Source organism: Sorex fumeus, unplaced genomic scaffold (assembly GCF_029834395.1).
Source record: "Sorex fumeus unplaced genomic scaffold, SorFum_2.1 ptg000013l, whole genome shotgun sequence".
Lineage (NCBI taxonomy): Eukaryota > Metazoa > Chordata > Mammalia > Eulipotyphla > Soricidae > Sorex > Sorex fumeus.
Window position 1 is genome coordinate 761,634 of NW_026606070.1, and position 245,044 is coordinate 1,006,677.

The following is a 245,044-nucleotide window of genomic DNA, read 5'->3' on the forward strand; positions in this document are numbered from 1 at the left end:
ATTGCCACTCAATGCCTCTTTTGCAAACCACAACACCCAATAAGAGAGAGAGAACAAAAGGGAATGCCCTGCCACAGAGGCAGGGTGGGATGGGGGGGATGGGGGGTGGGAGAGATACTGGGAACCATGGTGGTGGGAAATGGGCACTGGTGGAGGGATGGGTATTTGATCATTGTATAATCGAAACCCAAGCACAAAAATGTGTAAGTCTGCAACTGTACCTCATGATGTCTCACTATTAAAATATTTTTTAAAAAAACAGTGCTATGCAGAATTTTTATTATCAGTGGGGATGACTCTTATTTAATGTTTATCCCCCTCTAGGGAATTGACATGTTCCATTACCCACCTCAGCATCCTAGTTAGATTTTTAATTAAAAAAATATTGGGAGATGAACACAAGACATAGTTGTTCCAAGCACAGAAACCACTGCAGTGAACAAAACAGGATGGCTCTGCCCTCAGAGGATTTGCATTCCAGTGGAGGCAGAGAACACACAAGTCAAGAGAAAAACATTCATTTGATTATTCAACGGGTATTTTTGAAGTCTCTAACTGTGGCAGGCACGAATCTATAATGCTGCATAAAAGAGCCCCTACCTTGCTGGGCTCGCACAGAGAGGATGGGAGGAATATCAGATAAAAGACAAACCATACTTCTGAGTATGTATCAACAGGAATTCAAAGCAAGGTAGCCGAAGAAATATTTCCACACCCACATTCATCACAGCATTATTCAAGATCATTCAGAAGTAGAATAAACCCAAATGTCTTGCAACGTAAAAACAAATAAAGCAAGCATGGCATATACAAGAAACAAGATTATATTCAACATTGAAAAAAATAAGGAAGTATTTTTTACATGCAGGTTATGAATATTGCTCAAGACCACTTTGGCAGGCAAAATGATGTCCCAAGAAGATAAATATGCTTTGATTTCACGCATCTGAAGTGAAATAGGCAGGTAGGGTGACCCCTTGCAATAAACAAGAACATCAAGTAAAGTTTGGGGGGGGGGGGCTACCACAAATCCTAGAGTTTAAAACTAGGGACACCAGCCCAAACCTTAAAACTTGATGGGACTCACCAAGAGACGCATCAAAAAACAATTCAGCTGGAACAAAGACCCTGATTAGCTCTGAACAAAGACCACCAGAGAAGCAGTAGACTCTGCCTGCACCAAGACCACAAAGGAAGTTGCTGGGTAAGTTGTACTACCCCGCTCAGGGAGAGAAACATCTGCAGCCCAAGACCCTCCGCCCGGACCCCCACCCCTTCTCCGGGGAAGGTGGCACATTGAACAGTCAACTAGTGGCAGAGACTGGCTCGTCTGTCAAGTTCTCTAGGGTTGTTTGGTCCAGGTGTCCTTTCTGGACAGCTGTGCGCAAGCTTTCACAGGTAAGGCCCAAGCATGCCCAGTGTCTGCGGGCCCCGCCTGGCTCAGGGCCTGGGCCCCGTGGACTTGGTAATCAGCAACAGGACCACCGGGAGTTGAACCCCGGAAGTAACCACCACACTTGCAGCTTCCAAGACGGAAGCACTTTGGAGCCTCTTACGAATGGTCCAATGACAGCCAGTTGGATGCTAGAGGGGCACTAGGAGTCACCAGCCCTGGCAAGGGCAGCACAGACCCCCATCTTAGCCAAGAGGGATGTTTTTTTTGCAGCAGTGTGGCACAAAACTAATGCAGGCAGAGTTGTGGGGGTTTTGTTTTGTTTTGTTTTTCAAACTCATGCCATCTGTGAATCTTCCTTAAGCTGCTGGAAGCTGCTTTTCTTCTGTCTCTCTCTCTCTCTCTCTCTCTCTCTCTCTCTCTCTCTCTCTCATTATTGGATCATGGCAAAATACAGTTACAAAGTTTTCATAATTGAGTTTCAGTCATACAATGATGGAACACCCATCCCTCCACCAGCATACCTTTCCCATCACCAATGTCCCCGGTCTCCCTCCTGCTATCTATCCCCACTCCCTCCACCCACCCCCTGCCTCTGTGGCAGGCACCTTCCTCTCACTCTCTCTCTATTTTGGGGTATCATGATTTGTGATACAGATACTGAGAGGCCATCCTGTTTGGTCCTTTGTCTACGTTCAGCACACATCTCCCATCCAGAGCGATCCCTCTGACCCTCATTGTCTTAGTGGCAGGGTTTTAAGCCATGCTGGGGTGATGACTGAGAAGAGTGAGGACTCCACACCCTTAGAACTGGACGTGGGACTCTTGCCCGGCCCCTGTGTGTGCTTGTGTGCCGTGGCTCCTGCTGCCAGCCCACCGGGTGGAGCAATGTGGCCATCCAGCCCTCCACAGAGGCAGTCTGATGTGGTACCAGGAGGAGAGAATGGCACGCAGGGTGTGTGCAGAGTGCACCCTTGTCACAGTGCAGAGCTCTCATGGAGATGCAGTACCTTAGGATAGCTGCCTGCCAGCTCGTGTCCTCTGGGTCATGTAGGCAAGAGTCAATCTGGGCTTTGCCTGTTTGCTCCCGGAGAATTCCGTGGCGCTGTGGACACAAATGTGGGATACGCCCCACTCCATCCCCATACTCAGCCATTGTACTCAAAGCTCTGAAAAGTATGGGCTAGCTACCCCCTTTTCATGGAGGACCACCAGAGTGCCCACCCGGGCCACCAACATGAAGAGCCTCCGGTGGCAAACGACTGCCGTGCTGAATTGGGGGCGGGGGGGGGGGACAAGGATGGACTGTGTGGAGGACCCATCTGGATGCCTGAGAACCTGGACGTGGTGGTGAGTGTGAGGAGCTGAGGACCCCACAGGGCCATGAGCTGGGACCAAAGTCCAGCCCTTAAGCTTGGGAAAGAGCAAGTGACCCTCCTACACTCGTCTAGGCTCTTCTCGAGGTTTGATAGTGCCCCCCGGGGGGGGGGGGGAGAGCTGTGTTCTCTATGCCTGCCAGGGGAGGGATAGAGTGGCTGTGGGATGGGGCGGGCATGTCCAAGCAGGTCACGATGGGCTGGACTGGACCCTCGACCCTCTGCAGTAGCTCCATCTCACAAGCCCCATGGCACAGCTCAAGGGAGTCTGACAGACACAAGTGGCAGATCGTGCCTTAAATTGGCACTGCACCTGGGGGGGGCGGTGGCCACACCTCGCTGCCTGATCATGCCCTGTTAGAGAGGTGGCAGAGAGAGGAGGGCATTTGCTGTGGACACAGCAGACCTGAGTGGCCTCCCCAGCACCACACACGGCACCGTCAGGAGTGACCTCTGAGCACAGAGCCAGAAGTGAGCCCTGAGTGAGCACTGCCAGGGGTGACTCAAAAGACAAAAGGAGAAAAATGAAAAAAAATTCCCTCCCCCCCCCCCCGAGACTAGACTCCCCGAGGGACCTGTGTGCAGGGGAATTGTCCTGCATTCTGCACCGGGTTGTTACTGTGTCTGGCATATCGAATACTCTCGGTAGCTTGCTGGGCAAAGTCTCCAATGGAGACGTTACTGGGCCCGCTCGAGCAAATCGACGATCAACGGGAGGGCCTTTACCTTTTACCTTTACCTGCACCGGGTGACCGCAGAAGCGGCGGCTTGTCAGGAATCGGGTCGCGCTTTCTAGACTCCTTCTGCTCTGACCCCGTTGGCTCAGGCCCTGATGCCTGTAAGAAAGCATCCCCGAGGCTGTGCTGGCATCCCTGCACTCCTGGACGCCTCTCTGTGCTCAGCCTCCCAGAGGGAGTTCCTTGGCGCAGAACAAGGGCCCCGCAATATGAAACAAGAGATGAAAAACAGCAGGGTTTCAGGATGCAATAAGTGCTACAAAGGAAAAAATGAAACCAGCAGGGAATAGTAGGAAGTATGGAATAAGATTGGGGCCAAGCAGAACTTTAAGAAGCCTTTATTCGTCTGTGAAAGAGGGGTTTTATACAGAGGATGAAAGGAGTCCGTTAGAGCTAGGAATAGCCCTGTCTTGCTTCAACTCACCAAACGGTGTAGGCCCCCCACTGAGACCCCTCATGTGAAGTAGGTAAGTGGGCAGCAACTAAGAGCCCGCACTTAGCAACATCCTCCTAACTGTGCACCGTGTAATGAATTTGTCTCTTCATTTGCATTTCCTCACATCCAGGGTGCCTCCAACCTCAGGTAAAGATCTCAGTGTCGCCCCAAAATTCATTCGTATTCAGCAAGGATGTTGGAAATTACCAGGAGCGACTCCAAAGACAGAATTCTTGTCTCTTCCTCCGTATGGCTTCAAACACAAACATCTCCCCTATCAAGAATTTCCCACTTTCCAAAGGCGTAAAACTAAAGTCTGAGTCGTGAAGAAGGAGGAAGTTACTGAACACAATTCTGTTAACTTCTTTCCAGCTATCTTCTTTTTCCCACTCGAAACGCCGTGGTTTCCAAAGCTGTCCATGATGATTGGCTGCAGGCGTTCAATATTCCTACACCAACCTCACTGCCACTGTCACCTTCCTCTGCTATTATCTCTATTTTCCCAACACCCCCCCCAACCCTGCCCCCCATAGCTGACTCGCATTTTTTTTTAATCATTACCACTAAATGACTAATGAAATGATAGAGGGAAAAACAAAAGCACTTCAGTTAGGGGAAATTTGTGAAAACTGTTCTATCTCACCATGGGGACCTTGAGTCCCCGTCGGAGGGTTTACTAAACCGTTGTCAGTTAAGCCTTCTGTGTTAATGCTTCCATTGAGATTAGTTGGCATCTACAATACATTCCCATTCAATGTGTTGTGCTCCTACTGGGATGCTCATATTGTTGAGTTTGGAGATGTTCTTCCAGGAAGTCCAAGATATTTGTTATTGGCCAGTCTGGCTGGAGGCCTGGTGGCAGCTGTTGAACTATGAGTATGACTACCCGGCCTTGGGCAGGGCCTGAACGTGGCCCACCCTGCAAGTTTCAGCTGAGACTGGGCAATCCAAGAAAAAGTCTTGGTTAGCTAATCTCTTTTGAGATTTATTTCTGAGTCTCTGGAACAGAGGCGCCTACCTGATGGAGGTGTTGGGACGTGGGTTTGGCCGCTGGGGGTTCTGGAAGAACGGGGAAGGAGAGGCAGTTGCCCATCCTGACTCTGAGAAGGTCCAGAGTTTTCAGCCAAAAAAAAAAAAAGTGTCATGAGCTGTCTTAAACTTAAAACTTTGGAAAATTAAAGTTTCGTTTTTATGCATGCAATGCAGCATTTTTCTATTTTGTTTTGGGGCCATAACTGACAATGCTCAGGGATTACTTCTGGCTCTGCACTCAGGGGTCATTCCTGATAGTGCTCGGGAGACAATATGGGGTGCTGGGGATCAAGCCCAGGTCAGCCCTGTGCCAGGCAAATGTCCTACCGCTGTACTACTGCCCGGCCTAACGCAGAATTTTCCCTTACTTAGCAGAAACTCCAATTGAGAGGGTTAATGGAACTAGGTGCACTCAAGGGTGAGGGTGTGGAGGAAATGGGGTGTTAGATTTGCAACAGTCCGTAAAATCAACACCGATGAAGTGCCATTAGGGAGGTATTTTCCCCATGTGGATGAATGAAATGAGCGTGTCTTAGAGTGAACAGCACCTGAGATGCTGAGGTAAGTTGTGCCTAAGAAGTTCTGGAAGCTTCCAAGCAGACAATGTGGCTGGAATAGAGTGCTAAGCTGAGGCGTTGGGAGGAAGGAAGGGAGGTAGGAAGGAAGGGAGGTAGGAAGGAAAGAAAGAAGGCAGGAAAAAAGGAAGGAAGGAAGGAATGAAGGAAGGAAGGAGGGAGGGAGGGAGGGAGGGAGGGAGGGAGGGAGAAAGGAAGGAAGGAAGGAAGGAAGGAAGGAAGGAAGGAAGGAAGGAAGGAAGGAAGGAAGGATGGATATTTAGGTGTTCCTAGGATTCTACCTCCTTGGAGTGGCCATAATTAAATATGGTCACTATACTGGTGGAGGAAAAGAGACTTTCTGATGGTGGGTGTGGTGTTGGAATCATGTATCCATGAAAAGTACGATTCACAGGATTATAAATCCCAGTACTTCAGTAAAATGCTTTTTAAAAAATACAATAAAATATGGTCACCACATGCTGAGGCCCAGAAAGAACAATTTCATAGACATTTCCCCAAAGTGAAAAATCAAGCTGGTTTATAAAGATAAAGTAGATGTAATTTTTTTCAAAAGCATTGAGTCCAAAGACTTATGTGTAAAGATACAAAATTAATATGTAAATTGAAATTTGTGTAAAGTTAATTAACGTTCTATAAATTTACATTTTTGTTATTTGAGACATAAAATTAAATTTGGGTAAATATGCGTGGAGATACAAAATTAATATGTAAATTTAGTTTTTTAATTACAGATAAAATAGATTTTTCTTTGTAAAGTAGAAGCAGTTCTTTCACCTTTAACACTTATTCTCTGTTGGTGTTAAAGAGTACATAAATCATAGTCTCTTTATTGAAATGTGCCTAATTTGAAGAGTATCTGTCATGACAGTTGTAAACTGTGAGCAAATCATTTTTAGTGTCCCAAGTGTATCTTTGACTAGTATGATGTTTCCTCTCACTAAATTCATTCCTGGGCATGTACAAATTTTTCATTTTTCATTTTTCATTCAAATGCTTTTTATTGAGCACCTACAGAGTGTCAACAGTTGCTTTTGAGACTTCTTAAAGTACCCATCAAATTGCTTCCTATATCTGATCATTTGACTTGCACAGCAAATTTGAGTGATGTGGACACCTCTCTGCATTTTTCAGGCTGTTGATAATAAGTTAGATACCTGAAAAGCATTCTGCAAAAGAGGATCTCCCAAGATCTATGAGCTTTCCCAAAGATGGGAAATTAAGTATTTCAAGAAATTTCCATCACCAGATCATAGTAGAAGAGTCCTTTGTCTTTGAAAGTACACAGGGACTTCTTGGAGAATATTCCAGTGTTGGAAAAGAAGCTGCGTTCTGTGCGGGAGAAAATTCCAGGGAAGATTCTGGAGCTTGTCTCATTACTTGTATAAAAGTCAATGTTGGGTGAAGTTACTTACATCATGCGAGTGTTCAATAAATCAAAACCAGAATCTTACAGAGGAAAGGGACCTTAAAATCAAAGTAACTGATTGTGATTGACTTCCTTCACACTTAAAAATATGCCAAGAGTATGTACTAGTGAGGTAAATTTCACACACTTATTGCCATCAGAATAAATCTACTTTTTAAGACGTAAAGCAGCAGTTTTTAAGATATTCTGGTGGTTTAGAAATGATGGTGACCGTTGCAATGCCCATTAGCTGAAACTCCTTTTGCATGGCTCTGACATCACTGTCTAGAACTTTACAGGAATGACTTCAAATAAGTTTTATTACAAAATATATTTGACTTTTTCATTAATATTGTGAATCTCCATCTCCCTGAAATCACTGCTGTTAACATGTCTACCTTATTTCACTAATCAGTAATTCTTGAGCTTAGTATTCTTTACTAAAAGCCCTAAAAGCCTTATACTGTAGCTGATGGAGCTAACTTACTGTTCTAACTCAACCATAAAACAGAATCAGAAAATGAGGTTTGTGTGAGTTATGTGTGTTTTCGAGAAAATGAAAAATCAAGAGCATCTCTGAAGAGATGGAGGAAGGAAAGGGCAATGCTTCATTTTAAAGGCTCCAAGGAAAAGGACTGTGAAATGCCACAAATCCACTTAATATCATATTTTGCACATTGTTTTAGTAATGCAAAGATAACTGACTTCATCTTGTGGTTTGTCAAGCTGGAAGGCTGCATACTAATCAGAGATTAGGTCGGCCAGCTCAGAGTTGAGAGTCCAGAACTGATGGCCTGGGAGAGGAGGAATGTCACAGGAAGAGCAACTGTCTCTCCCACAACACCCCAGGCATTCAGATTGCTCTTCACGGCCTGGAGACATAGTACAGTGGGTAGAGCATTTGTCTTGCATGCAGCCAAACTGGGTTTGACCCCTGGATCCCACATGGCACCCTGAGCCTGCCAGGAATGATTCCTGAGTGAAGAGCTTGGAGTCAACCCTGAGCTATGTGTAGTTCCAAAATTGTTCTGTAAAATGTCAACAGGGGCTGGAACGATAGTACAGTGGGGAGGGCATTTGTCTTGCACACGGTCAACCCTGGTTCAATCCCTGGCATCTCATATGGTCCCCCAAACACTTCCAGGAGTAAGTCCTGAGTGTAGAGCCAGGAGTAACCCCTGTGCATTGCTAGGTGTAACCCAAAAAGCAAAAAAAAAAAAATTTAATTAAAAAAATAAAATAATAAAATAAAATGTCACCAGGTTGCTTTTGATAAGACAAATATTTTTTTCTGAAATGTTTTAAGTAGGAGGTACCTAAAGAAAAACATACTTGAGGCTATTCATATTTTAAGATTTTTTCTTGTTTTTTTTTTTTTTTTGCTTTTTGGGTCACACCCAGCGATGCACAGAGGTTACTCCTGGCTCTGCACTCAGGAATCACCCCTGGAAGTGCTCAGGGGACCATATGGGATGCTGGGAATTGAACCCGGGACCCGGGTTGGCCGCGTGCAAGGCAAATGCCCTACCTGCTGTGCTATTGCTCCAGCCCCTTTTCTTGTTTTTTTTTAAGAACTTTCTAGACTGAGATCAGCAAGGGATGGAGGGGAAACTGACAGGGAGGATTTGTGGACAATGCTGGGGGCGACCTTGGTACCGTGGTGGTTGGTGGGGGGAGGGGAGTTGGTAGTTTAACAATGTACCCTAAAAATGAAAGAAAGAAGGGTTGCATACACATCTATAGAAGATAACAAAAGGCAGCGTGTACAAAAACAATAACGAAAAAAGAGTGTAAATAAACTGCACCCAAGCTAACAAATACTGGGCCTTAGCCTCTAATTATAAGGCCATCAGAAAGGGCCTGAGGGGTGACCCAGGGGTTAAGGCAGATGCCTTGCAAGCAGGTGGCCCCAGTTCCCTACCATTGTCCCATATGGTTCCCTAAGCACTGCAAGGTGTAGCCCTGGGGGCCCCCAATCACTGCCAGCAAGGCCAGGTAGTCGCTTGCTGCTCTAAGCCTCTCTCTACACCACCAGGGTCCTGGAGAACAGCCTGGGCGCCCCCACAAGAGGTACTCAAGATTTCGTACTTAAGAGCATCACCTGTGAGTTCTCAGCATTTTAAGTTTCACTTTGACTCTGTACAGCTCCCTGCAATAGAATTTGGCAAACACTGCCTCCAGAGACCTCTTGTTAAAAATGAGAAGATGGGGACAATGAGAATTCAGATCATCTGTCCAAGACCACGGAGCTCAGAAACTGATGGGAAATTGAATCCAAGAAGTCTGGCTCCAGAAACCAGAGCCGCGCACGTTCCATGATGTTCCCTGATTTCCGGACACTTGGCGTATGAGAGGGACGGGGTACTAAAGCATAGAAGTGTGAGTCAGTGCCATTTCTTCTTCCTAATCCTATGACACAAATCCTCCAAGTGAAAGAAAGGCTGCAAGGACTAACATGAGGGCCTCCATATTAACCACAGTCCCACACTACAACAATTCAATGCTCAGCAGGTATGTTGGACAAGATATCCGGGTTTATCTTTAACCCAGCTAACAAACTCATTGGTGTAAGTTCTGGGAAAGCAGAAAAACAAATAAAGGTGCAGGACCGTAAATGGCAAAGTGGCAGGCTCTACAAGGCTCCAGAAGCACAAGGACTTAATGCAGACCCCGGCAGCTTGCGGCAGAAAAGTGAATGGACTATGCATTAATCCACGGTACCATGCCTGCCCAGGAGGGAAGGGGTGTCGCTCCCTTCCACCTTTTCCACCCTGGACAGCAAGATGGTGGCCTCCCCAGAGCTTTTTGGAAAGCCTGGTATGAGCCGGCGGTGATGGGGCAACTGAAACCTCATGGGAAGGGGGGCGTTCCCGGCTAGTCTATCACTCCCTCCAACGTCACGAGTTTCCCCCCACTAGCGGCTCTCCGGCCACAGATACCAATCTTGTAATTATCTGACTCGTGGCAAAAATATCTCCAGGCTTACTAAGTAAAATATCAGAAATCCAAATTCGAGCGGCCACTATTGCGGCTGTGCGACTTCATATGGTTCTCATAACTAACTGTAGAAAACAAATTATTTCGTAATGCCTTTTAAGCCGTTCTGATTGTTGGGTGTAAACTATAAACAACAATGGTGCATCTTTTGTTGAAATAATGGATGTAATCAAAGCAGATAGAGTGTTAGGTAGAATTCTTTTGCCTCACAGGCATTGGGAGGGGTGGCCCGGTGGTATATTGGAGTTCTTGGTGGTGAAAAATAAGTCCTGGTGAAGGAAAATGTGTTTGATCATTGCATGACCAAGACTTAAACCTGAAAGCTTTGTAACTTTTCCCACAGTGATTCAATAAATAAATATATATATTTTAAAAAGTGGCAGGCTATAGCCTAAAAGGGGAAAAAATGTCAAATTGGGGGAGCCGAGTTAGCAGGTGAGAGCAGCCAGGAAGGGATAAGCCAATCAATCAAGAAAAAAAAAAACACGAACTTAGGTCCCTGGGAGGGACCAAGTCAAGGCACGAAGGTCCAAACCCAAGAGAAGCGATAAAAGGGGATGCTTGCAGAGAGACAGGGTCGCCCTCCGTGCAGGGGACCCTGGTCGATCAGTACGTGTGCTTGGCGCAAATAAAGAACTTTTTGCTCCCATTTTTGACTCTGTCTCCTTCCTCGTATCACGGACCCTAACACAAGTACCAAAAGAAGGTGGGTCACATGGGCAGAGTGTTCAGTGAATGAAGGGATGTTGACCGATCCCAGAGGTCACTGTGTCCTTGCTCCAAAATGTAACAAATTTATGAAAGAATTTGCTTATTGATTATTAACAAATCAAGGAATCCCTTGATGAATTATCCAGAGGGCAGACACATGCCCAGATTTAATAGGCAGATTGTACTTACGATGCTTTCTCTGTAAGCCTTTGTTTATTGGTTTCTGTTTTGTTTTTAGGGCCATAGCCAGCAGGGCTGGAGCGATAGCACAGAGGGTAGGACGTTTGCCTAGGATGCAGCCAACCAGGCTGACCCAGGTTCGATTCCTCCGCCCCTCTCGGAGAGCCCAGCAAGCTACCAAGAGTATCTCGCCCACACGCCAAAGTCTGGCAAGCTACCCGTGACGCATTCGATATGCCAAACACAGTAACAACAAGTCTCACAATGGAGATGTTACTGGGCCCGCTCGAGCAAATCGATAAACAACAGGAGGACAGTGACAGTGACCCAGTAGTGCTCAAGGATTATTCCTGGTTCCCAGCTGAGAACCATATGGGACGCCAGGAATCAAACTCAGTTCTGTTACATGCAAGACAAATGCTCGACTTTAACCCTCTCCATAAGTCTTGACAGTGAATTAATTCTAGAGGGAAGACATTTATACAAACTAACCCACAACCCCTTCTTTCATGAGTCACATGTGATGGACCCTGAGGAGATTGAAAACTCTCCAAGTCACAAAAAGGCAAAGCCAGAACTGACCCCAGCTCAATATTTCTTAAAGAATTACACGCCACTGGGCAGTAGGGCATCAAGGGGGGAAAACAAAAAGGACCCCAGTTCCTATAATAATTCACATTATCAGTGGCTGCAACAGAACCTATTTTTTTTTTATTTTTTTAATAGTGAGACATCATGAGGTACAGTTGCAGACTTACATATTTTTGTGCTTGGGTTTCAATTATACAATGATCAAACACCCATCCCTCCACTGGTGCCCATTTCCCACCACCACGGATCCCAGTATCCCTCCCACCCCCCATTCCCCCCATCCTACCCTGCCTCTGTGGCAGGGCATTCCCCTCTGTTCTCTCTCTCCTTTTGGGTGTTGTGAGAACCTATTTTTAAGAAACTTTTGTTGCTTTTTGAACCAGCAAGACTCTCTTCTTCATAAATGATTATTTTTTTCAGCTGTCATGATAATTTAAAGGTCATATTATTTATGCTTGCTGAAACATTTTCAGTAACTGGATTAAAAAATATTTATTTTGACACTGTTTCCTGCTTTCTAATTATCTTCCTGGATTTTTTTTAAAGTCCATTTGCAGTCTCCCTCGACATTAAAATAATATCGTAGTGACTGGAATTGTCCCATAAACAGAAACTGAGAAATCATCCCCACGCTTTTTGTTATGATTTTTAATTCCGCAGAAAGAAGTAAAGAACTTTTAATTGAAGATGATTCTTTGTTCTCAGTTGTGTGATGCATCTGTGTGTAATTCCCAGCATACCTGCTCTGTGTATGCTGTGTGATCCCCAGGTGATTCCTCCCGTGCCCATTCACTTCTGGGCCACCTGTCATCTTCGCAGATGCCTTGACCCAGGGTTCTTGCCTAGGTGGGGAGGGGCGGGGGGTGATGCCCATTTCTCGCCCTGGAGAATTCTCCAACTCCACAGCAGGACCCGGAGGAGGGAAACAGCACACTCGTGGCAACCGTAACAAGGAGAGACGGAATTCTCCCAGGCCAACTACCTCATCATCACTTTCCTGGGTTTCTTAAGATGCAAGAGTGTGGACATAGCCACTCGTGACAGTGGGACTCATGATCCCTGAAGCAGAGGGATTCGTGTGTGTCCTAGGGCTGGGGGCAATCCCAGTTTGAGCCCAGGTGATAGCTCACCTTTGGAATTCCCAGCTACTCGACTGTCTGAGAAAACAGTTTACCTGTGGTTCAGATTCCAGGGCAAGGGGCTGAGGGTAGGGGAAATGGTGGAGGAGTGAGCAGGAGAAGTTTCTCAGGGGAACAGGCTTGGCTATTAAGCCCCCACCCCTTCACCCTGATTTTGTATCCAGAAGTTGGTAGGTGAACAAGAAAAGCAAACGGGGGCTGGAGCCATAGCACAGTGGGTAGAGCGTTTGCCTTGCATGCGGCCGACCCAGGTTCGATTCCCAGCATCCCATAAGGTCCCACGAGCACCACCAGGAATAATTCCTGAGTGCAGAGCCAGGAGCATCGCTGGGTGTGACCCAAAAAGCAAAAGAAAAAAAGAAAAGAAAGGGGAGATGTGGTTTTTCCAGAAGAAGGAGCTGGGGTGGAGGCAGTGGTCCCCGCCTCTCTCCCCGAAGTTAATGAGGGGACCTGTTGCTAGAAGGCGCAGCTGAGCTTCTCCCCAGGGCCCGACTAGAAGGTGGAAGGTTCTAGACTGAGATCAGCAAGGGATGGAGGGGAAACTGACAGGGAGGAGCTGCAGTTCCCCAAGGCATTTTATCAATTGTACTCTCTGGGTTCCTGCTCCAGGGTGCCTCTGCCTTCCTGCGCTGGGCAGGACACTGACCAGATGACACTTGTCAGAGCCCCAACTCTCCAGCCATGTGACTCTTCCAGGGGTCCTGCTCCCTCCACAGTGCTCCCCCCATTCAGCAAAGGTGCGCTGGAATCACCTTGCAAATGAAGGTCCTCTCATGAGCCACAGATATTTCACCCTTTTCTTCTTTTTAAAACTTCAGAGAAATTTTTTTTTCTCCTGATTCACATGCTCTTGCCTCTCTCTGAAGAATCAAGATTTTGGAAATGTCATTGTCAGCATTTTCAAGCTATGATTTTCCTGTCTGATTAACAAAAGCCTCTTGTGCTTTCTCTCCCTGCTCGCAGAGAGGTGAGTCTTCTGGGTTAGTCACTCACCCTTACATGGAGCTCCCAACCTCCCCTTCCTCCTGCTGACTCTGAGTTTGACTTTGTGTTGGTCTGGAAATTGAAGGTGTCTATTTAGATAAGCCCAGGATGAGTGAATTCTTGCAGAGAGCATTCGTATACAAGCTAGAAAATTTCACCTGACAATCTCTTTCGGGCTTTCAAGAAATTGGAGCCAGAAACCCTCTCAAACAATTCCAATGAAGCAAACATCACACTGATACAAAATCAAAGACAACACAAAAGAGGAAAACTACAGACCTATATTCCCAATGAACAAAGACGCAAAGATCCTCCACAAAATACAAGCAAATGGAATCCAACCACACATCAAAAACACCACACTCCGTCACTAAGTAGGATTCAACCCAGGGATGCAAGGATGGTTTAACACACACAAGTCAATGTAATACACCATATAATACGAGGAAAAATAAAAACCATCTGATTATACCAATAGATGGAGAGAAAGCATTTGACAATTTTATAGGTACCTTTATAAAAAATAAATGCAATTTTGTTTACATTTATGTAAAAATAATTTTTACATTCAGAGGGAATCCTTAATTTTTGTAAGTTGACTATAGTTGCTATTCAGCTTCTGAGGTTCAGACTCAAGCTTTAATGTAATGGTTTACTTGAAAATGAGCATAATACTTTTAGTTTGGCCCTGAATATTACAAATTGAGAGCACCACGAAACATGTTGTTTAAAACCAGTCTGTTTGTTTGGGGGATGCTGTTGAAATAACTCACTAACTGGTGAAAAGAAACACTTTCATATGACAACATTGAAATATGTGCCATGAAGATTTCTGCTCCTGCTATTTCCAGTAAATGTGGGTCTGTATTCATTCACGTTGTGCTTGATAGTGTGAAAAAAGACATTCCCATCTGAGCCACAAGCACAGAGGGACAAAATAATTGGCAGTTTCAAGAACAAAAGAGCAGTTTGAAACCATCTGTTTGACAATGGACTTGCTATATTGAAGAGTTCCTACTGGACACAATTTTAGCGGAGACAAAGGCAGGGAAAAGAGATAGGAAGTGTGTGCTTTATGTCACTCTATAATTCCGAAATGTGTCATTAGATGGTAACATAGCTGATTTTTGGCTTTTTCCACTCTGGAGAAGCCCATATTCTCTGTCTCTCTGTCTCTCTCTGTCTCTCTCCGTGTCTCTCATTCTGTCTCTGCCTTCCTGTCTGTCTGTCTGTCTCTCTCTCTCTCTCTCTTACATTCCTGTAAATAAATTTATCGAAATAAGACGATTTTGCTTCACACACACACACAAAAAAAATCTGATTTTTCTTATACTTCTCTTGAATTCTCAGCTATATTGTACAAAAGTTTAATAATGGGTGATGTGGCAAAAAAGATGGCTAAGGGAGTCAAAGTCGTAGCACAGCAGAATGGCGTTTGCCTTGCACGCTGCCAATATGGGCTCAAACCCATCACCCCATATGCTTCCCCAAGCACCCCCAGGAGTGATTCATGAGTGCAGAGCTAGGAGAAATCTCTGAGCACCATTGGGTATGGACCAAAAAGCCAGAGAGAGAGAGAAGAGAGAGAGAGAGAGAGAGAGAGAGAGAGAGAGAGAGAGAGAGAGAGAGGAGATGGCTCTGGTCTTAGAGTACAAGGACAGAGTTCTAACTGTAATTCTTTGCAGAATTCCAAATGTTGGAGATGATTGTAACCCTCCAATAGCGTAAATGTTACCTTCATGCACTCTCCTCTTCCTACTGTCAGCACCTCTCTGACTGCCAGTGACAATCAACCTCTTGGATTAAGTTCCTTCGTTTTTGTTTTAGTTTTGGTTTTAATTTTGGGTTAAACCTGGCTCTGAGCTCAGGGATCACTCCTAGCCATGTGCTCAGGGTCACTCCTGCCTCTGTACTCAGGGCTCATTTCTGCTCTGTGCTCAGGGATTACCCTTAGCTCAGTGCTCAGGGATCACTCCTGGCAGAGCTCAGGGTGCTGGTGATCATACCAGATCAACTGAGTTCAAGGCAAGCACCTTATCCCAGGGCTATCTCTCTGGCTTTCAATGGCATAGTTCTAGATCTGGATCTTTAAGTCTTTAAGTCAGGTGATCTGCCTACTAGACCCAGGAAATTACTTCAAGAAGTATTGATAAAAAGTGAAATTTTCCATGGAAATTTCTAGTAGTATCTGAGAATGGACTCCTTGGAGATCTGTCCTTCATTCCTGTCTCATTTGATGCCCAAGGGTTATGAAAAGGCAGTTAAGAATTATAGTTTAGAGTAAACTACATTTTAAAGAATAAAAACTAGCATTATATTGTATGAAATTGTCTGAATTTATTTTCATAGATTAAAATAATGTTATCAGTGATCACAAATTGACTTTTGTTGATTTGTTTTCTGATAATTCCATTTGCCATTCCTTTAGGTGTGTTGGAGTAAGCGTCATGAAATAAATTTGTGATATGCTTCCAAGGGGGTAGGCTGGGAGGTGGAGAGGAACTGGGGATATTGGTGGAGGGAAAGTCATGCTGGTGAGGACCAGATTGGTGGAACAACTCTATGATGAACACCTTTGTAAATCACCTTCTCTCTAATAAAAATTAATAAATAGGTGTAATTCTATTCGCGGCCGCGCGACATCTTATTATGACATCTTATTATCTCATTCCTACTTTGGACAAACTGGCAGGCTATCGAATGTAGCCCGCCCACACGGCAGAGTCTGGCAAACTCCCCGTGGCGGACCCAATATGCCAAATACCAGTAACAATGATGGGTCTCATTCTCCTAAAGAGCCTTGAATATAATCTCAGGGCTAGGATGAAGGAGACGTTACTGGGGCCTGCTCGAGGCAATCGACGAATAACAGGATGATTTGTGATTTTTTTTGTGAAATAGATGTAAAATAAAAGAAATCTTAAAAAAATTAAGATGTGCCTGGAGAATGCACAGCAGGCAGTGCTCTTGCCTTGCACGCAGCCAACTCGGGTTCAAGTGTCTGCATCCCAGACCTCCAAGTCCTGGCAAGAGTGATCCTGAGTGTAGAGTCAAGGGTCAGCCCTGAGCACTGCCAGGAGTGATCCCTGAGCACAGAACCAGGAGTCAGCCCTGGCATTTTATATTATGATGAATAAAGTTGAGGATATTTTCAGATTGTTGAAGGCTACTTGTTTTTATTTTCTATAAACACAATCCTAACATTTTGTCCAATTTATTGCTTCTTTGGGCTGGAGCAGTAGCACTGCAGGTAGGGCGTCTGCTTTGCACACAGCCGACCTGAGTTTGATTCCTCCGCCCCTCTCTGAGAGCCCGGCAAGCTACCGAGAGTATCTCGCTGCACAGCAAAGCCTCGCAAGCTCCTCATGACATATTCGATATGCCAAACCCAGTAACAGCAAGTCTCACAATGGAGACATTACTGGGCCCGCTCAAGCAAATCGATGAACAATGGGAGGACAATGTGAATCCCATTGCTTCTTTGATCTTAAAACTATTTTTAGGAGCTTTTCATCTATTAGGGAAATTAACCCTCTGTCTAATAGTAACTACATGTTTTCATTTCTTTCATTTTGATATTTGGCTTTTGAATCAGCTTAATGACTTTGCCACATATATTTCTGTAGATTTTTTGCTATCTTTTATTTAGGGGGAGTCTCGATTATGAATCATTTAATTTATCAAAATATTTTTCATATAAAAACATAGTTTTGTATTTCCAGTAAAATTATGTACCAGATAGCATAAAAGACAAATTCAGAAGTATAACAATATAAAAACAATTTGTAAGATAAAATACTAGTATTATATATGTGTGTGTATATATATATGTGTAAAGGTAAAGGTAAAGGCCCTCCCGTTGATCGTCGATTTGCTCGAGCGGGCCCAGTAACGTCTCCATTGGAGACTTTGTTGTTACTGTGTCTGGCATATCGAATACTCTCGGTAGCTTGCTGGGCTCTCCGAGAGGGGCGGAGGAATCGAACTCGGGTCGGCCATGTTGGCCGCGTGCAAGACAAACGCCCTACCCGCTGTGCTATCGCTCCAGCCCATATGTATATGTGCACTTTGTTATATACTGTCTCCAATTTCCTTTGTTTTCAAAACTGTGTTTTCTTCCTAATTCTTTGTTGTATTGTTAGAAAGTATATAAAAAACAAACACACAAGAAAATCATGTAGGGGGCCAAAGAGATAGTACAGCAGTAGGGAATTTACCTGGCGTGAGGCTGACCCCAGGTGGGTCCCAGGCACCCTATCTGGTCCCCCGAGCAGCTAGTAGTGAACCCTGAGCATGGTGCCAGGAGGAAGCCCCCTGAGTGTGACCCCCAAGACTGAAAAGACAATCATACAAATAATGAATCAAAACGCTTTGCTCGAGTAAAGTAAAGGCCCTCCCATTGATCATCGATTTGCTCGAGCGGGCCCAGTAACGTCTCCATTGGAGACTTTGTTGTTACTGTGTCTGGCACATCGAATACTCTCGGTAGCTTGCCGGGCTCTCCGAGAGGGGTGGAGGAATCGAACTCGGGTCGGCCATGTTGGCTGCGTGCAAGGCAGACGCCCTACCCGCTGTGCTATCGCTCCAGCCCAAAACACTTTAACAATTTGAAACTTATCAGTGTATAACTGTCAATTAAAATTGTCAGTGAAAAGTTGTTAGAATAACAGTAGAATTAACAAAATTCATACCAAACTAAATTACCAAATTTCATAATCAAGCTCAGAAGAACTTAAGCAATAATAAAATAGTTTAGTACATTATGGTCCCTTTGTGTAGACTGGAGTTTTTTTAGCTTCTTTTAAATTGTAGCATAAGCAGTTACCCGGCATTTTCACAAAAGATTATAATTTCCTAACACTGCTTTTATTGGTTTTATCACTATAGATCCAAAGACATTTCTGAGAAAATAGCTTCTCTGTTTTATTGCACCATACTCAGAGATTGAAGATACCACAACATATTAAAAATCAGCCATCAATAAATCTTTATCAATTTTCTGAAAATACTTTTATTATACTTATGTATAGATTGCATAAGTTCTAGTGGTAATATTTCATTTGTTTATACACAATTTTAAAAAGCAAAAACTTTAATTTGTATTTAAATTGTCTTCATTATTATTAAGAAACTCCAAATTCCAATATTCTAGAATATTTTTAACAAGCATAGCCTTGCTGCAGTGGTTTTATGTAAGTAATCATACATTCTCTCCAGGCTTTATCTTTTCATGATTTAGACATCCTTAATCTTAAGGAGCAAAAATTATGCATTTGAACTATAAAGTGGACACCACGAAAACAACCACTTACTATCCTTAAATCTGAAGTTAGTGGGTGGAGTCCTGATTCGTATAAACAAAACAAACCAACACTGTCCTCCCGTTGTTCATCGATTTACTCGAGCGGGCCCAATAACGTCTCCACTTTTGAGACATGTTGTTCCTGTGTTTGGCATATTGAATACATCACAGGTAGCTTCCCAGGCTTTGCATGATTCTTATATTTAAGGGCTATTGGTTTCACTTCTCATCTGAGTTATTTTTTCTAGATATGTTTTACATAGCATTGAGTGGATGTGATTTTTTCTGTCTATATACACACATATCTTCTATTTCTTCATGTTTTGTTTCCTATAAATTTTAATATAAATTGTCCATTTGGAAATTACCTGTGTTGTCTCCTCCAATTGAAAAACTAAATAAAATGGGTGCTATAAAGAAGGTAAAAAATATAGTCCATAAAATGAGAGAAATATTTTCAAATCCATCTATCTAATAAGAGGAATATGAATACTTACAATCAAATCCAGAAAAGACAAATAGCCAAATTAAAAATAGGCAAAAGGTGCATAGACATTTCACCAAAGAATAAATACAAATAAGTAATAAGTACAAAGTGCACAAAAATATGTGTCATCCGGGGGCTGGAGCAATAGCACAGCAGGCAGAGCATTTGCCTTTCACGCGGCCAACCCACGTTCAATTCCCAGCATCCCATATGGTCCCCTGAGCGCCACCAGGAGTAATTCCTGAGTGCAGAGCCAGGTGTAATCCCTGCGCATTGCCAAGTGTGACCCAAAAAATAAATAAATAAGTGAAAAATAAAATGGGGGAAACAGGGATAGTTCAATGGGTGAGGACACAAGTTTGCATGTAGGAAACCCAGGCTTGATGCCTAACACCGTAGCGTTCCCTGATCACTGACTGGAGTAGGCCCCGACACCAGCAAGTAGGGTTTAAAAAGCAAACAAGGGGGCTGGAGCGATAGCACAGCGGGTAGGGCGTTTGCCTTGCACACAGCCGACCTAGGTTCGATTCCCAGCATCCCATATGGTCCCCTGAGCACTGCCAGGAGTACTTCCTGATTGCATGAACCAGGAGTAACTCCTGTGCATCGCTGGGTGTGACCCAAAAAGCCAAAAAAAAAAAATGTGTCATCCTTAGCCATTAGAGAAATACAAATAAAAATCTGCCATGAGACACCAATTCCCATCCAATCATAAAGACCAAAAAAATTGACAATAATAAGTGTTGTTAAAGACAAGAAGAAGTTAGAACTCTCTGACATTGCTGATGGGGCTGGAAAGTGGCACAACCCCCTCGGAAGAGCTTATTAGTTCCTCCAAATAGTAAACAGAATCTTCATATGACTTAGCAATTCTACCCTTTTGTACACATTAAAGATCATTGACACATATGTCACATGCAAACAAACAAGAAAAGCTATATGCAAATATTCACATTAGCATTATAAATAATTACCCCCCAAATAAAAAACAAATAGTCATCAGTTGAAAATACAATCAATCAATCACAATCACAACCATCCTGTTATTCGTCGATTGCCTCGAGCAGGCCCCAGTATCGTCTCTTCGTCCTAGCCCTGAGATTTTTTTTTTAAAGTGCCATATTCAAGGCTCTTTCAGGGTTAGGAGAATGAGACCCATGATTGTTACTGGTACTTGGCATATTGGGTATGCCACGGGGAGTTTACCAGACTCTGCCGTGTGGGCGGGTTACATTCGGTAGCCTGCCAGTTTGTCTAAAGTAGGAATGAGATGATAAGATGTCTAGGAGCTTCTGGGAGCTGGTTTTTATAGTCTCTGAGTCTTGGCCGTTGATAGGATTACACGGCGCCAGGGGGCCAGTTGGTGGGTGTAACCCCCGCCTGCTGGAATTTGGAGGATCTGGGTGGAGGATGCTCCACTCCAATCCGAGTAGGCTTGGAGATCTCGGCCCCAGGACCCGCGTGGATTTGTTCCTCTGCCAGTACCTTCATGTGTGCGGAGAGTGGTCTCAGCATGGTGGTGGCTGGTTCTGGAGAACAGCGCAGAGTCTCCAGTTAAAAATACATAACTTAAATATGGACATCTGTATGATGGAATATCATCTAGCAAGAAGTGGGCATGAAACATCAATTCACTTTATAAGACGGATGACCTCTAAAACAATTCTGTAAAGTGAAAGATCATTCAAAAGACCACATAGTGTACTGTCTTATTTATAGGAAATTCCCCTCATCCTCACAGCCACAGAGACAGAAAATAGTGTTTACCAGGGAGCAGAGGAATGAGGAATGAGTTATTGCTAATGCATCTTGGTGGGGGAAGGGGTTCATGGAATTATTCTATAATCAGTGTCATCAGAGAAACTGGGGACAGTGGGCAAGTTCTCAGCGCTCTGAACAGCAGGACCGAGGGGGCCTTAAAATCTCTGCGTAGGGGCCAGAGCAATAGTATACAGTGGGGAGGGCATTTGCCTTGGACACAGCCGACCCAGGTTCGGTCCCCAGCATCCCATAGGGTCCCCAAGGAACTGCCAGGTGTGATTTTTGAGTGCAGAGGCAGGAGTAACCCCTGAGCATTGCTGGGTGTGACCCAAAAAGGCAAAAAGAAAGAAAGAAAGAAAGAAAGAAAGAAAGAAAGAAAGAAAGAAAGAAAGAAAGAAATTATCTGTGTAGATGCCTACGTGCCCTTCCAATACCTTCTCTCAAAGACCAGCTTGAAGTGGAACCAGAGCAAAGTCAACTGGCGCCCAGTGGAGCAGGGCTGGAGTGGGCGCGTGACGCTGTCTGTGACCCCCACATGGGCTCCAAAGCTGATGGAGTGGCAAGGCAGTAGCAGTTCAGCATGAGAGTCTAGGGCTCTCGGGGTCGGCATGGCACTGCCACGGAGCACAGGTCCTGGACTTGAGTGGGGGCCCAGCTCTCCACCGCGGGAGGTGGGCTCCGGCATGGAGCCCTTTTAGTAAAGGTCTATATTTTTTGTAAGTCATACAAACTTGGGGACCGGAGACATTTGAATTACAAACTGGGGCTGCCAAGGAACCAGTGAACCTGGGAAACATCTTGTGTATCGGGTTCCATGTGGAAGACATGCTTTGTTTCTGCGACGTTTGAGGAAAATTATTGGTGGGATGCCTACTTTGGGTTTCCCAGTATAAGGGGAACATTTTCCTCACTAAAACTTGACTTGGCTCAAGTGACTGTTCAATTGTTTCACTGAAACACAATCATGAAAGTTTGTAAGTCTGAAACTGTATCTCATGGTGATTCATTAAAATAAAATTGTCACTGTCACTGTCACTGTCACTGTCCTCCCGTTGCTCATCGATTTGCTCTACGGGGCCCAGTAACATTGCGAGACTTGTTGTTACTGTGTTTGGCATATCCAAAACGTCACGGGGACCTTGCCAGGCTTTGCCATGAGGGCGAGACACTCTCGGTAGCTTGCCGGGCCCTCCGAGAGGGGCAGAGAAATCGAACTCGGGTCAGCCATATCGGCCGTGTGCAATTAATAAATAAGGTAAGTGTTCAGTGCAGTGTAGAGAGGTCGGCGTTAGGAATTAAACAGAACCTTCTTTGAAAAGAAAACCCCCAAACTGGTCAAATGTGTAATTGGAGCAATTTGGCCTGACCTGCCTGAGGTACAGTGCAGGGACAGGCTGCAGGTGCCTCTGTGGGACAGAGTGGAGTTGCAGTGCATTGCCAGGATTGTTGAAGAAGGACTGACAGGCACAAGATTCTAATAACGGCTTATTAGAATAAGAGAAAGGCTCCCTCCCACAGGGAAGCAGTACCAGAACAGGAGAGGCCAAGGTTATCTAAAGGCAGGGATGTTCTTACAGAAGTCTCACAACAGGGAAACTGTCTTGTGCTAATCCTGGAGCTTTCTGCCTGGTTTCTGCCACCTCTAGCCTGTCTACGGCAAACCGTCCACCTCCTGGCCCAGACCCCGGCTCTATGCCATGATGGTTTTTGAACAAACCTTGAGAACCAGTTTTCAATTAAATGGGGGCTGCCCCTATCTGGAAGGAGACCTTGGAACTGATACAGTTCTGGGGCCTGGGATAGAACCTTGAAGGCTGCAGAGAGAACTTTTGCGAAAGCTGTTGGAATTCTGGGATGGAATTCACTAGTTTGTTTTGGGACCACACTCAGCGGTGCTCAGGGATGACTCTTGGTTCTGCACTCAGAAGTCACTCCTGGTGGGCTTGGGGACCATGTGGGGTACCTGAGATTGAAACTGGGTCAGCCGTATGAAATATCCTACCCATTGTACTATCTCTTCAGACCCTAAAATGGAATTTTAAGACAGACGTTTTCTTGACATTAGACAAGGACAGTCGGAGAAATTCTCTGCTGATGCAAATGCCTGTGTTAAAAAAAAATGTTGTGGAGGGGCTGGAGTGATAGCACAGTAGGTAGGGCATTTGCCTTGCATGCAGCCAACCCGGGTTCGATCCCCGACATCCCATAGGGTCCCCCCAGCACCACCAGGAGTATTTCCTGAGTGCAGAGCCAGGAGTAGCCCCTGAGCATTGCTGTGTGTGACCCCAAAGAAACAAACAAACAAAAAAAAGCTGTAGAGAGGGTCAAATTCTATAATGTGTGCCAAAAATCTAGCGTAGTGCTATATGATGATAGACACCCCTAACTTATTGATTCTTTTTTTTACTTCTCTTGTTGTGTATGAGACAAAGAGAGTATTTACTCCATTTGCAATTGCTAGCCTGGTATCTTAAGGCTTCTCTGGCAGCTAACAATTTATCTCTGTCTTCCAGGAGCTCCCAGCCTACAAGAAAACGAACCACGACTCCCTAACGAGTTATGAGACCTCTAAATATGAGGGTTCTGTTATCACTGCAAAGATAGGGTGATGCTAATGGCACTATCTGACTGTAATTATCAGAATGCCTCAGTCTTTTCTCTGCACGATGTTTTTTAGTAGTCGCTGCCTGGAATGCTAGCTTAGGACGGACTCTGAAATCACCGGGAACATTTCTATGCTCCAGGGTTGTGAAACAAGCCCCAAAGAATTTAAGAGCTGAATAATTCAGAATTCAAAACCAGCAAGCTCTCCTAGGCGAGGGTTTTTTGAGACCATTAAGACTGATTCTCTGATCTTGTCCTTACTCAAAAATTCTGTTGAAGGACAATAACATGTAAACTGAACCCTGAGCCCTCAGAGACCAGCTCACCAGGGGATGTATCGATCTCCTGCCTCAGTTTGCTGCACGTCCTTATTTTACTTGGTTGGAAGTGGGGCCGGAAGCAGGAAGTGAGGCTGATTGTCAGTAGCCAGTTATAATCAGTAATAGCCACAGAAACACCTGCCTCTCTTGCAGTCTCCTGGGAATGGCTTGCAGGTGGCCCCTTCCTTCCTTCGCCCCAGCAGAGGGTCTGACTCTAGGAAGAGGTTTCCAGAACATCTTGAAATAGGGGCGAGGGCTCCCTTTCTGCCTAACACTGCCTCCTCTTCACTGACTTTCTCAAAGCTGCAGCACTGAAGGCTGGCGCGATAGCACAGCGGGGAGGACATTTGCCTTGCACGCGGCCGACCCGGGTTCAATTCCCAGCATCCCATATGGTCCCCTGAGCACCACCAGGAGTCATTCCTGAGTGCATGAGCCAGGAGTAACCCCTGACCATCACTGGGTATGACCTAAAAAGAAAAAAAAAAAGCTGCAGCTCTTCCTAGCCTAGCCGGTGTGGGGCTTCTCTGAGCTCCTGCAATGTCCACTGAGGCCAGTGTCACTAGAGTGTCTTCTTCTGCACTGCCAGCTCAGGATCTCCCCCCATTCCACAGTGCTCCTCCCTGCCCCTGCCCACAGCTCATTTCAAGGTCACTGACGGCTGGGAAGCTGTCCGTGTCCTCGGTCACCTCACGGCCTCCTCACAGCGTTTCCTCTCTCTCTCTGGAGCGAGGGTCCCTGTGGCAGAAGCTCCACATGGTTTTCAGTGGGCCTGACTGTTGTCTGGCTTTACCTCTTCCTGCTCTGAAACTGAGGAGCACTGAGAGGGTCCTGGGCGGGCGACTCACTGGGCGAATCCTCCTCCCAGCTCACGTGGAATCCTGCAGAACTAGAATTCCTTCTTCCTCCCACGAAGCCAGCAGCCACTCCCTCTGGGTCAGCGACAGGCCTTGCAAAAATCCTTTCTCCTTATTGCACACAGGACATGAACGACGCCTCGCCAATTAAGCTGGAGAGGCCAGATTGTCACTGAGCTGTAGGAAGGATGAGTAGCAAGGGCCACCTGGGTACGGAGACTTAGGGCGCAGGGATTCCAAGGGGACCCGGGAGGCTGGGCGGCCTCCTGAGTGTGTTCTCGGTACTCTGGGAGGGCCCTCGGGTGCAGTGCTGCTCAGGAGGGCTGAGGATAACGAGGCCACACTCAAGGGTGCTTGGGCCTCCGGGGCTGCCCTAGGCAGTGCTCGGAAACCGTGGTGCGAGGTGTGGACTGGAGAGGAGACAGCAGCGAGCAGGGTGCGGCCCTAACGCACGAGCCTCTCCAGCTGGCAACCCGGGTTACCCTGATTACACTCAGGATGGAAAATCCTGGAAAAGTGTTTTAAAGGCCTTCTTACTCATTTTTAGTTGTTTTCTTATTTGTTCACAGATAGAGAATCCTTCTTTCATTTTGTTCTTGTCCTCCTCCAAGTCCTCCTCTTTCTCCTTTCATTCTCCTCCTCCTCCTTTTCCTCTTCTTCCTCCTCCTTTTCCTCTTCTTCCTCCTCCTTTTCTTCCTCTTCCTCCTCCTCCTCCTCCTCCTCCTCCTTCTTCTTCTTCTTCTTCTTATTATTGGTCTGGAACGATAGCATAGCGGTAGGGCGTTTGCCTTGCACAGAGCCAGCCCGACCGAGTTGGGTTCGATTCCTCCGCCCCTCTCGAAGAGCCCGGCAAGCTACTGAGAGTATCTTGCCCGCGCCGCAAAGCCTGGCAAGCTACCCGTGACGTGTTCCATATTCCAAACACAGTAACAACAAGTCTCAAAATGAAGACGTTGCTGGGCCCGCTTGAGCAGATCAATGAACAACGGAAGGACAGTGGATATTATTATTACTATTATTAACAGGCTGGAGCGATAGCACAGCGGGTAAGGCGTTTGCCTTGCACACGGCCGATCCAAGTTCAATTTCTCCACCCCTCTCGGAGATCCCAACAAGCTACCGAGAATATCTCACCCACCCGGCAAAGCCTGGCAAGCTCCCCGTGACATATTCGAGATGCCAAAAACAGTAACAATAAAAAGTCTCACAATTTGTTGTGAGGCGTTACGTGTGCCCACTCAAGCAAATCGATGAACAACGGGAGGACAGTGCTACAGTGCCATTATTAATATTATTGTTATCATTAGTATATTAATATTCCCCTATTCTTCTCCATCTCCTTTCTTTCTCCTCCTTCTCCTCCTTCTTCAACTCCTCCTCCTCTCCCTCCTCCTCCTCCTTCTGTTCTGGTGGTGCTCTCAATGGTGTTTGGGGGCCACTCCTGATCCATTTCTCGGCTTGATGTTCACTCACAACCATGATCAGTGACTGATGCAGTACTGAGAATTGAACTCAGTGTCTTCCACATGCAAAGCCCGCACTCTGCCCTTGGAACTCCCAAACGCTATAGAATCTTCATTCTTAGTAAAGCATACCTGTTCATACCTGCGATAAGCCAGAATGCCCTCCATGGTGTGTAACATGCAGCGGACTACACAACACTATTTATCAAGGTGGCAGGGCTGAGGTGATCCCATGTCTCCTAAAAGACACTTTGGGGGTTGGACATCTTAGTTATTCAGCAATTCAGTCTATTTTTCAAAGGAGAATGCATTTAGCCTCCTAAATCATCTTCATTTCCAAGATCTCTCACCATGCTGGGCTTCCAGGTCACCAGCTCTGGGAGATATCTCTGAGGAATAACCCGTGAGTCAGGGAAAACTGCCCTGAGAGAAGCAGTTCTAATTACCAGCACTGAGCTCACCACATAAATCAGATTCTCTCTTCTCTCTCTGCCGTCATCTGCCACTGCTCATTTCTCCTTAGCGGTAGAAACTAGCAGAGAAGAACCTAGTTTCTAGAAACATCTTTGTCCTGGGTTTGATCCAGGAAATACCCCAACCCCCCACCTCAACCCCATCACAAAGAAGAGACATCTTCGACTCAGATTCTAACTCTGTGTCACTTGCCATGAGAACATAGTCAAGGTTAATTTACCTTTGCTTTCACCTCTCTTATCTTAGTTTTCTGAACTTTAAATAAAATGAAGAGGGGCTGGAGTGATAGCACAGTGGGTAGGGCATTTGCCTTGCACGTGGCTGACCCGGGTTCGATTCCCAGCATCCCATATGGTCCCCTGAGCACCGCCAGAGGTGATTCCTGAGTGCAGAGCCAGGAGGAACTCCTGTGCATCGCCGGGTGTGACCCAAAAAGCCAATAAATCAATAAAATGAAGAGACAGTAGGTTTCTACCTCAGTGGGTTGCTCTGAGGTACAAAATGAAGTCATGTTTGTAGCCCCTTACCATGCGGGGAAACTGTATGTAGATTATACTGGGGATTGGGCTCAGGGCTTCACACCCGAAGGACAAGGGCTGCAACAATGATCATCAAAATATCCTCATTATTTCAGCTCTATTTTGCCTTTCATGTGAGCTCAGCTCAGATTGCCACAGCAAAATACGGTTGAGTGTGTGGCTTGAGCAGTAGAAACCGATTTCTCGCCATCCTGGAGGGGGGGAAGGGTAAGAACAAGGTGCTAGCAAGATGAATTTCTTTCTGGGGCCCAAAGTCTGGACTAGTAAGCAGGCGCCTCCTTGCTCTGTGTTCCCGGGCACTCTGTGGGATTCAGGGTTAGAGACAAGAAGAAAGTAAAGCATGCACTGGCTTCTCTCCTTAGAAAAACATCAGTCCTGTGTGGCCCCACCCTTACGACCTTCTGTGATCTTAATTTCTCCCTTAGCAGTCCCATATACATATGGGCTGGAGCGATAGCACAGCAGTAGGGCGTTTGCCTTGCACGCAGCCAACATGGCCGACCCGAGTTCGATTCCTCCGCCCCTCTTGGAGAGCCCGGCAAGCTACCGAGAGTATCTCGCCCGCACGGCAGAGCCTGGCAAGCTCCCCGTGATGTATTCGATATGCCAAACACAGTAACAACAAAGTCTCCAATGGAGACGTTACTGGGCTCGCTCGAGCAAATCGATGATCAATGGGAGGGCCTTTATATATACATATCCATATATATATATATATATATATATCACTTGATCACTGGACATCCCATTACTCATCGATTTGCTCGAGCAGGCACCAGTAAAGTCTCCATTCGTCCCTGTCGCGTGCTAGTGTAGCCCAATGGCATCTGTTCTTTCTAGGAACACGAACAGCCTCAAACTGATCGTTCAGGGTCTGGACAAAGAAGTTTGACCATCTCGTAGGTGGGCGGCCACGTGATCTTTTGACATCCCGTGGAATCCAGTCGGTAATGGCTCTAGTCCAGCGGTCCTCTCCAAGTCCCATTACGTGTCCATGAGGGGGTGGGTGAGTTGGAGGGATGCTGGGAGCACTGAAGGTGGTGAATGGGCACTGGTGGAGGGATGGGTACTCAATCATTGTATAACTGAAACCCAAGCACAAAAATGTGTAAGTCTGCAACTGTACCTCATGGTGTTTCACTAATAAAAATTTTTAAAAAAACTGAATACTAATTAAACAATAAATAAATAAAATAAATAAATAAATACTAAAAAAAAATCTCATTACGTGTCCAGCCCATCTGATTTTTGACGCCTTGGCGAACGAGACAGCATCCCTGATTCTTTTTTTGGGGGGGATTTTTGGGTCACACCTGGCGATGCACAGCGGTTACTTCTGGCTCTGCACTCAGGAATTACCCCTGGCAGTGCTCAGGGGACCATATGGGATGCTGGGAATCAAACGCGGGTCGACCCGGGTTGGCAGCAGCGTGCAAGGCAAACGCTTTACCCGCTGTGCTATCACTCCAGTCCCCATCCCTAATTCTTGACCATTGATAGAGGTCAGAACTCCGGATTCTTTCTCTCTTTTGAGTGAAGCGTGACACACCAAGCATAGCTTTTTCAATTCTTATATATATATTCCTCTTTATATATAAAGATTCATATATATATATATATATATTTAGACACTGGAAGCTGGAAGTTTAAGGCATCAACATATAAATTTATCCACAACACATTCCTTCCATATGCATACTCAAGACTTTTCCTTATACTGGACTCCTATCAAGCGATAACTAGGCTAACAGGTAACTAGAAACAATCAATAATTGTCACATGGCCCAAATGATCTGATCCAGTAAAGTACCAAACCACCGATACTTCACAGATTTTACATACTGTTAAAATATTACATCTGGTTGTTCATGAACCAAGTACATTTATAGTGAAGAGTAATTGCAACAGCTACCTTGTCTACAAACAACTTTATAATAAGCGACCAACCCCGGGGGATGTGTGCTTGCCTTCCATGGGGTTGACACAAGGTCAACCCCAGCACCCACATATGGTCTCCGGAGCACCTCCCACGAGTGATCCCTGAGCACAGAGTAAAGAGTAATCTCTGAGCACCACCGGGTGTGGCCCAATTTAGAAAAAAAAAACATTAAAAATCAAACCAGAAGCCCCACACTCAGTAGGTAAGAATAATAAGCATTTAATATTCAAACAGCTGGAGCCAGGGCATGTCACAAGCTGACTTCAAAATTCTCCAGGCTTCAGCTGACCTCCCCTCCCCCCCCACCCCCTCTCACCTTCCAGGGCTAGAGGGATCACGGGGTGTGGGGGGGGCTGTTTCTGACTCTGGTCAGGCTGAGACGCAGCTCTGCAGCTGAGTCTTCCTGCTCCGTGTCCCTCATCCTTCCAGCAAACTGGCTCTCACAGCTCGTCTGTCCAGTGTCCAGCACTGGGCCTGTCCAGCCAGGCAGGCCCACTGGTGTGGAACTCTGAGTTCTGGTCAGCGCTATCAGGTCTTTCACGGGGGTCTGGAGGGTCGGAAACGTGGACAGCCCCACACCGGAGCTGGACCAGCAGGCTCTGTCCCTTCAGGAGTGCCATGATGGATTCTGTATTGGTGACAAGCTTTGCAATCGACTCCATCAAAGACCATCCGGCCCCCACTAGCCCCCTCTTTTATTTCCACTGCAAAAAAAGAAAATCAATGTTTGAGTGTATAATTAGAAGTGGCACGTGTTGGTCCTTCATTCCAACTCTGTGGGCACAAAGGATGCATCTGGACACAGGAACCCACGTTACTTGCTGTTAAAAAAGAAACAGTCTTCCTTTGAGGAGAGTGGGTTGTTTTGTTTTTAGAAAACAAATTTGCTTTGGGGAAGTTGAATTGTGGTGTGGTGCCACCTGGTGTACCCTGCTTGTAAGCGCCGCTCTGTGCTGTCCCTGGCACCTGATCAGGGAGACAGAATCTGCCCTGGAGGGAGACACTTTGTCTTGGCCAAAGAGGACCTTCTTCAGCTGTTTTGTGTTGACAGGACAATTGGGAAAACTACCGCGCTTTTTGTCGTAAACGCAATATACTAGGATTGGAAAGGAAACTAGACTGAAATGCAATTTCCAAAAGATTAAAAACAACAAGTGTGTCACAAGCTAGTATGTCTGCTACTTAATCTATAACACCTTAAGGATCAAGTTTCAGTGGTGAGTTAATGACATTATATTTCAACATAGTAAAGAGTACAAGCATCGTCTGAGGCAGTTAAAGCAGGGATGAGAAAAGAAGAGTACATCAAGGCTACAGCTGTTGTGGTTAGTTTCTTAGAATCATGACTGAAGGAAATATTCAACTGCTTCCAGAATTTGTGGGAGAATTACCAAATTTTCCATAACGTCATGGACCACCTGAGTTCTAACCATTGATTCCTTGGGATCCAGGTACTGCAAATGAATAATTCCAGACCCCTTGCCCTAACCCCTAACCCCAGAGTAGTTTTTGATTACTAACCAAGGAAACATTAGGCGTCCAAATATTTCTTCATTAAGATCCTATAAACCCACTGAAGTGTTCTCCAAATAAGGTATTTTGAAGACCAGATGCAAAGTTTTCTCTCTCAACTACTATCTCACCATGCTGCAGTGAACACTAATCTCTGAAAGAGGATGTTCTTTCTTAAATCATGAGGGTTTTATTTTGTTTACTAAGGTATTGCCTAAGGAGGGTGGGTTGAGTTTCCCTCCCCACCCTGAGCAGAACTCCGGCAGCTGAAGACCTCCAGTTCCAGCCACAGCCGTGCTTAAGACCACTCTCCACACGTTCGGATGAGCATCACGCATGAAGGAACCGGCAGAGGAACCCAGGTGTGCAGGACCAGGGGCGTAGATCTCCAAGTCTGCTCGGATTGGGACTGGGCCTCCTCCACCCAGATCCCCCATCTTCCAGTATGTAGGCGTTACACCCACCAACTGTCCCCGGCACCGTGTAATCCCATCAACGGCCAAGAACCAGAGACTATAAAACCCAGCTCCTGGAAGACACCTTATTATCTACTTCTTACTCTGGAGAACCTGGCAGGCTACCGAATGTAACCTGCCCACATGACAGAGTCTGGCAAACTCCCTGTGTCATGTTCAATATGCCAAAAACCAGTAACAAGGATGGGTCTCATTCTCCTGACCCTGAAAGAGCCTCGAATGTGGCACTTTTGAAAATCTCAGGGCTAGGACAAGGGAGACGTTACTGGTGCCTGCTCAAGGCAATCGATGAACAGCAGGATAACAGTGATACAATGAAAGAATTGCCTAGATTTCCTGAGTTCTAGTCCAAGAACTGCCTTGGTTTGATTCTGTGACATCCACATTTCTCTCCTGAGAGACCCTCTCTCCCTCTGTTCTTCCCTTTTTTTCCCCTCTCCCTTCCTTCTTTCTTCCCTCCCTAGTCTCTTTTCCTCCTCCTTTATTTTACTCTTCCTTCAACAAATGCTTAATAAGAGGAATGCCTGCTAGTGACTTCACTAGGCAGTGTGACGTACATGATCTCAGCGACCTCACACTCCATCACAGAAAGTCTGAGTCAAAGGTAGATTAACCTCACGGTGAAAGAAGCCACACTGCTCTGCACATCCCTTTCATGACTCAGGGAAGATGTGGCACGATGTTTCACATCCTTAAGGGGGTTTGTAAAGTTTGCAAAATGAGATCATTTAATCCCAATTCTAAACTCTTCAAGCAACTTATTCTCTGGATAACTTGAAAAGTTCAAGTACATAACACACCACATTGTCATAGGCCTGTTCTTATAAACTTTGCCCTTGAAGCTTCCTTACAACAATTAAGTGCTTATGTATATATTAAACTCTTAAAAGACATCAAATTTCGGGGCTGGAGTGATAGCACAGCGGGTAGGGCGTTTGCCTTGCACGCGGCCGACCCGGATTCGATTCCCAGCATCCCAGATGGTCCCCTGAGCACCGCCAGGGATGGTTCCTGAGTGCAGAGCCAGGAGTGACCCCTGTGCATCGCCGGATGTGACACAGACAAAAAAAAAAAAAAGAAAGGAAAAGAGAGACATCAAATCTCCTGAATGCATTAACACTTTCTGCAAACGTTTGGGTTTTTTGTTGTCTCTGAGAGATTCAGTAAAACTGGCCCTGTCCTCTAATTAAAAAAAAAAAAAAACAGGCAAATTGATATTGATTTCAGAACTGATTATTTATGTTTACTAGACAGCTTTAGGGGATATAGACGTGGTACAGGGAGTAGAACCAGTGATGAAACTGAATTCCCAAACGAAATCATGTTCCTGTGATGCTGTTGGGACAGAATTATCTCATCCATACCTTTTAGAACAGCATCTCCCTCGCTGGCTACGGTCAGCTGAGATTTAGAAGCCAAAGGTCAGAGGGAAGACGCGGACAGAGCTACGTAACATTTGATTCAAAGTCATAAAATAAATAAGCCCTGTGGAAATGTGTACATAGTGTTCACCGTTCTGAGTTGTTTTGATCACATTTAAATTCAAAAAGTCACCATTGCAGAAAGCTCTAGGAGTAGCATTGACCAGGGGGTCAAAAAGGGGGAAGCATTTTGAATGCTGAATGGACTCTCAATGCTCATCCAGCTATTTGGTAACATTAAAAAAAAAACTATTTACTAATTATTTTCATCTCCTTCAAGTGCGGCATTCTTGGGGAAAAGAATGCAGCCCCATGTTCTCAGGCTCCTATCAAACCCACTGTCCACTGGGCAGAGTATTGCATGGAATGACCCGGGGTCCCTGAGCACTGCTTAGGAGCCCTGACCCCCCCCCCCCCAAATAAGCTAAGGGGCTGGAGGAGACGGCTCAAGGAGTTTAGATGATTTAGGTATAATGACTTAAACCTAGGACCTTAAAAGAATTAGCTAACCGAAGAGTCTCATAAAGACTGAACTTAAAAATTCACATTTAAGGAGCCTCTCATACATTATTCAAGTGGAGATATTTGGAGGGAAATTAAACCCATTTTTCAAAAGCAGCAGGCAATACTACAAGTGTGAAAACAAACGGCAATGCAAGAGCTTCAGAATCAAAATATAGAAATCAAATGTGATCTTTATGTAACACTCATGCCTTGTGTTCTATTCTGAGAGCCTCCAAACGTGACACTGCTCTGGTGCCAAGGGGCCACTCAGGGCTGTGTTGGGGGGGGGGGGGTGGCGGGGAGCTTCAGTGGAAGCTCATGACACTGGGTTCCAAGGGTGAGGTCTGGAAACCATGCACCCTAGCCTCTGAGCCATCTCCCAGGCCCTGGTTTATCTTTTTTTTTGCTTTTTGGTTCACACCTGGCAATGCACAGGGGTTAGTCCTGGCTCATGCTCTCAGGAATTGCTCCTAGAGGTGCTCGGGGGACCATATGGGATGCTGGGAATCGAACCAGGGTCAGTCGCGTGCAGGGCCGCATGCCCTACCTGCTGTGCTATCACTCCAGCCTCCCCTGGTTTATCTTAATGAAAACCTTGCTCGCTCCGCTCTTCAATCATATCATCAGAGATATAAGGAAAAGCATATTTTTGAAGGACTTTTGTCCCTCAAGAGTATAAATTATAGGAAGATAACTCAGGACAATTGCAAGTCTAGAAACTCGAGAGGCTAACAAAATGTATCTGTGGGCTAAACTGAAAGTCTACTTACCATCTTAGAAGTGTTGAGGTTATATGCAAACATAATTATGAAAAGTGAATTGAGCACAATAACAATATTGTACTCCTGGAGTACTAAAGCAATGGCTAATATCATTAAAATGTTGACTGTTTCTTGAATCAGAAATACAAGGAAGAGGTAAGAATCTGCTTCCTACTTTGAAATTCTAGTGGGACACAGGAGTCGTAAATTTGGTAAGGACAGAGGGCAAAGAGATCAATCTCTAGGTCTGCTTTGGGGAAGAGAGGGGCTGGAAACAAAATGGATGAGCCAAAGGTTCACCCAGCACGCACCTCCATGCCACGTACCAGCAGGGAGAAGAGAAAGACGGCCAGGATGGAGGGTGGAGATGCCCACTGCAGTTAAACAGCTCCAAGTCTAAATCTCTGCCCAACCAACCATTAGCTGGCAATTAACAGACGCAAGTTATTGAAACTCTCGAAGCTTCACTTCCATCCCTGAGGACAGTCGTGAATGATTACTGGCCTCCATAGTAACTGGGTGAAATGAGGATAGTAATTGTAGTTTGATATGGGTCTAATGTATTTTTTTAAATGATAACATGATTCCTGCAGAACAAAAGGACTTTGGGGGGACAGAGGGGATTTGGGGCCACACACGGCGGTGTTCAGGGGTTACTCTGGCTCTGTGCTCAGGAATCACCCCTGGAAGTGCTCAAGGACCACCTGGTGCTCAAGGACCATTTTTTCCCCATTAACTCATCAGAAGGACTGGAGTTCCAGCCCAGGTTGGTTGCTGAAGCAAATATTTTTTGGAGAAGGATCGATTTCTAAATGACTAGAGATAACGGGATCCTAAGTAAATGAATAACTATAAGCTTTGGACAAAGTCACGCATTGTAAACGTTAAGCCATCCCCTGCTTTTATATCTTGGTCCTTTGTCTCGAGTTATTCCTATTTTTGGTGTGCTGCAGTTTCTCTTCTTGTGACCTCCTCCCCTGGAACTTCAAAAGACAACAAGAGTGGGAATCTAGGGTCCAATGGAAAATGTCTATGGGCTTTTGAAATTTGGGCCAAGTCTGTATTTGGTGATTCACTTAGAAATTCCTCTTTTGCCTTACTCACCCTCAAAAGACACTCCCTTTAGAAGACAGAGCCTTTGGAAGGCAGTGTAGACACAAGGGCATTACATCTATGGTTAAAAAAAAATCTGATTCAGCATGTACAATCACAGTCTATGTAACTATTGGTAGCAAGTTTGTTTCGTGTTTCAAGAAAACTGGTAGATAATTTTCCCTTCAATAAACAGCAAATCTTACTCCATGGACACTATGCTTCAGATATGAGTAAAAGAAACTCCAGAAAAATCGGATTCTTTAATTGAGATTAAATTTTTTCTTTAAATTCTAGAATGGGATGCAAAAAAAACTGTGATAAATATAATCTTCAGACAGGTTCCGGTTACTTGATCTCAGTCTCCCCCTCTGAGAAAGCAGTTAAAGTGCACGATCATTCATTTATTATTAGTCATCTACTTGTCTCCTAAAATATAAATATAGGTCATACCAAAGGGACTTCCCTTGAAAAGACTCAGTAAAAAATTATAAAATTTAGAATTTGAAAGGCAAGCCCAATAGTGACATGAGTAAATCACACATCAGGTTCTTGCTGGTTTAGTTTTTTTTTTCCATTAACTCATCAGAAAGACTTTCATTAATTCATTTATACTCAAAATTAAGTATTCATTTCTTCAAAGATATAGTACATGAAACTCAGTCCTTAAGGAGAAAATAAATGGAATGATCAAAGGTAACCTCAAAATTAAATATTTTTATTTATTTAAGAAGAAAAGTATTCGGAAAGGATCACTGTCACTGTCACTGTCCTTTCATTGTTCATTTATTTGCTCGAGCGGGTCCAGTAATGTTTACATAGTGACACTTGTTACTGTGTTTGGCATACCGAATACGTCACAGGGAGCTTGCCAGGCTTTGCCGTGCGGGCGAGATCCTCTCGGTAGTTTGCCAGGCTCTCCAAGAGGGGCAAAGGAATTGAACCCGGGTTAGCCTGGTCAGCCACGTGCAAGGCAAACGCCCTGCCCACTGTGCTATCACTCCAGCCCATCGGAAAGGATAACCTCACTTACCTGTGGTATAAGAATGATTGGATAAGGGAAAGAAAGTATAAAAAGAGGGATAATTTGACCAGCCTTGGCTCCAGAATAAAGGAAAACCAAGGGGGTAGCAAGAGGTGGAGAGGAAGGAGGAGACTGGCCGGCCCAGGGACCTCAAGTTCCTCAGTGGAATAGAGCAGTGGTGCATCCAACCACAAATGTAGCACAACACTGAAAGCAGAAGCTCCCAACCACAGTGACCAAACTAAACTATGTGCCTGTCAGGGAGGCAACCTGGGGCTGGCTGAGAGGGAGGGAAACTGGGAACCCTGGCGGAGGGAAGTTGACACTGATAACGAGGCTGGTCTGCAACATTGCAGGCCTGAAACTCAGCCTTGAAACCCTTTGTAAATCACGGTGTCTTCATTACATTTTTTTTTAAAGACAGGAGACAAAGCTATATGACACCTCCCTCGTTTTCCCAATGACCATAACAAAGTTCCAAATACTATATGACCTGACACCATAAGTTCCCCTCTCGCTGCCCAGGAAGCTAGAAAGCCAAGCTCGAGGAGTCCAGTTCCTGCTGCCACTGACCCTCCGGCCTCTCTGTGCACTGCACGGTTTGCTGAGAGCTTGGCTAGGCTTGGCTTGGCTTGCAAACACTTCGCTCCCAGCACATAGCCACCTTCACCTCTTCCTTCCGTGAGGGAGGCTGTGACCTAATTTCCCTTGTGGAGCTTGGATCGGGACCCACTCGGTGACCTCATCCCAATCTGGTTAAATGTGCCAGGACCCCACTACCACAACAGGCCATGTTCTGAAGAACTAAAGGAGGACTTTACACATCTTCTTTGCAGAGACAGAATCCATGCCATTATTATATCTCATTCCAACAAAGCAAAACAAAACAGTGAATAGAGGAGATGATATTTTTTTTCAAGAACTAGGAACTGAGAACAATTGCCACACAGGCCTTCATTACTTCTATAATGAGGTAATTATACTTCTTCTAAGCTTATTGAAATCAACAGGAAATTTAGAAATACTGATTAAGATGCATTTTTGTCTCACTGAGTCAGTATCTTGGCAATAAAATATTGCAGAAATAAATACTCGTTCATAATAGCTAAGATACTTTTAGATCTTAGCAGTTTCCAGATGTGGTTCTAAATTTTGACCAATGATTATTTAGCCCCTTTCATGACCATACAAGGTAAGAATCATTATTCTTCCCATTTTACAGTTGAGAAATCTGAGGCCAAAAAAAAGGATTTAATAACTGATCAAACAATTCAACTATTAAATTTTTAAAAAACTGGAATTAAAGCACAAAGAGCAGCTCTGGTTCACCACGAATAACTCCTACATTTATATTTCAGTAGTAAAGACATGTCACCACAAAGCGACTTAAGAATCAGAAAGAAAAATTGAAGAGAAAAGTTATCTTTTTTTAATAACAAGCAAATAAGTTACAAAGGGAAGACTGATAGAGGTTTCATTTCTTATGGCTCTTCAGCAAAATTGATTAAGAAAATCAGTCTGAGGGCTAAGGAATGTGACTTGGCCTTAAGGCACTTGCTTTGCCGACTTGAGACCTGCATTCAAACCATGGCACCACAGGGAAAAACAAAATGAAGAAAAATTCTGACCAATTTTGGTTTATCAATAATATTAAAAGGATATAATGGTATCCAAGTAGGCTAACTAGAAATAATCTTATCAAGCACCTAAGAAACAGACAAAAAAAATATCGTACTGTTGCACTGTCCTCCCATTGTTCATCACTTTGCTCGAGCGGGCATCAGTAACGTCTCCATTGTGAGACTTGTTGTTACTGTGTTTGGTATATCGAATGCACCACGGGGAGCTTGCCAGGCTCTGCCGTGTGGGCGGGATACTGTAGGTAGCTTGCCAGGCTCTCTAAGAGGGATGGAGGAATTGAACCCAGTTGACCACGTGCAAGGCAAACGCCTTACCTGCTGTGCTATCATGATAGGTATGTTAATGTAGGCTACTTAATACATAATTTTACAGACTCTATTTTAACCTTAAAAATTATTTTTCAGGGGCTGACGGGATAGTACAGTGGGTAGGGCTCTTGCCTTGAGTGCAGCCAACCCAGGCTCAATTCCTGGCCCTGTCAAGTCCCGAAGTCCCACCAGAAGTAAGCCATGAGCACCCTGGGTATAGCCTAAAAACCAAAACAAAAAATTAGTTTTCAGTTACAAAACTCAACGTGCATTTGCTTCGTGATGAAGACAAGTACTCTTAAAAATGCTAAGCGAATTTTCATTATCTAAGAGAACACAATTCTTTTGGCCAAAAATTTCTATTTTAGTCCTCCTACTAAATTCTTTCTCAACAATTGCATCATTTAAAATTACTGTTTGTTGATTCAACAATATTCCTTTTAAGTGCTCTTTCAAATTAATTCACAGTGAGATTGAAAATGTATTTCAAGTGTTAGAGCACAGGACTTTCCCGCGTGTGCTGGCCCTAGCACCCAACAACTGCACTGTTCTCCTGTTGTTCACTGATTTGCTCGAGCAGGCCCAGTAATGTCTCCATTGTGAGACTTGTTGTTACTATGTTTGGCATATCAAATATGTCATGGGTAGCATGCCAAGCTTTGTCATGTGGGTGAGATACTCTCGGTAGCTTGCTGGGCTCTCCGAGATGGGTGGAGGAATCAAACTTGGGTCGGCCGGGTCAGCTGCTTGCAAGGCAAACGCCTGACCCGCTGTAATTTTAAATGCTTTAAAAATGTATTGAAACAAAAATGGGTCGAACTGGAGAGGCGAGTGAGGCTGACTAGGGTGCAACCCTTAACACCCGCATAAGCCCCTCAGCCCCATCAGGGGTCACTCCTGAGCACACAGACAGGAATAGCCCCACTGGGTATGGCCCCAAAATGCAAAATGATTTGATATATAATTTTTTAAGGAAAATAAAAAATAGCAAAAAACTGTCATCCCAAATTTGTTGAGATTTTCGCTTAAATTTTAAAATTTAGCCATTTATTTTAAAATTAAACAAACATAGATAGGGGTGTTTTTCTTTTAGTTGAATTGTGGTGAATTACCAAGTCACACGGTTATTCATGATTAAATTTCAGACAGACAATGTTCCAGCGCCAAGTCCTTCGCCAGTGTCCAGTTCGCTCCACCTATGTCCCCAGTTTTCCTTTCACTGTCCAACCTGCCTCTATGGCGGGCACTGTTTTCTTTTCTTTTCTTTTTCTTCTCTTTTTTCCCCTTTCAGGTGTGCTGGTTTCTGATACTGTTCCTGATAGGGTCTTATGCGAGTCACTTTACCACTCAGCACCTAGTCCTGGTCCACAGTGGCCACCTCCCTCTGTCATGGTCATGGTCACCTTCCCTGACCTGTCCCTCAGACCACTACTCCCGCTCTTCACACACCACTTGGGGTGTACAGCAAGCCATAGCAAATTATTCTTCCGATCCATTTCTGTGTATCCCACACAGGAGTGGGGCCAGTCTGTGCCTGCCCCTCTTTTTTGGAGTCATTTCACACAACATGATGGACTCCAGTTAAAATAGTTTTAGTGAACGTGAGATCATAAGCCTTTCTGATAAAAAACAAACAAACAAAACAGGCTTAACATATCACGTCTGGGTGATTTTTTAGCCATTATCTCTAAAGTGACGACCAGAAATGGACAGAAACTCTGAGATGCACCAGGGCCACACACTCCCTTGTGGTCAACAGTTCGTCTCTTCGTGTCTGGTTTCTTGAATCTGGACGCAACACGTTGCTGAGCTGATTTAAGATCTTCTGAGATGAAACGGATTGTTCTAATCTGTTAACTTAATTGCTTGTTCTATAAGTGGTAGATTGCTTTTCACTGGTCATTTGTTCAGAAATGCTTTATAGGCAATTACGTTTCATGTTTTGAAAAAATGATTGTTAAGGGCTGGAGCAATAGCACAGCGAGTAGGGCGTTTGCCTCGTTCGCAGCCAACCCGGGTTCGATTCCCAGCATCCCATATGGTCCCCTGAGCACCGCCAAGGGTAATTCCTGAGTGCAGAGCCAGGAGTGACCCCTGTGCATGGCTGGGTATGACCCAAAAAGCAAAAATAAATAAATAAATAAATAAATAAATAATGATTGTTCATAAAGAGGTGGGAGTTAAAGTTTACATGCAACAGCCATGGTAAAACAAAAGGGAACATTTTATAGTGATGATTTCACAAGGCATTGACCCGTATTTTAAGCCCACATATACCTTCTAAATTATATACTAGTATTTTGTGGTAGATTTATTTATTTATAATATTATTCATTTACAATATTATATTTACAATATTAATTAATAAATTAAAAATAACCTGAATGAACGGTTTGATGCTCTTTGTGTTCCTGGAGCGAGCAGACACCGTTGGGCTACACTAGCATGCAACAGGGATGAATAGAGACGTTACTGGAGCCCACTCAAGCAAATTGATGAGCAACGGGATGACAAATGATCCAAGTGATATAAGAAATTAACAATAGGCACTGAAGATTCCTTTAATCATTACATGATATTTCAAGCACAGGTTTTCATTTTATAGAAACACTGTCTTGACCATTTCCCCTCCCCCGACCCAAATACACATTCAGAGAACAGGGGTAAAGAATAAAAATCACAAGATAAGTGAAAAGAAGTGGCATTAATTGTGATTGTATAATCTTGCTTAAAACTGTGGGCTTTCTCTCAGTATCCATATTGAAACCCCAAAAGGAGATTGAAAGAGAGAGAGAACAACAGAGAGAGAGAGAGAGAGTGAGAGACAGAGAGAGAGAAAGAGAAAGAGAGAGAGAGAGAGAGAGAGAGAGAGAGAGAAAGTGCCCACCATAGATATGGGCGGGGGGTGGCGGGAGGGAAACTGAGGACATTGGTGGTGGGAAATGTACACCAGTAAAGGGATGGGTGTTGGAACATTGTATGACTGAAACCCAATTATAGACAATTTGTAACTAGTTATCTCATGATGATTTAATTTTTTTAAATGCAGGGTTTTGTTGGGCTGGAGCGATAGCACAGCGGTAGGGCCTTTGCCAGCCTGGCTTAGCCAGGTTCAATTCCTCCGCCCCTCTTGGAGAGCCTGGCAAGCTACTGAGAGTATCTCACCCGCACAGCAAAGCCTGGCAAGCTCCCCTCGACGTGTTCGATATGCCAAACACAGTAACAAGTCTCACAATGGAGACGTTACTGGGCCCGCTCCAGCAAATCGATGAACAACGGGAGGACAGTGACAGTGACAGGGTTTTGTCGGGGGCCCACCCAGCTGTGTTCAGGCCTTACTCCTAGCTCTGCACTTAGGGATCATTCCTGGTAGGGCTCAAGGAACAATCTGGGTGTCAGAGATCGAACCAGGTCAGCTGCGTGTAAAGCAGCTTCTCTTAATTTTTTGCTTGCCTTTTCTTTGCTTAAATTTATAATTTAAAAATTATGTATGATATATCATATTTTGGCCTTACCTACACTACTATCCCTCAAGCCCCCCTCCCGCCCCGCGCAAATGACGCTGTATTACACATTACAGGAATAAAATGCAAAACAGTGTATCTTCATTATCAATAGTGCAGAGAGCCATAAATGAACTTAAATTCTTTCCACAATGTTAATTTAATTATAAACACAGGCATTCAGTCAGCAGAGCAGAAAGACTGGTTCTAATTTAGCTTCTATCATCTTTGAGCTATTGTCTAGGCCTTCTTTGGTACCAACTAATTTTCCCAGCTGTGTCAAAATCTATTTGGTTGTTTTTATTGCTTTATTAGCTTCTCCCCAGACATCAGACTATACTCTGGCAGGCAGCATAGAACTGAGATTTCCTGCCCAGATCGGTGATGCCTCACTACTTCCGACAGGAGTCCACCAGGCCACATCCAACAGCACTGGGCAGCCCTGTGTGCAGGGGAGTAACTCAGGGCCCTGGGCATGCCGGGCCTGTAATATAGGCCTTCGATCTATTTCCCAGCCCTGGATCAAAATTTTTCAACCTTTGAGCTACTGAGAGTATCTCGCCCGCACGGCAAAGCCTGGCAAGCTCCCCATGACATATTCCATATGCCAAACACAGTAACAACAAGTCTCACAATGGAGACGTTACTGGGCCTGCTCGAGCAAATTGATGAACAACAGGAGGACGGTGGACAGTGGACAGTGGGCTGGAGTGATAGCACAGTGGGTAGGGCATTTGCCTTGCACCTGCTGACCCGGGTTCGACTCCCAGCGTCCCATATGGCCCACCCCACCCCCCAGCAGTGCCAGGAGTAATTCCTGAGAGCAGAGCCAGGAGTAACCCCTGAGCATTTCCGGGTGTGACCCAAAAAGGAAAAAAAAAATTCCAATCTTCCAAAGACCAAATCTAACAGGCCCGGCCCTAGCCTGGCACACAGAGACTCATTTGATCACAGCACCCCACGGGGTCTTTGAGCACCTCCAGGAGTAATCCCTGCCTGAATGCAGAGCCAAGTGTAAGCCCTGACTAGGCCTCCGTCCACTCCCAAAAGAGAGGGCCGGGAGAAGCTCCTACAAAATTTCATACACCTCTTGTCATCTTGCATGCATTTCATTTATGCAGAATTTTTGTTTTTATGGGATACTGCACTGTAGCACCGTCCTCCCATTTTTCATCGATTTGCTCAAGCGGGCACCAACCGGTAACATCTCCATTGTGAGACTTGTTACAGTTTTTGGCATATCAAATACGCTACGGGTAGCTTGCCAGACTGCTGTGCGGGCAGGATACTCTTAATAGCTTGCTGGGCTCTCTGGCGGGGCGGAGGAATCAAACCCAGGTCGGCCGCGTGCAAAGTAAATGCCCTACCCACTGTGTTATCGCTCCAGTCCCCACATTGCAAGCACTGTAGCACTGTCCTCCTGGTGTTCATCAATTTGCTCAAGCAGGCACCAGTAATGTCTCTGTTGTGAGACTTGTTACTGTTTTTGGCATATTGAATACATCACGGGGAGCTTGCCAGGCTTTGCCGTGTGGGCGGGATACTCTCCGTAGCTTGCCGGGCTCTCTGAGAAGGGCAGAGGAATCGAACCCGGGTTGGCCACATGCAAGGAAGACTCCCTACGTGCTGTGTTATCGCCCCAGCCCTTATGGGATACAAGCATTCAAAATAGCAAATAGGAAACAGAAATAGTACAGGGGGAAATGGGTCAGTCTTGCACACAACTGACTCTGATTCAATCCCCGGTGTCACAGAGGGTCCCTCAAACACTGCCAGGAGTGATCCCTGAGCACAGAGGCAAGAATAAGCCCTGAGCACAGCTGGGTGCAGCCCCCAAACCAGAAAAAGGAAAAGTGGGGGATGGATAAAGAAGAGGGGTGGAATCCACATGTATCTGTCTGAGGTTGCAGCCATTCCCAGCCAGGACAGCTGACCACTGTGAGTGGGACACTCAGCCAACGGAACATGCGTTTTTTTCCATACCACACGAGTTCAAGAGGAACTCTGTGATTTTCTTCTTACAACCTGATATTGCTAGTGTCATTATGATTAATTTTCAGTGGCCCTGGCCACTTATGGAAAGAGTGCCTGTGGGCTGCCTCGGCCCCTTCTGCAGGGGGGCACCGGCTGTGCAGGTCAGGCAGGGGCTGAGGGCAGCAAAGCTCACAGATCACTTCCACTGTCAGCCCCAGGAAAGAGAACAAAGGCTCTTCCAGGTCTAAAGCCCGTCCCTTTGCTGGAGGATGCCCAGGCCCTGGGGAGGAGAATCTCCAGTAGGCTGAGACTGGGAGCCTGGCCCCTCTCAGGCTGACCATTCTCCGTGCAGGCTCCCAGCTATCCAGCGCTTCCTCTCCATGTGGGGACACGGACTCTCCTCCCTGCTCTCAGCCAGCCATGGGGTTCTTGTTCCATGTTGTGGGGTATTCTATGGCAGTGTTGACCCCGACAGTGACCTCCAGTTTGAGAACAGTGACTGACCATGGTAGGGTGGATGTTTTTCTCCTTCCCTCCTTCACACATGCCTGAAGTGACAGGACAGCAACTCCCTTGGAAGAGTAATTACTCAGAAGGACAAAAGGCATAGTGGCATAGTACCCGGGAACCACAAGAAATAACATATTTCAACCAACTCACCGAAGGTTGAGAGTAGGAAGAAGATTAGGGACAAATTTCACAGGTGAAAGAGGTGAAGAATGGAGACAAGACACTGCCCCAGAACTTCTGGGACACCCTTGGGAGCCTTGGCACCCTTGACTTGCTGCATCTTTTCTTAGAAAGAATAAAGACGCATTTATAGAAGGAAGTACATCTCAGTATGCTAAGTCACTCCATAGCACAGAAGTCAAATTACAAACAATGACTTCAATGATCCTTGTTGTTGATGTTGAAGGGTTACAGGAACCAAGGGGTGCTGTTAAGCTCGTCATATGTGAGTTTTGCCTTTGTGTCTTCTAAGCAGTTACCGCTGATCCTGTTTTCATAGAGATGGTGAAGAGATGGTGCAACTTGCCAAATCATACTGTGCAATAGTCTGTTTCAGCAGATGATTCAAACACAGCATATTCTTAAATACTGGTTTGCTTCTCTCCTAGTACCGAGGATCGCTTTATTTACAGCAACATCCTGTTTAATACCCAAATGTTGTGTTTCTTCCCTAAATAAACAGTAGTTCTTTTTGCTGGAGGATGGTGCTACAGTGCTACATCAATGCTGACTTCAGAACCTTATGAAAATGTGTAGTCCAGCTTCTCTTCACAGAGCCCATCAGACACCCATCAGCCAAAGGAAGATGCAGGAGAAAACTGTCACCATCATTGTCACTCCCATTGTTCATCGATTTGCTCGAGTGGGCCCAGTAACCATTGTGACACTTGTTACTGTGTTTGGCATATGGAATATGTCACAGGTAGCTTGCCAGGCTTTGCCGCGTGGGTGGGATACTCTCGGTAGCTTGCCAGGCTCTCCGAGAGGGGCAGAGGAATCGAACCTGGGTCGGCCAGGTCGGCACGTGCAAGACAAACACCCTACCTGCTGTGCTATCGCTCCAGCCCACAGGAGAAAACAGATTTTTAAAATAGCTGGCAGGGGTGGGAAACATTTAACTGTGTGAGCTGGTGTGGCATGTTACCAGATAGACATGTATGCTTCCTGTGGACTGCCCATAGTCCAGCTGCTGTATGGCCCACAGGTAATGTAATAAATATACAAATGGATCTTGGCAAAAAAAATAGTTTCTCAACCCCTGGGTTATAGGATGGACTTATATATTGGCAAGAACTAGACTAGCTTCTTTGATCTGCAAAGCAGAAACAGAATATTGGTTTATCACAAAATAGCATCACCAAGAGAATCAAGAAATAAAATGAAGTTGAAGTCTAGAAATATGTTTTATGTCATTTGGGAGGGTTAGGAAGGCACACCCATGTATGCTCAGGTATCTGTGCTTAAGGACCACCCCTGGTGGTGTAGAGGGAGGCATCTGTGGTGCTGGGGACCAAACCAGGATTGGCCACATGAGAGGCAACAGCTTATTCCCATATTATCCCTCTGGCCTCCTTAAATCTTTTATCCTCAATAAATTTTTGCAATTATATTTGAATCTTGGGAAACATATAAAAATACTCTTTTTCTCAATCTGATTTTCTTGACTTTATCATTATTATCTTAGTTATTTCTTCAACGCTCTTGAAGGCATTCCAAGCTGCTCTCTTCCTCCTGCGCAACTCGGGTGCCAGGTCATTCATCATGTTGATTTCTCGACCTAGGTATATATAACTGTTGCATTCGGAGATGGTGGTTCCGTTGAGAGCGAATGGAGCGTCAGGAACGAGGCTGTTTCTCATAAACATTGTCTTCGTAAGATTCAGCTGTAGTCTGACCTTTCCACATTCACGATCGAAGTCGGTCAGCATTTGTGCCGCTTGGTTGATGTTTGGTGTTATTAGAACGATGTCATCAGCAAAGCGGAGGTGGTGTAGTTGCCAACCGTCTATCTTCACTCCCATTCCTTCCCATTCCAGTCGTCGCATGATGTTCTCGAGGGTGGCACTGAAGAGTTTCAGTGAAATGATATCAGATGCCATTGGGCTAAGCTAGCATGCAACAGGGATGAATGGAGACGTTACTGGCACCCGCTCGAGTAAATCAATGAATAACGGGGGATCAAGTGATCAAGTGATAAAGTGATCATTATTATCAATGTATAAAGTAATAAAATGGGCTGGAGCGATAGCACAGCAGATAGGGCGTTTGCCTTGTATGCAGCCAACATGGCCAACATGAGTTCAATTCCTCCGACCCTCTCGGAGAGCCCAGAAAGCTACCGAGAGTATCTTGCCCGCACGGCAAAGCCTGGCAAGCTACCCGTGATGTATTCGATATGCCAAATACAGTAACAAGTCTCACAATGTTACTGAACCCGCTCAAGCAAATTGATGAACAATGGGAGGACAGTGACAAGGTAATAATTTATAAAAGTGGAAATGTTTGTATGTTGTGCAGGTGCAGTGTCACCATTCCATGCCCACCAACACAACCCAAGGACTCTCCCTCCTCCACTCATCTCCTCGGGAAACCTCGTTTCCGGTCTAAGGGTTTGCTCTCATTTGAGATCGGCTCTTCCTTTGCTTTGTTTCTTACATGTTACAAGTGAGTGCGATCATGAGATCGTTCTCTTTCTACTTGTGATTATTTCACTTACTATGACACTCACCAGTTCCATCATCTATGGCCGAAATCTGTGTGAGTCCTGGTCCTCCCAACAAGCAGAAAGGAAGGGGAAAGAGGAACTTTTTTTAAAACTGGAAATTAATAAGATCTCATATGAAACACTGAAATCAGCCTGTTACATTATTGTGCTCAATTAACATTTATGATTTTGTTAAGACAAGATCAGACGAGATCAGACGAGATCGGGCGCGTTCAGGGTGGTATGGCCCTAGAGTGATAGCACAGTGGGTAGGGCGTTTGCCTTGCACACAGCCAACATGCCGACCCGAGTTCGATTCCTCCGCGCCTCTCGGAGAGCCCGGCAAGCTACTGAGAGTATCTCGCCCGCACGGCAGAGCCTGGCAAGCTCCCCGTGATGTATTCCATATGCCAAACACAGTAACAAGTCTCACGATGGAGACACTACTGGGCCCACTCTAGCAAATCGATGAACAACGGGAGGACAGTGACAATGACAGTGATTTCGTTAAAGGTTTACTGGGATATTTGTAGGACACTGTGCATAATTGTGGCTGTGAGTGAATTATTGGCACTAATGTCACCTGCAGAGGCCAGTGTTAGGGTAGGTCATCGCCAGTTAAGTGTTACTGAGTGAGGGTTTTCCCAAGAAGCCCCAAGAAGTCTCAAACGAGCTGGTTTGCTGACGCGAAGAACAGACATCTTGGTGCAAGAACAGCCCTTGCCTGGAGTCTGGTCCAGGAAAGTTTTTCAACGCTCTTTATCACGTACTGCCTGGCAACCTCAGTCAAACGCCTCATGAGCTAAAGCAAGCAAGCACAGCTTCCGTACAGAAGTCTGCTGCTAAGAGGGTCGCTTTGAGGCACATTAGTTGGGCTATGAACTTTCCCTTGAAGAGGGCAATGTCCTGCAGTTATGCGGGTTGTTTCCAGGACACCCTGTCGCTGGGGCACCTCACCCCGCTTCCCTGCTTTTCTGTTAACTTTGGGTCATCTCATCACAGGAGGAAGCAAAGCAGTGATCCTTGACTTTTAACTCTAGGGAGGAGAGATGAAGGGACGCCTAGCATTGTGTTTCTAAGTTAGAAATTGAAAGTTCAGACTGGTTCCATAACTCCTGAAGGTCCTGGTTGGGGACAGCTGGTTGAGCAGAGTGTTCAAATATCCTGGGCCACACCCCAACTCTCCCCCTGACCACTGGGCCATCTCCTCGGCCCCAGGTTCTTATCAGCGGCATGCGATTCACTCATCCAAATGATTCCAACCAGCAAAATCGAGTGGGTCTGGCTCTGGTCCAAGTTGCTTGTGCTACCTCATACCCACAGACAATTGTGACTCTTGCACTTCGAAACTCTGTTGGTGAAGGAGCTGGCTTGATAGTCCAGCAGGGAGGGTGTTTGCTTTGCCCTTGGTCAGTCAGGTTTGATCCGAAGCATCCCGTATGGTCCCCCCGAGTCCTGCCAGGAGTAATTCCTCAGCACAGAACCAGGAATAACCCCTAAGTGTCACCACGTGTGATCCCCCCTGACCCTCAAAATGAAACTCTTATCAGTGAAAATGTGAGGGGCGGCCTTCTCAGCTGTGGTCAAGGAAAAAAAGAATTTATAATGAACCAAGTCCCAGGAACTGAGGTTGCCACATGCTCCAGCTACGAAGAGGGCCTCAAGACCACCCAGGAGGTGTGGGAAGGGGCACGGGATCCACTGTGTGAGACTGCAGCCAACATGAAGTCTCAACTAGGCCTCAGTTTCTGTTTCCCCAAAGCAGGACTTGCAGTTTCTGGTAAACTCCCAGTTGAAAATTTGCCTAGATAAGGAATTGGGCAGTTGGGTCTGGCCGGTCATGAGGGGTTGCTGTACCCTCCTTAGAAACTGTTACTAACCATTGTCTAATTGCTGACCTCTGTTGAAATAGGGCCAATGCTAAAAATAGAACAGTATATAAATTGCCTCTTAACTCTGAAACCTATAGAAACTGCTTGTGACTTGGAGTCGGGTCCTTGTCAAGACTCCACTGCGTTGGATGAGGCTTCGACCCTAACTCGAGCTTGCAATAAAGTTCCTTTGCTTTTGCATTACCATGTGTGGACTTGGTCTCTCCTCGACTGGGAATTCAAAACTCGAACACAACAGCTAGGCCTGCACTCCAGCCAGGCCTTTGAATTCTCCCTGCCATGGCCCCAGAGGCCATTTTTGGAGCTCTGTTCAGGTGCATCCCTTTCGAGAGAAATTGTGTTCACCTACTTTCATTTACAGTGTGACCCACTCAGCTTGAGGGTTTGAGGACACACTGGTATAAATCCTTGTTACAGATCAGTTCGGCCAGGTTTCGCTTCCTAGATTCTGAGGAAAGTTACTTGCTGCTCCCACCTCGGGCCCAGGAAAAGCAAGAGTGACAGCAAAGCACCGAGGCTGCCACCGGCCTCAGGACACGGTTTTGCTTTTCCAGTTTTTATCTTAAAACAGGCTCCAGAAATAGGCCCTGGCAGACGCGTCCTGTGATTGTGACCTCGGACTGACGCTTCCGGGAACTGCCACTAAAGCCGCAGCCCTCCCGTAACTGATCGTCCATCAATTCAGAGAGGAGTTTCCTAAGACAATGGACTCCAGAAATAACCACTTATTGATTGAAGTCAGAGGCAGGAATTTCCCGATGACTGACTGCATAAAACGGCTGCGATTGTAACCAAACTTCCCACGATTGTGAGCAGTTGTGGCCAGACGGCAGCACAGACCAAATGGCTTATCTGCTTCTGAACATCTGCCACCGGATTGCCTGACTTCCTAGTAGAAGGCTGTGCAGAGCCTTTAAAAGGGCTGGGAAAACCTGGATCGAAGCTGCATGATTTGGGTCTGGGGCCCCTGCAGTTAGTCTCTGGCGAAAAAACTCATGAAAATTTCTGTGGTTCTCTGAGTCTCTTAATTGGTGACCCCACTACAGGGAAAGTTTTCTCACCACCCATCTTGTCCTGTGCATCTGACTAAGACCCTTTCTGGCTAATGTTGTTTTCTGTGTTCCTCGCTCTGGGGAACTTTTCTTCTTTCTGGATTTAACTGAACAATTCCTCACTTTCTTTGAGTGAATGATCCTCCTGATGTCGGCAGCTGGACAGGGAAGGGCCCCTGGCGATGGATGCCTGGGATGTGGTAAAACCAACAGGGCCACGGCTGCAAACACAGGAACCAAAACCTGTAAGACCCTCACCTGGCCTCAGCAACAGACCCCGAGACGGCTGGACCCCTTCCACGAGAAGCTCCAGCAGGAACAAAGGCCAGGAAAGGAACTGCGGAGAGGACCATCACCACTCCCAAATCTCCCTCTTGGCAATTGCCCTAGCAACAAAACTACATAGAAGCCCACATGGGGGCATGTTGGAAAACTCTATAAAAGTCACCTTGAACAAAGGAAGGGCGCACAGATGCTGCCTGAGCCCACGTGCTGCTTGTGCCCGCGTGGTCAAACACATGCAGTGCCCGAGCACATGTGTCACCCGCATCTCCCCTCTTGAGACGTGGACTTTCATGTTTTTGTGTCTAATGCTGGGATGTGTGTAGGGGCTCTCTCTTCCTTTGGAGAAGCCTGCATTCTCTGTTGAGCATGTAACTCTCACCTTCTCTCCCTCCTTCCTAAAACCCTCCAAATAAAAGCTGTTCCTACTTTACTCCTAAGATTCTTTTCTTTGAGGCAAGACAAGAACCCTGAAACCAAGTGCTAGGGGGAGAGTTTGAGCCTCACCTGGCAGTGCTCAGGGCTTACTCCTAGTTCTGTGCTCACAACTCCCTCCTGACAGGGCTCTGGGCACTGTGTGTAGAGTGCCATTGGTTGGGCACAGTTGGGTGGTGTGTAAGGCAAGCACCTTCCCTGCCTTAGACCGTCTCTCCAGCCTATAAACTTTTAAATTTCGCTGCAAATAGAAAACTTCTCTTAAATTAATGTCTGTTAATAGTAGCATGTGCTATTGTGATTCTATAACAAATAAAAGATGTCACAAATGTAAATAAATAATTCACTTCCTATTTAAAATAAATAAATGAACAAACTTAAAAAAAAAGAACCCCAAAACTCTGGGTAAGACCTGGAACTGAATTCTCCTTTCCTGCAAAGAGCAAATCCTCACTCCAACCTGAGTCTGGGGCTCCCCGAGAAATCGGGTGGTGGGGATCGACTCCCTTACCTAGAAGACCAAGAGGACATCAGGTGTGGCTTGATGCCACCTGGAGGGGCTGGCGGGCTCTGGCCCTTGCCATGCAGACATTGTCCATGTAGGTATAGTTAGGGCTCACTGCAGACTTCCCTGTGTAGGCTTCCCTGAGGGTCCTGGGTGGCAGAGGAGAAAGTGACCGTCTCTCTCACCACCCCCCTGTCCCCGCCTCACATAAGCCACCCATGCGCACCCACAGATTTCACTCTCCCACTCCCTTTTTGTAAAAGCCCCCCATAACGGAATACAGAACTTCTAGAAATGTAGAAAGTGTCCACTCGGATATTTATTCTGTCACTGATACACACAGATTTGAGACAGTGATTGGAAGTTTCTGCTGGCTGCCCTAGAACTTCAAGGGAACTTTATAGGTGTCAAACCCAACGAAAGTGTTAGCAAAACAAATGAATGATCTCATCTTTAAAAAAAGGTAGCTAGAGGAAAGATGAAAAGGGAATTGCCAGGAGTTACATTTAAAGGAATTACAGCAAGAAGGGCTGAGTCAAAGGCAGCTGCCAGAGAAAGGCAATTCTAGAACCAAAGCTGGGTTCAGTGTCAGGCGAAGCCCCTATAAGAAATAGAAGGGCTTCTCTGAAACCAGAGATCTCCAGAAATTGGAACTGAACAATTGCCCAAAATGCTTATGTGTGTGTGTGTGTGTGTGTGTGTGTGTGTGTGTGTGTTTAACTTTTTATTGAATCACTCTGCGACAGACCCTTACAAAGCTGCTCATGATAGGATTTCAGTCCGACAGTGTTCTAACACCCAACCCTCCACCTGTGTATATTTCCAGCACCTATGTCCACAGGTTCCCTCCCATCACCCCCACACACCCCCTGCCTGCCTCTATCTCTGTCTCTGTGTCTCTGTGTCTCTGTGTCTCTCTGTCTCTCTCTCTTTCTCTCTCCCCATTTGGTTTGCAATATTGATACGGAAAGGTTATCAAGCACATTCCTTACTTACCTACTGTTAACCCTCCGATCTTGTCCAGAGCTTGTGGTTTTTGTTTGCTTGCTTTTTAATCACAGTTCTTCTATGTCTACATGTGTCATTTCGGAATATTGTCAGTGCAGGCCTGACTTGGGTGAGTCTGGAAACAGGAACACCAGATCACACAGGTAAGTGCCAGAAGCACAAGCAGGGATAAAGACAAGAACATCTGCAAGTACTGTGGTGTCACTGTGACATACCAACCAAGCCTCTCCAAGAGCAGGGACTCCCTTGCCTTCCTGCATTTCAATACCCCCAGCCCCCTTTCTTCTCTCTCCAGCGGTTCACACATTTGTTTTCTCATTCTGGCATCTCTTCTCACTCTTCAGTGTTTTCTCAAGATGCCACTGGCATTTCTTGGCTGACCTAAAGGCAAAAAAAGGAAAGAAACCCAGGAGGGCAGTAGGAAGAGGAAGGGCAGGAAGTAACAGGGTTAGGAGTCAGTCAATGCCTCGGGCACACCACCTGGGTGCAGAGGAGGGGTACGTGCATATACCTGAACCACAGGGCCAACAACAATGAAAGCAGGAGACCCAAACTACAACCACCAACTGTACGGTGTGCCTGTCCAGGAGACAGGCTAAGGGCTGGGAGGGACACTGCGAACATGGGTGAGGGCAAGTTGGGACCAGTGGTGGTATTGGTGTTGGAATGGATGTCATGGTGTAAATCATCATGCCTTAATGGAACATTAATTTTTTAAAAGATGGTCATTGTTTTATGGGCCAGGGTGCTTGCTCAAAAGACTGGATCACATGGCTGGCACGAGCTATCCCTGAGCCTGGTCACCAGTTGCGGTGGCCCCTGGCCAGGAAGAGCTGTGGGGGGCCCCAAGTTCCCCTGGGTGTGGTTGTGGTTCTGGTGATCCCTGAGTACCTCAGCTGGATTGAGCATTGCTGGGAGTGGCCCTGAGCCCCCCTGGGGACCGCCTGGCAGCCTCCTCCTTTCAAGGCAATCGGTGTTCTAACAAGAGGAAGATCCAGTCGCCAGGGGACACTGAATTGCCAAACACCAGTGATTTCATCAGCCACGCTGACACGATTAACTGCATTACAAAAATGATTTGCAAAATGAGTTTTATGGAGCTTCCGACTTGGCAAACACGGGCAAGTTCAGCAGAGCAGCACACGGAGCTCTAGGGCTACAGATATCAGCGTCCAGGGCCCTGGGCATCGCTAAATCAGTTCCTGTGTGGCTGGGATAAGGAGCTGGATGGGAAATGAGAAGATGCGGAGAGCCCAGGAAGTGGCAGCCCATAGCTCCCTGCAAGGGGCGCCTGCCCTCTGGACTGTCCCGGGGAGGGCCCCTCAATCCAGGGGACACAGCACCGGGGCTGTCAGAATTGGTGAGAAGACTCAGGGAAACCGTTACTGTAGCAGCACAAAGGATACTGTGTTTGGTGGCTGGAGAAAAAGAAACTAAAAGCCTCCTCCCAAAACTTACATTGTGACTTTACTTACACCCCTGATGAATAGTTCCACATGTCATTCATGTTATGTAGTTATTATTAGAGTGTAGTTTTTATTAGAATATGATCTACTTTCTTCCTATTCAGCTCTCCCATATCACAGACACCTAATTTTTCTAACTAATTTTTTTTCTAATAATTTTTTTTGGGGGGTCACACCCGGCAATGCACAGGGGTCACTCCTGGCTTTGCACTCAGGAATTACCCCTGGCAGTGCTCAGGGGACCTTATAGGATGCTGGGAATGGAACCCAGGTCAGCCGCGTGCAAGGCAAACGCCCTCCCTGCTGTGCTATCGCTCCAGCCCCTCTAATAATGTTTCTAACTAGACAACTAACTAATCTCATAGCTCACTAGCAATGGTAAGGAGTACCATCTACTCATAGGTGCCATCGACTCATAGGTAGTAGAGAAAAAAAAACATAGGTAGAGAAAGCAGAGATGAGGTAAATAGAGTAATTAAATTTTGGACTAAAGGATGCATTAGTTATTACCAGAAAAGAAAAGAAAAGTGTTCAGGAGGGATACAGATGTACAGACCGGGACAAAGGGAATGCAATGCTGGTTTTCAACAATGCACACCTGAAACTTATAGGTTATAATATAATGACATTTCAATAAAAAATAAAATTAAGGAAGCTGGAGAGACAGTGCAGAAGTTAAAGCAATTACCTTACATGCACCAGTCCCAGGTGCAATTCTCAGAATACTGTGTGATGAGGAGTGATCCCTGAACACAGAGCCATGGGTTGGTCCTCAGCACCACCAGCATGGCCCCCAAACAAGCAAAAGAAGAAATAAAAAAGTAAAATAGAATAGCTTTCTTTCATACTTTTACTTCTCATAATGCATCTTAAACTCAGTGCATTTACAATCTGCTTTGTGTTAGAGTACACAAATCATGCACAAAGAATTCCCCCTAAAAATGTATTTTTGGTATAGGGGCTTTCCACAAAACACCTGAATTTCTACAAAATATAGTAGTCCTCAGAACTGTCAAGTTCTGGAGCTGGAGAGATAATAGAAGGGGGAGAGTGGTTGCCTTGCACTTGGTCAAACTGGGTTCAATCCCTGGCACCCCAGAAGGTCCCCAAATCTACCAGGCATGATCCCTGAGCACAGAGCCAAGAGTAACCCTGAAGATCACTGGTGTGGTCCCCAAACAAATAAAAACGGTCAAGATCATCAAAAGCAAGCAAATTCCGAGAAGCTGCCCATTAGAAGGAAACTTACAAGGCCTGAGTCTGTATTAAAATGTGATGTGGAATTCTGGGCAGGGTCTTAGAACAGGAACGGGACCTTAGATTAAGACGAAGCAGGAAATACACCACAAACACATAAACAAAAAAAAACTGCTCATGGCGTGCGATATGATGGAATATGCTGGAAGGGCGAAACTGATGCTGTGGCAGGCGACAGAAATGAGAAAAATCAGGCAGGCCTCGGTTCTCTCTGGAACTGAGAGTCTGGGTTTCCCAGCAATGAAACAATGTGTCACTGGCCAACCTGAACCCAACTGGGAAGTTGCTGGGTCCAGAAAGAGGGCTCAATCAATTCTCACAATGCTCCAGAAATTGCCTCTTATTGACCCTAAAAGAATGAGTAGCCTATGTAACCATGCACTGCTAGTGGAAACTATTGTTTAACTATTACCTGACCACTGTTACTCTAGACAGTTGCCAAAACACCTTTATTTGGCAGCTAAGTAAAATTCCTTTCTGAAACAATAAGGCATGTACTGCTTACGTCATCAAACCCTCTATAAACTGCCTGCTGCCTGAAGTCGGGGTCACTATCCAGAGACCACTCTGTGGGTGAGATCGTTGACCCCAGTATCACGGAATGAAACTCCTACTGCTTTGGCATTACTGAGCTCGTGTCTCTGTCTGTCTCTCCATGTCGTCGCTTGGGAACCCAGAGTCCCGGGCTTAACAATGGAAACAAAGGACACAAGCTGCTCTTACACATCTATAAACTTCTTCGCAGAAGGAACCACACACAAATCGCTTGCAGTGCGGCCAGAACACCACGGTGTGGCCACAGTGTGAGCACTACCATGGGTTTTACAGATTTCAATGAACTAAACCAGCGTGTCTTTTAAAATCTACGGAATATACAAAATACTAAACTACCATGACAGTCTTGCTTTACCTCTTCTCTCCTGAATTCATAAGTTGAAGCATTATTTGTGTGCAAGGAATAGCATTGCGGAGGATTTTAAAGCTAGACTGTCTCGATACCTACGTTTTCCAAATTTATGCATACGGCACGACTAAGCTTTCACAAATATAAAGTTACTAAGTAACAAAGTATTGAAATATTTTTGACACGTTTTTTGTCTCTGGTGGACAAGCTCATTGTGTATAATGTGATTTGATGTGTATACATGTAATAGAGCTGGTCTTCACTATAAATCTCTTTGCCATCTTTTATCATCAATTTTCAATCTATAATAGCATAGTGTTGGTTATAGGTTCCCTGCTGTATATTAAAATATCCTTGACTTGTTTATCTTGTAAGTTTATACCTCTTGATCCCCTGATCCCATTTTATATTCCCCCATCGTCAAATCCTCCAGTAACCATCAATCCATTTTCTGATCCTGTTATTTATTATAGTTTAATTAGTTTCTTAAAGTAAAGTAAAGGCCCTCCCGTTGATCGTCGATTTGCTCGAGCGGGCCCAGTAACGTCTCCATTGGAGACTTTGTTGTTACTGTGTCTGGCATATCCAATACTCTCGGTAGCTTGCCGGGCTCTCCGAGAGGGGCGGAGGAATCGAACTCGGGTCGGCCATGTTGGCCGCTTGTAAGGCGAACACCCTACCACTGTGAAGCTACCGAGAGTATTCGATATGCCAGACACAGTAACAACAAAGTCTCCAATGGAGACGTTACTGGGCCCGCTCGAGCAAATCGACGATCAACGGGAGGGCCTTTACCTTTACCTTTTACCTAATTAGTTTCTTATTTTGGATTCCACTTATAACTGAAATCTCTGGTGCTTGTGTCTGACTAATATCTCTTGTGTCTGACTAATATCTCTTTGGGTTCTCCCTTGTTATCTTATATGAAGATTTCTTTCTTGTTTATAATTGAATGAAAAACTCTTGTGTATACATTTGTTATCAATTTGCTTTTAAAAGAAAGGTAAGATGCCTACAAAAATTTTTATCGTATTTCAGATTCTAGGAGACATCACTATGTGCCATTAAGACAAAAGTGCTGTCAGCTAATTATAACTATACTCTTCTACTACATGATGCATCCTACCTTCAATAAAATATGCATCTCTAGAATCAGTTAAATACAGTAACTTTACTAATTCAAGAAATTAGTTTTGAATTAGACATGTTTTATTATACAAAACCATGACAAATAAATTTATGAGTCTAATGTCCTATTATATATGACTATAGACAAATATACATAATATATGTACAAAGATCTAATATATTTTATTATATATAAATGTACATATTATATATAAGTACAACACTGGATTAATATGATGTTATATATATTTGGTTTGGGGCCACACCCAACAGTGCTCAGCGTTTAATCCTCGCTCTGTGTTCAGAGATCATTTCTGCCAGGGTTTAGGTGACCATATGTGGTGTCAGGAATTGAACCCAGGTCAGTCACAGGTAAGGCAAGCACCTGTCCCACTGAACTATCTCTTGGGCCCTGTAGTACTGAATATTTTTACAGTACAGAAAAAAGTCTGTATTCTCTAAGTTTTTAAAAAACTATACAGGTTCTGTTTGGATTCTATCACCTAGACCAGTGATTTTCAAATGCCAGACCACAGAAATAAAAAGCTTGGAAATCACTGACCTCTACTATAAAAACTCTGAATGGAATTATATATAGTTATAGAATAACTTGTATTTATTATTTTATACTGTATTTAGAATATATTATATATAAGAATATACGTAGTAGATACATAACTTTTAAGATGAAGAAGCTCAAATGACCAAATGCAGCAAGAGTGCTGGGAGACATCTCCGAGGGGCAGGGTATGTGTCCCAAACCCCCAAGTTCTCTCCCTGGCACCACGTGGACCCCCAAGTTTGAGTCAAAGATGTTCTAGAGTCCCCCACAAAAGGAGCCCTGCGGCCCAGCACCACAGGGACTGCGCTCTGTCTCTGAGCTCATTCCTGGTGGAGTTTAGGGGACAGACCTAGTGCTGGGGGGTGGAACCAGGGTTGGCAGCATGCAAGGCAGGTGTCTCTTCTGCTGCGCTACCTCTCTGGTCCCTGCGTGTCTCATTAATGATCTTTAAGGTAACTTTTAGGATCAGGTCCCCATGACTCAGTGGTGGATGACCTGCCCTGGGTGTTTAAGGCTCCCCAGTAACAACACACACACACACACACACACACACACACACACACACACACACACATACACACGCGTGCCTGCCAGTTGCCTTGAGGGACTCCCTCTAAGACTGGTGAAGCAACCTGGATGGACTCACACTGAGGGTCACACAGCAAATGGCACTGTGCCTGGGACATAGTGGACACAGGGCCTCTGCATGGGCAGTCCTTTATTGGGTGGGGCCACACCCAAAGGTATCAAGGCTTACCCCTGGCTCTGTGCTCGGGAATCAGTGTGTGTGTGTGTGGGGGGGGGGGGGCTCCGGGAACCTCATGGGATGCCACAAATCAAAACCATGTTGACTGCACGTAAGGCAAGCACCTACCCACTGTACTATCACTCTGGCCCTGTTCTGGGAACCCTTCAGTCCTCTGGCAAGGGATTTCCTTAAGGAATGTGCTTCTGAGTTAAGGTCACAGACCAAGTACTGATCTCCAGCAGGAAGTGGAGCTGAGTCTTCAAGCTGGCCCTTCAGGGCTCCTTGTCCAGAGGGAGCCCCTCCCTAGCCCTAGCTATAGGGCCTGGGAGCTGAGAGGCGTCTACTCCCTTGTTTGACTGGCAGTTGTGTGATCTGAAGCAGATCAACTCCCTTTTTCCCAGGTCGCACAGTCTGAAGACTGCTCTAAGCTGGAAAGTTGAGAGTCAAAGGGACACTCACACTTACTCTGAGGGAAGCAGTAGGAACTGAGAAATTGCTGGACAGACCCGCCCAGAGAGACCCGGGCTCAATGCCGCTGGGGTTCCTGCCTCTGCTCCCAGAGCACCCAAGCCCACAGCCCCAGCTCCCCTTTTTACTGAAGGGCCACATGCTGGGCTCCTAAGGCCACAGGAACTCTGTGCTGTACACCCACGGCCACAGACACATTACCTAGATCTCAGGGCTCCGGGCCCCTTGGAGGTCTTCACAGTCACAGAGGGCTGGTCCAGTCATCAGGAGCTCTCGACTGGCAGCCTTAACAGATGGCCTTAATGAACACCTAGAGTGTGTCCACGGAACTTGCCACCCATTCACAAACTTAGGTTCAGAGAGGAGTCAAGGATTTTGTCCCTTCAATGATACTGAGAGCATATTACTCCCAAAAAACTTAAACTAGGATATCTACACATCTGCATCTCCATCTCTGCTTCTGTAATTACACACAGCTCTGCCGAGACAGGTCAATCAACGTTTCTGTATCCATGCATACACCTGTATCTACATAATCTATAGTACATCTATACCCGGGCTGGAGCAATAGCACAGCGAGCAGGACATTTGCCTTGCACGTGGCCAACCTGGGTTCAATTCCTCTGTCCCTCTTGGAGAGCCCGGCAAGCTACCGAGAGTATCCTGCCCGCAGGGCAGAGCCTGGCAAGCTCCCCCTGGCATATTTGATATGCCAAAAACAGTAACAAGTCTCACAATGGAGGTGCTACTGGTGCCCGCTCAAGCAAATCGATGAACAACGGGAGGACAGTGCTACAGTGCGGTGCGACATCTATACACACATCTGTTTCTATGTATATATCTACAGCTATACATCCTTATCTCTATATACGTTCATATCTGTGTGTCTTTATCTAATACATCTATACATATATACCTATATTTACATCTATTTATATATCGACAACCAGACACCTATATACACATTAATATGCATGAATATATATAGATGCATGCATCAATATCTACAGACCTATGTATATATTTCTGCATCTACGCTATATACATCTTATCTACACATTAATATCTACAGCTATACCTATACATCAATGTCTACACATCAATATGTACATCTAAGAGGCACTGCTTAATCAAAACATACCCCATCACCTCAAAAGACCTAGTGAAAATTTATCATAGGACACCTTCCAAAGTATGAGGTTCTGCATTTGATCCCTAAAGCTGCAAAACATAAGTAACATCTGGAAAGGGAAGTGATTTCTGTACTAAATTGAAATATGGAAATGCAGTTCATACTAGCTAGCATAATAAAACGAAATGAAATCATTTCAATCTCATGACTTCGGGAAACTTTAGACATTCTTTTGTTGGGGGGGGGAAGGTCTGAAAAAAAATGCATTCATTCAAATTTAAGTCATTACCAAGTTTCAGAATCTTACATTGTATAAACACATCTTCCTAATATACAACAAATGTATATATTCTCCAAAAGTGGATTGGAAAGAGGTAGTCTGAAAAGATGTTTCACAAATCCAAAGTAGAGTTCAAAAGACAAAAAGTGAGTTCTAGTGAGACTCACGAAACACTACTAGGATTTGAGAACCTCAAGTGCCCCATAGAGCACTGAGCCTAATCTAATTACTCCATTTTTTTTCAGTTGGGGGGGTGGGGTGACATCTGAGGGTGCTCAAGACTGTGCTTGGGGTTCATGTCCTGCAGGGCTCAGAGACACTATTTGGTGCTTGAACTTGGGTCTCTCTCCGGCAAAGCAAGCACCTTACGCACTGTACTAGTTCCTAGGCCCTAATAGTCAAGTTCTTTTGTGAAAGGTACTTTTGTTCTTATTTTCTACTGATTTAGTATTTTTAATATGATTAGGTATTGCAAATGTCCAGCTTAGTACTGTTTCGCCTTTAAAGGTATTTTATTACTTCTATGAATAGACCCACTATTAGTAGTATAGAATCTCTTTGGTAAACAATGTCAACCTCAATACGCTTCACTGGCAGGGTACCAACAGCTGATAATGAATTGTTTTATTTGTATGGAATGTTATGTGTCTATTTGAGTTTTATTTTTTACTGTTAGAGACTTTTATTTCAACTTTTTGCTTATTAATTAATGCAGATGCTAAAGCATTCTCTGTAATTAATTTTCTACCCTACAGTCAATAATTCCCTTTTCAGGAAAAAACACGCTTTTATACATTTATAGGTCCGTTCAGATTTTTCTTTAACCTTCAAAAATTCTTCTTGTGTATTTGTAGGAATTATCTATTTCACATAAATTTTAAAATGTATTAGTAAATTTTTCATACTATCCTAAGCTTATATGCTTAGAAAGATATTTTGGGTTGTGTGTGGAATGTCACTTCAGCTTCCTTTACCCATCTACAGATGTGTCACCACCTCCATTTATCTTTTAAAATCTCTCATGTGTGGGACATAAAGAAACAAAGTCACCCACACGGAAGATTTTGTCTACTTTGGGACAGTGGTGGAGAGAAGAGGACTCTCTTGGGATGCTTGTGCTGTGAGAATGACATGTACATGAGAAGAATAATTAACAGAATTGTAAATCGCAGTACTAAAAAATAATTATAATCTCATTATCGCTCACTTTTATAATTCAAACTTCAATATGACCACATCTCACTGTACCTCACTACTGATGGTAAGTTAGCAAGTGATTTCTAAATGGTGCTAAATGATTAACCTGTCAATTTTTACTGAAACAAATTAGAACTGTACTTCTGCCGAAGGTCATTATTTTTATCTGCTTTCTCTCACTTCCCACTAGTGGTGGTTTCAGCTCCCACCCCACAGACCACCTCTGGACCAAGGGGGAGGGGGGGTGCAGAGCCGGAAGAATCGCTTCTCTACAGGATTGCCCAACGCTGGAATACCAGGGCTGAGTCACACACTGGATCTGTGGAGTCTGCTTCCCAAACTCACTATTTCAGCATGTCAATAATAGCAGCGACCACTCACCACTCAATCAGGCCGAGGCCAAGTGCTACCCTAAACCCACGTTAAAAAAAAAAAACCCACCATACACTATTTCTCACAAATGTTTCCTAGTTGATCTATGAGCCAGTAGGTTACCCAAGGGCAGGCAGCAACCAACGCTCCTCCACAGTGCAGTTTCCCGTCGCATTCCAGGACAGTTGCATTTTTTTTTTTTTTTTTGCTTTTTGGGTCACACCTGGCAATGCACAGGGGTTACTCCTGGCTCTGCACTCAGGAGTTACTCCTGGCGGTGCTCAGGGAACCATATGGGATGCTGGGAATCGAACCTGGGTCGGCCGTGTGCAAGGCAAATGCCCTACCTGCTGTGCTATCGCTCCAGCCCCGACAGTTGCATTTCTTAAAATGGGTCCACAGAGTATGTCGATGCTTCTACTCTCCGTTCTCTTCTCACAGAATAATGTAGTACAGGAATAACATACTTTATAGGTTTGAAATATTACTCGCACAGCCTTTAAAAGAAAAATTATACCTACCCTCAGAAAGGATCAAATAATAAAAGTTAACCCTTCAATCTTCTAAAGATGAAGTTTTGAGAATTAAAATTCTTTTCTCTAGAACACAGACGGCATTCTATCACACAACTATGAAGACATTGTTACATACTGTTAAGACATATTAAAGAACAAGTCCTTTCCCTTGGGACATTTTAACCTTAATTTCTTCCTTCATGTCACTGAACTCAGATTTGGTCAATCTGAATTGCTCACCAAAATACTACGGGTATAGAATTTTATTAAAAGCTCAGTTCCCACTTTCTCTTCAGTTAGAATTTCAGTTGATCCTAGAATTTTCAGCAGGGGGGAAACTCAAAGAGAAACGGTAACTTACCCTTAAGTTATTTCAGTTTAGGAGCTGAAGTTTATAGGAGGGCAATAAAAAAAAAAAGAATTTTAGCCAAGATTTATTGATTGCCTATAGTGCACATGATCTCCTATAAGACACAATAAAATTCAGGCACAAAGCAGCCCTAATTAGGATCCCTGCCTTCAGGTACCTTATGATCTATTTAGTAAAATACAGATTAAAAAAACAGCAGATAGGTCAGTTACATGTCAACGCTAAATTACCCAAATCAACATTCGACAGCAGTGACGTCAGTAACCCCAAACGGGATCTAACCCTAGTAGCACTTATAAAATGTATTTGGTCTCGGAATACACAGCATTCAAACAAGATAGTTAAAATTCCACCGCTAGATAAAAGCCAAAGATGCAGTCCTCGAAACCCTGAAGAGAATCCATGACGTCAGTTCATCTGGATCTTCTGTTTTCTCCTTATTATAGTTCGGAGCCTCCGCAAGACCAGTTTATCAGACAGGAGCATGTCATCTTGCTGCTCCAGGTAGTTCAGGAGATTGTCCGTCCATTCCAGCGCGACTTTATGACTGATATGCTTCTGCCGATTCAGCAGCTCTGTTTTCTTCGCCTGACTGGAAACCCTTTGCTCAGGCCGAGGGCCCTGGCCACCCGCACCTTCACTGCCAGCGAGCACCGGACAGCTGGAGGCACTACTGCGCGCATCGAACCACTGATCAATGTTCTCAATGTCAACATGATCACAGTCTTCTGTATTCTGCAAAACCGTTGCCAAATTTGCGGCGAGGATGGCTCCTGCGTCCACACTCATGCCCGAGTTCTCTCCGCTGCCGGGGAACAGTTTCTTCCACGCTCTGGTGACAGTGCTCGATCTGACCAGGCTCCAGGCCCTGGCGACTTCATGAACTGCATCCAATACCGTCAAGTTCTTCCAGAACAGTTTTGGGTCAGCCCCTCCGCCCGCGTATTTCTGGAGCAGGCCTGTCCGGTAGTATCTCTTCACCGTGGTGAGAATCCCCTGACTCATGGGTTGGATTAGACTGGAGACGTTGGGCGGCAGGTGTTTCACCGTGATCCTGCCGTCCTGGGACCGCAACGGCTCCTCGCCGGGATGCTCCGGGGGGAAATCCAGCAGCAGCACGGCCTTCTCTGGAAGCCCCTTGGAGCGCAGGTGCTTCTGCACCTGGGGCACGAAGTGCTTCTCGAACCACTGCCTGAACACCGCGTGCTCGATCCACGCGCTCTTCTGGCTGAAGTACGTGACGGGAAGGCTGGCCAGGTCGGTGCCCTTGAAGGCCCGGGGTCGCTTGGCCTTCCCCACCACGCACAGGTCGAGCTTGTGCAGGCCCGTGGCATTGGCACAGCACATGATGATGATCCTCTCCCGGCTGGCCCGGTGGCCGGCCGCGCTCTGCTCGGCGCCCGGGCCCAGGGTCCGGGAAGGCAGACACTTCCAGAACAGCCCGGCCTGGTCGGCCCCGTAGATCTGCTCGGGCTGCAGGTCCTCCCTCTCCACGAACTCCTGGAAGGCCCCGCAGAACTCGCGCGCGGCGCCCTCGTCGCCCTTCAGCTTGGCACCCTTGCCCGCCGCCTTGGGGATGCCGTGGCGCTGCTTGAAGCGCGTCAGCCAGCCCGAGGACGCGTTGAAGTCCCCTTCCATGCCCAGCGCGTCGAAGAAGAAGCGCGCCTGCCGCGCGCACACGGTGCCGGACACGGGCACGCCGTCCGTCTTCTGCTGGTTGAACCACTCGATCATGACCCGGTCCAGCTCCTCGTAGGTGGACGACTTCATGGACTTGCGCCGGGACACGCCGCTCGTGGGGTGCGAGCTGCTGGCGTAGCTGACGATGCGCTCCTTGTTCTTCTTGATGTCCCGCACCGTGGACTCGCCGATGCCGTAGAGCGCCGAGAGCCGCTTGAAGGACACGCCCTCCTCCAGCCGCGCCAGGATGTCCAGCTTGTCCTTGATGGTCAGCACCACGCGCTTGCGTTTCCCGAGCATCTTAGGGGGGCCGGGGCGCGGGGAGACGGCCACCTGGACACTGGGCGGGGGGGACAGACGGGGGCGCGCGCTGCTGAGGATGCTCCCGGGCCAGACGCGCATCCTCCCGGGGTGGGCGCTCCCTCCCGCAGCTCCCCGGCTCTGGCCCTGGAGACCCCCGGCCCCCTTCTCTCGCCCGCTCCCCACTTACTTTACCGCCTTCCGGGGAGCAGCCAGTCCCGCGGGGACTGCGGGTCAGCAGGGCAGTGTCCAGCGGGATCCTGCGGCGCCGCGGGGCGCATCGCGCGGGGGCAGGTGCGGCGGCGGCTCCTTGGCTGTCCCCGGGGAGGCCAGGGGGGCGTGCAGAGGGGGCGGCAAGGGTGGGAGCGGCCAGGGGGGCGTGCAGAGGGGGCGGCAAGGGCGGGGGCGCGCGGCTGCCCGGCAAGGCCCGGCTGGGGGGGGGGGGAAGAGGCGGGGCCCCAGGGCCAGCGAGCGCGGGGCGGAAAGCCGGGTCCCGCAGCCCCGGCACCGGGCACGGGCAGCGGGCAGGCTCCCGGGGCCGGGGTCCCACTCCCGGCGCCGGTCCACGTGCTCCCGGAGGGCGCTGCCGGGCGCGGGGGGCTCCGGACGCTGCAGGAGACCCGCCCCGGCGCCCCGGCTCCCGCCGCAGATCGCGCAGCCCGCGGGGCGCCCCGGGCGCGGCGCCGCCTTCCTCCCGCGGGCGCGGCCTCCGGGGAGCGCGGGCGAGGCTGCGGCGGCGGCGGGGGGCGGCGGGGGGCGAGGGGCGAGCGGCGCCGCCGGAGCCGGAAGGCGGGGGATTAGGGAGCACGCGCGCGCCCCCGCGGGAACGCCGGGGCGGGGCCGGGGAGAGGCGGGGCCTACGCGGGGCGGGGCCTAGCTGCGAGAGGGCCGCGCTCGCTGGGGGCGGGGCCTGAGAGGGGCGGGGCCTAACTGCTAGCGGACCGCGCGGCTCTAGGGGCGGGGCCGGCCTTGGGGGCGTGGCTAACTGCGAGAGGGCCGCGGTGCTCTAGGGGCGGGGCTTTGAGGGGCGTGGCTGACTGCGAGAGGGCCGCGCTGCGCTACGGGGCGTGGCCTTGAGGGCGGGGCCTAACTGCAAGAGAGCTCTGGGGGCGGGGCCTGAGTGGGGCGGGGCCTGAGCCGAGGCCGCACAGCCTTAGGGGTCGGGGTCTCCCGCGGGAGGCGGGGCCTGAGCCGGGGCCTCGCAGCGCTTAGGAGGCTGGCCTCCCGTGAGAGACGGGGCCTGCGAGAGCTACCGCGCGGCGTTAGGTGGGGGGGTATGCGGCCTCACCCGAGGGGGGCGGGGCCTCAATCTGGGGGCGGGGCCTAATTGCAAGCGGGGCCAACCAGAGGGCCGTGCTGCGCCTTCAGGGGGCGGGGCCTCCTGCGAGGGGCGGGGCCGGCTGCGAGAATGGCAGCCTTCCCTGAGGAAGGGCGTGGCCTAGGGCGGGGCGGGGCCTCAGAAAGCAAGGGGTTCGCGTGGGGGCGTGGCCTCCCACGAGGGTAGGGCTGGTGTGAGGGAGCGCGCCAGGCTAGGGGGCGTGGCTCCCCGGGAAGGGGCGGGGCCGAGGAAGCAGCGCGTTCTGCTGGGGGCGGGGCCTGGGGCGGGGCGGGGCGGGGCCTCGGAGAGCTCGCAGCGTCGGGCGCCTCGGGGGTGGCGTTGTTTGGGCGCCGGCTGGTTCCGCCGAGCCCCCGGGGGCGGTGCCTGCCCGCGCGGCGGGCGGTGTTCCGGGGCGCGGCGGTGCGGGGTGGGGCGGGAGGGCGCGCGCGCGCGCGGGGAGGGGGCCGTGCACGTGGCTAGTGTTTGCAAACTGCAGCAGGCCTGGCTCCAGCGTCCACGTCCCGGGCGGGTCCTCCTGGCTTGCACAGGATTTGCTCTTGTCAGGGGTCTCGCCCGTTGATGCCAGGGGTCGCTCCTCTCCGTGCCGGCCTCCCGGGGTCGGGGTGGGTGGGGACGGCGATCGGCACCGCTGCACCTGCGTCCCGCAGCACCTGACGCCCAGGGCGCGGCCTGTTTGTTCCGGCTTGCCCGGAGCTTTGGGAAATGGGAAAATTTCAGGTCAAGTTTCTCGGACACTTGAACCTACGGTCTGACCTTCCGACACCCAAAGTAAACACAAAGTAAACACAAAGTAGCGCGGGGTGGCGTCGCGGGTTTGCAAAGGCCACACTGTTGCGGCCCTGTAGCAACAAAGGACGCACAGGAGCGTTTGTTCTGCAGGGCGGAGGCGGTGCGCTCGGACCGCTGCGCCCCAAGGCACCCACACTCCCTCGCCCCCCACCCCGGCAGCCCGCGAAGCCTTTGCCCACCTAGACGTCCCGAGGCTGGACGCAGAGGGAGACAGATGCCTCGGTGCCTCGGTTCCCCGCCAGTTTGGGCAGCCCGGGCTGCAGCGCGCATTGGGGCGGGGTGCGCGCGGGGACCCCGGCTTCAGTCGGCCCCCAACCCCCGATGCTGGGAGGGAGTGAGGAAGGAGCTGGCGCCCGGCAGGTGGGTCGCTGCCCATCAGAGAAGAGTTCAGGATCCCAGCCAGAGCGGGTGGCACGGTGGTGGCCACCCGGGTTTCCCGGTTCCTCTGGCCCCCGGCGGGTGGCACGGTGCGCGCTGAGGTCCCCCCGGGAGAAATCGCGTCGCTCCCTTTCCCGCAGCCCCTGGGGTTTGATTTCCGCCCTGGCCCCATCCCTTTCCGCCTGGTTCTGCTCTTTTCTCTCTACCTGGGCAGACTCAGGCGGGCACAGCGCACGGCTGGTCCCTTCCCCCAAGCCGCCCGCAGAGCAGCTGCTGCAGCCGGCAGATGCGCCCCGACGCCGGACCCCCAGCGCTGGGGGTTCGTTTTGTGCATGAGCGTTACCAAGAAACGTTTGGACTTCAGGGAATTTGTTTCCTTTGCAGACTTTGCTCCTTTTTTTTTTTTGTTAAGGGGGAGGGGTGGCCACAAGCTGTGGCAGATTTTTTGATTAGCGGGCAGGAGAGAAAATTAATTGCTGGGGATTCTTTTTCTATTAAGAGGATCGCTGGGCACGGGGAGTTTCTGGTTGTCACTTCTCTGTGTCTCAGCTTTGCTCCATCTTTCTGTGCCAGCGACTCTCCATCATTTTTCTATACCCAAGACACCCTCTTAAGTCTTAAAAATTAAAAAAAATCTTAAATCTTTAAAATGTTGAAGTTCTTGGTTCACTAATGAGTTATACCAAAACTTCAAACAAGAACAATCACCTATACTCCTCAGACTCTTTCAGAATCAGATAAACAGGAATCTTCATAAGAGCATCTATTAGGTCAATTTAGCATAGTACACAAACATATTACTAATAGAAGAAAATGATAGATCATGTCCCCTGATTAATATAAATGTAAAATAATGAAAAGCATCTTACAAACCATACACCATAATTCAGTGAGATTTATTTCATGGATGCAAAGGTATATTGATATGTTATATCACAAATCATCAATGTGATTAACATATTAATGGAAAAAACAATAAAAGTCATACCAGCAGTTGAAGAGAAACACAACATTCAACACCTGTTTGTGACTGAAAACTCAAGAAAGTAGAACTTACCTCAAGATAGTAAAGGTCATATACAACAAACCCACAGTGGCATCATATTTAATGATCAAAAAAACTGTAAGTCACCTCTTTAATACCTGGCAAAAGGCAAGTACATCTGCTGTGACCACTATTAATTAATGTATCAAAAATCCTAGCCACAGCACACAATCAAGGACAAAAATCAAAGGAATTCAAACTGGAAAAGAAGAAATTAAATTATAACTATCTGCAGATGTCACGTTAATATACATAGAAGACCTTAAATACAGCAAAAAAAAACCTCTTAGAAACAATAAAACAATAAAGTAATAAACAAAATCAACGCCCAAAAATCTGTCATTTCTACATAAGGAAACAACAAATGGGAAGGCATTTAAAATAAATTATGTATATTGGGGGTCCCAAAACATCAAGTGCTCAGGAATCAACAAAGGGTGTGAAAGAAAATATTGAAGACATGTATTTGTCATTATTAAACAAAACCAGGAAATAGAAAAATGTTTCACATTCATGGATTGAAAGAATTTTCTATTAAACATGTGACCAGGAAGTTGCACATCTACTAGTCACATTCTACAGTTGAGTGGACATATGAACATGTGGTCATCTACTTCAAATCACATTGGGAAGTGGGCCTATAGCTGGATATTCACGCTTGCTACACTAAGAAGAGTTATATTTACCAGAAAAAAATATTACATAGTGTTTAAGCCACAGGAACTGTATAGTAGCTAAAATTCAAATCAACTTAGAACCTTATTTTATCTATACCTAAAAATAAATTTCAATATAGTCAATCTACATGAGGGTTTCGAAATTTTTTCTTTTTCTTTTTCCCGTTCCTGCATTAAGTACTTTTAATAGATTGTATCTTTTAGTCATCCCAATAATCTCACAAAAGACTTTAAACTGCCAAGACTCCCATTGATAAACGGACAAAGAAAATTTATCAAAGATATCAAATACAAAATAACAAATACAGATGATTAATGAGTATTACTTGTATTTTAATTTTACTGGTAATTAAATATCAGATTAAATTTGGAAATCTTTACAAAATATTTAAATTTGGACAATGTGAATTGTAGAAAACAAACTGCTAAAGCCAGTTGTGGTCAAAGACCTTACTTAGTACTTGTTCATTTTCACTGGCATCCAGAAGTTTCCCTTTCAAAAATCTTCATTGAAAATAAACAGGTTGGCTTCGAAGCTTTATGGAAAGCCAGGTATGAGCTGGTCATGATGGGGCGACTGAAACCTCATGGGAAGGGGGGGGCATTCCCGGCTCATCCTTCACGCCCTACCAAGGTCATGAGTTGTCCCCCACGAGCAGCTCTCCGGCATGGCCATGGCTCCAGAGCACAGAAACCAATCTCATAATTATCTGACTCTCAACAGAAATACTTCCAGGCTTAATAAGTAAAATATCAGAAATCCAAAAATAAGTGGCCACTATTGTGGCCGCGTGACATCATTTTATTCTTGTGACCAGCTGTAGAAAACAAATCATTTCAGAATGCCTTTTCAGCATGTCTGATTTGGCGGTGTAAACTCTAAATAATAATGGTGCATGTTTTGTCGAAACAATGAATCTAATCAAAGTAGTTAGAGTGTTAACTAGAATTCATCTGCCTCACAGGCATTGGGAGGGGTGGGGGGGTTATTGGGGTTCTTCGTGGTGAAAAATAAGTATTGGTAAAGGGAAATGTGTTTGATATTTGCATGACCGAGACTTAAATCTGAAAGCTTTGTAACTTTTCCCACAGTGATTCAATAAATAAATAAATATTCGTCGATTGCCTCGTGCAGGCCCCAGTAACGTCTCTTTCATCCTAGCCCTGAGATTATATTCAAGGCTCTTTAGGAGAATGAGACCCATCATTGTTACTGGTATTTGGCATATTGGGTATGCCACGGGGAGTTTGCCAGACTCTGCCGTGTGGGCAGGCTACATTCAATAGCCTGCAAGTTTGTCCAAAGTAGGAATGAGATAATAAGATGTCATAAAAAGATGATGAGATGTCGCGCGGCCACAAACACGGCCACGCGGTTCCGGGAGCTGGATTTTATAGTCTCTGAGTCTTGGCCGTTGATGGGATTACACGGCGCCAGGGGGCCAGGTGGTGGGTGTGACCCCCGCCTACTGGAATTTGGAGGATCTGGGTGGAGGATGCTCGACTCCAATCGGAGTAGGCTTGGAGATCTCGGCCCCGGAACCCGCGTGGCTTTGTCCCTCTGCCAGTACCTTCATGTGTGCGGAGAGTGGTCTCAGCATGGTGGTGGCTGGTCCTGGAGGTCTTTGGCTGGCGGAGCCCTGGTCAGGGTGGGGAGGAAAGCTCAACCCGCTCCCCTCCAAGGGACCCCGGTGAGGAACAGCCAGGCGCAGGGGCAGGGGCAGGAAATAAATAAATAAATAAATAAAATAAACAAAAAATCAGTTTTCTGAAGACAAAAGCATTATGTTTTTTTTTTTATGTTTTTTTTTCTTTTTGGGTTACACCCAGTGATGCCCAGGGGTAACTCTTGGCCCTGCACTCAGAAAGCACTCATGGCAGTGCTTGGGGGACCATATGGAATGCTGGAAATCGAACCCAGGTCGGCCTCGTGCAAAGCAAATGCCCTAACCGCTGTGCTATCGCTTCAGCCTTGAGAAAGCATTATTTAACAATCGTGTCTGGGACCCAAGGAACAGTGCAGTGGCTAAGACACTTGTTCTTGGCTGGCCTGGACTCGATTCCTGGCACCACTAGGAGGGATCCCTGAGCATAGCTGGGTGTGATCTCCAAGCAAATAAAGACAAGCAAACAGAACTTACATGCACCCAAATTCAGAATCCATGTAAACGCCTAAAAATGGATGATGGCTGGAATGAGAGTAGCATTTGCCTTGCTTGCAGCCTACTGGGTTCAATACTCGGCATCCCAGACAGTCCCCTGAACACCGCCAGGAGCAATTCCTGAGTGCAGAGCCAGGAGTAACTCATGAGCTTCACTGGATATGACTCAAAATAGTCAGAATAAATAATGACTAAATTTTATACATAAAAATGTAATACACATTTTTACTATATACATATACTACGTAAATATATTGGGCTGGAGTGATAGCACAGTGGTAGGGCGTTCGCCTTACAAGCGGCCAACATGGCCACCCCGAGTTCGATTCCTCTGCCCCTCTCGGAGAGCCCAGCAAGCTACCGAGAGTATCTCGCCCACACGGCAGAGCCTGGTAAGCTCCCCGTGACGTATTCGATATGCCAGACACAGTAACAACAAAGTCTCCAATGGAGACGTTATTGGGCCTGCTTGAGCAAATCGACGATCAACGGGAGGGCCTTTACTTTATAATATACATTAAAGTGTAAAATATATTAAAGAGAGCAATAATATTATCAACAATATGGCAGAAGGCTTGTGATACAGGTCAAGTGATAACTGAAACAGAAGGATCAGAGATTCAAGTTCATGTTTTTTAAAAAGCATAGCACTGTAGCTCTGTCTTCCCATTGTTCATCGATTTGCTCAAGAGGGCCCAGTAACGTCTCCATTGTAAGACTTGTTGTTGCTGTGTTTGGCAAAGAGAAAAGAAAGTTAGTATGTCAAATGATTCTTGAAGTCCTTTCATTTATCTTCATTCTACTCTTTCATTTATTTTCTATCTGCTTTTTAAGCATCTTCGAACCAAAATATTTGTTCATGCTTTTCCTCCTTCTCCTCACTGGATTATCTCTGGGAGAAGGTGCACTTTTTCCCTTTTTTTTTTTTTTTCATTTGGGGCCACATTCAGTGATGCTCAGGAGAACTTCTGGCTCTGCACTCATGGATCACTCCTGGTGGGGCTCAGGAAACCCTTGGGGGGGGGGTAGAACACTGGTTGGTTACAAGGAAGGTAAGGGAGGGATCTACTCACTGTGCTATCTCTCTAGACCCTATTTTTCTTATTTTTGTCTATAAATTGTGTAGCGTGGTGCCTGGGCCTGGTGGTGTGCTGGTAATGGATATGATTTATAGCTGGGGATGAGGGGCCTTTGGGTAGACAATCTTTTGCTTTTCATCATGGAAGGACATTTCTTACATAACCAGAAACAGAAGATAATTTTTTTTATCATGCTAGAAAAGGGTTCTTTTATGACCTTTTTCTTTCATAATCATCCTAGTTTTTCTAACAGGTGCATGGAAACAAAGGGATATGACTTTTTGTTGTATTTCATGGAGAAGAGATTACTCCTCCTCCTTCCACTTCATTCCTGGTGAGATGGTGCTACTCGGCCTTGTGGAACTGGTCTCTGCAACAGTCCGCGTGTGCGCACAGAAATGCAAGTACCGGGAGCCACAGCACAGCGGGGAAGGCGGTTGCCTTGCCTGCGGCCAACCCAGGTTCGATTCCCAGCATCGCGTATAGTCCCCCGAGCACCACCAGGAGTAATTCCTGAGTGCAGAGCCAGGAGCAACCCCTGTACATTGCCGGGTATGACGCCCCCCACCCCCCGCCAAAAAAAAGGAAAAATAAAAATAAAAAGTCCTGAAGTCCTGTGGCTTGCTTAGTAGGGGTTTCTCTCTTGGCTTTGCTGTGAGTAGTTTTGGTTGACTGTAGATTTTAAGATGCTATCAGATTTGAGGGAGGTCATTCAAAAATTTTTTTTTCAAAAGATCATCCCATTGATTTCCCCCGTTTCTTTCCTTCCTATATTTCCCCTTAAAAGAGACCTTTATTATATAATATTCAGTCTTGGGTGCAAGTGAAATCTTGTACTAGGTTCTAGCATTCTCTTAAGTGTGCCAGTTAATCAACCATCTGACAAAGGAAAAACTGGCATAAACATCAAAATAGGCTAGTCTCTTTCTGACTTATTGGAAAAAGGGTGTGTTCGGTATCAGTTCAACTGCTTGAAAATTGTTCAAGCGCCCGTCGATTTGAAACCTGGACGTTTCATGTGTGCATGTTCTGAGAGACAGCAGGCACATATTAGGGACAGCCACCCCCGACCGAGCGGGCTGGCGTTTTTCCCAGCGTTGCAGCCGGTGGGTCGGAGGAATGAAGCCTCAGCGGGAGGAGGCCGGGCCCGGGCGGTCAGGGCGGTGACGTGAGGGCCGGGCGGGCCAGTACTAGCGGCTCGGGCTCGGGTTTCAGTCGCCGCGGCCACGTGGGGACGGCAGGGGGTGGGGTGCGGCCGGGCCCTCGCGCTTCCCCCAAACGTCGGGGGGCGGGTCCGAGGGGAAGCGGGTGCGCGCGGCGGGATTGCAGCCCCCCCCTCCACCCCCCGCCGCGGTTCTGATGCCCCGGCCCGGCCCGCAGCGGTTCGACGGGGCGTTCCTGCGGGATGGGCGCGGGCGCGCTGGCCGTGCGCGTGAGTACGGGAGGGGCGCGCGGGCCGCGCGCGCGGGAAACGGGGATCCCTGCTGGTTGTGCGCGCGGGGAAACGGGGGTCCCCGCCGCCCGGCGAGCGCGCGGGAAACGGGATCCCTGGTGACTGTGCGCGCGGGAAAGGGGGGGGGGTCCCCGCTGAACGAGCGCGGGGGAAACGGGGGTCCCCGTTGGGGTGCGCGCGGGAAACGGGGGTCCCCGTCGGGCGTGCGCGCGGGAAACGGTCCCCACTGGCCGAGCGCGCCGGGAGCGGGGTTCCCGGTGACGTGCGCGCTGGGAAACGGGGTCCCCGCTGGCGTTGCGCGCCGGGAAACGGGGTCCCCGCGGGTCGAGCGCGCAGAGAAACGGGGTTCCAGCTGGCGTGCGCGCGGAAAACGGGGTTCCCGCGGGCCGTGCGCGCGGTAGGGGGGGTCTCGCGGGCCGTGCGCGCGGGAAACGGGGTCCCCGTGGGCCGTGCGCGCTCGTTGCGCCTCCCCAGCCGCGCCCCGCGCTGGCTCCTGCTGGCCTTTGCCCCCCCCACGGGCAGCGCGCGCGCGCGCCGGGGGCCGGGACTGTCCCTGCCCATAGGCGGGGACTGAGCGTGGACGCGGGGATCGGCCTCTGTACTTTGGGGACGCGTTCAGGCCACCTGACCTTGCTAAGAGGAAGAGTTTTCCTTGCTGTAACGAGGTGCCTTTGACTTGATGGGCCAGAGAGACGCGCCCCCCCCCCCCCCACCCCAACGTTCCCGGGTCCGTTGTGGCCGCCTCCTGGCAGTTTCTAAAGGAACTGTCTGGCGGGATGGAGAGGGAGTGGAAGGAACCTGGCGCCTGAGTCGCCTGAGTCGCCGTGCGACGGGTAGCTCGTCCCTGTCCTTACTTTGATTCTAGCGAAGTCCAGAAGAATCGGTTGGCATTTCTCTTTCGGCCTGGTTGCTGACGGTGAGGAAGCTCAGCTGGTGCGTGTTCAGGAATCTTTGATCAACCCGTGGAACTTCTGATTGTTAGAATACGGGGACATCAATAAATAATGCGTGCACAAAATCCGTGGGGGGATTGTGTGTTGCTAGGACCGAAAAGCAGGCCTTTCAGCAGCCCGGAGATGCCATCTCTTGGTGCCTGAACGCAACCACAAAAGCCAAGAGCTGCCAGTTCTATCCTTTAAAAGAGTGCTACGATGAAAACATTTTTACCGAAAGAAAACGCGTGACAGTATCCTGCATGTTTTTAGTACTAATTGGCATTTATTCCTCGAGGGCATGTTCTTTGTCGCTGGAAGTAATAGACAAGAAATAGCTAATTTATTTTTGCTGTGAGCGCTTGGTCGCTTTTCATCTTACGGTTTCTTGCACAAAGGGGTGACATCCCCAAGTATCGGGAAATCTGTGAGCAGTTTTTGACACGGCCCCAGTGGTCAGCAGTGCTGTGTGGTCCCTCCTCCCGGGGTTTCCCAGGAGAGTTGCAAAGTGGCGCTCCTGCTTTTAGGGCTGAAATTTTTCAGCACTGCCTCACCATGTCGCTTTCCCCCCTTTTCGCTCCGAGGTTTGTAGTGCCCAGGAATCCCGCGGGTTATATTTTATCACTCCTGAGACTTTTCTTTAAAAATCTGATTTTGGGAGCTGGAGCGATAGTACAGCAAGGGGGTCTTTGCCATACGCGGGGCTGACCAGGGTTGGGTCCCCAGCATTCCATACGGTCCCCAAGCACCCTCAGGAGTGATTTCTGAGCGCAGAGCCAGGAGTCAACGCATCGCCGCGTGTAGCCCCAAAACTTAAAAAAAAAAAAAAACACGTTTTCATAAGTGCCGAGTTTTCACCCGGTTCTTGAATTTCTTGGGAAATGCATAAAGACAGAAAATGGACCGAACGATAGAACACATGGTGGCCCTAGCCCTCCTTCCTTCTGGCCCTTTACGCCTGGGCGATGGTACTGGCCTTGTCTGAAACACAGATAGTCAGCCCATGTATTAAATTCCATCCTTCTCCTTAACATTCATTCAAACAATATGTGAAACAAAACCACTTAAGGAGCTAGAGCAATAGCACAGGGGTAGGGCGTTTGCCTTGCACGCGGCCAACCCGGGTTCGATTCCCAGCATCCCATATCATCCCCCAAGCGCTGTCAGGAGTAATTCCTGAGTGCAGAGCCACAAGTAACTCCTGTGCATTGCCGGGTGTGACCCAAAAAGAAATCAAACAAACAAAAAAGCAAAAAAAAAGAAAAAGGAAATTTAAGAACACCATTGCAAACCACAGTGCCTGAAAGGTAAAATGAGATTTTTTTTAAAAAGTAGAAAAGTGTCTGCCATAGAGTCAGGCTGAAGGGGACAGCCCGGGGTGAAGCTGGGGACATTGGTGGTGGAATATGCGCACTGGTGAAGTTGTGTGTGTGTGTGTGTGTGTGTGTGTGTGTGTGTGTGTGCGCGTGTATGGACTTTTAGGTGGCTCGCAGACTGGGTCAACAATGTTTTGTGCTTCTCTTCACCCATGAGCTGTTCCTGTTCTTCTTTGTGTTGTTTCTGAGTTGGGAGTGATCTTCTTAAAGACCCACCAGGCTCCTGGGGTGCTGATTGTAGTTACCTCTTGTGTTTTCACTGCAGTTGTTTCATTTTGCCTATCATAGCCTTCCCTCTTCCGGTTTTATTTATTTATTTTTTATTAGTGAAACACCATGAGGTACAGTTGTAGACTTACACATTTTTGTGCTTGGGTTTCGGTCATACAATGATCAAATACCCATCCCTCCACCAGTGCCCATTTCCCACCACCACAGATCCCAGTATCCCTCCCACCCCCCATCCCCGCCATCCCACCCTGCCTCTGTGGCAGGGCACTCCCTTTTGTTCTGTCTCTCCTTTTGGGTGCTGTGGTCTGCAGAAGAGACATTGGGTGGCAATCATGTTCAGTCCATAGACTACTTTCAGTAGGCATCGCCCATCCTGGGCAGATCTTCCCAGCACCCTTTATTTGGTGCTCCCTTCTCTATCTGAGCTCCCTTTTCCTCTAGCATGTGTGGTTGGCCTCCAAGCCATGGAGTAAAATTCCTGATACTAATCTCGGCCATTCTTGGGTGTTAGTCTCCTATTTTGTTACTTTATGTCCCCCAGATGAATGCAATCTTTCTGTGTCTATCCCTTTCTTTCTGAGTCATTTTACTTAACACGATACTTTCCATGTAGTACCACTTGTACGTAAATTTCATGACTTCATCTTTTCTAAGAGCTGCATAGTACTCCACTGTGTAGATGTACCAAAGTTTCTTTAACCAGTCATCTGTTCTTGGGCATTCAGGTTTCTTCCAGGTTCTGGCTATTGTAAAGAGTGCTGCAATGAACAAACAAGTGCAGATGTCACTTTGACTATACTTTTTAGCCTCTCCGGGGTATATTCTCAGGAGAGGTATTGCTGGGTCAAATCCTCTTCCAGTTTTAAACATCCCTTCTAGATAACCCAGGTCCTCTTGGATTCCCAGTTTCCCCAGCCGTCTGTCCGCAGTGGTACCCTGTATTTAAGGGAGAGGCATGTGGGGCTCAGAGCGGGAGTTTGTGTTTTCTAAAGGCTAAAGAAAGAGCTGGAGCGATAGCACAGCGGGTAGGGCGTTCGCCTTACAAGTGGCCAACATGGCCGACCCGAGTTCGATTCCTCCGCCCCTCTCGGAGAGCCCGGCAAGCTACCGAGAGTATTCGATATGCCAGACACAGTAACAACAAAGTCTCCAATGGAGACGTTACTGGGCCCGCTCGAGCAAAGAAAGAGCAGGTGTAGGAGATTTGTGTGTAAGTTCCCGTGCTATCTCGGGGCGCTCGGCTGTGTGGCTGACTTTGGGCATCAGATCTGGTGAAGTTCTGCCTCAGTTCTCTTGGCATCATCAGCACTCAAGAAATCCACTTGTAGCGTTCACAAAAATTTGTAAGTCTACAACTGTTACCTCATGGTGTTTAAAAAAAAAAAGAAAAGAAAAAAGGGAAAAAAAGAAGAAAATCTTAAAAAAAAAATTTACTTGCCTGCCACCCTGAACTGGTGCTGGCGATGACCTGAGAGTCACTCAGGCCATCTGTCACTTGGACACCTCCACTCATGTAGCCCTCCTGCCTGGGACCCTCAGCCACCTTCTCTGTCCCAGTGTACCTGGGATCTTGGGGTCACAACACAGACAGGGGTATGTGCTAAACAGAAATATTCTGGTCATAGAATGACCAAACCAGCTTTAAAAAATCCTCAAGCTGACCCGGGTCATTCTTAGTACCACATATGGTTTCCCCGAACCCGGCCAGGATCACTGCTGGGTGTACCCGCCCCCAACCCCCCAGCAAACAAAAGAAAACAAGGAACAAAACCATCATGAAGCAGGTTTATTTACTTAGTAAGAGTTTAAGTAGGAGTTTCGAAGCAAGCATCCAGCCCAGTGTCGTACCGTCAGTGCTCGTTGTTAGGGGCTGAGGATTGTAGCCTGTGGTTCAGCCCGCCGACATCCAGAGGCTCTTGATAGAAGAAAGTTGCCCCATTTCCTTTCGTTCTTGTATTCCCTGCCCCGTCAGCAGTTACAATCACGTGACTTTTTCTTTTTGGGTCACACCTGACGATGCACAGGGGGTTACTCTGGTTCTGCACTCAGAAATCACCCCTGGCGGTACTCAGGGGACCATATGGGATGCCGGGAATCGAACCCGGGTCGGCCGCGTGCAAGGCAAACGCCCTACCCGCTGTGCTATTGCTCCAGCCCCATCATGTGACTTTTAAAGAACAAAATATATATATTTTAGACACCAAGGCTTACAAAAGTGTTACTGATGTGGTTTCATACACAAAACATCCCAGTTCCACACCCTTCCCACTGGGCTCTGCTTCCTACTGCGTTTCTGTCACCGTTGAGCATTTGTCATTCCTCTGTTCTGTTTCTTTAGACTCCACATACGAGAGTGATCACTCTGTATCTGTCTCTCTCCTTCTGCCAAACTATATCAGCATGATACTTTCCGGATCGTTCATGTAGCAGCGGATGACATCATTTCATTTTCTTGTGGAGCGACAGCACAGCGGTAAGGCGTTTGCCTTGCACGCAGCCAGCCCGGCCGACCCGAGTTCGATTCCTCCACCCCTCTCGGAGAGCCCGGCAAGCTACCGAGAGTATCTCGCCCACACGGCAGAGCCTGGCAAGCTCCCCGTGACGTATTGGATATGCCAAACACAGTAACAATAAGTCTCACAACGGAGATGTTACTGGGCCTGCTCGAGCAAATCGATGAACGACAGGAGGACTGTGTTTGTTTGTTTTGTGTTTTGTGAGTAAGATCCCATTGGGTCTATGCATGGTAGTTTCTTCATTCATGCATCTTCTGTTCGTGGGTATTTGTGTTGTTTCCAGATTTTAGCTCTTGTGAATGGTACTGCAGGGAACAGAGGAGCATAAATGTCTTTTTCTGAATAGTTTCTGGGTCCTTAAGGTAGATGCCCAGATGGAGTTGCTGGGTCATGTGGAAACATGATTCCTAGTTTATTCAGAAGTGCCTGTGATGTGTGACAAAAAGGCTGAATCATGACAGTCCCACCAACAGTGAGTCAGGGTCCTGAGGTTGGAGCAATAGTTGGGTCTTTGCCTTGTCCGTGGCCTACCCAGGTTTGATACGGTCCTGAGTCCACCAGGAGCCATTCCTGACCTCAGTGCCAGGAGTAAGCCAGTTGTGGCCTCAAAACAAGACAAAACAAATCAGTGTTCCTTTACTTGCCGAATCCACTCCAGTGAAGTTTTACTTTTTTATTGTGTGTACCAACCTCGTGAGATGATATCTCATTGTTGTTCTGATTTGCATTTCCCTGAGAATGAATGATTCAGTGTTTGATTCATATACCTTTTTATTATTGCTATATTCAGGGGACCATATGGGATGCTGGGAATTGAACCCGGGTTGGCCGTGTGCAAGGCAAATGCCTTACCGGCTGTGCTATTGCTCCAGCCCTCTTTGTAAATTTTTTTAGTGACTGATCTTTTTCTTGCTTTAAGGGGTGTGTTGAGATCCCCTGCAGTGATTGTGTTGCCATTAATGTATGCTTTGAACTCTTTTAATAACTATTTTGCATTTTTGAGGGCCTCTGTGTTGGGTGCATATAGATTGATGACAATTTTATTTTCTTGTTGGATTGATCCCTGATCAGTATATAATATCTGTCTTTATATTTTGTTACCCTTTATCGTTGAAGGTGTATGTATCACATAAAGAATACTTTTGTCTGCACTGCTGACTGGGGCTTCTTCCTGCAGACTTTCATGCTAAGCTTTTTTTGCCTTTCTATCTGGTGTGAGGGTCTTGAAGTTATACCGTAGATGAGTGCACCTTAAATTTTTCCACTTGTCAACCCTTTTTTTGCTAAGAAACTCAACTTAGGTCAAGCGCTATCAGAAGCACCTGGATTCTTTATACGTTTGATTTTAAATTAATTTTGAGCTGTTGTGTGTGTTCAGAAACTTTCCACTGTTGATACATATTTTTTGCAGTAACCTAACCCCCATATGAACTCACCCACCGTGTAACACTTTGGAGTATAGCTCCTTGAACCGCCAATGGACCAGTGTTTGAAGGCCACTGGTATAAATGAATAGAAAAAAAACCCAAACAAACAAAACCCAACCAGTCACTTTATTTCTTTTAATTAATGAGTTCAGATCAGTTAGATGATTCTTGCTATGTGAGGCTTACTTTCTGCCGTTCTATATTTGAATTTGCTGCTTGTTTTATATTTCTGTTGTTTTTCTCTCAGTTTTTAAATCTGCATTTTTGTGTGGAGAGTTCCTTGGTGATTCTCCCCATATCTTCATATTTTTTCCTAAACATCTTCCCTTGAGATTTTTGTTTTGTGGTTTTCATGGGAACTATATCATATTTTTATGCTTAGAAGGTTCTTTGAGTGCTGGTAACAGGCTCATCATCATCTGAGCATATGAGTTTTTTTCTTTATCATTTTTGTACTGTGTCATAATACATGTGTTCCCTTTAGTGCATTCCTCTATATCCCACTGTTCAATATTTCATAATCTTTTGTTTCTCCTATTTTAAAGCATTCCTTTTGGTACTTCTTGTAGATACTTCTTGTAAATCACATAGCTTTAGTTTATCTGAAAAATCCTTTGTTTTTCCATCATGACAATTTTTTTTTCTTTTTGGGTCACACCCGGCAATGCACAGGGGTTACTCCTGGCTTTGCACTCAGGAATTACTCCTGGCGGTGCTCTGGGGACCATATAGGATGCTGGGAATCGAACCCTGGTCGGCCCCATGCAAGGCAAACACCCTACTTGCTGTGTAATCGCTCCAGCTATCATCATGACAATTTTTTTAGAGTGAAATATTCTTACCTGACAATTTGCCTTTTTTTTTTTTTCTGCCTTTGAACCACACCTGGTGATGCTTGGGCTCTGCACTCAGGAATCACTCCAGATGGTGCTTGGGGGGCCATAAGGGATGCCAGGGCTGGAACCCAGGTGGGCTGAGTGCAAAGCAAGTAAGCCTGGTCCTATGTGCGCTATCTCCCGTGCTCTCAGGCCCAGAGTTTGCCTTTCTGCAGTGTAAACATATCATTCCACACTGCACTCTGTTTGCTGAGCTGTCTGAAGAAATCCTGTAAGAGGTGTCTTTGTGTGTTTCTATTTTCTTTCCCTTATAGCGGTCAATGCATTTATCACTAGCTTCTGATCATCTAATGACGGTGTGTCTCGGAGTAGGACCTTTGGACGCAGATGCAGCGTTCCTCTCAGCTTCTTTGACACCCTGGGTTCTTTGGGAAGTTCTCAGCTCTTGTTCCTTGAAAATGGACTCCAGTCCTTTCCTGCTGTCTTCACCAGTCATTCCCAGAGCTCTAATGTTTGCCCCTCTTTGGAGGCCGATGCTTGTCAATACATGTCCCTCTCTCTCTTTTCTGCTTTTGCAGACTCGGTCTGATTTTCATCCTCAGTTTCTGATACTCTTGATGTGTTTGTGCGGCTGTCCTTCTGCACATCTCCTGTGTTTGGAGCTCTCTTATTTTGAACGTCTGGGATTTCTGGGATGAGTGAGACTCCTTCTCCGTTCATTGTTTCCTCCACCACTTCCTTTTCTTTCTTTTTCTCCATGACCTGGTTGACTTTGCCTGAGGAATTACCTGCAGATTTTTTATTTTTTTTTTAATCCCGGGCTCGGGTGCCGCTTCGCTTGTCTTCCTGCAGGTGGCGCTGTGACCTTAATGTTCTTTTGTTTCTGTAACAATGGGGAGGACCAGGGTCCTGAGGATAGGAAAAGTCACGTGGTTGGTGACAGGGTTGCCAAGGAAACCGCTCCGCAGGACACTCCAGACACTCCTGCCCAGCAACAGCGGCAGCCACCCCCGCTGGGCGCCGGCTCCCAGTGGCCACGGTGATGGGTGTGGGAGGGGCCGGAGGGAGCTGAGTCCTTTTGTCCCCAGCCTGATGCTGCCAACTGCGTGGCCTCTTGCAGCTCTGAAGAGTGTCTGTTATTTCTGCCTGTGGATGTTGGCTGCTGTGTGCCACCCCGCCCCCATCCGTCCCTCCCTGCTGCTTCCACGGATGCAGGGTTTGTCTCTGGGGTCTTCTCCCGGGCCTTGGAGTTGATTTCTGGTTCTGCTTGGGGTGGGGCGGTGGGCCTGGCATCTAGGCTGCCCTTTCTGCCAAGAGTCTGCCCAGGGGTGAGGAGAATTCGTCTTGTTTGAAGGAGATCAAGGAACATACATGTCACAGGGCCTATTCTCCTCTGCTCTCAGCATAAACGTTTTCGTTCCCATGCCCAGCCAGGAGGCTGGCCCCTTTGATCCTCACCAGCCCCTGTCTGGGGTCGGCTTTAGGCGTCCGGCCTTGGGACTTGCACTGCGGCCATCCGCATCCCTGTATCTCGGTAGGCTGGAGATCCCAGAGGGATCTTCCCAGGCTTCTCTCGGGATTATCCAGCAGCCATCTGGAGTGTGTGGGGTCCTAACAGTGAGATTCCATGCAAGTTTGCTTTCATTCTGGTTTTCTTGTCAGTCTATAAAGTCCCGAGTTTTCTGTTTGCTTCTGAGCATAAAAATTATTTCAGGGCTGGAGCGAGAGTACAGCAGGCAGGGGCGCTGGCCTTGCACAGGACTGACCTAGCTAGGTTCCGTCCCCAGCATCCCGAATGGCCCTCCGAGCACCGCCAAGAGTGATTCCTGAGTGCAGAGCCAGGAAGCTGCCAGTTGTAGCCCCAGAACAAACAAAAAATTATTTCAGAGTACCTTTTTGAATTGGAGGAGTGTGTGTGTGTGTGTGTGTGTGTGTGTGTGTGTGTGTGTGTATGTGTGTGTGTGTGTGTGTGTGAGAGAGAGAGAGAGAGAGAGAGAGAGAGAGAGAGAGAGAATATGTGCATGCGTGTGAGACTCTGTGTGTGTGTGTGTGGGGGGGGGGGTTACAAAACAGAAATTCTGGCTAACTTAAGCCCGAAGCAAGTTTGCTGGAAAGTTCTAGAATGGCCAGCACATGGAAGGAACAGCAGAAGAACCAGGACGAGAAGGGGCAGCTCAGGTTCCCGACTGGGTGCTGTGATGCTGGGGACATGGTTTATCCTGTAGTTAACCTATGCTGCAGCCGGGGTTAGTTTGCTCCAGTCTTCTCTGTCCTGTGACAGCCACGGATGCTTGAGTGGCAGCAGGGGAGAAGGTCTCTGAGTTCCTGGGACTCCTGGCCCCGTCTTTGCTGCAGACAGAGCGGTTGCCTAGAGGCCCAGCTTTGTGGCCCTGTGACCAGCACCTGCAGGCTATTCGTGCGTAGCTCACGCCCAGCACTGAGCTTGCGGTAGACCAGTTGGCTGCAGCCTTTCTGCACTGCTGGCCGGCCACAGTCCTGGAACTGGAGTGGAAAGACACCGGTCTCGAGGGTCTGTCTTATCAACACTTTACAAACAGGATGCAGTCATTCCTCCAGAGTTAGGCTATGCTATGGAAAAGAGGGTCATTGGGAGCTAGATGGCCACAAAGCGGCCGGTCTTCACTGCAGGGCTAGTGTGATGTGTTTTGTTAGCGAATTACTGCATAAGTGAAGGAAAAATAGAACAAGGTCATCAATAGATCCTTATACAGAAAAATGTTGATATAAAATGCAGGACATGGGGTCTAGCCCCTTCTCACCAAGGTGACAATGGCTTTCTGGGTCCTGATCTTCTTGTGTTTTGTTTTGTTTTGTTTTGTTTTAATTTGGGGTCACACCTGGCAATGCTCAGGGGTCATGCTGGACTCTGCATCGGGAGTGACTCCTGGCAGTGCTTGGGGGTCTATATGGGATGCTGGAAATCAAACGTTGGTGGGTTGTGTACAAGGCAAGTGTCCTTTTTCCTGTACTGTAGCTCTGGCTCCTGGCCTTCTTGTTAAGGTGGTATAAGCACGAAATTCTCCTTAAAGGGCTTTCCAAGGTGAAATCCCAAGACTGCCTGTTTCTTCCCCACCTTTTGTTTCTTCAGATTTTGGATGAGGTACGATTGGCCCACACCTGGCATAAGTACTCTGCATGCAGGACTTGGGGGTCACTCCCAGTGGGAGTGGGGAACCATCTGGTGCCTGGAACTGAACTTGGAGCTCCTGTATGCAAAGCACATGCCCCAGCTCATTAAAAAAGCAGTTTCCTTTTCTTATTGTGGTGGCCTGCATTGTTTTTGTACACAGAATCTTTAAAATCATATCAGAATATATGGAAAAAATTTTGTTGGGGAGACATGTGGACTACACTCAGCGATGCTCAGGGGTTCCTCTGGGCTCTGCACTCAAGAATTACTCCTGGTGGTGTTCAGGGGATGCAGGAGATTGGATTTGGGGTGGCTACGTCATGACAAGTGAGCTACCCACTATACTATCTCTCTACTCTTGCAAAAAAAATAAGTTCTTAGTTCAGAATACTTAAGTTAGTGACTTGTGATGGTTGTAGCTTGTTAAGAAAGATGTATATTTGAAGGGAACTTAAAACTCCAAAGAAACTGACATTTTAAGAGGGGATGATGTTATCCTTATACGAATCAAAATTATTTCAGTTTGATTATAAATGCCTCTTCATTTCTAGTTCTTTTTCTTTAGGTAAAGGAATAGTGAATATTCTTACTCATCTTTTACAGATTTTGTTTAACTTCAATTTCCTTTTTTGTTTTGTTTTGTTTTGTTTTTGGGCTACACCCAGTGGTACTTAGGACTTCCTCCTAGCTCTGTGTTCAGGGATCACTCCTGGAAGTGCTCAGGAGACTGTATGAGGTGCCAGGGATCGAGCCTGAGCCAGCTACATGGAAGGAAAGCATCTTACCTGCTGTACTGCCTCTCCAACCCCAGAATATTTGTTTTAATCTGTTGTACGTTTAAAAATTCTTTTGTTACTAGCTACACGAAGTAGCACAGTAGTTAAAGTAGAAACTGCTCGAAGCATCTCACCCGGAGTTCCTGTTACTCAACTCTTCTGCTCGACCAGATGAGTGATCAAAACTTCACCTGTAATTTTTGGTCACCAAAGAATCAATTCATGTATCTGCCAGTGTAGCTGCTTTGTCGTGCCTGTTTCTAAGCTCTATTTCCTTTTTAAAAATATAGTGCTAGCCTGAATTAGGTTACCAATTAAAAACAATCAACTCTTCCTTCATTACTATGATTACGTGTACATGCACCGTGTAGTGCGGCTCTGTATTGAGTAAACAGGTAGTTTAATTTGCAATCACTTCAGAGCGGGGGAGGTTAATTGCACGTCTCTTATTTGAACCCTCTCTAAGCCGTAATGTCAAGACTGTTTGTTTACTCATTGATTAGCAGGAAGCGCGGCGTGACTGCTGGGTTCTGTCCTCGGGAGAGGCAGGTGTGCACCTGGGAGTGGGACAACTCCAGCAGAACCAACCGGAATTCCAGGCCTGACACTCCGATACACACAGAACTTCGGGGACTTTGATACTTCCTACACAAATTAGTTGCTCTCTTTTCTGACTCAGTCATTTTATATCTGGAGATTTGGGCCTTTAGTCCCCCTTCACCCTTCCTGACCGCCTCCTCAGTGTTTCATGCAGTTTTATACAATTCATAGGATGACAGTTCAGACTTCCATGCTATGGACTCTGTGTGAGACGTCGGTTTGTTTGTTCGTTTGTTTGTTTGGGGAGAGCCACACCCAGTGGTACTCAGGAGTTACTCCTGTATCTGCACTCAAGAATTGGGTCAGGGACTGTAGGAGATGCCAGGGATGAAAACTGGGTCGGCCGTGTGCAAGGCAAGTGCCCCCCACCCCCCCACTGGACTGTCTCTCAGAGCCTATTTTTTTTTTTATTTTTGCGTTTTGGGTCACACCCGGCGATGCACAGGGGTTACTCCTGGCTTTGCACTCAGGAGTTACTCCTGGCGGTGCTCAGGGGACCATATGGGATGCTGGGAGTCGAGGGTCGGCCGCGTGCAAGGCAAACGCCCTCCCCGCTGTGCTCTCTCTCCAGCCCCAATGTCTCTCAGAGCCCAGATGCCCATTTAGAGTTCTCCCTTTCTTCTTGTTGTGATGGTCTTTTTTTTCAATTGTTTATTCATTATTTAATTGAATCATCATGAGCTACAGTTACAAAGCTTTCATGTTTGAGTTTCTGTCATACAATGATCGAACACCCATCCCTCCACCAGGTACATTTTTCTACCACCAGTGTCCCCAGTATCTCTCCCCATCCCTTCCCTCCTCCTGCCTCTATGGCAGACAGTTTCCCCTATACTCCCTCTCTCTGCTTTTGGGCACTGTGGTTTGCAGTGCAGATACTTGAGAGGCCATCACGTTTGGTCCTTTGTCTACTTTCAGCACACATCTCCCATCCCGAGCGATCCGTCCAGCCATCACTGACACAGTGATCCCTTCTCTATCCCAGCTGCCTTCTCCCCCAGCGCATGAGGCAGGCTTCCAACTATGGAGCAGTATTTCTGGCCCTTGTGTCTACTGTCCTTGGTTGTCAGTCTCACGTTATGTTATTTTTTTTTTGGGGGGGGGGTCACACCCAGCAATGCACAGGGGTTACTCCTGACTCTGTAACTCAGGAATTACTCCTGGCGGTGCTCAGGGGACCATATGGGATGCTGGGAATCGAACCCAGGTAGGCCAAGTGCAAGGCAAACGCCCTACCTGCTGTGCTATCGCTCGAGTCCCATGTTATGTTATTTTAGATTGTTGTGATGGACCTAGAGGCAGGGGTGTTGCAGGTTCTAGCTGTGGTTCACACCCCCAGGTGTTGTGCTCACCCTGTGGCTCTGCCTTGCCCAGGCATGTGCGTGCCCAAGGTTCCCCCCAGGCCAGTGCTCGTGTCTGAGCCCCGAGCTGTGCTCCAGCTGCAGAGAGCAGAGATATAGGGATGGTGGTCGGTGCCATGGCAGCATCAGGGACAGAACATGAGCCTCATGGCACACTTGGGGCCATCGTCCAGCTCTCCACACATTTTTAAGTACAGAGGATTCTCTTCCTTCGCAGGTTCGGTTCCGGCACTACCTAGGGTACCCCCAGCTCCGCCAGGAGTGAGCCCTGAGCACCACAAGACATGCCCCCAAACCAAAACAAACTCACCTTTATCATTTAAAAGCCATAATTATGTATTTTGGGAATTAGAAGTAAATGGAGGAACATTAGCTCAATAGCTGGGTTTGGATGAGACTTTCACCAGTTCTGTGACTTTCAGCCAATTACTTGCCTTTGATACTATATTATCTTTGACTCTAAAGTGAGGGTACTATTTCTACTTTTAGAGTGAAACAGCTATATAAACTTGCTCTTACCAACAAAAGGTTTTTTTTTTATTTATTTTTATTAGTGAGACACCATGAGGTACAGTTGTAGACATACAATTTTTTTGTACTTGGGTTTCAATTATACAATGATCAAACACCCATCCCTCCACCAGTGCCCATTTCCCACCACCACGGATCCCAGTATCCCTCCCATCTCCCCATCCCCCCATCCCACCCTGCCTCTGTGGCAGGGCATTCCCTTTTGTTCTCTCTCTTATTGGGTGAACAACAAAAGTTTTTAACTAAATATGTCTTGTCCGTGATGTCTTTAAAAAATTCTTCTTAGTTAAGTAAATAGTCTTATTGAAAGACATTTACTTAGATAAATTTCCCTTATCCAAGCAGTTAGATAAAATTTACCTAGAGAAAAGTGTGGGGGTGAGACAAGAGAACAAAATGTAAAAAAAAAAAAAAATTAAAAATTAATAAAATCGTGAAAAAGAAAAGAACACTGTCTTCTCCAGAGGCCATAGTCCACGTTGTTGTCCTAGGAGCAAGTTTCGTCAACAGCGGGCAAGTGGCACTCTGCCTTTTAGAGCAGAGAAAAAGCAGAATGGTGACCTGGGAGAGAAAAATGATCACAATAAATGGCCACATCCTCCTCCTTCCGGTGTCCAGGCCTGCCCTTCTGGGCACAGGAAGTCATCCCGGCCAGCCTGGCTCTGTCCCGAGAGCTGGGAACGCTGCGTATCCTTGTCTTGCAGGTGGGAATCTGAGCAGGCAGGACCCAGGCTTGCCTGAGGCTCACCGCTGACCAGAGCAGGATGCTGTCGCAGATGGCAGGAGTCTGGTTCCTCTGTCTACCCTGTGCCCCCTGGTCTTTCCCTTAGAGAGGAGGGAGGGGGAAGTAGGTGTCAGCTGTTTTCCAAGCTCCCTTTGAGACTGTGTTCAAAGCTTCATGATACCTGGTGATTGTTTGACTGCTTCCCCCGCCCCCATAGACCTTGGGACTGAAATTTCCACATATTCAAACTAGTATTTCGAAACCCACAAGAAAAAATAATTAGTGGTTACAAATTTGACTGAATAAATGCTGAGTTCTTTGAATAAGAGAGATCGCATTTCCTGGCAGATGTCCCCCTGGCAGGAGCTCATGTTCCTGTCTAGAACACAGGCAGTTGGAAAACCCAGGTATGCGGGACTTGTGACTGAAATCTCCAGGCTCTCATGGAGTGGGGAATGGGTGACCTCCCCCATCTCCTCGTCCTTCTGGAAGCCTGGTAGTCAGGCAGACAAACCACCTCCCATGCCATAGAAGCTCATTAATGACCACGATCCAGAGACTCACAAATAAACCTCTCGAAAGAGAGCAACACAAAAGCAACATGCTGCAGAGATGATTCCGGACTCCAAAGTCACCGTCCAGTTAAAAAAGAAAAATTAAATTAACCTCAGGGGTTTCACCGTATTTAAAATGTTAGAATTCCTGGAGCGACATCTCACACTCTACACAGCTGTTGTACCAAGACAAGGGCTTAGAGGCTCCAGGGTGAGATTCCACAAGCTTCGCACTTTTTGCTCTAAGGAAACTTTTTGGGATCACTTTGAGTGGATTATTTATAACAAGCAATACAAAATAAATAATTTAGGTCCTGTTTTGGGGGCAAACTTTGGGGTTTGGGGTGGGGAAACATTCGAAATATGGTGGTGAGAAGGGATAATAGTGGTGGGATGGTGTTGGGATATTAAATGTAATAAATTATTGTGAACAACTTTATAAAATTTAAAAACATAAAATGCAAGCAGGCCCCTGGTCTGTATTGAGACTTCACATTTCCCCCAACAAGTAGAAAATCTAGCTTCCAAATATGATTTATGAGAAGATGCCCAGGTCTCAGTGGAAGTCTTTTTCAGCATGGCTTACTTCTTAAACACAAACTGAGATCTCAGGGTCCCTGTACGCAATCAAAATTATAGCATTAGCTTGGTGTCTTTGTCTTGGGGACTTGTGGCACTTGTCATAGCTTGCTTCTATACTTGTATGCAAACGACTCTGTGATATCAATAGGAATTTAAATGAAGAGGCAATCTTAGGATTGGAAGAAACTTTGACCAGTTCTGTGACTTTTAGCCCATTACCTGGCTGTGATAGTATATTTTCTTCAACTGGAGGTAATATTTCTGCTTTTGGAGTGAAGCAGATACATGAGCGTGCATTTACCAAATTTATACTCTCGGGGCTGGAGAGTTAGTACAGAAGAGAAGGCAGTGGACTTGCACCAGCTCACCTGGGTCTTGTCCCGACACCACGGATGGTTCCCCAAGCACTGACAGGTGAGATCCCTGAGCACAGAGGCAGGAGAAATCCCTGAGCACCACCAAGTACGGTTCTCTTCCCCAAAGATTTATACCTCCCTTAGTTGCTGCAGTCATTCTCCAAAAGTGAAAATACCTCTCACCTGCTGCATCAGGTCCCAGAGAAAACTTTTTGCACCCCTTCGGTGTTTAGACTCCAGATATTTAATTTCCATGTAGGATATACTTTACTTTCGTAGGACACACTTTAAAAGAAATGCCCTTACTTAGTTCCAGTAAGCCATATTCAAACTGAGTTCTAATAACACTTCCTTAGGATGAGGATCTGTCCCAAGCAATTTGAAGCGCCTTCCTTGGTCTGAGGACTATAATTTGAGTTGACAGAGTCAAAGTTCATGGAGAGATTGCATTTATCTGGGGAACATAAAGTAACAAAATAGGAGACTAACACCCAAGAATAGCTGAGATAAGTACCAGGAATTTTACTCCATGGCTTGGAGGCCAGCCGCACACTCTAGGGGAAAAGGGAGCTCAGATAGAGAAGGGAGCACCAAATAAAGGGTGTTGGGAGGATCCTCCCAGGATGGCAGATGCATGCTGAAACTAGACTATAGACCCAACATGATTGCCACGGAATGCAAACCATAGCACCCAAGAGGAGAGAGAGAACAAAAGGGGATGCCCTGCCACAGAGGCAAGGTGGGGTGGGGGGGGAATGGGGGGGCGGGAGGGATACTGGGATCCGTGGTGGTGGGAAATGGGCACTGGTGGAGGGATGCGTACTTGATCATTGTATAATTGAAACCCAAGCACAAAAATTTGCAAGTCCACAACTGTACCTCATGGTGTTTCACTAATAAAAATTAAAAAAAAAAAAAGTCAAAGTTAGAGCTGTAACTTCTGATAGGTACAGTCTTGTTGGAAAAAAAAAAAACGCTTAGTCATGTTTCCAATGCAGAACATCTTCTGTTTGGATATCATTTGTTGGTGTTTCAGAGAAAGGGCGTTTTAAACCTGCACAAAGACGGGCTTGACTTTTCTTAGCCAAAACATTTCTGATAGATCTGACCCAATCAGGCCATTAAAATCTACATTTATGTGTCTTCCTAACACTGCAAGTCACGCGACCTTCCAGTGGCACCTAGCTCAGTGTTCAGCCTTAGAAACAGTGCCTTGTGCCAGCACCTGCGTGTGGGGGTGTCGTGTGCTAAACCGCTGTTGTATTTGCCCTGAACTGGGTGCTTCTCAGTCACACCCTGGTCACTGTAGTAACATCTCTTAGATACTGCAGTGTATTGCGCTCTCCTAGCGACAGTTGAGTTGTGGCTTTGGGTTTCTCGCTCCGATCATCCTACCCGGGTGCGCCCCGGATGGGAGAGAGGTTCGAGGCTCTCCCTCGCTGCGGAAGGGTGCTGGGCCGGGCTCCCGATGCTGGCGTTCTCCTCCTGGTGTCCCTGCTGCTCCATGCAGGCCCCCGTGGGCTCGGTGGCTGACTGCTCTTTCTTCTCACGTTCTTTCAAGCGGAGGAAGGCCACGGCCCGGCTGAAGGAGGACCCGGGAGGGGGCCTGGCCGAGCCGCCCGGCCCACAGAATGGTTCCTGCAGCCAGAAGGTCTTCGGGGTCCCTCTGCAGGAGCTGGAGCAGCGGGGACTCACTGAGCATGGGGTCCCTACTCCGGTGAGAACCCTGGTCGACTTCTTGACGGAGCACGGTGAGTGCACACACGGCTCGGCTCTGCTGCTTTACAGCTCTTTGGGGTGCATGAAACAGGTGGTCAGCATGAATCAGCTCCCGGCACACTCGGCTGTTCCTGAAAACACCTTCACTGCAGCATCAGATTATTGTCTAACGTGCTTTTTCCCTCTTGAAGAGAATGTTGAGAGTATTCTTGGGGCTGGAACAGTAGTGTAAGTGGTAGGGCATCTACTCAGTGCGAAGTTGACCCTCGTTCCATCCCTGGCACCCCGTCTGGTCCCCTGAGGCTGCCAAGAGTCATCCCTGAGCACCGCTGGGTGTGGTCCAAAAACTGAAAGAGAGGGAAAAAATTATTCTTTGCTGCTGTTGTGCTGTTTTTTTTTTTTTTGAGGGGACGGGGGTCATACCCACTGGTCGTCAGGGCTTGCTTGTGACTCTGTACTCAGAAATCACTTCTGACAGTGCTCTGGGACCGAGGTGCTGGGGAATTGAGTCCAGGACACTGCATGCAAGGCAACTGCTTTACCCCTGGACTCTCTCCAGGCCAGCATTCTTTATGTTTACATTATTGTGACTGTTCTGACTTTAATAAGTGACACGTCTAACTTGAAATGATTTCCAGCTTGAAGTTCCCAAATGTTTTTGGTCTCTTATACCTTTTTAGGAAAAAGCATCAGTCAACTCTTTCTTTTCTTCTGAACAAACCAGGACATTCCCCCTGAATGCCCCTACCTTCATCAGGGCCTGCTGCCATCCTGGGATCATTCCAGTGCCCCCCCAGGGAGGAGTGGAGGTGGGGGGCTCACACTTGCCTGAGCTCCAGACTGTTCGAATATTAACAGGGAGTTCTCTTGATTCACTGCATTCCAAGCGATGGTGTTTTATTATAACGTACTGCTGTAGGCTTCCCAGTTGCAGTCAACAAAGAACAAAGAACTCTTACCAGGTGATCTGGTTTCTTTCATACACTCACAGTGGATACCAAGGAAAAAACAGGGTCTGCAGTCTGTGGTACTGGGGGTTCCCTTTCCCTTGGGATGATTTAAGCATGTAGAACTTTTGGGGAGTGAATGGTCTAGGCTCTGTGACAGAAAGATGCATGCAATTCATCTCTTTGTTATTTAGGATGGGTTGCTTCATAGCTCAGTTTTTACGATTTTATCAAAAATAGATGTCAAAACCTAGAGAATCTGGAAAACTTTCTGCATACTCTACATTCATTGTGTTTTTTTGTTTGTTTTTTGGGCCCCACTGGTAATGCTTGGGGCTTATTCTGGCCCTGAGTTCAGGGATCACTCTTCTTCATGGGGCTTGGGGAACCACATGTGGTACCGGGGATTAAACCTGGATCGGCCATGTGCAAGACTAGTGCCCTACCCACTGTACTCTCTCTCTCTGGCTCCTTACATTCATGTTCTTTAAACAGGAGAAGTAGGATGGGAGAGTTCTAAACTATTTAACAAATATCTAAAAGCTTTCAGGGGCTGGAGAGATAGCACAGCAGGTAGGGCTTTTGCCTCGCACGCGGCCGACCCAGGTTCGATTCCCAGCATCCCATATGGTCCCTTGAGCACCACCAGGAGTAACTCCTGAGTGCAGAGCCAGGAGTAACCCCTGTGCTTCGCCAGGTGTGACCCAAAAAGCCAAAATAAATAAATAAATAAAAGCTCCGCTGGCTTTAAAAAAAAAGCTTTCAAAGGTTTGATAGGAAAGTGTCGAGATGGGACTTTGGTTTTTTAAAAAACATTTTCTTTCTTTATTGAAAATTTCTAATCTTATGCAAGACTGGAAGACTCCTTGCAGAAGAGAATAGACATTTTGAGAGGATTTTCTGGTGGTGTTTGTGGAGATTCAATGCTCAAACAAAGAGACATCAAAGAAACCTGTTCGGGGACCCTGAAGCACAGTACAGCGCTGGTGGAAACCTTGTACCAAGAAGCAGTTTGTTCCCTCGAGAGGAGAGGCCATCCCTCTGGGCAGGGACTTCATGGCAGAAACCAAGGGCCACAGAAGTCAAGAGCTTTGGCTAAAACATCAGTGAAACCCTGGCACTAACGATGTAGATGACAAATCAGTGTTCTGTTGGGAAAAATGAAACTTGCAGTTTTACCCTGTCGGAATTATCTTTTTGTTTTTGAATAAGCTGCAAAGAGCAAAAATCTTAAAGAGTGGCTCACAACTGTGCTCTTTTGAATACAACCTGCCAGCAGTTGAACACACAAGGAATTACGCACTGCATGGTAGGAAAATGGAGTGTTGGCCTCAGGTTCTGGGAACCAGAAGCTGTTAAATTTGAAACATCAACCCGACTCATTTACACACTCAGTGACAGTTAAAACACTATTCTACCATGAGCATTCTACTTATTTAGATACAAATGGATCTCTAAGTAATCCATCTCATATTTTAATAGGTTTGTTTAGTGCAGTGCATTTGGTGACCTTCCAAAATAATTTTTAATTTGGCATAATCAGTGTTCTGCTATTTCCTCCAAAAGTACTTGACTAGTATAGTCTTGTGAGGTTATTAATAATGTAAAATCATTTTTGTATATTTTTAATTTTTAAAAATTCAGTTGAAGTTCACTTACATGGCTAAAATGCAGGATTTTATGAATGAAAATCTCCCTCAAAACCTGTCTCCTCCCAGGAACAAGAGAGCTACACTTAACATGAATAAAACATGCCATGCATTCGAGTCCTTTTAAAATACAATAGAATAATTTAAAAGTTATTCCTTTTCACATAAAGACCTTTATTCGCTGATTCTTCTTTCCCCATCCCTGACCCCAGTACTCTGTTCTGTTCCTTACGTGTGTGTACCGGTTGTATTACGTGTTTTAATGATTGGCATCTGATTGTTTCTTGTCTTTAGAGACTACAAATGCCTATCTGTGACTACATGTGACGACTACAATGACAGCCTTTGAGAGGTGTCATTACAACACACCTAAGTGTATCTGACTTTCTGAAAGTGACCTGCTGGGTCAAAGGATAGATGCATTTATAGCCTGGCAAGCTCCCCGTGACATATTGGATATGCCAAACACGGTAACAACAAAGTCTCCAATGGAGACGTTACTGGGCCCGCTTGAGCAAATCGATGAACAACGGGAGGACAGTGACAGTGACAGTTGGGGAATCAGCCGGTTTCTGTTCATCCTTACGGTATGAAAAGTTTGGCACTATTTGAGTTAGAGATTGGTTTTCTTCTGCCTCTTCTTAGTTTACTCTTAGACCTTAATAGGGTACATTCAGGTAAAGTGAACTAGCTCTGTCAGTGAAATCTGTCCATCAACCTTAACTGCAAGTGTGAAATGAGATCTACTGTGGAACCTTCCCAGCATGCACAGACAGAGTCAACACCCACATCTGCAGAGCCTGACCTGACCCTTACTTGGGAAGGTTTTGTAGTCAGTCATTCTTTGATCTACTGGAGGCCTCTGGCTGTACTTGAAATTATCAAACTGTGCTGGAAGAGAGCTTCAAAGGCTAAAGTGAATGTGGAAACTCCAGATTCATTTCTAGGAAGCACATGGTCCCTCGAACAACACCTGGGATGATCCCTGAATCCCAAGAACCACAGTCAGACACCATTGGGGTGATCCCTGAATCCTGGGAACCACGTGGTCCCTAGAACACCACCAGAGTGATCCCTGAGCATCAAGCTGGCAATAGCATCAGGACACACAGACACACACACGCACATATAGTGATAGCATAGCGGGTAGGGTGTTTGCCTTGCATGCCTCTGTCCCTCTTGGAGAGCCTGGCAAGCTACAGAGAGTGTCCTGCCCGCATGGCAGAGCCTGGCAAGCTCCCCATGGCATATTCGATATGCTAAACACAGTAACAACATGTCTCACAATGCAGACGTTCCTAGTGCCTGCTCGAGCAAATCGATGAACAACGGAAGGACAGTACTATATATGTTCATGTTTATCTCACTCCTTGACATACGCATTTTAATTGTACAAAAATGTCACTGCCAGTGGGTATAAATTTGTTTTAATTCTTTCATTTCAAGCCACTATTAAATTGCTGCTCACATGGACTAAGTTCTATGTCCTGGAGCGATAGCACAGCGGGTAGGGCGTTCGCCTTACAAGCGGCCAACATGGCCGACCCGAGTTCGATTCCTCCGCCCCTCTCGGAGAGCCCGGCAAGCTACCGAGAGTATTCGATATGCCAGACACAGTAACAACAAAGTCTCCAATGGAGACGTTACTGGGCCCGCTTGAGCAAATCTATGTCCTGAAATCAGATAAAAATCTCAGAAATGTATGAGTGACTCTGCCACCTTCCAAATATCTTCTTGTTCTGAAATTTCTATATAATCATCATTTCCTTACAATGTGAGGTTACCACATAGAAATTATAGTCTGCTAAGCCTCATATAGCATTGGATGTATGCTCATAAAAGGTTTCAAACACTCTATTAATTCCTTCCCCTAGAGCATTACCTACCCACGTCCCTGGGTAAACTGTCTCTGGTGAAAAACCACTAAATATCGGGCTGGAGAGATAGGAGAGAGGGCAGAGTTCTTGCCTTGAGTGCAGCTGACCCTGGGTTGTTCCCTGTGTTTCATTTCGTCCCTTGAGTCCTTCCAGGAGTCACCCCTGAGCACATGGTGAGGCCCTGAGCACCACTGGGTGTAGCCCCCAAACCAAACAAAACAAGGAAAGAAGAAAATCACTAGGTATCATTAAAAGTAGTTTGAGTGAGAGACTGAGCCAAGGGAAGAAATTTTTGTGCAAATAAATGGATCAGGGGCTGAAAATCATGGTTGAGAAGCGTCATTGATTCCTTATCTCTCCGTGAATAAGGCCCAGAGGGTCAGAACCATGAAGACCGAAGCTCTTGGTGCTGAATAGTTATGCTGGAATAGTCAGAAGTATACTTATTTGAGAGTAGGTTCCCAAAAAAACTTTGTTGGAAGAGAAAAATCCAATAGTAAAGCTAGATGAACGGCAGGAGGTGGACATTAGGGTGGCCAGCGGACATTAATGTGGCCCAAACAGATCCAACAAGTGGGTGGGGATAGAGACAAACTTGGGAATGAGCAGGAGTTGGACTTTGACGAGAGCTGAGGCTCTCTTCTTGGTGCTTGGGCCTGGTGTCCATATCCACACTTGGCCCCCACCCTTCCCTTGATTGCTGTTGTTCTGATGGTAGATCCCCCATTCGGGGTCGTGCCCATCTGCCGGCAGCTTCCCGGGGCTCCCCCTTTAGAGTGGTGTCTGCAGTGGGACTCATCAAGTGACGGAGGGTTACCCGGATGCTCATACGTGCGCTCAGCAGGGGCACGCCTCACTCCAGTGCTCAGAGCTTTCGTTGGGCTGGTGCTCCCTGGGGGCTCTAGGGTGGAGCTCACCTAGCTCTGGTCTGGACTGGGCACTCCTGAGGGTGTCTCAGCCCTCGGAGCCCCTGGACGGGCACCCAGGGCATGTGGGTGCCCCCGGGACCTCACTCCGGATCTCATGCTCGAGGGGCAGGCTCTCACGGCCACTCACCCCCACTTCAAGTCCGGTCTACATTCTGGAAGGGACAGGTGAAATTTTGTGCGGTCGAGCAAACTAGACCTTGAAGGCTTTGTGGAGTGACGGGCACTGAACGCGGGCATTAGCACTGTCGTTGTCAGGACACCAGCCCTCTGAAACAGAGGTTCCGTCTCATGTAAGCTTAAAGAAACACTTCCCATGTACACACAACATTTAAATAGAATCACCTGTTGGAATAGTGGAAACAGAGATAGCACGGTGAGTAGGGCATCTGCCTTGCCTGTGGCCGACGCAGGTTTGATCCCTGGCATCCCATATGATCCCTGAGGCCCACCAAGGAGCAATTCCTGAGTGCAGGACCAGGAGTAACCCCTGAGCATCAGTGGGTGTGACCCCCGCCCAGAAAATACCCAAACAAACAGAATAGTAAGAACAAAAGCAATTATTACACTGTCTTTGGGTCCCCTACCTTGTTGAATACTTATTGCACTAGATTATTTTGTGTATTATGTTCATTTTCGAGCACAGAATTATGTGCACAGAATAGGGGTAGTTTGTAAAAAATGCTGCAGGTGGCTGTTGGCATTGAACATGTTCCCATGAGGCTGGATTTGTGGTTATGAAAATACCATTGAATCTACAAAACAACGTTTTCAAAAATTAAAAAATGAAAACTCAGATTCTCTTTGGTAGCAGATAGAAAAATGAATGTTTGGGTGACTAAAAAAATTACCAAGCCACTGGAGAGACAGTAGAGCAGAGAGGACGTTTGCCTTCCGTACAGGCTGACCCCTGGTTTAACCCCCTGCACCCCAGAGGGGTCTCTGAGCCCTGCCAGGATGATCCTTCCGCACAGAGCCAGGAGGCAGCCCTGAGAACCAGTCAGACCCGACATTCTTCAGTGTTCAAGGAAACAGCATATTAGCTTAGTCATTTGTTGCTGCAGAACAGATTCTTCCCAAAACACAGTCGATGAGAACTCTGATACTGATTTTCTCAGCGTCGATAAGTCAGGAATCCAGGCATGGCCCCTTGTCTCCTCTGGCTAACAAAACCTCCCACACATCAGGCTGCTCGAAGTCATTGACCTTGCTCTTGGCTGAGTCACACCAGGACCCGAGTGCATGGGAAGAGGCATCTTGCTTCTCTGCTGGTGCTGCTCAGGATTCATTTCTTGGGGGGCGGTGTTGACCCGAGGGTCTTCATTACTCACTACTCCGTTCTCCCTGCTGAGTGTTCCATGGAAACCGGACTGAGAACCTAGTTACCACTGAGTCATCGGAGAGAGGCCCAGGATGGGAAGAGATGGGGGGGCGGAACGAGAAAGTGGGAGAGGAGAAGGAGAGTGAGGATGGAGAGGAGAGAGAGGACAGAGTAGATGGAGGATGATGAAGAGGAGTGAGAGTGTCACACAGAGAGTGACAGAGAGAGGAGGCGGGTGGGGGAGGACGAAGTGGGTGTCACAGTCCTTTGCGAGCCCTTCGCAGAAGAGAGTTGAAGCTGACCCCGATTTCTGCTTCGAGGCTGGTCACGGGTACACCGCAGGGGACAGGATTGCACATGAGCGTGGCCTCACTGAACCAGTGGAGAAGGGGCAGAGAAGAACTACAACTCTCGGACCCCTGACTGTGCGTTGTCTGACTCCATGGTGCCCGACATTGCGGTGGGCTGAATATTTTTAATGTCATCCCAGGCTTCATGAAGCATCACAAAACTGGAGACAAAATAAATACCAGGGTTTTTTTTTCTTTTTCAGTCACACCCAGTGATGCTCAGGGGTTCCTCCTGGCTCTGCACTCAGGAATCACTCCTGGCGGTGCTCAGGGGACTGTAGGGAAGGCCGAGGGTTGAACCCGGGTCAGCCGCTTGCAAGGCAAAAGCACTTCTCCCCGCTGAATTATAGCTTCAGCCCCACACGTCAGTTTTTCACTGGGTTCTTCTCAGCCAAGTTATTTGTCTGTGTTAAAAAATGGCCGTGATTTTGCAGGGAGATTGTGATTTGGGCCACACCCAGCTGTGCTCAGAGCTTACTCCTAACTGTGCTTAGGGGTCACTCCTGGCAGGACCGAATGTGGCGTTGGGGTCAGCCGTGTCCAGGGCAAATGCAACCCCCTGGAACTATCTCTCTCATCAGTACAAGACTTTTACTTGCCTGCAAACTACATCGTTTGCACTTATACCTCAACAAAGCCAAACTTCTTGTTACGGTATCGGGGCCAGACCTCATGCTCTGGGGTTACTCTCATGCTCAGGGCACCTGCATGCCAAGCAAGGGTTGAACCCTGGTCTCCTGAATGCGCTCGAGCCCTCGAAGCTATTGGCTTGGGTCACGGAAACCAGTCTGAGAAACTCGTTTGCCACTGACTCATCGGAGAGGGGGGGCGGAAACAGAGAGAGAGTGAGAGAGTAAAGGTCAGGAAAACTGAATTTGATGAACACTTTCTCTTTCTCTTAAGAAAAAACAGTCCGCGGGTGAGAAGGGGGTTGGGGGGGGGGGGGGGGACAGGAGAGCCTCCAGTCTGGGCGTGACTGGCTTCAGCTGGTCCTTGTTCAGCTCCACCACCAGGCCCTCACTAGGGCCGAGTTCTTGGAACTGCCTTTCTCGGGAAGGTGGTTTCTTAGGCCGTCAGCAGCCGCCCACGCTGGCCCGCCTGCTTCCCTGGTGCTCTGTCTCCTTGAAGCCGGCATGCTGAAGTCACTGCCTTCCACCCCCACCTCACCTTGCCCTTTCCTGGGCCTCCTCCTGGGGCTCCAGTTCTCAGTTACCCTCTCAGCGCATCCTCTCCCTTAGGCAGTAACTTCTCATCGTTCTTGCATTTGCGTTTCCTTTCCTCTGTATCTCTGCAAGGGCCTTTCCCGTGGGCCCAGCTCTTCCGACACAGGCTCGCTCTCTCCTGCTCTCTGGTCGCCTCTCACCGCCCTGGGTTGTCACCGCTGTGGCGGTGTCCAGTGGCTCACACTTGGCTGCAGGCCCGTGGCCACGGAGTCGTTACTCTCACACACCATTGCAGGGCGCTCCACCAGAAACACACCCGGCAGTCCAGGAACCCAGGGGTCAAACTCTCGGCCTCCCAGTCTGCAGGATGCTCTGCCCGCCAGCCGAGACTCACCTTCTCCCTCTCAGCTGCGAGCAGGCCTGCACCTGCACCTTGTCTTTCTCCTCCACTCAGAGCTGCAGTGATGCCGTCTTACATATTATTTGGTCTCATGACCCTACCCTGGTCCTATCATCGTATGACCCCATCACTCTTGACTCATGCACCTCCACGTTTGGAGGGGCACACCCAGGGGTGCTCTGGGCCGACTCCTGGCTCTGTGCTCAGGGACCATACCCGAGGAACCCTATGCAGTTCTGGGGATCAAATGTGAGGCAAGTGCCCTCACCATGGTCCCTTCTCTCCACTTGCACCCCCCCCCCCTTAATTCTCCTTCCTTCACACTATCCTTGGGTGGATGAAGGTCCTGTGAGTTCTGATGCTTCAGCCTCTGGATCCATTTTTTGGGGGGGGTCATACCCAGCGATGCACAGGGGTTCCTCTGGCTCTGCACTCAGGAATTACCCCTGGCGGTGCTCAGGGGACCATATGGGATACTGGGAATCGAACCCGGGTCAACCATGTGCAAGGCAAATGCCCTACCCACTGTGCTAGTGCTCCAGCCCCACCCCTGGATCCATTTAAAAGTCAGATCATCTAAAGTTAAGAATGCAGGGCTGGAGCGATAGCACAGCCAGTAGAGCATTTGCCTTGCCCGCGGCCGACCCGGGTTCGATTCCCAGCATCCCATATAGTCCCCTGAGCACTGCCAGGAGTAACTCCTTAGTGCAGAGCCAGGAGCAACCCATGAGCATCGCTGGGTGTGACCCCAAAAAGCCAAAATAAAAAAATGCAGGATTAGTAAATTGGCATCTGAATCACCGGCGGCTTTTTTTGGGTCAGGGTGGGAGTGAGGGGTTCAGGTGACCTGGCACATGTTCCCTGTCTGGCCCCCGGGTCCGGGAAGCATCTGCATGTGGTGGCCCCACAGAACGCCTGGATCAGCCACGTTGTACTGGATTTCGGCGAGGCGCCAAGCAGCCAGCATCCCTGCGGCCAGCCTTCTGCTGGGCAACTTTCCTGCCCACCTGCCCATGGGCTCCGACTGGGCCAGTGTTCGGAGCAGGAACGTGGGGAGCCCCAGGTGGGACCCTGCTTCAAGAGCACCCCAAGTCCACGGAAACTCGGGCCATGACACCTTCACAGAGGGCCCTGGCGGACAGCTCCTCGTGACCAGTGCTGGCTACCTCCTGCCAGGAGAAAGTTTTGTTTTGTTTTCAGAGTCATGTATTTCAGCAATCCAAGGCAGTGTTGATACAGCAAGAAATCACTAGGCTGACCTTTGAAACTCAAGACAATTTCTTCCAGATTCCTAGAGGCAAAATATTGAATGGCCGCCGATGAGAATCATTTATACGCTCACCATTTTCTACTATTGTACTGCTCATACTGTCCTTTTATATTTATATTTTAAATATCAGCCATTCCTAAAGCTGTGGGTTTTTTTTTTACCATATTACATGTCAGCTGTTAAGCCCATCAGGCTACATACCAAAAAGATTCAATTTAAATATTATAATTCTTTTTTAATGTCTTATGTTGATTAAAATGTGCTATTGGAAAGATCTTTCATATCTTATAGTAGAAATGAAATGTATGTGAATTTGGTTGAAAAGGCTGATTCCTAGTTTGAGATGAAAACTATTCTCATGGTAGAATATATTACACATAGGACATATATATATACATATCTATATATGCATATTGAGTAGCATGTACCATTGAGCAGAGAAGATTAGGAAAGTAAATTAATCATAGATGATAGTTTATTATAAATATAAGAAGCAAGTTCCAAATTTTTTAAAATTTTTTTTTATTAGTGAAACACTACGAGGTACAGTTATAGACTTACAAATTTTTGTGCTTGGGTTTCAGTTATACAATGATCGAACACCCATCCCTCCACCAGTGCCCATTTCCCACCACCACGGATCCCAGTATCCCTCCCACACCCCATCCCCTCCATCCCACCCTGCCTCTGTGGCAGGGCATTCCCTTTTGTTCTCTCTCTCCTTTTGGGTGTTGTGGTCTGCAAAAGAAAGAGGCATTGAGTGGCAATCATGTTCTGTCGATAGTCTACTTTCAGCATGCTTCTCTCATCCTGGGAGAATCCTCCCAACACCCTTTATTTGGTGCTCCCCTCTCTATCTGAGCTTCCTTTTCCCCTAGCACGTGTGTCTGGCCTCCAAGTCATGGACCAAAATTCCTGGTGCTAGTCTCCGCCACTCCTGGATGTTTGTCTCCCATTATGTTACTTTATGTTCTCCAGATGAATGCAATCTTTCTGTGTCCATCCCGCTCTTTCTGGCAAGTCCCAAAATTTAGCTTTTTTGGCATTACTATGTTATTACAGACCTGAAGAGTAGTGAGATTTCATTTTAGTCGGTTTATGAGGTCAGATCATTGTTCTCTGTTTCCGTTGTGTAGCTGCCTCAAATCTAGTCGATGTCTATTTCCTCTGCATATTTCTGTTTGTCTTTTTAAAATAGTAAAATGTACGTCTTCATCCAAAAGGCAGGATTAGTGTCAGAACAGCAGGAGAGGGGCCGACTAACAAGGGTCCCTCAACTGCATTGGCATTGAATGTCCCCGTAGGCTAATTCCGGGCCGAGGGTCCCAGAGGCGGGTACAGAGCTGCCCTGGGCAGTCTGTGCTCTGGCCTGGCCAGCCGTGACCAGAGGCCCGAGCCTGAGGCTCATTTCACTTTCCAGTCCCGGGAGATGAGGACGTTGTGAGTGTGCGAGAGATCTGGCTTCTGAGCAAGAGAACGGCCACGACACTCTGTGTTCCCCATATGTGTGGGAGCCCGGAGCTGGGGTGCCCGTCTTCCTGTGTGTCCTGCGGCATGTTCCCTGCCTGGCATTTCTTGTTCCAGTGGTTTATGCTCTGGGTTGAAGTAGGTCGGGACCTATTTAATTTAGGGGTCCTCTTCTACAGAAAGCATAGTTTTCTTGTTTGCTGTGCCGTAGGTGTGAAAGCACGTTCAGCAGGGGCAGGGCTGTCCCCTGGATGGGCGACGGCGTCCGGGTTCACTTCCTGGATGCAGAGAACTCCACGTGTAGTGACTTGGAGAAGTTGGATCTCCCTTCTCCCCAAAGCTCCTTTCCCTCTGAGAAGCCCTTTCTCTCTTGGGCTAATCTCTCTCTCTCTCTCTCTCTCTCTCTCTCTCTCTCTCTCTCTCTCTGTCTCTCTCTGTTTCTTTCTCTCCTTATCTCTCTGTGTGTCTCTGTTTCTGTGTGTCTCTGTGTCTCTGTCTCTCTGTGTGTCTCTGCCTCTCTGCCTCTCTTGGTCTCTGTCTCTCTCCTTACATCTCTCTAAATTTCTTTCATTGAATACTGATTTGATTGAGTTTTAGGAAAAGGGCGGGAACAGGGCAATAGTGCAGGAAAGTTAGGGGTAACTTGGAGAAATTGGCTCTTACTTTCTCCCTAAAGTTTTTTTTCCCTCTGGGGGAGCCCTTTTCTTTCTTAGACTAATCTCTCCCTCCCTCCCTCCCTCCTTCCCTCTCCCTCCCTTCCTTCCTCCCTCCCTCCCTCCCTCCCTCCCTCCCTTCTTTCCTCCCTCCATCCCTCCCTCCCTTCTTTCCTCCCTCCTTCCCCCTCCTTCCTTCTCTCTCCTTCTCTCTCTCTCTCCCCCTCCCTTGCTCTTTCTCTCTCTCTTCCTCTCTCCCTCCCTCTCTGTCTCTGTCTCTCTCTGTCTCTCTGTGCTCTCTGTCTCTCTCTGTCTCTGTCTCTCTCTCTCTCTCTCTCTCTCTCTCTGGCTCTCTGACTCTCTGGCTCTGTCTCTGTCTCTCCTACATCTCCCTAAATTTCTTTCATTAAACACTAATTTGCTTGACTTTCAGGAAAAGGCAGTAACAGGGCAGCAGGACCGCCCAGGCTGGCCTGGATTGGATCCCCCCCACCTTCAGTCCCTGAAGCGCCACCGGGAGCGAGCCCTGAGCAGTCAGGAGTAACCCCTGAGCACAACCGGGTGTGGAACCAGAAATAGACATTTATACACACACACACACACACACACACACACACACATATTACAAGTGGTGCTCAATGCTTTGCCGAGTTGGCTTGGACCTGTGGTGAGCAGCCTGTCGTTTCTCTGTCCCCTGCAGGGCTGGCCCAGGAGGGCCTGTTCCGCGTGGCCGGCAGCGTGCGGGCGGTGGAGGAGCTGAGGCGTGGGTTCGAGAGCGGCCTCCCGGTGCGGCTGGACGGCGGGGACGTGAGCGCGGCCGCCAGCCTGCTGAAGCGCTTCGTGCGGGAGCTGCCCGGCGGGCTGCTGACCAGTGCGCTGACCCCGCACCTGCTGCAGGCCCTGCTAGGTGAGGCTGTACCCGGGGGCACTGGGGGGCACCCTTGCTGTGACCATCAGCGGGCAGAGGCTAACGTCTGGGGAGGCGGGGGGCGGTGCTGGACAGAGAGGACAGCTGACTCCGTCCCTGGCATCACACCTGGTCCCCTGGGCATCACATATGGTCCGCTGAATATCACCTGGGTGGCCTCCCCACCTTCACAAGGAGTCCCTCGTCTTGGGGGCCGAAGGGTCAGCACAGAGGTAGGGCACTTGCTCTGCATGTGGCCAGCCTGGGTTGGATCCCTGAGCATCTCCAGGAGTGAGCACTGAGTTCAGAGTCAGGAGTGAGCAACTGAGCATTTCCAGGAGTGAGCCCTGAGTGTCACCAGGTATGGTTCAAAAAGCAAAAAGAACATCTACACAATGGAGTACTATGTAACAATTAGAAAAAATGAAGTCATGAAATTTACATACAAGTGGTACTACATGGAAAATATCATGCTAAGCGAAATGAGTCAGAAAGAGCGGGATAGATACAGAAAGATTGCATTTATCTGGGGAACATAAAGTAACAAAATAAGAGACTAACACCCAAGAGCAGCTGTGATAAATACCAGGTTGTTCACTCCATGGCTTAGAGGCCAGCCGCACACTCTAGGGGCAAAGGCAGCTCAGATAGAAAAGGGAGCACCAAATACAGGGTGCTAGGAAGATCCGCCCAGGATGGGAGATGCATGCTGAAACTAGTCTATAGACAGAACAAGATTGCCAACCAATGTCTCTTCTGCAAACCATAGCACCCACAAGGAGAGATAGAACAAAAGGGAATGCCCTGCCACAGAGACAGGGTGGGATGGGGGATGGGGGGTGGGAGGGAGACTGGGACCCGTGGTGGTGGAGAATGGGCACTGGTGGAGGGATGGGTACTCAATCATTGTATAACTGAAACCCAAGCACAACAACTTGTAAGTCTACAACTGTACCTCATGGTGTTTCACTAATTAAACAAAAACAAAAACAAAAAAACAAAACAAAAAAAAAGGAAAGGAAAGAAAAAAAAAACCTATTCCCCCCTACACAAAAGACCGTAAAATTAAAGTCTTTTTAGATATGTATGACCATGAAACCACTTTTTGCTGTTTTTTTTGTTTGTTTTTAACACATCTCATCTACCTCATGATACTAGCAAACTGATTTAGGAAGCATCTATTAAATGAAATTTCTAGGACCATAGGCACTTGAATAGTCTTTAACATGTTATTGAAAACCTTGATCTTTGGAATCAGAAGTTGGTTTTTAATTAGCTGGAGCAATAGCACAGCGGGTAGGGCATTTGCCTTGCACACGACCAACCTGGCTGACCCAGGTTCTATTCCTCTGCCCCTCTTGGAGAGCCCCGGCAAGCTACCGAGAGTATCTCGCCCGTATGTCAAAGCCTGGCAAGCTCCCTGTGACGTATTCGATATGCCAAACACAGTAACAAGTGTCACAATGGAGACATTACTGGGCCCGCTCGAGCAAATCAATGAACAACGGGAGGACAGTGCCAGTGACAGTGAAGAATAAGACAGCACATTCTGTATAGGAAATATTAAATAAATTACATCGGTTATTTCCTTTTAGATGAAAAGCCACTGGTATGCTTCCTTATGCATATAAGATTAAGTTCTAAAATAATTGCCCTCCATGTGAAATTAAGATGTCTGATTGTGTTAGAAATTGATTTTTTAAATAAAGAGGTGTCATTTAAAAATTTAATAATTTTGACGACAAAGCCTGGCAAGCTACCTGTGATGTATTCAATATGCCAAACACAGTAACAAGTCTCACAATATTACTGGGCCCACGCGAGCAAATCAATGAACAATGGGAGGACAGTGACTGTGACTCCTGACATCCAGAAAGTTGATATACATCATAAAAAGCCAGTGGTAGTATTCTAAAATCAAGACTGATTGTAGGGTCATTCTTTATATGGTTACACCAAAGTGCATTCTGAATGGGGCAGAGAAAGTATCTTTACTCTAGAATATCTTGTATTCTCTCGTGCATTGAACACCTTTGGGACTAAAGCAGGGGTATCCCGTAAAGAAAGTATCCGCAGGAAAATCTGTTAGTTATGTTAGATGCTGAGTGAGGAGGGAATAAAGTATTCTCTGGTTGTCAGACTGTTTCAGATACGTGTGCCTCTTCAGTAATTCAGACAGCTGGATAAAGACTACTTGTGTTCGTGGGCTCATCCTCAGCCGTCTCTCTGGAAGGGCATGGATTGGCGTAGATTACTCACTCACTGTGCCTCAGAAGGACATAGGTTACTGCTCACTGTCCCTCTGGAAGGGCACAGGTTACTCACTCCCTGTTACATTCTACAACTTTTGATCCTTTTGTCTTTTCCCTTGTGATTCATCTCGCCCACATGGCAGAGCCTGGCAAGCCACCCGTGACGTATTCGATATGCCAGACACAGTAACAACAAAATCTCCAATGGAGACGTGACTGGGCCCGCTTGAGCAAATCGATGATCAACGGGAGGGCCTTTACCTTTGCCTTTACCTTTACTATTCTCAGTCATGTTTTGGAAATAGATGTGAACTGAAGTCAGTGAAATGATTTAAAATGGGATTTGTTCGATTTGAATAACTCGAAGTCTGTCTCTTTCCCAGTGAGCGTGGTTTTGGCCCACACCAAACTGTGCTCAGGGCTGACTCCTGACTCTGCTCAAGGATCACGCCTGACTCAGGAGACCATATGTGGTGATGGGGGAGGGGTTGAATTGGGCTGTCTGCATGCAAAGCAGGTGCCTTATCCACTGGGCGATTTCTCTGGTGCTATAAGTGTCTTTTTTTTCAAATGTTGCCTGTTGGAAATGATGTGTAGAATATAAAGGCTATATTTCTATCTTGGGCTGGAGCGATAGCACAGTGGTAGGGCGTTTGCCTTGAGTGCAGCCAACCCAGCTGAGCCGGGTTCGATTCCTCCACCCCTCTAGGAGAGCCTGGCAAGCTGCTGAGAGAATTCAATATGCCAAACACAGTAACAACAAGTCTCAAAAATAGAGATGTTACTGGGCCCCGCTCGAGCAAATCGATGAACAATGGGAGGACATATTTCTATCTCGTAATTTAATAGCTTTTATTTGATTTTATTTTTCCTTGATCACCTGAAATTAGATTAATCCCATAATATTTAGCACCACCTAATTGAGCAATGAATATAGCAAGACACAAGAAATGAAAGCAATAATATCGGCACTGAGGTGGGCAATTAATTCAGGTTCAATTTGTGCCATATACATTCTCCAGCACATGGAATGAGCACCCGGAGCGTCTACCTAATGGTAGTAAACAGAGAAGGAAACCAATCTGGATTATGGTAGTCCCGAGAACATGTCATAGGAAAGGTACCAAGAGTCCATAAGACAAATTTGGGTAGACAGGGAAATTTTTTAGTCAAGGCAAAGGCATAAACAGAGCTAAGGGGAGAGCTTGAAGGGTTGGAGCAGATGCTTTGCGCAGTCTTGATCCAAGGTACTGCATCATCCACCAGCTTTGATCCATGGTACTGCATGTTCCCCTGATCTCTGCCAGGAGCAACCCCTGAACACTAAGCAAGGAGCACCTCAAAACACTATCGGACACGAAACAGAAAAGAAAAAAGACGTGAACAATAATACTGGCAAGAGTGAGACCCAACTGTGCTAGAGAAGTGCCAAAAATAGAATGAAAAAATTAGGCTGGGAATAGCTGGCAGAGCGTGTTGAATTCGTCAGCTAACTTTTTGAAAAAAGTCATTTTATGGCAGCGGATTTTATTTTATTTCATTTTTGTGTATAATATTTAGAATTCAAAGTGTAGCACCCCTCCTTTGTGTGTGACTCACGATACACACTGGAAAATTTCTAGAATCGTGTTAGTAACCACTTTATTCTCTTCCCTTTTCTTCTCTCCAGTACACTGTAGTTTTACTGCGTCTAGTAGTTTTGATTTTGCCCATGCATTTACTTCAGTTATATGTATTCTGTGTATGAATGAAATTGTCTGGTAAGTGATATCAGTTAATCTTTGGAATTCTCCTATCTTATCTCTCCTGTTCTGCCTCTTTAAATATTGTGTCATTGTCTAATTCTGGCTCCCATAGAATTTCCTCAACTTAGTTTTCCTGCATGTTGACATTTTAGCTTGTGTATTTTTAATGTAAAAATATCCATGCTCTTTTTTCAGAGTGCTCTATTTTTGCTTTATTGTGCTCTATTTTTATTACATTTCTAAGAGCCTCTCGGGTTTTATTTGTTTTCTTTTCCGTGTGTTAATTTTGGTTCTGAAATTTCTCTCTCATTCAGCTCTATTCAGACACACGACGAGGATGATTAGCTGTGGGGATTTTAGAATAACATTCTGCTCAGAAGGGCCAGCGGCTTGTCTATTGAAGTTCTCTAGGAGGGTTATTAGATCGTGTGGATAGATGGGAGGATCTAGCCCTTTCCCTGCAGATCGAGAAATGTCAGGACATGGATAGTTTTCTCCTTTTTATAAAAATTTATTTAAATTTAATTTTTTTTATTAGTGAAACACCATGAGGTACAGATGTAGACTTACAAACTTTCGTGCTTGGGTTTCAGCTATATAATGATGGAGTACCCACCCATTCCTTCACCAGTGCCCATTCTCCACCACCAATGATCCCAGTAGCCCTCCCACCTCCCCCATTTTCCCCACCCCACCCCACCCCACCCCACCTCTGTGGCAGGGCATTCCCTTTTGCTCTCTCTTTCCTTTAGGGTGTTGTGGTTTGCAGTAGAGGTATTGAGTGGCCATCGTGTTTGGTCTATAGTCTACTTTCAGCACGCATCTCCCATCCTGAGCGGGTCCTCCAAACACCCTTTACTTGGTGTTCCCTTCTCTATCTGAGCTGCCTTTTTCCCCAGCATGTGCTGCCGGCTTCCGAGCCGTGGAGTGGACCTCCTGGTACTTATCTCTAACTATTCTTGGGTGTTCGACTCCCATTCTGCTACTTTATATTTCCCAGATGAGTGCAGACTTTCTACATCTGTGCCTCTCTTTAGGCAGAGAATTTCACAAGAGCAGGAAGCAAGAGAGCGGTTAGAAGTGCTAGCAGGTGCGTTATTTCTCAACAGATCTTTCCTAATTCTCACATTTTTCCCTGTGTTCCTTACCACCTCAGAGACCCAAGTTTCTGTTGTTTTTCCTCTAAGGCACCCTCAGCTCTAAGGCTTGAGCACTCAGGCTGCAGAGGGGGGGGGGTGCCCTGAGACACTTCCTCGTTGGTTTTCAGTCTTGCATTCACTTCCGGTGCCTTTGAAATCTCAGCTCCTTCTCTGTGTGCCACCGAGGTTTGTCTCTGACCCGTGCATGCTTATATGTTTGTAAGTGCATAGCACTGGTAGCACTGTTCTCTCGACTTTCATTGATTTGCTCGAGCGGGCACCAGTCTCGTCTCCATTGTGAGATTTGTTGTTACTGTGTTTGGCATATCGAATATGCCACGGGGAGCTTGCCAGGCTCTGCCGTGCGGGCAGGATACTCTCAGTAACTTGCTGGGCTCTCCGAGAGGGATGGAGGAATTGAACCCGGGTTGGCCGCGTGCAAGGCAAACACCCTACCCACTGTGCTATCGCTCCAGCCCAGGTCCCAAAATAGAGGATGAAAACTAAAAGAAGCCCAAACTCTCTGCCTTGGTGTCTGAGGGCAGCCCAGCAGCCCAGCTAGGGCAGACAGTTCTCCGTAGGGCAGGGATCCTGTGAAGATGATTTCCGCTCCAGATTTCCATTAACTGTGCTTCGCCCACAAAGCAGAACTCTGCGTTCACGGAGAAGGTCCGGTTCTGTTCGCTGGTGTCTTCTGGACCCAGTGGAGAGATCTGCCAACTCAGCCTTCCATGCAGCTCTGCTTCCTGCGAGGCTCTTATCCTGCGGTGATAAGATTTGCGGCTTCATGAATAATGCAGAAGAATAGACTGTCATTTACTAGTCACCTTATTACCCTGCCCTTTGAGAGCTTCTGGTGAGCTTTGTCATGAGCAGGGATTGTGAGTGTGTGGTAAGAACCTGACTTCACCTTTCACATGGAAACATGCCCTAAGCTTCTCCTCGCTTTCAGTGATCCCACTTCTTGGGAATGAAATGCTGAGTAACCCTCATACGACCTTAGCATGACATGGCAGTTGATGTTTTATTTTATAAAACCTTTCGTGCTCAGGCATTCTTCTGAGCTCTTTTAAAAATTGATATTTTTCATGAAGGCATGGTGGTTGACAGGGTTAGTCATGCTTGGGTTTCAAGCGTACAGTGTCCCGGTCCTAATCCCTGTATCAGTGGCCACTTTCCTCTTGTTCCTTTTAATTAAAACTTTATTCATCATACACTCTCTCATACCTAAGAAACTATTTTTGTAAATGAATTAAGAGTCCTATCTCTACAATTTGCCCGTTTTGCTTGCTTGCTGTTTCTGAGACAGCTCGAGTGCCCCGTCATAAAGACGTAGCAGTAGCTCTGTAGTAACTGCCTGTCATAATGCCGCTTGCTAGTCTGTTCGGTTGCTGAGCTCAGGTGCTGTGAGGTAAAACCACCTACACTGGAATCACAGAGTGTCGGTGTGACCTGGTGTAAGTCAACCCATCTCTGTCTCTGTCTAGTCGACCCGCCTGGGGAAGTCGGGGGATATTAAGTTTGACAGGTTAATTCAAACTTAGCGACGCGATTCATCGTGGATTTCATTCTCCCCCTGTTCTGCGTGAGAGAAGCTTCTCCACTCCACGTCTCAAGAGATGAATGTCTCAGTCAACCTGAGCACTTCCCCGGGGCTGTGGAGTAATAAGCGTTTCCTTCCCAGGAGGGGAGCTGGAGGCTGAGTTCTGGTGGTCAACTGTGGTCTGTTGCAGGCCAAGCCCGGGGTGGACACAGCAGTGATTTTCAACCTCTGGTCCACCAGTTTTTAACCAGTTCTGAGGATTTTCCTACTGGCCCATGAAAAATTCTTGCCACTTAATAGGCTAGATGCCACTGTGACCTGGCGTCGTTGTCGCAGTGTTTAGCTGCTGTGTTAAGTACTTACTCCAAGCAAAGCCTTGATTTCTGCCAGAGCGCTCTGCATTTCTCTTCTATTTTCATTGCTCTTTCGATATAGGGCTGGAGTGATAGCACAGTGGGTAGGGTGTTTGCCTTGCATGTGGCCGGGTCGGCTGACCCGAGTTCGATTTCTCCGCCCCTCTCGGAGAGCCCAGCAAGCTACTGAGAGTATCTCGCCCGCAAGGCAAAGCCTGGCAAGCTCCCCGTGACGTATTCGGTATGCCAAACACAGTAACAAGTGTCACAATCGATGAACAATGGGAGGACAGTGCTACAGTGCTTAGATATGAAAAGGTTGCAGAGCTCTGAGGTAGAAGGTGTTCAGATATTGCCCATGATCGAATCAGCAGACCTATTTTCATCATAGCAAATGGAGAAGTTCTGGGTAGGAGTCGCATAATTTTTCCTCAGTTACTTTACTTCTTTTTTTTTGAGACTTTAATTAAATTGTGTTCTTATTCATGCTGTAAAGGATTTACTGTTACTAGGTTAAGTTAGAGATTCTCTGAGTGTGTCTCCATTATTATTATTTATATTTAAAAGATTTTTTTTTATTTTCAAGCTACCGAGAGTATTCGATATGCCAGACACAGTAACAACAAAGTCTCCAATGGAGACGTTACTGGGCCCGCTCGAGCAAATCGACGATCAACAGGAGGGCCTTTACCTTTACCTTTTACCTTTATTTATTTTATTTATTTAAAAGATATTTTGAAATAAATAAAATAAATAAAAAAATAAATTTTTAAATAAATAAAATATATTTATTTTTATTTATTTTATTTATTTAAAAGATAAATAAAAGGGTAAATGATCGAAGTGCTTCCTTTGTTGTTGTTTGCTTTATTGTTTTGTTGGTTTGGGTTTTGAGGTGACAACTCCAAGTGCGCAAGGGCTGATCCTCGAAGGAAGTTCAGGAGGGGCCCAGGGGTGCTCAGAGAATCATGAACGGTATCAGAGATTCACACGAAGCAGTTTGCATGCAAGCAGGCGTCTTAATCCCTTTACCATTTCTCCAGCCCTACAGTGCTGCTTTTTTTTCCTCTCCCCCAAATATTATTGTCATGAACTCATGTCTATTTTGAACATGTATTTCATTTGAGCCTTAGAGTTTGAGGTTTTGTTTCAGAGCCAAAAGATTCCGGGCTGTTGGAATGTGCTTGATTTCTTATATCCTTAAACTCTCAGAATTAAATCCCAATTTTAGAGTCTGTGCCCATGAAAACTCGCTTTAAAAAAATAAAAGGCAGAATAGGATCACACTTTCTCTTCATTCATATTTTTAATAGTATAAAGGGGCGTTCACAATTTATTTTATGAGTATATGTATGAGGAAAGGGCAGCCTGATCCATTTTTATTTTATTTATTTATTTACTTTTTGCTTTTTGGGTCACACCTGGCGATGCACAGGGGTTACTCCTGGCTCTGCACTCAGGAATTACTCCTGGGGGTGCTCAGGGGGACCATATGGGATGCTGGGAATCGAACCTGGGTTGACTGCTTGCAAGGCAAACGCCTTACCTGCTGTGCTATCTCTCCAGTCCCCCCTGATCCATTTTTAGAAGCCAAAATTGTTTCTTATTTTTAAAATATTTCTGCTAGTCATGATCATAGTTTAGTGAGAATAATGCTGTCATAGGTGACAGAATATGTGTTTTTAGGGATCATCAAGGAATTTGAATATGATTTCTTTCTTTTTCAAGAGTATTTGAGGGGTCAAAGAGATTGGACAGCGGGTAAGGGTCTTGCCTCTCACCCAGTTGACCCTGGTTTGCTCCCCAGCATCTGAGCACCACCAGGAGAATTTCCTGAGCACAGAGTCAAGGGTAAGTCCTGAATACAGCCAGATGTGGGCCAAAAGAAAAACAAAAGGATAAATTAGAAGTATTTGAAATTAATATGAAAAACCTGTTATCAAGAAACCGGTTTCCCACGAACAGTATATTATGTGTTGGATCACATAGTGATCAGTAGGAATAAATCATTCTAATTTTGTTTTCCAAAACATTTCTGATAAGGATTGAAGTCTACACAGTTTTTTTTTTAAATGTAGGAGTACTGCTATTTATTCAGCCACTGATTTGTTGATTGAATTGGGCATGAACTCCACCTTACTTTTTTTTCTTTTTCACAATTTTATTTATTTTTTTCTTCTTATATTTATCTATTGAATAACTGTGGGAAAAGTTACAAAGCTTTCAGATTTAAGCCTCAGTCATACAATGATCAAACACCTTTCCCTTCACCAGTACTCATTTTTCACCACCAAGAACCCCAATATACCCCCCTTCCACCCCTCCCAATGCCTGTGAGGCAGGTGATTTCTATATAACTCTTCTCTACATTGATTACATTCATTATTTTGACAAAAGATGCACCATTATTATTCAGAATTCCACCCCCCCCAACAATCAGAATTGCTGAAAAGGCATTGTGAAATACTTTGTTTTCTATAGTTGGTTATGAGAATCATATAATAATTTTAGATTTCTGCAAAGAGCCAGATAATTACGAGATTGGTTTCTGTTCTGGTGTTATGGCTGTGCCGGAGAGCCACTCGTGGGGGGCAACTCGTGACCTCAATAGGGTGTGAAGGACTAGCCAGTACCGCCCCCCTTCCTATGAGACTGCAGTTGCCCCATCACCGCCAGCTCATACCTGGCTTTCCAATAAACTCTGAGGTGGCGGTCACCTTGCTTCCAGGGGAGAAAAAGGCGGAAGGGAGCAACACCCTTTCCCTCCGAGGAGGCATGGCACCGTAGTTTAATGCATGGTCCATTCACTTTTCTGCCGCAAGCTACCAGGCTCTGGACTAAGTCCTTTTGCCTCTGGAGCCATGGCCATGCCAGAGAGCCGCTTGTGGGGGGCAACTCGTGACCTCGGTAGGGCATGAAGGAAGTCTACACAGTTTTAATGGTGCTATTTTGTGCAGCATGGTTTCTGCCATATGCAGTCTGTGGAAACTGCCTCCTATTAAAGGGCCTTTAAACATTTCATTAAAGCTGTGCTCATAAAACCAAAAGAGTAAAGGTACAGTAAGTTATTTTATCGAACAAATATTTACATAGCACCTAACCACTGTATTAAGTACTTTATAACTGTTGACTCATTTCCTCCTCATCACAGCTTTATGAGGCGGTTAATATTGCCTTTTATGATGGGGGAATCGTTTAGCAGAGCTAAAGGTCGCACAGACAGGCTGCAACAGAACCACGCTCCGAACCCAAGGAGTGAATCCAAGTCATCGTTGCTTCCGGAGCTCTGTGCCACTCTCTGACCTCAGGAGATGTGTGTGTGTGTGTGTGTGTGTGTGTGTGTGCTTCCTGCAGTAACAGCACTGTGTAACCCTGTCTCCCAGTATCTCTTCCTCGAACAGAAGTTGACAGGCTAACGCTACTGACCAAACACAAATCAAGAAGCTGATCAGGGGCTGGGATGATAGTACAGTGGGAGGGACGCTTGCCTCCACCAGGAGTAATTCCTGAGTGCAGAGCCAGGAGTAGCCCCTGAGCAACACTGGGTGTGCCCCTTCCCCCACAAAAAAGATAAAGCTCATCTGTATTAATTAGAATGGAATTGTTTCCATTCTCTTAGAGGTTTGTGTAAGGACAGGTTGCAATGATTCCCCTAAACTAGTTGCCATGAAAGGTGAGTGTAACATGCTAGGGGGACAGGGAGCTCAGATAGAGAAGGGAGCACCAAATAAAGGATGTTTGGAGGATCCTCCCAGGAGGGGAGATGCAGGTTGAAAGTAGACTATAGACCAAACATGATTGCCACTCAATGTTTCTTTTGCAGACCACAACACCCAAAAGGAGAGAGAGAACACAGGGGATTGCCCAGCCACAGAGGCAGGGTGGGATGGGGGGGATGGGGGTGGGAGGGATACTGGGACCCGTGGTGGTGGAGGATGGGCACTGGTGGAGGGATGGGTATTTGATCATTGTATAATTGAAACCCAAGCACAAAAATTTGTAAGTCTGCAACTGTACCTCATGATGTCTCACTAATAAAAACTTAAAAAATTAAAAAAAAAAGTGAGTGAGTCTATACCAAGTTCCTTAAGGCAGCAACTTTGCACTATTTAACTATTGACCAAGCAAATCTTGGAGAATGGAAGTTTCAAAAAACTGCCACACGTCTGTGATTTTTGGCAACCATCAATTTTTCAAATTGTAGATTAGGTTATTATGCTTCTGAGAGATCTCAGAACTTCCCAGGAGCTCAAAATTCTGAACTCCTGGAAGTGTGAAAGATTAAACACACACATACATGCGCGCGCGCACACACACACACACACACACACACACACACACACAGAGCCATATGAAGTTTTCTTCAGTTTTCTCTGTGCAGATAATGGATAATTAAGTTCAAGGTCTCTCATGGTGACCAGGAAGGTCTCCTGTGCCAGATTTTATTCAGTTAAGAGATTCTTGTTTTCAGCAAACTTGAAATGGCAGCTTCCCGCTCAAAGAAAGAAAGGAAGGAGGGAGGGATGGAGGAAGGAAGGAAGGAAGGAAGGAAGGAAGGAAGGAAGGGAGGGAGGGAGGGAGGGAGGGAGGGAGGAAGGAAGGAAGGGGAGGGAGGAAGGGAGGGAGGAGGGGACAGAGGGAGGGAGGGAGGGAGGAAGGAAGGAAGGAAGGAAGGAAGGAAGGAAGGAAGGAAGGAAGGAAAGAAGGGAGGGAGGGAGGGAGGGAGGGAGGGAGGGAGGGAGGGAGGAATGGGAGGAATGGGAGGGAGGGAGGGAGGGAAGGAAGGGAAGGAAGGAAGACCTACCACGGGGAGGAATTTTACCTTCACTATCCCTGTTGGAATTTTAGAGATTTAAATAAAGATTTAAATAGAGATTTGCAGAGCGGGTAGGGCATTTGCCTTGCATGCAGCCAACATGGCCCACCGGAATTCGATTCCTCCACCCCTCTCGGAGAGCCCAGCAGGCTACTGAGAGTATCTTGCCCACACGGCAGAACCTGGCAAGCTACCCGTGACATATTCAATATGCCAAACACAGTTAACAATAAGTCTCCAAAAAATGGAGACGTTACTGGGCCCACTCGAGCAAATCGATGAACAACGGGAGGACAATGTTTGTTTGTTTGTTTGTTTGTTTGTTTAATTGGAAGATTCAATTATAGGCAAAACTCAAAAATTAATTGGAAGATTCAGTTATAGGTAGAACTCAATGACTTTCTGTATTTTGGAAAGAAAAACAAAATTAAACTGAGTCACTCTTCACACCGACTCCAGCTCCTAGTTCTCAGGATATCTTGAATATCTTAGAATTTCTCTCCCATCAAAATGGTCAAATGCTTAAGGATCGCAAGAGAGGCCAAAATGTCCTTTTGAAAAAATAGTTTGGCTCAACCTCAAGATGGAAGAATTTCTTCTCTGAATAAAACGCCATCCTTGTTTATACCCGGGTGCCGTTTTCCATGTGGAATACGCTGGAGAATGTTTCTGTTGGTCTTTTTCTCTGTAGATGACCAGACGGGTGCCCAGGAGAGCTGCTTGAGAGACCTAATTCGAGAGTTACCACACCTTCACTACTGCCTCCTCAGGTACCTCTGCCGGTTCCTGAGGAAAGTGGCTGAGCACCAGGCCCAGAACCGCATGGACATCCACAATCTGGCCACCGTATTTGGACCCAACTGTTTCCAGTAAGTGAGTGGCTCCCACTGTCCCTGTCCACCTGGGCCCCATCTCCTTCATACTGGCCAGAATCACTAGGACCAGAAGTGGAATTCAGAATGACAGGTCATCCGGTTTATGTTGGCACCTTCCCCGTTGTTCTTGGAAATTCACTCTGGGTCTTCCTCCTGGTTTTGAAGAAAGGCGTTATTTTTCTTTCATCGAACCATAATTGACAACATTTAAAATAGCCTGATTTACAATTCTAGAATAAGTTCTAATTGGACTACAGTGGACATTAAAACAATAAATGAGAAACTTTAATAGAAAGGAAGGACTATGATAACGAGTGTAATTTTTTTTTTAAACTGGTTAGTATCCGTGTTCAAATCATGGCACAAGGGAAAAGTTGCGAGTGAATGTCTAAGTTAGAGAAAAACGCAACCTCAGCTATCTGAATTTTCTAGGAAAACCAGGCTGGAAATAAACTAGAGATCTTTCTCTGTACTGTATGACTAGCTACAAGATCTCTTGCTAAGTCTTATATCTTACTTCCTTGTTATTCCTTAATGCCCTTTAATTGTTGATAGACATCAAGCATGATCTTGTAATCCAGGGATTTTGAATTTAATTCTGCTATTAATCCTATTGATTGAACACTTTTTTTCAGCAAAAGAGAAAGGGAGAGGGAGCGAGAATACTCATTCATTTTAAAGCACTCAGATGTTCTCATTTAAATTTTTTAAATTTTGTTCCAAGTCACATAGCTGCTTGGATCCATCAATCCAGATGCTCAGAGCTGGTGCTGTGGCCTTGTCTGAACAGCTGGCTGGGCAGAAGCTCAGGACTGCACTGTAGGATTCTAGCAGCCCACCGCAGGGAGGGATTTTACCTTCACTATCCCTGTTGGCTGGAGCGATAGCACAGCGGGTAGGGCGTTCGCCTTACACGTGGCCAACATGGCCGACCCGAGTTCGATTCCTCCACCCCTCTCGGAGAGCCCGGCAAGCTACCGAGAGTATTCGATATGCCAGACACAGTAACAACAAAGTCTCCAATGGAGACGTTACTGGGCCCGCTCGAGCAAATCGATGATTAACGGGAGGGCCTTTACCTTTTACCTTTATCCCTGTTGGAATTTTAGAGATTTACATAAAGATTTAAATAGATTTAATGATTTAAATAGAGATTTAAGTAAAGTTTAAATAAAGGCACTTCATTGATGTTAAAAGTCTCAGAACTGCAAATCTCAAATACAGATGCAACAGATTTCTTTTTCAGGAGCTTTTTGGTAATATTTATTCTTTTTTACGACTACCTACAGAACAGGGCTGGAACGATAGCACAGCGGTAGGGTGTTTGCCTTGCACGCAGTCAATATGGCAAACCCAAGTTCGATTCCTCTACCCCTCTCGGAGAGCCTGGCAAGCTACCGAGAGTATCTCGCCCACATGGCAGAGCCTGGCAAGCTACCCATGAAGTATTCGATATGCCAAACACAGTAACACGTGTCACAATGGAGACGTTACTGGGCCCGCTCAAGCAAATCGATGAACAACGGGAGGACCGTGATCGTGACCTGCAGAATAAACCTTTAGTGACCTGTGTATAAGAAATGAAGGACTGGAGTAATAGTACAGTGTGTAGGGCATTTGCCTTGCACATGGCTGACCCGGGTTCCATCCCCAGCACCCCATATGACCCCCCCCCCCGAGCACCACCAGGCGTGATTCCTAAGTGCAGAGGCAGGAGTAAGTCCTGAGCATCACTGGATGTGGCCCCCAAACAAAAACAAGCCAAATAGAGAGAAAGAAAGAAAGAAAGAAAGAAAGAAAGAAAGAAAGAAAGAAAGAGAGAGAGAGAGAGAGGGAGGGAGGGAGGGAGGGAGGGAGGGGAGGAAGGAAGGAAGGAAGGAAGGAAGGAAGGAAGGAAGGAAGGAAGGAAGGAAGGAGGGAAGGAGGGAAGGAGGGAGGAGGGAAGGAAGGAAGGAAGGAAGGAAGGAAGGAAGGAAGGAAGGAAGGAAGGAAGGAGGGAAGGAGGAAGGAAGGAAGGAAGGAAGGAAGGAAGGAAGGAAGGAAGGAAGGAAGGAAGGAGGGAGGAAAGGAAGGAAGGAAGGAAGGAAGGAGGGAAGGAAGGAAGGAGGGAGAGGGAGGGAAGGAAGGGAAGGATGGAAGGAAGGAAGGAAGGAAGGAAGGAAATGAAGATATAAATAAAAAAACTGTTAAGTAATTTTATTTGAAAGGAGAAAAAAGTGTTGCTTTTTTTTAAGTAGTATGCTTATTCATTCACAGAGACCTTCACTTCATTGCTGACTTAGTGGTTTGGGCTTGATCTGGAATTTCTAATAACCAACCTTAATTAGCCAATCAAGTTTTAGTATAGTCTTCACTTGTTACTATAACTTTATATTTGTGCCAAAATACGCATGGAACAGAATTCACCGCTGTAGCCATTTTTAGTGTATGTTACTTCACTGGTGTTGAGCGCTTTCCCGTTGTTGTGACTTATTGGGCGTTGAGTATGTCTGAACGTACATAGAAGTCACAGTGTGGTGCTTTTCTCATTGAAGCACATCGTGCTTCCGACAGATGATATTTACTCAGTACTTCCAGTACTATACCCCTCCTTGTTCAGACTGATTCTGAAGACGCAGAAGGAATTCTTATTGTCCTTTAAGTTTCTCTTTTTACTTCAAAATTACTTACAAAGATGACGAGTGGGAAGCTTCCGTTCAAGGGTACTTCTCTCCCGTGCACCGCTAGAAGTCAGTCAGTCCCTCTGGTAACTAGGTAAATGCATCATTGTTTGCTTCACAGGGAGAAAGATCATCTTCCTAGAAACAAGAACTCATTATGAAGTCACGTGACTTAGAAAGATGAGAAACGTTTCGGGCTAGAGTGATGGAACAGCAGGTAGGGTGTTTACCTTGCATGTAGTCAACCTGAGTTCAATCCCCGGCATCGCATATGGTCCCCTAAGCCCTGCCAGGAGTGGTCGCTGAGCACAGAGCCAGTAAGTCCTGAAAACTGCCTGGTGTGGTCCCCAAACATATATTTAAAATTATACATACGATTTCAAATGTAAAAATGATACTAGTTCTGAAAGGAAAGTTGGAAGATGGTGTTAAAGGCTGTTGGCGGGCCGGAGCTATAGTACAGTGGGGAGGAAATTTCCTGTTTGCCTTGCATGCGACTGACCTGGGTTCGATCACTGGCATCCCACTGGCATCCCATATCTCCGGTATCCCATATGCTTCCCTGAGCACCACCAGGAGTGATTCCTGAATGCAGAGCCAGGAGTAACCCCTGAGCATTGTCAGGTGTGACCCCAAAAGCAAAAAATAAAAAAGTTGTGCAGGCTTTGCATTCATTCATCATGTGGTCCTTGAAACCAGGTTTAGCCCTCAAATGAACAGACAAAATGTGCCATTGTTGGTGGTTACTTATGGATATCAGACTTCTAGGAAATTCCTAATTTCCACAGTTTCAGTACACACTTTTAGCAACCAGTTTGTTCAGTTCAAACAGTTGATTGCAGAAGAGTATTGTCAAATGATTAAACAAAATAGGAAGGAGATTTTCATGGTTTATGCTGAGGGCTGCCTGGAGGAGGACAACCAGCAGGTTGGGTGTAGGTGTTTCGCAGCCCACCCCTCCTCCCCCACACCCTGCTGCAGAAGATTCCTGTTTAGATACAGAGCTCCAGGGCCTTCTATTGTTTTTTTTGTTGTGTCGTTTGTTGTTGTTGTTTTTGTTTTTCTATTAAGCCATAACCAGTGGTGCTCAGGGACTCTCCCTGCTCAGTGCTTGGGGGTTGCCCCCTGGCAATGCCCTGGGGATACACAGACCCAGGGATTTCCTGCCAGCCAAGCAAGCACTCCAACCCCTAGGTCTCCCTTCTGCCCAGGAGAAACTTCTAGAAGGGAGATAGAAGGGGAAAGACACCCTAGGATGACCTCGCAGAGGTGAAGAAAACTCCTAGGGGAGTATCAGATGCCCGAAGGCACTGGAAATGGGGAGCAGGAGAACTGGTTTCCAGTGGGTCCCTCTGGGGCAGGGAAGGGAATACGAGGACTGCGGGCAGGGGGAAGTGCCTGCCACAGAGGAGCTGGTGGAGGGCAGTGGGTTAACACCCTGGCTCCGCCATCAGCAAAATGCATGTTCTGAATTCAGGAAAACACAGAATCTGAGGCAGAGACCACTCCAGGTGGGTTAAATGCAAACTCAGAGCTTCAAATAGTTGTTTTTATTTTTTTTTTTTATGTAGGAGTACTGCTATTCATTCAGCCCTGATTAGCTGATTGAATTGGGCATGAACTCCACCTTACTTTTTTTTTTCATTTTTTATAATTTTATTTATTGAATCACCGTGAGAGCAGTTACAAAGCTTTCGGGTCTAAGTCTTGGTCATACAATGAAACACCCGTACCTTCACCAGTGCCCATTCTCCACCACCAAAAATCCCAGTATACCCCCATCCCACACCCTCCCCCTACCTGTGGGGCAGATGATTTCCACATTACTCTCTCTCTACTTTGATCACATTCAATATTTCGACACCAGACTCACCACTATTATTTGAGATTTTACCCCAACACTCAGATCTGCTGAAAAGGCAACTGTAGACAATTTGTTTTCTATTGCTGGTTATGAATAACATATGATGTCACATGGCTGCAGTAGTGGCCGCGTGATTTTGAAATTCCGAAATTTTAACACTTAAATCTGGAGGGATTTCTACCAAAACCTGCTGGGTTCCGAGATTTGCTCCTGAGTCACTGGGATCATGGCCGTGAAGCAGCTTGAACGGCCAGAAAGGCCGTTCATGGGCAGCGACTTAGGGTCTCGTTGGGACAGGGAGGAAAGGGCCAGCTCCACCCCCATCCCACAAAGCCCCGCATGTCTCATCACTGAGGACCCAAAACTGACTGTCCAGTGGCCTCTGGAGGATGGCGGCCACCAAGCCACCAAGGGGGAACAGGCCAAGGGACAGCACGCTTTCCCCCTAGGGTGGCCCAGTGACAGTAACCTACTGCAGGGTCCAGACACATTTCTGCCAAAAGCCGCTGGGTTTCGAGATTTATTTCTGAGTCTCTGGGATCATGGCCATTAAGCAGCTTGATCAGGAGCCAGAGAGGCTGTTCGTGGGCCATGACTTGGGGTCTCGTTGGGATGGAGAGGACAGGGCTGGCTCCACTCCCATCCCGTGAGGCCCTGCGTGTCTCATCACTGCAGGCCCAAACCTGACTGTCTAGTGGCCTCTGGAGGATGGCAGCCACCGGGCTGCGAGGGGGAACAGGCCAAGGCACAAAACCTATTCCCACCTGGGTTGGCCCAGCACCGGTAGCCTACTGCAGGGACCGGACACATTTCTACCTAAAGCTGGGTTTTGAGATTTGTTTCTGAGTCTCTGGGATCATGGCCGTTAAGCAGTTCAATCAGGAACCAGAGAGGCCATGCCTCCAATTATATAGCTGAGCCAGAGGTGGTTTGTGGGTGTGTTTCCCACATACCTAACTTTTGGCCGTTTACTTTCTTGGTAAACTTTGCCCCAAGTTTTTGGGGTCTGGCCAAAGGCACAGCAGCAATTTTGGGGTATCAGGAAGTCTGAAGTCGCCATCAGGTTGCTGATGCACTTGCCTCACAGGTACAGATTGACCTGCTGGCGGCACCATTCCCCCGGCTTCAGATAGTTGTTGAGGTGAATGTTTGCCTCCCCAGGTGCTGTGGTTCTCTTCAGGGAATCACCTCAGAAGACCCCCCTTCCAGGTCCCCTTCTCTCCCCGTCCCCTCGCCCCTTCCAGCCAGAGTCCCAACCCAAAGGGAGTCGGTTTATGTGACTTCCAGGACTCATTTAGCAACTGAGGAAATTCACTCTCTTCGTGACCCATGGTATTGTACTCCACAGTGTCTTATATGAATTGCAAAACGGTTGTGGACTTGTTGTCTTTTGGCTCTATTTGTGATGCTTTGTTGGGTTAAATTTGTTTCATTTGAGCGTTTTTAAATTTGCCAGCTCTCCTTTTGTTTATGGTGATTTCTATCTTAATACTGTTTCCAAAGAAGAATTGTTGCTTCATTTTATCGTGCCTAATAATATTAGAAATGTATCACAGTACAGATATTTTTGTTACATCCCTACTTTTTTCAATAATTAGCTTTTCATTCTATAGTGATTTTGTAGTAATCATTTCATATCATCTGTGAATCCTGTTCAGTTTTTCTTCAAGTAGATTGCCGATTGTTGCCAAAACACATTGAGTCAACTCATTTCCTTGCTAATTTGCAGTGCCAACTCTATGGCATATTAATTTCTCCACACTGGGGGTTGCTTCTAATTTTGCAATGCCTCCCTTTGTTCTGATGCATTGTTCTGTTTCACTTTATCTTCCTGAGGAATTTTGAAATTTCCATAGCAAAGCAGTTTCTTACATATGATTTTTGTCCATTTATTTTTCTTTGTCAGAAACGTCTCTTTGATTCTTTGCCCAGTTTTTAATTGTGATATTTTCTCTATTATTAAGATGTAAGAGTCCCTAAGACATTTAGCTCTAGTCTCCTATTAAATATAGAATTAGCATTTTCTCCCTTTATGGAAATTGCCTTTTCATTTTGTCAATTGTGTCTTTCAAAGCAGTTTTCCATGTTGATGAAGTTTAGTATATTTATTTTTCTTTTGCTACTTATTCTTTTTTTTTTGGTGTTTCATCTGCGATGGTTTTGCCTAAATGAAAAATATGTTTTATTTCTTAAAAGTTTGAATTTTGATGCTTAACTTTAGGTTTGAAAGTCAGGCTTTCCAGGCATCAATAGTTGCAGCCTCAGGCTTTGACTGTGCAGGATAGTACCCAGCCCAGATGTCACTGGAGTTTATGCTCAAGATTGCCATGTGGTACCACAGATGGCCCGTGGCTGGTGGAGATCCCATGGCCCAACGTTGTGGTGGGATTACCTGACCCCCCCAACCTAGGAAGGAGCTGAGAAATTGGTTGGAAGGGGACACCTATCCAGCATCTTGTCAAGGACATGTCTAGAATCATCTGGTAGTATTGTTTTGGAACATGCTGTTAGGTTAGAGGTTAATATGTTTCTTTGAAAAATTCAGCACTGTTTGGAGAATAAGCTGTGTGTATTTTTCATGACTCTGCATCATCCACACAATTTTTTTTTCTTTCTGGGTCACACCAGCGATGCTCAGGGGTTACTCCTGGCTCTGCACTCAGGAATTACTCCTGGCGGTGCTCAGGGGACCATATGGGATGCCAGGAATCAAACCCGGGTCGGCCACGTACAAAGCAAATGCCCTACCTGCAGTGCTATCGCTCCAGCCCCATCCACACAACTCTTTATTTGGAATTACTATTTGTTTCTGGTGTGAGATAGTAGCCTGGTTTGGCTTTTGCAAACAGATACCCAATTTCCTCAGCACCACTTACTAGAAACTTTCTCCATTCTATGGCCCTCAGATGGATGCATGGTTCTATTGTCATTAATTAAGGACCATATTTGTGTGTATTTATTTCTGTTTCTAATTGTATTCCATTGATAGGTTCCTAAATTTGTTCCAATACTGTGTATTTTTTTATTACTGTCACTTTGTAGTATAATATGAAAACTCCTGGTTCAAATTATAATACAGTAATATACTTGTTTCAAAATTTCCTACAAAGAAGATCCCATTTTCTTTTTTCTCAGGATACTTTGTCCACTCGGAGTATTATGTAGTTCCAGATAAATATTAGTAATATTTTTTTGTTCCCTCTAGGAATACTATTGGAGTTTTTATATTGACTGCATCGCTTTTGTTAGGATAGTCATTTTAACAGTTTTAATCCATAAACACAGAATATCTCTTTTGTGTGTGTGTATGTGTGTTGTGTGTTACCCTTTTATTTCTTTTAACAATGTCTTATAGTTTTTTGTTTGATCTTTCACCTCTTAAGTTTTTTCCCCCAGATACTTAATTTTTTGAAGCAATTGTAAATGGGAACTTTTTTATTCCTCTGTTTTATTTTATATGATTTCAGTTTTAATGAATATACTCACAGTTACCCTGTTTCCCATCATGTCTGTTTTTGAGAATGTTCCTGATGTATTCAAGGAGAATGTGTGCTTGGATTTTGAGTGGGGGGTGCAGTGCCCTATAGATGTCTAGTAAGCTTACCTGGTATTGCTCAACTAGTTTCTCTTTTAGGACTGCGGTTTTCTTGTTGATTTTATATTTCCATTGAGGTGTCTATTGGTCAGAGTGGGGAGTTGAAGGGTTTTTTAGAAGCCTAGAGGGTCTTCTGGTATATTTTCCATGTCATCTGCAAATATCAATAGTTTAGCTTTTACCTTCCAATCTAGATACCTTTGATTTTACTTTTTCTTTTTTGATACCTGTGGAATGGACTTCCAAAACTACACTGAATAATATTGAGGAAAGTGAACATCCCTGCCTTATTCGTAACATCAACTTTTGGCTGTTTGTATGATATTCTCTATAGGTTAGTTTTATATGGCCTTTTATGTTACTTCTGTACCTGCTTTATTGAGGGTTTTGAATCTTGGTTATTTAATTTTGTCAAAAGCTTTCTTTGAATGTTTTGGTATTACTGTGCGATTTTTTTAAAAAATCGTTCCTTTTGTTGATATATTGATTTGAAGATATTGAATTAATTTTCACATACCAAACCATCCTTGCATTCCCTGAATGAATCCAACTTGATCATGATGTATAATCCTTTTGACATATTATTGAAATCCTTTTGCTAAATTATTTTTAGGATCATTGCATCAGTATTCTTCTGAGACATTGATCTGTAGTTTTCTTATTTAGCAATATCTTTGCTTTTGATATTCGAGAAATGTTTGCTTCACTGAAGCCGTTAGGTTTTCTACTTCTTCAGTATTTTGGAAGAGCTGAGAAGTGAGTATTAGGTCATAAATTTTTCCTCTGACATTTTGGTAGACCTCTCTGGTGAGTGTGTCTGGGCCTGGGTTTTTATTCTTGGAGAGATTTATAATTACTGTTTCCATTTCCTTATTCATGATTCATTTGTTCAGATTTTCTACTTCCTCCTAATTTGGTCTTGGCAGGTTGTATGATTTTATTTTATACTTTCGTTTTTTGGTTTGGGGCCATACTTTTTTTTTCTTTTTGGTCATACCCAGCAATGCTCAGGGGTTATTCCTGGCTCTGCACTCAGGAATTATTCCTGGCAGTGCTTCGGGGACCATATGGGATGCCGGGGATTGAACCCAGGTCGGCCGCGTGCAAGGCAAACGCCCTACCCACTGTGCTATCGCTCCAGCCCCAAGGGGGCCATACTTTCTTTAGCTTGAATGTTATTTGTTCTGGTACAAGTCTGGTACAAGTGTGACCTCTCTGATTTTGTTTTTTAACTCTACCACATGCCTGTGTGATACACCCCTCCCCACCTCACTCACACCCCCACGCATGAACCTGTGTGTATCTCGGCATGATGCTCCTGGAAGCATGTGGAAGGGTAGGTCTGTTCCTGGTAGGTCTGTTCCTGGACTTGCATTCTCTGCTCCCCGCTAATTACACTCATAAGATTACAGCTCTGGGGGCTGGAGCGATAGTACAGTAGGTAGGGCGTTTGCCTTGCACGCGGCCAACCCGGGTTTGATTCCCAGCATCCCATATGGTCCCCCGAGCACTGCCAGGAGTAATTCCTGAGTGTAACCCCTGTGCATCACCAGGTGTGACCCAAAAAGAAAAAAAAAGATTACAGCTCTGCAAGGCTTGCTGGGCCCTTGGTGCTGATGGCACCACCCAGGCCCTTATGACAGGCTTGGCCACCTGTGCTGCAGTTCTTGGTGGCTGTGCCCAGAGGACCAGAGAATTCCACACGAGACCCGTTGAGGACTGTGAGCCTGGCTGCAGGCTGCCACCTCTGTGGATGGAGGCTTAGTCGCCACTGGCCTTTTAGGAGCTGGCCAGAGAGAGGGAAAGTGCTGGCCTCAGAGAGGGTCGCTACCCCGGCTGCAGCCTCTGGCCCCTACAGAAGGGTAGGACAAAATAGGATGATTCTGGGCCCTGAAGAAGTGAACCTATCTATCAAGAATTGTTTCCTAGGGCACTTCTCTGCTTTCCTTTTCTCAATGTAGAAATCCCAGGATTTACATAATAAAGGACAATAGCATTTACACTATGCCGAGTTGCAGGGTTGGGATCCTGGGTGTTTGGGACCCTCCAGCCACCCCAAATCAAATCGAAGGAAAATTTTTCTTAGAATTAGTTATCTTTTACCAGTTGTATGTAGTTGTTCCCCAAATGGAGTTTTTTCCTTTGGGAAAAAAACAACAACAACACTTTTCTCTTTCTTCTTTTCTGCCTGCAGCCTCTTTATGCCTTAATAAAGGGAAATTCTGCTTGCAAAGGTTGCAAAGACATCACATAAAAGAAATATACACTGAATAGTGATAGCTTTACTTCTTTTCCACTTTGCATTTCTTTTGTTCTTTTCTTGTCAAATATTCTTTCTTGCTTTTTCTGGCACTTCTAATATTAATAGAGTACTAGTGGTAAGAGGGGATACCCTTGCCTTATTTTCCTGATCTTAGAAGAAAACTTCAGGTATTTTCACCATTGGATATGATGTTGGCTATGGAATTTTCATAAATATATTTAAGTCTGTTGAGGCATGTTCCTTTGACTTACTTGTTGAATGTTTTCATCATAAAAGGAGCTTGAATCTTACGAAGTGCTTTTACATTTATTTATTTATTTATTTATTTATTTTGGGCTGGAGCGATAGCACAGCGGTAGGGCGTTTGCCTTGCACGCAGCCAACATGGCCAACCCGAGTTCGATTCCTCTGCCCCTCTCGGGGAGCCCGGCAAGCTATTGAGAGTATCTCGCCCTCACGGCAGAGCCTGGCAAGCTCCCCGTGACGTATTGGATATGCCAAATACAGTAACAACAAAGTCTCCAATGGAGACGTTACTGGGCCCGCTTGAGCAAATCGATGAACAACGGGAGGGCCTTTACCTTTACCTTTATTTATTTTGCTTTTTGAGTCACACCTGGCGATGCACAGGGGTTACTCCTGGATCATGCACTCAGGAATTACTCCTGGAGGTGCTTGGGGTGTCAAAAGGGATGCTGGGAATCGAACCTGGTCGGCTGTGTGCAAGGCAAATGCCCTACCCGCTATGCTATTGCTCCAGCCCCATGAAGTGCTTTTTCTACATCAATCATATGATTTTTATCCTTCCTTTTATTGGTATATGTATTACTTTTTAAATGTCTATATGTTGAACTTTTCTTGCTTTCCTGGAATAAATCCAACATGTAATTATTTCTATCTATTATTGAATTTGATGTCCAAATATTTGACTGGGTTTTTGCATCTGTTCATTAGAGATCCCTGGCTCTAGCTATGGTTTTATTTCCTTTTATGTGATATCTTGTAGTTGTTGGCTTTATAGAATGTATTTTGTTTTGGTTTTGGTGTTTTGGGATCACACCTGGCAGTGCTTGAGGCTTGCTCCTGGCTCGGTGCCAAGGGCTCACCCCTGATCTGATAGGGCTCTGGGCACCATGTGTGATGTGAGGATCAAACTTGGGTTAGTTGTGTGCAAGGCAAGTACTTTGTCTGCTGTTCTATCTCTCTGACCCTCACAGAATATGTTCATAAGTTTTTAAAATGTGATTTTATGGAAGAATTTAAGAAAAACAGGTATTAATTCTTTTGGAAAGTTTCAAGAGCATTCACTCAAGAAATATAATTGCATGGGTATTTTGCTTCTTGGTGTGGGGAAGGATTTATGGTCACTGTTTAATTTTAGTTACTTTGGGTGGATCTGGTCAGGTTCAAAGATTCATTTCAGGCTGCTTTGCACTGATGACCTTCCAGGTCAATCTGCAACTCCAGGGACTGACCTTTCCTCCGCCTGGATCATCTTCCTTGGCTCCTGCCTGCTGGCGAGGTCAGCCAAATACCTGCCCAGCTCTGGCGCCGGTTTGCAACCCACACTGGAGTCTAATCCTTGAACCAGAGGAGGGAAAAGGCGCCTTGAACTCTAGAGTAAATCCCTGTGTGTGTAACCTTGACCTCGGGAAGCTAGAGTCAGGGACAATGACTTGATCCCTTCTTTCTTCCATGGAATATTCCATCCTGGTTTCTATTTGCAGTTCATCAGATGGATTCTATCTCTTCTAGCGTGTTTGTTAAGCTAAATGGTCTGTGTCCTTGGGATTTAATTTTGAAATGATTCTGCATACTTCCTATGACTTTTATATGCTCGCTCCGTGGGCTAAGGCAGGCTTTGCCTGCGGGCGGCCTGGGATCCATCCCAGGGAACACATGTTCCCCCCAGCACTGTGTGGTGCGACCCCAGGACAGAGAACCGGAACAAAGCTTCAGCAGCCTGAGTGTGGTAAAAAAAATTTTTTTTTTTTAAATTCCATACTAACATCCTTTTCCTTGATAGGCTCCATTTTCTTGAGAATCTGCCCCAAGACCCTGTGTACCATATACATCTATAGCCCGTTTTACATGTGGCCTGCACTTAAGATATAGTAGATAGATCATACTTTCAGACTTTAGTTTTTGTTTTGGGGCACACCCAGCAGTACTTAGGGCTTACTCCTGACTCTGTGCTCAGGGTCACTCCTGGCAGCCTTGGGGAACCATATGGGATGCCTGGCATTGAACTTTGATTAGATGTGTGCAAGGCAAACGCCCTACTATTGTTCTAGCCTGTAGAACTTTAAAGGATAACATTGACTGCTCCTAATCATTTTTATATGCTCACTTTGTTTTTGTTTTTTTTAATTAATTTATTTATTGAATCACTGTGGGAAAAGTTACAAAGCTTTCAGGTTTAAGTCTCGGTCATGCAATTATCAAACACATTTCCCTTGAACAATACTTATTTTTCACCACGAAGAACCCCAATAGCCCCCACCCTCCCAACCCTCCCAATGCCTGTGAGGCAGATGAATTCTAGTTAACACTCTATCTACTTTGATTAGATTCATTGTTTTGACAAAAGATGCACCATTATATCTAGAGTTTACACCCCCAAATCAGATATGCTGAAAAGGCATTGCGAAGTAATTTGTTTTCTGCAGCTGGTTACAAGAACCAAATGATGATGATTTTGGATTTCTGGTATTTTACTTATTAAGCCTGGAAGTATTTCTGCCGAGAGTCAGATAATTATGAGATTGGTTTCTGTGCTCTGGAGCCATGGTCGTGCCAGAGAGCCACTCGTGGGGGGCAACTGTTGACCTCGGTAGGAGGTGAAGGATGAGCCGGGAACGCCCCCCTTCCCATGAGCTATATGCTCACTTTGGAAACTAATTTCTCACAAATAGCAACTCTACTGTAATTGTTTATTTCCCCATTATTATCATATGACTCCTTTGAGCTTAAAGTTTCCTTTGATCAAAAAGTGTTCAATGCTGATAATAATATTAGAAAGAAAGAATGTTGTAAGTGTTGTATTTTTCTTTCATTTAGATTTAATTTGACAGTTCGTTTGTTAAGTGACATTCGTTAAGAGATTAAAGATGTACAAATGTCCTTTTGCTGAAACTTTTTGGTTAATATTTTTGACATGCTGAGTAAATGATTAAACTTAACTGCTTATTTTAATAGCATCAATAATAGCAAATTCTAATCTCCAAATATTAAAGCAAATCTGCTAATTGCTAACTGATGAGTAATCATTTTAATCAAATCCTTGCTTGCTTTGCCTTTGTTTATAGATCTGTAAATCAAATCAGTTCCTCATGACAAGTGCTTGAAGGTTAACCCATCTGATACTAGTTATTACAAGTATGTCTGAAGTTTAAAGAAATACATAAATTTTATTTTTGATTCTTGTCATTTTTTTTATGAAGCAAGAACATTTTTACTGAAACGTATTTAGAAAGGCATGAGGTGAGAGTGCAGGAGAAGGCATGTTCAGAAGAGAACATGGAAATTGCAACCAGGCGAGCAGAGAGACATAGAAACAGGCCAGTGCAATTCGTGTCCAGATGCACGCATGGGCTTGAACGGCAAGTCTATAATTCATTTTTTATTAAGGCACCATTGATAAATCAATCTTATATTTTAAGCAATAAAACCTTCTTCATGTTCTTCTTAACAACATATCTCACGATGTTACTGGGCCCCCCCAAGCAAATCGATGAACAGTGACAGTGACATGTTCTTCTAAAACATGGCATTTTTGTTTCATTTTGTCAAGTGGTTGGGCCACACCCAGTGGTTCTCAGGGATACCCACGGACCACGTGCGGTGCTGCATCCAAGTGGGGTCAGCCACGTGCAAGGCAAATGCCTGTATGGTCTGTCAGGTGCCCGCCCTCCCCCATTTTTGTTTAGTTTTAATAACATTTGAAATTTTCTATTTCAGTCTTCAAATATTGTTGAATAATAACAGTGAGTTAATGGTAACCAGATCACTAACATGTGTGTGTGTGTGTGTGTGTGTGTGTGTGTGTGCGCACGCGCACGCATGTGCGTGTGTGTAAGTAGGTATCTGGAGAATCTCGGGAAATATTAGATGAGCTCAGTTAAACTCAGGAAAAACTAGATATATGAGACCAGATAAGATAAGGTGAGATTGCATGGGATATATCTAACTAGGGAAGCGTCCAGAACATTGCTTTATCATTTTATCTACTCACTGCTACTAAACAGCTTTGCTTAGTTTGAAGCAAACATTTCAATACAAATAATTACTTTCAGAAAACTGGTAATTTGGAGAGAAAAAATGTAGATACCTGCGAAGTTTTAAAAATGAAACCGAAATCCAAGCCTCACATATTCATGTACTTACGGCCTGTTAGCATATCTATTTATCAGAGCAAATAGTTTACTTACATTTTAGCATTATTATTGCCGCCTTTCATACATATTTTTAGCACATACAAGTATATGATTGGAAAATTTGCTTGTTCTCTACTTAAGTCTCTTCAGTGCGTTCTAATTGTTTCTTGTTTTTTTTCAGAATTGCTCTTACTTGTCTCTGGGATAATTGACTTTTCAGCTGTCTTTTCCTCTTTTTTTTTTAATGGGCGCAAGTTTTCTTAATTGTTATTGCCTTTGGGACACACTCAGAAGTGCCCAGACATAGCTTATCCTAACTATTCAGGGATCTTCTAGACCCCACGTGGATCTAGGGATTAAACTCCCAGTTTGTGTGTGCAGGGCTGGTGCTTTAACTGCTGTACTATCTCTTTCTAAATTTAATGGTAAAGTAACAATTGAGAAAAATTTTTTTCATTTAAAATAAAAAATCATCCAAAATTCCCATACCCAGAATCACTATTCATATGTCAACTTCCATCCTTCCATAGTCTTCTTTCGGCACATAAGTTATGTACATTCACCTATACATCAATTAATATATTAAAATGTATTTAATTGTAGATTGGGAAATAAAATAATGTTGCATTATGCATTTTTATGCAACTTCTTAATGTTTATCATGGTGTTTTATCCCATGCTTATAAATATAGTACATCTTTTTTTGGAGGGGGGAGCGGAAGGGACCAGACCTGTCAATGCTCAGAGCTACTTCTCTGAGGAATTATCCCGAGTTCTTAGGGAACCACATGGGATGCTGAGGACCAGCCCAGGTTGGCTGTGTGCAAGGCAAATGCCCTCCCTGTTGTACTATTGCTGTGGCCCAGATGATATCATTTCTGACAACATCTTGGTAGTCTGAGCTCTTGATCAATATATTTTATTTACAATATCCCAGTGATGATATTTTATAATTTTTTTCCTTGACAATAGTCATAATGAGAGGTGATTTTTATTTATTTCCTATCACCCAATTCTGTTGATGTTCTAGGTACCTTACACTTTTTTGCTGATTTAATTCTTCAGGCACTTTGAGGCAGATTGCTAGTATTATCTCTGCTTCACACCAAAGCACAGGCTTGAACTCACGGTCACCTGAGTCGGGAGAGGTTAGTCGGGATTCTGGGTCCAGACAGCCTGGCTCCTGCTTGCCAAAGCTCTTAATCGCGCTGCAACTGTCTCCCCTGGAAACAGCTTCGCAGAGTGTCTTCCCGAGCACGGGTTTCTCACACCTCACTGAAGATTTTCTCTGGCCGCGCTTCCAGAAGTTGGCGTGCCTCATCAAAGGATTGGTGTCATTGAATATTTTGCTCCACTGGAAATTTGTTCCACCTCATATGGGCAATGTGGATTTTCTACAGTAGAACCATTGTGCCTTTTCAGATTTGCCAATGGTGAATTTTTCAAAATTGGCTTCTTGAATTTACTATAACTTTAATGTATTTTAAAAGCCAATTTCTCCTGTCCTGTCCTGTCCTCCCGTTGTTCATCGATTTGCTCGCGCGGGCCCAGTAACGTGTCTATTGTGAGACTTGATGGTACTGTGTTTGGCATAGCAGATACATCACGGGGAGCTTGCCAAGCTTTGCTGTGTGGGCGAGATACTCTTGGTAGCTTGCCCGGTTCTCCATGTAGGTTTTTTTTCCCCTAGATATTGTCATTTTACTTAAAAAGTTTTAAGGGGGTGCTTTTGAAAGGTGTTGTAAGAATCATCTTGTAGTACAAATATTAAACTGTTATGTATTGAAAAATTTCTCACACTTAATAATTTAGTGTGCAGTATCATTTTTTTTTTGGTAATAAAGAATTTTCAAGGTTTTATTTATCCTATATGAGTTTGTGGTGTTTGGATTGTTACTCTTCAAGGCCTTCTGCCTAGAGGGTTAAGAATGTTTTCTGATCTGATCTTTTATTTTGGCTTTTTCTGCCCTACTACTGATCACCTGTCAGCTTCTCCAGAACAAGTATCATACCTACCAATTATATTTTACTGTCATGTGTGTCTCTCTTATACTGATTTCCTCCTGTTTAGAATATTTTCCTCTATGACTGCATAAAAATATATATTGAAAGCTCATGTTCTTGTGTGATAATTCCGTTAGTTTACTTCAGTATTTATTTGCTTGTATTATATATATATATATATATATCTTCTAGAAAAAATTCAGAATGTTTCAAGATAAACAGATTTGCATTAATCTTTACGTTAAACAGTTGATATATTTAAAATAACCATTCATTGACTAAAGTGATGTTTCCCTCATTTAGTCCAGTTCTTAATTTTTCTATTCCCTAAAGTTAAAGCAGCTTGAAAAAAATAGTAAAATTGTATAGTTATCAGTAAAAAAAATCTCCATTACTCTTATTAGTTAGTAAACTTAAAATTTTCACCTTACTGGGTTTTCAGCCAGAATAAATTCCTTGAAAAATGTTATCAGTTAGATTTTATGTACTTTCTAAAGTCTACTTTTAAAGAAAATATCAAATTATAAATGTGCTCGTGTTCTTGTGTCATCAGTTCATTAGTTTACTTCAGTATTTATTTGCTCATAAGTCAGAATTTTTATAGAAGATGAAGGATTTATATATATAAAAATTTTCCTAATATAGGAAAGTATATTTCCAGTCATCCATTCCTTGTGGTAAAATCCATCATAATTGTTACTTCCATACTTTTTTGAATTAAGAAAATAAAAGTGTTCCAAGTATCACTTTTATGATTACAGAGCTAAAAAATAGAGCTGATAGCATTTATTTTGGTGTATTCCAGTGGAAAGTTTGAACTAAGCAAGAGAATAATCAGTTTCTTTTAAAAGTGATTAAACACTGATGCAGACAGATTATCCCTTGTTGAAATGGATTGAAGGATTAGATTGAATCATATGAGATTACCATTTTATTCTCATTCCAAGTGGTCAAAAATTGCAGTGTCATATAATTCAGTCTGAACAGTAGGCTGACATCCGTTATTCCCATTTTTATCAATGAAGAATGAGTTTTTTTTTAAAAAAAAATGAGTTTTAATCACATAAGCAGTTAAGTATATGTGCTCAAGACAACAATGCAGATTTTCCATTAGACATTCACAGAGCTTTTTTCCAAAAGTATTGATGGCTTATAATTTCCTCTGAACCATACCTTGTATTCTCTAGACATTTTGTGGGGAAGACAGAATAAATTTTATTAGTCCAATTAAGGTTCATAACAAGGCAAGACTTGGTTTGCTAAGGGTTTTAAGGAGGAAAACAAAGAACAATAGCAGTACACCTACATTATTTTTAAAAAATAAAAGAACAATAATAGAAAGCATTTTATAAAACCTTTGTCACGCTCAAAAGTGAGAACAGACTAAGATCTTAAGGTCTGAAATTGGTTGACTAGGAAATCAATTGTCCTATATGAGAAAAGCAGCAAAGAGGATTCAGAAACGCAGTCTAATTGAAGTGTTTTTCTTAGAGGATGTGAGACAAAGTTTGCTTTGTTGTAGTTTTTCCTCCAGTAATCTTGAATGGTACATTTTAGGTCAACAGCAAGGCAAGAACGTGTGGAGTATGTGGTGTGCGGGTTTTTGACCCCCTTCATGTAATGCAACCGGATCTCAGCACATCCTGCTCCTCTGGACTATCCCTCTCCGGAGGATAATGAGACTGAGTGGGCAAAGTTGCTCACTCACTAGGACCAAAGTCAAAGATTTCTTTCTTGTTCTCTGAAAAAGAATCTCTTGGGGGGAATAGACGGTGGGAAACGAAAACAAACCCTTAGATTCTGACAACGGAACTGAGGTTACGGAGTAGAGGCACTCAGGGTGGGGTGGGAGGGGTAGAGAACATGGACACCACCGTCAAAAAAAAACAAAACAAGTACTGCCAGGAAAAACAGTAATCCCTGGAGTTCTTCCGTCTCTGTGGGAATCTAGTGATTAAGTTGCATGATATCAGCCTGGTAGCTCATGACCGTCTGGAGAAATGTTTCGCCTGTTCAGGTTCAAGGTCCTTCAAGTTTATGATAAGAAAAACCTAACTCAAAGGCATCTATATTCTTCTGCTAAATGCTGATTTTCTTTTCTTTCTTTTTATTGTCGTTGGGCCACTCCTGGCAGTGCTCAGGGAACACTTGGAGGAGCTTGGGGGACTATAGGGGGTGCCAGGGATCGAACCCAGGTTGGCTGCGTGCAAGGCAAGCGCCCTACCTGCATTCTCTTTCTCTCTCTGACGTTGCTATGTGCATGTTTTCGGTGGAATATTGTTGTGATCCTGATACCTTTATCCTATAGTTTGAAGTTAGGCATTGTGACCCCTTGACTTTGTTCTTTCTCAAGATTGCTCTGTTTATCCAGGATATTTTGCGGTTCTGTACACATTTTGGAATTAGATCTAGTTCTGTGAACAAACAAATGCCATTGAAACTTTGATTTGATGCCATTGAAACTTAGATTTCTTTGAGTAATAAGGACTCCACAGTTTTACTTCACTCCATTAGTGTAGAATAGACTTCTACGAAATTGTGTCTCTGATTTGTTTCGCCACAGTCTTATAATTTTCAATGTCAAAGTCTTTCACCTTCTTGTTAAATTCATTCCTAGCTTGGGGCCAGAGCCATAGTCCAGTGGGTGGGTTGCTTGCCTTACACACGACCTACCAGGGTTCGATCGTTAGCACCCCATATGATCCCTTTAGCCCTCCAGAAGTGATCTCTGAAGATCTAGGAGTAAGCCCTGAGAACAGCTGGGTGTGTACCCCCCCAAAAATAATTCATTCCTAGATATCATTCTTTTTGGTTAAGTTTTAAATGGGATTATTTTCTTCGTTTCTCTTACTGACAGCTTATTGAAATTATTTAGAAATCTTCAGACATTTTGGTATTTATTTTGAGCCCTGCGATTTTGCTGATTTGTTTATTCTGGTAGTTTTTGGGGTGAGTCATTTGAGTTTTCTATATATGAGATCATATAATCTATAAATAATTACAATTTTACTATTTTCCAGTTTGGATTCCTTCCTTTTACCCTCTTGCCTTATTGCTGAAACTAGAACTTCCAGTTTTTTTGTTGAATAAAAGTGGTGAGAGTGGGCATCCTTCTCTTCATCCTGATCTCGGAAAAAAATGACTTCAGCTTTCCACCATTGAATTGATGTTTGCTATGGGTCTGACGTGTAGAATGTTGAGGAATGTTTCCTCTAGACACACTCCATTAAAAGTTTTTTTATATCAGAGACATAAATTTTATCACTTATTTTCCTTACTTATTGAGATAATCCTATATTCCCTCCATTTTTGTTGATGTACTGTGCTTTATAACACTGTCAATGATATATCATACATATACCATTCCAATAAAACACCTACCACCAGCATACCCACTGCCCTCCAGCAAAGTCCTTGGACCCCTCCCCCACTGAAGGTAAGCTCAATTTTGTGGACCAAGTCTACAGTTTTGATATTTGGCCATTACTCTGTTCCTTTACTATGTTTCTTTGTGTGAGACAATCATTCTGTATCTCTCCATCTCTTTCTCCTGACTTCACTCAGCATGGTGCCCTCCAGTTTCATCTATGCCATGGCAAGTTGCATCATTCCATCTTTTCTTGTAGCTCAGGAGTTTTCCATTGTGTGTATACACCACTATGTCTTTATTCAGTCATCTGTTGTCAGACGCGTGGATTGTTTTCTGATCTTGACTATTGTGAACAGTGGTGCAGTGGACATAGGGGCACAAAACATCTTTTGGGGCCTTAAGGCTAGAAGCCAAGATGTAGAATTTCTGGGTTCTAAAGAAGCTCAATTCTGACTTTTGGGGAAAGTGTCTATAATGTTTTTCCGAGGGGCTGAGCCGATCGACATTCCCACTGACATTGGTGAGGGTCCCTCTCTTCTTCATCCACTCCAACATTGGATATTTCTGTTCTAATGTGTGCCCCTCTCACTAGGGGGGAGATCTCTCATTCTTGCTCTCATTTGCATTTCCCTGATGATAAGTGATAAAGATGGATAAGTTATAAAGTTTCTCATAAACCTGTTGATCATTTGTATGCCTTTTTTCAGGAAGTGTCTGTTCATTTCTGATTTCCATTTTATGATGGGGTTGTTTGTTGTTGCTTTTGTTGTTGCAAAGGTCTACTAGCACTCTATATCTTGGCTATTAGCCCTTTGTCAGATGAGTAGAGTGCAAATATTTTCTCCTAGTCTGTTTGGTCTTTTTTATCTTAGTCGGTATTTCTTTCTTTGGTACTTAAAGTGACATATGATTTTATGTCGTCCAGTTTGTGTATTTTTGCTTCTGTTTGCTTGGTCAATGGCATTGAGTCATTGAAGATACCTCAAGATTCAATTTCCTGAAGGGTTCTACCTATGTTTTCTTTTTTATAACGGATAGATTCAGGTCTATTTAAAGCACTTGAACCCGTTTTGCATGGACTTTTGTGCACAGTATCTGAGTTTTTGTTTTCTTATTTTTTAACATGTGGCTGATCCGTTTTCCCAGCACCACTTGCTGAAATGACTTTCCTTGCTCCATCCTCTCTCCTGGCAGTTTTGCTGAAGATGAGCTGCCCTGACCTGAGGGTCTGTCTCTGCACTCTGTTCTGTCCCGGTGGGGCAAGGGTCTGTCTTTATTCTAATATTACACTGTTGTCTTGATTCCTATAGCTTTAAAATATAATTTAAAGTTGGAGAATTAAAAGCCTTCCTTCTTCATTTTTCCTATGATTGTTTTGGCTATTTGGGGGGTTTTATTGCTCCGTGATTGTGAGATCTGTCTTTTATTTTGTTAATATAGTATATGGCATTAAATTGTTAATGCTTGCACTCTGAAATAAATGCCACTTGATCATAGTACATGATTATTTGAATGACTGGCTTAGTTCTGTTTACATATGTGTATGTATTTATGTGTATACATACATGTATTTTTATGCATATATATGTGTATGTGTATATTTGGGGTCTACACCCAGCATAACTCAGGGGCTCTGAACTCAGGGCAAACTCTCCTGGTGAGCACCCCTGGCATCGCCCAGGAATCATTTTGTGATGCCAGGGATCAAACTGGTTTAGTCGCATGCAAGGTGAGTGCCGTAATCCCTGTCCTCTCTTTCTGCCCCCTTGTTTACTTATATTTTATTGAGACCACTTTCTCCTATATTTGTCATTTTATTGACCTGTAACCTTCTTTTCTTATGGTATCTTTGTATGATTTCGGTATCAAGAAACTATGAACTTTGTAAAATTGGTTTGTAAGTATTTCCTCCTGGTTCCGTATTTTAGAATTTAAGAGAGGTTTTATTAATCCTTATTTGGAGGTTTGGTAGAATTCACCAATAAATCTGTCTTGTTTTATTCATTTGTCTTTTGTGTGGAGGATTTTGATTGCTTCTTTAGTCTACTTAATATTAATCAGGTTGATTTCATATTTTAGTTTCTTAATGATTCAGTCCCCGAAGGTGGTTTTCTTCAAGGAATGTGTCTATTTCTTCAGTGTTTTCCTATTTCTTGTTAATAATTTTTCATAGTAGTGTCTTAATTATCTTTATATTTTTGCGGCATTACTTTTATCTTTTCCAGTTTTGATTGAACCATAATTTCCTTCCCTTCCACCACCCTTCCCCCCCCTCTTTGCTCTCTCTTGATGAAACAGACTAAAAGTTTGAAATTTTGTTTATTCTTTCAAAGAATCAACTCTTAGTTGGAGCTCTTCTGTTATCTTTTTAATATTTAGTTCATTTTTTACACTTTTGTCTTTGTTATTTCCTTCCTATTAGTAACACTGAGTTTTACTTTTCTTTTAGTTTCTTGGGGTTAAAAATTTCAGGTTTTTTTAACATTTATTTTTGTTTGAAAAGTCATTTATCACTGTAAACTGCCCTCTTAGAACTGTCTTTTCCATATTTCGTAAGTTTTGATTTTTTGTTTTTGTCTAAAAATATTTTTAAAATTCTTCTTGACCCTTTGGTTTTCATTGACCCTTTGGTTTTCCAGTAGAGTTTTGTTTTGGTTTTGGTTTGGGGCCACACCCGGCAATGCTCAGGGCTCACTCCTGGTTCTGTGCTCCAGGATCACCCCTGCTGGGGCTTGGGACACCATACTGATGCTGGGGACCGAACTTGAGTCAGCTGTGTGCAAGGCAAGACTCCTACCTACCGTACCATTGTTCTGATTCCTGGTTGTCCAGTAGGATGTCATATAATCTCCATATAAATTTGGTTTTTGAACATGAGAATGAAGATAGCTAACACGCCATGCAGTTAAAAATCTGAGTACAAATTTAGCTCCTCCAAAACTTGACTACTGCCATTTTTTTTTATTTCTATGGATGGAGGACTCATTTTACAAAACACAGTGGTGACTACTGTAATCTGAAGATTATGTAACCTGAGGCTCCATTGTATCTTTAGCTTCTTCATCTGCAGATTCTGCTAACATATATCAGCATTTGGCTGGCTCTGTGAGTGCAGAATTCATGGACAGGAGATTTTCTGTTCCTTGCCGTTCAAACCCATATTGTTCAGGTGTCAGCTGTGCAATTGTCCAATTTTCTTCCTGTAACAGACTTGTTTCATACCATTGTAGTCAGAAAAGAGATGCTTGACATGATTTCACTGTTCTTATTTTATTTAAAATAAGTTTTAGTGTCCTAACATATGGTTTATTTTGTAGCATGTATACTTAAGAAAGTGTGTTATGTTGCTTTGGGGCAGAATGTTTGATAGCTGTTAAATAACAGACTTTTGTAATCCTCTTTAATTAGCAAGTGTTCATTGATCACTCATATAGGTACTGTTTTATGGCTGTGGACAGGGTACATAATTGCAAAGATCCGGACAATTCATTAGGAAGAGAGCCTGTAGCATTGACAGTGATGTGGAAAGGAAGACCATCAAAAGAAAGCACCAGCAGATGTGGAAAATAGCGCAGAATAGACTCAACATGCCGGGCAGACTCAGTACATAGTCAAATTCTACTACATAGCAACTTCTTGGGCCAGTTTTCTGTAACAATCGTGAGTCTGCTTCCTTCTATCTAAAATCACCTTCACTCAGATAGAGAAGAGAGCACCAAATAAAGGGTGTTGGGAGGATCCTCCCAGGGTGGGAGAAGCATGCTGAAAGTAGACTATAGACAAAACATGATTGCCACTCAATGCCTCTCTTGCAGACCACAGAACCCAAAAGGAGAGAGAGAGAGAGAGAGAACAAAAGGGAATGCCCTGCCACAGAGGCAGGGTGGGATGGGGGGTTGGGGGCGTGGGAGGGATGCTGGGACTCGTGGTGGTGGATGGGCGCTGGTGGAGGGATGGGTACTCGATCATTGTATAACTGAAACCTAAGCACAAAAATTTGTAAGTCTATAACTCTATCTCACGGTGTTTCACTAATAAAATAAATAAATAAATAAATAAATAAATAAAATAAAATTATCTTCATCTTAGAACTTGCCTGACAGCGATAGAAAGCTTAGTGCAAGAGCTTGGAAGGAATTAGGGACAGTTAGCTGAGCTCATTTTACAGGGTTTGTCCTGCAAACACTCAGTAGAAAAGTATTTTGTCTAATGAGCAAAGAATTATGTTTGACTCTTTGATCATGGATTGCAAACTCCCTTAAAGTTTATATTCCTTGGAGTTCATGCCCAGTTCAATCAGCTTAATCAGTGGCTGAATAAATAGCAGTACTCCTACATTATTAAAAAAATAGTAGCGTGTAGGACATTTGCCTTGCATGCAGCTGACCCACGTTTGATTCCTCCATCCCTCTAGGAGAGTCTGGCAAGCTACTGAGAATATTGCCTGCACGGCAGAGCCTCGCAAGCTCTCCGTGGCGTACTCGATATGCCAAACACAGTAACAACAAGTCTCACAATGGAGGTGTTACTGGAACCCACTCGAGCAAATCGATGAACAACGGGAGGACAGTGCTACAGTGCTCCTGCTTCTTGGCCTTTAAAATAAAGTGCTGACGGGGCCAGAGAGATAGCACAGTGGGTAGAGCACTCGCTTTGCATGCAGCTGGATTTGATCCCTTGCACCCTATAAGGTTTCCTGAGCTCCACCAGGAGTGATCCCTGAGCATAGGGCCATGAGCATAAAAATCAATAAGATTAAAAAATAATATAAATTGATGAAGGGGAGGCTCAGGGTGATAATACAGTAGTAGGGGGCCTTGTACATAGCCCACCCGATTCAATCTCTGCCATTCCGTATGGCCCCTTAGTCTGTCAGGAATGATCCTCGAGCTCAGAACCAGGAATAAGGCCTGAGCACTGCTGGCTGTGGCCCCCAAACAAGCAAAAACAAACCCAAAAAGTGCCAAATAAAATAAGTAAAATCTACCGCTTATGAGGCCAGTTAATCATGAGTTTTTGCATAAGCCCTCAGTAAGTGTTTTGTTGATTCTTTTTTCTTTTTGGGTCACAAAACCCTGGAACCCAGGAACCCCTGGCGATACACAGGGGTTCCTCCTGGCTCTGCACTCAGGAATTACTCCCGGTGATGCTCAGAGGACCATCTGGGATGCTGGGAATCGAACCTAGGTCGACCGTGTGCAAGGCAAACACCCTACCCGCTGTGCTCTTGCTCCAGCCCCTGCTTTGCATTTTTCATAGTACATTCAGAATTGAAAAGTACTTTGTCATCCATGATTTCATTTCATTCTCATTAAAAAGTGAATCTAACTTCTTCCACATTCCCGCCCCAGTGGAGAAACTGTGGCCAGGCCATCCATGCTTTGCCAAAATAATGCTGTAGGTGGCTGAGCTTTGTTTGGGCCGACCCTTTGGTTCTGTTTCAGTATTCTGTCTGTTGCATTGAAAATCATTTCTGTTTTCTCCTGAAATTGGTATTGATATTTAAGCATTGATATTTATCCTCCTGAAATTGCCCTGTTCCTTTTTATACCCAAAATCTGATATTGTATAAGAGATTTTTTTAAAGTGGAAGAGAAGTGGGGACAGGTAGAAGCTCTCAATTGCTTTTGAAAATTAAGCGGGAGTAAGATTCTTGCCTTGTGGTGTGTCCAGTCCAAGGTTTGATTCCCAGCAATACGTTGGGGACCCCCCCAGCTCCACTGGGAGTGATCCTGGAGCACAGAGCGAGAAGTCAGCACTGGGTACTGCCAGGTATGGCCTAAATGCAACACGCCCAGGAAAGAAGGGAAGAAGAAACGTGAGAGGGAGGAAGGGAGGGATAGAGGGAGAGAGGGAGGGAGGGAGGAAGGAAGGAAGGAAGGAAAGAAGAAAGGAAGGGAGGGAGGGAGGGAGGGAGGGAGGGAGGGAGGGAGGAAGGAAGGAAGGAAGGAAGGAAGGAAGGAAGGAAGGAAGGAAGGGTCTTATACTTTGCAGCAGCTATGGGCAAAGGGAAAAAAGAATAAGAAAATTATTTGGTACAGCTGCCAACTGCTATGAAGGCAAAACAGCATGCATTTCTTTATGGTGTAATTACTATATTCTGTTCGTCAGCATCGTCCCGGGTCAGGACTGAGAGACAGCATAGAGCTCTTTGCAAACAGTCGCTTTGCAGGGCTCGTAGGGCATGCTGGGATTCGGCGGGGCTCCGACCTTCGGGACAGAGGTGGCGCAAAGTGGCAGCCCAGAAAGGCGTGTTCTGTTTGAGCAAACAGAAGGATCATTTCTTAACCAGATGATGACCTGTGTCTGCAGGTGGCTGATGTGGCCAGGAGTCCAAAGCAGATTTAATGACTCGGGTATGCGGGGCTCTGGGGCTGGGCTGTGTATCAGCGATACTGCAAACAGGCGGTTATTATCTGTCTTCCCTGGACATTGGGGCCAGGCAGCCTCCCACCTTGAGTCAACAAACCTTTCGTCAGTAGGTATGGGCATTAGGGCAGACCTTCTGTGGAAAGAGATAAACAGGAAAGGTATGCAGTGGACTGGAGCATGCAGAACACACACACACACACACACACACACACACCACCACCACCACCACCACCACCACCACCGCAGCCCTTGTCACTCAGCACGCCTCTTCCAGGGGCAGGGTGAGGTATAGTTTAAGACCACTGAGGGAAAAGATAACAATCAAGTGCTGATTTACAGAGTTGGGAGTTTTTCTTCCATCCCTGTCCTCCTCCTCCTCCATTTACTTATTCCCACTGATAGGCGGAAGAATTGAACGACCATCGCTGATAGGAGCCAGGTTTGCCTTTTCTCAACTAGACGATGCAAGCTTGTCCCACTGCTTTCCTTTCTCCTAGTTCTCTGCTACCTTTCAAAGGTCAGCTCTGAAGCGAAATGAGTCAGAAAGAGAGGGGTAGACATAGAAAGATTGCATTCATCTGGGGGACATAAAGTAACAAAATAGGAGATGAATACCCAAGAATAGCCGAGATCAGTACCAGGAGGATTACTCCATGGCTTAGAGGCCAGCCGGGCATTCTAGGGGAAAGGGCAGCTCAGATAGAGAAGGGAGCACCAAATAAAGGGTGTTGGGAGGATCCTCCCAGGAGGGGAGATGCATGTTGAAAGTAGACTGTGGACTGAACATGATTGCCACTCAGTGCCTCTTTTGCAGACCTCAACACCCAAAAGGAGAGAGAGAACTAGGGGGAATGCCTTGTCACAGAGGCAGGGTGGGATGGGAGGGATGGGGGTGGGAGGGATACTGGGATCCGTGGTGGTGGGAAATGGGCACTGATGGAGGGATGGGTCTTTGATCATTGTATAATCGAAACCCAAGCACAAAATTTTGTAAATCTACAACTGTACCTCATGGTGTTTCACTAATAAAAATTTAATAAATAAATAAATAAATAAAAGGTCAGCTCTGTAAGGCCAATGAAATGAAAGAAGAGAAATAGGAACCCTAACAGTACTCATAACTGACGGGCTAGAACAGATACAGTGTTGAACATGGAGTCTGTTAGTAAAAGCCCCAATAGAGGGATTTGGAATATTCTGTTTTTTTAGTTTTATATTTGGGCCACACCCAGAAGTGCTCGGGAGACCATCTAGTGCAGGCAGGGATCAAACCAACCATCTTTCTTGTCCAGTTATTCCCGCTTTCTACTGGAGAACAGACACATCTAGGCTAAGAAGTATGTGCAGGGCCAGAGTGATATTCCAGTGGATAGTCCAATGGGTAGGGGGCTTTGTTTGCCTTGCACGCGACCACTCTTGCACTCCCTACAGTCTCCTAAGCCCATCAAAAGTGATCACTGAGCACAGAGCCAGGAGTAAACTCTCAGCACCACCAGGTGCGGCCCCAAGACAAAAACAAGAGTATGTCATTTCACTTTGCTAGTAATAGAAAACAAACAAACAAACAAGATTTGAGCCTGAGTAGAAGATCCAGAGTTTGAATTCTTGGCTTCTCCACCATAACGTCAACCATAAGAAGTGCTGTGCTATAAAAATTGGGGGAAATCCTAGAGAGAAAGAATGACAATTTTCTAAATGGGTAGATCATATTTCAACCATGAGACTGTATTGTCTCCTATGTGTTTGAACTACCATGGCTGTTGTGTATAACGATTTTGACCATGTTTGTACGCTTTTTTTCTCTTTTGTAGTTCATTGGAAGGAGTTCTGAACAGTAACTAACAGAAAGAAGTAGTTTAACTCTCCAGCAGGCAGGAGAGACTATAAATAATGGGTTTTGTAATATCAGAGAGTCAACTTTGGTTGAAACCTATACTATAGAAAATTACTAATAAAGTAGACAATGAAAAATTTTTTTAAATGAAGTAAATATTTTTGTCTTAGGCATATTTTAGTGTAGCTCAGCTTCCAGGCAGGAAGAGAAACTTTGTCCCTTTGCCTCTGACCCTATGCTGTTCTTGCTTGACTGTTAAAGGAAAAAGAATGAGATGAAAAATGTCATTTTGTTTGTTCTGATCCCAGCATCCAACCAACTGATATGTAGTAGACCCCCTGTGCATTTTTGTTTAAGGAGTGGATGAATTTGAAGGATAAGTTTTCTTTCTAATTCTCTAGGAAAAAGAGGAATATGCGTAGCCTGCATGAGTCCATTAATTAATTATCTGGAGGGGGGCTACCCAGAATTTGTGTCTATAATGCTAAGGATATAATTAGAATTTAATCAATAGGATCCCAGTTGGGAAAGTGTGTTCCTAGTCGGAAGACAGGCAGGTGGATACTGCAATTAACAGGACCGCTATGGGGCAGGGCAGAGAACTCAGCTAGCAGAACATGTGCCTATGTGGTCCTCCCCCACGCATCACCCAGCGAAGCTTGGTGACCTCCGGACATCTCTGGGTGACTGGTGGACCCTGCTCAGTGGTGGACCTGTTAAGCAGGATAGCCCCTGTTAAAAGCCAAGCGGAGAGCCCGGGAAAGAACAGAGAGTGAAGACACCTGCCCTGCATGTGGCCAAGCCTAGTTTGATCTCTGGCACCAAGTGTCTCCTGAGCATCACAGGGTGCAGGCCCAGAGGTCACCAGGCATTGCTCGAGTGACCCTTGTAACCCTCGACAGAGCAGGGACTGAGAAGCACCGCACCTCAAACCCTCACTGGGAATCGCAGGTCAGGCTGTTCGGGAACTTTGGGAAGGTCCTTGGGAGCACTGCTTAGCCAAGCCTCCGCCCCAGGTGTAAGTCTGTGGGATCCGGTAAGCAAACGAGCTCCACATGGTGAACCTGGGTCTGTGACCTGGATGAACCTGGAAGTTATTATCTTGAGTGAAGCACAACAGACAGAAAGACTGCCCGTGGCCCCTTTGGTCATAGTCATATTCAGAGAGACGGGTGGGCAGAATGGTGGGTGCCGCATCTGGGCCCTGAGAGTGAATGCCAAATCTCTTGGTGGACAGCTGCAGACTTTGATGTTTGCAAGACGAAACGTTTTGGGCCATAGAGAGCGAGGACAGCAGGTGGGGCGCTGGCCTCCCACACGGCTGACCTGGGTTTGTCCCCTGGCACTCCAGAGGGTCCTCTGAGCTCCCCAGGAGCGATCCCTGAGCACTGCCGGGTCTGACCCAAAAAAGAAAAAAGAAAATGCCCCGGAAACTGTTTCACAACAACTTCAACATACAAAATTACTTCTGGTGTGGAGTTTGTGCCCAATTCAATCAGTCTAATCAATGGCTGAATAAATAGCAATACTCCTACATTGGACTGGAGCGATAGCACAGTGGTAGGGCATTTGCCTTACACGCAGCCAGCCCAGCCGAGCCAGGTTCGATTCCTCCGCCCCTCTCGGAGAGCCCGGCAAGCTACCAAGAGTATCTCGCCCGCATGGCAGAGACTGGCAAGCTCCCCGTGACGTATTCGATATGCCAAACACAGTAACAACAAGTCTCACAATGGAGACGTTATTGGGCCCGCTCAAGCAAATCGATGAACAAAATAAAAAAAAATAAAATAAATAAAATACATCTGGAAAGAACGGAAGATGGTAACATTTTTATGATACGGCTTTATTATACCTGTAGAAAGAACTTGCGATTATTCGTGCTGGCTTTACCTTCCTTTTTGAGATTTGGGGGCCTCAAACTTAGTACATTTTCTTTCCCTCCTGAGTGGACAGATACTTTCTATTCTCCCCCAGTGTCTGCCCTTCAAGATTTAGAAGGAAGGTTTTGTGTAACTGAGAGAGAAATTTCCTTTCGGTGTTTGATAGAGAAATATTCTGAGTTAATAGCAAAACCCACGGTCCACTTGGGCCTCCTGTGTAATTTTTGAATGAACAGCAGTTGTTTGCTGTGTTTCCCCCTCGGTGAAAGATACGGAGGGAAGGAATGACCCCGTATCTTAAACGGGACTGCGACGGATGCTCAAATTCTAGCACTAATTGTACCGGGGAAAGCCTGAAAGCTGCATCCTGAACTGTTGGAGACAGCAGGAAAGAGCTCAGGTTGTACCGTGGGGGGCTGTTCTCCTGATCTTGCCCAAGAGGCCAGGGCAGAATTCACCTCAGCATGCTCACACATCTGCTCGGGGATTTTATCCCGTACTGTGTCCTGTTGGGAAGGGCAGAATGCCTGCTACTTTCCTGATTGACTCTGCTGGCTATAGTGCTGGCTGTGAAGAGAGAGACTCCTATTAACCATCCTAGAAGAATGTCGTTTGATTAACTCTATTACAGCTTTGGAGCCCTGTACCAAATACCACCTTCCCTAGGAGGCCCAATCATAGTAAAGTTGTTACCTCCAAAAGACAAACTTTTCCCCGAATACGTGATTCCTAACCCCTGCAGACCTATCTCATAAGGGTTGGTTCCTTTCTTAGGAAAAGCTTCGACTCTTAGCAAGGACCTTCATGTATATCCTTACCCTTCACGCCATCAGATTATGCTGCATTAGGGCAGGGACTGGCTTCTCCCTCTTGCAGGTTCTGTCAGAAAAGCACTTTCCGGAGCTGGAGAGAGGGCACAGTGAGTGAGGTGCTTGCCTTGCACGCAGCCAACCCGGATTCGATCCTCAGTACCCCCTTTGGATCCCCTAAGCACCACCAGGAGTGATCCCTGAGTACAGAGCCAGAAGTAACCCCTGAGCATCGCCGGGTGTGACCCAAAAAATAAAAAAATAAGAAAGGGAAAAAGGAGAAAAAAAGTTTCCCACCCAGCAATTAAAACATCAAGCGCTTAGTAAATATTTGTTGGATCCAATTAACTGCACCAACTGTTGACATTTTTATGATATGAACTGTTCTGGGATTTGCAGCCATATGCGGCACATGTAAATCTTCTCGTCTCACATCCTGTTGCCTCTCCTACCTGGGAGATTGCAGTTCATTTCTCATTGACTGTTGAGGAAGTTTTTGTTTGTGTTGAACGGAAGTCAAATCTGTTGAGTTTTCTGGACTCAGAGTTGTTTACAGCTTCTCTTTTCAATGGGAGCTGCCCGAGGATTGTTCTGTACACTGCAGAGTTGACTCTGAGCATTTTTGTCGTGGCGTGCCCTGCCCGTGACTCACTTACCACTTGCTGCTGTTAAGCAAACATAGATATCTGCAAGCCTGAAATATCCTTCCGATTGGGACAGAGTGTTTCAGAGTAGTTGGGCTCTTCACATATAGGCTGTAACAGTTTTGGCACCAGCCGATGGCTTGGTCCTTCAGATACACCAGCAACGAGGTATGAAATAGAACGATCTGAAGTACAAAACTTGCGAAAGAAGATCTTGGTGTTATCTCGAGACAACCGACTGCCGTTCTCTAGAGTTTGAACGTGCAGATTTCACCGTCAGCCTTAGATGCATAGTTTTTAAGGTTTAGCATGCAATACATTTTGGTGAAAAATAGTTTTCAGCATTCTCTGGGAAAAGATTTTAGTAGAGTTGATCTAGAAGTTTCCAGGTCGAATACTTCCCAACAAGTCAGATGTCAGAACTCTACTTAGTAAAAGAGAAATTTTTACTTTCCACACTTTCTTTCATGAAAAATACGGGCATAAAGTGTACAGCATGGTGTTCAGGAATGCCTTCCTACTGGTATAAGAAGTGTTCCTAGTAGTAACACTTTGGTGACATGATCTCATTCTTACTAAAAAGGTTTCTAATGAAGCTTTGGTGTGTTAGTAATCTCTCTCTGGGTGGCCAGCCTCTGCTGTGGGACAGGGAACATCTTATTAAAAGTTGTTTGTTTGGTCTGGGTGAGGTAATGATGCTGTTATCAGATGGCCTAGCAGAGCCGAAGCGTATACTCTCATCAGTTTTTAATTTTTTTAAAGTGCATTTCATGAAAATGGTCCATGTGCCTTGAATTAATTAAAATAGTACCCAAAACGGGGGTTAAAAAATAAAAACCTCCCCAATGATCCATCGCTATTCACTTTTCTAATATCCTTTTAGATATTGCTACCAGAAATGTTTACATTTTTATTTTATGTGTTATGTTGTCTGCATTGCTTTGTGTTGCATCTTATTTTGTTTTGTGTGTTTTTTTTTGGGGGGGTGGCGAAGGCACCCAGTGGTGCTTAGTGCTTCAAGGATCACTCCTGGCTAGCTTGGGGGGGTCACATGGGGTATATGGGAATCAACTCTGGTTTGACACATGCAAGGTGACCCCAAACCTACTATATGATCTCTTTAGCCCCAGTTTTTGCTTAGTTTTATTTTGTGCTGTTTTGCGTTGTTTTATTTTGTTGCTTTGTGTTGTTCTCACTCGGACCTTCCTGAGGTTACTCTCACCTCACATTCGCTGGGCATGTGCTCCCCTAGATATGGGGGTCCTTTATTAGGGACCTCCGTGTGTCTTAAGAACCCCTTTGCGGGGAGAAGGCAGCTAGAATAGAGATGGGATCACTGAGAAAATGACAGTTGGAGGAATCGGTTGGATTGAGAGATGTGTGCAGAAAGTAGATAAAGGACCAAACATGATAACCTCTCAAGGTCTGTCTTGAAAACCATGATGCCCAAAAGTAGAGAGAGATTATGGGGAATCATGTCTGCCATGGAGGCAGGGGGAGGGTGGGAAAGGGGGGGTATACCAGGGATATTGGTGGTGGGGACTGTGCACTGTGGAGGGATGGGTGTTTGATCATTGTGTGATTGTAACCCAAACATGAAAGCTTGTAACTATCTCATGGTGATTCAATAAAACTAATAGTAAAAAAAAGAACCCCTTTGCATAGCTCTAGTCTGGTTGCTGGGGGTGTGATTCATTAGCAGCTGGAGACAGGCGGGTGTGCTCATTGCCTGGTGTACATCTGACGGGAAATAAAAAATGGTCGGCAGAATCATGGGCCCCGACTAGGGTCCTCATCCTTGGGACTTCTGACTCGTGTGCGTGGTCAGAGGGAGAAAGGGGAGGTCAGCGCGATCATCTGGCCTGTCCATGTCACCTCAGGCGCTCTTCACAGGGAATGGGGCGGGGGGTCGGTATACGGGGCCCTGTACCACAGAACAAATGTGGCTTCTGGAAGCAGGAAGGAAGGGAATGTCTGCTGGAGGGAGGGGCAGTGATGCTGACCAACACAGAGTCCACACCCAGGACTCTCCTGTAATCAATGATGGAAAGAAAATAATGTTTATTTATTTATTTATTTATTTGTGTTTTGTTTGGGGGCCACACCCAGCGATGCTCAGGGCCTACTTCTGGCTCTATACTTAGGAATTACTCTTGGCGGTGCTTGGGGGACCATTTGGGATGCCGGGGATCAACCCCGGGGGCCAGCCGTGTGCAAGGCAAGCACCTGACTTGCTGTATTATCACTCTGGCCCTAAGCTGTATTTTATTTATTTATTATTGAATCACCATGAGATACAGTTACAGAGCTTTCGTGTTTGAGTTTCATTCATACAAGGATTGAACACCCAACCCTCCACCAAGGTACATTTTCCATTATTTTTATATTTTTTAAGTGCTTTGGCCATTTTATTAAAGTTACAGATTTTAGAATTGCCCCTTAGATTTTAGTTTTTATTTATTTTTAATCTTTTTTTTTTTTAAATTGAGTCACTGTGAGATACACAGCTACAAAATGGTTCGAGATTGGGTTCCAGTCATACAACCTTCCAACATCCCCCATCCCTCCACCAGTGTACATTCCCCACCACCAGTGTCCCCAGGTTCCCTCCTACAACCCTCACCCCAGGTTACAAAGTACACTTTGCTGTCTTCTTGGCTAATAAACCTTTCCTCTGGTCTGCCTTAGAGAAACAGCCTGAAGGAGAACGTTTCTGATAATGAACCCATTTTACCTTTGAACCCATTTTAGTCTTTAGCTTTTCTGAAAATGGATAGAACAGTTCATTTGGCTGAAAAAATGCAGAAACTCTTAGGATCTCTTAGGTATTATTTTATGTTGTTTCAATTAAGTTTTTTTATCTTGGATTCTCAAGACCCATTTTGATATGGAAGTACACAGACCAACCAAATTCAGGAAATATATTGTTTTATTCATATATATTTTCCCCCTTGAGCAAATATTCTGGTGAAATGTTTATGTAATTTCCAAACATTTTGGGTCATTTTGATTGAGTTAGAATTAGTGCAGTGATTTTGGGGGGCTGTGGGGGGGCACACCTGGCAATGCTCAGGGGTTACTCCTGGCTCTGCACTCAGGAATCATGCCTGGCGGTGATCAGGGAACCATATGGGATGCCGGGTATCAAACCCAAGTTGGCCTCATGCAGGGCAAATGCTTTACCCCATAATACGATCTCTCAGGCTCCAAGAATTAGTGCAATATTTTTGTTATAATCTGTGTTGTCCTGCTGTTTAAACATGTGGTTACTCTTCCATATAAAAGCAGAAAAACACCACAGTCAAGAAGCTGATGCCTTCTAATAGGTCTTAGATGAGTGGGTAAACAATAAAAAACAGAAGTGTATGTGTATGTGTGTATAGATGTATGTTTGAGTGTGTGGATATATGTATATGTATTATAATGGAACGTTTTTCAGCCTTAGAAAGGAAGCCATAGCCTTTACAACACATGGATGAGCCCAGGAAGCATGATACTAAGTGGAGTTAGGCCTACAAAAAGAGACAAGTCAGTTGTGAATCCACTTTTGAGGTAGCTGAACTTTTCAAATTCATAGGAGCAGAATGTCGAATATTAGACGCCTGGGGCCAGGGGGAGCAGGAAACGAAGAATTTAGTCACTGGTTCTGTTTCAGCTTGTAAAATGAAAACATTTAGGGGACTGCTTCAGATCAACGTGAATATACTGAACACTCATGAACTCTATATGTAAAAATACTTAATGTGGGCTGGAACGATAGCACAGTGGGTAGGGCATTTGCCTTGCATGCAGCCGACCTGGGTTCGATTCCTCTGTCCCTCTGGGAGAGGCCAGCAAGCTACCGAGAGTATCCCACTCACACAGCAGAGCCTGGAAAGCTCCCCATGGCATTTTCTATATGCCAAACTCAGTAACAACAAAGTCTCACAATGGAGACGTTACTGGGCCAACTCGAGCAAATTGATGAACAACGGGAGGGCAGTGCTACAGTGCTATTTAATATGGTACGTTTCACGTTTCCAGTTATTTTGCCCCAAAGGTGACAGTGAGCTGAAATTTCAGCTTTTCAGGCTTCCTCCTTGAAACTTCTGAAGTGATCACTTGATTAAGGTTCAGAAGAAAGTGTGTGTACTCAGTACATAATGCAGAACAAAGTCTGAGTGATGTGGGCTAGTCCCCCTGACATTTTTACCGTGTTTTAACTAACATTCATGAGAGTTTTGCCAGCTTGTGCCTGGGCTTCTGTCAGATGCCTTGAAGCCTGGCACAGAACCAAAACAATTTCTTTCAAACTGTTAGGGTAATTTCGAGACACTTAATTGTTGTTTTTCTGTGTTGAATGCTACTGTTATTCCTCCCCGATGAGTAACGCGGCATACCTTCCAAGTGATCCTTTATTTTTGGTGTTGTTACAAGCTCTGGTGAAGACTATTGTTTCCTTGGTAATTCTTCCCGGACACATCTTGCCAATGTTTTTCTGATCCACTGAGTACATACCAGTTGTCTTTTTTTCTCTTTTTGGGTCATACCCGGCGATGCACAGGGGTTGCTCCTGGCTCTGAAATCAGGAATTATTCCTGGCGGTGCTCAGGGAACCCTATGGGATGCTGGGAATTGAACCTGGATCGGCCACATGCAAGGCAAATGTGCTATCACTCCAGCCCCAGTTGTCTATTTTTGATGATTATTTAGTCAAAGTTGGCTGGTTTCTCCTACATTATGCCAAATTGGGGAGCATTTATCCCCACTTGTCACTTATCACTTAACTTCCCGTTAGTCGTCGATTTGCTCGAGCGGGCGCCAGTAACGTCTCCATTGTTCCCTGTCGAGTGCTAGTGTAGCCCAATGGCATCTCTTCGCTCCGGGAACATGGAGGGCCTCAAACCGATCGTTCATGATCTTGACAAAGAAGTCTGACCATCTGGTAGGTGGGCGGCCACGCGGTCTCTTGACATCCCGTGGAATCCAATCAGTAACAGCTCTAGTCCAGCGGTCGTCTTTAAATCTCATTACGTGACCAGCCCATCTGATTTTCGACACCTTGGCATATGAGACAGCGTCCCTGATCCTTGATCGTCGACGGATGTCAGAACTCCGGATTCGTTCTCTCATTTGAGTGAAACGTGATATTCCAAGCATAGCTCTTTCTATTCTTCTTTGGGAGACCTGAATGGCGTTCTCATCTTGTTTGCGTAGGGCCCAGGTCTCTGAGGCATATGTTAATGCAGGAAGAACAGTGGAATCAAAGAGATGTGCCCGGAGCCGGAGGTTCTTCGTCCTCTTAGCTATTTCTTCGACGTTCTTGAAGGCGTTCCAAGCCGCTCTCTTCCTCCTGCGCAGCTCGGGTGCCAGGTCATTTCTCATGTTGACCTCTCGACCTAGGTACACATAGCTGTTGCATTCGGAGATGGTCGTTCCATTGAGAGCGAATGGGGCGTCAGGAACAAGGCTGTTTCTCATAAACATTGTCTTCGTAAGATTCAGCTGTAGTCCTACCTTTCCACACTCACGGTCAAAGTCGGCCAGCATTTGTGCCGCTTGGCTGATGTTTGGTGTTATTAAAACAATGTCATCAGCAAAGCGGAGGTGGTGTAGTTGCCAACCATCTATCTTCACTCCCATTCCTTCCCATTCCAGTCGTCGCATGATGTTCTCAAGGGTGGCACTGAAGAGTTTCGGTGAAATGGTATCACCCTGCCGCACCCCTCTCTTGACATCAACGATCACTTCTTTGTAGAATGGTGAGATCCTGGTAGTGAATCCGCAATAGAGCTCACGGAGGATCCTGATGTATTGGGCTTGAATGCCCTGATTGGCTAGGGCTTCAATGACCGCTTCCGTCTCAACAGAATCAAAGGCCTTCTTTAAATCAATGAACGTTAAGCAGAGCAGCATCTTGAACTCCCGAGAAACCTCAATGAGCTTGGTTACCGTGTGGATATGGTCGATGGTGCTGAATCCTTTGCGGAACCCTGCTTGCTCGCATGGTTGTCCTTCATCTAGTGTTCTGCCAATCCTATTCAGGATGACTCGAGTGAACAACTTGTAGATGACAGACAATAGGCAGATGGGGCGATAGTTGCCAATGTCATGGATGTCTCCCTTCTTGAACAGTAGTACGGTCCTGCTGGTTTTCCATTGGGACGGAACCTTGCATTCAGACAGGTAGCGAGTGAAGAGCCGAGCCAGTGTATTGATGAGTACTGACGGCAGGTTCTTCAGGTGTTCAGGTCTGACCTTGTCTGGGCCGGGTGCTGTTTGCTTCTTTACCAACGAAATGGCGTGTCGGATTTCGGAAGGGAGAACGTTAGGAACGACATACCCATCCTGTGGAATTTGGTATGTCGGCAAGTGGACATGGCTATCGAAGAGATTTGAGTAGAAGTCATGGATAATCTTCTCCATTGCCGTTCTGGAGGATGTGATGGATCCATCAGGACGTCGGAGGGCAGTCATCTTGGTCTTATAGTTGGCGAAGGACAGGCGGGCGTTACGAATACTTTTCCCGGCTTCTGCCGCATCTACCAGTACTTCTGCTCTTCTCTCTTTGAGGTCTTCCTTGATCGCATCTCTGCACTGCTTTGCAAGCTCGGACGTTAGCTTGCGGTTGCCTGAGGCATGCGCCAAACCACGCTGGCGAATTAGCTCAAGAGTTTTCGAAGATAGGCGACTTTTTGTGGCTGTCTCTCTCTTGGCGTTCCTCGCACATTCATGGAGGTGCTGAACCAGTCGATCGTATTCCTCGTCAATGTTGTCAACAATGGCATCTTCCCATGTTGCCGCAATAGTACCAAAGAGTTCCCAGTTGGTGGTCATTCTGGGAGTTCTCTTTTTGAACTTTGCAGCCCTTTCTCCCCGCTCTGTGAAGTAGAATTTTGCACGAAGGAGATGGTGGTCCGATCCCGTTCGAAATTTTGGGACAGCGACATCAGTCAGGCAAAACCGTCGATTGAATATGATGTGGTCTATTTCGTTGTGGAATCGTCCACCGGGAGACTCCCATGTCCATCGTTTAGATTCTGCCTTCTGGAACTGTGAGTTACCATGAATGGTCTTGGTCGACATGATGAACTCAGACAGTCTCTCACCCTGTTCGTTCCATTCTAGGCCATGGGTCCCGATGTGAAGTTCTTCAGCTGATCTTCTCGGTCCTATCTTGGCATTAAAATCACCCACAATGATCTTGTAGAAGGTGTGGTCTTCTTTATAGAACTTCTCTAGCTCCATGTAGAACTTCTCGATTTCTCTTTCATCATAATGAGATGTTGGTGCGTAGACAACGAAGATAGAAACTGCAGGCAGTGAGCCACATCTATTCAAATGTAAACGTCCGATTCGGGTTGTTAGGCATTCGAATGAATCGATGCTCTTGGCCAAGTTTGTGTTGACAAGGACACCGACGCCTCCAACACCTCTTTTATCGCATGTTCCGAGGAACAATTCTTCTCCGGTGTCGAAAACGGCATGGTGAGATTCGTGCCTTCTTGTCTCGGTCAGACCAATGATGTCGTACTTGATCATTCGCGCTTGTACCATCAGGTCCTCGATGGATGCATCTGATGCTAGCGTACGTGCATTGAAAGTACAGATGATCATTTTTGTCTTCCTTCGTTGTGGCAGCCTAGGTCGGCCTTGAGATTTTGTCGGCCTCTCCTTTCTCATCCTTCTCAGTGCTGCCATGTCGGTGAAGCCTTCAGGGTCAGGTGAATGAGACCAGTTGTAGTTACTGGTTTTGGCATATCGAATACACAGCGGATAGCTTGCCAGGCTCTTCCGTGCGGGCGGAATACTCTCGGTAGCTTGCCAGTCTTTCCGAGAGGTATAGAGGCTTTTGGGGTGACCTCTAATCACCCTTGTAGGTGTTACCATATTTGAACCCTATCAAATATGGTACGACAATTCCAGAAGATGGGTATTTAGTGTCTTACGATGTGTCGCGCGGCCGCAAGCGGCCGCGCGGGTCCGGAAAGCGTCCTGGAGTGTGGCGACGGCTGGAGATGAAATGCATCACATCTACTCTTGACTCTGATATGAACGGTAAGAATTTTTAGTATATTCTTTACATTACATTTTAACATGAGACACAATAGACTTATAGTCCAAATTATAAACACTATAAACCTTATGAGCAAAGAGAAAAATAGCTTTATTCTGCACTGAGGTGCCATTGACATTTTACTGTTCTGCTTTTATTGTGACATGGTTGACATGTAACAATTATAAATTTAAACTGTACAACATATTGATTTGAAGCATTTATATACTGCAAAGTGATTGTCACCATAACATCAGGTGACACCTCCACCACGTAATTATCTATTTTTTTGGTGGTGAGATCATTTAAGGTGAATTCCTTTTGCAACTTTCAAGTATGTTTTGTCTTTATTTGTGATTGCCATGCTGTACGTAGGAGTCCAAGAACTTACTTATATTACAACCAGAGCAGAGAGTAATGTGCAATGATCTATAAGTTCTGCATCTATGAGTGTGTGGATTTTTCAGTCCTTTTATTGATGTTCCCAAACTTACTTGGTCTGTTGCCTCTTTCCATAAAAAAAAAAATCATGTATCACGTATTCTCGTCCAAGGAAGCACCTCCCTTTTGCACTTGAGGATACCACCGACCCCCCAGAATCATTCCAGCACCCCTCAGGGGATAGCATCATGCATTTTGGGAAACAGTTTTCAATCATGTCTAACAGTGGTGTTTAATGGAGATTTAAGATAAGTTAGACAGACTGCATGCCCTAAGGAAGGGATATTGTGAAGAAACAAATCGTGATATCTAGCAGACTTCCGAAAGCCGAGAACAGGGAACGTGGATTCTGTGAAAATAAAGAAGAAACAGTAATTTCCGATTGAGTGGAGGGACCTAGAAAAAAATAGATTACTAAGTGATGAGGGGAAGGAAAAACACGGGAGTAGAAGCTTTGACGTTGAACATGGATTGTTACTGCAGCAAACCCTACTATGCAGGGGAGAAATCACTTAATCACTTAACTTCCCGTTAGTCGTCAATTTGCTCGAGCGGGCGCCAGTAACATCTCCATTTGTCCCTGTCGCGTGCTAGTGTAGCCCAATGGCATCTGTTCGCTCCGGGAACATGAAGGGCCTCAAACCGATCGTTCATGATCTTGACGCAGAAGTCTGACCATCTGGTAGGTGGGCGGCCACGCGGTCTCTTGACATCCCGTGGAATCCAATCAGTAACAGCTCTAGTCCAACGGTCGTCTTTAAATCTCATTACGTGACCAGCCCATCTGATTTTTGACACCTTGGCAAATGAGACAGCGTCCCTGATTCTTGATCGTCGACGGATGTCAGAACTCCGGATTCGTTCTCTCATTTGAGTGAAAAGGGGAGAAAAGTCAAGTGAAAATAACTGGAGGTTCGAAAGCTTGGCATCGACTTGGAATCATCGACTCTCAGCACATTGACTGTGAAGGAGATTCCTACCCAGGAAGAAAAGGCAGGCGTTACCTTTCATAGTGACTTTGCAGAGGTTCTGTGCCCCAAGCCCTGAAATGAATCCTTTAAATGAAAAGTAAATTTCCCCACATCTGCTTGGCAGTGAGGCGTTGGGAGCCAGCGAGTGAGATCATGGGACCGTCTCTACATGCAGAGACCCTCGGTTTGATTCCCGAAAGCACATCCTCCCCCACCCTCCAAGCACCCTCTTCTTCCTAGTCTCTGGGGCCACCCGGATGCTACTGGGGTAACCCAAAATAAATGTGAAGTCGTCCAAAGTTGAGTTTCTCAGAAATCTTTGTTATTGAAGTTGATAATCCATCAATACAGAATCAGCTACATTTGTAGTCAATCACTGGTGCCTGGGCCTTGGTGGTTTAACCCAAGAGTCAAACTCTTCAGAAAATCTGCTCTATGGTGGGGAAGAGAGAGCCCAGTGGGTAAATCATGTGTCTTGCTTATGGCCAAACCCAGTTTTTCCCTGGCACCACACATGATACCCTTGGCACAGAGTCAGGAATGACCCCTGAGCACAGAGCCCAGAGTCAGCTCTTAGAACTGCTGGGTGTGTCGTAAAACCCCTCCACCTTGCAAAAGAATGGAAGGGAAAAGCGGGTCTTGGGAATTGGAGAAGATGCACCTTCCTGCAGAAGCCTCCTTTCCCTGAGACCCGGGCTCAGATCGCCTGGTCCCCAAGGCCGATTCTGTCCATCCAGCATCCCAGGAACAGGCAGGGGTGCTCGTCCCTACGTGGCCGCAGCTCCAACCTCAGGCAGAGCCATCTGGAGCTGCGAAGGAGGGACCTGGCACTGGGAATCTTGGTCTTCTCTGAACACCTGTTCACTCCTTCCCAGCTGGGACCCTCAGTACTTTCAAACAGTACTTTGTTGCAGACACTATTACTCTCTGGATCCTAAAGGCGGTTTAGGAAGCTCCATTCTGGAGCTGGAGTGACAGTGCAGTGAGTAGGGAGCTTGCCTTGCACGCGGGGTCAATCTCCAGCATCTCCTATGGTCCCCCATGGGCCCCCAGAAGTGATCCCTTAGTGCAGAGCCAGGAAGAACCCCTGAGCATCACCAGGTGTGCTCCCCAACAACAACAAAAAGAACAAAGGAAAATCCATCTTCCAAACCTCTATTTCACTTATTTATTTATACTCCTGGCTGGAGCGATAGCACAGCGGTAGGGCGTTTGCCTTCCCCGCAGCTGGCCCAGCCAAGCAGGGTTCAATTCCTCTGCCCCTCTCGGAGAGCCCGGCAAGCTACTGAGAGTATCTCACCTAGCAAGCTCCCCGTGACGTATTCAATATGCCAAACACAGTAACAACAAGTCTCACGATGGGGACGTTACTGGGCCCGCCTGAGCAAATCGATTTATACTTCTGTAAAATTCCAGCTTTTCTGCAGGACGCTTGAGGAGAATTTTGCAGTACCATGTAGCACTGTAGCACTGTCCTCCCATTGTTCATCGATTTGCTCTAGCGGGCACCAGTAACGTCTCCATTGTGAGACTTGTTGTTACTGTTTTTGGCATATTGAATATACCACAGGGAGCTTGCCAGGCTCTGCCATGTGGGCAGGATACTCTTGGTAGCTTGTCAGGCTCTCTGAGAAGGACGGAGGAATCGAACCCAGGTCCGCCACTTGCAAGGCAAACGCCCTATCCACAGTGCTATCGCTCTAGCCTCGCTGTACTATAACAAGACCAATTTTGAAAACTCTTATAAATGATAGTAATAAAATCCCAGTCTCTTTGTACTTAAGTATATCTCTATAATTGATTTTTATCATTGCAAATTTGTGTTAAGAACTATCATTAACAGTAGCAATAGCATTATTTTTTTTAACCATAATTATGGAGACCATGTAGGTTGAAATATCCTGAGAACTGGTACATATTTTATTTTATTTTATTTTCATTAGCATCCATATCAGTGATCCAAATCATCTGGATGTTTGCAAATATGTCACTAATACTAAATTTATTACTTTATCCAAAATATTGATTTCAATGTTCTTGTGTTTGGGTCATTGTTAAGAACTTTTTGTTTGTTTGTTTTTTGGTTCTGTTAGTATTTTCAGGTAGGGAAAAAATGAATTCATGACTTAGATGAATAAGTGGCACTTTGTACCAAATACGCAGCGAGAGAGAAGGGAGTTGGCTTAATTGGAACTGCATACCTGGAAACCCCAGTGTCGGAAGGTTCTTGAAAAGGAAAACTTCTCCAAGGGCGGGCCAGGTACAAAAACAATTCTGGAAAGTCTCGTTTCCATGGCCTCCCTGCAATTCCAGGAAACATTAGGAGCTCCGTGATTGGACGTTACCCTCAATAGTATCTTCTAACTTTTCATCTGTCCTCATTTTGTGTTCGTAAACTACAGAGGAATATAGGTGATTTCTGTAGGTTCCGAGCGATGACAGGGCGTGTTTGGAAACTCCACACCTGTTTCTCCCACCTGGCCTCCAGAGATCACTTTGAATAATTTGTTCTTTGCAGAGAACTACGTAATTGGGAATGTCCCAGCATGTCAGCATTTATTTAATTGCAGAATAATAAAGCAAGGACATAATATTTGTATGGGGTGGATGAGGACAAGATTGGGTAATCAGATGTAGTGATAATGCCCTTGAATGCATTGGGCTAGGTAAACAATCCTATTTCAGGACTTCAGTCAGTGAGATGAAGGCAGCCTACAGAGAGGTTGGCACCGAATCTCATCTCGCCACCAACTTCGGCCTTTCTATTAATTAGATCCAGGCTGCAGATGAAACTAGCCAGTGAAACAAAGGCTGAGGATGATAATCTGTTGAATCCAAGGTTAGAAATAAATGATTGAAGAAGCTAACAAGAATGTTAACTGTTTGATTCTCCTCGTTCTATCAGAGGTAGAAAAAAATGCTTGGTGACTTTGCAGATGAATAATTACGGTGAATAAGTGAGCAATCTTGAACTTTGGTTCTCAAGAGAACTCAGGACTAGCAAGAATTAGTCTGATAGCTGTTCCTGTGGGAAAAATTAGAGAATTTTCAGCAATTGTAGGCCAGTCCTGTTACATTTAAAGCTCCATTGTCATACTATGTTATAGCGATGTAATAAAAAGTCATTAATGTGAGTTTTTATCATTTGCCAACTAGAGTCACAGTTTACTTAGTTGCAGCACTATTCACAATAGTCAGAATCTGGAAAAACCCAGGTTCCTGAGAACAGCCGACTGGATCATGAAACTATGGTACAGCGACACAGTGAAATACTACACAGCCGCCAGGCAACACGAAGTCATGAAATTTGCTTATAAGTGGATGGACATGGAGACTATCATGCTGCGTGAAATAAGTTAGAGGGAGAGACAGATATAGAATGATTGAGCTCATTTGCATGATATAAAAAACACAGTATGAGACTAATACCCAAGGACAATAGAAATGAGGACTGGGAGAACTGGTCCATGGTTGGAAGCTTGTCACAAGTATGTGGTGGGGGGGGGGGACGGTGCGCAGGGGGTAGTTGGAGGGGGGGCCTTTAGGACAAAGAAGGGACCACTATATGAAGATAGTTAGAAATGATCGTTCTAGACGAGAACTGAGTGCTGAAAGGAGGTAACGGGATAGACTTGATATCCTTTCACTTCTTGTTTTGCACACCATAATACCCAAGAGGAAAAAGAGAAAGAGAGAGAGAGAGGAAGAGAGAAAGAGAGAGAGAAAGAGAGAGAAAGTGGCTGCAATAGAGGCAGACAGGGTTGAAGGAATGCAGGAGGAAAGCCAGCGACATTGGAGATAGGACATGTACACTGGTGAAGGGATGGGTGTTGGAACACTGTATGACTGAAACCTTGTGTATAACTGAACAACTTTGTGATTATGTGATTCAGTAAAGTGAATAAAAAAATGATATGAGTTAATACATGCATATAGTGGTAGAAAATGGTCCAAATTTTGCCAGTATATATCATTTCCCGAGAGTCTTTTATTGAAAATACTGTTTATTTCTCATTCAATGGCTTGGTCACCCTTTCAAAAATAGTTTGATCACATGCATGAGCTTTTAATTCACACAGTTAATCTATTCAGTTGGTCTGTATATCTCCTCATGCCAGTGCAGTGTTTTGATTATAATAGTTTTGCAGTGGTTTTTTGACATCAGGAAATGTGACCTCCGGTTTTATTCCTTTTTTTCATGATTTAAAAAAATTTTTTAGAGTTCCTTGAAATTGTTTATGGAATTTGGGGTGGGTTTACTTTTTCTATGAAAGGTGCTTTGGAATTTAGATAGGAATTTCTTTGATGCTATAGAAAACATTTTGTACCACTGACATTTTAACAATATCAAATCATGAGCATTATTAATATATATATAGCCATTTATTTATATTTTCTTTATTTTCCGTCAGCAGGAAGAGGCAGACAGGAGGTTGTAAGGACGGGGCGGGTTGGGGGGAGGGTCTCAGACATATCCATGTACAGAAATGGATGGCATATGCATATATCTGAACCACAGCACTGTCACACTGTAAGTAGAGATGAAAACTACAGCTATCAAACTGAAAAAAAGTCAAGGAGGCAGCTGGGGGTAGTGGGGAGCTTAGGCCACTGGTGTGGGAACTTGAGATTAGCGGTGTAATTAGTGTTGGATATTATCATTTAAAAATTTCTTTTTATTTATTTATTTATTTGAAAATCATGCTTGTTTTATTTTTTAATTTTAATTTTTTAAATCAAGTTACCGTGAGATACATATACATTTACAAAGCTGTTCATGATCGGACGTCAGTCATTCTTTTAACAGTGAAAAATGTGTTTGGAACATGTTCGCAATAACGAATAGGAGAACATATTCCTATACTAAGTTCCTCCCCAGTAGAGAAGTTTCTTTTCTTTCCAATATATCTTTCTATTGAAAAAAAAACAAAAACCTAATAAACAATAGGAAAACACACACAAAAAAACTTCAGTCATTATTGTTTTGTAGTTTTATTACAATTTCTCAGAGTTTTTTTTATGCTGTTGTAAATAGAATCATTTTTGCAATTTTATTTTTCATTGCTTGCATGAAAAATGTAGCTGGCTTTTGTGTATTAATTTTGTATCCTAATGTTTTACTGAAATCATTCTGATACTTGTTTCAGGGGTCACTAGGGTTATAGACTCATTAGATCATATCATCTACAAATGGGGATCATTTTACTTTTTCCATTCCAAATTAGGTGCCTTTTATTTCTTTTCCTTTTAAACTCCACTTTCTTTTCTTCATTTCCTCAAACTCCACGATTTCCTGTGTCTTAATTTCATATTTTCTGATCCTTTCTTCAGTGCTCAGATAGGGCTTTTATTTTACTCTTGGGGTTGGGCCACATCTCCTGGTTCTGAGCTTAGGGGTCACTCCTAGCAATGCTTGGGGGATCATATTGGGTGCCAGGCATGATCCAGGGATGACTACATGTCAGGCAAGAGCCTTAACCCCCGGACTATCCCCCACCCCACTCCCTATGTCTTTATACGCCTCTAATGAATTTTTTCATTTTTTAAAAAAATTTTAAATCCAGACTCTGTTTTGCTTTCTTCCTTTTTTCTTGTGTATTGATATTTCCGTTTTATTCACCTATCATTTTGAAAGGAAACTCCTTCGCATCTTCCATTGATTCTTCTAGCATCTTAAAGAGCATTTCAGAGACTCTGTTCGCCATCGGATGTCGGATAGACTGTTTTCTTCACTTGTTTTCTTTCCCTTTCAAGGACCAGCTTTTTTGTTTCTTTGTAAACCTTCAGGATTATTTTTGTGGTTGTTTATTTGTTTGGGTTTTTTTTTATTTGTTAGAGTTTTGGCAATTTGAATCTACTAATGTGTTATCTGGAATCTGGAAATCAGATTCTGTCCCAGCGTTTATTCCCCAATCCCCCATCCCACCACCATGTGAGTTCATTGATCTGTTGTCACTGTTGTTAAGATTTTTTTTTGTCATAGTTCTTTCTGCTCACTCTGTGTGTGTGTGTCTCTCCTCTCTCTCTTTCCTCCCTCTCTCCCTCTCCCTCTCTCTCTTCCTCTCTGTCTCTCTACTCTCTCTTCTCGTCTCTCTCCCTCTCTCTCCCCCTCTGTCTCTCTCTCTTTCTCCTCCTTCTCTCCCCCTCTCTCCTCTCTTTTCTCTCTCTCTCACTTCTCTCTCTGTCTCTTTATCTCTCTCTCCTCCCTGTCTCCCTCTCTCTCCTCTCTCTCCTTCTCTGTTTCTCTCTCCTCTCTCCATTCTGTGTGTGTCTCTCTCTGTCTCTCTCTCTTCTCTCTGTGTCTGTCTGTCTGTCTCTCTGGCCACACCCATCGATGCTCAGGGATTACCCCTGCCTCTAGCTCTGCACTCAGGAATTATTCCTGGCAGTGCTTGCTGGACCATCTGGGATGCGGAGAGTGAACCTGGTTGGCTGCATGCTGGGCCCACGTGCCATCCCCGCTGTCCTCTCACTCGGGCTCTGCTGTAGCCTGTCTCTTAGAAGAGGATCAACCTAGTATGAACTTCAGAGCTTTTTAGGTCTTTACTGAACTTTACCCTGGAGACTTGTGGCCACTTCATAAGTTTTCCTGCGTATGCAGTTATTTTTTAATGTGATGGTTTTTAGTATCCGTCGCTTGAAAGAAGGAAAAGAAAAGAATAAAAGGAAAGAAAAATGTGCCACTCCTTTAAAAAACAAAAAAAACAAAAAGTAACCCTTAAATTCTCCAGAAGTCAGTTGGATTGGAGAAGTGCTTGCGGCAGTATGGGGGTGGAGTAACAATGGTTACTGCATTTTTGTGTGAGCATCAGAAGCAGCTGCTACCTTTCAGAGCACAGGTCCCTGATGTGTGCGGGCATGTGCTTACCGCCCCCCCCACATACTTTCTCCCCTTCCCTCCCCCAAGTTCCTGCAAAAAACCTGGGAATAGGTGCAAAGCTGCCCACCACCCAGCTGTCTCTGGGGAATGCTGCTATTGGACGAAGGACTAAAAGCCACGGAATTCACCTGGCAAGTCCTAGCCCAAAGCGGCACTGATGCTGAAGCAGAGATAGTGGTATCAGGAAGAATGTTCTATTCAAGCCTTGTCTAAGCAGGGAGACAAGTTCCCAACGCTCCCTACTCAGGCATTTTCCCAGAATTCTTCCTTTATGGCTTTGTTTTTGAGGCCAGGTAGTAAACTGAAAACAAGCCTTAGGACTGGAAGTAACTGTAGGCTATGATCTCCGCCACTATTTCTAGTAATCTGTTCTTAGGAAATACCATAGTCTGTGGCCAGAGTGAATTTACAGCGAGGTAGGGTGCTTGACTGGGTTTGAACCTTGGAACCCTGAATGGTCACTGAGCCCTGCCAGGAGTGGAGAGCCAGGAGGAAGTCCTGAGCATCACTGGGTGTGGCCAAAACCAAACCCCCCAAAATGCATATTGCTACTTTACCTTTCCATTTAACTAAAAGAAACCTGAACTAAAGTACTGCAAATGTTTGGGACTAATTTTATTACATGGAAATACCTCAAATCTAATTTCCAAATAAGCACAAATATTTGATACTTTTAACTTTGCTATAATAGGTAAACTTCAATAAGCATTTCTCAAAACTGGCTATGACCCTGGTCCTTAGAAAACGAAGCAAAAGAGTTATCTGCCCCAATATAGCTAATGGATCATAAATGGAAAAGGTAGAGAATAACAGTCAGAGACGTGTTTGTGGGTGAGAGGGACTCTGGGGTCATTGGTGGAGGGACAAGTTCATTGGTGGTAGGATTAGAGTTGGGAACTTTGTATATAAAAATCTGCGGTCAACAACTTTGTAAATCACGGAGTCTAAATAAATAAAAATGAAATAATGATACCGAGTTCGATTCCTCCGCCCCTCTCGGAGAGCCCGGCAAGCTACCTAGAGTATTCGATATGCCAGACACAGTAACAACAAAGTCCCCAATGGAGACGTTACTGGGCCCGCTCGAGCAATGATATTAATGCTAAAAAAGGAAGAACATTTAAAAGTCACCAGTCAACGGAGTTCTGATATCCAGTCAGGCTAATGTAGGGGATTTCTTGGCCAGATTTCAAGAATACTCCTCATGGCCTTACTTTCCCACACGGGGTTCTTGATTTGCTCTCCGAGTCATCCTTTATCTTTTTATTTTTTTTTTAATTTTATTTATTTATTTATTTTGCTTTTTGCGTCACACCCAGCAATGCACAGGAGTTACTCCTGATTCATGCACTCAGGAATTACTCCTGGTGGTGCTCGGGGGACCATATGGGATGCTGGGAATCGAACCCGGGTCGGCTGTGTGCAAGGCAAACGCCCTACCCGCTGTGGTATTGCTCCAGCCCCTATTTTTTAATTTTTCAACTTTTTATTGAATCATTGTGAGATACAGTTGCAGGCTTTCATGTTTGAGATTCAGTCATACCATGATCAAACATCCATCCCTCCACCAGTGCACATTCCCCACCATCAATGTCCCCAATATCCCCCCCTTCCCAACCCTCCCCCTGTCTCTATGGCAGACAATATCCCCCATACTCTCTCTCTCTACTTTGGGGCATTATGGTTTGCAATACAGATACTGAGAGGTTATCATGTTTGGTCCTTTATCTACTTTCAGCATACATCTCCCATCCCGAGCGAGCCCTCCGACCATCACTGACTTTATCCCAGCTGCCTTCTCCCCCAGCTCATGAGACAGGCTGCCAACCATGGGGCAATCTTCCTGGCCCTTGTCTCTACTGTCCTTGGGTATCAATCTCATATTATGTTATTCTATATTCCACAAATGAGTGCAGTCCTTCTATGTCTGCCCCTCTCTTTCCGACTCATTTCACTTAGCATGATGCTCTCCATGACCATCCACTCATAAGCAAATTTCAGGAGTTCGTCTCTCCTAACAGCTGCATAGTATTCCATTGTGTAGATGCAAAGTTTGACAGGGGTGTGGGGGGTTCCTCCCAGTGGTCCCCAGGGGCCACCAGGACTTTCCCAGACAGTGCTGAAGGAACTTAGCAGGGCCAGGGCTGGAGTTGGCCCTTGCATTGCAAAGCGACTCTCCAGGGCCCCTTGAGCTCTCCCTAGCCCCAACCTCCCTGCGTGACAAAGGAACCAGGCCGGCAGCTGAGCAGTTTATCATCTTGCTTCCCATCAGAAGAATTTGGGGGAATCTAGCTACTTCAGATGGAGCTACTTCAGGGTGGAGCGATAGCACAGTGGATAGGGCATTTGCCTTGCATGCGGCTGACATGGCCGACCCAAGTTTGATTTCTCCACCCCTCTCGGAGAGCACAGCAAGCTACCAAGAGTATCTCACCCGCACGGGAAAGCCTGGCAAGCTCCCCGTGGTGTATTCGATATGCCAAACACAGTAACAAGTGTCACAATGGAGACGTTACTGGGCCCGCTCGAGCAAATCAATGAACAACGGGAGGACAGTGACTATCTACTTCATTTCATTCTGTTCCTTTTCTCTCCCTTTGTTCCAATTTGCTCAAATCGTTGTCTGAAAACTAACAAGTCTTCTGTGTCTTTCTCTAGTAGAAAAGTCACTCAGAAACTTCTCCAAAATAAGTCTGCCTCGGGCGGATTAACGGCATATGGGTGCCTTGCCTCTCAGTTCCTGGAGGCCAGTGGTCTGAAATGATGGGTGAGACGCATCCCTTGTCACTCTTGTCCCTGTGACTGAGACCCTGCGCTTTTGCTCTTTCTGAAGTTTAAGCCAATGGTTCTAGAGTCTCTTGACCTTTTTTCCTGACTGTGAATTGCTTGATTTCAGTGCCACTGGTTATCTGTCGAGTCAGAATCTTCAAAATCAAGTCCCTTTACTTGATGCATTGCACTTCTTGGGTCTATGTCTCTCCCTTCCTTGCATTGTCCACTAGGGAAAGAGGAAACAAAACAGTGTTTCCAAGCGTGACTTAGAATCTCAAACTGTGGGTGCATGCTTGTGGCCCCCACCCCGCCCCAGACAATTTCTCGAAGCTTCTGGCCCTAGAGCAAGGATCTCTCCTTCACGCCCAGAAGCGAGGGGCCTCTCCCCCCCCACACACACACCCTTGCCAGCGCTTCCTGGACTCTACCTGGCCACAAACGCCCTTGAGGGCCCCTTCCGGCTTCTCTCTCCAGTCCCTCACGGTCTTCCCACCCTCCTGTCCTTCCACCCTGCACTTCCTGCACCACCTTCAGATCCCAGTTTCCTTCCAGCTGTCCCCAGTCTGGGATCGTTCTCGACTCCTGTGTAACATCACAGAGTTAAGGCCATAAAACAATAAACGTTTGCACTCAGAGTGTCCCTGGGTCAGTCGGTCAGGGCTCACTCACTCGGCCCATTGTCCTTCGTCTTTGAAAGCTGAGGTCACCGTGTCTCCGTTTTCCTGTGGAGACGGGAGTGTGGGGGAGTCTGCGTCCGGGCTCCTTCAGGCTGTTGTGTGACCTCTGTGCTTTGCAGCTGTCTCACCTCAGAGGGGCTTCACAGGGCTGTGAGTTACCCCCCTGCGCCACCACATGTGTTCCCTGTCAGACGCTCTCTGAAGAGGGAGGCTTTCTGCCCTCAGGCCTAGAAGGAAAATCCCTCTCACCCCCTTCACGTGGCTAAGACAGAGTCTCTTAGGTGACATCTTCAAGGGTGTGACGTCCTGTTGTGACCAGCACAACCGAATTTGGCTCTACCCAGCTTAGCATGAAAGTCACCAAATGCCAAACAGTGAAGAGCTTTCTGCTGAGGAAAAGTTTCCCTCAGGATCCAGTGACCTGAGAGAAGCGCAGAGTCTAACTCAAAGAAGCATCTCCTGGAGGACAAGTTGTGAAGCACGTGTGTGTGTATGTGTGTGTGTGTGTGTGTGTGTTGGGGGGGAGTGCTGGGATTGTGAAGGTGCTGGAGTAGGCTGGGGGCTCTTTCTTTCCAGTATAATTTCTCTCATATCATCTTATTTATTTATTGCTTTTGGGGTCACACCCGACAATGCTCAGGGGTTATTCCTAGCTCTGCACTCAGGAATTACTCCTGGCAGTGCTCGGGGGACCATATGGGATGCTGGGAATCGAACTCAGGTCAGTCGCATGCAAGGCAAACGCCCTACCTACTGAACTATCGCTCCAGCCCCTCTCGTATTGTTTCAGTCAATGATTCCATTCCAGGTGTTTTCCAAGACCAGATTTTGGGTGTTATCAGCAACTAGATCCAGGCCTAGAGTCTTTGGGAAAAAAGAAAGATACCTCAGTCCCCACTCCCCACCCCCCCAGCGCCAGAGGACTGCAATGATCATGTCCCTGGCAGGGCATGGGCTCAGTGAAAGATTAACTATTTCCTGAGCGAAGTCATGACTTTCGCTAGGGTTGGGCTACGGGCAACGATATGACGTTGGTGACATCAAGCTCCACGCCACTAGCTTCCAGAATTCCCTTAACACCATTATCTGTGCCGTGTTGTTTGCATGGTCATGAGTCACAGATTGTGCCTACACAGGGAAGAACCTGTCTGCCTTGGAGTCCACAGATGGAGAAGCAGGCTGAACGTGTTCCCCACCCCCAAGACAGCTAGAGATAATCTTGGAGCCACTAAATATTGCCTTCTTTTCAGCGAAGGGGGATTTTGCAGATGGAATGAGGATGGGAGCTTCTGGATGGGGCCAGAGAGATAGTACAGTGAGGATGGTGCTGACCTTGGTAGCAGGTAGCTGACCCAGGTTCAATTCCCACCAACCATAGATGGTCCCCTGAGCACGGCCGGGATTAATCCCTGAGTACAGAGACAGAGATTTAAACTGTCACTGTCACTGTCCTCCCGTTGTTCATCGATTTGCTCGAGCGGGCCCAGTAATGTCTCCATTGTGAGACTTGTTACTGTGTTTGGCATATCAAATACATCAAGGGAAGCTTGCCAGGCTTTGCCTTGTGGGAGAGATCCTCTCTGTAGCTTGCCGGGCTCTCCGAGAGGGACAGAGGATAGACTTTTGATTGAGTACTAGGATTTGTGTACAATGTATATTGATCCTACATCTGTTCTTGTGCTACTAAAGAAGATCTTTATCTTCTTACAATCTATAGCTCATCTTGGCCTTATTCATGGCATTTGCTCCCAGGAATCACTCCTGGCTGGCTCTAGGGACCATATGGGATGCTGGGGATTGAATCCAGGTCATGCGTGTGCAAGACAAACTCCCTCCGGACCTCTCAACCCATTTGTTCCCACCATCCTCCTACTCTAAGCTGACATTCCCAGTATGCAAGAGTTATTAAGGTTGATATAGTCCATCCCCATGATTTGTTTCTCTATAGACACAGATGAGTGAGGCCATCCTGTGCTTGTCCTTTTGCCTCTGACTGACTTTTCTCAGCGGACTCCCCTCAGTTCCATCCAAGTTGCCGCACACTGCATGATATTTTCCTCCCATCATCGCTGCATAGTATTCCATGTGTATATGTACCACAACTTCTTTATGTATTCATCAGTTGTTGGATTCATTGGGTTGTTTTTATATCCTGACTGTTGTGCTAAGAGCATCAGTGAACATAGGTGTTCATGTATCTTTTTGATTTCATGTTTTTGTGGTTGGGTGGTAGATGCCTAGTGGAATAGCTGAGTCAAATGGGAGCCCCATTTTTTTTTTTTGCTTTTTGGGTCACTCCTGGCGATGCTTGCTCAGGGGTTATTCCTGGCTTTGCACTCAGGAATCACTCCTGGCAGTGCTCAGGGGACCATATGGGATGCTGGGAATTGAACCCAGGTTGGCCACGTGCAAGGCAAATGCCCTACCTGCTGTGCTATCACTCCAGCCCCCCCCCATTTTTTTTTAAAAGAAATCCACATGTTGATTTATCGACACAGAGGCTGGACCAGGTGATATTCTCACCAGCAGTGAATGAGGATTCCTTTTTCACTACCTATCCACCAGCATTTGTTGTTTTCAGTTTGTTTCTGTGTGTGTTTATTTATGTTGTTAGGTGATGTTTCATTGATATTTTGGTTTGTGTTTCCCTGATACTGTCACAGAACACTTTTCATATATGTAACTATTGGTCATTCCACTGTTATTTTTTGTGTGTCTATTCATCTGTTTTCTCAGTGATAATAAGTCCTTAAATATATTAACAGTTAATCTATGACAGGGCTGGAGCGATAGCACAGCGGTAGGGCTCTTGCCTTGCACGCAGCCAACATGGCCAACCCGAGTTCGATTCCTCCGCCCCTCTCGGAGAGCCCGGCAAGCTACCGAGAGTATCTCGCCCACATGGCAGAGCCTGGCAAGCTCCCCGTGATGTATTCGATATGCCAAACACAGTAACAACAAAGTCTCCAATGGAGACGTTACTGGGCCCGCTTGAGCAAATCGACGATCAACGGGAGGGCCTTTACCTTTACCTTTTAATCTATGACAGAGGAGTTGGGTACTTCAATAAATGGTGTTGACAAAACTGGATCACCATTTATTAAAAAAATGAGACATTCCGTGTCTCACACCATACACAAAAATTAATTTAGAGTAGATTAAAGACCAGAAACCATAGAATGCATTCAAGAAAATAGGTAGAAAATAGGTAGAACTTTCCAGAATCTGACATCAAAAGGATCATCAGTGACCTGATTCCACTGGCAAAGATAAAAAAAATAAACAGGTGGGACTCTTATGAAATTGAAAAGGATTTGCCTGGCAACAGAAACTGAGACTAAAAATAAAAAGACACCTAACAGGGAGAAGATTTTCTCACATAATATATCAGATAAAAAACTAACAACCAAAAATTTATAAAACGCTCACAAAGCTATGCATTCATATTTTTTAAACTTTTTTTCCTGGACTTCTACAAGCATGTTCTCCATACCCGTCCCTCAACTTCAACAGTTCGCAATATTTTTTTACCAAGAACACTCATCTTTTCCTTTTTTAAACATTTATTTATTTATTTATTTATTTTGCTTTTTGGGTCACACCCGGTGATGCACAGGCATTACTCCTGGCTCATGCACTCAGGAAATACTCCGGGTGGTGCTCAGGGGACCATATGGGATGCTGGGAACTGAACCCAGCTCAGCCGCATGCAAGGCAAATGCCCTGCCTGCTGTGCTATCGCTCCAGCCCCATTTTTTTCTTTTGTTTTTATACTTGATTTTTGGTATCTTGGTTTGTGTTTCCCTGAGAAATCTTTGATATAAAATATTGTGTTGCTCCTAGATGCAGCAGAAGTTCTCATACTGAGTGAAGTAGTCAGGGCCAGGCGAGGGGCGGATAAGCCTATCTCCCGTGTGGATGAAAAGAAACACAGCAAGGAAATAAATAACAAATGGCAGGTGGTTACGGAGAGTCAGTCGACAAAGTGAATTTGCCAAGGGGTGGGAGGGTGGTGGGAAGAGATCTTGAGACATTCGCGGAGGGACATTGGTGGTGGGTGTGTTGTTGGAACATGGACGCCTGAAACTCTCATTAACGCTCTTGTGAATCACAGACTCCAGATAAAAATGGGGGAGGGGAGTTGCTGTTATTTGTATGATTGAGTATTTCTGCCTTGATTCAATGCTTGTTCTTTTGGGTCATAATTATGGCCCTTTTTAACTTAAGTTCTCTATAGATAGTACCCTTGGTATAAAATTTCTAGCATATCAAAGCATGACAAGTTTCAATGTGAACACGTGTCTTCTCCTGAACAACATGCAGTTTCCTTTTGCAGCACAAGTTCTTGGTTCAGGCTTTGGGAACTTGTCCAGTTGTCCTTGCAGGATCACTGTGCCACCAGAAAGCCTGTTGGGAACCCTTTAACCCTTATAAGACTAATCAGTCATTCAGGAAATGTCAAAATTGACGCCTAAGCAGCTGTACCAGCATTTTTTTTTAAAGAAAGTGATAATTCTCAATCTCCCCCCGTTCTTTCAGTGTGCCACCTGGACTTGAAGGTATGAAACAACAAGATCTCTGCAATAAGATCATGGCTAAAATATTAGAAAACTACGATTCACTCTTTGAAGTAGACTATGCAGAAAGTGATAACCGGAGGTGTGAACACCTGGGAAGGCTGATATTAGTAAAAGTAAGTGAACTTTGGTATTTGATTTTTAATATTGCCATATTTTCAATGAAAATTTTATTTCTTTGTTATAAGAAATCCATAGAGAGATAACTTTAGATTGCTTTTCCTTTGTTCGTTCAGTTGTTTGTCTGAAATCTGTATTCTGTCTGGTGTTCCTTAAACTGATAGATCACGATCACGATCACGATCATCCTGTTGTTCGTCGATTTCCTCGAGCAGGCACCAGTAATGTCTCCTTCTTCCTAGCCCTGAGATTTTCACTTAATCACTTAACTTCCCGTTAGTCGTCGATTTGCTCGAGCGGGCGCCAGTAACATCTCCATTTGTCCCTGTCGCGTGCTAGTGTAGCCCAATGGCATCTCTTCGCTCCGGGAACATGGAGGGCCTCAAACCGATCGTTCATGATCTTGACGAAGAAGTCTGACCATCTGGTAGGTGGGCGGCCACACGGTCTTTTGACATCCCGTGGAATCCAATCCCTGAGATTTTAAAAGAGCCATTTCAATGCTCTTTCAGGGTTAGGAGAATGAGACCCATTATTGTTACTGGTATTTGGCATATTGAGTATGACACGGGAAGTTTGCCAGACTCTGCCATGCAGGCAGCATATTTTTTGTAGCCTGCCAGGTTCTCCAAAAGAAAAATAAGATAATAAGATGTCTTCCGGGAGCTGGGTTTTATAGTCTCTGCATCTTGGCCGTTGATGGGACCAACCTGGAGCTGGCGGCAGCTGGTGGGTGTGACGCCTACCTACTAGAAGATGGGGGTCTGGTTGGAGAAGGCTCAGTCCCAATCCGAGTAGGCTTGGAGAATTCAGCCCTGGGACCTGCATGCCTGGGTTCCTCTGCCAGTTCTTTCATGCATGAGGCCCGTCCGGACATGTGGAGAGTGGTTCCAGCATGGCTGTGGTTGGCTCCGGAGGTCCTCAGCTGCTGGGGCTCTGCTCGGGCCGGGAAGGGGGTCAAAGAGAGAAACTCAACCTTCCCCCCTCCAAGGGGCCCCGGTGAGGACAGCCAGGCGCAGGGGCAGGAGACTCTGATATATATCCTGCAAATTTAGAAAATAATTGGTTTGGAGCGATAGTACAGTGCGTAGGGCGTATGCTTTGCATGTGGCCTACCCAGATTTGACATCTTGTATGGTCCCCTGAGCAACACCAGGGATAATTCCTGAGTGCAGAAGTAACCGCTGAGCATCACTGGTCCCCAAACCAAAAAAAAAAACAAACAAACAAAAAAAAAACTTTATTATTTTCTTGCTGCTTGCTATGAACTCATCTCAGAATCACAACTCTAAGTCCAGTGCTCTGGAGGACGCCTGGTGTTAAATCAGGATGTTTGCTATGGGCTGTGTTCTGTAGGCCTAACCTACCCATTCAGTTGCAAATCTGAGATACTATTTGCAAAAAGAGACAAATTGTCTCTTCTGTATCATGTTCAAGAAAATGCAGCCTCAGAATCTAAGTCTCAGATATGAAGTTCCAGGTCACTGTCACTGTCTTCCCATTGTTCATCGATTTGCTCGAGCGGGCCCAGTAACATCTCCATTGGAGACTTTGTTGTTACTGTGTTTTGGCAAATCGAATACGTCACGGGGAGCTTGCCAGGCTTTGCTGTACGGGCGCGATCCTCTCAGTAGCTTGCCTGGCTCTCCAAGAAGGGCGGAGGAATCGAACCCGGCTCGGCCAGGCCGGCCGCGTGCAAGACAAACGCCCTACCACTGTGCTATCACTCCAGCTTGAAGTTCCAGGTAAAAGGTCATATTTTACTTTGTTTTATTTTGCTTGTTTTGGGGGCCACTGGGGTTTGTGCTCAGGAACCATGTGGGGTCCTGCCGTCATCCCGAGTCAGCCTGGTGTTTGCATGATGGCAGGCACCTTACCCATGGGACTAGGTCTCTGGCTCTAAAGGCGGCATTTTTAAAAGCTAAAAAGGAAAATATGAAAGTTAATAAGTCAAATTCTTGCAGGTCTGGAGAGACTTAAAATCAAGAGTCGTAACATCCATAAACCAAATTGCCCACATGTGGAAAAGGCAGGAGGGTATCTTACTTCTTTCTCACATGAGATAGATCGTGACAGGTCAGCCGTGGGAGTTTTCCTGAGGCTCATCACAGGACAGGCTGCTCCGTGCTCTCTGGTTTCACAGGCCGTCAGTGGGAGAGACAGAGCATCAGAGAGACGTTTCCATCCCCTCATGCTGAGGCTATGACCTAAAAGTAAATAAAAGTTGCCAAGAACCCTTCCAAAAAAGCAAAAGAAGAGCAAGATTAGGTTTTCTCCCATTTCGTGTTGGTTTCTGGACCACACCCCGAGTGCAAGGACTCACTCCCGGGCTACTGCCTCACCTGCCGGACCATCTCTCCAGCCTGAGAGCAGGTTTCCTTAGCTAGAATTGACACTGCTTCCTGCAGACTCCCTTAAGCGGGGTAGGTGACATCTGAGTAGAATGCATTGAGCAGCAATCCTGCCGTTCGGATAAAGAGAACTTTAAGCCCGAATGAGGGAAGGCAAGGAAATGCATATATAAAAGATGATCTGAAATTCTTTGGAGAACTTCAAGCATCATTTAAGGTGAGCTAATCTGGTAGCTTTGGACAACCTGGCAGGCTACCGAATGTAACCCACACGGCAGAGTCTGGCAAACTCCCCGTGGCGTACCCAATATGCCAAATACCAGTAACAACGAAGGGTCTCATTCTCCTAACTCTGAAAGAGCCTTTAATATGGCACTTTTAAAAAAAAAATCTCAGGGCTAGGACGAAGGAGACGTTACTGGGGCCTGCTCGAGGCAATCGATGAACAACAGGATGGTCGTGATCGTCGTGATCGTGAATCTGGTAGCTAAGAAAATGTATCTATGATTCACAAGAGAAAATTTTTTTAAAAGTATGAGTTTTTCTCTCCAGGAAGTTATTATTAACTAGAAAAATGTCTACATTGGGGCTGGAGAGATAGCCCTCAGGAGCCCCTCTGAGAAAATGCTCTCTGCCTGTACCCCAGGACTGACTTTACCGTCCCAGCACCACCAGCTGTGCCCGAAAAAGCAAACAAAATCCCCGCCCAAATCTCTCTAATCTGACCTCTGGTGCGCTGACTGCCCTAACACGGTGATGATGGGCATCTTTCCTAAGATTAGATGGTTGTGTTTCATCTGTACCCCTGGGAAGTGCTTTTTAATCCACATTTCGACAAAGCTTGCTGAGATACTAAGGCAGGCGCAAAATATAATCCAAACAGGTGGCATGGCCTTGTGGATAAGACAGGCGTGCTGGGATGCAGAGGGGACTTCTGCCAGTGACACCATAGCTGGTGCCTTGGCAAGAGTGTCTGATTGGGGAATCTTGCAGCTACTGTGTTCAAACACGCTAAGAGCAGGCATGGAGGAACAGGGCAAGACACACACACACACACACACACACACACACACACACACACACACTGTGAGACTGTGAGAACTGTTGCCGTGGTTCTCACAGGGATGGTCATCAGGGATGGTCATGCATGACACACATATGACACATGCATGACCCGAGCTTCCCATCCAGGCAACTCCATGCGGTGGTGGTCAGAGCTACATGAGGGGAAACGCTCTGTGGCTCTGAGGCTGTTGTTTAATTTGCTTTGTTGTCTCGGGAACCTGACCTTGCTGATAGTCTTATCGAAGATGCTAAACTATCTGCCAACAGGAGAACAGAATGTGATTTCCTAGGCTTAGTCATGACTGAAGGGATGAAATGGACATTACATAATGGAGCGCACCAGTGTCGTCTTAGGCTCAGGAAAATAAAGAACACGCTGGTCGTGTTTACTGCGGAAGACTGGAGGTCACACACGTAGGAAGCCACTTTTCTTTTCTTTTCTTTTTCTTGGCCACAGCAGGCAAATCTCAGGGATTATTCCTGGCAGTGCTTGGGGGACCACATGGGATGCCAGGAATTAAACCGAGGGGGGTCAGCCGTGTGCAAGACAAATGCATTACCCTCTAAACTGTCTCTCCAGCCCCAGGAAGCAGCCTGATTTTTTTTTTATTAGTGAGACACCATGAGGTACAGTTGTAGACTTACAATTTTTTGTGCTTGGGTTTCGATTATACAATGATCAAATACTCATCCCTCTACCAGTGCCCATTTCCCACCACCACGGATCCCAGTATCCCTCCCACCCCCATCCCCCCTATCCCACCCTGCCTCTGTGACAGGGCATTCCCCTCTGTTCTCTCTCTCCTTTTGGGTGTTGTGGTTTGCATAAGAGGCATTGCTGAAAGTAGACTATAGACCAAACATGATTGCCACTCAATGCTTGTTTTTTTTTTTGAGGGGAAGGAACACCTGGCAGTGCTCAGATTTACTCCTGGCACTGTGCTCAGAGCTAACTCCTAGAGGCACTCAGGGGCCATGTGCTGGGCCAGGGATCATTCCTGCGTGGGCACGCACAAGGCAAGCACCTTATCCCCTGTGCTGGCCCCAGAAATCAGCTTTTGAAAGTCCCTGTGACCATAGAAACGTTAAGTATAAATTAGAGGGAGACTGCATTGCCTATAGTGAAATCGTTCACTTATTGAAAGGCAAGAAAAATGAGAGCCAGAGTGAGAGCACAGCAGGTAGAGCACTTGCCTTGCACATAGCTGACCCGGGTTCGAGCCCAATCTGTGGCATCACTTATGGTCCCCCAAGCCCACCAGGAGTGACCACCGAGTACAGAGCCAGGAGTTAGCCCTGAGCACTGCTGGGTGTGCCCCTCCCCCCTCAAAAAAAAACCTGGGGAAAATAAAAGAAGGCCAGGTTCAGCTTTTAAAGAGATGTACACAATCTACACAATGGAGTACTATGTAGCTGTCAGAAAAGATGAAGTCATGAAATTTACATACAAGTGGTACTACATGGAAAGTATCATGCTAAGCGAAATGAGTCAGAAAGAGCGGGATAGACACAGAAAGATTGCATTCATCAGGGGAACATAAAGTAACAAAATGGGAGACTAACACCCAGGAGTGGCTGAGATTAGTACCAGGAATTTTACTCCATGGCTTGGAGGCCAACCACACATGCTAGGAGAAAAGGGAGCTCAGATAGAGAAGGGAGCACCAAATAAAGGGTGCTGGGAGGATCCTCCCAGGATGGGAGAAGCATGCTGAAAGTAGACTATAGACCGAACATGATTGCCACTCAATGCCTCTTTTGCAAACCACAGCACCCAAAAGGAGAGAGAGAACAGAGGGGAATGCCCTGCCACAGAGGCTGGGTGGGATGGGGGGACGGGGGGTGGGAGGGCTACTGGGATCAGTGGTGGTGGAGGATGGGCACTGGTGGAGGGATGGGTACTTGATCATTGTATAACTGAAACCCAAGCACAAAAATTTGTAAGTCTATAACTGTACCTCGTAGTGTTTCACTAATAAAAAAATTTAAAAAATAAAATAAAATAAAGAGATGTACACAAAAACGAAACAGAGAAGAAGCGGTTAATCTACAGGAGTGGCAGAGGCACAGAATGTCCGAGCTGAGAGCAGGCGCAGGCCACAGAAATGAGGGAGACGGGGCAGGGCTTTTAGAGAGGAAGAGTGCTCAAGGCAATTAACAGTTGGGAAGTATTGAAGCTTCTCCTGCCTCTGGGAGCTAAATGAAGGTTTGGGGCTCACACCGCGATAACTTTGATCGTATTTGGACCTAGATGAAGAGCTTTGACCAAGTGTTGGAATATGGATTGGTCTGAAATTTAGGGAAGAGTTTCTGAATTTGTTGGTGTCACTTGCACTATTTTAATCCTCGGCTTAAGTAAGCATAAACTTGGCACAGTTGCAAATTGAAGCAAAGTTAGAAGATAGGTCAGAGAGAGAGAGAGAGAGAGAGAAGGAGAGCGTCAGAGAGAGAGTATGTGAACATGGGAGTATACATCCATCTATTTCCCTCTTCTTAAAAATAAGAATCATTTTATTTGGACCCACAGCAATGTTCTTAAAGTCAGCTGGACTTCCCCTTGGCCCATGGGATGGCTGAATCTTGAGAACTTTCTAAGTTTTCTCTGACATCTTTCAGGTCAGAGAAATGTCAGGGAAACTGCTGTGGCCAGGGTCTCCAGGGAAGATTTGTATCCCTGTCATACCATTATCTAAAACAGTGAAAATCCTTTAATGTGTTATCGGATTCAAGCCATCAAGGCCTGCAAAGGGATTTTCAAAGCCCCTTTAGGGGCTGGAGATGCAGTACAGCAGGTCTCGGCACTTGCCTTGCGCCTGTTTCTATCTGGTCTCCTGAGCACTGCTGAAAGGAGTTCCTCACTGCAAAGCCAGGAGTGACCCTTGAGCATCTTCAGCTGTGGTCCCAGAACCAACCAACCTACCAAAAAAAAGTCAGTTACGCATTATAGAAACTGGACAATGTTTTTTTATAATTTGGCACTTGGATCTCTTTTTGATTTGTTGACTTGTTCTGATGATAATGCAAATTACAGAGTAATTGAAGAGCCCATTGGCTCATTTTGGGACAATCTCATGAAAGGTAGGTAAACTTTGGTACATCTGTCAATAAGTTTGGAGCGTAAAGCAATGGAAGGAATTCTGAAGTCAGACACAGTGTGTTAGAATGTCCAGGTTGTGTGACTATTCCCCCAATCTTTTCTTCAATCTCACTTTTCTCAGTCTACAGAATGAGAAATGTATCAGAACAGTCATTGTGTATTTTGTTGTTAGTGTTATGATTCAATGAGGTAATAAAAATCAGTGTTCAAGGGACAGAACAATAGTACAGCAGGAAGGGCATTTGCCTTGCACAAGGCCAACCCAGATTTCTGTCCCCAGACCCTGAAAAGATCCCATAAGCCCACCAGGAGTGACCCCTGAGTGCAGAGTTGGCAGTTACCCCCGAGCACTGCCAGGTGTGACCCCCCCACAATGCCCCCAAAAAAGAAAAAAAGAAAGAACAAATGCACAATAAATTTTGACTTTTAAAATAAAAACTCACTGGGTCCTTTGAGAGTATCACCTTTCCTCTCTTTACGTACAGGGAAACCAGTTTGCTAATAGAAATAAAGAAGAATGAAAAACACAAAAGTGGTATTTTTATCTCTTAGTGTGTAACATCATCCTGATATACCTGAAGCAGCACACATGTGTTTGGTTTTAACATACTTGCTTGTATTCTCTTATATATGGGCTTAAACTCCATCCCTCTTGGAGAGCCCGGCAAGCTACCGAGAGTATCCTGCCTGCATGGCAGAGCCTGGCAAGCTCCCCGTGGCGTACTCGATATGCCAAAAGCAGTAACAATAACAGGGCTCATTCCCCTGACCCTGAAAGAGCATCCAATACAGCAGCGTTGGGAAGGACGAGTACGGAGAGGATGCTAAAATCTCAGCGCTGGAATGAATGGAGTCATTACTGGTGCCCGTTTGAGCAAATTGATGAGCAATGGGACAACAGTGATACAGTGATTACGTAACGATCAAGATTATTATTTTCTGGGACTATCTTAAACTAAGAAGCTTCTGCACCTCCAAAGAAACAGTGACCAAAATACAAAGACAGTCTACAGAATGGGAAAGGATATTCACCGAATACACATCTGACAAGGGGTTGATATCCAGGATATACAAAATACTGGTTAAACTCCACAAGAAGAAAACATCCAACCCCATCCAAAAATGGGGCAATGAAATGAACAGAAACTTTCTCAAAGAAGAAATCTGAATGGCAAAAAAGCACATGAGAAAATGCTCTACATCATTAATCATCAGGGAGATGCAGATCAAAACCACAATGAGATACCATCTCACACCTCAGAGACTGGCCCACATTCAAAAGAACAAAAGCAACCGATGCTGGCGTGGATGTGGCGAGAAAGGGACACTCCTTCACTGTTGGTGGGAATGTCCACTGGTTCAGCCCTTCTGGAAAACAGTATGGACGATTCTCAAAAAATTAGAAATTGAGCTCCCATTTGACCCAGCAATACCACTCCTGGGAATATATCCCAGAGAGGCAAAAATGTATAGTCGAAGTGACATCTGCACTTGTTTGTTCATTGCAGCACTCTTTACAATAGCCAGAAACTGGAAGAAACCTGAATGCCCAAGAACAGATGACTGGTTAAAGAAACTTTGGTACATCTACACAATGGAGTACTATGTAGCTCTTAGAAAAGATGAAGTCATGAAATTTACATACAAGTGGTACAATATGGAAAGTATCATGCTAAGCGAAATGAGTCAGAAAGCGAGGGATAGACATAGAAAGATTGCATTCATCTGGGGGATATAAAGTAACAAAGTATGAGATTAATACCCAAGAATAGCTGAGATCAGCACCAGGAGGATTACTCCATAACTTAGAGGCCAGCCGGGTATCCTAGAGGAAAGGGCAGTTCAGATAGAGAAGGGAGCACCAAATAAAGGATGTTTGGAGGATCCTCCCAGGAGGGGAGATGCATGTCGAAAGTAGACTATGGACTGAACATGTTTGCCACTCAATGCCTCTTTTGCAGACCACAACACCCAAAAGGAGAGAGAGAACACAGGGGATTGCCCTGCCACAGAGACAGGGGGGATGGGGGGGATGGGGGTGGGAGGGATATTATCCATGGTGGTGGAAAATGGGCACTGGTGGGGGGATGGGTATCTGATCATTGTATAATTGAAACCAAAGCACAAAAAATTGTAAATCTACAACTTTAAAAAAATAAAATAAAATAAAGGGGAAAATTAAAAAAAAAAAGATTATTATTTTCTCATTCCTTTTGGGAATGTGTTTTCTTAGATTTCACACATCATCTTAAACTCAGTATTCTTGTTGCCTCCACATGGTTAATAATATTAATATTCCTTTATCTTTGGATACGTGAGGATAAGGTTACGCTCTCAATGACCAGAAGAGCGTGAGGGTTGAATTTAAGGAGTCGATCCAGAGCCACTTTTCAAAAACCATTCGTTAAAAATCCCATAAAACTCCTTTAAGTAGAAGCTTTATAGGAGAATAAATGGAGTGTTTAAATGCCTGTGTGAGAACGACTGGATTCCAGCAGGTTCTGGGGAGAGGAGGAGGAGGAAGAGGAGGAGGAAGAGGAGGAGGAGGAGGAAGAGGAGGAGGAGGAGGAGGACCCCTTCTAGGTGGGCGAGTGTGTTTCCACTCAGTGTGCTTGTGTGGGGATGACCTGGCATGTCCAGGTGGCCCCTGGTAAGCAGGAAGGAGCTGGACACTGGCTATGCTAGCTGAGACTTTCAGCTGCGCAGTGATGTGGGCTCCTGTCCACTTCAGGAGCACGATTGGTGACTCAGAGCAGGATGGATTTCACTGAAGCTGTCCTTCAGCTGTTTGTCTTTGGTACAAGCAGGAAATCGGTGAGTCATGCTCCGCTCGTTTTGTAACAGGCACCAGGGGAATGGCCTGAGACTCACTGCCGCTTGGCCGTACCGATGCCCCTGATGTCTGGAGCACGTTTCTCAGCCGGGATCCTGTCCAGACAGGCGTCCCTGCCCAGAAGGCCACAGTCACCTGCCTGAGCCTTCCTCCCACTCCCCTTCCCTGCAGTTCTTTGAAAATGAGTCCACGTCCCTCCCCACTTTCCCCGGATTCTCAGGGGTTTGACCGTGACACAAGATCTAGTTACTTCAGTCAGAGGACTTCTGGAGAGTCTCTTAGGATTATGACATTTGGAAATACCTTTGGGCTCTGAGAATGTTACGTGTTGGCTCCTGGCACTGTGATTCACTTTGCTGAACTAGCGAGTGGCTTTCATGGTTGGTTATTGGCCGTCTTAGCTGGCCTACAGTCATGGCCATTCTTTGATGCACTTCAGATAAGGCTTTTTGTTTTTTGGGTTTTCATTATTTTTGTTTTAGTAGCGTTTCAAGGAAAGGACATTGATGGAAAATCCTTTATTTTGTCTACCAAACTGTAAGGTCAAAGCTGTGTTTCTCAGTAACGAGGTCATGATGATTACTTGTTTAGGCAGGCTTCTAGCAGCCATAGTTCATTTTCTCCATCTTCAGAATCATTCTCCTGATAAGATCAACAAAATCCAGACATAGACAAAACTTTTTCATCATACCCTCTCCGGAATGAACTTAAACACACACAGAGATTTCCAGAGAAAATAACTGGCTACAAAGATAATGATTCAAAGAACTGACCATGAAATCAAATCTGCGCTTGTTAGCTGCTTTGTGGGTGTCTCCTGTGGAGAAGGCATCATTCAGGAGCAGAGAATAGATCTGGGAACAGTCAGAAGCCTCTGCCCTAATAAAGGCTGTGTCTTATGAGGGGCAGAAAAGAATCAAAAGCCATTAAGCAGAGGAGGACATATGTACAGGGCCAGGGGGTAGCAGGTCCTGGGGAGAAAAAGCAGGGAAGGACAGGAGCACTGTTGTTAGAGTAACGGAGTGTCGTTTGGGCGTTTGGAATGCGCCTTGCAGACACGGGGATCGGGCTTGACCAGCTGCCCCACACTGGAGTGCTGTCACTAGCACGGCTGTTTGTCATCCTTGGGGGTCTCAAATGTGACATTGCAGCCAGTGTGTGCAAGCACAACTAAGCATGCAGCCCCCGCCAGCCGAGCGTGTGAGAGTCACAGGCAAGCGAGCAAGGCCAAGTGTGTGCGAGAACCATACTCGAGCGTGTGACCCCCCCCCCCCGAGATCACAACGATGTAACAGAAAGGCAGCGAGAAAATCACATGGAGGGGGCAGCGGGGCTGGAGGGATAGCACAGCGGGAAGGGCGTTTGCCTTGCATGCGGCTGACCCAGGTTGATTCCCAGCATCCCATAGGGTCCCCTGAGCTCCGCCAGGGGTAATTCCTGAGTGCAGAGCCAGGAGTAACCCCTGAGCATTGCCAGGTGTGACCCAAAAGAAGAAGAAAGAAAGAAAGAAAGAAAGAAAGAAAGAAAGAAAGAAAGAAGGAAGGAAGGAAGGAAGGAAGGAGAGAGAAAGAAAGAAAAAAAAGAAAGAAAGAAGGAAAGAAAGAGAAAGAAAGAAAGAGAAAGAAAGGAAGAAAGAAGGAAAGAAAGAAAGAGAAAGAGAAAGAAAGAGAAGGAAGGAAAGAAAGAAAAAGAAAGAAAGAAAGAAAGAAAGAAGGAAAGAAAGAGAAAGAAAGAAAGAGAAAGAAAGGAAGAAAGAAGGAAAGAAAGAAAGAGAAAGAGAAAGAAAGAAAGAGAAGGAAGGAAAGAAAGAAAAAGAAAGAAAGAAAGAAAGAAAGAAGGAAAGAAAGAGAAAGAAGGAAGGAAGGAAGGAAGGAAGGAAGGAGAAGAAAGAAAGAAAGAAAGAAAGAGAGAAAGGAAGGAAGAAAGAAAGGAAAAGGAAGGAAGGAAGGAAGGAAGGAAGGAAGGAAGGAAGGAAGGAAGGAGAGAGAGAGAAAGAAAAAGAAAGAAAGAAAGAAAGAAAGAAAGAAAGAAAGAAAGAAGGAAGGAAGGAAAGAAAGAGAGAGAGAGAAAGAAAGGAAGGAAGAAGGAAAGAAAGAAGGAAAGAAAAGAAAACGACACAGGATGGTCAGTGTGCTTCCTTGGCGAACAGCACTGGAGCCAACTCGAAAGAGCCAAGAGAGCAAGCGACAGTGCTCTCTGGGAGAAGAGCAGCGAGGCCCGGAACGGAAGCGAACCTGGCATGTTCCGCGAACAGGTGGGCAGGCGGCGTGGTTGCAGGAGGGTGAGCAAGGTCAGAAGGATGAGACCACCCAGGACCACGACTCATTCGCGCCCCTAGAGACTGCGTCAGGACTGTGCCTTGATGGCGTCATATTTTGTTGGACAGGACGGAGCAAAGTGCTGTGGTGTGACTCGTATTGAAAGGTTGGTCTGACTGTCAGGCAGAGGTGGGCAGGAAGGCTGTGAGCTTGGCCTCTGTGTGTGTGTGTGTGTGTGTGTGAGAGAGAGAGAGAGAGAGAGACAGACAGACAGACAGACAGAGACAGAGACAGAGAGACAGAGAGGGGAGAGAGGGAAAGGGAGAGGGAAATCAGGTGGAACCCCATATCTGTGTGCAGACTTTGGGATACCGTGATTCACGGATTGCTCAATACTAATCAGGAAATATCAAGAAGAGTTTTACTTTTGTATTTCCAATAACTATCTTATCGGTCTTTGGGAGATTTTTTTGGAATTCTCTTCAGAATGCGTAGTATTCAATTTCTTTCTCTCTTTGGACCAGGAAGTCTTTGTACTCTGAGAGCTTTCTTTGAGTATAGGAGATAACCAGATAGGTACTTTTGAGCCAAGGCAGCTGACTCAGCAGGAGAGCCGTGAGTAAATATTAACTTTGACATTAAAGTTGAAATCTGGCTGCAGTCGTATTGGTATTCTTGGGGACTTTTAGGGAGACTTTCGAAACATTTATTTTTTTAAAAATCTAAGTAGTCTCTTCCATTGCATTCCATAGTGATTAGTTGGAGGGCTGTGTTCACTTATCAAAAAAGGTGCTGGCAAGCGTAATTTCAAAGTTCAAAATTATTCTGGCAGAGTCACTCATTTGCCAGGTAAACAGATTTCTCACATAAACTTCCAAACACATTTCCAATCTAAAATACATAAAATACATTTTATAGATCTCTTATTATTTTTTTTATTTAGGACTCTGATCAAAAATACTATCTGTGTTCATAGCATGTTTGTTCACTTTCTTTTAAAAAATTGAATGCCTACTCGGCACTGCTCTGTGTAAGTACTGGGAGTCCTACGAAGATAAGAAAGATACTCTCCAAGAAAACTCACAATCTGTAAGAGGTGAGCAGAATCAGTGAGGGCATCGAGGTACAGCATCAGGGTACAGAGGCAGAAGGGACCAACATTTTCAATACTTGTTATTTAATTTTCATGATATTCCTATGAAGGAGTTGCTCTTAATTCTACTTTGCAGACGTTGAAATACAAAGAGTAACTTATTCAAGGTCACACAGTGTAAATACCAAGCCTGGAGTTTGAACTCAAGAAATGAATGAAGCGCCAAGTATTTAAAGAAGAACCAGATCTCAGTGTTTCGAATAACATCAGTGTCACGGCCATTTGTTCATTCATCTGAATATTCGGTCCCTGGGTATCCCTTCCAGGGATTAAATTCCTGTTTCTGATCATGAGAAATATTTGACTGTGTTGCTTTGCTTATGAATATATCACCATGCTCTATAACCTGTGTAGCACTGTCTGCCACTGTCTTCCAGTTTTTCATTGATTTGCTCAAGCAGGCACCAGAAACAAGTCTCCATTGTGAAACTTGTTGTTACTGTTTTTTGTATATGGAATACGCTACAGGGAACTTGCCAGGCTCTGCCATGCGGTGGGATACTAGCTCGCCGGACTCTCTGAGATGTACGGAGGAATCGAACCTGGGTCAGCCATGTGCAAGGCAAATGCCCTACCCGCTGTGCTTCTGCTCCAGCTCTATAACCTCTAACTAAACTATTTTTTGATGAGATGGCCATGCTTTGGAACTGACAACTCCTGGTCAGCGACTTCAAATCACTGTATTTGTGTATTTGGCAATGAGGTAAGAGGCAGGTGGATATCTCTGGATTTTCAGAGGTTAGTTATATTAGCTTTAGAGCTGGATTGTTGCTGTTTTTCCTCTCAGTTGGTCTCTTAGGAAAAGAAGTTGCACTTCTGTGGGTTAGAAATGGCTAGAAAGAAGCCTCCCTTCAGGATAACCAATGACCGGTAGCCTTTACTTGGCTGAGATAATTCTACATCACTGTAAAGTGTTTTACAGAGCTTTCTGCCAACTCTATGCCTCAGAAGCATCCTAGTAGCACTACTTAATAATGACAACCCCTTGCCAGATGCCTGCACCCTGTTCTGTCACCTTAACCTCTTGATGAACTTCCGAAGTCACTACTTTTCCTTATCTTATTGAGGGTCGGTTTCTGATTGGGTGGAGTTGACTGGTGTCCAGCTATGATGCCTCAAATGTCATCTCTTTCTGAGGTCCTTTCTCGTCCCCAGCCACCAGCTCTGTTGGGCAGGACAGTTTTTTAATCTCCTTCTTCCCAAGTGCATTTACGTTTGGCCTTGGGTTGGGTGAGGTTAATATGTCTGTCATATTTTATTTTAAACTCTGAGGGTAAAAAAATGATACCTCATTTTCACTTATGCGGGGCTTTTCTCTTAGAGTTATAGAGTGATTGATACATTCTAGTGTCTTCCAACATGCTGACTCCAGTTCCATATTTACTTTAAAATACCATGTGTATGAATAAAACTTAATTCAAGTTTATTTCAGGAAAGTTCCAACTGTTTTATTGGGTCTTAGGAATGGTTTGCATTTCCACAGTACCTGGTGAAAGTTTTTTCCTTAAGAGAATTCAGTCCTGGTACATCTACACAATGGAATACTATGCAGCTGTTGGGAGAGATGAAATCATGAAATTTTGCTTATAAATGGGTAGATGTGGAAAGTACCATGCTAAGTGAAATGAGTCCGAAATAGAGGGACAGACATAGGACGACTGCACTCATTTGTGGAGTATAAAATAACATAACATGAGACTGACATCCAAGGACAGTGGATACACAGGACAGGAAGATTGGTCCATAGCTGGAAGTCTGCCTCATGAGCAAAGGGGAGAAGGCAGCTGGAATTGAGAAGGGATCACTAAGAAAAGGATGGCTGGAGGAATCGGTCGGGATGGGAGATGTGTGCAGAAAGTGGATAAAGAACCGAACATGATAACCTCTCAGGGTCTGTATTGCAAACCATAATTCCCAAAAGTAGAGAGAGAGTATGGGGAATATTGTCTGCCATGAAGGCAGGGGGAGGGTGGGAAAGGGGGCATATACCAGGGATATTGGTGGTGGGAAATGTGCACTGGTGGAGGGATGGGTGTTTGATCATTGTGTGAATGTAACCCAAACATGAAAGCTTGTAACTATCTCACAGTTATTTAATAAAATTTTTTAAAAAGAAGAATTCCAAATAAATAAACAAAAGTTGAAAAAAAAGAGAACCAAGTCCAACTAATTTGTCAGATTAATCAACTAGTTGCATTTGCCTTTAATGTTTACTTTCTGCTATTCATAGCAACTCTTATTTTTTTTTCCATTGAATATCCGTGAGAGAGACCATTACAAAGCTGTTCATCATTGGGTCTCAGTCATACAATGATCCAGTACCCATCCCTCCACCAGTGTCCATTTCCCACCGCCAATGTCCCCTGTCTCCCTACCACCATCTCCCAACACCCCACCCCTCCCCAGCCTCCCTCTATGGGAGACACTTTCCTTCTTGCTTTCTCTCTCTCCTTTCCCTTTTGTGTATTATGGTTTGCAATATAGGTGCTGAGAGGTCACGATGTTTGTTCAGGGCATTCTGTATTTTATCGGGACGATAAGGCTGGAGTAGCTTTTCAATTGGGTGGCAGTTTTGGGGTGTGAACGCGACTTGTGGAGGCTTCCGGAAATACAGGGAGGTGGGGGGAGGTATCCCATCCTGACCCCGAGAAAGCCTGGAGATTTCAGTCACAACACCCGTATATCCAAGTTTTCAGCAGATTATGTTTTGGTGAGGTCTGTCCTGAGACAGTGGAGTCAGGCCGAGGGTGTGGCCGCGATTTTGGATTGTGGAAGCAAGCGGCTGCCAGGGGCTCTGCTTAGGTGGGCAGCAGACTTACCTGCCCCACTTTGATTTACCCCAGTATGTTCAGCCATGCGCAGGTCCGAGATTAACTGTGGCTTTTGATCTCTTTGGCGATTTATATCTGGGTCTCTGAGACAAGGCCAGTAGACGAGCTTGTACAGCTGAGCCGAAGGTGGTTTGTGGGCGTGACTCCCACACACCTAACTTTTGGCCATTTAATTTCTTGGGAAATTTGGCCGCAAGTTGTTGGGTCTGGCCAAAGGCACAGCGGCAACTTTAGGGTGTCAGGAAGCCTGAAGTCACCATCAGGTTGCTAATACACTTGCCCTGCGGGTACAGATTAGCCTGCTAGCGGCACCGTAGCTCCCATATCAACTCCTCAGGCTCATGGATAGTATGTTATTCTTTTATATATTTGTTCTTTGACAGTTTTACTGCATACTAAACAAGTAAGTTGTGTTTGATTCAAAACCGGTGTTTGTATAGCTGGAGTGAGTAGGATGTCTGCATGCAGCAGACCCGGGTTCAATCCCTGGCACCCCATACTGTCCCCTAAGCACCACCAGTGGTGATCCCTGAGCACAGAGCCAGGAGTCAGCCCTGACTGACTGGCCCCAAAACCAAACAAACCACCAAGCAAACAAAAGTCTGTTTGGGATGGTTTCTTGAGATACCGATGAAAATGCAGAGTATAGAGTATATCCAACGTTGTAACTATTTCTAGAAACTCAGTCGTGAAAGCTTTGTAACTGAATCTCACAGTGATCCAATAAAATTAAAAAAAAAAAAACCAAAACCAAACAAGCATAACAGAAAGTTCTCTGGGGTGCTAGAAAAGCAGTTCCACAAGGACATTTAGAGCACATGCCCACATTTAAAAACAAGTTTCTTGGGCCAAAGCAAGAGTGCAGTGGGCCAGGGTGCAGCCTGTGCACGCGGACTCCCCGTGCTCCTGAGCACTGCCAGAGGGATCCCCAGGCACTTCTGATTTGACCCAAAATAGAAAAAGAAAGAAAACAGGTTTCCTCAGTAAACAACCTGTTTTGCAACTGAAAGAACTAGGAAAGACTGTGCCAAGCCCAAAGTGAGTAGGAAGGAAATAATCAAGGTTAGAGCTGAAATAAACAGAACGCAGAAACACTCGGAAAACCTACTAACTCGGTTGGGTTCTTGGAAAAAAAAAAATTAAGCCTTTAGCTAGACTAAGAAAAAAATGAGGACTCAAAATCAGAAGCGAAAAAAAGTTATAAAAAAGAAGTTAAAAAGTGTATATGTCAAATAAAAAGAATCACGAAGATAATGATGAGCAGGTCTATGGCCAAAGGTGGCATGATTCAGGCAAAACACCTGATACCTGAGTGAAACGCCTGGAGAAAACCCTAAGCACAGCCGAATGTGTCCCAGAAAGCAAAAATCAGAAAATGAAAGGGATTGGAGAGATGGCCCAGCAGATAGGGTATTTGCTTCATGCAGTGGACCTGGTTTGATCCTTGTTCCACCAGGAGTTATCCCTGAGCACAGAGTCAGAAGTAATTCCCGAGCATGGTCAGGTGAGATCTCCAAATTAAAACCAACCCAATCCTGCACAGACTTCTAGAGACATAGTCTACCTAAGCTGATTCCAGACAGGAAGCCTGAGCAAATAAGGAGACTGGATTTGTAATCACATACTTCTCACTTAATCACTTAATCACTTAACTTCCCGTTAGTCATCGATTTGCTCGAGCGGGCGCCAGTAACGTCTCCATTTGTCCCTGTCGCGTGCTAGTGTAGCCCAATGGCATCTGTTCACTCTGGGAACATGAAGAGCCTCAAACCAATCGTTCATGATCTTGACAAAGAAGTCTGACCATCTGGTAGGTGGGCGGCCCCGCGGTCTTTTGACATCCCGTGGAATCCAGTCGGTAACAGCTCTAGTCCAACGGTCGTCTCTAAATCTCATTACGTGACCAGCCCATCTGATTTTCGACACCTTGGCAAATGAGACAGCGTCCCTGATCCTTGATCGTGGACGGATGTCAGAACTCCGGATTCGTTCTCTCATTTGAGTGAAATGTGATATTCCAAGCATAGCTCTTTCTATTCTTCTTTGGGAGACCTGAATAGCGTTCTCATCTTGTTTGCGTAGGGCCCAGGTCTCTGAGGCATATGTTAATGCAGGAAGAACAGTGGAATCAAAGAGATGTGCCCGGAGCCGGAGGTTCTTCGTCCTCTTAGCTATTTCTTCGACGTTCTTGAAGGCGTTCCAAGCCGCTCTCTTCCTCCTGCGCAGCTCGGGTGCCAGGTCATTTGTCATGTTGACCTCACGACCTAGGTACACATAGCTGTTGCATTCGGAGATGGTCGTTCCATTGAGAGCGAATGGGGCGTCAGGAACGAGGCTGTTTCTCATAAACATTGTCTTCGTAAGATTCAGCTGTAGTCCTACCTTTCACACTCACGGTCAAAGTCGGCCAGCATTTGTGCCGCTTGGCTGATGTTTGGTGTTACTAAAACAATGTAATCAGCAAAGCGGAGGTGGTGTAGTTGCCGACCATCTATCTTCACTCCCATTCCTTCCCATTCCAGTTGTCGCATGATGTTCTCGAGGGTGGCACTGAAGAGTTTCGGTGAAATGGTATCACCCTGCCGCACCCCTCTCCTGACATCAACGATCACTTCTTTGTAGAATGGTGAGATCCTGGTAGTGAATCTGCAATACAGCTCACGGAGGATCCTGATGTATTGGGCTTGAATGCCCTGATTGGCTAGGGCTTCAATGACCGCTTCCGTCTCAACAGAATCAAAGGCCTTCTTTAAATCAATGAACGTTAAACAGAGCGGCATCTTGAACTCCCGAGAAACCTCAATGAACTTGGTTATCGTGTGGATATGGTCGATGGTGCTGAATTCTTTGCGGAACCCAGCTTGCTCGCATGGTTGTCCTTCATCTAGTGTTCTGCTAATCCTATTTAGGATGACTCAAGTGAACAACTTGTAGATGACAGACAATAGGCAGATCGGGCGATAGTTGCCAATGTCATGGATGTCTCCCTTCTTGAACAGTAGTACGGTCCTGCTGGTTTTCCATTGGGACGGAACCTTGCATTCAGACAGGTAGCGAGTGAAGAGCCGAGCCAGTGTATTGATGAGTACTGACGGCAGGTTCTTCAGGTGTTCAGGTCTGACCTTGTCTGGGCTGGGTGCTGTTTGTTTCTTTACCGACGAAATAGTGTGTCGGATTTTGGAAGGGAGAATGTTGGGAATGGCATATCCATCCTGTGGAATTTGGTATGTCAGCAAGTGGACATGGCTATCGAAGAGATTTGAGTAGAAGTCATGGATAATCTTCTCCATTGCCGTTCTGGATGATGTGATGGATCCATCAGGACGTCAGAGGGCAGTCATCTTGGTCTTGTAGTTGGCAAAGGACAGGCAGGCGTTACGAATACTTTTCCCGGCTTCTGCCGCATCTACCAGTACTTCTGCTCTTCTCTCTTTGAGGTCTTCCTTGATCGCATCTCTGCACTGCTTTGCAAGCTCGGACGTTAGCTTGCAGTTGCCTGAGGCATGCGCCAAACCACGCTGGCGAATTAGCTCAAGAGTTTTCGAAGATAGGCGATTTTTTGTGGCTATCTCTCTCTTGGCGTTCCTCGCATATTCGTGGAGGTGCTGAACCAGTTGATCGTATTCCTCATCAATGTTGTCAACAGTGGCATCTTCCCATGTTGCCGCAATAGTGCCAAAGAGTTCCCAGTTGGTGGTCGTTTTGGGAGTTCTCTTTTTGAACTTTGCAGCCCTTTCTCCCTGCTCTGTGAAGTAGAATTTTGCACGAAGGAGACAGTGGTCCGATCCCGTTCGAAATTTTGGGACAACAGCGACATCAGTCAGGCAAAACCGTCGATTGAATATGATGTGGTCTATTTCGTTGTGGAATTGTCCACCAGGAGACTCCCATGTCCATCGATTAGATTCTGCCTTCTGGAACTGTGAGTTACCATGGATGGTCTTGGTCGACATGATGAACTCAGACAGTCTCTCACCCTGTTCGTTCCATTCTAGGCCATGGGTCCCGATGTGAAGTTCTTCAGCTGATCTTCTCGGTCCTATCTTGGCATTAAAATCACCCACAATGATCTTGTAGAAGGTGTGGTCTTCTTTATAGAACTTCTCTAGCTCCATGTAGAACTTCTCGATTTCTCTTTCATCATAATGAGATGTTGGTGCGTAGACAACAAAGATAGAAACTGCAGGCAGTGAGCCACATCTATTCAAATGTAAACGTCCGATTCGGGTTGCTAGGCATTCGAATGAATCAATGCTCTTGGCCAAGTTTGTGTTGACAAGGACACCGACACCTCCGACACCTCTTTTATCGCATGTTCCGAGGAACAATTCTTCTCCAGTGTTGAAAACGGCATGGTGAGATTCGTGCCTTCTTGTCTCGGTCAGACCAATGATGTCGTACTTGATCATTCACGCTTGTACCATCAGGTCCTCGATGGATGCATCTGATGCTAGCGTACGTGCATTGAAAGTATAGACGATCGTTTTTGTCTTCCTTCGTTGTGGCAGCCTAGTTTGGCCTTGAGATTTTTGTCGGCCTCTCCTTTCTCATCCTTCTCAGTGCTGCCAGAAGGATGGCATCTTCCCATGTTGCCGCAATAGTGCCAAAGAGTTCCCAGTTGGTGGTCGTTCTGGGAGTTCTCTTTTTGAACTTTGCAGCCCTTTCTCCCCACTCTGTGAAGTAGAATTTTGCACGAAGGAGACGGTGGTCCGATCCCGTTCGAAATTTTGGGACAACAGCGACATCACATACTTCTCAATACTAACAAAACCCCAGGACCAGATGGGTTTATTTATTTAATTTTTTTTTTTTGCTTTTTTTGGGAGGGGTCACACCTGGCAATGCACAGGAGTTACTCCTGGTTCTGCACTCAGGAATTGCCCCTGGCCCTGCTCAGGGGACTATATGGGATGCTGGGAACCGAACTCAGGTCGACCACGTGCAAGGCAAATGCCCTATCCGCTGTGCTATTGCTCCAGGCCCAGGACTGGATGGCTTTAAAGAATTAATTTTTTTTAATTTGGTTTTTGGACCACACCTGGCAGTGCTTAGGATTTATGCCTGGCTCTGCCATCAGGGGTCACTTCTGAAGGGGCTCAGGGGACCATCTAGAGTACTGGGCATTGAATCTGTGTTGGCCATGTGCAAGGCAAGTGCCCTACCCACTGTACTATCTCTTAGGTCCCGGATTATTCTTTCTTAAGTTCTTTCAATAAGTAGAAGAGGGAACATTTCCAAACTTGTCTTGATACCACTCCAACACTAAAGGCAGACAAAGATACCAGCACAAGAAAACCACAGCAGAGTCCTAGGGAAAACATAAATGCAGACATCATCAGCAGACTACCCGCAAACCCAATTCAGCTAAATACTGAAAAAAAAATGCATGGTGACCTTGTGGAATTTGGTGCTGGAATGCAAGAATGGTTCAGCAGACAGAATTGATGTGAGATACGATATTAATGGAATAAAAGGACAATCTGGTGATGGGTGCTGTGTTATGTATGAAACCCTACCATTATCAGTATTGTCAACCGTGGTGCCTAAAATAAAATCAGAAAGAAAAAAATGTAAGCATGGTCATCCCAGTAGAAGCAGAAACAAAGCACTTGGCACAATTCAGTGTCCATGTATAATCAATATCTCTCAACCCAATTGGTCTAGAACAAACCACAGTGCACGAGAGAACTTTTCTGTAGAGCACCTAAATAATGTGGAGAAAGAAAATAAGAGAGCATCAGGGCCTGGATCGTCGGAGTTGCTTCCTGTGCCTCCCCAAGAAGGATTGATTGCAGGGAGGACACGAGATGGTTCAAGCAAGTGTTTATTTCAGAAAGGAAAGGAAGCCACGACCTGTTGGGGTTGACCTGAAGAAAGAAGAAAGAAGAGTCTGGGCCATGGGCCACTGGGCCACTTGAACCTGCCAGTGGGGTTTCCCCAACAGCCCCTGGTCCTCACTTCAGTGCTTTCAGGGTTCCCAGCTCTGGTCCCTCCCCAAGTGGGTGGGGATTTCTGGGTTCTAAGATTTTGACCATATTTGATGTGTCAAAACTAGAGGTTGGGGTGGGAGGGTTACTGGGATCAGTGGTGGTGGAAAATGGGCACTGGTGGAGGGATGGGTATTTGATCATTGTATAATCGACACCCAAGCACAAAAATTTGTAAGTCTGCAACTGTACCTCATGGTGTCTCACTAATAAAAATAAAAAAATAAATAAATAAACTAGAGGTTGTCCCAGCAATTGAATATTGTCCTGGTGCTAGTGGACATTACAACAAAAGAACACAACGAGAAACAGGGAATTTTTAAAGAATTAGTCTTATTTTTTTTTTTTCTTTCCCTTCTGGTGAGGCAGGTGGAGCAAGTCACTAATTTGCAAGGTCAGAGTAAGCAGGGTGCTGGGAAGGATCATCCGTTTATGTTCGCAGAGTCTCTTTCATATTCGCACTTGTGTCTTTATGAGGGCCTCCGGAATTAGCTCACACATGTAGACCTTTAATTCCTCCGGCCTGTTGGAGTGCCTGGCATGGCCTTGGTGTTCCTCTGCTGAATAGTCCGTGTGAACTCCAGGGCATTTTGTTGCTCCCTTTTGCCTCTCCCATCTTTCCTCTTACTCTCATAATCTCTCCCATTCCTAGGGCTACCTAGCCACCTAAGGACAGTGGCATCACCAGGAAAAACAAAGCTTCCCTCTAAGATTCTGGCAGAGGGCAGCAGTGCCAGCTCTTTTCACTTCAATTTAGCGTAATAATTGAATTCCCAACTCAGATCACGATCACGATCATCCTGTTGTCCGTCGATTGTCTCGAGCAGGCACCAGTAACGTCTCCTTCTACCTAGCCCAGAGATTTTAGAAGAGCCATTTCAACGCTCTTTCAGAATTAGGAGAATGAGACCCATCATTGTTACTGGCATTTGGCATATTGAGTACGACACGGGAAGTTTGCCAGACTCTGCCGTGTGGGCAGGATACTTTTGATAGCCTGCCAGGTTCTCCAAAGGAAAGATAAGAGAACAAGATGTCGCCCAGCCGTGAATGTGGCCGCATGCTTCTGGGAGCCGGGTTTTATAGTCTCTGCGTCTTGGCCGTTGATGGGAACAACCTGGTGCTGGCAGCAGCTGGTGGGTGTGACGCCTACCTACTGGAAGATGGGGGGTCTGGGTGGAGAAGGCCCAGTCCCAATCCGAGTAGGCTTGGAGACCTCAGCCCCGGGACCTGCATGCCTGGGTTCCTCTGCCAGTTCTTTTATGCATGAAGCCCATCTGGACATGTGGAGAGTGGTCCCAGCATGGCCGTGGCTGGCTCCGGAGGTCCTCAGCTGCTGGGGCTCTGCTTGGGGCCGGGGGGGGGGAGGGAAGAGAAACTCAACCCTCCCCCCTCCAAGGGGCCCTGGTGAGGACAGCCAGGCGCGGGGGCAGAATACTGGCCCCAACTCAGATAAGAAAAAGAAAAGACATTCAAGCTGGATAGGAAGAACTAAAATGATCTCTTTGCAAATTACATAACTTTGTCTTTAGAAAACTTAAAATTCCAGGAAAAAAATGCTGTTAGCACTAATAAACAAATTGAATTTGCAAGAGAGAAAAATCAGTATTGTTACTACAGACAAAATATGGGAAGGAAATTAAAACATCTCATTCCCATTAGCAACAAAAAGAATAAACTACTCAGGACAAACAATTGGAAGAGGTGACTCTTTGACCCTGAAATTATAGACCATTAATCAAGGAAATTAAAGACGGTAGAGATAAATGCTCAGATCCCATTTTCCATGAATTAGAGGACTATTATTTCATTATCCATACTCAAGTCAGAAAAAGCACATGTAAATAACAGGACTAGAGAGATAATCCAGTGGGTAAGGCACTTGCCTTTAACAATTTCTGTTCAACAGAGGATAGAATATAAGCCAGTTTTTAGACAATATATGAAGTTATTATGTAAAGAACAAGCAGCAGCCCGGGGACTGTGAAGTCAGGTGTGCTACGAATATTTTCTTTTCTTTCCCACCCGTGATGTCGTGAGCAATTAACAGGACAAGGAGTTCCTGGGTCACTGTGGCTCTGAGCTTGAGTGAGACAGAGATTGAGCTCTGGGTGTTGCATCACTTTCCGGGAGGTAGTAAAAATCAGATTTGTGGGGGCCTGGCGTGAGGTTGTCTGGGTAGAGAGTTGGGGAAGCTGCCTGCAAAGAGTTTCCTCTTAAGGAAAGCCTTTCGGCAAGACAGGTACTGAAGAAGTGAGATAAGGGGGTATTTTAAGAACAAACAGAAGCAGTTCATTCCAGAGCACTCTTGTGATGTCGGGGTGGGGAGTGACCTCGTGGGGAGGGAAGGAGATATAACTCGGGGCAAAGTCCTTGAGGAGGTGATGGAGATAAGATCTTGGTTGAACCCGGTGATAGGTCCCGGCTGATCTTTGTAGCTAGAGGGAGCACAGAGATGGGACGGTGGAAACCGGGGTGTAACTGCCAGGTGCTCTGCTTCTCTCTTCCAGGGATGCAAGAAGGGAAGAAGGAAGGGAAGGGAATGGAGGAGAGGAAAGACAGGAAAGTCGAGTTGTTATTAAAGTGTGAAGTAACTGAAGAAGTGTAAAGTGTGAAGAAGGAGAGCAGGATTTCTCTTCCTGGTTTCTGGTCATCAGTGTGACATAAATTTAGCCGAGTCCATCATCTTTTCCTTCAACCCCCTGGTCCCAGCCCAGAAAAAGGCCCGTGACTGAATTCACCCAAGATCATTCCTTTACGAGGGGCGATCCTTGAGCTTGAGGAAGGAGATTCAAGGTTTTAACAAAGGAATGGCGGGTTGTGAAATGTTAGCGGGTTAAGGAGGGAATTGACCTGCTCTGGCTCAGAACTGGGCCCATACTTGGGTGACATGCTGGTCCCCTGCTCCCGGAGGGTCACTGTATTGTTCTCTTTTGGTTTGGGTCTGGTTTGGTTTCTTGGACTACACCCAACAGTGCTCAGGGTTTACTCCTGGCTCTGCACTCAGCTCACTCCTGGAGGGCTGGGGGGCCATATTCGGTACTGGGGACCCAACCCAGGTCAGCTGCATGCAAGGCAGGCATCCTACCCACTGCCCCACCTCTCCACTTCCTGGAGGGTCACCGTATGGGTGCTGAATTTAGTGGGCTTAGCCCACTAAATTGGGCTGGAGTGATAGCACAGTGGTAGGCATTTGCCTTGCATGTGGCCGACCCAGGTTTGATTCCTCCACCCCTCTCAGAGAGCCCGGCAAGCTACTGAGAGTATCCTGCCCATACGGCAGAGCCTGGCAAGCTCCCTATGGCGTATTCAATATGCTAAACACAGTTGCAGCAAGTCTCACAATGGAGACGTTACTGTTGCCCGCTCGAGCAAATTAATAAACAACGGGCGGACAGTGCTACAGTGGACAGCTCACTACAGCCCAGAGCCCCTGGACTCAATGACCGTCCATCCCCAGGCTCCCACCCCACCAAGGAGGGGCTCAAAGTCAGAAGGAATACACAGAGGACCACGAAGGCTTTGGAAGGGCTGGTATTCAATCCTGGAGGTGATGGTTACCTTCTTTATGTCAGAGCATCTTGCAGAACCTGCGCATTGATTCAGGGCCATGACTGACCACAACCTCTCACAGAGGAGGGAGCAAGAGGCTAGAAGCAAGAAAGCTGAAACCCAGTAAATACCACAGTTCCTTTGCTAAGGGCCCTGAAGGACAGTGAGCAGGGCCGGGCTCAGAGAGCATCTCAGGGGCACAGAGTGGCTTCCGGGGAGGGCAGCTTCTGCTTGGTGCTGGGCTGAGGGGCCTCTGAGTGCCTCTTACTTTTCCTGCCCTCTTAGCTGAAGAGGAAGGCCAACCGCGCTGTGATAAACAAGGTGTTTTTCCTTCCCCCATTGTCTGTTTAAATAGTGTTTTCAAGGTCCTGGTTTAAGCAGTCGGTCGCACAGACCATTAGCACGAGCTGTCAGCTGAGACCCTGGAGTGTCCAGTAAGTAGACACGGTGCTAACATGCGTGTCCAGCAATGCTGGACTCTGTTTGATTCCACTCTCCCTTGCCCAGTCCGGTCGCTCACAATAGGGCTCAGTTAATATTTGTCGAGTCGACTTTCATGTCCACAAAGAGTTTCATAAAAATTCAAACCATCACCCCTTCAGACTTTTCCCAAGATGTTCTTCTGAGGTTGTTCTGCCATCAGCTCAGCTTTATTCCCTTTGAAGCAGGACTAGGAGAATTTTCTTTAAATTGCCTTTTAGTGGGGAGAAACATATATAAAACAGGTTTCATAACATATATTTCAAATACCATAAAATTTACCTGTTTATCCCATTTATGGGTTTTTAATATGTTCACAAAGTGGCTCAATAATCATTACCTAATCTCATAGCGAGTTATCACATCCCCACCGCGAAAGATCCTGTAAGAGCAAATCAGTCAGCCATTTCACCACCCTCCTCCCAGCCTGACAACCACTCATCTACTGTCCTCCCGTTGTTCACCGATTTGCTCGAGCGCGCCCAGTAACGTCTTCATTTTGAGACTTGTCGTTACTGCGTTTGGCCTATTAAATACGTCACGGGTAGCTTGCCAGGCTTTGCCATGCGGGCGAGATACTCTCGGTAGCTTGCCAGACTCTCCGAGAGGGGCAGAGGAATCGAACCCAGCTCGGCCGGGCTGGCTGCGCGAAAGGCAAACGCCCTACCACTGTGCTATCGCGCTACTATCAGACTTAAATTGATTTGTTTGCTTCATCCATTTTAATTGTATTTTTTTTATTTAGTCACCACAATATTCCGCAGGTATTCTTGGTTGGGCTTTAGGCGTCCAGTGTTTCAGCACCCATCACTCCACCAGGGCCCAATTCCCTCCACCAGTATCCCCCTCATCCCTCCCCATCAGTCTGCTTCAATGAGAGGCGCTGTGTTTATTCTCTCCCCGCTTCCCTCTCTTTACCGCTGTCCCAGCGCGTTTAAGTCACACAAGCTGGCTCTGGTGCCAAGGACCACCCTGGTAAGCCAGGGAACTCCACAGCACGTCATATGCGTGAAGCTGTGTTTGGGTCTCAGACCTCATGTGGCATTCCTGTCCCTTCGAGTAATGGTTTCAGAGTTGAACAAGCCCCAGTGCTTCATTTTGGGTTGTTTTTTTGTTTGTTTGTTTTGAATAGTTGGGTATTGGACTGGAGCAATAGCACAGCAGGTAGGGCGTTTGCCTTGCACGCGGCCAACCTGGCCGACCCGAGTTCGATTCTTTTGCCCCTCTTGGAGAGCCCGGCAAGCTACTGAGAGTATCTCGCCTGCACAGCAAAGCCTGGCAAGCTCCTTGTGACATATTCAATATGTCAAAACACAGTCACAACAGCAAGTCTCACAATGGAGACGTTACTGGGCCTGCTCGAGCAAATCGATGAACAACGGGAGGACAGTGCTACAGTAGGGTAGAGTTGGGTATTAGCTCTGCTCTCTGACCATGTCATATTTTTGTTTATCTGTTTACCACTTGGTAGACATTTCATTCCCCCCCCACGTTTTGGCTCTCCTGAAGAATGCTTCTCTGAGCATCCATATCTTCAAGTCTTTGTGGAAACGTCTGATTTTAGTCATTCTTTACAAACACAAACATTTTATCTTCACAGTTTGTCTCAGGGGCTGGGAGTAGGGCTAAAGTGACAGATAATTGGCTGGCGGGAAGACCCAAGTTCTATCTCTGGCACCACATCTCTCCAAGGCCCTATCTGCTGGGGTCCTGGTAGCCCCAAGCACTTCAGGGACCCACACTGCTGACCAAGCGTTATCATTATCACCTCTCCAACTCTGTCATGTGTGGCCCCTATAAAAAATTTGCATCTCATATTTCCATGTATCTCACTTGTGTGTCTCTCATTTAATATGTTTTAAAAGAATCTGTGAAGACTTAATTAAGCTGTTGGTTGAATTCTTGAGGTTTTTCCCAGAAATGCAAGTAACTTGGGCCTAACAAAAAGATGTTCCCTGACTTCTGTGTCTTCTTGAGGTCTCGGTTCACTGAATGTCAGCATTCGACATTCCAGAACCAGGCAGGATGCTTGGAGTTTTTCTCCTGTTTCGTTTCATACGTCGTCTTTGAACAAAGAGAGTCTAAGAGGTTGAGGTTCTGGCCCCAACTTTTTATAGTGAGTTAGTTAGGCAACCAGGAAGCGCAGCGAGATCTCTTGACTTCCGGCTCAATGTCCTTCTGCAGAACTTTGCCTCTGCTCTCTGAATTTAAAATCATAAGCAAATGAGTCAGAAAGAGAGGGATAGACATAGAAAGATTGCATTCATCTGGGGAACATAAAGTAACAAAATAGGAGACTAACACCCAAGAATGGCCGAGATTAGTACCAGGAGGTTTGCTCCATGGCTTGGAGGCCAACCACACATGCTAGGGGTAAAGGGAGCTCAGATAGAGAAGGGAGCACCAAATAAAGGGTGTTGGGAGGATCCTCCCAGGATGGGAGAAACATGCTGAAAGTGGACTATTAGACCGAACATGATTGCCAGTCAATGCCTCTTTTGCAAACCACAACACCCAAATGAGAGAGAGAACAAAGGGGAATGCCCTGTCACAGAGGCAGAGTGGGTTGGGGAGGATGGGGGGTGAGAGGGATACTGGGATCTGTGGTAGTGGGAAATGGGCACTGGTGGAGGGATGGGTATTTGATCATTGTATAATTGAAACCCAAGCACAAAATTTGTAAATCTACAACTGTACCTCATTGTGTCTCACTAATAAAATAAATAAATAAATAAATAAATGAGCAAAAAGAAGAAAGAATGTAATGGTTGTGTGTGGCATTTTCAGATAAAAGTTTGTGGGAAATGATTTCAGAGTATTGCAGGGAAATACATACTTATCAGACTGTGCTTGCTAGTCCCCAGTTCAGAGAGGGAAAATGAAAAGGCAGAGTAATGAAGAAATCAGGCCTCTTTTAGTTTGTGTCTAAGGAAGGAAGAATTACAGGCATTTGTAAACAGTCGCAAACTAAGGTCAGCTATTCCTGTTAACTTCTCTCAGGAGTCAGCTTGGTCCCTTTTCATCACACAGGAGCTTTTATAGACTGGTAGCTTAAAAGGGGTCTTCGGATTAGGGATAATTATATTCTCCAAGTAGTTCAGCTGGGCAGTGGCTTATGCCGTTAAGCACTTGGACCATCTCCACGTCATGGATCAAGTTCGTCCAGCTCCCGGTGAGTCAGAAGCAGGGATGGTTCATTCACTTTTCCTGTAAGCAGGTACTGGAACTGGTGAGAAGGCGAGGCCCAGAACACGCTTCTCTGGGAACCTCAGAAATACCCACTGAGCTCCTTATGTGAGCTTAATGCTGTACCTGAACCCACAGGAAGCCGAGAGTATTGGCTGCACTGCAGCTCAGAAAACACCTTTGATCCCCTCTGAATCTGGACTGTCCAGAGAGCTGAGAACAGATGCTTGAACTGTCTTGGAACTGGGCGTGGGTCCCAATCCCAGCATCTCTCTGGTCTTGAAACTCAGGGCTCCCTCCCTCAGCCGACTCTCCTCTGGTAGAGCTGGAAGATACCTCTTTGGAAAGGCTTTAAAATACTGTGGCTTTACAGGTTAAGGAATTGCTCTTGTGAAATGAGAAGTAGTACACCCGTGGTGGTGAGCACTCAGGGTGTGTGGTTAACGCAGAGCCATCTGTGAGGTCTGTGCGACCTTGGACAATTACTCCACTTCTCTGGCATATGGTTATGTTGTCCTTGGAAGAGGAACGGCTGTCATAACTGCCATCTCTGAAGGCTGGCAGACAGGCACTGTGGCACTGTAGCACTGTCCTCCCATTGTTCATCGGGGATAAATGCTTATCAGTATCTGATACCCTAAATTTCAGGGACTAGTTACTGAAGGTTATTTTCTCTAGGGATATTTTAGTCTATTACTGTGCCTTCCTCTTAAGGATTAAAAGTACAACATATTTAGTAATATTGTAGAATAAACTTGTGTTTGAATTTTTTTTTCTTTTTGGGTCACACCTGGCGATGCACAGGGGTTACTCCCGGCTCTGCACTCAGGAATTACTCCTGGCGGTGCTCAGGGGACCCTATGGGATGCTGGGAATTGAACTCGGGTCGGCCGCGTGCAAACGCCCTACCCGCTGTGCTATCACTCCAGCCCCCTTGTGTTTGAATTTTATAATTTATTAGCTCTAAAGTGAACCAGTTGATAGGGTAGAGAATATGAGTGGTAGGATTGATGGGTGAAGCTATGAGATGCAAGAATAAAGATTATGGACCAGTTTTTTTTAATTTTATTTATTAGCTTTGTTGTCTGTAACCTTTATCTTTTTCTCTCTCAGTTTGGAAACAGAAATATGTCTATTTATCCCCAATGAAACGTTTCCAAGTTAATGACTACTAAGAATTAATTTTTTTAAAAACAAATTTCTTATTATTTTTGTTTATCCTGCATAAGTAATTAAGTTTATCAATTTCTTTGTATATTGCCTCTGTCATTTCTGCTATTACTTTTGCAAGTACAGTTTTTTCTTATTTTTCTTATTTTTGGTTATGGGGCCACATATGGCTGTGCGCATAACTACTTCTCAAGTACTATTTTAGAGAGAATTTAGGGCTAAAAGTCTAAGAATGTTTGAAGTGAGTACTTAGGGCGTTAGTATGAAATGATCACTGTGTAGTAGTGGTTTGCCAAACTATCTGAAGCATGACGGAATATTTCAGATGACGGAATATTTGTAGAGTCAGAATACATTTGAAAAATATTTTGTAAAATGTTAGGGTGGAGGGAAATTGATAACTCTCTTTGGTTGATGTTATCTTGGAGAATTAAATGTTCGATTTTCCAGCATAGGAACATGCTGCTTGTATGGTTCTAAGTAATATAGTCCTGTTGATGGGATGTTTCCTGGTTTCTGACAATTATCTACACCTACCGCATAGCCTTCTTATCTTCCTTCATGTTGTTAGTTGGCAAATAAGGACATGTCAGTCATCTTGTTATAGTCTTACTTCTTTACTAAGCAACTTCAATCCAAAAATGCCTGGTCAACATGGCAATAGTTCGCAGTTCTATTTTCTTACTTAATATTACTCACTCAGACTGGGAGTTTCGGTACTGTCTCAACAGAACAGTGAATGGCCCTCCTTAGGACTTTTGTCCTGATTCCTCACAGTTGAGTTTATTGTTGATAGCACCATTCAGGTGAATCCCCTGGTCATTATTGAGTTTCATTTATGTCTTAAACTTTGATGAATAGTTTACCATGGAAATGCAGGGAAGAAGAGCTGAATTACCATCTTGTTTTTAAAAATACAGTTCCCAGTGGGTTTTTTCTTTGTTTTTGGAATGTACCTGGTATGCAGAAATTACTCCTGTGCTCAGGGGTCACTCATGGGGAGACTTGGGAGATCCTATGGAATGCTGGGGATTGAACCTGGCTTGGTTGTGTGCAAGGCCCGTCTGCTGGCCTCTCTCTCCAGCTCCGATTCCCGTTTTTTTTTTTTTAATGTCAATTTTCCACCTGGAAATTGGAAACCATAACAAATGCCAGGCAATATGTTTTCATTTAAAAAAAGGACTTTAAGAAGCTGGAGCGATAGCACAGCGGGTAGGGTGTTTTCCTTGCATAAGGCCGACCCGGGTTTGATTCCCAGCATCCCATATGGTCCCCCAAGCACCACCAGGAGAAATTCCTGAGTGCATGAGCCAGGAGTAACCCCTGTGCATAGCACAAAATAAATAAATAAATAAATAAATAAATAAATAAAATAAAAAATAAAAAAAAGGACTTGGATAGGAAGAAAGAGAACCCCTGCAAGCCAGAGCACTGGGAAGTGTCCTACCCCAGTATTGGGTTGGAAAAGGAAAACTCCAGTGTGAAGTCAGATGATTCACCCACTCAGTATTTTCCTGTTAACAGTCCCAAAAGAAAGAAGGGGGAAAAGCAACAGCACCCCAACCCAGAAGTACCTGGTTTTCCTTACAGCTCAGCCTTCACTCCATTATCATATCTAGTTAGAATCCTCTTCTTTAGTCTTTAAGTTTCTTGTGTGTTTCTCTCATAGGAGGCCAGCTGCAGGAACTCCCTGCCTAGTCTTCAGGCAGAAGATGTGGAGAGAGACCTGCCGAAGCCGCCTTCTCCCAAGCCCCGTGTAAGTCTTGCTGTTCGCAGGCCGCCTGGGAATTAGAAAGGCACCTGATGTTCCTTCATTCCCATGTTCTTCGCTTGGGCTTCCTTCAGCCTTACTGAGGGGTGGGGTGGGGGCCCTTCACACTCAGCGCATGAGTCCAAGATTCTGTCGATCCAAGAGTTCTCAGGACACTCCTTTTTAATACAGTATTTTTTCGTCGTTGGCTTGACTTCTATTCAATTAGAACAGTCTCTAGCCTACCGCGTAGGAAATAATCAAAGGGACTTTGCAGATTATTTCTCGAACTTCAAGGTCACCTGTGGTTTTTCTTTTTACAAATCGAAGTCACATTTATTGATTTCCCATAATATAAAAATAATACACCATTAACAGAAAGCATCTTAGTAAAATTTGATGAAAAAAATTAAAATTATCAAACGTACAAGAAACTAAGGGGGTCTCATGTGAATAGTTTTGTTTATCTTATTGAAGGAAAATTCAAAATGCACCTAATTGTTTTGTCAGTGGGAAAAAAATATCTTTTTTTAATTTTTTAAATGTTTTGTATTTTTCGGTTTCAATTATACAATGTTCAAATACCCATCCATCCACCAGTGCCCATTGGAAAAAAATATCTTTATCTAAACTGTGTCATAAGAATTTGTTTGTCCAAACCTTTATTTAATTAATTAATTTTAAAATGAGTGGTTGTGTTAATTCTAGAACTCCTTCTCCAGACTATAATTTGCTCTTTTGGGCAAAACCTTTTCTCTGCTCTGATATTTTCTCACTACTGTAACATCTATAGAGTTATATCCCCCCCTAACCTAAGACAAAATATTCTCAAAACTTTCTTGAGTTCACTGTATGCAAAACGTAAAGTAACGCTACACTTTGATTCTTGTCTTAAAACACTTTATAGTGTTTATAGGTAATTTTGGTTCTGTATTGAAAGCCGATCACATACAGTATTGAGTCATCACTTAGTGAGGTCATTGTTTAGTGAAGTCGTTACTTTATCTTGTTTGTGAAAATAAGTTCTTCAGAGTATTTTTAAAGAAATAAAAAAACAGCAGTCATTATGGAATAAAAACATTCCAGTATGAGTTATTTTTCTGGTAAATTGCTGTAGTTATTTATTATGTCTTCCTTTTCAGATTTAAACTCGGTTCGGCTTTTTCGGGGTTTGTTTGTTTGTTTGCATTTTTTTGTGTTTGTTTTGGGGCCACACCTGGTGGTGTTCAGGGCTCTGCACTCAGGGGTCACTCCTGGTTCTGCACTCAGATATCACTCCGAGCTTGGGACCATATGTGGTGCCAGAGATCAGCTCTGGTTTGGCAAGATGCCTGGCAAGCTTGCTGGCCACTGTTCTATTTCTCTGGCCCCTCAAACAGGTTTTTTAATCTTTTATAGCAAAATAATTGTGTGTGCAAGCTTCATACAATTAATTCAAATGTATACTATAATTTTTTTGCTTTTAATAAAAAGTCACTGTGAAAAATATCCTCATGAAAGAGATAATATTTGTTTATTAAACTCATTTAATTGGTGTAATTACTCAAAGGTTAAAAAAACTTTAGATAAATCACTTCATAAATAAAAGGTAATCTTGAAAGTTGTCATTGAAAAATTGAACCCCTGTGGCTGGAGCGATAGCACAGCAGGGAGGGCATCTGCCTTGCACGCGGCCAACCGGGGTTCAATCCCCAGCATCCCATATAGTCCCCTGAGCACCGCCAGGAGTAATCCCTGAGCATCTCCAGTGTGACCCAAAAAGAAAAAGAAAATTGAATCCCACCACCACATACGGTCCCCTGAGCATCTCCAGGAGTGATCCCTGAGCACAGAGCCAGGAAGGCCAGCACTGTCAGGTGTTGGTCATTCCCAAACAAAAACAAAAAAAAATTGTTTAAATGGCTTCTGTTACTCTTAAATGTTCTTTGTTTGTAATTTTGGGGGCATATGCAGATTGAATAAATTCTCTTTTATCATACCCCCTCTGTCGCATGTAAACAAGCATATGTTTGCTTAAGGAAGCTAGACAGGGCTTCATTTAAGATTGGTAAAAAGAGGGTTTTTTTTTTAGAACACGTGTCAATGGTTAATTTATTTTAAGACACTGATTAGCCCTCTCAACACTGAAGATTACATTGATTGTTAACTCTTTTAAACAAGAGAGACATAATTTACATAGGCAAATTTTCAGGATTAGGACTACACTGAGAATTCTCAAAATTCTTGAAGGCTACACAGAATACAAGGAAATTGTATTTACTTGTATTATATAAAAATCAAACCAATCACAGTGAACTACCATCTTAGAGAGTAAAGGCAATTCAAAATTCTCTCTGGAGTGATAAAACTTAGCAGCTATGAATTCTTTCTAAGTGAAAATGGTTTCTTCCAATTATCATAGGGAATGGTGAGATTTCTTTTTTTTTTTTTTTTTTTTTTTTGCTTTTTGGTTTTTGGGTCACACCCGGCGATGCTCAGAGGTTACTCCTGGCCTTGCACTCAGGAATCACTCCTGGCGGTGCTCAGGGGACCATATGGGATGCTGGGAATCGAACCTGGGTCGGCTGTGTGCAAGGCAAATGCCCTACCCGCTGTGCTATTGCTCCAGCCCCGGGAATGGTGAGATTTCTAAATAAAAAATTTATGTGAATTAACTGTTTATTGAATTTAATTCATAATTGCAGAAAAAGTGGAAAAACTGTCAAAATGAAAAACAAATGTCTTTTTTATTTTTTAAATTAAACTAAATTAATTTTTTAATTGTTCACACTAATTTATTACATTTAATATTCCAACACCAATCCCACCACTATTACACCTTCCCACCAGGTTGGTGAAATTTTTTCTGAATCTCAAAAACTAACATGTGAGCTCTGGACATCTTAAGGTACTCTATTCATCCTTTCAGCAAGATTTAATCATAATTTAATTTTTCTCCCAGCTGATCTCTGAAAGCTAAAGCTAAGAAGTCTTCAGAATAAGTGAAGTGTGCCCAAGAAAATGGTTCAGTGAGTCTTGAGGTAGAGGCTAGTCCAGTATTGAAGTCATTCCACTGGGCTCCATGGCTTACTTTCTTAGAAAAAAAAAATTTGGACTGTATTATTTGTTGTTTTAGCTACTGGATGATCTTGTACAAAATCCATCAACTTTGCTTCCAATTTTGATAGTTACCTTGGATTTTTTTGTAGCTGTGTATTGCCATTTATTTTTTTAATTCTTTTTTTATTTTATAAAGTAGTTCACAATATTTGATGACATTTAATATTCCAACCCCAATCCCACCACCATGACACCTTCCCACCACCATATTTTGGATGTTTCTGTTTCAAACCCCAATCCCTGCCCCAAAGCAGAACCGAAATAATATATTTTGTGTTGTTAGTTATGAAAAACCGCTGAAAATACTACCAAAAAAGTGTCCTAAGAGGAAAGAGTGTGAAGATTGTTATATTTTACCCAGGGGCTATTAAGCAGTTCTATAAGAGATCACTAACATGTTGTTAAAGGTTGAGACTTGTATGCATATATATATATATATATATTATATATATATATATATATATTCCGTAAAAAAATATTTCCCTCTAAGATTGGCTGCCCCCTATTTTGTTTGTTTGTTTGTTTGTTTGTTTGTTTTTGAAATAATGTAGGGGTACTGCTATTTATTCAGCCATTGATTAAGCTTTTTGAATTGGGCACGAACTCCAGGCCTCCTACTTTGAACCCCATCCAATGTGGTATAATACTCCTGGAGTATGGGTGGTGTGAGGTATGAGCCATCCAGGAAAACGTTCATTTGTGGGTGAGGCTCAGCCCGAGTGTGGGGAGAGCGGCCGTGAGCCTGGCGGCGGTTGAGTTCTGGAGGTTTTTGGCTGCCGGGGCTGGGTCCCTTGGGGCGGGGAGGGTGGTCTCACCCTCCCCCCCTTCTAGGGTGCCCCGAATGAGAGAGCCTGGATTGCGGTTTCATGAGGAATTTTAGTTAGCATTTCAGTTTAGCTGGCAGATCAATTTTTATGAGTGCTAGCACCTTTTCCGTGACCAACCAATGTAACTCTCCATTTTCTCAGTTCTCTGTCACTGTCACTGTCCTCCCGTTGTTCATCGATTTGCTCGAGCGGGCCCAGTAACGTCTCCACTGGAGACTTTGTTCTCTGTAGTGTTTCTTAATTCTTTCGATTAATCATAATTTCTTCTAAGTTATCTTTATGTAGCTCACCACTCATAAAGATTGTAAATGCAAAATTTGAATCTTCAAACTTCGTTGCTGATATTTAGTGATGAACTAATAACTTTCTTATTTTTTTACTAATATTTTTCTTGGCTTTCTAGAAACCATGTCAAATTTCACTACTTCCAGTTTTTTTTCCATAAAATTTCCTTTGCTTTCTTCGTATGTAATCATCTCATGTAGGAATAGTAGTGCCTTTAATATAGGGGTTTTTTTTGGGGGGGGGGGTTGGTGGGGTTTTTTTTTGTTTTGTTTTTGTTTTTGTTTTTGCTTTTTGGGTCACACCCGGCAATGCACAGGGGTTACTCCTGGCTCATGCACTCAGGAATTACCACTGGCGGTGCTCGGGGGACCATATGGGGTGGTGGGAATCGAACCCAGGTCGGCTGTGTGCAAGGCAAACGCCTTATCTGCAATGCTATCGCTCCAGCTCCCATAGGGTTTTTCTTTTTTAACTGAAACTGAGAAAACATCTCTGCCGGGTTTAAATAGGATACTGAGAGACACTAAGTACCTGGCGGTTAACTTGGTGGAACTTGTGTTTACGGCAGAGGAAGGAGTCAGTGTGTCTCTCTGCTTCCTCGATCCTCGTTCCCTTCTTTCAACCTCACGCCAGCATCAGTAACCATGCCAGGCCTTGGCGCAAGGCCCAGCATGTTGCAATCCTTCATTAAAAACATACTGAATTCCATTGTTGTCAAATCCGCACCATGGTGTTTGAGATTAAATCTCACATTCGTTCACTGAGATCGGCGTGCCTTCCCAAATTCTGAGGCCTCTATTATTTTCCCTAATTATTCGAGTTGAATAGCTCTCCCTTCTGTCTTTGATTGTGTGCTCACTCGGTGCCAGGTACTAATGGAACATGAATCATCTCATTTAATTTTCCTCACGTCTCAGGAGGTCTGTGTTTTTAATTACACAGAGGAGGCTTTTAGGAAAAGTTAGAGGACTTCTCCCCCCAATCATGTAGCTAGCAACAAGGAGGGAGTTTAAAGCTGGCTTCTTCCTTTATAAACAGACATGTTGTGAAATAATGTGTTCACTTACAGCGATAAGGGGGGTTTTCAAACCATTGAAAATGTACTTTTACTAAAACCCGGCGACTGTTGGCACAGAGTTGAAGCTTTGCTACGCTGAGTGAGTGCTGCTGAACAGAGCAGATTCAGGCCTCAGTCACCACATGGACTCAGGCCTTTAGAATTTTCTGGAAGTTTTGTGGGCCAGGGTTCGTTTCCGGATTTGGCGAAAGGCGTGAAGAGCATTCCACGCTTTCCTCGCTTGTCATATGGACTGCATTAGGGAAAGCTTGGGTTGGGGATCGCTTTCCCTGTATCCCTTTGATCATCTGAAGGTCAGTCTCACACCAGCCTTGACAGACACAAGCAGAGACGTCGGTATCTGTCTGCTCTCCACAGCAGCCCGGTCCCGGGAAGGTTAAATGCTGTATTTCTTCTGTTACTGAGCTGGGAGGGGGAGTTCCACCCACCCTCCCCAGATATGCACCTTTATTATGGATTCATTGTTGAAATGAAAATGCATCACTAAACCACAATGTAGTGATAATTAACAGTCATGGGTGAAAGGATCTTTTCTAGAAGCTATCCCAGGAAGCAGGCCAATTGTAGCTGAACAGTGTGAGAAATCTTAAAGCATGGAGTCCCATAAACAAACACCTCACAGACTCGAGAAAATGTTTGCCCAGAATTCATCCGACAGAAGGTTAATGTCCAAGATATACAAAGCACTGATAGGACTAGACAAGCAAAAACAAACAACCCCATAAAAAGTGGAGTGAAGAGATGAACAGAAACATCCTCAAGGAAAACAGACAGGTGGCCAACAGGTTGATGAAGAACGTGCTCAGCATCACTTATGATCAGGGAAATGCAAATCAAAACAACAGTGAGAAAGCACCTCACCGCAGTGATGTTGGCATACATCGCAAAGAACACAGAACCATCAGTGTTAGCCATGGGGGCAAAAGGACCATACTGCAGATGGGAATGTCGACCGGTCCCCCCATTTTGGAAAGCAACAGGAAAGTTTTCTGAGAAAAGAACTACAGGATTTTTTCTCTCGGAAAACTAGGAATTGAGCTTCCATATAACCCGGGATTCCACTTTTTGGCATCTACCCCCCAGGGACCCGAAAACTCTACTTAGAAAAGACATTTGTGCCCCCATGTCTGTCTTCTTGGCAGAAGTTCCGAATCATCTCTAACCAGCTCCCTCCCCAGTTACATTTTTTGATGGGATTGGTTGTACTTGTTTTGTTTAGTTGCTTCGTCAGATAAGTGGTATCAAATATTTTCTTCCAGTTAATTCTGGTCATTGTTTCTTTTGGGGTACAATGTGTCTCTTAATTTGATGTGGTCTCATTAATTATCTTCGTTTCAGTTTGCTTGGCCAGTGGCATTGAATCACTGAAGATATCTATGGATTCAGTGTCTTTAAGTATTCTATGTTTTCCTCAGTATAATTTATGGGTTCTGATATCAAGGTTTTTAATTAATTTTAAGTTGGCTTTTGCATTGTTGTGTGAAAAGGGTCTGAGGTCGATTTTTGCTTTGACCAGTTTTTTTCAACACCATTTGTTGAAGAGACTTTTACTGCCCGACTTCATACTTATGATTCTTTTATCAAAGATTAGCTGCCCATATACCTGTAGATCTGTCTCTGTGCTTTCTTTTCTATTCCATTGGTCTTAGAGTCCTTATTCTAGTTCCACACTATTTTGATTACTATGCTTTACAGAATAATTTAAGGTTGGATAAAGACAAGTTTTCAGCCTTCTTTTTTCCTAGGATTGCTTTGACTCTTCAGGTGGTTTTACAACTCCATCTATATTTCAGCAGCTTTTGATCCGTCTTTCACAAATATCATGGATATTTTTATAGGGACTGTATTGAATCTGTATAACGTTTTAGGCAAGGTGACGCTTTGACTATGTTAATCCTTCCAAACTATGAAAAGGGTTCTGTTTCTGTTTCCTTGTGTCTTCATCAATTTTTATTTTATTTAATTTATTTATTTATTGAATCACTGTGGGAAAGGTTACAAAGCTTTCAGGTTTAGGTCTCAGTCATGCAAATATCAAACACATTTCCCTTTACCAATACTTATTTTTTACCATGAAGAACCCCAATAAAACCCCACCCCCCACCCCTCCCAGTCCCTGTGAGGCAGATGAATTCTAGTTAACACTCTATCTGCTTTGATTAGATTCATTGTTTCAATAAAAGATTCACCACTATTATTTAGAGTTTACCCCCCCCAAATCAGACATGCTGAAAAAGCATTGTGAAGTGATTTGCTTTCTACAGCTGGGTTCAAGAATTAAATGTTGGTTTTGGATTTCTGCTATTTTACTTATTGACCCTGGAAGTATTTCTACTGAAAGTCAGATAGTTAAGAAATTGGTTTCTGTGCTCTGGAGTCGCGGCCGTGCCAGAGAGCCGCTCGCGGGGGGCAACTGGTGACCTCGGTAGGGCGTGAAGGACGGACCAGAACGCCCCCCTTCCCATGAGGTTTTAGTCACTCCCACACCCCCGGCTCATACCTGCTGTCCACAAGGCTCCCATGCGGCCACCATCCTTCTTTCCAGAGAAGAGAGGGCGAATGGGGCAACACCCTTCCCCCTCCGGGCAGACATGATGGCCTGGATTAACGCATAGTCCGTTCACTTTTCTGCTCCAAGCTGCTGGGTTCTGCATTAAATCCTTGTGTTTCTGGGGCTGTGGCCATGCTCCAAACTTAACTCTGATTTTCAGGGAGAAACGTTGGGTGGTTTACTTCCCATTGATCACTTTGTATATAGAGAGATGTGTTTTGAGGAAAAGTCCGAGTTCCCGCAGACTCGAGCTGTGCTTGTAGAGGCTTCTGGTCACTGGGGTTCCATCTGGGGGAGGCGGGAGGCGGTACCTACCCCATCTGGGACTTCCCGATGATCTCGGCTCTTTTTGGAACCTGTTTTTTTTTTCCTCCGGGAGCTGTGGATCTCGCCCTCCATGTGGCCCTTCTCTTCGGCCGTCTTCATCAATTTTTTTTAGTAATGATTACTTCTTTTGTTAAGCAGATTCCCAGGTAAACTTGATTATCTGAAGCACAATTTTGAGTGAGATTTTTGTTTTAATTTTTCTCACTTCTATTTCATTGTTTACAAATAATAATGCCATGAATTCTTGCATGCTGATTTTTCAGCCTGCTACTTTACTACATGAGTTTTTTTTTAAGAGGGACTTCTTTTGTTCTTGAGTCTTTAGGATTTTCCAAGGATAGTATCATTTTATCTATAAGTAGTGAGATTTTGACTTTTTTTTTTGGCTTTTTGGGTCATACCTGGCAATGCACGGGGGTTACTCCTAACTCTGCACTCAGGAATCACTCCTGGTGGTGCTCAGGGGACCATATGGAGTGCTGGGAATTGAACTCGGGTTGGCCGCGTGCAAGGCAAATGCCTTACCTGCAGTGCTATCGCTCCAGCCTCAAGAGTTTGACTTCTTGACTGGTTTGAATGCCTTTCTCCCCTGGTTTCTCACACAAGTACTATGTTGAATAATAGTGGTGAGGATGGACAATTTTTTCCTGTGTTTGATCTTTGAGGAAAGGTTTTTAGTTTTTCCGCATTGAGTATGATTTGGGTTTGTGACAAATGGCTTTAATGAGGTTGAAGAAAATTATTTATCCCCATTTTATTGAGAGTTTTTTTCATGAATAGGTGTTAGATCTTTTCAGGTGCTTTCTCTCTATATATATGTATATATTAACATGATCTATGATTTTTATTTTCCCTTAAAAAATAAGAATATTGGTTGTCTTCATACTCTTGTGAAATAATAATGTGAGATTATTTCTGGGGTTGAGGGAATACATAGTCTAAGATATGAAACGTCAATAAGAGATTCAGATTCATGACTAAGTCTTGGAAGAGATGCTAGCCAAGCCAGTAAAAGTTATGGGTACACTGCTCTCACAGCTGAAACTCTGGGGTACCCTCAGGAGGGAAACAGGCCTAGTCCACAGCCACTACTGTGGAAACTGCCAGCCCAGTTCTACAGATCCTGGGATCCTGCATCAACACATCCAAATTTCACTGTACTGACATCGCAGTAGGAGTACACCAAATTAGATGGGACAGTAACATGGAAGCCAACTAAGCTTAAAAGAAGTAAGTAAAGACCCTCCCGTTGATCATCAATTTGCTCGAGCGGGCCCAGTAACGTCTCCATTGGAGACTTTGTTGTTACTGTGTCTGGCATATCGAATACTCTCGGTAGCTTGCCAGGCTCTCCGAGAGGGGCGGAGGAATCGAACTTGGGTCGGCCATGTTGGCTGCGTGCAAGGCAGACGCCCTACCCGCTGTGCTATCGCTCCAGCCAACTAAGCTTAATAGACAAAAACAATAATAAGACTCAACTAATAACTAATAGCGTAGTAAACCCTCAGACAAGGACTTAATGACCCCATGATGAGATAGAGCAATGTTCACAATTTTTTTAGTGTAGTATTTTTTGATAATTCAACTATCCATTTAGTTGTAACAAGCAGTATTGAATATTTTGTACCTGCTAGCTAAGGGCCAGGGTTGGAAAATCGGGCACATGGTGGAAGTTTACTGTAGTTGGTGGGATTGGCTTCGGAGCATTGAATACCTGTAACAGTTGTATACTATGAACAACTCAGTACATCGTGGTGTTTAAATAAAGAAAAAAAAAACTCAACATCCATTCAGATTTAGATGTTTCACATATACATATATATACACACACTCTTTCTGTTCTGACTTGTGTGTTTCTCTTTGATGGACAAAGAGAATCTTTGGAGATGGCTGATAAGGAATCTGCAGCGTTCTTTGTTCACATCCTGAGTATAACAAGAAATGATTTCTGTTAATGAATAAAAGTCATAAAAGTATTGAAAATATAGGGGCTGATTCCTATTTAATTTCACTTCAAAAACTGAACGGAGACCACTTTCTCGCACGTGGGCAAAACTCAATTCTAATTCAATGAAAGGCCTCAATATCAGTTTTTGATATCAATATCAGAATTGAGCTTCCATAGGACCCAGCAGTTCCACTTTTTGGTATCTAACCCGAGGACCCAAAATACTATATCCTGCAAAGACTGAGTATCTGCCTAAATACCTCATTGCATAAGATGAGTATTCTGGGGGGGTGAGGGTGGGGGTTCTGGAGAAGAGTTAACATAATTTTTTTTTGCTTTTTGGGTCACACCCGGCGATGCTCAGGGGTTACTCCTGGCACTGCACCCAGGAATCACTCCTGGTGGTGCTCGGGGGACTGTATGGGATGCTGGGAATCAATCTGGGTTGGCCGCATGCAAGGCAAACGCCCTACCTGCTGTGCTATTGCTATAAATATAACATATTTTAGATGTATGGAATTCCACGTCTAACTTGGCGTTTTATGGGCATCATTAAAGCATTGGGTTAATAATAAGTTAGATGACATGACCCTCAGTAAGTTGATGGAAGGACTTTTCAATCCCTGTCTCTGCCTCCCGTTTCACAGCTTCCGAAGTCCAGGAGTGAGGGGTCGATCCAGGCCTACCGGGTCCCGCAGCCAGAGCTGTCTGGTGGCGTCCCTCAGCTCACTCTGCGGCAAAGCCACCGCCTGGCCCGCTGGGATGGCCGGAGATCATCGGAGGCCGCTGGAGATGCCAGGAGGGGCTCCAGGTTGGTGTGTTTCTCCGCCGTCTGTCACGTGCCCTTCCTGCTCTGGGCCACATGGATGCAGATGTTCGCTTGGGTCTACCCCTGGCTCAGCAGCTTGCAGACATGGCAGGCTCTTTAAAATTCATGCTAAGTTTTGATAACTTTATGACTGATTTTTTTTTAATTATTCTGGCTGGAGCGATAGCACAGCAGGTAGGGCGTTCGCCTTACAAGCGGCCAACATAGCCGACCCGAGTTCGAGTCCTCAGCCCCTCTTGGAGAGCCCAGCAAGCTACCGAGAGTATTCGATATGCCAGACACAGTAACAACAAAGTCTCCAATGGAGACGTTACTGGGCCCGCTCGAGCAAATCGACGATCAACGGGAGGGCCTTTACCTTTACCTTTTTATTCTGAGCATGGCACTGGGAACAGCCTCTAGCATTTTCCCCTACCACCACCCCCCAAAAACCAGTTGAACGTCACTTTTTTAATTCCTTTTTACAGTATGTTCAGTCATCAATATTATCTGCAATTAAAGGGTAAGTTGAAGTTATTCCCAGAATGGAATCTCACGATGAGTGTTGGGTATCGCCTTTAGCCATTATGTGGCACACTCCACCCAAAAGCGACGTTCTTCAGATAGACTTGAAGAATAAGGCATGTGGATTTGGGGAAAATAGGTTAAATAGGGTCCAAATCTTATTTTTCCTTCTGAGAATTTATCTTTAATTTTAACGTAATGCCTCATTGTACAGTTAAAATCGTTCCATAACAAGATGTTTCAAGAGTGAGAGGGACAGGCTGGCCTGGTTCAGGCAATGAAAGGTGTAGTAAGTTCTGCCCTTAAGAAGACGAAGGAAAAGTGAGTGCCGATCAAGTAATCACTGTTAAATACACGTTTCCTGGGCTAGACTGAGAAAGACAAGGGGCAATTTTGTTAGTTGGTGACTTTTATTTTATTTATTTTTAATTTTATTGAATCACCATGAGATAGTCACAAGCTTTCATGTTTGGGTTACAATCACACAATGATCAAACCCCCATCCCTCCACCAGTGCACATTCCCCATCATCAATATCCTTGGTATAACCCCCCCTTTCCCACCCTCCCCCTGCCTCCATGGCAGACATGCTTCCCCATAATCTCTCTCTGCTTTGGGGCGTTATGGTTTGCAATACAGACCCCGAGAGGTTATCATGTTTGGTCCTTTATCTACTTTCTGCACACATCTCCCATCCTGTCCGGTTCCTCCAGCCATCGTTTTCTTAGTGATCCCTTCTCTATCCCAGCTGCCTTCTCCCCTTTGCTCATGAGGCAGGCTTCCAGCTATGGAGCAATCTACCTGTCCCATGTATCTACTGTCCTTAGGTGTCAGCCTCATGTTATGTTGTTTTATACTCCCAAAGCACTACACAAGTTGGTGACTTTTAAGGAAAGCAAATGTGAGTTAAAATGAATTGAACATGTTGTGTGGACTACAAGACCTGTTAGTGGTTCCCAGAAGGGAGTGGCTCTAAATCTGGGCTGAGGGGAGAGTTGTATGGTGAAAGATAGAACCAAACTTCCAGTTGTGAACTCGGTGTGGTACGTATATATGCGGATTGTTAATGGTCCATGCTGAAAGTGTGTTATAAAATGATGGCGCTGTCCAAGGAAAACTTTAGGAAAGCAAAGCTGAGGCCAGAGGGATAGTCCAGTGGGGGAGAGGGGAAGGGGGCACAAGGTTGATGCTGACCTGGGCTTGATCCTGGCACCCTGTATGGTCCCCTGAGCCTGCCGGGGGTGATTCCTGAGCTCAGAGAGCCAGGAGGAAGCACACACACACACACACACACACACACACACACACACACACACATACACACTCAACCAAAAAGCAAAGCCCAAAACTCAAAAATGATGCTCTTGATATTAGGGTGAGTGGGACCTCTCCCAGACAGGAGAATCAAGGTCAGGCATTTCTGGGTGAAACACACACACACACACACACACACACACACACACACACTCAACCAAAAAGCGAAGTCCAAAATTCAAAAATGTTGCTCTTGATATTAGGGTGAGTGGGATCTCTCCCAAACAGGAGAATCAAGGTCAGGCATTTCTGGGTGAAACACACACACACACACACACACACACACACACACACAACTAAAAAGCAAAGCCCAAAACTCAAAAATGATGCTCTTGATATTAGGGTGAGTGGGACCTCTCCCAGACAGGAGAATCAAGGTCAGGCATTTCTGGGTGAAACACACACACACACACACACACACACACACACACACACACTCAACCAAAAAGCGAAGTCCAAAATTCAAAAATGTTGCTCTTGATATTAGGGTGAGTGGGATCTCTCCCAAACAGGAGAATCAAGGTCAGGCATTTCTGGGTGAAACACACACACGCACACACACACACACACACACACACACACACACGGACATGTTCAAGGACAACCTGGCAGAGAAACACACTTGCCGCCGGGCGTCGGGCCACCTGCAGAGTGGACCTGAGCGCCTGGGGTCAGAGGGCGAGGCTAAGGGTCCGGACGTGACTCAGCAGTGCAGCGTCTGTCCAGCCGGTGGAGGCCGGGGGTGTGAGGGCCGCGACCAGCTCCCGCACCAGCCTCGAGGGTAGTCGCAGAACTACCAGCAGAGAAAACATACAAAATCTTGCATTTTAGAAGTTCCAGGGGCAATGCCACGGGAAGAAATACCCCAGGAGCGGGAGAAGTTCCAGAGGCCAGCAGGGAGGCCCAGGGCTGCCCAGTCAGACTCGGGCCCCGAGAAGAGTGACAAGTGCGGGAGATCTTTGTGCCTGCGGGTCGGGCAGAAGGAAGCCGGTGCTGAGGGGAAGACTAAGTCCCCGAGAGGTGTTTTCAGCTGCTGCTGACTCTGTCATCTTGGCTATTGTAGCACTGTGGCACTGTCCTCCCGTGGTTCATTGATTTACTGAAGTGGGCCCAGTAATGTCTCCGTTGTGAGATTTGCTGTTACTGTGTTTGGCATATCGAGTACGTCATGGGGAGCTTGCCAGGCTTTGCCGTGCAGGCTGAATACTCTCGGTAGCTTGCTGGGCTCTCCGAGAGGGACAGAGGAATCGAACCCAAGCTGGCCATGTGCAAGGCAAATGCCCCACCCACTGTGCTATTGCTTGTTAAAAATAAAATTCACAGTCAGAGAGGTAGTACAGAGAGGAAGAGGAAGGGGCTCACCTTGAATGTGGTTTGACCAGGTTTGACCCCTGGCCCCCGAGATGGTCCCTGAGCAAGAGGCAGGAGCAAGCCCTGAGCATCGCTGGGTGTGGCTGAGAGAGAGAGAGAGAGAGAGGAGAGAGACAGACAGACAGAGACAGAGAGAGAGACAGACAGACACACAGAGACAGACACACAGAGAGACACTGACAGAGAGAGAGAGAAAGAGGAGAGAGACAGACAGACAGAGACAGAGAGAGAGACAGACAGACACACAGAGAGACACTGACAGAGAGATAGAGACAGAGAGACAGAAAAAGAAAAGACTTGAGATAAACTAGATTTGTAGGCCCAAGAGTTAATCTATGGAGCGGGAAAATGCTAATTTTGCAAGCCAGGAGGGAATACAACAGGGAGCCATAACGGGCCTAGGAACCAGGGGCAGCCCCCAAAGGCAGGTTGGCCCACAGACCCCTCACATCCTGGCGTCTGTGATCTGGCTAGCTGCAGCATTCTGTGCCTTCTGTGTCTGCACTCCCCGGCTGGGTTCGCGCCTGCAGTGGTCCGAGGACATGCAGGGTGCCGGAATGTGCTTTTCAACGTTCTGCACTTGGGACAGGGGCGTCGAGCTGGGGATCGGTTGTCCAGAACAACTGCCGTCGCTGCGACCTGCCCAGCGGCGGTTCCTGGGACACTGGTTAGAAAACAGGGTGTGTCCCCCCTTTCCTGCCTGTCACCCTGCAGCCAGGAGGGTGTGCACCATTCACACCATGGGAGGGACGGATGCTGGAGACTAACCTTGGACCTTGAGAAAAAGTCAGAATTGATTAAGGACACAAAATACGGAGACTTTAAGATATTTTTCTTTTGTGAAAAGCCAGCATTCAATAATTGGGGGGGGAAAGAACGAATGTAGGTTTCTCTCCCTAAAACGCTTGCTGAAAGAATGCTTAAACGGCCTCACGTGAAAGAATGGTGAGAGAAGTCCCCGTGTTGGCTCTTCCGTCTCATCTTTTACTTGTTGAATGAGAAAACGAAGGTGATGAAAGTTCCCTGCGCAGTGGATGGCCAGGTAGGCGCTTCCTGCAGGGATATGGATTGGGTCTCTGATCTACAAGTTGAGGTGGGAAGGGCACAGCTCGGTCACTCTAGCCATTTTTTCTTATGTTTTGACTCCCACTTAAATAAATGCATGTCCATGAGTGTGCATTTCTTATATACTCTCCAGAATTTTTGTTGCTGTTGTTGTTTTGGGGTCGACACCCAGCAGTGCTCAGGGCTTCCTCCTGGCTCTGAGCTCCGGGATCACTCCCAGTGGGCTCAGGGATGCTGGCGGACAAACATGGATCTTCTAAGTGCCCTCTCTGCTGTATTGTCTCTCCAGCCCCCTCATTGGTGCTTTTGAATAAAGCCTTGAAGAACTGACTCCTTTACTGAGAAGTTTAGGAAAACTGTCCTTGTCTCCCCTTGCTGCTTCTTGCATCACACACAGACTCATCCAAACTACGTCCCATCTCAGCCATAAATCTGTGGCATCCAACTCAAGGTTCTTATGTTTTTGCTCTCTCTAAACCTCTTTATAGATTGTGAGGCAAAATATTAAAAGTGGAGATAATCAAAATTGATGCAACTAAAAATAAGTGTTTGTCTTTTATATAGCTTCGTAGTGAAATATGCCAATTTTCTTTAAAAAAAATGAACAGCACAGTTGGCTTTGTGTCCAGTTCCTTTCCCAAGCAAACTTTTGGTTAGCTCTTTAGTATTAAATAGATAACTCTCTTAACGTTTTCTTTTGGATGCTTTCTCTTTTGACTTTCACAGTATACCGGTTGCCCTGGTATAAAGTTGGCACTATTTGTGAAGTATATTGTTGTGTTAATACATTGTGGGCTAGCATATTGTTGTTTGCTAATGCAATATTTATCTGCTCTCCTCAACATTTTGAAAGCAGTTGTCAAGAATCATTTAGCTGGGATTTTCCTAGTACTGACTTTCTTTCAGTTGTGCTTTGACCAAAAAACAAATAAACAAAAAAAAAAAAACCCAAACAGACAAACAAAAAAAAACAACCAACCAACCTCCACAATCTTTACTTGTCTGACCTATCTTTGAGTTAGATTGGGTTTTTTAAAACTTTATTTTCAAGAGATTCACTGGGTGACATTTGAAATAAAGTGAGTTTGATTTTACAGTGCAGGGGTCAATCCCTGAGACTCACAGATGCACAAGGCAGGTGAATCTACCATGAAGTCACATGCCAGTCCCTATAAAATGATCATTTTTTGGGGGGGGGACTTCTAACCAGTGCTCAGAGGACCCGGAAAACATTCCCAGCAGTACTCTCTCAGGTTCTTAGGGCCCGGTGGTCTGTTGCTGCTTAGGCCCAGGGATGCTGTGAGGACATAGGAGAGCACGCATTCCCAATATTCTACCCAAGTTGTCCTCCCAGGCCTGTTTGAGCTTGGCACAGAGGAGCCAGTGTGACTTGTCGTTCATTATTTAAAAAAAAAACTTGAAAAATTGGGATAGAAGAAACTTCCTCAAGGTAGTAACAGCCGTTTACAACAAATCTGCAACCAGCATCATGCTCAATGGTGAAAACTAAAAGCCTTCCCTCTGATATCAGTCATATAGCAGTTATTCTATATGGCATTGGAAGTTCTCTAGCTTTAGCAATTAGGCAAGAAGAAGAAATTAAAAGATTCATTTGGAGGCTCTGCAGCAATAGCACAGCAAGTATGACATTTGCCTTGCACGTGGCCAACCCGGGTTCGATTCCCAGCATCCCATATGGTCCCCTGAGCATCGCCAGGGTGTGACCCAAAAAGCAAATAATAAGAATAATAATAAAATAAAAATCGTTGTTTAAAAAAAAGATTCATTTGGAAATGAAGAACTTAAACTATCACTACACGCAGGTGATATGACAATACAGAGAGGATTCCACTAAAACACTCTTAGAAAAAAATTACCAGTACAGCAAATAGCAGGTTATAAGATCATCACACAGAACTCTGTGGCATTCCTGTTTGCAAATAATGAACTCAAAGAGATGATAAAAAGTTGCTCTATATCAAGCAGTTTCCAGAAACATCAATCACCTTGGCTCAACTTCAAACTAATTATATTAAAGACCTATACCTTAAAAACTATAAGTAACTTATGAAAGACATAGAAGAAAGCATCATGAAATGGGAAAATATTCTATGATTCTAGATAGGAAGAAGCAATATGGTCATAATGGTCCATCCTGCCAAGATTGTTAATAGATCCAATGCAATCTTCACCTAAATTCCAGTGGGTTTTTTTTCAAGGACATATAGTGATCATAATAAAATTTGCACAGAACCATAAAACACTCCGAAGAGCCAAAGCCATCCTGAGAAAAAAGGCCCCCTCCCGTTGATCATCGATTTGCTCGAGCGGGCCCAGTAACGTCTCCATTGGAGACTTTGTTGTTACTGTGTCTGGCATATCGAATACTCTCGGTAGCTTGCCGGGCTCTCCGAGAGGGGCGGAGGAATCGAACTTGGGTCGGCCATGTTGGCCGCGTGCAAGGCGAACACCCTACCCGCTGTGCTATCGCTCCAGCCCTCGAGAAAAAAGGAAATTAGTATTTTTCACATTACCTAACTTGAAACTATACTATAAAGCTATAGAAATAAAGACAACAAAGTAGTAGAAGAAGGGATGGCTGATCAGGATTAAAACCCGGAGAGAAACACTTCTCTCTCCATACAGTTGACTTATGACAGAGCAGCCGGGTACGTGAAGGAAGGGTAGACTCTTCAAAATCACTGCTGGGAAAACTGGATGGCCACATGCAAAAAAATAATAAAACTGGATTCATATCTCACACTGGGACCCAAACTACAACAGTCAACCCTAAAAATTGTTATTTTTAGGAGGCGGTTTGGGGAGTGAGAGGGAACCTTGGTGGACGATGTGGACAATGGGGTTGGGTTTAAAGTTGGAACATTGTATCCCTGAAACTCTATTATTAGCAATTTTGTAAATGGCATCTAAATTTTTAAATGTTTATAGATGTATATATATATATATATATATATATACATACATATACATATATATCAATCATTGTTTTCTCGTGTTACATCAACTACAGTAACATTCTAAACGTTTTTTTTTAAGTTCCTGGAAACAAGAATGAGAACACTAGCTATAAGACATGTGGGACATAGCAAAAGAAGTATCAATAAGGCAGCAAAGTTTTATATAAAGCCTCAGAGCAGGAAAGGGGTATATCAGAAAACAAGAGAAAGCTCAAATAAACTGATCTCATTTCAAGGAACTAGAATGAAAGAGCAAAGGAATCCTTAAGTCAGTAAGAAAATAGGAAAGCTGGAAATGAGAAAAATGGTTAAAGAGATAATACAGAATGTCACTAAAACTAGATCCAGAGACATGCTACTCATGCCTTGCATGAGTGATACCTTTGATGTGCACAGATGCACGCCTGCACACACACACACACACACACACACACACACACACACACACACACACCAATAGAGACCATAGAGATAGTACATAGGTTAAGGCGCAACCTTGCAGGCAGGCAGTTCCCAGTTTGATATCCAGTCCGCGTGGTCCCCAAAGTGTTTCTGGGTGAATTCCTGTAGGTCCCCCAAGATCTCCAGAATGGCTTGGGAAGCTCCCAGCTCCGTGTTCCTGGGGTCTCCCGTTGAACCACTATCCAAGAATAATTCGTGAGATTAGGGCTCAGGAGAACCGCTTGGAAGGATACAACCCCCAGATTAGTAAGATCAAGAACTGGTTCCAAACCCTTATCTATGCTCAAGAAGAAAAGAGAGAAAATCCAATGAATGAATATTGTTTAAATTAATTAGAGGGTAAGTTATAACATACCACAGAAATATAAAATGTTATGAGACCTCTGAGACCATCTTCATGTTACATAAAAAGAAATGGATGAGAATGTATTTGTTGTGTTTTGGGCCATACTCAGCAGTGCTCGGGGCTTGCTTCTGGCTTACTCTTTGCTCAGGAATTGTTGCTGGCAGGCTGAGGAGATCTTATGTGGTGCTGGGAGTTACATTTTGGTTGCTGCATGCAACGCAAGCACTTTAACAACTTTTCTCTCTCAAGCTCAAAATGAACATTCTTAATATCAGACGCCATCCCATGATAGAATCAGGAGAAAACAAAACATTTGAGCACACCAGTTGTTCAAGCAAGAACAGTTAAATAGTAATGAGAAGTATTTCTCCCATACAAAATCTCTGGTCCAGGATTTTTCCTGCCAAACCCAGTCCTACCAAACCTTCAAAGATGACCTATCCTTTTCAACTCATCCAAAAGTCTGAAGGAACAAGAATTCTTTCATCTTTCATAAGATCAACATTACCTTGGTATCAAACACAGACACAGGTACCACAAAGAAACTCTCAGACCAGTATCCCTTTTTGAACTCAGATGAAAAGATCCTCAAAAATCTAAGCCAACCAAATCCCACGATATACTCAAAGAATCATAATGAAGTGGAATTGATTCCAGCAATGCGACAATGGCCCAGTAGGTTATATGCAAATAAATTAGTGCGTACACCGCATTGACATCAGAAACAATAAACATCAGATGAGCACATTTACAGATACAGAGAAGTCTTAACAAACATCAGCATCCACTTCTGATAGTGACTCAATAAAAGGGGGCTAGAAGAAACATGCTGTGGCCTAGTGACCCTCATCCACCTCATCCCTACAGCTGATGTCATCTTTAGTGCTGATCGACAGAAAGCTGTTTCTCTACAATCAGCTCAGACAGGGCTACCAGCTCTCATCAGTGTCATTCAACACAGTGTTGGAAATCTTCCCTCATTTGCTCTCGTGTTTCCGTTCTGTTGAGTCTGTGCTTCGGGTGTATGGCTGGACCCTCACTCATGTCATTGGTATGACTGAAGTCCTGTAGCCTGTTACCATGACTTCTCGTTCTGTTTTCCCTCCTTGATTTCTTTCCATCTCTGTCCTCTCCTTCTCTAAACACTGGGCTCAAGCATGATCGTAGCACCTCCCATTGACTAAAATACTTTTCCTCATTTAGTATTCTGTATTCCGTAGATAAGTGAGATCATCCTAGTTTGTCTTTCTTCTTCTGACTTTCTTCACTCAGCATGAAATCTACTAGTTCCAACCATGTTGCAGCAGATTCCATGATCTCATCGTTCCTTGCAGCTGCATAGTATTCCATTGTGTATATATATATATCACATCTTTATAATCCTTCTGTCACTGAACACCGAGGTTGATTCCATATCTCAGCTATTGTACTGAGTGCAGTAATGAAGAACACTGTGCATATGTCCTTTTGAGAGTGTTTTGATGTCCTGGGGATAGATGCCCAAAAGTAGAATTGCTGAGTCATATGGCAGTTCAATTCTAAGTTTACTGAGAACTCTCCAAACTGTGTTCCACAGGGATTGTACCAGAAAACATTCCTACCGGCAGTGGATAAGAATTCAAAAGGAATAAAATTCTTAAGAGTAAATTTAACCAAGGAGGCCAGATATCTGAAAACTGAAAGGCACTGTTGGAAGCAATTAAAGATATAAGATAACTGTATTTCTGGATTGGAAGAAGAATATTTTTAAAGTATCTATGCTGCCAAAAGCAATCGCAGACTTGCTATAATCCCTGTCCAGATTTAAATGGTAATTTTTCACTGAAATAGAGCAAAGATAGAGTTGCCCAAAAGGATTAGCATTGGCATAACAGTGGATACATGCCAATGAAGCCTAACAGAGCCCATAAATAAGCTAGCATATCTATAATTATGAATCGTTGACTAGAAAGCCAAGACTCTACCTGTTAGAATGATGAGCATCGAAAGAGAAGTGTAGGTAAGAATGTGTAGAAAAGGAAACCTTTGGATTGTACGTGGGAATATAAATTGGTATAAACAGGTATAAGAGGCAGTTTGGGAACAGCTTCCAAAACTTTGACGAGAACTGCCTTATGACCCGAGAGCCCATCCAGGGCATCTATCAGAAGACAGTTCAGCCCAAACCTTAAAGGGGTATCTCAGTGCTGTCACCAGATCCTTAGACAGCACGGCCAGGTCTGCCTGTAAATAAGCAGATAAGGGAAATTGTGCCATCAGTGAAACTGACATGTGCAAACACAGAGACAAAAAAAAAAAATACATGAAAAGAGAAGCCGTGCCACTCAGAACTTCACAGGTTAGCCTAGAAGACATTTTGACCGGTGATTCTAGCCAGTTTTGGAGAGACACTTGATGCTCTCACTGACCTGTGAAGTCTAAAACTGTCAAACTCGTGAAAGTTGACGGGGGCCCCTGAAAGCAGAGGGTGCAGGATCTGCTTGTTGGGGAGAGTGGTAGCAGCTCTTCAAAATGTTTGACGTTTCCGCTACGACGTGAAGACGTGCTCGGGTCTGGTGGAAGCAGAGTTGCTATGTGGTGTTCTTGAAATCTTGAAATTGGCCGAGTAAGTAGATCTTAATTGTTCTCGCCACCAAAACAAAGTCATAAGCGTGTGAGGTCATGGGGTGTTCTTAATTGCCTGCTTGTGGAAATTACGTCATAATGTATACATCTGTTACCACATTTTCCACCTTGAATATATCACTTTTTCTTGTAAATTATACCTTAGCAAAGCGGGAAGAAGAATTACTCTGAATATAAGAGCTCTCTTTCAGCCCCAAAGTTTAATATTGTAGGAAGAACATGTGATTCTGAGAAGATCGGTCATTTCACAAGTGTTTACTGAGTTTGGGAACTTAGCCAAAGTCCCGTATCTGGTTGACAGGCTGAGATTAATCTGTCTCCTGATTGTTTTTGTGATTATTTACTTGCTACCTTTCTCCTACCTTCAGTGGCTTCACTGTGTGTGCGTCCTTCTGTCCCCAGCCTGCTGTGACTTTGTGGCATTCTGTTCCGTATGTTTCGTGTCTTATGTTTCAGGGCTGGAGCGATAGCACAGCGGTAGGGCATTTGCCTTGCACGCGGCTGGCCCGGCCGAGCCGGGTTTGATTCCTCCGCCCCTCTCGGAGAGCCCGGCAAGCTACCGAGAGTATCTTGCCCGCACGGCAAAGCCTGGCAAGCTCCCTGTGACGTATTCGATATGCCAAAACACAGTAACAGCAAGTCTCACAATGAGCCCGCGCGAGCAAATCAGTGAACAACGGGAGGACAGTGACGGTGACAGTTTCCGTATTACCTGGCAGACATAGACGTGACTGCCGCTGTGGTCCTCACTCCTGTGATATTATTACCCATGACGGACAATTTGGATTTCCTTTCCACTCTCTCTATCCCGCTCACCTGGTCTCCAGGGTTAAGTTCTGATGGTAAAACCGGAGAATCCTAGGAAGCCTGGTTTGTGTCATGGGGTTCACGGTACCCAAGAGAATGCTGGCAAGCCTGCCCACCGTGGCACTGCCATGGGTGGGGCAGGACAGCCGTGAGGGTGTGCTTGTGCCATCCTGTGCCATCTCCCGACAGAGATAGACCCCAGTTGCAACCCCCTTTCATCCACAATGCACTGCTCATGTACACACCAGGAGCTTCCGTCCATGTGTCTTGTACCCTGCTTCAGTGCCCTTTGTTTTATGAGGCCCCACGTGGCTACCCACCTGTAGCACAAAGCAGGTGTGTCTTGTGACGTTTGCCAGACGGCACTTGCTATCTTAGACACACACGGCAGCAGCCCCCAGTTCAAAAGATTCAGGCTGGCAGTGAGGCTGATGAATTCATTTCTGTGCCTCTCGCCCTTCCAGTTCTCTGACCTGGAACTCCTGCAGTTCCCTGGGACTTGCTTCATTTCTGAAATCAGTCACCGCCCCAGCAAAGAGTCGTCGTTAGCCAGCCGGTTGCCCTTGGTTTGATGCCACACTTACTTTCTCAACACGGATTTCTTCCCTAGGGCATTGGCCTTGCACGCAGCTGACCCAGACAACCCGGGTTCGATTCCTCCGCCCCTCTCGGAGAGCCCGGCAAGCTACCGAGAGTATCTCGCCCTGGCGGCAAAGCCTGGCAAGCTCCCCGTGATGTATTCGATATGCCAGACACAGTAACAAGTCTCACAATGGAAACGTTACTGGTACCTGCTCAGGCAAATCATTGAACAACAGGAGGACAGTGCTACAGTGTTACAATGTATTTTACCTTCGGCCACTTGGAGCCAAGTTTCAAATGAGCCCGTAAAGTGGAAGTGAAATGTAGGAATATTCATAACCAACGAAATTTAGGAAATGACCAACTGTTACAAAGCTCCACGCCCTCTGTGGGGTTTCTTTCGTTTCCCTGGGCTCTGGTCCCTGCCTCAGCACCACTGGCAAAAAGGGGGTTTTTGCAGATTTAAAACAGGCCCCATCGGTCCTGCAGCCCTGGGCATTGCTGGAATTCCCTGGGCCCCAGCTCACGGGGCTTAGCTTTCATTGTAGTCACACTGTAGCACTGTCCTGTTTGTTGTTCATTGATTTGCTCAAGCAGGCACCACTAACATCTCCAGTAAAATAAATAACATGAAAGAGCTGCTAAGTTAACAAAAGGGACTTCATTGACTGCAGCCAAGGCTCTCCTACCTTCTGGCCTCTCCGCCCGCCCTAGCTTCATCTCCCAGGCTTCTTTATCCTACTCCCCGGCTACTGATCCAACTCTTTATTTCAGCATCTCTATTTTGGTGGTCTCACACACTGTATTTTTGCTAATATTGCTCCCTGTATTTGGAATGCCCTTGTTCCACTTGATCACTCAGCAAGGTTGATTTCTTTCTATCCCTTTCATCTAACTTATACCCTTTTGCATTCGTAGAGTCACGTAGCCTGTTCCTTCCGGGTCTCGTCTTTCACTTAGCACTCTTGAAGGTTCCTTCCTATTGTAGAACGTATCAACACTTCATTATTATGATGATTGAATAGTTTTTACCCTTTTATGGCTAAATAATATTGCATTGCTTATATATATGCGTATATATTATATTCTGTGTGTGTTTTTTAGTGAAGCCAGATATTTTTTTAATTTTTTATTTTTATTAGTGAGACATCATGAGGTACAGTTGTAGACTTACAAATTTTTGTGCTTGGGTTTCAGTTATACAATGATCAAACACCCATCCCTCCACCAGTGCCCATTTCCCAACACCACGGATCCCAGTATCCCTCCCACCCTCCATCCCCCCCATTCCACCCTGCCTCTGTGGCAGGGCATTCCCTTTTGTTCTCTATCTCTTATTGGGTGTTGTGGTTTGCAAAAGAGGCAATGGGTGACAATCATGTTTGGTCTATAGTCTACTTTCAGCATGCTTCTCCCATCCTGGGAGGGTCCTCCCAACACCCTTTATTTGGTGCTCCCCTCTCTATCTGAGCTCCCTTTTCCCCTAGCATGTGTGGTTGGCCTCCAAGCCATGGAGTAAAATTCCTGGTACTAATCTCGGCCATTCTTGGGTGTTAGTTTCTTATTTTGTTACTTTATGTTCCCCAGATGAATGCAATCTTTTTATGTCTATCCCGCTCTTTCTGACTCATTTCGCTTAACATGATACTTTCCACATAGTACCACTTGTATGTAAATTTCATGACTTCATCTTTTCTAACAGCTACATAGTACTCCATTGTGTAGATGTACCAAAGCTTCTTTAACCAGTCATCTGTTCTCGGGCACTCAGGTATTTTCCAGATTCGAAGCCAGATTTTTTTAATCATGATCACGACCATCCTGTTATTCGTCGATTGCCTCGAGCAGGCCCCAGTAACATCTCCTTCGTCCTAGCCCTGGGATTTTTTTTTTTTAAAAAGGTGTCATATTCAAGGCTCTTTCAGGGTTAGGAGAATGAGACCCATCATTGTTACTGGTATTTGGCATATCGGGTACGCCACGGGGAGTTTGCCAGACTCTGCTGTGTGGGCAGGTTACATTCAGTAGCCTGCCAGTTTGTCCAAAGTAGGAATGAGATGATAAGATGTCGCTCGGCCGCACGCTTCCGGGAGCTAGTTTTTATAGTCTCTGGGTCTTGGCCGTTGATGGGATTACACGGCACCAGGGGGCCAGTTGGTGGGTGTGACCTCCGCCTACTGGAATTTGGAGGATCTGGGTGGAGGATGCTCAGCTCCGATCCGAGTAGGCTTGGAGATCTCAGCCCTGGGACCCGCGTGCCTTTGTTCCCCTGCCGGTACCTTTATGTGTGTGGAGAGTAGTCTCAGCATGGTGGTGGCTGGTTCTGGAGGTCTTTGACTGCTGGAGCCCCGATCGGGGCAGGGAGCAAAACTCAACTTGCTCCCCTCCAAGGGGCCCCGGTGAGGACAGCCAGGCACCGGGGCAGGAGACTCTGCGCTGTTCTCTTCCGGGAGCTGGGTTTTATAGTCTCTGGGTCTTGGCCGTAGATGGGATTACACGGCACCAGGGGGCCAGTTGGTGGGTGTGACCCCCACCTACTGAAATTTGGAGAATCTGGGTGGAGGATGCTCAGCCCCGATCCAAGCAGGCTTGGAGATCTCAGCCCCGGGACCCGCATGCCTTTGTTCCTCTGCTGGTACCTTCACACATGTTCTCGGGCACTCAGGTTTTTTCCAGATTCAAAGCCAGATTTTTTTAATGTTTTATTTTATTAAAGAGCCAAGATTTATAAAGTTCTTGATAGATGAGTTTTAGGTATATAATCTTCTACCACCAATCTCATGTTTACGTCCCTAAATCAGTGACCCCGGGTTTCCTCCACCTCCACCGGACAGGCAGTTTTGAGTTTGCTGGTTGTAGTTGAGATCTCATGTTTTCAGCGCTGACTCTGTGTTTTGGATTAGAGTTATGCCCCTTCCCCGCGTGACCTCTGTGCCTGACACGTTTGACCCCTGCTCTCCCATTACTTCCTTTTCTCATCTTTTACTTCCTGTCTTGATTTCTTCTCTTTGAAAGAAATTTAGAGAGAGGTGAGCGGAGAGAAAGAGAGAGAGAGAGAAATGTGTTTTGTTTCTCAATAAGTTGATAGATTTATGGGTTCCTCCTAATCCGGGCTGTTCCGAGTAATGCTGGTATGAACCTGTATATACAAGTGTTCCTACGGAACTAGGTCTTCATTTCTCTTAGATGTAGCTAGGTGGAATTTTCTGTATCATGTGGTAATTAACTTTCTGAGGAACGAATCATCTCCAAAAAAGAAAAAAACTTTTTATGAAGTTTTCCATTTGTCTCCTTGAATGAGCTTTATACTTTTGTTCCTAAATTGAGGAACTTGGTCAATATTAATTTCCACTGTGAGATACAAGCGTAGCACCATTCTTTTGCATCTGTCTACCCATTTACCCCAGAGCCATTGGGCTGGAGTGATAGCACAGCGGGTAGGGCGTTGGCCTTACAAGCGGCCAACATGGCCGACCCGAGTTCGATTCCTCCGCCCCTCTCGGAGAGCCCGGCAAGCTACCGAGAGTATTCGATGTGCCAGACACAGTAACAACAGAGTCTCCAATGGAGACGTTACTGGGCCCACTCGAGCTGAAAAACTATTTTGTCATTTAATTATTTTGATCCTCTTGTCAAAAATATGAATCCATTTTTTTCAGAGAAATAACTGTAGTATCATGAGGGCGCTTCTCTTATTGCCATCTTTGGGGTTTTTTTTTTGCTTGTTTGTTTTGGGGCCACACCTGGCAGTGCCCCAGAAACCACACATGGTTCAATCTAATCTATTGGCAGCTGTCTGCTGGGCAGGTATCTTACCCTTGTTCTCTCTCGGGCCGCATCTCTCGCTATCTTTGTCTCCCGGATGCAAATGCAATGCTAGCATGCAGAGATTTTTGAGAAACAGAATGTCATATAAATATATTCCTTGTTGTTTTTACATGAAGAATAATTTAATACGGTGTTACATACAGCATAATCTCAATCTTTTTATTATGATAAACATTACATTTACCATTTAAATCCTTTCAGATATATATTTTATTGTCATTCAATACCTTTACGTTGTCTTATCTTCATCCTGTATATGGAAATATGAAAATAAGGAATATGAAATCATATCACACAGGATTTACGTAAATTATCAGATTATGTTTGATATTTCCCTTTTCTCTATTTTCTAAATTTCCACGTGAACATGCACTGCATCATTTATAATAAGCAAAATATCTTTGCAGCAATGGATGACAGATGCCTCAAGGAGCTTTAGCAATGAATGAAATTTGGGCAGATCGCGGAGAGTTACTGAATAGTTTCGGAATTGGCAATTGGGCCTCAGTCAATCAAAAGGATAAAATTTCCCCTGGTGGGAGAATGCATAGCACAGCATCTAAGAAGCCCAGAGGCTGAGTTTTGGTTGAGTGAGTGGGGGAGGGCTGGGAGGGAGTTCCTGTGAGGAGAAATACAGACATGGCAGCGGGTGGGAGGCAGGGATGGTGGTGCAGCCCACCCGGAGCCCAGTCCGAATGCCGGGGCGATGGGCAGGCTCCAGTGCAGTCAAAGGTGAGTGCAGAGAGCTGGGATTTTTCTTTAAACTCTGCAGAACCATGGAAGGCTTTTAACTTTATTAAATCAGTGCTTTGAGAAAGTCATTTCTGTGCAGTGTGCACTTATAGACAAGGGTGGGAAAGACCAGAGTCATTAAGAAACAATTAGGGAGAGAAAAGTAGAATCCAAGGCTCAAGTAATAATAGGTGGAGGGGTGGGAGATGGGGTTGGCGTGGAAGGAAATGGTGATGGTGATTTAGGGGTGTGCAGCAAGGAAGGCAGAGAATATAATCTCACTTAACTCTGCGAAGTAGCATCGTAATCACTCAGTTACCGCTCGGCTTGGCCAAATTCTGTCCTATTGGCCTATTTCATAGACAGTGTTTTGAAGTCCAGGATGACATTTTATCCAGAAATATTCAGACTCCCACCCAAGGACCAGAGCCGAGGCGCAGCAGGTAACCCGAGGCACTTGCACGTGGCCTGCCCAGGGACCCAGGTTCAGCCTCAACATCACATATGGTCCCTGGATCCACAGCAGGAGGGATCCCTGATTGCAGAGTCAGGAGACAGCCCTGAGCATTGCCTGGTGTGGCCCCAAAACAAACCAAATACAGCCCATAATATCCCACCTGGTTGTTTCAAGACCCTCTCGTTGGTTTGACTTGTGTTTTAGAGTTACCTTCCAAAGTTAACATGTTGGAAATCTCTTATGAAATTATGGTTCATATTTTTTAAGAGCAGGCTAGAATTTAAAAGCACTCTACTGAATGGGAGAAAATATTTACATTCACAATACAGCAGTAGGGCATTTGCCTTGAAAGCCGTCAGCCCAGCCAAGCCGGGTTCGATTTCTCCTCCCCTCTCGGAGAGCCTGGCAAGCTACTGAGAGTATCTCGCTGGCACAGCAAAGCCTGGCAAGCTCCCCGTGACGTGTTTGATATGCCAAACACAGTAACAACAAGTCCCACAATGGAGATGTTACTGGGCCCGCTCGAGCAAATCGATGAACAATGGGAGGACAGTGCTACAGTGCTACATTGCTACACAATACATCAGGTAAAGTGTTCCTATCCAAGCCACAGTGAAAACAAACACACGTCAACAACAAAGAATCCAATATTGGATCCAAAAATAGTGAGAGAAACTGAAGAGGTGTTGCTCTGAAGAGGACAGGCAGGTGGACAGTGAACACAGGAAAGTGTGCTCATGTCACTTCTGGTCAGGGAAATCCAAACCAGATAACACTGAGATCTCATCTCACACCAGTGAGAACGGCACGTAGCGAAAAAAACTAGACTCAACCTGTGTTGGTGGGGATGTGGAAAGAAAGGGACTCCCCGGGCTGCTAATGGGAGTGTTGTATGGTTCGGTGCCCAGGGGAAACAGGATGAGGATTTCTACAAATAAATAAATAAATAAGAATAGCGCTCCATAAGGATGAAGAACTGGCATAAAAGAACTGGCAGAGGAACCCAGGCATGCGGGTCCCGGGGCTGAGGTCTCCAAGCCTACTCGGATTGGGACTGAGCCTTCTCCAACCAGACCCCCCATCTTCCAGTAGGTAGGCGTCACACCCACCAGCTGCCGCCAGCACCGGGTTGGTCTCATCAACGGCCAAGACGCAGAGACTATAAAACCCAGCTCCCGGAAGCATGCGGCCACATTTGCGGCCCCACGACATCCTATTGTCTTATTTTTCCTTTGTAGAACCTGGCAGGCTACCAAAAGTATCCTGCCCGCACAGCAGAGTCTGGCGAACTTCCCGTGTCGTACTCAATATGCCAAGTACCAGTAACAATGATGGGTCTCATCCTCCTAATCCTGAAAGAGCATTGACATGGCTCTTTTAAAATCTCAGGGCTAGGAAGAAGGAGACGTTACTGGTGCCTGCTCGAGGAAATCGACAAACAACAGGATGAACGTGATCGTGAAGGATGAAGCAATTCCATTTCTTGTTGTCTGTCCCAGGACAAAAACATTGATTCCAAAGGACCTATGTTTACCAGTATTTATTGCAGCACGGAGAACAGTAGGAAGGATGCGGAATGAGCCCAGGTGTCCATCTACAGGCGAGTGGGAGGTTAAGGTGTGGGTTAGGTACAGCCACAGGAATGAGGGAATCATGAGACTTGAATGGAGCCCGAGGCTATCAGGTTACAAAGAGTGAAGAAGGACAGATATGGAATGTTCCCACTCACCTGTGTCAGTTAGAATAACAGCACAGGGAATGCTAAGTAGCTGAACTGGACACACCCAGAGTGCAGAGATGGGAAGGTCAGAGGAGAGAAATGAAGTGGGCAGGAGGGGAGTGGGGTGGAGGAGATGGGTCTGGGAGTGGCAGTGGGACACAGGCCTGCACCTTGGTCACTGGTTGGTGTAGACTGATCGTCCTGTATATCAAAACCACTAGATCCAACACAACTGTAAGCATGGGGTGCTAACTGTGGTAATTAACTCTAATGTAGGCATATTAAGGAGGTAGGCAGGTGAGGGAACCTTAGCACATTGGTGAAAAGATTCCGACGCCCGTGATGAGACTGGCATTGGGACATTGTGTGCCTGAAATTTTATTGACGTCTTTGTAAGTCACGGTGCCTAAATTAAAACAGAATTAATTGCATTGCTCATTTAGGAAGATGTTTGCTTTTATGGGCTTTATTTAATATTTGATAAGCCTGATTTGTTTTCTCATCTATTTGAAATTTCTCTTTTCCACTTACATACATCTGCATTAAAATTAGCACTGTAGCACTGGCCTCCCGTTGTTCATCAATTTGCTCGAGTGAGCCCAGTAACGTCTCCTTTGTGAGACTTGTTGTTACTGTGTTTGGCATATCGAATATGTCACGGGTAGCTTGTCAGGCTTTTCTGTGTGGGTGAGATACTCTTGGTAGTTTGCCGGGCTCTCCGAGAGGGGCGGAGAAATTGAACCCGGGTTGGCCGTGGGCAAGACAAATGCCCTACCCACTGTGCTATCGCTCCAGCCCGCATTCAAGTTAAATGAGGAAAAATAGCTTTTAGGTTTATTATGAGTAACACTAAAAAAGGAAGATAGACACACAAGTTCATAATGCCCGGGGTCCAATTCTCTGAGGCAAATTGAAAAGAATTTTAAAATTCAGATCATTCTTGAAATGCCTTTCTCAACAATGAGGATGAGCTAAATATTCTGCTAAGGACAACAGGTCAGATAGAAGGGGCTGGAGTGATAGCACAGCAGGTAGGGCATTTGCCTTGCATGTGGCCGACCCGGGTTCGATTCCCAGAATCCCATGTTATGGTCTCCTGTGCACTGCCACGAGTAATTCCTGAGTGCATGAGCCAGGAATAACCTCTGTGCATTGCCAGGTGTGACCCAGAAAACAAACAAAAAAGACAGAGAAGAAAAACATGATTTCCCTATGTAGAAGATAAACCAGCAAAACAGAACAAAACCACCAAGTAGAGCCGTGGTAACCCGAGGGAATGGGGCAGGTGGATGAGATCACAGGACAGTTCTATGGTGAAGGATGAAAATAGACATTTTCGTGATGAACATAACACACGATGTAGACCAGTTGACCCTAGGGCTACACATTTGAAACCTATATAATGTTTAATGCAGTTGCTTCAATAAGACTTAATTAGATAGCTTTATTTTTTATTGTTTTTTTAAAAGAGTATAAATATGTTTTAGGCATATAAATATCTTTATTTGTTATTTAGACATATTTATATGTTTAGACTCATATGAAGTGTAAATATTTCTATGTTTTAGGGGTAGACTCTTCCCAGGCTGCATCATCCCCAGAGTGCCAGCAGCCTTCCACACAGTTCAGAGACTTATCTCCTGGGCCCTGCCTGCAAGCCCAGCCCTCAGTTGCCTCAGGGTTTGTTTGATTGGACCTCGAGGTTCCCTTGCTCGGTTTATCTGGCCCAGAGAAGGGACATCAGCTGCAGTTTGTTTTTCTCCTGACTTTTCCCTTCCCGTGATAACCTTCCAGTTTCATTCAAGTTTCGTTGCAAAATGGAAGGTGTTATTTTTTTTTACAGCTGAATCACTGTATCACTGTATCACTGTCCTCCCGTTATTCATCGATTTGCTCAAGCTGGCCCAGTAACATCTCCATCGTGAGACTTGTTGTTACTGTGTTTGGCATATCGAATACGCCACGGGGAGCTTGCCAGGCTTTGCCGTGCGGGCGAGATACTCTCGGTAGCTTGCAGGGCTCTTCAAGAGGGGCTGAGGAATCGAACCAGGCTCTGCCGGGCCGGCTGTGCGCAAGGCAAATGCCCTACCGCTGGTGCTATTGCTCCAGTCCCACAGCTGAATAATGATCCATTATGTGTGTGTGTGTGTGTGTGTGTGTGTGTGTGTGTGTGTGTGTTGCCGCTTCCTCATTCACTCATCTGTCCTTTGGCACATAGATGATTTCCATATCTTGGCTATTGCAAATAACACTGTGTTGAACAAGGTGCTGCCTATGTCTTTTCAAATTAGTGACTGTCTCCTTCGGAGAGTAGAGTTGCCAGATCATATTGTAGTTCTAGCTGGGTTTGGAGGGGAGGCAATGGGGTGATAAGGGTCACCCACTGGTGCTTAGGGCTTCCTCCTGACTCTGAACTTAGGGATCACTCCTGGTGGTGCTCAGGGACCAGATGGGGCAAAGGGTTTGAACTAGGGGTGTCTGGGTATAAGGATAGCACCTGAATTCTTGTGTGTGTGTGTGGTTTTTTTTTTTTTTTTGCTTTGAGGGTGGTTTTTGTTTTGGTGGTGGGGGGGGGGGGGCGTTGAATCTCCATACTGTTTTAAATAGAGGCAGAACAAATTTGTGAATAAAAGTTCTTTTCTTCCCCCACATTCCCACCTGCACTTCTTGTTTCTGACCATTTTGATCCATGCCCTTCTCACTGGTGTGAGGTGATTTTCAGTGCCACTTTGATTTGCGTTTCCCTGGTAAGCAGTGGATGACCACGTCCCTGTCTGCCTGTTGGCCTCCTGTGTGCTTTCGTTGAAGAAATCTTTATTCTGCTCTCCTTTTTGTCTTTTGATGGGGAATGTTTTCTTGTTGAGTTTTGTGTGTTCTGTGAACACTGTATGAGTTGGATCTTAGTGCTTTGTCAGCTGTGTGGTGTGTTAATATTTCCTCCCGTTCAGTTGGGTGTTCTGTTTGAATGATACTTCCTTTTCCCAAAAGCAGAAACTTTTTAGTTTGACGTGATACCGTTTCTTTATCTTTGCTTTTGTTTTCCTTATCAAAGAAGTTAAATCGCTGAAGATGCTGCTTGACACCAGTATCATAGTAGGCTTTGCCTATTTTCTCATTTGCGTTTTATGGATTTAACTTTAATATTTGAGTTAACTTCTGTGCCTGGTATGATAGTGGCCAATTTTAATTTAATTTTACCAATATTCTTTGGTATGTGGGGGACCCAGTTTTCCAACACAAATCATAGTACTGGCCCCTTCAATTGTCAACATCCCTGGTACGTATAAAACAACATATCTGGACAAAAGACTTTCCTTTCTCCAGTTTATCCTCTTGGCCATAGAAACCTTTGCCATAACTTACTCATCCATATATCAGAAAGCAAACTGTTGGACTTTCAACTCTATTCCATTGATCAATCAGATTGCTTTATATGTACCGGGGATGTTGACAATTGAAGGGGCCAGTACTATGATTTTGTTGGTGGTGGTCATAAAGTGACCCATTCTTGGTCACTGTCACTGTCATCCCATTGTTCATTGATTTACTCGAGCGGGTGCCAGTAATGTCTCCATTCCTCCCAGCCCTGAGATTTTAGCCGCCTCTTCTTACTCGTCTTTCCCAACGCTGCCGTATTAGAGGCTCTTTCAGGGTCAGGGAAATGAGACCCGTTATTGTTACTGTTTTTGGCATATTGAACACGCCACGGGGAGCTTGCCAGGCTCGACCTATTCTTGGTAGCACAAATCATTTTCCTTTAAAATATAGTTTCGTTTACTCATGCATTGCCTTGGTTCAAAGCAAAGCCTGTTGATTTGTGTCAAAGTGAATTCATTTCGCCAGCCAGGAAATTGGCCTTGAGAGGTTGTGCACGCCTGCTCGGTGTTTGGGTCTCAGAAATGTGAAGGGTTCGCTTTATGTTTCACGGATGCAGAACCAGCCAGTTACGACATCCTCCTAAATGCCGCTGGCCTCTCGCCAAGGAGCCTCACTCCAACCTGCCTGCCTCGTGGGGAAGATTCATTTTGCAGGTGAAAGGTCACCGAGAGCACTGGAGACAGTGCCTCTCAGGTGTGGCAGCAGCTGCTGTGGGCTGTGGTTTACTTGTCAGGAACAGAAACATAATTATCTGGACTCCCAGGGGATACTTTGGAGAAAATTCTGCTCGGGGAGTCTCCTTCCAGGAAAAGGTGCCGGAGCATTTATTTATTGGCAGTGGTTCCCAACCCAACAGAAATGTTCTCCCTGTCCCAGAGAGTTGGGAAACAATTTATGTAAGTGGGCTCAAAAATATTTAGTTTCAACCACATTTTATAGAGAAAGTAAAGTCCCTCATTCATTAGAAGAATTTTTTAAGGAATAAAATAGAAAATGCTTCTTGTTCATGTTTGTTATGAAGTGCCTTGAGTTGCAATTCCCTGTTTCTTTATTTGAAACCATTCCTCAGTCTTTTTTGCTGAGTGTTCAGAGTCTTACCGTGGTGGAGACTCAGTGAGTGGACGAGGCCAGCATTCAGGAGGGACCCGTGCAGTAGCCCCCATACACCTTGGCCCCTGCCTGCGTTCTCCTCTGGCCCCCGCTGACGTCTGTCTCAGCAGAAGTTGAGAACTCAGATAAGAGAACCCCCTCGCCATGGGCGAGTCCCGCAAGACTGGCAGACAGAGGTTAGTGAAGTGGGCCCTCAGCTCCTTGGGAACGTGAGTTCAGCTTCAGTATGAAGGAGGTTTGTCTTTCCCATAGCAATTATGAAATCCCTATCCTCATGGGATTCCCGCCCCCCCCCCTTTATTAGTCTTCTAATAAAGTCCAGCTAAGTCTAGTGAATCCATGAAAAGAAATTAACTATGTTGCTCTTATTGCTTGTTTTTTTAAATTTTGGATTAAGAAAGAGTATTTATTTCTCTGGCCAGAGAAAAGAGTTTGCGGGGCCGGAGCAATAGCACAGCAGGTAGGGCATTTGCCTTGCACGCAGCCAACCTGGGTTCGATTCCCAGCATCCCATATAGTCCCCCAAGCACCGCCAGGGGTAATTCCTGAGTGCAGAGCCAGGAGTAACCCCTGTGCATTGTCAGGTGTGACCCAAAAAGCCAAAAAAAAAAGAGTTTGTTTAACTAGGAATGCCTGTTTCTATTAACCTGAGCCTGTTTTCTAAATAAATATCATAGAAGGTTTAACAATTTGGGGTGGGTTGGGGCCACGCCTAGCAGTGCTCAGGGCTTACTTCTTGCTCTGTGCTCAGGGAACATTCCTGGAGGGACTCAGGGCACCATATGGAGTTCCAGGGGTGCAACTGTAGTTGGCCATTTGCAAGGAAAGCACTTTAATCCCATACTGTCTCTCCAGCCCTACGATTATTTTTTAAATAAAAGTCTTGTGACTTGTTTTACTGGACAATCCACTTATCATTTCCATGTGTATTTTAATAAGTGAAATACAATTCAAATTTAAATTTCTCCCAAAACACAAAAACATTTATTTGAAAAAATATTTGTAAACCTATGTTCATTGCAGCTCGTAGGACTATAACAAGGTTCTAAAAGCAATCCAAACATCCAGCAACAGAGGAATTGACTAAAAAATTGTAGTGTATAAACACAATGGAATATTATATACGGTCCTCCCGTTGTTCATCGATTTGCTCGAGCGGGCCCAGTAACGTCTCCATCGTGAGACTTGTTGTTACTGTGTTTGGCATATCGAATACGGCACGGGGAGCTTGCCAGGCTCTGACGTGCGGGCGAGATACTCTTGGTAGCTTGCCGGGCTCTCCGAGAGGGGCAGAGGAATCGAACTCGGGTCGCAGCTAATTAAAAAAAAATAACACCACGCAGTTTGCAACAAGTTGGGAGGAATTGGAAGGTGTCCTGCTGAGTGAAATAAGCCAATGGCAGAGACAAATACAGGGAGACTTCACTCATCTGAGGTACATAGAGAAACAGATCACGGGTATGGTTAAGATAAATCGTCATAAACTTTGGATACTAAAATGCAGACCTGAGAGCTTTCTTCCCCCAGTGCAGCTACACGTGCACACACACACACACACACCACACACACACTCACACAATGTTGATTCAGAGCATCAGATGTTCCGGCATAGAGTTTCTCTCTGATTCAGCTAGCCTTTATAAGACTGTCAATTTTACTTAATACATATACACACACATACGTATTTTTGTGTGAAGTTAATAGTTGTATGTAGGAACTCTGAGACAGAAGAGAGAAACAAAGTGCTCCATGAAGAGTGGAAGAGAAATTACACTTCCCAGCTGGGGTTCAGGCAGCTCAGTAATGGAATGCCTCTATCCGTGTTTAAATAGAAACTCCAAGCCCGCAGAGGCTTTATTTCCTATCGCCAGTTGGATGTCTCTGTTAGCAGTGGGCAAGTGAAAACCGTATTGTCCTTAAGAGAGGGGTAGGGTGGAAGCACTACAGCATTCAGAATCTGGCTCTAGTTATCAGCTTCGGGCTCAAGTTAATTCACTTCTTCACTTTCACGTTTGCCAGACGGAGCTCGGCATCGATACCCAATAAATCAAGTTGTCTTACGTATTTGCTCATCTTTTTTTGGCGGGGGGGCATTTGTTGTTGTTATAATGATGTTCTTTGAGGAGCCCCGGGATCCATGAGTGTACTATCACAGATGGCCAAGGAACAGGTTGAATCAGGCCTGAAGCAGCACCCACAGAGCTGCGTATACGCACCCTCCAACTCTTGGTTTGGCTGTCAGGAGCTCTCTCTCCCATCAGGTGCAGCCCTTCCCTTTCATGACTGCTGTGTGAGTCTCTCACGAACAGGCTTGCTCCTCCGTGCCTTCCGCAAAGATCAGCAACAGAAAAAACACATCATCTTGCCAAATTTGTCAGAAAGAATTTGTTTTCCTCCTTCAAACAGCTTTGTTTCGAGTTAGCACATAACCCCCAAATTCCATTTAAAATGTACTATTCAGTTATTTTTAGTGTATTCACAGAGTTGAGTTCCCGTCATCCTACTTTCATTATCCCAGGAAGAAACCGTACTCCACTTAGCCATGATCTCTCAGACCTCTTGTCGACGGCAACCACTAATTAATTTCTCGATGTGTAGATCTAACTGTTCTGAGTAAGAAGATTCTTTTAATATAATGTCATTTTGTCTTAGGAAACAAATCAATCTAATTTTAAAGCAATATGTAAAACAAGGGCTGGAGTGATAGCACAGCGAGTAGGATGTTTGCCTTGCACGCGGCCGAACCTGCTGACCCGGGTTCGGTTCCTCTGCCCCTCTCGGAGAGCCCGGCAAGCTAACGAGAGTATCTCGCCCACACGGCAAAGCCTGGCAAGCTACCCGTGATGTATTCGATATGCCAGACACAGTAACAACAAAGTCTCACAATGGAGACGTTACTGGGCCCGCTGGAGCAAATCGATGAACAATGGGAGGACAGTGACAGTGACAGTTGTAAAACAAACAAATAAAAGGAAAAAAAAAACGAGGTGAAGAAAAGCTCTTGGTTCTTCAGTGGTTGCAAATTGATGCTAAATTTCAACCAAATGAAACCACATCTTTTGGGGGAGAACAGCTGTTGCTCTTGGTAGTGCAAGGCAAAAACACGTATTCCCAAACATTTGGAATCTGCTGGAGATGTTGGGTAGGGAAATATTAAGTGTGTAAGCCAGTTGAAGTATGGAAAAAGAAACAGATGGCCTCTGGCAAATTAGATCATGTAAAATGTTTCAAAGTTTTCAAGAGTCTTTAATAGAATCATGTTTTTATATCTCTGAGTTTGCACATCAATCAAAACCCCAAACAGTGGTTGGTTGTTTTTTTTTTGTTTGTTTCGTTTTGTTTTTTAAATTTTCAATGTCAGGTTTAGAACCCAGAGCTTCACACATGCAAAGCATAATCTGTCACCGAGGCATGCACTTGACCCGAACTTCAGAAATTTATTTCTTTTATTAATGGATTTCTTCCTGTGGTATCACAGTTTACAGGAGTACTGAGATCATTGTTTTATACTTGGAGCAAGAATTTATTTTTTTCCCCTCAACTCTGGTTCTCATTATTCTTCATTTGGACCTACATGGGCTGTCCACTTTATCTGGAGATCAGGCCAGGAGGAGACTGAAAAGTGAATCGAGGGTGTGAGACAGCTCAAAAAACTGGATGCGGGAGGCCCAGGTTCAATCCTCAGCACCCCGTGATCGCCTGAACGCTGGTAGAAGTGACCCCCGAACCCTGATCACCACTGGGCAGAGTCCTGGAGAAGTGGCTAGAAGGAGTGCTTGCAAGTCTCATTAAAGGGACTCTGTGTTAGTCGCTGTAGGCATGCTTGATTTATTGATTCATCCAGCACTTACTGAGTATCTGTTCTGTAATAGCAATAGGAAAGGAATAATTCTTGTCCTATATAGCTTATAGATTCAATGAATAATAGAATTATATTTTTAAAAAGCATCAAGAGTGAGGCAGAGGGCTGTCTGAGTTCCCAAGGAAAGGCATTTCTCCTTGTTGGTTTCAGCATGAAGTATGGGTAGAATTCATCAGGACAAGAGGAATGGGAAAACATTGCAGGAAAACATGAGTGGGTTGAAGGTAAACGTTCAGAGTGGGTTTGAGAACAGTGTCCTCCGACGTCTGCAGTGATTTCCATCAGCTGCATCAGCAGCAGCTGAACTGGAGGGTTAATGGGATCTATCACAAGAGAGTCGTAACCATCCTATGAAAAGATTTGGGATAATATAAGAAGTAGTTGGGAGCTGTTGACTTTATAGAACAAAGAAGAAATAACCAGACCACAACCACAGAAGAAAATTGCCTCCAAGGGTGACATATGTGCTTTGGAATATCATGAATGGTGGCAGGAAGACCGTATCGGAGATTATTATCATAGTGGGGTGACCAAGCCCAGCTGATTAATGCAGCATGATGATCAACAGATTTTGTTAAGGAGGGGGAGGGAGAGTGAGGATGGCTGATGCTTTAAATCTGATTCACAAACTGATGATCGCATCGTTGGCTGGAGAGGTAAGAGGAAGAGAAATTGGCCATCTGAGCATATGAGGCTTTGAGTGTGTTGATTAACTTGATAATACTAATAATTTTTAACGTTATTGATCAAGTTTCTGTGATTTGCAATAGTATTAATAATAGTATTAATAACAGATCTATAATAGTATTAATAATAGTATTAATAACAGGTTTCCCATGTACCTGATTCCAACCCACACCGATCCCCGCACCATCTTCCTCCCTGAATCCCAATGCCCCTCCCTTCCCAGTCTCTTACCCCAACACCTCAGTGGTGTGGACTACGTCCTCCATTGGATTGCCTTTGCCCCTTCATGTTCTTTTGTTGTGTATCTTTAAGTCTCACAAATGAAAGAGATCGTTCTGGATAATACTGGTAGTATTAATTATTGATAGAAGGGTGGGTGTTTGCCTTGCACACAGCCAGCCCGGCCAAGCTGGGTTCGATCCCTCCGCTCCTCTCGGAGAGCCCTGCAAACATTCGAGAGTATCTCGTCCGCACGGCAAAGCCTGGCAAGCTCCCCGTGACATATTCGATATGCCAAACACAGTAACAACAAAGTCTCACAATGGAGATGTTACTGGGGCCGCTTGAGCAAATCAATGAACAACGGGAGAACAGTGACAGTGACAATATGCCAAACACAGTAACAAGTCTCACAATGGAGATGTTACTGGGCCCGCTCGAGCAAATCGATGAACAACGGGAGGACAGTGACAGAGGGGTGGGTGTTGAAATGACTGGGAAAGGCAGGTAATTATTGACTGGTTGTGTTAGATGATTTGGAAAAAAAGTAACCTTGGGTATTCCCGGTATGCATTACAACATCGCAGAGGGATATTGAAAGGAAGAGCATCGATCTGTGTGTGCATGTGGAATCAGTCAGATGTTAAATGATTGCTCAGGACAAGACTGAGCGTTCCTCTGTTAGCCCTCACCCCCACATGTAGAGTCACTTGGCGTTCAGCTAAATGGCTCTTGTGCGTTTATTTTTTCTTTATTTTGAACACTTGTCTCTTAAACTCTGCGGTGCCGATGTGTTATAACATTCAAGAAAGACAAAATATTCTTTTATTTTGTCATGCAGATTTCACTTGCTGGAAAATATTTTTTTATTTTGTTGGGGGGGTCACACCCCGTGTTGCTCAGAGATTACTCCTGGCTCTGTGCTCAGGAATCACTCCTGGTGGGGTTTAGGAGACCAAATGTGGTGCGAGGGATTGAACCTGAGTTGGATAAACTCAAGGCTAGCTACCTTACCCACACGGTTCTATCTCTCTGGCCCTAACAATATTTGTATCTTAAAAAAAAAGAGTTTGAAAGAGGAATCACTTAAATGAGAATCAGCTTCCAAAGAAAACGAACCTAGTATCAGTTCTGCCTCTGTTGTCTAAGATGAATTTTAACGAATAGAATTTGCCCATCAAGCCTAAAAAGGAGACGCCAGAATGCACAATAGTGATTTTCTAACTCAAGCAATCTAGCATGGTGTAGAGGTCACCGCCTTTTGCAAAAGCAAACAATTAGGCAAGTACACAGAACTCAGTTCTCATTCAATTACAGGAGACCCAAATGAGAATTTCCAGATTTAGAACACAAACGCGATGTAATGATCGTTTCTCTTTAAGTTTGGGAATTGAGGCAATTTCCACTGTTTCCGAGGGTTAATTTCAGTTACTCATCAAGTCTGTCACGATGCCAAAACATTAATTTGAGGATGAGTAATCCACTTTCAGATATGGTAGAGAATTCGGTCTGTTAAATGCTCTCATTCACAGGTACAGCAAAAGAAAGTGGACACAGTGGGACTCAGCGCTCTAAATTCAGAACTGTGGGCGATCTGAGGAGAAAATTCTGGGCAAACTACAAGGAAGGAGGTGGGGTACTTTGACGCCCTACACACCCTC

At 45.3% G+C, this 245,044-nt stretch overlaps 2 protein-coding genes across 2 annotated transcripts; one reads left to right on the plus strand and one right to left on the minus strand.

The window, feature by feature from the left end:
* Positions 1-62,362: 62,362 nt before the first annotated feature.
* On the minus strand, positions 62,363-64,304 carry TIGD2 (tigger transposable element derived 2). Its single transcript, XM_056111236.1, has one exon. The coding sequence runs from the start codon at positions 64,286-64,288 to the stop codon at positions 62,717-62,719; it is 1,572 nt and encodes a 523-aa protein (XP_055967211.1). The 5' UTR covers positions 64,289-64,304; the 3' UTR covers positions 62,363-62,716.
* Positions 64,305-73,056: 8,752 nt separating this feature from the next.
* Positions 73,057-225,547, plus strand: LOC130020537 (protein FAM13A-like). The gene is made up of 8 exons (XM_056111134.1): positions 73,057-73,189; positions 90,725-90,914; positions 103,606-103,812; positions 116,352-116,529; positions 172,522-172,675; positions 204,312-204,398; positions 224,244-224,443; positions 225,439-225,547. Exons 1-8 carry the CDS (start codon positions 73,163-73,165, stop codon positions 225,545-225,547), a joined length of 1,152 nt encoding a protein of 383 aa, XP_055967109.1. The 5' UTR covers positions 73,057-73,162.
* Positions 225,548-245,044: the final 19,497 nt, after the last annotated feature.

What these genes read in the sequence shown, in the direction of transcription:
- TIGD2 (XM_056111236.1), bottom strand. Translation starts at nt 64,288, where the DNA reads ATGCTCGGGAAACGCAAGCGCGTGGTGCTGACCATCAAGGACAAGCTG.
- LOC130020537 (XM_056111134.1), top strand. Translation starts at nt 73,163, where the DNA reads ATGGGCGCGGGCGCGCTGGCCGTGCGC. An exon ending in CGGGCGCGCTGGCCGTGCGC is followed by an intron (nt 73,190 to 90,724) that starts GTGAGTACGGGA and finishes CGTTCTTTCAAG; the next exon opens with CGGAGGAAGGCCACGGCCCG. An exon ending in CGACTTCTTGACGGAGCACG is followed by an intron (nt 90,915 to 103,605) that starts GTGAGTGCACAC and finishes TGTCCCCTGCAG; the next exon opens with GGCTGGCCCAGGAGGGCCTG.